This window comes from Bos indicus, chromosome 29 (genome assembly GCF_029378745.1).
Source record: "Bos indicus isolate NIAB-ARS_2022 breed Sahiwal x Tharparkar chromosome 29, NIAB-ARS_B.indTharparkar_mat_pri_1.0, whole genome shotgun sequence".
Classification (NCBI taxonomy): domain Eukaryota; kingdom Metazoa; phylum Chordata; class Mammalia; order Artiodactyla; family Bovidae; genus Bos; species Bos indicus.
In genome coordinates this window covers 669,065-957,422 of record NC_091788.1, presented here as the reverse complement: position 1 = coordinate 957,422, position 288,358 = coordinate 669,065, and the positions used below count along the sequence as shown (strand labels likewise).

General features: G+C 42.8%; 2 protein-coding genes and 1 pseudogene across 6 annotated transcripts; 2 read left to right on the top strand and 1 right to left on the bottom strand.

Annotated features, from left to right (window-relative positions):
• Window positions 1-70,620: 70,620 nt before the first annotated feature.
• On the bottom strand, window positions 70,621-111,642 carry LOC139180560 (cardiolipin synthase (CMP-forming) pseudogene; annotated as a pseudogene).
• Window positions 111,643-111,729: 87 nt separating this feature from the next.
• On the top strand, window positions 111,730-202,767 carry HEPHL1 (hephaestin like 1). The gene is made up of 20 exons (XM_019955391.2): window positions 111,730-111,899; window positions 137,147-137,391; window positions 144,704-144,916; window positions 145,520-145,699; window positions 152,668-152,922; window positions 155,697-155,865; window positions 158,761-158,900; window positions 159,044-159,175; window positions 160,957-161,168; window positions 164,811-164,961; window positions 173,140-173,352; window positions 176,236-176,449; window positions 182,613-182,752; window positions 185,278-185,418; window positions 193,818-193,924; window positions 197,109-197,331; window positions 198,622-198,761; window positions 201,813-201,975; window positions 202,413-202,478; window positions 202,568-202,767. The coding sequence occupies exons 1-20, from the start codon at window positions 111,730-111,732 to the stop codon at window positions 202,765-202,767; spliced, it is 3,474 nt and encodes a 1,157-aa protein (XP_019810950.2).
• An 8,689-nt stretch (window positions 202,768-211,456) lies between these two features.
• On the top strand, window positions 211,457-269,549 carry PANX1 (pannexin 1). Of its 5 annotated transcripts, none has more exons than XR_011564933.1 (6): window positions 211,464-211,946; window positions 248,686-248,825; window positions 262,211-262,434; window positions 263,786-264,435; window positions 264,950-265,287; window positions 267,188-269,549. XR_011564933.1 is itself a non-coding variant. In XM_070782833.1 (5 exons), the coding sequence occupies exons 1-5, from the start codon at window positions 211,766-211,768 to the stop codon at window positions 265,059-265,061; spliced, it is 1,203 nt and encodes a 400-aa protein (XP_070638934.1). In that variant the 5' UTR covers window positions 211,457-211,765; the 3' UTR covers window positions 265,062-269,549. The 5 variants fall into 5 exon arrangements, 2 of the variants coding, with proteins under 2 accessions (XP_070638934.1, XP_019810512.1); XR_011564932.1 differs by having other exon boundaries at window positions 264,950-265,653; XR_011564931.1 differs by having other exon boundaries at window positions 264,950-265,699.
• Window positions 269,550-288,358: the final 18,809 nt, after the last annotated feature.

Genomic DNA, 288,358 nt, shown 5'->3' with positions numbered 1-288,358 from the left:
GAATTATACCCATTACCTTGTGAGAACCTGTAATGGACTATTATGTGCAAAAATACTGAATCACTATGTTCTACACCTGAAACCAACGCAATATTGTAAATCAGCTGCACTTTAATAAAAATACATGAATGAAAGGAGGATATTAGGAGTACCAAACTATAGTCATAGGGCTAACAGTCTGGCCTTCAGAAGAGACAAAGCTCCTGCCTAGAATGTGAGCCCCTTAGGGGATGTGGGCGGGAGGTTAGCATTCTGCAGACCCCACCGTGCTCCCGCCCTCCCCCCGACCCCCCCCACCCGCCCCGTCTGGGAGCACAGCGGGCCTCCTCACACCCTCTCCATTGCTGGACCATAGCCTGCAGCAAGGGAGATGCTCTCGTAAAGAGGGCAATGTTACCTTTTAGGAACAAACGTCCAGAACTGGAACTATTGAAACTGTCTAATGATTCTTCACTACCTATATGTAGCAACAGCTCGGACACTGCATGAGCACTTCATGTCCTACTCCTGACCAGCCACCAGAGCCTCAGGCTCCTCCGTTGAGACCCCATAACACACCAGCCTCTGGGCTCCCAGGAGGACTTGGGACTCTCCTGTCTCCACATCTCTGAATGTGCCCCTAATCCTTTGCTGTTTGGTACATTCCTCTTCACCTTCAAAGGGCCAGCTGCAATGCTATCTTCTGTGGTAGGCTGCACAAAGCCCCCTCTCCTCCCATCCCCAAGATACATTCACTTCCTAATCCCAGAGCCTGTGATGTTACCTAATATGACAGAAGATATGACTGAGTTGGGATCTTAATAGGAAGAGTTTATCCTGGATTATCTGGGTGGGCCCTAAATACAATCATATGTGTCCTTATAAGAGAAGCAGAAGGGGATTTGAGAGACACAGAGGACAAGGCGATGTGGATCTGGAGACAGAGATTACAGTGATATCTTTATAAACCAAAGAATGCCAACAGCTGCCAGGAGGTGGAAGAGGCGAGGAATGATTTTCATCCACGGCCCAGATCACGGGGCCCTGTCAGTTCATTTATTGAGAGCTTCTGACCTTCAGAGCTGTGAGACAATCAACTTCTGATGTTTCAAATTATCGCCTATGATAATTTGTTATAGCAGCTACAAGAAGCCAGTATATCTTCTCTTGTTCGGTGAACACGCCAGTCCGTCCTGCTGCACTGAACAAGCTCCTTCTCCTACCACTGCATTCCGAGTGCTGGATCAGCAGCTCTTACCGTGGCGCCCGATGTGGAATCAAGACCCAGTGGTGTGGCGGTCAAATCTACGATGACATGTCCCCACGTTTCTTCTGGCACTGTGGGCTGGGAGGAAGAAAGGGGCATGATAGGGGAAAGGGTCAGGAGCAAGTAATAAATACGAAAGGATGAAGTTCAGTTCAGTTCAGTTCAGTTGTTCAGTCGTGTCCAACTCTTTGTGACCCCGTGAATCACAGCACGCCAGGCCTCCCTGTCCATCACCAACTCCCGGAGTTCACTCAGACTCACATCCATCGAGTCAGTGATGCCATTCAGCCATCTCATCCTCTGTCCTCCCCTTCTCCTCCTGCCCTCAATCCCTCCCAGCATTAGAGTCTTTTCCAATGAGTCAACTCTTCACATGAGGTGGCCAAAGTACTGGAATTTCAGCTTTAGCATCATTCCCTCCAAAGAAATCCCAGGGCTGATCTCCTTCAGAATGGACTGGTTGGATCTCCTTGCAGTCCAAGGGACTCTCAAGCGTCTTCTCCAACACCATAGTTCAAAATCATCAATTCTTCGGCGCTCAGCCTTCTTCACAGTCCAACTCTCACATCCATACATGACCACGGGAGAAACCATAGCCTTGACTAGACAAACCTTTGTTGGCAAAGTAATGTCTCTGCTTTTGAATATGCTATCTAGGTTGGTCATAGCTTTCCTTCCAAGGAGTAAGCATCTTTTAATTTCATGGCTGCAGTCACCATCTGCAGTGATTTTGGAGCCCCCCAAAATAAAGTCAGCCACTGTTTCCACTGTTTCCCCATCTATTTGCCATGAAGTGATGGGACTGGATGCCATGATCTTCGTTTTCTGAATGTTGAGCTTTAAGCCAACTTTTTCACTCTCCACTTTCACTTTCATCAAGAGGCTTTTTAGTTCCTCTTCATTTTCTGCCATAAGGATGGTGTCATCTGCATATCTGAGGTTATTGATATTTCTCCCGGCAATCTTGATTCCAGCTTGTGTGAAGTTAACTTTATGAAAATAAATCACCTCAGTCTGACAGATGGTTGGTAAATGTGTCCGCTGATGCAGACATCTGGGAAATCCCAACTTCTCACCAAGGTTACCAAGATGTACCCTGGGGAATATGATTGATGCTAAAGATGATCGGTGCCTACATGGATGTATTCTTTCAGCTGATAGTCTGAGTGGGAGGGTAGTGTTGCAAAGTCAAGCAGGTAATTTTTTTTTTTTTTGGCTTTGCCTCTTGGCTTGTGGGATCTTAGTTCCCTGACTAGTGATCAAACCTGTGTCTCCTGAAGTGGAAGCTTGGAGTCCTAAAAAGTGAATCACCAGGGAAGTCTCAAGCAGCCAGTTTTCAGTAAGGAAATGCGTCCTGGTATGACACAATAGGGAGTGATGGGGACCTTGGAGAGAACGACGTAGAATACCCCTCCTAGAGGTATCTAGTTCTGTAAAGCAAAACAGATAGACACTGCCCCAAACAGACTTCAGCTAACTCCTGGGTAGTTTGCAGACTTTGAGAAGCCCTGATAGAGGCTGGAGTAGCAACCTGGAATCTACTAAGAGGAAAACCACAGTTTCAGCGTTTGGAGGCAGGTGTCCTCTGTGCTGAGGCTGCCTTCTCAGCTCTTTCCCTGTAGTGGGAATGGGGCATCTCCACAACCCTGGGTACGGTGACAGTCAGGTACCCCTCACTCCAGCTGTCTTTCAGCGGCCATTGTATGAGCACAGCCACTAGCCAGGTTTGGAACCGGGCACTCTCTGTTTGATCACCTACAAGCCTCATCGTCAGCATACGTGGTAGCTTGACTGATGTCAGTCCCATGCCACCAAGAGGGAACTGGGGCATGGAGAGACGAGTGCCTTGCCCAGACTCTCCCCGCCCAGCTGCTGGAGAGCATGGTTTCAAACCCAGCTCCATTTGGCTCTGGGAAGAGAAGACCCTGCATATCCCCAACCTGCTTTTCCTGGCAGGAGTGATTCTCCTTGGGATAAATACACCAATGTTTTGATGTATCAGTTGAACTTTGGTGAGTTTGGCCAGTATTGTTCAAAGTCCCTGAGAAGTTTCATCAGTACTTTGTGCACAGAAGAAATGGAGTACCTGATCTGCAGTGCTGCCCCTCAGACCTTGGCCAGAGCAGAGCTGATCGCACTGAGCACTGCTCCTCTGAGCTGCCTCTGTCCTCTGCTTTGGGCACAGGCCCTAGGGTGAGTGGGCTGATGTAGTTGTGGCTCGTGGGCTCAGTAGTTGAGATTCCTGGCTTCTAGAGCATAGATTCAAAAGTTGTGGCACACCAGCTTAGTTGATCGTCCTGGACCAGGGATTGAACTCGCATCTCCTGCATAGGCAGGCAGATTTTTTCTTTCTTTCTTTCTTTTTTTTTTTTTTTACCACTGAGCCACCAGGGAAGCCCTGTTTGGACATCTTTTAATCATTAACAGATGAGAGCCCTGAGACCTGCATTCTACACCTGGCTATGCCATATATTAGCTCTATGACCGACATCTAGCCTAACTGCTCTTGGGCCTCTATTTTAACTCTATAAAAACAACAAGGCCCTACCGTATGGCACAGGGACCTCTAGTCAAAATCCTGCAATAAAGCAAAATGGAAAAGAACATGAAAAAGAATATATATAGGTATAACTGAATCACTGCTCTACAGCAGAAATTAACACCTTGTAAATCAACTGTACGTAAATGAAAAAGTTTTAAAATTTTTTTAAAAGGAAAAAAAAAAAAAAACCAAAAAACCCAGGGGCTTTCCTGGCAGTCCAGAGGTTAAGACTGTGCTTTCACTCTTGGGACCAAGGTCAGTCTTGGCTGGGGAGCCAAGATCCCAGAAGCTGTGCAGTCTGGCCAAAACAAAACAACAACAGCAAAAGCCAGAGTTGAAGATGAGATGGAATAAATGACGGCTAGATGCAGAACGAAGGGCTGGTAACTTTCATTTGTGGGAAATGGACAGTGTTAGTCTGCAGTGGCTGCCGTGACAAGTACCACGCTCTGGGTGACTTGTGTGCGTGCGTGCTCAGTCACTTCAGTCGTAAGAGCAGTTGCAGTATTGACGTCTGATATGTTTTCCAGTTCAAATATTCAGTTCTAAGATGCCTTAAACAGAGTATGATTTTTGGAGATGAGAAAGGAGAGAAAGCATTATTAAGGGCCTACCAGCCCTCTTTCCTTCCCTTCCAGGTCTTAGGCCTTATTTTCTTTTTTCCCTACGCTGGCATAAATCAGGTCACATACCTGAATTCTTAGCCTCAGAGGAGGAGACAAAGATCAGAACTGCTGATGTTTTCTGTGGACCTCATGCAAATTATTGAATGACTGTATGCCCTGGGCTGTTTTATTGCATGAAGTAAAACATATTAAAATTTTCTAGAAAAACCTGACTGGTGTAATGGGGATGTGTATTTCCCATTTTTTCAGTGAAACATATTTCTTTAAGTGAAGTATTTTCACTAAAATCTCAGATTCTCCAAGTCATCTCTTGATAGCTCAGTGTTGGGATGTAAAAACTATGAGGACTTCCCAAAGAGGAAGAGATGAGCCAGGACCCTGGCATGCTGAGATGGTTTGTGTGAGCAGCTTCAAGCCTCAGGTCCCTGTGTGCTCACACCCTGGAGGATGATGTAATGTGCTCCCTTCCTTGAGTTTCTTTTCCTAGTTCTGATGACTCTCTGGCAGCAGGAATGACTGATTCTTGCCTTATCCTGGGCCTTTGGGAGACCCAAAGCTTGAATCAAGTGGGAGGGTCCACTGCAGATTGTATGACAAGGGCACAAGTCTGGGGCTGACAAATGAGAGTTATGGGAACCGCCCTGGAGGAGGTCTTCTCAAGCATCTTCTGGGGAGCGTAGCTTGGCACTTAGAACAAGTCAGGCTCCTACGTGGTGGTCAGGATGCAGTGATGGCTTCAGATCAGGATTGTCATAGCTTGATATGAATACTAATAGCGTGAACAATGTGCTTCTCTCCTGCTTCAAAGTTATAGTGGATTCTCCTTTCTCATTCTGACCTCATTCCCTCCTCTCTCTCCCAAACCTTCCTTTACACTGTTCCGGCTACATAGCGGCTCCTCATGTCCTCAGTCTTTCCCAGCATCAGGGTCTTTTCCTGTGGATCAAGACACTGTGCATTCCCAGCTCAGGCCTCTAGAGTGTGTCAGTCCTTCTGTTGGGAAATGCTCCTCCCTCAAGTGCCAGCATGGCTTTCTGCAGCTCATTCGAATGGCTCTAAAATGCCACCTCCTCAGCCAGTATGCTGCTGTCTGTCCATTCCTTTACTCTACTTTCTTTCTAGTGCACATCATCTGATGCATCATATCATACTGTTGATTATTTATGATCTTTATCTTCCTCTAGAATATAAGCCTTGGGAGAGTAGGAATTTTGCCTTTTCCCCCCTCTATTGTGTCTCTAATGCCCAGAACAGTGCTAGCCCATAGGTGATGCTCAATATTTGAGGGCCACTACTCAAGGAAACAGTGACAGACTTTATTTCTTGGGCTCGAAAATCACTGTGGATGATGACTGCAGCCATGAAATTAAAAGACACTTGCTCCTTGGAAGAAAAGTTATGACCAACCTAGACAGCATATTAGAAAGCAGAGACACCACTTTGTTGACCATCTCACCAAAGCTATGGTTTTTCCAGTAGTCATGTATGGATGTGAGAGTTGGACCATAAAGAAGGCTGAGTACCAAAGAACTGATGCTTTCATATTGTGGTGTTGGAGAAGACTCTTGAGAGTCTCTTGGACTGCAAGGAGATCAAACCAGTCAATCCTAAAGGAAATCAATCCTGAATATTAATTGAAAGGACTGATGCTGAAGCTGAAGCTCCAATACTTTGGCCACCTGATGCTGAGTCAACTCATTGGAAAGACCCTGATGCTGGGAAACAATGAAAGCAGGAGGAAAAGTGAGCAACAGAGGATGAGATGGTTGGATGGCATCACTGACTCAATGGATATGAGTTTGGGCAAGCTCAAGGAGATGGTGAAGGACAGGAAAGCCTGATGTGCTATATAGTCCATGGTGTCACAAACGGTTGGACACAACTTAGCAACTGAACAACAACTCAAGGGTCAGGAGTTGGCTCGTTAGCATGGCACACGAGGTCATATGGAACATTGCCCCAGGCTGCCTGTCAGCACCGGTTCCTGTCCCTTCTTCACTTCAGCGGCCTGTGCTCCAGTCACACTAGACTGTGCATCTCTATGAATGCACTGTCCTCTGTGATGCTCCTCTACCTTTATACAAACATCTCCTTTTTCGTCTCCATCAGTTCACAAGCCCCGGGCAAACTTACTGCTCTACGTCATCTGCCTGTGGTGGTTCTTACAGTCACCTCTCTTCCGGCTTCTGGTCTCAGCCCAATCGCCCTCTGCTCTCTCAGGGGGATCGTGGGACGGAGCTCAGCCTCTGTCCTCCTCCTGAGGCCCCTGCTGCAGGGAACGCCACCACTGCCTCCCAGCACCAGAATGCCTGAACCACTCTGGTTGCTCCTTGTTTGCCCCTTACTCCCAACATTTTTCAGATCCTGCCAACTCCATCTTTTTATGTGGAATGCCTTTTTAAAGTCTTTCCTGAATTTGTTACAACATTTTCTCTGTTGTTTATGTTCCGGTTCTTTGGCCACAAGGCATGTAGGATCTTAGCTCCCAGACCAGGTATCGAACCCATAACTCCTGCTCTGGAAGGTGAAGACTTAACCACTGGGGAAATCGCCCAACTCTACCTTTTAGTATGTGTCAAATGCACGCCCATCTCTCCAACTTCGTGGTTACTGCCCTAGTTTGCCTTAGAGCCAGGTATGAGTGAAGGCACAGAGTAGACACTAAAGTGGACTGAATGGAAAGAAGGAAAGGAAAAAAAGAAAAGGAAAGAAAAAAAGGGGATGGCGCATTCATTTTTACTTTATTCAGCTTCACAGACTGGTTAGGTCCTGTTTATTTTATTCCTATTTCACTGTGAATAGGCAAGTATAACTATCTTTCTAGGCGATACTGGGAGGTTGTGTTGGAAAACTGGAGTGAGGTTTGAACTAGTGGCTGGTATTAAGAGGGGATGCTAAGCACACAGGGTGTCTGGTCCCTGACTGAGCCAGGCCCCACTCTGCTTGCCCCAGGACTAGGGAAAGTCTTCTCTCTCATCACTTTCTTTCAGTGAATGTTCTAAGATTCTGCAAGTAGGAAGCCTACATTTCCTCAAGCTGCTTGACACCTTCCAATAGTCACTGTATTTGCTCATCTATCTCTTGAGAGAAGTTGGGTGCAGATGTTCCTACACAGTCTACAGAAAAGGAGAGTGAGGCAAGGGTTGTGAACGATTTGCCTGGTGGTGGAGCTGAGAGATGCAAACCTGTCCTACAGAAATCAGCAAGGGAGGTAAGAGGCAGGACACGGACACTTGACTGGGTCCAGGGAAGAGGTTGGGGAGTGGTTATCTGGGCCAGAAAGGAGGACAGGTTGCATTGTACTGGCTGCAGGTATGTGCAGGGTGCTGTCTATATATTATCTCATTTAATGCTCCCCACCTCTTGGTGAGATGGTGTGAGTCTCCTTTTACTAAAGCTCAGGGAGGATACATAGCCAGTCGGGACAGTCTTATGATTTGAGCAGCGTCTGTTAGACAACTAGATCTATAGCGCCACTTAGGTAGGATTCTGGTGAGGCATTGCTGATTTAGACGTTCTCCTGTGGAGGAAGAGAAGGCTCAGCTCTGCCAGGACGGGGAGCGGGGCAGGCAGTTATCAGATGCAACCTGAGACATCACTGCCTCTACTACTGTGTGTGGAGGAGAAACAGGAAGGGAGGTGGTCACCTTTTTCTGAGGGTTCTTTCTCCTTCATACATTCATCCTTCCATTTGCTGAGCTCACTGCCCAACACTGGTTTGGCATTTTTTTGGGGGTAGGGGGTCACACCACACAGCATGTGGCATCTTAGTTCCACAACCAGGGATTGAACCTGTGATCCTTGCATTGGAAGTGCAGAGTCTTAACCACTGGACCACCAGGGAAGTTCCAGTGCCTGGCACTGGGATCTCACATCAACACATAATCTTTTCCTAAGGGACCCTGGATGCCTGGGAGAGGAGCCAGATGAAAATACAGGTGGAGAGGAAGGAAAAACACTCAGTATTTACCTCAGGGGGCAGCTAATTACTTGTAGGCTAAATCCAGCAGGTTGCTTGTTTTTATAAATAAAGTTTTACTGGAACTCAGCTCCACCCATTTGTTTACATATTATCAATAGATGCTTTTTGCCCTATGGTGGCAGAGTTGAATAGTTGAAACAAGAGACCATGTGGCCTGCAAAACTGGAAATATAATCACTGTCTGGCCTTCCTGAGAGGAAGTTTGCCAATCCCATAATCTAGCCTAGGGAAGCTTTGATGGGAGCTACACAGTTTATTTTTTGAGATGACTCTCTTGAAATCTGATGAACCTGCTTTGTGCTTTTTGTGAAATATCTTTTATAATGATCACATAATAAGCTCCAGTCTAAGCCAGCACTTTGCTAGGTACATACATTACAGCAGGGGTCCCCAGCCTCTGGGATCTAATGCCTGGTGAGCTGAAGTGGAGCTGATGTAATAACAATAGGAATAAAGTGCACAACAAAAGTAAAGCTCTTGAACCATCCCCGAACCATCCCCTTGCTTGTCCCCAGCCTGTGGAAAAACTGTCTTCTACAAAACCAGCCCTTGATCCCCAAAAGGGGGACCGCTGCTTTAGAGGCAAAGGTGAAGGAGACTTGGGCTGTGTTCTTAAGGAGCTCACAGCGAATGTGGGAGGCAGGCGCATACAGAGACATTTGCAGTAGGATGAGCCAGTGACAAGGGCGTTTATGTCTCCGATGTTGTGGGCACAGAGGCGGGCAGTCGGCCATGCCAGGGGCCCAGGGCGGGGGCCCCAAGAGGAGATGAACTGCTCTGTGATTTGAAGGTTGTTCAGGAACATCTTTCTTCTGGAGGAGGTAAGGTAGGTAAACCTCATTCTTACCAAGAGTCCAGCTCCAAGAAAGCCATGGAGAAACCAGACCAAGTCTGTGATTTTGGCGGGCCAGCACCCGCCCGTTGGGAAAGTACCACAGGCGGGTGGCGATGGCTGCGGTAGCCCAGGCCAAGAGCAGCAGGCCTGTGCACCTGAGCCCGTCTCCGAGCACACGGTGAAGCCTCCCTGGAAGGAACAGAGAAACAACCCACTCCAGGACGATGCCTGCCCCAGCCGCTGGGGAGTCAGGAGAGGGGGCCTCATCCTCGAGCCAGAAGCCACACCCGGCTCTGCCCCCAGTGGGTGGGGCAACTGGGGAGCCTTCTTCCGTAAAACAGAGAAAACATTGATCTTACAGGTGGTGGTGCATGGACTAAAGTAAAATCAGTGTGAAAGCACCTGGCTCTAGGAGATGTTCAATAGGCTTTCTTTAAAGGATTGGAGTAGTTAACGTAATGTTTGCATGCATGAGTGCTCGGTCGATTGATCGTGTCTGACTCTTTGTGGCTCCCTGGACTGCAGCCCGCCAGGCTCCTCTGTCCATGGGGTTTTCCCGGGAAGAATACTGGGGTGGGCTGCTATGCCCTTCTTCAGGGGATCTTCCTGACCTAGGGATGGAACCTGCAGATTCTTCACCACTGAGCTACCTGGGAAGCCTACGTAATGTTTAGGAACTTGTTATTACCCTGTTCAGTTCCTTTCATTCACCCTCAGAGGAATTCCCCATGTGATTATGAACTACATCCTGATCCAAACCCTGGCTTCGTCACTTGGCGGCTCTGTGACCCTGGGTAAGTTGTCTTACATCTCTTGCCTCAATTTCTTTGCCTGTAAAATGGGACTGACAATAGCACTCACCTTATGAGATTGTAGAGGGTATGAAAATAATATTTTCAAAGTGTTCCCACACAAGGCTGTCCCTGTGTGGGAGCTGGAAAAGAAGAACTAAGGGAGCTCAGGATCATCTTGGCCTCTCATTTTATTTATGTAGAGATTTCCACTCTGACTGTCGCTGTCAACTGAGGTTACTGGGCCTGGTGATTTCTGAGAGGCCAAGATGGAGGCACAAGGAAAGAGGAAAGGTTTTGCATCTTGTTTTTTCCTCTGCATAATGATGCTTTTTTTTTTTCTTTTTCCTGCTGAGCAGAAATGGGACTGGAGGAAGTTCAGGCTCTCCTTTGCTGAGTGAAGACTGCTGAGAAGCTGCCCAGGATGTTCCTCTGTGACTCAGGAAGGGCTTCCTGTTTTGCTAAGATGGCACTTTCCCTTTGTGTCCGTTCTCCACTCAGATTCACCCTGAGATTGTTAACTGACTCCTGAATAGCACCTCAGTCACTACCTGGCTGCCAGACATGAGACCTCGTGCTGTGAATGACGCTTTCCCCAGGAGGGAGGGGAGGGAGAGGAGGAAAGGTGGGAAGGGGGAAGCGGGGAGGAGGGGGGAGGAGAGGGGGAGGGCAGTTGAGGGACCTGGAGCAATCAGCAAAGCCAGGTCTTTTTTGGGCACAAAACTGAGAGATATCCAATCTGAGCTTCCTATTCCCCCTGAAGAGTTAAAGTTATTCATGCACAATGGTTTAGGCCAGGATAATGACGCGTGGGTTCTCATTTCTGTTTGATATCCAATTTCGAGGCTGCAGAAGGTTGATGCCTGAATGTGCGGAACTGCCTCTGGCTCCTCTGTTTGGATGAAGGAGACTGAAACTGCTAACCTCACTCCCATTATGATCACTAAGAGAGGTGATAATAAAATTTTTTTTAACACTTACAGGAAAACTATGCTGTATCTTGGGCAACAATAACACACACGCGACTGCTGCCACTTGTTCAGACACATCATAGATGTCATTTCAAACATCCTCATGATGTAACAACTCCATGACTCTGAGAGGAAACAGGCGTATAGAAGTTAAACAGTATTGCAGGCTCTCCCAGCCTGTAAACGGCAGTGCTGATCCTCAAATGTAAGTCTGCTCTTGTCCACTTCTAGCTATTCCCAGCTAGGGCAGGTGATTAGGAACTGGGAATTCAAGGCTGGTGAGCCTTCCTACAGCCTGTAAAAGGAGGCAAAGCCAACAGTCCCCATTGCTCCTGGACACCTGGTTGTCCCAGCTCTTACAGTAATGAATATAGTTATGCTCACTCTCCAGGGGTGACTGCAGGGAAACTGCAGATCTTCTTAGGAAGAGGAGAAGGGGTTGAGACTGGCCACTTTTGGCCAGGGGGACCATGCAGCACCCAAGGTTGGCATGACTGCAAAAGCCATATCAGTAAACAAAGGAAGCCTCAGCCATCAAGCCATCATGTTACAGCCGCCCTGACAACGAGCCCTCAGGGAACTCAGGATGGAGGCAGGGTGTGCTCCCCATCCGACAGTCAGCCACTGCAGCCACTGTACATCCTGACGATGTACTCTGAGGACACTCAGAAGAAGCAGCGCAGGATACTGACCCCAGATAGCTGAGGTGCCTATCAAAGGAATGACTCCAGTGAGCCCAGACTTTGCTTCTTCCCATGCATAGAAAAAGCTAGATCCCTTAACTTAAGATGCCTACTTTTCTTTCATTAACAGTGATCTTTTGATGTTCTGATTTCCCAATCAGAACAGTGGTAAAGGCTCAGTGGTAAAGAAGCCACCTGCCAATGCAGGAGACATGGATTCAATCTCTGGGTCAGGAAGATCCCCTGGAGGAGGGCATGGCAACCACTCCAGTAGTCTTGCCTGGAGAACCCCATGGACAGAGGAGCCTGGCGGGCTACAGTCCATGCGAGTTGCAAAGAGTCAGACACAACTGAAGCAACTTGGCACCTGGTCTACGTTGCAAAAACTGCTATACATCCTGGATTGTTTCCTTGCCTCGTTGGTACAGTCTGTCTGAGCTATCTGAGAAGCTTAAGTCCTCAGTTTTGTCCACCAAATAAAACATGACTCTCAAATTTTAAGCTGTACATTTTTTCAGTCGACAGCACTTAATTAAAACTGCAAGAAGTCAATCATTCCCTTGGGCTGAGAGTGTTAGAACTGCTAAGAACTACTGGAAATTTAGTCCCTTCCTTTTCTAGGCAGCAGAGCCCTCGGGAGTTGAATTTACATGTTCAAAGTTTTACTGCTAGGTAGTTGGAAATCACAACAAAATCACTGCAGTCCTGTTCATAGGCATTGCCTCACTTGATCTTTCAATAGCCTAGTGACAGAAACATCATGATCATACCTATGTATTTGTTATTCATTTGCTGCTGGACATTCTGGGGCTCAGAGAAACCCAAGAGCTGGTAGCGGGGGAGCTCGTCTTCCGAGTCTGTTGGTCTCCATAGCTTGTGGCCTCAGCAGGTGGGACAGTCACAAGCCCTTGAGTTCTTTGACCACAGACTTCACATCAGATAATCTGCTTCGTGCTCCCCAGAGCATCATATTCGTACATGCCAGACAATGACACGCTAAGTCTGGGTTTGGACAGCATGGTTGTCACACTGAGTTTTTACACCAGCTGTGCAGCTCCAAGGGCTCCCCAGGTGGCACTAGTGGTGAAGACCCGCCTGTCCATACAGGAGACATAAGAGATGTGGATTCCATCCCTGGGCTGGGAAGATCCCCTGTAGGAGGACATGGCAACCCACTGCACTATTTTTGCCTGGGAAATCCCATGGACAGAGGAGCCTGGTGGCCTACAGTCCATGGGGTCGCGAAGAGCCTGACATGATGGAAGTGACATACGTAGCATGTACGCATGCAGCTCCAGGCTATGGGCACTGGCTCTCAGCACCAATCCTGCAGATTGGAGATCCGCCGGTCTCCAGCAGAAACATACAACATAGCCATTCGCCCAGTACCTGTTCAGTGGAGTTTGGGGGCAGGCACCGTGGCTGCTCCCCCCGCACCCCCTCCGCTCCCCTGCGCCCCGCTAGGCACCCTGGCCTGGCCAGGCCTGCAGCAGCAGTGCTGGGGCTCCACAGAATCTTCCAGCTCAGCTGCTGGCAGTTTCTGGGTGAGATCTGGATCCTTCCTCCTTCCAGGAGGCACGACGTGAACACTTGGCAGATGCTGGACCACAGTAAGTCCCAGGCCCCCGAGTTGATGCATTTAATCCCAGCCCTCACTTCCTCTTCCCTGAAGGCCCTGTGAGGAAGCAGCTAGTCTCTTTAGAGCCCGAAGGCTTTTCCGGGCCCTTCTGCAGCCCCTCAGCACGGAGAGGCGGAGGGCTCCCCTCCTTCCGTCCGACCCCAGGTCTCTCTCCTCTCCCCTAGTCTGGGCAAAACGGCTCAGATCCCCCAGTAAAAGTCAGCCCTACCTCTGCTGCAGGGGCCCCAGGGGAAGGGCGCAGCCACCCGCCACGAAGGCGTTTGCACTTTCTGCGCGGGACTCCTCTCCCCGGGTCACCCCTGACAACTTCTGAAGGGCTTCCTGGCCCCTGTGTTTCCGCTGAGACGGAGGAGGGTGCGGGACATGGGCGGGCAGGGAGGCCGTCAGCCCCGCGTGGACTCATGGGAGAAGGCCGGGTGACTGAGCGGGCGCGGGGGGCGGGGGGCGGGCCTGGCCTCGCCAGCTCTTCGCCGTCCAGCTGCCCTACCGCAGACCCCAGCTGTCAGCTGACTGCGGCTCACACAGATGCGCATGGCGGGGAGAGGGCGGGGGGCGCTGGCTGTGCTTCGGTTTTCTAGCCATATTTGGTCCCCCAGCCCGCCAAGGAAACGAAATGGACAGTCAAGGGGGTCTTATCCCCGTTTCTCAACCATTTCTCCGGCCCCCAGAGCTGTGATATTGACACAGCACGATACGGAGGAAGTGTAGCCACGTGGGGCTCGGTGCTGGGAATCTGGTTACCCAGCTGCCCAGTAGGACGAGACCAAAACAGCTCTGCCCCCAGTCCATTCGCGCTTTCCCAGGCAGTGCGTGGCACGGCTGAGGGAGAAAGCCCTCTTGTCTCTGGCCTTGCTGCCAGCCCTCTCCGCCGTGAGAGCTCATTTCTCTCTGGTCATCAAGTTTAATGTTTTCTACACAGCGACCGCCAGGGTGCTGCCAAACCAAGTGATTCTATGCTCAGATACCTGGCTCCCAAGGCCTAGTTGGTAACTTACCTGGGCAGCCAAGTGCTTTGCTGTGTGGAGCCTACACTGGCTTTCTGGCAGTGCCAGGGGACTGTCAGGACGGTTTTATTTTTTCCTTATTATTCAGATGAGGAAACAGGATAAAAGAAGAACCAGCTTTCCAAAGAGCAGGGAACCGAGAGAGAGTTCACAGTTCTCCCTGTGTGCTCTTATGGTATCCAGATGACCTTCTGATCTTGGGCTGTTCCACCAGCATCGATGCTGGGCTCTCAGGCCTCCCTGCACTGCTTCTCCCTGTAGAGAGTGTCCAGACGTGCTGGCCTCCATGGGGAGGGTAGTCTTCAAAGTGTTAGTCGCTCAGTCATGTCCGATTCTTTGTGACCCCATGGGCTGTAGCCCGCCAGGCTCTTCTGTCTATGGGATTGTCCAGGCAGGAATACTGGAGTGGGCAGCCATGCCCTCCTCCAGGGGATCTTCCTGACCCAGGGATCAAACCCGGGTCTCCCGCATTACAGGCAGACTCTTTACCGTCTGAGCCACCAGGAAAGTTCAGGCCTCAAATCTGGAAGCCTGGCATGCTGCAGTTCATGGGCCACAGAGAGTTGGACACGACTTAGTGACCGAACAACAAATATATATATATTATATACGTATATATGCACTAACTTATATTCTTGAATTAAGCTTCTGATTTATAAATAAGTTTCATATACATTTAATATAATAACCCTGTGAGAGAAGCATTATTTTACCAAGGAGAAACCTGAGCTTCAGAGAGAATTAAAAAATTGCCTGAGGTCTTACAATTAACTAATAGATGGACATGTAGAACTCTAACTTGAGTGTGTGTAATTGTTTCATTTGCTGATGAGAATTTTCCACACACTCACATGCTCCCGTGTGGCATGTGGAACCCGAGGCATGCTCACAAACACTGGACGCATTAGTATGTCATGGAGCGATGTGCTCATTGCGTCTGCCTCTCTGGTCACCAGAACCCTGACTGCAGTGGCCCATTTCTCTCTGTCCAGATACTGGTCACAATGCCGAGAGGGACTTCACAGAGATAAAAGAAAGGCTTCACTCCTGTAATTCTTAGCACAAACACAGATGGACCCATAGCTCTGAGTTCTATACAGAGTTCTCCCATATGTCCAGTTCCATCCCTCTAAAGATACAGTCTAAATGTGCAGCCAAAGAAGTGGTTTTCCTGGGGTCCAGTCCAAGCTTCTTCTCCCCGCATGCCCTGTTGATTCTCTGCTACGTTTCTCATGATGTTCATGTCTGTTTTTTAAAAATAATATTTATTTTTGACTGTGCTGGGTCTTGTTGCTGCACGTGGGCTTTCTCCCGTTGTGGCGTGCAGGCTTCTCACTGCAGTGGCTTCTCTGGTCGGGGAGCACAGGCCTCAGGAGCATGGGCTTCAGGGGTTGCAGCAGGCGGGCTCAGTAGTGCGCCCGGCTCATTGGTTGCAGCTCATGGGCTCTAAAGCGCGGGCTCAGTGTTTGCTGCACAGGCCTCAGGAGCATGGGCTTCAGGGGTTGCAGCAGGCGGGCTCAGTAGTGCGCCCGGCTCATTGGTTGCAGCTTATGGGCGCTAAAGCGCGGGCTCAGTGTTTGCAGTACACAGGCTTAGTTGCTTTGTGCCTTGTGGAATCTTCGCAGACCAGTGGTTGAACTTGTGTCCCCTGCACTGGCAGGCAGATTCTTATCCACTGTGTGACCAGAGAAGTCCAGTGTTCATGTCTTACACTGTTGCATAGCACAAAGCCTTTGGGCACTAATAGCCTTGCTTCGTCATTTAATTAGCTGTATGCATTTGGATAAGTTACTTACCTTTTCCTGTGTTTCAGTTTCCTTATCTCCAAAATGGGGAGCATCATAATAACAGGACTATAACACTCATATCTCATAGGGTTGTGGTGAGAATGCAAGGTACCTGTTCATCAATATGCAAATCCCTGTTCATCAATAGAAAGGTACCAGTCACAAAACATCATGTGATGGTGCCTGATGCAGATTAAATGCTCAGTGAATGCTACCCACTCACATTACACCAGGGAACACTGACTAGTAAGTCCTTAATTGTCCTCTTTGAGGAGGTATTTCCACTTAAGAGCATAGACTCTGATCATAGAGTCTATAGATCTATAGAGCATAGAAATCATAGAGTCTATAGATCTATAGAGCATAGAGTCTATAGTCTATAGAGCATAGAAATCAGATCAGCTGATTTCTCATTTCAGCTCTGCCACTTGCTGAGTGATCAGGGCCAGTTACCTGATTGCCTCTCCAGGTCTCGGTTTTCTCCTCTGTAAAATGGGGATAATTACATCTATCTCACAATGTTGCTGTGAGGATTCAGTAATTTTATGTATATAAACATAAAATGGAAATAATGAGAGAACTCTGTACAGAACTCAGTTAGAGCTATGCTTATATTTGTGTTTGTGCTGATAACTACATCAGTGAAATCTTTCCCTTATCTCTATTATACACTTAAAACCATGCTTGGCACAGGGTAAACACTATACAACATTATTGTTAAACATACAGAGTCAATCTTGGGTGAGTTGTGGTTTATCCTTTTACCAAAGGATCTAGTGTTCAGAGAGCACCCATAATAGCACTGAGAAGGTATAACTGAAATGAAATTGGTAAAGTTCCTTGCTTGAACATTATACATTGCTCTATCAATTAGAAGAGTTTAGCCTGTGGCAGGAACTGCTATACGATCACCAAAACCTTTTCCTTCTTGACACAGAGCTAGCTTACATTTCCCAGCTTCGTTTTCGGGAAGGTGTGGCCATGTGCTTACTTTCTGGCCAGTGGAACACAGGCCGTCATGATGTGTGGTACTTCTGGACCTGGCCCAGTATAACTTCTCATGTGTGATTCTCCATCCTCTCTGTCTTTTTTTAAAATTGTCTTCTGGCTGGATGCAGAGATCCTAGATGGATGCTTGGACCACAAGATTTTTTCAGTTTATCCTCCACCCCTATCTTCCAAACCAGGTAAATCCTTTCTAGATTGTAGGGCTGGATTCCATGGGATTCATGCTGGTGTCCTCCTCTGCAGATATTTAGAATTCAGCTTTCTCCCTTCTGACAAAGTTAGGCACCACACTTGCCCTGCTTTTCATCTTCCCAAAATACATTGGCACTTCCTGCTCTGTGACCTTCCCACTCCAGTACTCTTGCCTGGAAAATCCCATGGATGGAGGAGCCTGGTGGGCTGCAGTCCATGGGGTTGCTAAGAGTCGGACACGACTGAGTGACTTCACTTTCACTCTTCACTTTCATGCATTGGAGAAGGAAATGGCAACCCACTCCAGTGTTCTTGCCTTGAGAATCCCAGGGACGGGGGAGCCTGATGGGCTGCCGTCTATGGGGTCGCACAGAGTCGGACACGACTGAAGCGACTTAGCAGCAGCAGCAGCAGCAGCTCTGTGACTTCATCTCCTATTCTGAGTTATTTTTCTGCATTTTTAGAAAGAGCTTCCAGGAGTGGGCAGAGACAAACAGGTACAGTCCTTCATGATTAAAAAGCAGTCCTGTCTGCTTGTCTTCAGAATTGACACTGGAGATGCAATATCAAAAACAACTTCAGAATTCGTGATGATTTTTCTTTTAGTAGTTATCATTCAGTATTTTAAAGCACAAACCGCACATATATGATTCATATGTCTTTAAACTAGATAATTATTAAACAGGAAATTAAGAGTATATATACAAGGCCTTTTCTTATTTATTCATTCATTTATTATTTAAAAGGACGATAGGAACTTCCTCTCCAGTTTACTCCACAAACAGCTGACTTGTCTACTTTGATCACCCACTTAGACTCACAGGCCTCAGTCAGGCTATGGGAGACTGGCATGGTCTCTTAATGGGAAGGAATGGAAAATCAAGTGGGCAATCCAATCAAAATTGGATTTTGATTTCTCTCGGAGCTCTGAGGTTCCATGACTTTGCCTAAAGTTTAATGTCCATTTGTAATTTCCTGCTCCTCTGATTCAAGCATGATAGTCTCATCACCTCAGCCTCTTTACTGAAGTTACTGAATAGCTTTCATGTGTATTTAAACATTTCATTTTAGATTCCACATGTAAGTGATATCATGATATTTGTCTTTCTCTGTCTGACTCACTCAGTGTGGCCATCTCTAGGTCTATCCATGTTGCTGCAAATGGCATTATTTCTTTCTTTTTTATGGCTGAGCAATATTCCATCACATATATGTATCATATCTTCTTTATCCATTCATCCATCAGTGGACATTCAGGTTTATTCTATCCTGGTCTTTGTAAATAGTGCTACAATCTAAAAAAAATTATACAAATGATCTTATTTATAAAACAGAAATAGAGTCACAGATGTAGAAAACAAATTTATGATTAAAAGTGGGGGGGATAAATTGGGAGACTAAGACTGACATATACACACTTGCCTATATAAGAAAACTAACAAGAATCTGCTGTATAACCACAGGTTATACTCTGTAATGACCTACATGGGAAAAGAATCTTAAAAAGAGTGGCTATATGTGTGTATATAGCTAATTCTCTTTGCTATATACTGAAACTAACACAACTTTTAAAATCAACTATACTCCAACAAAAATTAGTTAAGAAAACAAAAATTTATTTTAACTCCTTTTTCAAAGATCAAGTGAGAGAAATTTGGACTGAACTTCACCTTTTCTAGGGTTTTAGTGCTTGCAGAAGGCACCCAAGAGTCTAATAGCCTACTCATGGCTACTGTGTGTCCCTCCAAAGGACAGATCAGACCAGATTTCTTGGTGAATATGAACAACTCTTCTGTAACCAAATACGGGTTTCCAAGGTGGCTCAGTGGTAAAGAATCTGCTTGCCAATGCAGGAGATTTAGGAGACTCAGGTTTGATCCCTGGATCAGGAAGATCCTCTGGAGGAGGACATAACAACCCACTCTAGTCTTCTTGCCTGGATAACCCTATAGACAGAGGAGCCTGGTGGGCTACAGTCCAGGGGGCTGCAAAGAGTCAGACAAGACTGAGCCTGAAAGCATGACCTTTAGAGGCAGCTTAAGAGGAGCATAAGAGCTTATGAGCTTATGAGCATAAGAACTTATGATCTTATGCTCCTCATAAGAGCATAAAACACCAGGGAGGAAAGAACTGCAAGAACAGAACAGCAGAGCATAGATTCTCTTATTTAGCTTTTAATTTAACTAAAAAAAAATTATCCCTGGGACACTACATGCCTGTTTGCTAAGAAAGTGAAAGTTGCTCAGTCATATCTGACTCTTTCTGACCCCATGGACTGGACTATATAGTACATGGAATTCTCCAGGCCAGAATACTGAGGTTCATGGAATTTTCCAGGCCAGAATGCTGGAGTGGGAAGCCATTCCCTTCTCCAGGGGATCTTCCCAACCCAGGATTGAACCTGGGTCTCACACATTGCAGGCAGACTCTTTACCAGCTGAGCCAACAGGGAAGTCCAAGCTCATGGGAAAATCCAAGAACGCTTCAGGATTCTTATGAAACAATTAAATTTACAACTATTAGTAATGATTGTAGTGTAAGTATTTATGCTGATTTTGATAATGCTATAGTAATAAAATATTTATTAATAAAAACTTTATTATTAATAGTAATAATGTCAATCATCTTGCAAATAAATCCTTGATCTGACCTTGGTGTCCCTTGTCAGATTCAGGATGTTACTTTGTGGTGATGGAAATGATTATGGGCAATGAAGTGAGGTCACACAAGCAAGAACATATTCTTAATACCGAATTTTTAAAGAATACTTAAAAAAAACAAACCCATTCTCTTGATGCCATTGGTCAAGGTAGGCAAAAATAGAGAAAGATAGATTTGGAGATGGAGCAGGAATATTTTTTTAAAAACTTAATTAGGCAAAAGAGTATCAGTGAAGGGAAGAGTCCTGGCCTAAGAGGAGAAAGCTGGGTAACCTCAGGAAAGATTCTTAAATTCAAGCCCAAGCCCTTCTTTCTACCTGATGCTTTTCTTCCCTGTCCTTCCCTGCCAAGCATACCCTCCCCCGACCCAAAAGCTCTCTGCTCACTCCACAGACACCACATTCAATTTTTATTTAGGTCTCAGTTTATAGATACTACTTTCTGGGGGAGACTTTTCTGACCACCCCTTCCCACCACATGCTCCTGCCAATCATTGTGAACCCATGAAAGCAGGAACTAGATACCACATATTCAGCCTATATCACAGGGCCTGGTCTACAGTGGATGCTCAGTAAAGAAATTCAAGATGAAAAAATGACTGTTGAGCCCTGGCTCACCTTACCCTCCCCTGACAACTTATTTCACTTACTGTTCTGATTCTATCTTCCAGTGCAGGATTGTTTCCATCTTTTTCAATATGCATATTTCTTATGAATCCAAGCAGATTACAAACTATTGATCAATGAACACTAGTTCTAGACTTTGAATTCTCACTGGTATCAAGCATTGAGTTAAAAACCTACTGGGAGTGGGGGGAGCATAAATACTTTCTGATCTATTTAGTGAATGGTACGACTACCCACAATTAACTAGATCTTCCTTTCTCCTTCCTCATCCTCTCTTTCCTTCTTAATTTCTTGATTTAAGTCCCTTCTTGCCATGGGTCCACCCTTCATTGGCCCCAGATCACTCAGCCAAAAGAGGGAACAGATGAAGCCCATAATTAAGCCCGCTCACTAATGTCTACAGAAATAATCCTTTACAGGACTTAAAGAAAACAATACAAAACCAAAAACCAGGTTAAATCTCCCAGAGTCCCTTATAAGGATCCTGAGGCTCAGCAGGTACCCCCTTAATTCTGAATGACAGAACAAACCCAACAGGTTGGTTATGAGAGTACATTGCACCTCAGTTTTCCCATATATATATAATGGGGTTAATAGCAGCTGCCTGCTACCTGCTCCACGGGAACGTGGTGAGATAGTGTTGTAACATGCGCCACAGTCCTCAGATGAAAGGCAATATATAAACCCAAAATGCTATTAAAGGCCCTTGACCTATGGAAGATCACGGAAGCTAAATTACTTATGGTGTTCACAGCAAGGTGGATGAAAAGACAGGGAGTTGAGCCCAAGGACTTTTTGGCGCTAGGACCTCGCCACTGCCCATGAGAATTAGGATCTGTACATGAAGCAAGGGCCTAAAAGCAATTTGGCAGTGATCCCATGGGAAACTTTAAACATTTTCGAATAAGTTTATAAGATAACTGACCTTGGTTAATAAATGAAATGGTATAGCACTCTGGTGATAAAACCACAGTCTCTTGCCTCATCTCTTCTGAACTCCTGTCCTTTTCCCTAGGGCAGCCACTTGTAATCCTTTCGCTCTTTCTTTTGGAATCACTTTCCATTTCTCTAAATAAAGCATTTATAGTCTTGCTTTTTGATTCACCAATTTTAGAAAATAGTTATTGAATTTTTGCCATTGATCTATTAAGGATTTTATCATCCTCCATCTCTCTTCCCTCAACCTTTTAATTTAGCTATGTCACTATTCCAGTTCTTTTTTAAAAAAGTTTATTTATTTACTTTGGCTGTGCTGGGTCTTCATTGTGGCTCATGGGACGTTCGCTGAGGTGCAAGGGCGTTCTCTAGTTGTGGCTCATGGGCTTAGTTGCCCCACAGCATGTAGGATTTTAGTTCTTTGACCACGGATGGAACCTGCACTTCCTGCATGGGAAGGCAGATTCTTATCCACCAGGGAAGTTCACTATTCCAGTCCTTTTATAATTTCCTTTGAAATTTTGTCATAAACTTATCACTTTGTTTCTTATTCAGCTATAGACATTTTTTTTTTTTTTAACTCCTCTGCTTAGAAAATGAGACATTTTAGGGCATCTTGACCCTTCCTTTCAGTTCTCCTTCCTGTCTTCCCCTCTCAACTTCTGTCATTCGAACTTCCACATTGTCAAGATTGACATTTATATTCTGTATCAGAGCCATGACTGCACCTGCGCTTTGTATGTAGGTTAAGTTTAAGAACTGAAGATCATCTTAACTGCTTAGTGCAGAGCCTGATTCTGTACCATGATTATATTTTCTCTCTTATAGAATGTTTTAGGTTTTATGTAGAGTCCTTAATTCCTTTCTTTTTCTGGCATTGTTTGCTTTTATTATATCCTTAATTTATTCCCAAGTACTTAATCTGAGTAGGCATTCTATTAAATAGCCTCCCTCCTCTGCTCACTGCTCCCTAGATGCTGCACGGCTGTCACTCTGGGACTTCCTCACTGCTTTAGTTATTTGGAGCCTGCATCTTCTTTATTCTTGGTTTACTCTTGTTTTGCTGGAGCATATCTTCAACAGCTTTCCCAGAAAGGCATATTGAAAATAAATTTTGGGCTTTGAATGCTTAGAAATGTTTTTATTCTGCCCTCAATATAAGTGATAGTTTGTCTGGGTAGAGAATTCAGGATTGAAAATGTATTTTTCCCTAGAACTTTGAAGGCATTATTCCACGGTCTTTTTTTCCATTTTCAATTCTGTATGATGAAATTTTCTTTATATGTGTGTTTAGTGTGTGCTTTTTATAACAAAATTTATTTGCTTTTAATTGAAGGATAATTGCACTACAATATTGTGTTGCTTTCTGCCAAACATCAACATGAATCAGCCTTAGGTATAGCTATGTCCCTTCCCTCTCCACTGTCTTCTAATGCCCAGTATTAGAAGCCTGATGCCAGTTTTATTTTTGTTCCTTTGTGGGTGACCTATAATTTCACTCTAACATCTCACAGGGTCTTTTTCTTTACGATTTTGAAATTTCACAATGGAGGGTCTAGATGAGAATAGGTTTTCATTGTGCTGCAGAATTGGTGGACCCTTTTGGTTTAGAATGCTTATCTTTCATCTCTGGTAAATCCTTTCATATAGTTCCTTTGATAATTTTCTTGTTTGTTTTTCCAAACTCTTTTTTTTCTGAAGCATACTTGACTTACAATAATATATTATTTTCAGGTATACAGTAAACTGACTCATTGGAAGAAACCCTGATGCTGGGAAAGACTGAGGGCAGGAGGAGAAGAGGGTGACAGAGGATGAGATGGTTGGATGGCATCGCCGACTCACTGGACGTGAAGTTTGAGCAAGCTCTGGGAGATTGTGAGGGGCAGGGAAGCCTATCATGCTGCAGTGCCTGGGGTTGCAAAGACTCAGACATGATTCAGTGACTGAACAATAATACAATGTAGGGATTTGATATTTTTATCCATTACAGAATAATTGGCACTCTGAAGTCTCCTTTTCACTCTTCCTGGTGATTATAGGCAGAATTGTATCTGCTAAAATTCATAGGTTGAAGCCCAATCTCCAAGTACTTCAGAATGTGACTCTACTAGAAGAGAGGGCCTTTAAAGAGGTGATGAAACTTTCTTCCTGATCCGCTTCCATAATGGGACTGTCTGGATGAGCCAAAAGATGGGCCTGATAATCTATGTGCGCCTACTTCTGCTGACTCCAAAAATCCATTTGATCCTCAAGACAATGCCTTCCTGTCCTGGGCTCACTCCTACACTGCATTTCATAATCAGTCTAACTGCTGGGTCTGCGGAGCACTCCCCTCTTTAGTGGAAGGCTTCTTGTGGTGGACATTTCCACTTCAAGGAAAAGACTATCTCCAAGTCTGCAAATACCTTCGACAACAGTCATATGTGATGTCTCTTCTTAAACTGATGACATTTAACAACATTAAGATGGACTGATGTGACTATGGACATAATATGACTTTTAATCTTGATTTTAATTTGTTTTAATGACTATTTTGCCTTGCATCTGTAACTGTGTAATTGGATTTGTTTCTAGTCGCATGAAGGTTTTTACGTTACAAATGGTGTCCAAGCGCCTACGAGTGCCACAGCCTCCTCCAACTATTACTTGGGGCCGCTGGATCAGAGACCCTCAATATGAGGATTAGGAGAATATATTGCCTCAACAATTTAGGGACCATGCCCCTAAACAGCAGGAATTAGTTTTGGAATTAAAACGACTCCCCTTTCCCTAGCAACATAATTCTCCTAAAAGAAAAGAGGGGGAATGAGAGAGTCATTTCCTAGGCAGGTTGATAAGAAGTCTAGGGGTCCCCAAGGAGAGAGGGGTCTGGAATTCTCAAGGAGGAAGAAAGGACAAACTTTTTTTCCCCCTCTACATTCCTTAAGATTATATAGCAATAATGTATCCTGCCTGAGGACAGTCTCTGGATTAAACCTTCTGGCTAATTCTGTTATCTTAAAATTTAAATTATGGGAGTAGGTCTGGTGAGGTCTTTACAACCTCCAGACATTCTTTGGATTCATTGGAGAGTATATAACTCCATTGCCCATACTAGCAAGGAGGTACTTTTTCTACCCGCTTCTGATGCCTATGTCGGAAACTTTCTCTATCTCCTTTATGCTTTAATAAAACTTTATTACACACACACACACACACACACACACACACACACACACACACACACGAAAGAGGTGCTGCTGCTGCTGCTGCTGCTGCTAAGTCGCTTCAGTCATGTCTGACTCTCTGCAACCCCATAGACAGCAGCCCACCAGGCTCCCCCATCCCTGGGATTCTCCAGGCAAGAACACTGGAGTAGGTTGCCATTTCCTTCTCCAATGCATGAAAGTGAAAAGTGAAAGTGAAGTCGCTCGCTCAGTCGTGTCCGACATTAGCGACCCCATGGACTGCAGCCCACTAGGCTCCCCTGTCCCTGGGATTCTCCAGGCAAGAACACTGGAGTGGGGTGCCATTGATGAAGTTAAAAATGAGACCATGAGAGTTGGTCCTAATCCAGCAAAACTAGCGTCTTCATGAGAAGAGGAAATTTGGACATATAAAGAGAGACAGCAAGCATGAATACACTGAGGAAAGACTGTGTGAGGATATGGAGATATGGTGGCCATTTGCCAGCTAAGTGGCATCAGAAGAAACCAAACCTGCCAGCACCTTGCTCTTGGACTTCTAGCCTCCAGCACTATAAGAAAATAAAATCTGTTGTTTAAAGCACCTGGTATGTGATACTTTTTTAAGCAGCTTGAGAAGACTAATACACTAAGTTTAAGTGATAAATGTAGAAATAAACAAACTTGAATCAGTTCAGTTCAGTTGCTCAGTCGTGTCCGACTCTTTGCGACCCCATGAATTGCAGCACGTCAGGCCTCCCTGTCCATCACCCACTCCCGGAGTTCACTCAAACTCACGTCCATTGAGTCGATGATGCCATCCAGCCATCTCATCCTCTGTCGTCCCCTTCTCCTCCTGCCCCCAATCCCTCCCAGCATCAGAGTTTTTCCCAATGAGTCAACTTTTCACAAACTTGAATAGGCTTCATTTAATAAGGAGAATTTATTGGTCCACATAACTAAATATCCGAGGGTGATAGGCTGACTTTGACCACTACTGAATTCAGGGGGCCAAGCAACATCATTGGGATGTGGCTTGTTTCGTCTTTCTGCTCTGTGTTCTACTTTCTGCCTTTATGCTCAGACCCTGGGTGGGGTTGGGTTGCATGCTCCCAGGTTTAAGTCCAGTGGAAGAGAATCTCGACCTCTTCATCTGCAGCTTCACGAAGAAGTCTCTTTGTTTTTATTGGCTCCTTTGTGTCACATGTTCTGAGCCGATTATTAAGCCCAGAACAACATGATGCTCTAATTATCTAGTCCTGTGTCGCCTACTCCCCCCATTTAAAAGTTGTTTGTGTATTTATTTGACTGTGCAGGGTCTTTGTTGCTGCAGGTGGGCTTTCTCTGTTTGGTGAATGGGGGCTTCTCTTCGTTGTGGTGCACAAGCTTCTCTTTGGGCGGGTTCTCCTGTTGGGGAGCACAGGCTCTAGGGCACATGGCTTGGGAGTTGTGACATGCAGGTTCAATGGTCGTGGCACACTGGCTTAGTTACCCCATGGCATGTGGGATCTTCCTGGGCCAGGGATCGAATCCATGTTCCCTGCATTGGTCCCACTGGACCACCAGGGAAGTCCACATTCTCCCCTTGAGCTAAGGGTGTCACATCATTCTCATCCAAACTGCCTGACTGAGAAGGGTGATTGTCTTACTAGAGGGAATTAATATGGGGAGTAAATGACAGAAGAGATTTAGATGTACCAGGTTACATTTTAATTGCAATTTTAAATGTGTCTGGTAGCAGGAACATAGCTGCATTCAATTATCTAGATCTAGAAATTTGAAGAAAGAAATGGCAACCCACTCCAGTGTTCTTGCCTGGAGAATCCCAAGGATGGGGGAGCCTGGTGGGCTGCCATCTATGGGGTCGCACAGAGTCGGACACGACTGAAGCAACTTAGCAGCAGCAGCAGCAGAGATTTAAAGATGGCATAACAATGAGAGGCGGTATGGGTTTGATCTAGCTGGTATTTTTTGAAGAAAGCTGTTTGTGTATTTGTTTGGCTGTGTTGGGTCTTAGTTGCAGCACACAGAATCTTTTAGTTGTGGTACGAGGGCTATTTTGGTTCCTAGTTCCCTGACCAGGAATCAAACCCAGGCCCTCTGTATTGGGAGCACAAAGTCTTAGCCACTGGACCATCAGGGAAGTTCCTGATCTAATCATTACGTAGTGGACATTTACTGTGTGTCTTGAAGGTAAATGAAGATGAGGGCAAAGCACTTCAAGAAAAAAATCTCCAGTGAGTGTGTGCGTGATCAGTGATTGGTGCAGTGTTTCTGTTTGTATCCAAGTAGGTCATTCTATAGCACTTTTCTGCTGGGGTCCAGCCCCGGTGGATCCAGGGAATTCGAAGGGGAGACGGCATCGGCGATCAGGAAACAATTGCTTAATTAAACGTTAATTAAGGATATAAAGAGTGGTTAAATAAGGATAGCTCAGTGAGGAAATTCAGTGGAGAAAAGAGGCTGAAATAAGGATAACTCAGTGAGGAAATTCAGTGGAGAAAAGAGGCTGAATAATTCAGCCAGAAGGTGAGAGAAAGAACGACATGGGGAGACCAAGTTTCGGTGAACAAGGCCCGCACTTTATTTTTCAAAGTAGTTTTTATACCTTAAGTTATGCATAGAGGATAATGGGGGAAGGTGTAGAGTCATGCAGTAAGCCAGGCTTTCTTCCTGCAAACTTATCATATGCAAAAATTTAGGTGATTTGCATCATCTTCTGGCCTGGAGGCCTGTTAACATTTTAAGACCCTTTCTTCAGAAAACTTATTTTTCTCTGAAGGTGATTAGTCAGGCACCACCCTCCAAAAGCATTAAAATTGCATTCCTATAGGGCAAAGGTGTGGTGGGCTTTAACAAGAAAAAGAATTAACTCAAGGGTCCAAGGTTACAAACATTAAAACTGCTACTTAAATTTCTATACACCCATTATATCAATCAATACACTGCCAGGGACACAGTAGGTAAGGGATATGGAGACTTAGCAGCATACATTGGCCCAACAAGTGAAAAACCCTTCACCAGTACAATTTCTAATCAGTCTTTTAACTGCTCAAAGGAATCTGTGTTTAGACAGTTTAGAACGTCCCCTCCCTGTCACAGTTGGGAGGCTCTGAACAATCACATGTGGCCGGAAAAACCTATTCAGGCAGGCTAGAGGACTTCCAAAGGAGTTTGTAGGTTGAAACACTGTCACACCCAGGAATTATTAACTGGAGCTGTAAGTTAACTCTTTTTTCAGAGAGAGGTAGTGGGGGAGAGCCCCCCATAAAGTCAGAGGTGTAGGTGAGAGCACAAAGCAGAAAGTAGGCAGACTCTGGTTTTGGGGGCAGATGCTCGAGAATTTCCAGGGGGACTCCTGAGGCTCGATCCCGCCTTTGGGTATGCCGAGCCTCCTTCCTCATGACCTTTGCCACGGGCGGAGCTCCTGCTCCCGGCACTTTTCCATGACCTCTATCTTTGTAGTGGGATGAATAGTTATGGCTCATCTTATTTATCAACATTCTGAAGCCCCATGAGAGCTCTAAGAAGAGCAGTTTATTTCAGAGTTTATCATCCTTTGTCTTCATAGTTTTAAAATTTGCTTTATTCCTGTACCTTCTGTCATCAATGCATGTGTCCATGTGACTTTCGCTGCTTGATGGCCTTCAAGCTGATGCTAAGGTAGAGAAAGTGGGACACCCTTCTGTTAGGAAATCTCACTAAATGAGACTTGAACACCTTTTATAATTATCCTCAGGAAACCCATTTCTGGGCTGGGTGCCAGGTTCCGTTACTGACTCACTGGATAGCCTTGATCTGCAATTCCATAGCTCATTGCCTCAGTTTCTATATTAAAGAATAAGCCCCAACAAGACCTGTTTTCTGCTCTAAGATGTTTTGATATGTAAATAGAGTTTTACTTTTTCTTCCTCTCCTAAGTTTATTTCTTCCTACAAGCTGTTCTCACTGCCAACTAAACTCAGAAAAGAAGTGGTGGTAGTAATAATAATAATAATAAATACTAACGACAACTACAGTAACAATGACTTACATCTGTTAGTGATTTCTACGCATCGTGAACTCTGCTGAGTAATCATTTGCCTCACAACGCTACTTTGTGTACTGTGTGGTAAGTGGTCTCCTTACACTGTTGCCATTTAACATATGAGAAAACCAAGATGTAGAGGGGCTCATCTGGGTTTCCCTCACCCTGAGCCTTGTTCTTTACTGTTGGTCATAGCTACCTCCCTAAACAGTATGATGTTGTAGGACCTATGGACAAGGACTAGACAACTTCTGGAAAACTAGTACTAGTTGGTGGGTTTAGGAAAAAAAAAAAACTTTTGTAGTCAAACCTAATTCTCAGTCTACAGGTGAGGAAATTGAGGTAAAGAGATTGAGGGATTTGCTCAAGTTCATACCTAACAAGACCTCTTTGTCAACAATGATTTCAAAATACTGTTTGATGGGTGGAAGATCTAGATGTTTCTCCAAAGAAGACTTACAGGTGGCCAAGAGACACGTGAGAAGATGTTCAATATCTCTAACTATTAGAGAAACACAAATCAAAAACTACAATGTTGCCTCACCTCGCACTGGTTACAATGGACATCATCAAAAAAATCGACAAACAATAAATGCTGGAGAGGGTGTGGAAAAAAGGGAACCCTCCTACACTGTTGGTGGGAATGTAAATTGGTACAGCCGCTATGGAGAACAGTATGGAGGCTTCTTAAAAACTAAAAATTGAATTATCATATGATCCAGCAATCCCACTCCTAGGCATATACCCAGAGAAAACCATAGTTTGAAAAGCTACATGCACCCCAATGTTCATTGCAGCACTGTTTACAATAGCCAAGAAACGGAAGCGATCTAAATGTCCATCCCCAGATGAGTGGATAAAGAAGATGTGGCGCATCTACACCATGAAATATTACCCAGCCATAAGGAATGAAGTAATGCCATTGGCAGCAGCATGGATGGGCCTAGAGGTTGTCATACTGTGTGCAGTATGTCAGACAGAGGATGACAAATATCACATGATATGGCTTAAATGTGGAATCTAAAAAAAATGTACAAATGAACCTGTTTACAAAACAGAAATTGAATCACAGACCTAGGAAACAAACTTATGATTATCAAAGGGGAAAGGGTGGGGAAGGGATAAATTGGGAGACTGGAATTAACATATATATGCTACTATATATAAAATAAATAAGAACCTACTGTATAGCACAGGGAACTCTATTTGGTACTCTGTAATGACCTATGGGAATGGAGTCTAGAAGAGATTAGATATGTGTATATGTATACAGCAGAAACTAGCACAACATTGTGAATCAATTATCTTCAATAAAAAAAGTAATAATGAAAAAAACTGAAAAATAAAACATCAGTTGGGTGACTATCAGAGTTCACACATTAATTGTTTTTTAATTGTTTAACTTAATTAAAAAATTTTAAATCAATGTAAGAGGTTATTTTTCCTCCTTCCAGTATGGCTTTGAGAGAGGGTGTAGCATAGACATGAAGCATCCACTCACCCAAACCTGCTGAACTGACACACGTGGGGTGGGGTGGAGTGGCCCCGTGGTCTGCAGTCCTGTGGAGCTCCACTCCACTCCGTGGCACCTGTGATATCCAAGGTGGAGGGGCAGTGCATTTGGAGTCTGTGGACATCTTGCATCTGATCAAGGTGCTCCAAGAGTGGATTCAAGAATATGAGCATAACGAGAAATTTCTGATCAAGACGCACCACGTGCTGGTGGAGGGCACCCCACAATGCCCTGAGTCTGGACATCTATTTCTCATCGTCCATGGAATCTCCAACATGCTGCTGAATGATGAGGAAGCTGAGACTTAAAACCATGCCTGGCATGCTTTCCATTCAGTGGCCATGTGTACCTTTGTTTACACATACCCTGTTCACTAGTTCTATCCTGTGTATCCACAATCCTTCACCAAGTGACACATCAAACATACAATGCTTTTGAGCTCAATATTATATATATTTCCTCATTAAATATTCAAAAAAATTAAAGGTTGCCTTCCATTTATAGTTATTACAAAATATTGGCTAAATTCCCCATGTCGTACAATACATCCTCGAGCCTGTCTTACATCCAATAGTTTATACCTCCCTCTCTGTCACCCCTGGACTGTCTCTTCCCATCCTCCCCACTAGTAACCACTAGTTTGTGCTTTGTATCTGTGAGTCTACTTCTTTTTTTAATATTCACTAGTTCATTGCCTTTTTACGTATGTTACAAATGTAACACATATGTTACATCATACAATATTTGTCTCTGTCTGACTAATGTCACTTAATGTAATACTCTCCAAGCCTATCCATACTGCTGTAAATGCCAAGATTTCTGTTTTTTTTATGGCTGAGTGGCATTGCATTGTATATATGTACCACATCTTCTTGATGGACACTTAGGTTACTTCCATATCTGGGCTATTGTAAATAGTGCTGCTATTTTAATTTTTAATTAACAAAATATTTGGCTCCTATAACATTGACTTTCAATGATAAAATAGAAAAGTTCCAACGACATCTTTCTGGGTACTTTCCATTGAAATAACTGAATCATGCTGTTCACATCAGTGTATTTCATCTAACTCATAGGCAAAACTTCTGCTAGAACACCACATGGGCTTGGCTTTGCTCTTCCGCAGTGTGTGCTACAGATGAGATCTGATGCCAGCAGCATCTTCTGATTCAGGGACTCTCTCATTAGCTCTTCTGTTTCTCCTTCAACAGAGGAAATAGTATTGTTTTTCTGAAATTTGGGGCTGGTTTTAGAAGCTTTTTAAAATATCTGACTTATTTACATTTTTGTCATGAGGATCACGTTTTAGCCATGCTTCTGTAGGTTTTTTTCCTCTTCTGTAATGACTAAATTAATCAATTTCTTTAAAAACAAGGTCACTGGGCTTTGTTTGAACACAAAACAAGAGCATCAAGTGGTTTTGTATTTGAGAAGTTCCTTAAGAGACAGAGCACTGGGCACCAGAGATAAGGGTATTACCCCATCATTAAATCAACTTTCTGGATAGCAATGGTGATATTTCACAGAGGTAACTCTCTTTATCAGCTGCTGTGGAAAATCATCACGTTCAGAGATTCACTTATTCTAGTACAGAGCTGGTGCAGTCTACATTTATACTGGAATCCTTTCTATTCTTTACATTTATAAATTTTGAATTGTAGTATTGCTGTTACTATTTTATCATGGCTTTTTAAAAAATACTAAAAATAAAACAACAACAGCAATACTACATTTCAAAATTTATGAAGTAAGCCAGAAAGAAAAACACCAATACAGTATACTAACACATATATAAGGAATTTAGAAGGATGATAATGATAACCCTGTATGCGAGACAGCAAAAGAGACACAGATGTATAGAACAGTCTTTTGGACTCTGTGGGAGAGGGATAGGGTGGGATGATTTGGGAGAATGTCATTGAAACATGTGTAATATCATATAAGAAATGAATCGCCAGTCCAGGTTTGATGCAGGATACAGGATGCTTGGGGCTGGTGCACTGGGATGACCCAGAGGGATGGTACCGGGAGAGAGGTGGGAGGGGGGTTTCAGGATGGGGAACACATGTACACCCGTGGCGGATTCATGTTGATGTATAGCAAAACCAATACAATATTGTAAAGTAATTTGCCTCCAGTTAAAATGAATAAATTTAAATAAAATAAAATGAAATCATGGCTTTTGTACTTCAATAAATCACATTTGAGGGCTTCACCCCATTTTCAAATTGGTAGCATAATATAATACCATAGTTAAAGTAAAAATGCTAATTTAATGAACATGAACAATAACTTGCAAATTATGTAAAATATTTTAGCTAGCACAAAGTATTTCTATTTTTTTTAAATTGAAGTGCAGTTGATGTATGATATTATATTAGATACAGGTGTACAACATGGTAATTCACAATTTTTAGAGGTTATACTCCACTTATAGTTATTATAAAATATTGGCTATATTCACTATGGCAATATTGTACTGTACAATATCTCTTAGAGCTTATTATATACATAATAATTTGTATCTCTGACTACCTTCCCCATCTTGCCATGTTTCTTTTTTGTTATAGTCATTAGCTTGTTTTATTTTTTAGATTTCACATTTAAGTGCAATCATACAGTATTTGTCTTTCTCTGTGTGACTTATTTCACCTACCCTCCAAGTCCATCTCTGTTGTTACAAATGGCAAAATCTCATTCTTTTTTATGACTGAGTAGTATTCCATTATATACAATATGTGTGTATATATGTGTGTATATATGTGTGTATATATATATATATATGACATCTTCTTTATCCATTCATCTCAAGCCATGCTCTGTTAATTGAATGATGGTCAGAAGTCAATCCAGTCCTTGAAGAGCATGAACAGCTTTTAAAACAGATATGAGATTTCTGTGACAATAATAATCAATCCTGTATTTCCAAATCTGCAAAATAACATAAACATGTACACCCGTGGCGGATTCATGTTGATGTATGGCAAAACCAATACAATATTGCAAAGTAATTAGCCTCCAATTAAAATAAATAAATTTATATTAAAAAATTCTACTGCAATTTTCCACCTGAAATCACCAAGGTGTTGGTAGCCAACTTGATAGACTGATGGCCAGCTTCTGTGTCCAGTGAAATCTATTGGAGAAACGATGCTCTAAGTGTTTATTTGGGGAGGATCTGCTGGTCTTCTAGGAATTCAACCATTAAAGTTAGGTTCACACACCCCAAACATCCTTGTCTTTGGGTCTTTCACAAAGCCAGTTGAATTTGTCTCAGAAAGGTCAAACTTAAATATGTCTAATATAGAGATGCAGGTGGGAGGTTTAAGTGAAAACTGAAATAGCTCCCTTCTCAGCATCCTGCCTTTGGTACCCACATGGACATGTGAAGGAGGATCCCATGGGCTATAGATCAGCTTTGCCCTTTATTATGGGCTGAATCGTGTCACTTCAAAATTCATACACTGAAGTCTTAACCTATAGGATCTCAATATGAAAGAAGGAGCATTAAAGCGGACTTAAGTTGAGGTCATTAGGGTGGGTCCTAATCCATTATGACTGGTATCCTTATAAAGAGAGGAGATAAGGACACAGACACATGTGAGGAGTATGTGAAGAAGCATCAGCAAGAAGACAGTCATCTACAAGCAAAGGAGAGAAGTCTCAGAAGAAATCAACCCTACCGAAACCTTAAATTAAAACTTGTAGGCTTCAGAATTATGAAAGAATACATTTCTATTATTTAAACCACTGAGTTTGTGGTTCTTTGTTATGACATCTCTAGCAAACTAATATACACTGCTGCTGCTGCTGCTAAGTCGCTTCAGTCGTGTCCGACTCTGTGCGACCCCATAGACAGCAGCCCACCAGGCTCCCGCGTCCCTGGGATTCTCCAGGCAAGAACACTGGAGTGGGTTGCCATTTCCTTCTCCAATGCATGGAAGTGAAAAGTGAAAGTGAAGTCGCTCAGTCGTGTCCGACTCTTAGCTAATATACACTAATATATACAAGCACTTCAATTTGTCTGTGGCCCTGATACCTAGACACAGAAGGCAGTGTCCAGGTGAGGGTCTCATTGGTGAACCCTGAGGCAGTGGTGTAGTGATGAGGTGCCTTAACACAGCTTCTAAAATACCAGGGCCTTGAAAGTTACACCATGGAGCAGAAGATGCTTACAATTGAGAATTTACGTAATAGCTGGATAGAGTTTGCTCATGAGTATGAAGGAGACACCACCTGAAGATCCCAGATGCTGGGTGAGGGCTTTGTGGGAGACTGGGACCCAGTATTAGCACATGAGAATAGGATCCTATAAAACTCATTATAAAATCATGACTAAAATATTAAGAAAGGTAGAATATCATATTTGTTAAAAAAAAATAAAATTTGCACTTATTTGATTATTGGACCTGAAGCTTTTTTTCTTTCCAGATTCAGGTCTGTTCAGTTCAGTCACTCAGTCATGTCCAACTCTTTGCAACCCCGTGGATTGTAGCATGCCAGGCTTCCCTGTCCTTCACCAACTCCTGGAGCTTGATCAAACTCATGTCCATCCAGCTGGTGATGCCATCCAACCATCTCATCCTCTGTCTTCCCCTTCTCCTCCTACCTCCAATCTTTCCCAGCATTAGGGTCTTTTCCAAGGAGTCTGTTCTCCACATCAGGTGGCCAAAGTACTGGAGCTTCAGCTTCAGCATCAGTCCTTCCAGTGAATATTCAGGACTGATTTTCTTTAGGGTTGACTGATTGGATCTCCTTGCAGTCCAAGGGACTCTCAAGAGTCTTCTCCAACACCACAAGTTAAAAGCATAAATTATTTGTTGCTCATGTTTCTTTATAGTCCATCTCTCACATCCATACATGACTACTGGAAAAACCATAGCTTTGACCAGACAGATTTTTGTTCGCAAAGTAATGCCTCTGCTTTTTAATATGCTATCTAGGTTGGCCATAGTTTTTCTTCCAAGGAGCAGGTGTCTTTTGATTTCATGGCTGCAGTCACCATCTGCAGTGATTTTGGAGCCTAAGAAAATAAAGTCTGTCACTGTTTCCATTATTTCCCCATCTATTTGCCATGAAGTGATGGGGCTGGATGCCATGATCTTAGTTTTCTGAATGTTGAGTTTTAAGCCAGATTTTTCACTCTCTTCTTTCACTTTCATCAAGAGGCTCTTTAGTTCTTCTTTGCTTTCTGCCCTAAGGGTGGTATCATCTGCATATCTGAGGTTATCTCCCAGCAACCTTGATTTCAGCTTGTGCTTCATCCAGCCCAGCATTTCGCATGATGTACTCTGCATGTAAGTTAAATAAGCAGGATGACAGTATACAGCCTTGACATACTCCTTTCCCAATTTGGAACCAGTCTGTTGTTCCATGTCCAGTTCTATTCTTGACCTGCATACAGATTTCTCAGGAGGCAGGAAAGGTTGTCTGGTATTATGGCTTGCATTTTAGGTGGCTTTTTCAGCAAAGTTGTATATATTAAAAAAAATCTGGTTATATCACTTTTTGCCTTTGTGTTTCCTGCATTCTTTTCTTTAAAACCTGTGTGCATGTATGTATGTGTGTGTGCACATGCTCACACACACATGGACACTGAAATATAATGCAAACTTACAAAGTTTTCAGCAACGTCTTAGAGACTGGTATGCACTCTTCACACCTCCCAGGTGGTGCTAATGGAAAAGAGCCTACCTGCCAATGCAGGAGACACAAGAGATTCAGGTTTGATCGCTAGGTCCGGAAGATCCCTTGGAAGAGGAAATGGCAACTCATTCCAGTAGTCTTGCCTGGAGAATCCCATGAACAGAGGAGCCTGGTGGGCTACAGTCCATAAGGTCACAAAGAGTTGCACACAACTGAAGCGACTTAGCTCACAGACAGCATAGGGACTGGTATGCTCTCCTCACACCTCTCCATAAAGTCAAAGTGTATATTTTCTTCAAGATGCATCTCATGATCTCACTTCCTCTATCATGTGTTAGTGATAATAGCTATTTTTTGAGCACTTACTGTGCTAAGTGCTTTATATTTTCTAATATGCACTTTCCACCTCCCTACCTTTAACAGATGAGGTAATGTATACAGATAGTTTTAAATTGTTTAGGGTTGTCCTGAAGTAGCCAACTGTCTATTGTATTTTTAGATACTTAAAAAAATGTCCAAGTTGGTAAATGAAGGAATTAAAATTTTCAAAAATAGCTAACGTTTATTGAACACTTACTATGTGCCAGGGACTGTGCTAAACACTTTACACGGTTTACTTCATGTAGTTTCACAACCCAATGAGGTATTATCTCTTTTACAGGTGAGGAGACCAAGGTTCAGAAACCTTAAATCTCCTAAGATGACACCAGTGATTGATAAAGCTGGAATTCAAATTCAGGTCTCTCTGACACAAAAGCTCAAGTTCCTTAACCGTTATTTGAAATGATATTTTCTTTGTTCTGAATTCCTGCATCATTTGCATCTGTTTTTGCCCTGTGTGTATTTTTTTTTTCCATTTTCTCATCTAAATTTTAAACTCTTTAAAGCTAAAGTGTGCAACCATTTTGTTCTGTCCCCTGCAGACTGCCTAATCAAGTACTGGATCCACACCTGTCTCTTGATATGTGTATGTTGGATGGATGAGTTGTGTTGGAGCCCTTTTTTCCCAATAGACTTGGCAATGGTTAGCAGACATTAGTGAAAGCCCTCAGATGCTGATGTCTGCTGCAGGAAGTTGTGTTCATTTTCACTAGACAAAGAGTCTAAGAGATCTGAGGAATATTTAGGCCCAGAATGTCTGTCTTGGTGAATGTTCTATGTACCCTTGAGAAGAATATACACTCTACAGTTGTTAGGTATGGAGTTTGGCAACTACCAGCTGATTCTTAGTGCATTTGAGGGTAGCTGAGGTTCTATGTATTCTTACTGGTTCTTGTCTCTTTGTCCTATAGTTACTGGGAAGAGGATGCTAAAACTTCCAACTATGATGATAGATATGTCTATTTCCCCCTTTAGTTTTATCATTTTTACTTTCTGTATTTTGAAGCTCTTTTATTACAAGCAGATACATTTATGCAACTTTTGATTGATATGTCTTCATGAGGAATTGGCCATTATATTATCATGAAACATCCCTCTTCATTTCTTGTGTTACTTTTTGCCTTGTAGTCTACTTTGTCTGATAGTAACACAACCACAATGGCTTCCTTATGTTTATTGATTGCATGTCATATTTTTTCCATTCTTTTATTTCCAAACTACTTATGCCTTAAAAGTTTAAGTGAATTGCTTATAGACTTCTTACAGTTCAGTTGGGTTGTATGTTTTTTTTTTTGGGGGGGGGGGGGGTGTTTTTTTTTAATCTTGTCTGACAATCTTTTTAAATTGGAATACTTATTTCATTTACATTTAATGTAATTATTGATATTTTCTGGTCTCCAAAATTGCTACTTGTCTTCAATTTGCCTTTTCTATTTTTTATTCTTCTATTGATCATTTTCCTTCTTCTTTTGGGGAAATTTTCTTAGTATGAACATACCTTGGAGATACTGCAGGTTTGGTTCTAGACCATTTCAATAAAGTGAATATCACCATATTTCCCAGTACATATAAAAGCTTGTTTGCACTTTACTATAGTCTATTAAGTGTGCAATATAGGTATGTCTATGACAATCAATATTACACACCTGAATTAAAAATTGTGAATCATTATTTGACAATACAGCATTGACATAAATCTTCAGTTTGTTAAAAAAGCACAGTATCTGTGAAGTACCATAAAGCAAAGCACAATAAAGTGAAGTATGCTTCTATTCCATTTAACTTCTTCTGTTGGCTTCTTAGGCATGCTTAATTTATTTCATTTTTTTTGTGTGTGTGTCTGCTCTAGTCATAGCAATATGTATCCTTAACTTGTCAAAGGCTGTTTAAGTCAGTATTGTAACCCTTCACATTTTCTTTATACCTTACCCTTCACTTTCCAACTTTCTACTTTATACCTGACACTTTCTACTCTTCAAGTATAATAAATTTTACAAATGTATTATTCCATTTACCTACTCTCCTATCCTTTGTTTTATTGTTGTCATAACATTTAGTTGTATATATATAATACTACAAACCATTCTTTATAATGTTATTATTTTCACCTTAAATAGTCAGCTGGCTTTTAAGTAAATTATAAGAAGACAAAAATGTAATATTTTACACTTACCCACAATTTCTGGTGTTTTTTCTTTCTGAAGAATCAAGTTTCCATCCAGCAGTATTTCCTTCAATCTGAGATGCATCCTTTACCATTCATGGTAGTGTGGGTATACTGGTGACAGATTCTCTCAGCTAAAATTTTTTTAAATTTAAATTTATTTATTTTAATTGGAGGCTAATTACTTTACAATATTATAAATATCTTTATCCCATCCTAATTTTTGAAGACCTATTTTTCCCATGTATGCATTAGAAGTAGAAGTTGGAAGAATGTTTCTGGACTGAATTTTATAGGGAACTTTTCTTCTAAGATGCATTAGCTCAATACTTACATCAAAAAGCAAATCTTGAGAAGTCCCAATGATTGTGAGAGCACTAAGGCTACTAAGCCTATCTGGAAAGGGTTGCTTTTGATGTGAAGAAACAGCAAGTAACCTTTCAGACAGAATGGTAACCACTCTGTTGGTACAAACATCTGCTTTAAAACTAAGGGTCCTTGGTTGTAAAATGCCTTGGGCAAAGTCTTTGATGAAGGCGTGTCCCTTTCTCAGATGGCATGAAAGGTGATATACCAGATGTGGTCTCACACCACAAGAAACACATCTGTAGGCAGCAATATCAACACATGAAAGCCCTGTTCTCTGCTAGACACATCTTTCATTAGGGTTTATTGTAGTATCGACTGTTCATTCACAAACATCTATTAAGTACTGCATAAGGTGGTGATGGGGGATATAAAACCGAGCAGGCACGGTACGTTCTGTGGGAACCTGTTGGCCACCTGAGACACCATAATGGGCACAGAGCAGCTTGCACAAGAGCTGTGGGCCATCAATCAGAGACACCGACACTGTGCTGCAGCCAGTTGGTGATGGACAAAGGAAGCCTGGTGTGCTGCAGTCCATGGGGTTTCAAAGAGTTGGACATGACTGAGTGACTGAACTGAACTGAACTGAAAGGGGGCAGGGCTCATGTTATTACCGGAATGATTTCTGGAAGACCTGGCTTTTGATACATACCTTGAAGGAGGTGGAAGCTGTGGATTAGAGAGGAGAACTGATGGAATTTAAGGAAAGGAAAGTTTGGGGAAGGGATAAACATATGAAGACACTAATATTTGGCAGAGCATTTGTTTAGCTGAAACCAAGGCAACATCCTTCCTTGTGTGTGTGTGTGTGCACATGCATACTCAGTTGTGTCCAATTCTTTGTGACCCCATAGACTATAGCCCACCAGGCCCCTCCGTCCATGGGGTTTTCCAGGCAAGAATATTGGAGTGGGTTGCCAATTTCTTCTCCAGGGGATCTTCCCAACCCAGGGATTGAACCTGCGTCTCTTGCATTGGTGGGTAGGTTCTCTACCAATAGCACCACCTGGGAAGCCCCAAAGGCAACATGGTAGGAAGTAAATACGAGATTGCAGAGGCACAGTCCATGGGAAGGTGTGGGCTCTGTGGAGCTGAGACACTGTTGGGAGTCCTGACTACAATCTTAGAGATGATAATTTGTCGTGACAGGTAACTGTAAGGGAGGCACTAAATGGAAAAAGACAATGTGAAAAAGAGAACTTGAATAGGAACTTTCTAGTAAAGAGAGATGAAGGAGCAAACTTCATCAGATGAAGGAGTCACTGGAGGTTGAAGATCAGCTAGGAAACTGTAGTAATTCTAGAGCAGTGCTGTACGCTAGAAACATAATGCAAGCTAACGTGAAATTAATTTAAGTAATCTACTTTATTTATTCTAATATATCAAAACAATGACATCAACATGTAATCAATGACAAATTAATAACAGTTTTTTTCATACTGAGTCTGAATTCCAGTGTGCATTTTTACTTATGGCACATTTTGATTTGAATGTTAAATCTTCATGGGAAACCTTTGACCTGTATTTTGTTGTTGTTCAGTCACTAAGTCATGTCCGACTCTTTGAAACCCCATGGACTGCAGCACACCAGGCTTCCTTTGTCCATCACCAACTTCCAGAGTTTACTCAAACTCATGTCCACTGAGTCAGTGATGCCATCCAACCATCTCATCCTCTCTCGCCCCCTTCTTCTCCTGCCCTCAATCTTTCTTAGCACTGGTCTCTTTCAATGAGTCAGCTGTTTGCATCAGGTGGCCAAAGCCTTGGAGCTTCAACTTCAGCATCAATCCTTTCAATGAATATTCAGTGTTGCTTTCCTTTAGGACTGACTGGTTTGATCTCCTTGTATTTAGATTTTATAAAATTTATGGTTAAAAAAGTCAATTCATGAAAGAAACATGTGTACCCCAATGTTCATCACAGCACTGTTTATAATAGCCAGGACATGGAAGCAACCTAGATGTCCATCAGCAGATGAATGGGTAAGAAAGCTATGGTACATATACACAATGGAGTATTACTCAGCCATTAAAAAGAATACATTTGAATCAGTTCTAATGACGTGGATGAAACTGGAGCCTATTATACAGAGTGAAGTAAGCCAGAAGGAAAAACATAAATACAGTATACTAACGCATATATATGGAATTTAGAAAGATGGTAACAATAACCCGGTGTACGAGACAGCAAAAGAGACACTGATGTATAGAACAGTCTTATGGACTCTGTGGGAGAGGGAGAGGGTGGGAAGATTTGGGAGAATGACATTGAAACATGTAAAATATCATGTAAGAAATGAGTTGCCAGTCCAGGTTTGATGCACGATACTGGATGCTTGGGGCTAGTGCACAGGGATGACCCAGAGGGATGGTATGGGGAGGGAGGAGGGAGGAGGGTTCAGGATGGGGAACACATGTATACCTGTGGCGGATTCATTTTGATATTTGGCAAAACTAATACAACTATGTAAAGTTTAAAAATAAAATAAAATTAAAAAAAAAATCAAAAAAGAAAGCTGTGGTACATACACACAATGGAGTATTACCCAGCCATTAAAAAGAATACATTTGAATCAGTTCTAATGAGGTGAATGAAACTGGAGTCTATTATACAGAGTGAAGTAAGCCAGAAAGAAAAACACCAATACAGTATACTAATGCATATATATGGAATTTAGAAAGATGGTAACGATAACCTTGTATGAGAGACAGCAAAAGAGACACAGATGTATAGAACAACCTTATGGACTCGGTGGGAGAGGGAGAGGGTGGGAGGATTTGGGAGAATGGTATTGAAACATGTATAATATCATATGTGAAACAAATTGCCAGTCCAGGTTCAATGCATGATACAGGATGCTTGGGGCTGGTGCACTGGGATGACCCAGAGGGATGGTCTGGGGAGGCAGGTGGGAGGGAGGTTCAGGATGGGGAACATGTGTGCACCCGTGGTGGATTCATGTTGATGTATGGCAAAACCAATACAATATTGTAAAGTAATTAGTCTCCAATTAAAATAAATAAATTTATATTAAAAAAAAGTCAGTTCACATACTCAAAGACACCTAAATGTTTCCCAATAACTGGATCGAGTGTGTGGTGTTTAGTTGCTAAGTCGTGTCTGACTCTTTGTGACCCCCTGTACTGTCACATGGACCAGGCTCCTCTGTCCATGGGATTCTCCAGGCAAGAATACTGGAGTGGATTGCCATTTCCTCCTTCAGGGGATCTTCCTGACCCAGGGATCAAACCCGCATCTCCTGCATTGGCAGGCAGATTCTGTACTGCTAAGTCACCAGGGCCTGGATTGAGTATCAGCTATTAAATGAGAATTAAAGTAAAAAAATTCAGTTTCTCCAATATCCAAGGCATATTTTGAATGCTCAGTGGCCTTGTATGCCTAGTTGCTACCATATGGACAGCTCAGGAGCAGAGGCTGGTCCTGGGGTGATAGCTTGGAGTAGGAATTTGAGGGAGTTTCCATCAAAATTGTGCTTACCTTAATAAACTGTGGGAAATTCTGAAAGAGACGGGAATACCAGACCACCTGACTTGCCTCTTGAGAAATTTGTATGCAGGTCAGGAAGCAACAGTTAGAACAGAACATGGAACAACAGACTGGTTCCAAATAGGAAAAGGAGTATGTCAAGGCTGTATATTGTCACCCTGCTTATTTAACTTATATGCAGAGTACATCATGAGAAATGCTGGGCGGAAAGAAGCACAAGCTGGAATCAAGATTGCCGGGAGAAATATCAATAACCTCAGATATGCAGATGATACCACCCTTATGGCAGAAAGTGAAGAGGAACTAAAAAGCCTCTTAATGAAAGTGAAAGAGGACAGTGAAAAAGTTGGCTTAAAGCTAACATTCAGAAAACAAAGATCATGGCATCTGGTCCCATCACTTCATGAGAAATACATGGGGAAACAGTGGAAACAGTGTCAGACTTCATTTTTCTGGGCTCCAAAATTACTGCAGATGGTGACTGCAGCCATGAAATTAAAAGATGCTTACTCCTTGGAAGGAAAGTTATGTCCAACCTAGATAACATATTCAAGAGCAGAGACATTACTTTGCCAACAAAGGTTTGTCTAGTCAAGGCTATGGTTTTTCCTGTGGTCATGTATGGATGTGAGAGTTGGACTGTGAAGAAGGCTGAAAGCCAAAGAATTGATGCTTTTGAACTGTGGTGTTGGAGAAGACTCTTGAGAGTCCCTTGGACTGCAAGGAGATCCAACCAGTTCATTCTGAAGGAGATCAGCCCTGGGATTTCTTTGGAGGGAATGATGCTAAAGCTGAAACTCCAGTACTTTGGCCACCTCATGCGAAGAGTTGACTCATTGGAAAGACTCTGATGCTGGGAGGGATTGGGGGCAGGAGGAGAAGGGGACGACAGAGGATGAGATGGCTGGATGGCATCACTGACTCGATGGACATGAGTCTGAGTGAACTCCGGGAGTTGGTGATGAACAGGGAGGCCTGGTGTGCTGCGATTCATGGGGTCGCAGAGAGTTGGACACGACTGAGTGACTCAACTGAATTGAACTGATACACTAAAGCACGGTGGCAGCAAATTGATTTATCCCAAGAGGGAATAAAGATAGTTTCCTAGGGTCTAAATATGTTACTTCATAAGTTCCCTGATGACAGGGACACACAATTCTGCTTGCTTTTCTCAGCTTCGCCCAGCACAGGGCCTGAAAGGTGGTAAGCTCTTGTTAAATCCGCACCGATCTAAGGAAGGAAACCATTTCAACGGAAGTCTTGAGTTCCTTTCTGTCTTCTGAGAGCACAATGGCCTGTGTATTTGTCTGAACTTCACCTTCAAGTCATACTCAGTCTCTGATGGCAGAGAAGGGACAAAGAAGTGTGTTTCTGCTGCTTCTCAGAGGCCCCAATTTAGAAAATGTGGAGTGAGAGCTGGAAAAGCAGGTGAACAGAGCTCGATCTGGGTGTTTGCTCCTTTTTCCTTCTTTAATAGCCCTACTTCCCTTCTTACCCTTGCTTCTCTTCCCTTGTATTAGGATCAGTCTCTGGAGTAAACATAAAGTTATTCCACGGCATTTAAAAAATCTGGAGACTTCTGATCCTATCTGCTGATTTCTGCAGAAAACCTTGATTAATGCTCTGTGAGAAGACAATGGGCAGGTCAGGACCCCAACTCATCTCCGTGAAGACCAGAGCGAGTGGTGTCCCTGACTACCTGCCAGACTACTCCCATTACTGCTGGGCCCAAATAAATCACCATGCTACCTGCTGCTGCTGCTAAGTCGCTTCAGTCATGTCCAACTCTGTGTGACCCCCTAGAAGGCATGCTACCTGGGGCCTCACAAAACAGCCTTCACATGATACACACACACACACACACACACACACACACACACATATATATATATTTAGTGTAGTTTTGGATTTACAGAAAGATGGAATGAATAGTACATAGAGTTCCATGTACCTACCTCCCCCAGCTTGTGACCTCTGGCACACAATTTCCCCTATTCATATCTTGCCTTAGTGGTTTATTTGTTAAAATTAATAAGCCAATATTAACACTTCATTATTCACTAAAGCTCACAGTTTACATTCTTTGTGTTGTATGTTCTAAGAGTTTGACAAAGGTACCATTACAGTGTTTTACAGAATAGCTTCACCTCCCTAAAAGTCCCCTGTGCCTCACTTATTTAAGAAACAAAAAGGGCAATAATATTTCATGACATGTGAAACCTATGTGATATTCAAGTACCAATGTCCATAAACAATTTTATTGGAATGCAGTTACACCCATTTGCTTACATATCATCTATGGGTACTTTTGCTCTATAACAGAGTTGAGTGGTTGCAATGGGGATAGATGGCCTGCAAAGCTGAGAATATTTACTCTCTGGCCCTATGCAGAAAAAGTCTGCTGGACTCCAGCCTTGATCATGAATTCTGGAAAATTTGAATTGTTGCCTCTCAGCACTCAATGAGGGGTTGTGAACATAGTAGGTTTTTGCTCTAACTTGACCATTACAAAATATCTTGTCTGGAATATTAGCAATTATTTCCATTGTCAACTTTCTCCCAGGACCCCAGAATCCCTTCTGCCATTTTGCTAATAGGTCTTTATCACTAATGTCTTCATTTTTTAAAAAATGAATCTCTAACAAGAGATATGTAGTTGATATGTTTATTAATTACAAAAATTTGGATCAAAAATTTCATTCATTTGCTCATATATTGTCCTTGCCTCCCTCCAACAAACATTCACTTAGTATAACTGGCCCTTGAACAACACAGGTTTGAACTGCACTGGTCCCCTTATGTGCAGATTTTTTTCAATAGTAAATACTGCATAATCCAAGGTTGGTTGAATCCCTGGATTCAACTGGGATTGAGAGGTTGAATATAGACAGGGCTGCCTATAAATTATACATGAATTTTTGACTGTGTGGATGGTTGGCATCCCAACACCTGTGTTTTTTTTTTTTTTTTAAATTAATTTGTTAATTTAATTGGAGGCTAATTACTTTACAATATTGTAGTGGTTTTTGCCATACATTGACATGAATCAGCCATGGGTGTACCTGTGTCCCCCATCCTGAACCCCCCCTCCCACCTCTCTCCCCATCCCATCCCTCAGCATTGTCCCAGTACATCAGCTTTGAATGTCCTATTTAATGCATCAAACTTGGACTGTTGATCTGTTTTATGTATGGTAATATACATGATTCAATGTTATTCTCTCAAATCATTCCACCCTTGCCTTCTCCCACAGAGTCCAAAAGTCTTCTTTATATTTGTGTTTCTTTTGCTGTCTCACATATAGGGTCATTGTTACCATCTTTCTAAATTCCATATATATGTGCTAATACACTGCATTGGTGTTTTACTTTCTGACTTACTTCACTCTGTATAATAGGCTCCAGTTTCATCCACCTCTTTAGAATGAATTCAAATGCATTCTTTTTAATGGCTGAGTAATATTCTATTGTGTATATGCACCATGGCTTTCTTATCCATTCATCTGCCAATGGACATCTAGGTTGCTTCCATGTCCTGGCTATTATAAACAGTGCTGAGATGAACATTGGGGTACACATGTCTCTTTTAATTCTGGTTTCCTCAGTGTGATGCCCAGCAGTGGGATTGCTGGGTCATATGGTAGTTCTATTTCAAGTTTTTTAAGGAATCTCCACACTGTTCTCCATAGTTGCTATACTAGTTGCATTCCCACCAATAGTGTAAGAGGGTTCCCTTTTCTCTGTATCTTCTCCAGCATTTATTGTTTGTAGACTTGGCTTTAGATGGCTCAGACAGTAAAGTGTCTGTCTACAATGTGGGAGACCCAGGTTCGATCCCTGGGTCATAGAGATCCCCTGGAGAAGGAAATGGCAATCCATTCCAGTACTATTGCCTGGAAAATCCCATGGACAGAGGAGCCTGGTAGACTACAGTACATGGGGTTGGAAAGAGTCAGACACGACTGAGCAGCTTCACTTCACTATGACCAACCTAGATAGCATATTAAAAAGCAGAGACATTACGTTGCCAACAAAGGTCCATCTGGTCAAGTCTATGGTTTTTCCAGTGGTCATGTATGGATATGAGATTTGAACCGTGAAGAAAGCTGAGCACCGAAGAATTGGTGCTTTTGAACTGTGGTGTTGGAGAAGACTCTTGAGAGTCCCTTGGACTGCAAGGAGATCCAACCAGTCTATTCTAAAGGAGATCAGTCCTGGGATTTCTTAGGAAGGACTGATGCTGAAGCTGAAACTCAAGTACTTTGGTCACCTCATGCGAAGAGTTGACTCACTGGAAAAGACTCTGATGCTGGGAGGGATTGGGGCAGGAGGAAAAGGGGATGACAAAGGATGACTTGGCTGGATGGCATCCCCGACTCAATGGACGTGAGTCTGAGTGAACTCCGGGAGTTGGTGATGGACAGGGAGGCCTGGCGTGCTGCGATTCATGGGGTCGCAAAGAGTTGGACATGATTGAGCAACTGAACTGAACTGAGACTTTTTGAGAGCAGCCATTCTGACTGGCCTGAGATGATACCTCATTGTGGTTTTGATTTTCATTTCTCTGATGAGAGACATTGAGCATCTTTTCATGTGTTTGTTAGCCATCTGTATGTCTTCTTTGGAGAAATGTCTGTTTAGTTCCTTGGCCCACTTTTTGATTGGGTCATTTATTTTTCTGGTATTGAGCTGCATGAGCTGCTTGTATATTTTTGAGATTAATCCTTTGTCAGTTGCTTCATTTGCTATTATTTTCTCCCATTAAGTTTCCTTTGTTGTGCAAAAGCTTTTAAGCCTAATTAGGTCCTATTTGTGTATTTTTGCTTTTATTTCCATTACTCTGGGAGGTGGGTCATAGAGTATACTGCTGTGATTTATGTCAGAGAGTGTTTTGCCTATGTTTTACTCTAGAAGTTTTATAGTTTCTGGTCTTACATTTAGATCTTTAATCCATTTTGAGTTTATTTTTATGTATGGTGTTAGAAAGTGTTCTAGTTTCATTCTTTTGCAGGTGGTTGACTGGTTTTCCCAGCAACACTTGCTGAAGAGATTGTCTTTTCTCCATTGTATATTCTTGCCTCCTGTGTCAAAGATAAGGTGGCCATAGGTGCATGGGTTTATCTATGGGCTTTTTAAAAAATTTATTTTATTTTTAACTTTACAATATTGTATTGGCTTTGCCATATATCAACATGAATCCGCCACAGGTATACATGTGTTCCCAATCCTGAACCCTCCTCCCTCCTCCCTCCCCGTACCATCCCTCTGGGTAGTCCCAGTGCACCAGCCCCAAGCATCTAGTATTGTGCATCAAATCTGGACTGGCGACTCGTTTCATATATGATATTATACATGTTTCAATGCCATTTTCCCAAATCATCCCACCCTCTCCCTCTCCCACAGAGTCCATAAGACTGTTCTATACATCAGTGTCTCTTTTGCTGTCTCGTATACAGGGTTATTGTTACCATCTTTCTAAATTCCATATATATGCATTAGTATACTGTATTGGTGTTTTTCTTTCTGGCTTACTTCACTCTGTATAATAGGCTCCAGTTTCATCCACCTCATTAGAACTGATTCAAATGTGTTCTTTTTAATGGCTGAGTAATACTCCATTGTGTATATGTACCACAGCTTTCTTATCCATTCATCTGCTGATGGACATCTAGGTTGCTTACATGTCCTGGCTATTATAAACAGTGCTGCGATGAACATTGGGGTACACGTGTCTCTTTCAATTCTGGTTTCCTCAGTGTGTATGCCCAGCAGTGGGATTGCTGGATCATAAGGCAGGTGTATTTCCAGTGTTTTAAGGAATCTCCACACTGTTCTCCATAGTGGCTGTACTAGTTTGCATTCCCACCAACAGTGTAAGAGGGTTCCCTTTTCTCCACACCCTCTCCAGCATTTATTGCTTGTAGACTTTTGGATCGCAGCCATTCTGACTGGCATGAAATGGTACCTCATAGTGGTTTTGATTTGCATTTCTCTGATAATGAGTGATGTTGAGCATCTTTTCATGTGTTTGTTAGCCATCTGTATGTCTTCTTTGGAGAAATGTCTATTTAGTTCTTTGGCCCATTTTTTGATTGGGTCATTTATTTTTCTGGAGTTGAGCTGTAGGAGTTGCTTGTATATTTTTGAGATAGTTGTTTGTCGGTTGCTTCATTTGCTATTATTTTCTCCCATTCTGAAGGCTGCCTTTTCACCTTGCTAATAGTTTCCTTTGATGTGCAGAAACTTTCAAGTTTAATTAGGTCCCATTTGTTTATTTTTGCTTTTATTTCCAATATTCTGGGAGGTGGGTCATAGAGGATCCTGCTGTGATGTATGTCGGAGAGTGTTTTGCCCTTGTTCTCCTCTAGGAGTTTTATAGTTTCTGGTCTTACGTTTATATCTTTAATCCATTTTGAGTTTATTTTTGTGTATGGTGTTAGAAAGTGTTCTAGTTTCATTCTTTTACAAGTGGTTGGCCAGTTTTCCCAGCACCACTTGTTAAAGAGATTGTCTTTTCTCCATTGTATATTCTTGCCTCCTTTGTCAAAGATAAGGTGTCCATATGTGCATGGATTTATCTCTGGGCTTTCTATTTTGTTCCATTGATCTATATTTCTGTCTTTGTGCCAGTACCATACTGTCTTGATGACTGTGGCTTTGTAGTAGAGCCTGAAGTCAGGCAGGTTGATTCCTCCAGTTCCATTTTTCTTTCTCAAGATTACTTTGGCTATTCGAGGTTTTTTGTATTTCCATACAAATTGTGAAATTATTTGTTCTAGCTCTGTGAAGAATACCGTTGGTAGCTTGATAGGGATTGCATTGAATATATAAATTGCTTTGGGTAGTATACTCACTTTCACTATATTGATTCTTCCAATCCATGAACATGGTATATTTCTCCATCTATTAGTGTCCTCTTTGATTTCTTTCACCAGTGTTTTATAGTTTTCTATATATAGGTCTTTAGTTTCTTTAGGTAGATATATTCCTAAGTATTTTATTCTTTTGGTTGCAATGGTGAATGGAATTGTTTCCTTAATTTATCTTTCTGTTTTCTCATTATTAGTGTATAGGAATGCAAGAGATTTCTCTGTGTTAATTTTATATCCTACAACTTCACTATATTCATTGATTAATTCTAGTAATTTTCTGGTGGAGTCTTTAGGGTTTTCTATGTAGAGGACCATGTCATCTGCAAATAGTGAGAGTTTTACTTCTTCTTTTCCAATTTGGATTCCTTTTATTTCTTTTTCTGCTTTGATTGCTATGGCTAAAACTTCCAGAACTATATTGAATAGTAATGGTGAAAGTGGGCACCCTTGTCTTGTTCCTGACTTTAGAGGAAATGCTTTCAATTTTTCACCATTGAAGATAATGTTTGCTGTGGGTTTGTCATATATAGCTTTTATTATGTTGAGGTATGTTCCTTCTATTCCTGCTTTCTGGAGGAAATTTATCATAAATGGATGTTGAATTTTGTCAAAGGCTTTCTCTGCATCTATTGAGATAATCATATGGTTTTTATTTTTCAATTTTTTAATGTGATGTATTACATTGATTTGTGGATATTGAAGAATCCTTGCATCCCTGGGATAAAGCCCACTTGGTCATGGTGTATGATCTTTTTAATGTGTTGTTGGATACTGATTGCTAAAATTTTGTTAAGGATTTTTGCATCTATGTTCATCAGTGATATTGGCCTCTAGTTTGTGTGTGTGTGTGTGTGTGTGTGTGGCATCTTTGTCAAGTTTTCATATTAGGGTGATGGTGGCCTTATAGAATGAGTTTGGAAGTTTACTTTCCTCTGCAATTTTCTGGAAGGGTTTGAGTAGGATAGGTGTTAGCTCTTCTCTAAATTTTTGGTAGAATTCAGCTGTGAAGCCATCTGGACCTGGGCTTTTGTTTGCTGGAAGATTTCTGATTACAGTTTCAATTTCCGTGCTTGTGATGGGTCTGTTAAGATTTTCTATTTCTTCCTGGTCCAGTTTTGGAAAGTTGTACTTTTCTAAGAATTTGTCCATTTCTTCCACGTTGACCGTTTTATTGGCATATAATTGCTGATAGTCTCTTGTGATCCTTTGTATTTCTGTGTTGTCTGTTGTGATCTCTCCATTTTCATTTCTAATTTTATTGATTTGATTTTTCTCCCTTTGTTTCTTGATGAATCTGGCTAATGGTTTGTCAATTTTATTTATCCTTTCAAAGAATCACCTTTTGGCTTTGTTGATTTTTGTTATGGTCTCTTTTGTTTCTTTTGCATTTATTTCTGCCCTATTTTTTAAGATTTCTTTCCTTCTACTAACCCTGGAGTTCTTCATTTTTTCCTTTTCTAGTTGCTTTAGGTGTAGATTTAGGTTATTTATTTGACATTTTTCTTCTTTCTTGAGGTATGCCTGTATTGCTATGCACTTTCCCCTTAGGACTGCTTTTACAGTGTCCCACAGGTTTTGGGTTGTTGTGTTTTCATTTTCATTCGTTTCTATGCAAATTTTGATTTCTTTTTTGATTTCTTCTGTGATTTGTTGGTTATTTAGCAGCGTGTTGTTCAGCCTCCATATGTTGGAATTTTTAATAGTTTTTCTCCTGTAATTGAGATCTAATCTTACTGCATTGTGGTCAGAAAAGATGCTTGGAATGATTTCAATTTTTAAAAAATTTACCAAGGCTAGATTTATGGCCCAGGATGTGATCTATCCTGGAGAAAGTTCTGTGTGCGCTTGAGAAAAAGGTGAAATTCATTGTTTTGGGATGAAATGTTCTATAGATATCAATTAGGTCTAACTGGTCTATTGTATTATTTAAAGTTTGTGTTTCTTTTTAATTTTCTGTTTAGTTGATCTATCCATAGGTGTGAGTGGGGTATTAAAGTCTCCCACTATTATTGTGTTATTGTTAATTTCTCCTTTCATACTTGTTAGCATTTGTCTTACATATTGCGGTGCTCCTATGTTGGGTACATATGTATTTATAATTGTTATATCTTCTTCTTGGATTGATCCTTTGATCATTATGTAGTGACCTTCTTTGTCTCTTTTCACAGCCTTTGTTTTAAAGTCTATTTTATCTGATATGAGTATTGCTACTCCTGCTTTCTTTTGGTCTCTATTTGCATGGAAAATCTTTTTCCAGCCCTTCACTTTCAGTCTGTATGTGTCCCCTGTTTTGAGGTGGGTCTCTTGTAGACAACATATGTAGGGGTCTTGTTTTTGTATCCATTCAGCCAGTCTTTGTCTTTTGGTTGGGGCATTCAACCCATTTACGTTTAAGGTGATTATTGATAAGTATGATCCCGTTGCCATTTATTTTATTATTTTGAGTTTGAGTTTATACACCCTTTTTGTGTTTCCTGTCTAGAAAATATCCTTTAGCATTTGTTGGAGAGCTGGTTTGGTGGTGTTGAATTCTCTCAGTTTTTGCTTGTCTGTAAAGCTTTTGATTTCTCCTTCATATTTGAATGAGATCCTTGCTGGGTACAATAATCTGGGCTGTAGGTCATTTTCTTTCATCACTTTAAGTATGTCTTGCCATTCCCTCCTGGCTTGAAAAATTTCTATTGAAAGATCAGCTGTTATCCTTATGGGAATTCCCTTGTGTGATATTTGTTGTTTTTCCCTTGCTGCTTTTAATATTTGTTCTTTGTGTTTGATCTTTGTTAATTTGATTAATATGTGTCTTGGGGTGTTTCTCCTTGGGTTTATCCTGTTTGGGACTCTCTGGGTTTCTTGGACTTGGGTGATTATTTCCTTCCCCATTTTAGGGAAGTTTTCAACTATTATCTCCTCAAGTATTTTCTCATGGTCTTTCTTTTTGTCTTCTTCCTCTGGGACGCCTATGATTCGAATGTTGTAGTATTTAATATTGTCCTGCAGGTCTCTGAGATTGTCCTAATTTAATTCATTTTTCTTTTTTCCTCTCTGACTCATTTATTTCTACCATTCTATCTTCTAATTCACTAATCCTATCTTCTGCCTCTGTTATTCTACTATTTGTTGCCTCCAGAGTGTTTTTGATCTCATTTATTGCATTATTCATTATATATTGACTCTTTTTTATTTCTTCTAGGTCCTTCTTAAACCTTTCTTGCATCTCCTCAATCCTTGTCTCCAGGCTATTTATCTGTGATTCCATTTTGATTTCAAGATTTTGGATCAATTTCACTATCATTATTCGAAATTCTTTATCAGGTAGATTCCCTATCTCTTCCTCTTTTGTTGGTTTGGTGGGCATTTATCCTGTTCCTTTATCTGCTGGGTATTCCTCTGTCTCTTCATCTTGTTTAAATTGCTGAGTTTGGGGTGTCCTTTCTGTATTCTTGCAGTTTGTGGAGTTCTCTTTATTGTGGCATTTCCTCGCTGTGTGTGGGTTTGTACAGGTGGCTTGTCAAGGTTTCTTGGTTAGGGAAGCTTGTGTCAGTGTTCTGGTGGGTGGAGCTGTATTTCTTCTCTCTGGAGTGCAATGAAGTGTCCAGTAATGAGTTATGAGATGTCTATGGTTTTGGGGTGACTTTGGGCAGCCTGTATATTGGAGCTCAGGGCTGTGTTCCTGTGTTGCTGGAGAATTTGCTTGGTATGTCTTGCCCTGGAACTTGTTGGCCCTTGTGTGGTGCTTGGTTTCAGTGTAGGTATTTTGGCGTTTGATGAGCTCCTGTCAATTAATGTTCCCTGGAGTCAGGAGTTCCCTGGAGTCAGGATTTGGACTTAAGCCTCCTACTTCCAGTTTTCAGTCTTATTTTTACCATAGTCTCAAAACTTCTCCTTCTATACAGCACCATTGATAAAACATCTAGGTTAAAGATGAAAAGTTTCTCCAGTGTGTGGGACACCCAGAAAGGTTCACAGAGTTACATGGAGAAGAGAAGAGGGAGGAGGGAGTTAGAGATGACCCGAATGAGATGAGGTGGAATCAATAGAGGAGAGAGCGGGCTAACCAGTAATCACTTCCTTATGTGCACTCCACAGCTGGACTGCTCAGAGATGTTCACGGAGTTATACAGAGAAGAGAAGAAGGAGGAAGGAGACAAAGGTGGCCAGGAGGATAAAAGGGGGGAATGAAAAGGAGAGAGACAGATCCAGCCAGTAATCAGTTTCCTAAGTGTTCTGCACCATCTGGAACACACAGAAATTCATAGAGTTGGGTAGAGTAGAGAGGGGTTAGGGAGGATACACAGGCGACTTGGTGGAGAAAAAGGAGGAGAGAGCAGTCAAGCCAGTAATCTCGCTCCCAAGTAAAAAAAAATGTGTACTGAAGATTGGGTTCTTAAAGGTACAAAACTGATAACAAATACCAAAAAGCAAAAATTAAAAATCTAGAGTAAAGTTTGGAATTTCAAAAATACAATGTTAAAGAAAAGAAGAAGAAAAAGAAAAAGAAAAAAAAAAAACCAAACAAAGCCACAAAAATTATAAAGAAAACATAAGTACAAAATTGATAACAAATACTGAAAAGCATAAATTAAAAATCTAGAGTAGAGTTTGGAATTTCAGAAATACAATGTTAAAGAACAGAAGAAGAGAAAGAAAGAGAAAAAAAAGTCACGAAAATTATAAAAATATATATATATGAAGTTTGTTTTTAAAAAATAGGGTTTTTTTTTTTTTTTGCAAAGTAATAGTAGGTTATAAAAGTGAAAATTAAAGAAGTAATAGAGGGCTTAAAATTTTAAAGAAATTTAAAAAAAAAGAAAGAAAGAATTATCATAAAAATACTAAAAATATATCTAAGATTTACTCTGGTGTTGTTGTGGGTATTGTGGGGTCAGTTCATTTTCGGCTAGTTCCTTGGTCTGGCTTATATTTCTCAACATCTATAGGCCCCTTCCTATGTAGTGGTACTAACGACAGGGTTTTAATCTATTGCCTGTCACTTCCAAGGCGGTTCCCTCTGTTATAGCTTCTTCTGTTTGCTGGTCTCTTCAGTGTCTGATTTCTGCCCTGACACAAAGTGGGTGGTGGTGGACACTTTTTTTTTTTTTTTTAGGCTCACTTTTTCAGCCGCGCTGTGGGGAGGGAGGGACGCTGCAAACAAATAACACTGGTGTGTGCTCGCAGTGCCTCAACCACACTGGGCCTGCCCCCCACTCATGGCGCGTGTACCCTCCCTGCCCACACTGCTCAGGCTCTAGGTTGCTCTGCCGGGAACCATCTGAGGCTGGCCCTGGGCTGTATGCACCTCCCAGGTCTAAGCCTCTCAGGTTCAGGCACTTGGGTAGTCCTCAGAGGCGCAGACTCGGTTGGGCCTGCATTTTGTGCCCTTCCCAGGTCCGAGCAGCTCAGGTGATGAGGTGTTTGGCGAGCGCGGTTGTTGTGACTTATCGCCTCCCTGCCGCTTGGTTTTCTGGGTGTACAACCGGCACACCTTCTCAGGAGGATGTTGACCGTCCAGAACCCCAAGAAGTCTTAGTTAGCAAGGAAGCCTGCTTATGGTTTTGGAGATAATGTCTCTCTGGGGCTGAGATTTCCCCCTTCTGGCTCTGGCTGTGTGTCACTGGAGGGGAATGGTCTGCAGCCTGCTATCTCTGTTCAGTCCTTTGTTCTGTGCGCGGGCCTGGCGGTGTCTTAGGTTAGGGCTGGCTTTTCGCGTGGTAGTTATCCCACAGTCTGATTTGCTAGCCCAAATTAGTTAGCTCAGATAGTGCTCGGGGCATTCAGGCCAGATCCTTACTCTAAGCAATGCAGTCCACGCCTCCCTGCCCAGCCCCCGGTTGCTAGTGGCAGGTGCAGGCGTCTGTGCTGCTTCTCCGCTGGGGGAGTTACCGTTGGGCTTGTACTCTGTGGGTTTTAATTGTTTATTTACTTTTCCTCCCTGTTATGTTGCCCTCTGTATTTCCAAGGCTCGGCACAGACTCGGCAGTGAGAGTGTTTTGTGGTGTTTGGAAACTTCTCTCTTTTTGAGACTCCCTTCCTGGGACAGAGTTCTGTCCCTCCCTCTTTTGTCTCTTTGTCTTTTATATTTTTTCTTACCTCCTTTCGAAGACAATGGGCTGCTTTTCTGGGTGCCTGATGTCCTCTGCCAGCATTAAGAAGTTGTTTTGTGGAATTTACTTGGCGTTTAAATGTTCTTTTGATGAATTTGTCAGGGGGAAAGTGGTCTCCCCATCCTATTCCTCCACCATCTTGGCTCCTCCTCCTCTATGGGCTTTCTATTTTATTCCACTGATCTATATTTCTGTCTTTGTGCCAGTACCATACTGTCTTGATGACTGTAGCTTTGTAGTATAGTCTGAAGTCAGGCAAGCTGACTCCTCCAGTTCCATTCTTCTTTCTCAAGATTGCTTTGGCTATTTGAGGTTTTTTGTATTTCCATACAAATTGTAAAATTATTTGTTCTAGTTCTGTGAAAAATAATGTTGGTAGCTTGTTAGGGATTGCATTGAATCTATAGATTGCTTTGGGTAGTATACTCATTTTCACTATATTGATCCATGGACATGGTATATTTCTGTTACCATGGTCTGATCCATGGACATGGTATATTTCTCCATCTATTTGTGTCATCTTTGATTTCTTTCATGAGTGTTTTATAGTTTTCTATATATAGGTCTTTTGTTTCTTTAGGTAGATTTATTCCTAAGTATTTTATTACTTCCATTGCAATGGTGAATGGAATTGTTTCCTTAATTTCTCTTTCTGTTTTCTCATTGGTAGTGTATAGGAATGCAAGGGATTTCTGCGTATTAATGCTATATCCTGAAGCTTTACTATATTCATTGATTAGCTCTAGTAATTTTCTGGTGGTACCTTGAGGGTTTTCTATGTAGAGGATCATGTCACCTGCAAACAGTGAGAATTTACTTCTTTTTTTCCAATCTGGATTACTTTTATTTATTTTTCTTCTCTGATTACTGTGGCTAAAGCTTCCAAAACTATGTTGAATAGTAGTGGTGAGAGTGGGCACCCTTGTCTTGCTCCTGACTTTAGCAGAAATGCTTTCAATTTTTCACTATTGAGGATAATGTTTGCTGTGGGTTTATCATATATGGCTTTTATTATGTTGAGGTATGTTCCTTCTATACTTGCTTTCTGTTTTTTTTTTAAAATCATAAATGAATGTTGAATTTTGTCAAAGGCTTTTCCTGCACATATTGAGATAATCATATAGTTTTTATCTTTCAATTTGTTGGTGTGGTGTATCACATTGATTAATTTGTGAATATTAAAGAATCCTTGTGTCACTGAGATAAAGCCCACTTGGTCATAATGTGTGATCTTTTTAATATGTTGTTGGATTCTGTTTGCTAGAATTTTGTTGATTTTTGCATCTATGTTCATCAGTGATATTGGCCTGTAGTTTTCTTTTTTTGTGTCATCTTTGTCTGGTTTTGAACACCTGTGTTTTTGAAAGGTCAACTATATTTGGTTTTTGTTGAGTGCAGTCTTGGTTAGCAGAGATTAAGAAAACAGCCCCCATCTTTAGGGAGATCAGAAATGAGTATGGACGACAGACAGATAAAATAGTGACAACAACACAAGGTGGTAAATGCTCTAATAAACCCCGGCCAACAATAATAGAAGCGTAAGTCCAAGAATTAAAGAGCCACCAATCATTTATTTAACAAATATCTACTAGGTACCTGTTAAGTACCAGGTACTGTGCTAGGTGTTGGAAATATTATGGTGGGCAAGACAGATCTTAAACAGCTTTAAGTACAGGTTGCACTTATAAACATAGAAGGGATTTTTGAGGCCATGTGATATTACCCAATTATCCGATGAAAAATCCTCACCACAGCTTCTTGGCAAGTGCCAGTTACATTAATGTGGCCTATCTCCAGTAATAGGAAACATACGTTAATTTATGTCTAAAGTTGAATGATTATAAGTGTTGACTAAGCTTTATTTGAATGAAACTGTGACTCTGAGTAAAATTATATATTTCAGAGCTGAAAAGAACCTGTTAGTAAATGTAAATTCTTTCTCCTTTCCATGTGATGAAAAAGGCATTAACCTTCACTAAAGTATTAGCTCAAGGAAGATAGGGATTTTGTCTTTTGTCATAGCCTTTTGTTTATTCATAGACTTTACCATAGAACAGACTTTGGTATGTGATAGGCCCTAAGACAGGGAAGTCTGGTGTGCTGCAGTCCACGGGGTCACAAAGAGTCAGACATGACTTAGCTATTGAACAGCAACAACAAAGGCCCTAAGTATGTATGTGAATGAGTGAATAATAGTGGTCATCGTATACCAAGCATAACTCTATCAAGCAGTGTAACTCTATATAACTCTATCATAACTGTATCAAGCTCTTTACATAAATTATCTCATTTCTTTCTCACAATAAGATCGGAGTATTGACTAGTTCCCATCCTGCTGGTGGTCAACTGATAATAACTTGCTGAGGCTAACAGACTTAAGTGGTAAAGCTTAGGCTAAAGTTTTCTTTGTACCTTCTTTTGGCCAGATGTCAGGCTTCCCCAGTGGCTCAGATGGTAAAGAATCTGCCTGCAATGCAGGAGACCCAAGTTTGATCCCTGGGTTGGGAAGATACCCTGGAGAAGGGAATGGCTACCCACTCCAATATTCTTGTGGGGAGAATTCCATGGGCAGGGGAGCCTGGTGGGCTACAGTCCATGGGTTCACAAAGCGTTAGACACAACTGAACAACTAACACACACACACATGGCCAGTTGTCATTCTTGCTTGTACTCTGGAGACTTAGGATGTGAGAGCATTCCACAAACTTGTCTTTCTTTGCAAAGTAGGATAACTGGGCAAAGGCAGACAAAGGTATATTGAGGAAATAGTCAAGCAAAGGTTGAGCAATCTTTGTGGTACCACTGAGCCCAAGGAAACTCCATGGGGACCACGGCAAATATATTAAGGATGGTAATACAGCTGGCCAATTTCCTATTTTCTCTCAGATCCATATTCTGCCTTTCCTCATCCTTTTACATATCATAGATAATAATATATTACAAACTTTCTTATTGACTGGTTCCCATGTTGTGAGATGAATGGGATGTTTTGACAGAGGAAAGCAGAAGCCAAGATAATTTTGACTTTCTTAATCTTCTGGCAGTGGCTGTCTCCTTTGAGCCCTAGATCCTGCAAGATTACCTCTAACTTTGTGGTCCCACCTCTGACTGGCAGCTCCAACAGGGATTCCAGCTTCAGCCAGGCAGTTCCAGTAATGAGTTCTGACAAAGCTGCCTCTTTCTGTCATCCAGCTGAGACTAAGAATGAACTATCACCCAGTTGTTGCTAAAAAAGGGTTGCTTCCTCATCTCACGTTTGGGTTCTAAGCTCTTTCATCTTTCCTGTGACCAATTCCTTATATTAAATTCCCTCTGTTGAAAGACTTAAGGTTGTTTCTGTTTCCTCACTAGGTGGACTTGACTGATACACAGTTAAGTCCTCAAATTTCAAGGTCTTAGACAATATTGATTCATTTTTTGGTGTGTGGTTAAAACTCAATCAGTGTTCACTGGTTAGGCTGCCACATGATTCAGGACCCATGGACTCTTGTGACACTGCCTTTCTCTAAGGGCCTTGGAGCCCTTTCTTGGATGCTCCCATGGCAGAGGGGACTCCGAGTCAAGAATCACACAAAAGAGGACTTTATAGGCCAGTCTTGGAAGAATCATATAACACTAATCTTCCGCAATCCTTTGGGCAGAATGTTTAGAGACACTGATAAGTGTATTTTTTCTGTGGGTCCATGAGCAGGAGATAGGTTATATCACCATCTAGTCAATCTCCACTGCACTGGGATGCTGAGACTTTGGCTGAGCTGGGTCTGTGAGTGCACACACTTCTCTCTTCTCATCTCTTCCATTTGCTCTTCTCATCCTGCCTTATTCATACATAATTCAGTTGAAAGACCCTTAAGGAAACTCAATATGGTGTGATGCTTATGCTCTGGGGGTCAGGATGAAGTGTATATGAATATATTATTCACCAACCAGTCAGACCACAACATGCCCTTTCAAATCCTAGAACTTGGTACCTGGAAGCAGCCATGGGCAGACTGGTGATAGGTGAACATTCTCTCATACACTCCACTGAAGAAGGTAAGAATTTGCTTCCCTATGCTTTGACGGTGGTGTATCCTTTGCTATTCAAAGAGTGGATCCTGTCAGTCAGCAGAACCAACAACATCTGGGAGTTTATTTGAAATGTAGCATTTCAGGCTCCAGCCCAGCTTGACGGAATCAGGAACCCATAATTTAATAAGATCCCTGGGGATTTGTCCATGTCCGAGGTAAGAGAAACCCAAGTAAGACTGTAAGTGTTGCAAGAGGGCATCAGAGGGGCAGACACACTGAAACCATACTCACAGAAAACTAGTCAGTCTAATCACACTAGGACCACAGCCTTGTCTAACTCAATGAAACTAAGCCATGCCTGTGGGGCCACCCAAGATGGACGGGTCATGGTGGAGAGGTCTGACAGAATGTGGTCCACTGGAGAAGGGAATGGCAAACCACTTTAGTATTTGTGCCTTGAGAACTCTATAAACAGTATGAAAAGGCAAAATGATAGGATACTGAAAGAGGAACTCCCCAGGTCAGTAGGTGCCCAATATGCTACTGGAGATCAGTGGAGAAATAACTCCAGAAAGAATGAAGGGATGGAGCCAAAGCAAAAACAATACCCAGTTGTGGATGTGACTGGTTATAGAAGCAAGGTCTGATGCTGCAAAGAGCAATATTTCATAGGAACCTGGAATGTTAGGTCCACGAATCAAGACAAATTGAAAGTGGTCAAACAGGAGATGGCAAGAGTGAATGTCAGCATTCTAGGAATCAGCAAACTAAAATGGACTGGAATGGGTGAATTTAACTCAGATGACCATTATATCTACTACTATGGGCAGGAATCCCTTAGAAGAAATGGAGTAGCCATCATGGTCAACAAAAGAGTCCAAAATGCAGCACTTGGATGCAATCTCAAAAACCACAGAATGATCTCTGTGCGTTTCCAAGGCAAACCATTCAATATCACAGTAATCCAAGTCTATGCCCCAACCAGTAATGCCGAAGAAGCTGAAGTTGAACGGTTCTATGAAGACCTACAAGACCTTTTAGAACTAACACCCCCAAAAGATGTCCTTTTCATTATAGGGGACTGAAATGCAAAAGTAGGAAGTCAAAAAACACCTGGAGTAACAGGCAAATTTGGCCTTGGAGAATGGAATGAAGCAGGGCAAAGACTAATAGAGTTTTGCCAAGAAAACACACTGGTCTTAGCAAACACCCTCTTCCAACAACACAAGAGAAGACTCTATACATGGACATCACCAGATGGTCAACACCAAAATCAGATTTATTATATTCTTTGCAGCCAAAGATGGAGAAGCTGTATACAGTCAGCAAAAACAAGACCGGGAGCTGACTGTGGCTCAGATCATGAGCTCCTTATTGCCAAATTCAGACTGAAATTGAAGGAAGTAGGGAAAACCACTAGACCATTCAGGTATGACCTAAATCAAATCCCTTATGATTATACAGTGGAAGTGAGAAATAGATTTAAGGGCCTAGATCTGATAGATAGAGTGCCTGATGAACTATGGACTGAGGTTCATGACATTGTACAGGAGATAGGGTTCAAGACCATACCCATGGAAAAGAAATGCAAAAAAGAAAAATGGCTGTCTGGGGAGGCCTTACAAATAGCTGTGAAAAGAAGAGAAGCGAAAAGCAAAGGAGAAAAGGAAAGATATAAGCATCTGAATGCAGAGTTCCAAAGAATGGCAAGGAGAGACAAGAGCCTTCCTCAGCGATCAATGCAAAGAACAGAGGAAAACAACAGAATGGGAAAGACTAGAGATCTCTTCAAGAAATTAGAGATACCAAGGGAACATTTCTTGCAAAGATAGACTAGATAAAGGACAGAAATGGTATGGACCTAACAGAAGCAGAAGAGATTAAGAAGAGGTGGCAAGAATACACAGAAGAACTGTACAAAAAAGATCTTCATTACCCAGATAATCACGATGGTGTGATCACTGACCTAGAGCCAGACATCCTGGAACGTGAAGTCAAGTGGGCCTTAGAAAGCATCACTATGAACAAAGCTAGTGGAGGTGATGGAATTCCAGTTGAGCTATTTCAAATCCTGAAAGATGATGCTGTGAAAGTGCTGCACTCAATATGCCAGCAAATTTGGAAAACTCAGCAGTGGCCACAGGACTGGAAAAGGTCAGTTTTCATTCCAATCCCAAAGAAAGGCAATGCCAAATAATGCTCAAACTGCTGCACAATTGCACCCATCTCACACACTAGTAAAGTAATGCTCAAAATTCTCCAAGCCAGGCTTCAGCAATATGTGAACTGTGAACTTCCAGATGTTCAAGCTGGTTTTAGAAAAGGCAGAGGAACCAGAGATCAAATTGCCAACATCCTCTGGATCATGGAAAAAGCAAAAGGGTTCCATAAAAACATCTATTTCTGCTTTATTGACTATGCCAAAGCCTTTGACTGTGTGGATCACAATAAACTGGAAAATTCTGAAAGAGATGGGAATACCAGACCACCTGACCTGCCTCTTGAGAAACCTGTATGCAGGTCAGGAAGCAACAGTTAGAACTGGACATGGAACAACAGACTGGTTCCAGATAGGAAAAGTATATGTCAAGGCTGTATATTGTCACCCTGCTTATTTAACTTGTATGCAGAGTACATCATGAGAAATGCTGGGCTGGAAGTAGCACAAGCTGGATTCAAGATTGCCGGGAGAAATATCAATAACCTCAGATATGCAGATGACACCATGCTTATGGCAGAAAGTGAAGAGGAACTAAAAAGCCTCTTGATGAAATTGAAAGAGGAGAGTGAAAAAGTTGGCTTAAAGCTCAACATTCAGAAAACGAAGATCATGGCATCTGGTCCCATCACTTCATGGGAAATAGACGGGGAAACAGTGGAAACAGTGTCAGAGTTTATTTTTTTGAGCTCCAAAATAACTGCAGATGGTGACTGCAGCCATGAAATTAAAAAAATGCTATTCCTTTGAAGGAAAGTTATGACCAACCTAGATAGCATATTGAAAAGCAGAGACATTACTTTGCCAACAAAGGTCCATCTAGTCAAGGCTATGGTTTTTCCAGTGGTCATGTATGGATGTTAGAGTTTGACTGTGAAGAAAGCTGAGTGCTGAAGAATTGATGCTTTTGAACTGTGGTGTTGGAGAAGACTCTTGGGAGTCCCTTGGACTGCAAGGAGATCCAACCAGTCCATTCTGAAGGAGATCAGCCCTGGGTGTTCTTTGGAAGGGATGATGCTAAAGCTGAAACTCTAGTACTTTGGCCACCTCATGCGAAGAGTTGACTCACTGGAAAAGACTCTGATGCTGAGAGGGACTGGGGGCAGGAGGAAAAGGGGACGCCAGAGTATGAGATGGCTGGATGGCATCACTGACTCGATGGACGTGAGTTTGAGTGAACTCTGGGAGTTTGTGATGGACAGGGAGGCCTGGCGTGCTGCAATTCATGGGGTCGCAAAGAGTCGGACATGACTGAGCGACTGAACTGAATTGGGGATTTGTACGCATTAAAGTTTGGGAAGCATTAGTGTAATTTATAAAGTTAATACTTTGCTCAGCTGGTGTCACAGGCGTCTATGCGGGACATACTGTGCTGTTTTATGGTTTCAGGAACTCCTGTCTGAACTCCCACAGAATAAACTCATCCTGCCTTGCCTCTTAGACAAACTAAAAATTGGACAGCAGGAGCATGCTGATGTTCTAACACCAACATGAAGAAGAAAGAAAGAAAAGAAGAAGGAAGGAAGGAAGACAGGGAGGGACGGAGGAAGGGAAGGAGGGAAGGGAAGAAAGAAAGGTCAAGTTTATAGAGTAGAGTGGTCTTGGGGCCAGAAATGCCCAGATTGCCCAGGAGTGGACATGCCTCAGTGAATATGCATGAGCATGAGTAAGAAACTTAAAACTGTCTCCTTTTTTTTTTTTAGAATTTACTCTCTAACTCTATTTTACTTCATATTGAGTTACCCTTCTCTGGTTACTTTTTTTTTTTATTGAAGTATAATTGATTTACAATGTTGCATTATTTCAGGTATATAGCAAAGTGATTCAGTCATACACAGTAATACATATATATATATATATATATATATATATATATATACACATACATACATATACATATATTCTTATTCAGATTCTTTTCCATTATAGGTTGTTACAAGATACTGAATATAGTTCCTTGTGCTATATGCTAGATCCTCGTTGCTTATCTATTTTATATACAATAGTTTGCCTCTGTTCATGCCAAACTCCTAATTTATCCCTGCCCCGACCCTTCGATAATCCATGTTTGTTTGCCATGTCTGTCAGTCTGCTCTGTAAACAAGTTCATTTTTCTCGACTCCACATAGTCGATATCATGTGATATTTGTCTTCCTCTGTGTGACTCACTTTACTTAGTATGATAACCCATATGTGTGCACTTAGTCACTCAGTCGTTTCTGACTCTTTGTGACCCCATGGAATGTAGCTCGCCAGGCTCCTCTGTCCATGGGGATTCTCCAGGCAAGAATACTGGAGAGGGTTGCCATGCCCTCCTCCAGGGGATCTTCCCGACCCAGGGATAGAACCCAGGTCTCCCGCATTGTGGGCAGATTCTTTACCATCTGAGCCACCAGGAAGCCCAAGAATACTGGAGTGGGTAGCCTATCCCTTTTCCAGGAGCTCTTCCCAACTCAAGAAGCAAACCAAGGTCTCTTGCATTGTAGGTGGATTCTTTACCAGCTGAGCTACCAAGGAAGCCAGATAATCAATATAAAATCCCCTATCTCCTGTTAACAGATTTGGGCCATAGGCAATGGGTCAACTCTTAGGAATCTCTGAAACAAACTGATTTTAATTTCTTCTTGCCTTCTCTGCCAGCATGACAATTGAAAATTCCTACTTATTCTTAAAACTGAGGTTAAATGCCAAATCTCCTATGATTCTCTGAATCCAAAGCTTACCCCAGGCCCTTGGTACCCTTCTAGACTGACCTTCCAGGGCATGAAGCTAGGGGTTGCCTTCCACTACTAGGCCCCCCATACCTCTGATAATCAATCCAGGCTGGCCTCTGACACTCTCCCGTTTTCCTGAGGGGAAAGCTACCAACTAAATCTTCAGGTAAATACATCATCACACTTTGGTGCTATAGGGAGAGCTTAAGGATGGTTCATGTGTTTTAACAGAGGCCTTCTGCAGTCTTAAATGAAGTCCTGTAAGCACCTGAGGGAAGGCTTCTGCCCAGGTAGAGAGAAGCAGTGAGAAAGAGGCAGGGAATGAAAGGCTTTGCACACAGCCCTGCACACAGGGCTTTGTCCCAGACAAAGTGAACTTGGCAAAGACAAGTTCTCTCTTAGCCTGGGTCTTCCTCAGGCAACACAGGGCAATAGTGCATTTATCCTATGGCTACATGTATCAGAGGGCAGAGAGATGCCTAAACACGGCAGCTCTTAACCCAGGGACAGGTGGAGGTGGGAGGGAGGCAGCTGTGTGTGTGCTATGAGGGCATTGGTGCTGTATACTCACAGTGGTATTGAGTACTGGTATATTCACAGTTGGTTTATTCTAACCTTTATGGGCTGAGCAGGACTAATGGGCTTGTGTATTTTGGGAAACATTCCTTGGTGTTTCTAATTCATTTACCTGTGGATAACTGCCTTAAACGAATTGGTCACTCTCATTTATTGATTCATTCATTTATATTGCAAACATGATGGACTGCACACACACAGGTTACTAAAACAGTCCCTACCCTCTAAATGCTTACAGTCCTGTTTGCTTGGACCTTGCCCATTTATGAATTAGTCTAATACTTGCCTGTCTTACCTCCACTTTACTCCGACCCTGGGAAGACTCTGCATCCCCTCCCCACTCTTGGGAGGGGGTGGTTGACTTATGATCCTTTAATAGACTTGAAGAAAGTAGGGAAAACCACTTGGAGAAGGAAATGGCAACCCACTCCAGTATTCTTGCCTAGAGAATCCTGTGGACAGAGGAGCCTGGTGGGCTGCCATCTATGGGATCACACAGAGTTGGACAAGACTAAAGCGACTTAGCATGCGTACATGCATTGGAGAAGGAAATGGCAACCCACTCCAGTATTCTTGCCTGGAGAATCCCAGGGACAGAGGAGCCTGGTGGGCTGCTGTCTATGGGGTCACACAGAGTCGAACATGACTGAAGTGACTTAGCAGCAGCAACAGCAGCAGCAAGGAAAACCACTAGACCATTCAGGTATGACCTAAATCAAATGTCTTACGATTATACAGTGGAAGTGACAAATAGATTCAAGGGATTAGATTTGATAGACAGAGTACCTGAAGAACTATGGATGGAGGTTTGTGACATTGTACAGGAGGCAGGCATCAAGACCACCCCCAAGGAAAAGAAATGCAAAAAGGCAAAATGGTTGTCTGAGGAGGCCTTACAAATAGCTGAAAAAAGAAGAGAAGCTAAAGGAATAGGAGAAAAGGAAAGATATATCCATTTGGATGCAGAGTTCCAAAAACTAGCATGGAGAGATAAGAAAGCCTTCCTCAGCAATTAGTGCAAAGAAATAGAGGAAAACAATAGAATGGGAAAGACTAGAGATCTCTTCAAGAAAATTAGAGATACCAAGGGAACTTTCCATGCAAAGTTCCCTTGCACAATAAAGAAATGGTATGGACCTAACATAAGCAGAAGATATTAAAAAGAGGTGGCAAGAATACACAGAAGAACCGTACAAAAAAGATCTTCATGACCCTGATAACCATGATGGTGTGACCCAGAGCCAGACATCCTGGAATGCGAAGTCAAGTGGGCCTTAGGAAGCATCACTATGAATGAAGCTAGTGGAGGTGATAGAATTCCAGTGGAGCTATTTCAAATCCTAAAAGATGATGCTGTGAAAGTGCTGCAGTCATTATGCCAGCAAATATGGAAAACTCAGCAGTGACCACAGGACTGGAAAAGGTCAGTTTTCATTCCAATCCCAAAGGAAGGCAATGCCAAAGAATGTTCAAACTACCGCACAATTCATCTCACACGCTAGTAAAGTAATGCTAAAAATTCTCCAAGCCAGGCTTCAACAGTATGTGAACTTCCAGATGTTCAAGTTGAATTTAGAAAAGGCAGAGGAACCAGAGATCAAATTGCCAACATCCACTGGATCATGGAAAAAGCAAGAGAGTTCCAGAAAAACATCTACTTCTGCTTTATTGACTATGCCAAAGCCTTTGACTGTGTGGATCACAATAAACTGTGGAAAATTCTGAAAGAGATGGGAATACCAGACCATCTGACCTGCCTCTTGAGAAATCTGTATGCAGATCAGGAAGCAACAGTTAGAACTGGACATGGAACAAATGACTGGTTGCAAATTCGGAAAGGGGTATATCAAGGCTGTATATTGTCACCCTGCTTATTTAACTTGTATGCAGAGTACATCATGAGAAAAGCTGGGTTGGATGAAGCACAAGCTGGAATCAAGATTACTGGGAGAAATATCAATAACCTCAGATATGCAGATAACACCACCCTTATGGCAGAAAGCGAAGAAGAACTAAAGAGCCTCTTGATCAAAGTGAAAGAGGACAGTTAAAAAGTTGACTTAAAACTCAACATTCAGAAAACTAAGATCATGGCATCTGGCCCCATCACTTCATGGGAGATAAATGGGGAAACAGTGGAAACAGTGACAGACTTTATTTTGGGGGGCTCCAAAATCACTGCAGATGGATTGCAGCCATGAAAATAAAAGATGCTTGCTCCTTGGAAGAAAAGCTATGACCAACCTAGATAGCATATTAAAAAGCTGACATTAAAAAGAAACATATTAACAAGAGACGTTATTTTTCCAACAAAGGTCCGTCTAGTCAAGGCTATGGTTTTTCCAGTAGTCATGTACGGATGTGAGAGTTGGACTATAAAGAAAGCTGAGCACTGAAGAACTGATGCTTTTGAACTGCAGTGTTGGAGAAGACTCTTGAGAGTCCCTTGAACTATAAGGAGATCCAACCAGTCCATCCTAAAGGAAACAGTCCTGAATATTCATTGGAAGGACTGATGCTGAAGTTGAAGCTCCAATACTTTGGCCACCTTATGCAAAGAACTGACTCACAAAAGCCCCTGATTCTGGGAAAGATTGAAGGCAGGAGGAGAAGGGGACGACAGAGGATGAGATGTTTGGATGGCATCACTGACTCAATGGATATGAGTTTGAGTAAACTCTGGGAGTTGGTGATGGACAGGGAAGCCTGGCACGCTGCCATCCATGGGGTTACAAAGAGTAGGACATGACCGAGGACTGAACTGAACTGAATAGAATTGGGAAATTTGATATTATAACTAAAAGGAGTTTTGTTTCATCTGTTCTGGTTCCTCCCATTCTGTCAAAACACATTTGATAAGGAAACTGAGCCCTTTCTCCCCTTTTTAAATTAAAAGACTTTTTTTTTTTTTTGAGCAGTTTTAGGTTTACAGAAAAAGTGAGCAGAAAATATAGAGAGTTCCTGTATACCTCCTCACTCTCCACCCAGTTTCTCCTATTATTACATATTGTATTAGTGTGGTGCATTTGTTACAAATGATGAACCAATATGGATACATAATATTTTTGACTATAAGAGTTCATTCCTGGTATACAACCTACAGGTTAGGACAAATGTATAATTACATATACCCATAATTGCAGTGTCATACTGTATGGTTGCTGCTGCTGCTGCTAAGTCGCTTCAGTCGTGTCCAACTCTGTGTGACCCCATAGACAGCAGCCCACCAGGCTCCACCTTTCCTGGGATTCTCCAGGCAAGAACACTGGAGTGGGTTGCCATTTCCTTCTCCAATGCATGGAAGTGAAAAGTGAAAGTGAAGTCGCTCAGTCATGTCTGACTCTTAGCGACCCCATGGACTGCAGCCTACCAGGCTCCTCCGTCCACACAATTTTCCAGGCAAGAGTACTGGAGTGGGGTGCCATTGCCTTCTCCGATACTGTATGGTTACACTGTCCTAAATAGTTACACTGTCCTAAAATCCCATCTGTAGCCCCCTTTGCTCATTTATCTTGATGTTCTCAGGGTCTGCCTCCCTGCCTCCCTACCTCTCCTGCCCATGCCACAAGGTAAGATTGCACTCCCCTGGATGCAGATCAAGGTGCAGCTTATATTCAGGTCACCTTGCCCCACCCCAGTATCTTGGCTATCTCACTACCCAGTCATCTCTAAATTTCCGCTGAACTTGACAAAAAAATTCACCCTGCCTGCTCAGTGGAAAGACCCACAAGGAGATGAGTAAGATTGGATCTCTAGGCTCTGAAAGTTGCAAAAAATCCAGCTAGCTAGCAGGGCGATTAAATTTTCTGCTGAACAGCCTCAGGGAATTTCTCAAGAAATGCCAAGATTGTGGAATGGCTTTTCTTTAATCTTTATGACTCATTCCTCCTAAGCCAGCCCTAGTCCTTTAATGAAGCTTTTTTTTTTTTGCAGATGTAATTTTAGTGGTGCTACAATGTGTCTAATGAAGTAATAATTTGTGGGTGTGCAGGGTGTTATGAGGCAGCAGGAGGCCAGTTTAGGCAGTTCCTGCAGGAAGCAAAGCCAAGGTACCCACCCCATTTAGAAGATGCGCATTTCCCAGGCCCCACTGGCTGTTGCATGTTTGGCATTTGGAAACCCATGGTTGGCAAGGATCCGAACAACATATTCTATATTTCATCTTTCAAATCATTGTTCCAGGAAGGCAGCAGGGCAGACAGTAATCATTCCAGTTTGAACGATATTATCTGAACCTGCTGACAACAGGTTCTACTGGGCTTGGGACCTGCTAGGTTTCTCCTTAGAAGGACACTGATCTTTGGAAGGCAAGAAAGAAGTAAGATTCTTCATGGTCTGCAAGGCCACTCCACGTGACAGTTCAGGAGGCCAGGACCGTTCTCAGGTCTCGTCCAGGCCCTCCTGCTGCTGTTCCCCCATTCCAGATTCCATGACCTCTGCTACAGACGCCCCCTTCTCCCCCACTTCCCCTATCACAGAATGCTTCATAACCAATTGTCACTTGCTCCTTACTTGTCCACAGGCCCCTTTGGGCTGTTTCCTCACTGAGATCTGGACAGCTCTCTCTACAATAATGTTGGCAAAGTATACAGATTAGTTGAACAAATGAATGAACTGAATGGCTGTAATGGTTCTTTACCTCCATGAATGGCCCTTCTGTGTTGTAAAACAGAAGCCTCAATGCAATTCATACTTTCTCTCTTTTGAGCACAGCTCATTCCATTTGGTCACCAAGTCCATCAGTTTAAATCCTAAAATATCTCCCAAACCCTCTTCATTACTTTGTCCCTACCTGAGTTTAGATTCTGAGCATCTCTTGTGAGGGTTGCCACATAAAATACAGGATGCCCCATTACATTTGAATGTTAGGAAAACAACACATTAATTTTTTTTAGTATAAGTTTATCCCCAATATTGCAAGGGACTTAATGCTAAAAATTTTTCGTAGCTTATGTGAATTTCAAATGTAATTTGGTGGTCCTGTATTTAAATTTTCTTGTTATAAAATAATACATTTTATTGTTATAAAATACATAAAATTTTACTCATTTAGCCATTTTCACGTGTACAATTCAGTGGTGTTAAGTACATTCACAATATGCCACCACCACCACTATCCATTTCCAGAACTCTTCCATCATCCCAAATAGAAATTGTACCTCTTATAAAACAAATCCTCACTCCCCACTCCCTATATTCTCTAGTAACATTTACTAGATGTTACTACAGTACATCTACAGCACTATTACTTCCTGTCTATATGAGTTTGCCTATTCTAGGTACTTTATGTAAGATGAGTCATACAATATTTGTTTTTATGTATGTGGTCTGTTTCACTTAGTGTAATATCTTTCAGGTTCACCCATGTTGTAGCATATACAAGGTTTTCATTCCTTTTTAAATTTAAATAATATTCCATTGCATGTGAATACCATGTTTTGTTTATCCATTCATCTGTTGTTCCATCTTTTGGCTATTGCAAATAATTCTGCTATAAACACTGGTATGTAAGTATTTGAGTCCCCACTTTTCCTGGTGGCTCAGAGGGTAAAACATCTGCCTACAATGTGGAAGACCAGGGTTTGATCCCTGGGTCAGAAAGATTCCCCTAGAGAAGGAAATGGCAACCCACTCCAGTATACTTGCCTGAAAAATCCCATGGACAGAGGAGCCTGGTAGGCTACAGTCCATGGGGACACGACTGAGCGACTTCACTTTCTTTCACTTTTTAAATTCTTTTGGGTATATACCTAGATATGGAATTGCCAGATCATAGGGTAGTTCTATGCTTAACTTTTTGAGGAACTGTCAGTCTGTTAGCACATCATCAGCAGCGCTCATTTCCACGATTCTCATGCCCATATGTTAAAGGATCAACTATAACTGAAAACTCAGCTGCCAAAGAAGCTGCCACCAAGGTGAGGTGGGCTTCTGTGTCTACCTTGCTGATGAGAACTGGTTTTAATTTAGTAGTGGCACAGCAAGGATTGGAATAGCTAGCAAGCATTCTCAATGTTGGAAGAGTTCAATATTTGACATCAAAATCATAGCAATCAACATTACATCTTTAAAATTATCATGTAAATAAGTAAGACCAGAATAATATCTGCATAGGTCAAACTAATATAGAAGGTACTGATAGGTATTGTATCAGCAGGTTAACCAAGAACACATCCAAGAGTTGATTTCTGATTGTCCAAATTTTGAACAAAAAATTCATTCAACAAATCGAGTAGACCAGCTAAAGCAAAAACTCGTAATGCAATATGAAAATCTTCTCTGGTAATCAAATAGCCCCAAACTGGAGGCAAGCCAATTCTCATTCACAAAACATCTGGAATTGTCCATGGATTTTCACATAGGCCTGGTTGTGCTTTCCTAGCCCTGTCATTGCCTGGACCCTTGGCAGTGAAGACCACCTTTTTCCCCCCAAGAAGGCCCTCCAGTTAATTTTTAAAAGTTTGTCATTTGGGTGCTTTATTGTCTCTTCATGTATCTAATAACTTATTTTACTCATTTGTTACTTGTAATTATGAGAGCTATAGTTTTATTTCTAGAAATTCTATTTTTAACTACTCATTATTTTCATTTTTTCATTAAAATTATTAATTTATTTATTTGGTTGCACTGGGTCTTAGCTATGGCACATGGGGTCTCTAACTGCAGCAAACTCTTAACTGTGGCACGTGGTATCTAACTCCCTAGCTAGGGATCGAACCTGGGCTCCCTGCATTGGGATCTGGGAGCTTTAGCCACTGGTCCACCAGGGAAGTCCCTCATTGTTTTTCATAGTGACACTCTTTTCTTAGAGTTTATTCCTTCACTGATTAATTTAAATATGCGTATGCCATAACTTTTAGAGTTACGTTATACTATCTCAAGTCTTTAGGGTTCTAATCCTGGTATTCACTGTGTCTGTTAATTCATGCATAGTTTTTCCTTATGTGTTTTTTAAAAATTTTGATTGTGAGGTCATCATTTGATTGATGAGACTAGCTTATGGCCTGGATTGTGAAAGTCTGCTCCTAGAGAGATGTTCCATTTAATTCTGGGGTATCACTGGCTTGGTGAAAATTGTATCACTGGTTGCATAAACTGTTATAAGAATTTCTTGGTCTAGACGTTCTGGGACCGTGAGAATAACTAAAAATGAAATAGCCAAGAGAAAAGCAAAACCAAAGCCCCATGAAATAAATCTCCAGGTTTTCCATCTCAACTGAAAGTATTTTATTTTAATATTTTTCCTCATTTAGAGTCTAGGGAAAAAGTAGTGATGTTCCTTGTTATTCAGTACTGGTGGATGGATTTTTCTTTTCTAGGTCACCATTTTTACTGAACATCCTGCTTATAGATGATCCTGGCTGTGTGTTTGGGTCTTAGGTCCAATTTCCTAGTCTTTGCAAAACTAAAAACTTATCTCCAGATCTTACAAGGTGGCAAAACCTAAGCCCTTAAGTTACTGAGTTCTATCATCTTCCTTGGTAGCTCCAGAGTCTCAGTATTCTAACTACTCTGAGCCTTTCTCTTGCCTCTATGTATCTTTCTTCTTGTGTGTTCATCTATGTGTGTGTGTATTGCTTTATTCAGTTGGTTCTATTCCATTTTGTCAATGGTTTCCTTTGCTGTACAAAAATTTTTCAGTTTAATTATGTCCCATTTATTTTTGCTTTCATTTCTTTTTCCTTAGGATACAGAGTTAAAAAAAGATCCCCTATGATTTATGTCAAAGAATCTTTAGCCTATGTTCTCTTCTAGGAATTTATGGTTTCAGGTCTTACATTTAGGTCTTTAATCCATTTTGAGTTTATTTTTGTGTGTGCTATTAGAGAGTGTTCTGATCTCATTCTTTTACATGGAGCTACCTAGTTTTTCCAGAACCACTTATTGAAGAGATTTTCTTTTCTCCATTGTATATTCCTGCCTCCTAAGAAGAAGGAAAGAAAGAAAGAAAGAAAGAAAGAAAGAAAGAAAGAAAGAAAGAAAGAAAGAAAGAAAGAAAGAAAGAAAGTGAAGTCACTCAGTCCTGTCCGACTCTTGGCGACCCCATGGACTGTAGTCCACCAGTCTCCTCCGTCCATGGGATTCTCCAGGCAAGAATACTGGAATGGGTTGCCATTTCCTTCTCCAGGGGATCTTCCCGACCCAGGGATCGAACCCAGGTCTCCTTCATTGCAGGCAGTCTTTAACCTCTGAGCCACCAGGGAAGCCCAAGCTTGCCTCCTAAGCTGGAGATTAATTAACCATCAATGTGTGGGTTTATTTCTGGGCTCTCTAATCTGATCTATTGATCTATGTGTCTGTTTTTGTACCAGTACCATGCTGTTTTGATTACTGTTACTATGTGGTATAGTCTGAATTCAAGGAGGATAATATCTCCAGCTTTACTTTGCCTATTTTGGGTCTTTTGTGGTTGCATATAAATTTAAGGATTAATTTTTCCAGTTCTGTGAAAATATCATGAGCATTTTGATAGCAGTTACATTAAATCTGTAGATTTTTCTGGGTAATATGGCCATTTTAACAATATTTATTATTCCAATCCAAGAATATAGTATATCTTCTCAGTTTTCTGCATCATTTTCAAATTTCTTCATCAAAGTTTTTATAGTTTTCAGAGTATAGGTTTTCACCTTCACCATAAGTGTACAGAAAAGGCAACAAATATTAATCTTGTTTGCAGAATTCATCTATTAGTTTTAATGGCTTTTGAGTGGAGATATTTTGTTTTTGTTCAGTCACTAAGTTGTGCCTGACTCTTTGTGCCCCATGGACTGCAGCACACCAGGCTTCTCTGTCCTTCACTATCTCCCAGAGTTTGCTCAAATTCGTGTCCATTAGTCAGTGATGCTATCTAACCATCTCATCCTCTGCTGCTCCCTTCTCCTTTTGCCTTCAATCTTTCCCAGCATCAAGGTCTTTTTCAATGAGTCAGTTCTTCACATCAGGTAGCCAAAGTAATGAAGCTTCAGCTTCAGCATCACTACTTCCAATGAATATTCAGGGTTGATTTCTTTTAGGATTGACGGGTTTTGATCTCCTTGCAGTCCAAGGGACTCTCAAAAGTTTTTTCCAGCTCCACGGTTTGAAAGCATCAATTCTTTGGTGCTCAGTCTTCTTTATGGTCCAACTCACATCCGTATATGACTACTGAAAAAACTATAGCTTTGACTCTATGGAAATTTGTCATCAAGCAATGTCTCTGCTTTTTAATATGCTGCCTATATGTCATAGCTTTCCTTCTAAGGGGCAAGCATCTTTTAATTTCATGGCTGTAGTCACCATCTGCAGTGATTCTGGAGCCCAGGAAAATAAAATCTGTCACTGCTTCCACTTATTCCCCTTCTATATGTGATGAACCTGAATGAAGTGATGAGCCTGAATGCCATGATCATAGTTTTTTGAATGTTGAATTTTAAGCCAGCTTTTTCACTCTCCTCTTTGACCCTCATCAAAAGGCTCTTTAGTTCCTCTTCACTTTCTGCCATTAGAGTGGTATCATCTGCATATCTGAGGTTGCTGATATGGATTTATATGTATAGAATCATGTCATCTCCAAATAATTACAATTTTAGTGTTTTCCCTTCCAATTTGGATGTCTTTTATTTCTCTTTCTTGTCTGATTGCTGTGGCTAGGATATCCAATACTATGTTAAATAGAAATGGTGAGCGTGGGCATCCTTTCTTCCTCCTGATTTGAGTAAAGGATTTCAAGTTTTCACTATAGAATAAAAAATTGTTAGTTGTGAGTTTGTCATAAATGGTTGCTATTGTGTTGAGATATATTTCCTCTGTACCCACTTTTTTCTTTCTTTCTTTTTTAAATTGAAGTGTAATTGATTTAATATTTTGTCATAGCTTCTGGTGTACAGCAAAGTGATTGCTCTGTTCAGAATGTCTATTTCTTCCTGATTCAGTCTGATTGCTTGTTTCCAGAAATTTGTCCATTTCTCCTAAGCTGTCCAATTCTTGGTAAATAATTGTAGTATTATTTTATTATTCTTTATATCTTAAACTTAATTTGATGAGCCACATTCATCATTTGCTTTAGAAAGTAATTATTTCATTCATAGGTTACACTTTTTATTTCTTATCTAATTTATTGATCATTTTATAAATACTTCATTAAATAATACTGGTAATAGTGGTCTAATTCAATTTACTATATTATAATCAGCTCAATTCCAGAAAAATAAATGACCCAATCAAAAAATGGGCCAAAGAACTAAATAGACATTTCTCCAAAGAAGACATACAGATGGCTAACAAACACATGAAAAGATGCTCAACATCACTCATTATCAGAGAAATGCAAATCAAAACCACTATGAGGTACCATTTCACGCCAGTCAGAGTGACTGCGATCCAAAAGTCTACAAGCAATAAATGCTGGAGAGGGTGTGGAGAAAAGGGAACCCTCTAACACTGTTGGTGGGAATGCAATCTAGTACAGCCACTATGGAGAACAGTGTGGAGATTCCTTAAAAAACTGGAAATAGAACTGCCTTATGACCCAGCAATCCCACTACTGGGCATACACACTGAGGAAACTAGAATTGAAAGAGACACGTGTACCCCATTGTTCATTGCAGCACTGTTTATAATAGCCAGGACATGTAAGCAACCTAGATGTCCATCAGCAGATGAATGGATAAGAAAGCTATGGTACCTATACACAATGGAGTATTACTCAGTCATTAAAAATAACACATTTGAATCAGTTCTAATGAGGTGGATGAAACTGGAGCCTATTATACAGAGTGAAGTAAGCCAGAAAGAAAAACACCAATACAGTATACTAACGCATATATATGGAATTTAGAAAGATGGTTAACAATAACCCTGTATACGAGACAGCAAAAGAGACACTATGTATAGAACAGTTTTTTGGACTCTGTGGGAGAGGGAGAGGGTGGGATGATTTTGGAGAATGGCATTGAAACATGTATAATATCATATATGAAACAAGTCGCCAGTCCAGGTTTGATGCATGATACAGGATACTTGGGGCTGGTGCACTGGGACGACCCAGAGGGATGGCACGGGGAGGGAGGAGGGAGGAGAGTTCAGGATGGGGAACACTTGTATACCTGTGGTGGATTCATGTTGATATATGGCAAAACCAATACAATATTGTAAAGTTAAAAAATAAAATTAAAAAAAATATAAATCTTAAAAGTTCTTTCTCCATTAAGTAAAATGCAGACTGCTCTGAATAAGTATTATTTAATTGACCTGAAACATTTTAGAAGCATACTCACAGGTTATGAGGTAAAATCTTGGGATCATTTAACATGAATATAGATGGATAGAGCTTAATAACCCTATGTAATTCCAGTAATTTGGTTTTGCCTATGATTTTTACAGATAAGATCATCATCTAACAATGAGGTCTCCTGTCTATCTGAATAAGAGAAGTGGCCACTGGAGGCCATGAGTACTAAATACTAGTGAATATAGGCCAAGTAGCCACTATATAGTGTCTTAATTAAGGCCAAGTCAAAACTGAAACTAACTTAGCATGGACATGGGGATGGTTAGCAATTCAACAGACCCTGCAACTAAGAGACCAATAATAAAGGACTCGTTATGGGAATGCAGACAGGTGTTTGAAGAATGGCAAGCTGGGATGTGCATCCTTTTTAAAATGTGCTTTAGGGTTTTATATCTACACCATAGCTCCTGGGCACTTGAAATATGTATATTCATATTCAGTAGATTTCAGCCAATATTTAGTGAATCCTTGATGTGTACTAGGGCACTGTGCAGTGGGGTAGGGATACACAGATCATCAAGATCCCTGACACCTCCCCTGGTCCCAGAGAACCACAGGATTACTGCAGGTGGGCAGAACCCACCCCCCCTCTCCACCAAAAAAAAAAAAAACAAAAAACAACAACAACAACAAAAACAACACCAAAACAGTAAAGAACAATAGAAAAAGTTGCTAAAATAAAACACTTCTTCCCACAACTGTTTCATGTTTTCTCATGTAATCCTTTCAACAACCTGATGAGATACATTATTATTTCCATGTTAGAATTAAAAAATACTGAGATAGGGCTTCCCCAGCAGTCCAGAGGTTAAGACTTCAGACTTCCAAAGCAAGGGGTACAGGTTTGATCCCCAGTCAGGGAACTAAGATCCCACATGCTATGGGGGATGGCCCTCCAAAAAATACTCTTAAAAAAACCACTGGGATACACTTTATGCCTTGGTTTGTAATTTAGAATGTTTTTAGGTATCAGACAGAAGACAAAACTGAGATAACTAGACCAGGTGTCAGATGATAGGAATTGGCAGGGATTCTGAAGAACTGGGGCCAATGTGCTTTACTTGAGGATGTTCAAAGTCAAGACTAACCAAAATAAAAACAACCTTGTAGGCTGCCGGATCTCAAACAAAACAAAGCTGTAGGATAGGTGCAGCAGCCAGTTTCTGATGTCTGCTCTGTTCCATCACAGCCACCAAATTCTGCAGATGGGGAAGAAAGCTAAGGCTCCTTGATGACTCTAGCTTTCAGCCATCTTACCCCCCCCCCACCCCTGAGAAGTGGGAGCAAGAACATCAAAGGCGTCTAAGATAAGTAATAACACTCCTCCCACTCTAGTAGATTGTAAAGTGTGTTGCAAAGTACCAGTGATTAAAACCATATAGCTTTGGATTTAGAAAATTCATCATTGCAATAGAATAGGAATTTCAGAAATTCAAAATTGTACAAAGCTTTATAACATGTTAGAAACAGTATCACAATAGGGAACAGATTTACTATTCAATGTTTTGAAGAAATCGAATCTCAGTAGGGAAAAGAGTAAATTCAGAGCTAGACACTACAATAGATTCTCAGTAAGTCAAAGAATGAATGATTTAAAAACCACCTGTCAAAAAGAGCTTGAGGTAAACAAATTAGCTTGATTGAATGCTACTGAAGACTGTCATGGGACATCTTGAATATCAGTATTACCTGACTCCTGGGGCACATTCCATGTACAAAAATCTGTGGTAGCCAGAAATGCTGTAAAACACATATCAAAAAGAAAATAAATAGATTAGAGAAATTTATATCTGAAGAAGAATAAATATGATATAAATATATAACATTGTCATTTGATTCCACTTTGAGTGTAGTAAGAAAGGAACAGATGTTTTTGCTGATGGAAAAAAGTGCAGTATCTTATTACATTATAAAATGTCCATCCTCAGAGTAATTAACAGCATACAAATAAGAACAACTTGGAGGTACTATTATATCCCCATTAAAGTAATAAAGCCAGTGGTAAAATCCAGTGATGACAAGTCAGGAGGAGAAATAAGTTCCCAAGAAATTGTATACTTGTCTGGTCTCTTTCGAGAGCAATGTGGTTTTCTCTCTCAAGGACTATGAAAGTGCTAATATGTTTTGATCAAACAATTCCTTGCTCCCACAAATAAATATTTTTTAATGCCTAAAATGTTTATAACAAAATCAATTATAAAAATATAAAGGGAAATAAATAAATACATATATAGCTACTTAAATGGCAAAAGTGTGAATGATATAAAGTGAAAGATTAAAATATGGAACAATGTTCTGTGCTGACTTCATTGATAGATAATAGAATTTTGAGTCATTTGAGACATACCAAAGGCTATAATAAAGGTCATATATGACAAACCCACAACTAATATCATATTTAGTGGTGAAAAGCTGAAAGTATTTTCTCTAAGATCAGGAACAAGACAAGAAAGTCCTCTTTTGCCACTTTCATTCAACATAGTTTTGGAAGCCTTATCCACAGCAGTCAGGGAAGAAAAAAAAAGGAATATAAATTAGAAAAGAAGAAGTAAAACTGTCACTATTTGCAGATGACATGATGCTATACATAAAAAATCCTAAAGATACTTCTAGAAAACTACTGGAGCTCATCAATGAATTTGGTAATGTTGCAGGATACAGCATCAATGCACAGAAATCTGTTGCACTTCTGTACACTAACAACAATAGATAAGAAAAAAATTAAGGAAACAGTCTCATTTACCATTGCATCAAGAAGAATAAAATGTCTAGGCATAAAGCTACATAAGGAGGTAAAACAGCTGTACTCTGAAAACTGTAAGACACTGATGAAAGAAATGGAAGATGACACAAATAGATGAAAAGATATACCATGTTTTTGGATGGGAAGAATTAATATTGTCAAAATGACTATACTACTCAAAGCAATGTACAGATGCAGTGCAATTCCTGTCAAATTATCCCTATCAAGTTATCAGTGGCATTTTTCACAGAGCTAGAATAAAAAATATTAAAATTTGTATGAAAATACAAAATACATCAAGTAACCAAATAAATTGTAAGAAAGGAAAATGGAGCTTGAGGAACCAGGCTCCGTGACTTCAAACTATGCTATAAAGCTATAGTAATCAAAACAGTATGGTACAGGAACAAAAACAGACTCATAGAAAGTGAAAGTTAAGTTGCTCAGTCCTGTCAGACTCTTTGTGACCCTACGGACTGTAGCCTACCAGGTTCCTCCATCCATGGGATTTTCCAGGCAAGAGTACTGGAGTGGGGTGCCATTTCCTTCTCCAGGGGATCTTCCCAACCCCAGGTCTCCTGCATTGCAGGTAGATGCTTTACTGTATGAGCCACAAGGGAATTTATAGATCAATGGAACAAGAGAGAAAGCCCAGAAATAAATCAATACACCTATAGTCAATTAATCTACAACAAAGGAGGCAAGACTATACAACGGACAGCCTCTTCTATAAGTGGTACTGGGAAAACAGAGCAACCAATGTAAAAATAAGGATTTAGAATATTCTCTAACACCATACACAAAAACAATCTGAAAATGGATTAAAGAACTAAATGTTTAAGACTGGATACTCTAAAACTCTTAGAGGAAAACAGGCAGAACCATCTTTGACATAAATCACAAAAATATCTTTTTAAATCCACATCCTAGAGCAGTGGCAGATGCATGTTGATGTATGGCAAAACCAGTACAATATTGTAAAGCAAAAAAAAAAAAAAAAAAAAAAGGAAGAAAGAAAGAAAATAAAAACAAATATAGACAAATAAAGATAACATAATTAAGTTAAAGGCTTTTACACAGCAAAGAAAACTATAAACTAAAGAAAACAAACAAACAAACAAACAAAAAATCCCACAGAATGTGGAAAATATTTGCAAACAAAGCTACCAACAAGGGATTAACCTCCAAAATATACAATTTTTGCAGTTCTATTTAAAAATTCCAATCAAAAAATGGGCAGAAGATCTATATAGAAATGTCTCCAAAGAAGATGTACAGATGACAAAAAAAAAGCACATGAAAAGATGCTCAATTTCATTAATAATTGTAAAAGTGAAAGTCGCTCAGTTGATTCCAACTCTTTGCGACCGCATGGACTATACAGCCCATGGAATTCTCTAGGCCAGAATACTGGAGTGGGTAGCCTTTCCCTTCTGCAGGGGATCTTCCCAACCCAGGGATCAAACCCAGGTCTCCTGCATTACAGGCAGATTCTTTACCAGCTGAGCCACAAGGGAAGAAATAATTGGAGAAATGCAAATCAAACTACAATGAGGTATGACATAACACCAGTCAGAATGGCCATCATTAAAAAAATGTACAAACAATAAATGCTGGAGAGGTTATGATGAAAAGGGATCCCCCTACACTGCTGGTGAAAATGTAATTTTGGTGTAGCCACTATGGAGAACAGTATGGAGGTTCCTTAAACAACTAAAAATAGAACTTCCATATGATCCAGCAATCCCACCCTTGGGCATATACCTGGAGAAATCCACGATTCAAAAAGATATGTGCACCCTAAGGTTCCTTTTCTTTTTAGTGCGGGTGGCTGAGACCGGCACATTTAGCGCTGCTGAGAGGAGCTACCCCACGTCCGAGGTCAGGGGCAGAAGCCGGGAGGACCCTATGCCCGAAGAGAGGCGGCCAGGAGGACCTACCCCACGCCCGAGGCCAGGGGCCACAGCCAGGAGGAGAAACCCCATCTCCAAGGAGTGGTGGCTGCGTGGGCACAGGAGGGCCTAGAGGAGCTATTCTACATTCAAGGTCAGAAGGGGTGGCGGTGAGGAGAAATGGTATGGACCTCACAGAAATGGTATGGACCTCATCCAAGGTAAGGAGCACCGGCTGCGCTTTGCTGGAGCGGCTGTAAAGAGATACCCCACGTCAAAGGTAAGAGAAACCCAAGTAAGATGTTAGGTGTTGCAAGAGGGCATCAGAGGGTAGACACACTGAAACCATACTCACAGAAAACTAGTCAATCTAATCACACTAGGACCACAGCCTTGTCTAACTCAATGAAACTAAGCCATGCCTGTGGGGCCACCCAAGACGGGTGGGTCATGGTGGAGAGGTCTGACAGAATGTGGTCCACTGGAGAAGGGAATGGCAAACCACTTCAGTATTCTTGCCTTGAAAACCCCATGAACAGTATGAAAAGGCAAAATGATAGGATACTGAAAGAGGAACTCCCCAGGTCAGTAGGTGCCCAATATGCTACTGGAGATCAGTGGAGAAATAACTCCAGAAAGAATGAAGGGATGGAGCCAAAGCAAAAACAATACCCAGTTGTGGATGTGGCTGGTGATAGAAGCAAGGTCTGATGCTGTAAAGAGCAATATTGCATAGGAACCTGGAATGTCAGGTCCATGAATCAAGGCAAATTGGAAGTGGCCAAACAGGAGATGGCAAGAGTGAATGTCAGCATTCTAGGAATCAGCAAACTAAAATGGACTGGAATGGGTGAATTTAACTCAGATGACCATTATATCTACTACTGCGGGCAGGAATCCCTCAGAAGAAATGGAGTGGCCATCATGGTTAACAAAAGAGTCCAAAATGCAGTACTTGGATGCAATCTCAAAAATGACATAATGATCTCTGTTCGTTTCCAAGGCAAACCATTCAATATCACAGTAATCCAAGTCCATGCCCCAACCAGTAACACTGAAGAAGCTGAAGTATAACGGTTTTATGAAGACCTACAGGGCCTTTTAGAACTAGCACCCAAAAAAGATGTCCTTTTCATTATAGGGGACTGGAATGCAAAAGTAGGAAGTCAAAAAACACCTGGAGTAACAGGCAAATTTGGCCTTGGAATATGGAATGAAGCAGGGCAAAGACTAAGAGTTCTGTCAAGAAAATGCACTGGTCATAGAAAACACCCTTTTCCAACAACATAAAAAGAAGACTCTACACATGGACATCACCAGATGGTCAACACGGAAATCAGATTGATTATATTCTTTGCAGCCAAAGATGGAGAAGCTCTATACAGTGAACAAAAACAAGACCAGGAGCTGACTGTGGCTCAGATCATGAACTCCTTATTGCCAAATTCAGACTGAAATTGAAGAAAGTAGGGAAAACCACTAGACTATTCAGGTAAGACCTAAATCAAATCTCTTATGATTATACAGTGGAAGTGAGAAATGGATTTAAGGGCCTAGATCTGATAGATAGAGTGCCTGATGAACTATGGACTGAGGTTTGTGACATTGTACAGGAGATAGGGTACAAGACCATCCCCATGGAAAAGAAATGCAAAAAGGCAAAATGGCTGTCTGGGGAGGCCTTACAAATAGCTGTGAAAAGAAGAGAAGTGAAAAGCAAAGGAGAAAAGGAAAGATATAAGCATCTGAATGCAGAGTTCCAAAGAATAGCAAGAAGACATAAGAAAGCCTTCCTCAGCAATCAATGCAAAGAAATAGAGGAAAACAACAGAATGGGAAAGACTAGAGATCTCTTCAAGAAAATTAGAGATACCAAGGGAACATTTCATGCAAAGATGGGCTCAATAAAGGACAGAAATTGTATGGACCTAACAGAAGCAGAAGAGATTAAGAAGAGGTGGCAAGAATACACAGAAGAACTGTACAAAAAAGATCTTCATGACCCAGATAATCACGATGGTGTGATCACTCACCTAGAGCCAGATATCCTGGAATGTGAAGTCAAGTGGGCCTTAGAAAGCATCACTACAAACAAAGCTAGTGGAGGTGATGGAATTCCAGTTGAGCTCTTTCAAATCCTGAAAGATGATGCTGTGAAAGTGCTGCACTCAATATGCCAGCAAATTTGGAAAACTCAGCAGTGGCCACAGGACTGGAAAAGGTCAGTTTTCATTCCAATCCCAAAGAAAGGCAATGCCAAAGAATGCTCAAACTACCGCACAATTGCACTCATCTCACATGCTAATAAAGTAATGCTCAAAATTCTCCAAGCCAGGCTCCAGCAATACGTGAACCGTGAACTTCCAGATGTTCAAGCTGGTTTTAGTAAAGGCAGAGGAACCAGAGACCAAATTGCCAAGATCCGCTGGATCATAGAAAAAGCAAGAGTTCCAGAAAAACATCTATTTCTGCTTTATTGACTATGCCAAAGCCTTTGACTGTGTGGATCACAACAAACTCTGGGAAATTCTGAAAGAGATGGGAATACCAGACTACCTGACCTGACTCTTGAGAAACCTACATGCAGGTCAGGAAGCAACAGTTAGAACTGGACATGGAACAACAGACTGTTTCCAAGTAGGAAAAGGAGTACATCAAGGCTGTATATTGTCACCCTGCTTATTTAACTTATATGCGGAGTACATCATGAGAAATGCTGGGCTGGAAGAAGCACAAGCTGGATTCAAGATTGCCAGGAGAAATATCAATAATATCAGATATGCAGATGACATCACCCTTATGGCAGAAAGTGAAGAGGAACTAAAAAGCCTCTTGATGAAGGTAAAAGAGGAGAATGAAAAAGTTGGCTTAAAACTCAACATTCAGAAAACGAAGATCATAGCATCTGGTCCTATAACTTCATGGGAAATAGATGGGGAAACAGTGGAAACATTGTCAGGGTTTATTTTTTTGGGCTCCAAAATCATTGCAGATGGTGATTGCAGCCATGAAATTAAAAGATGCTTACTCCTTGGAAGAAAAGTTATGACTAACCTAGATAGCATATTAAAAAGCAGAGACCTTACTTTGCCAACAGAGATCCGTCTAGTCAAGGCTATGATTTTTCCAGTGGTCATGTATGGATGTGAGAGTTGGACTGTGAAGAAAGCTGAGCGCCGAAGAATTGATGCTTTTGAACTGTGGTGTTGGAGAAGACTCTTGAGAGTCCCTTGGACTGCAAGGAGATCCAACCAGTCCATCCTAAAGGAGGTCAGTCCTGTGTGTTGGAAGGACTGATGCTGAAGCTGAAACTCCAATACTTTGGTCACCTCATGCATAGAGTTGACTCATTGGAAAAGACTCTGATGCTGGGAGGGATTGAGGGCAGGAAGAGCAGGGGATGACAGAGGATGAGATGGCTGGATGGCATCACTGACTCGATGAGTTTGAGTTTGGGTGAACTCTGGGAGTTTGTGATGGACAGGGAGGCCTGGCATGCTGTGATTCATGGGGTTGTAAAGAGTCGAACACGACTGAGCAACTGAATTGAACTGAACTGAACTGAACTAACATATACAAAATAGATGATCAACAAAGACCTACTGCATAGCACAGGGAACTCTACTCAGTATAATAACTTATAATTGAAAGAATCTGAAAAAAATAGATATCTGTGCTCAGTCACTCAGTTGCGTCTGACTTTTTGTGGCCCCATGGACTGTAGCCCACTAGGCTCCTCTGTCCATGGAATTTTCCAGGCAAGACTACTACAATGGGATGCCATTTCCTCCTCCAGGGGATCTTCCAAACCCCAGGACTGAACTCATGTCCTTTGTGTCTCCTGCATTGGCAAGGGGATTCTTTACTACTAGTGCCATCTAATAGAAAGAATCTGAAAAATAGAACCTACTATTCTTAGTAGATAAGAATCTGCTTATCTGTATAAGTAGATATATTTATATGTATATACATCGATAGGCTCCCCTGGTGGCTCAGTGGTTGGCAACCCACTCTAGTTTTCTTGCCTGGGAAACCCCATGGACAGAGGAGCCTGGCAGGCTACAGTCTATAGGGCTGCCAAAGAGTCAGACACTTAGTGACTAAACAACATACACATAGACATGTATAACTTTGTATGATGTATACATAGATATGTGTATGTATAACTTTGCTGTACACCTGAAACTAACACAACATTGGAAACCAACTGTACTCCAATATGAAATAAAAATTTAGAAAAAGAGTTACTTCAGTTTATGCAACACTTGCTAGTGACCAGAAGGTCTGGCTAGGTTCTTGGAGACAATGGAAAAAAACAGAGTTGTAGAATTTGGAACAAGATGGTGGAGGAATAGGTGAACATGGATATATCTCTCTCCTTGGATACATCAGGAATACATCTTTAGACACAGAAGTGCATGCAGAATACCAGCTGAGAGTGGACAGGAGTACCTGACCACCAGAAAAGAATATGTAGAACCACGTAAAATTCGGTAGGATGAAGGAACTAGGGAGAAAAACAGGAGTGTTAGTAGGGCCCGACCTGCCCTCAGCAGGTGGGGGAACAGAAGCAGGGGTCCGATCCCCACAGCAGGGAAACTGTCTGAGTCAGAGGAAAAACCTTTAAGGCTGAGAGTGAAACAGCTGATCTATGGCAGCCTAAATGGAATGAGAATCAGACAGTCCTTGCTGCAGCCATGCATACCCTGAACAGGGATGCAGGTCCCCTGGAAGGCGCAGCGGCTGGGAGCTTGAGTTTAGGGATTGTGGCGCAATCCCAGGGCGAGGGCTGCTGTCGACTGCAGAGAGACGGATCCAGGGGATGTGAGGGCGGAGATTGTGGTGGGAAATGACTGTGGAAATGACCATGGAAGCAAGGTGATATGGCTGAGTCACGCATAGCGGGTGGAGCCATCACCATAGCCTCTCTCCCCCAACATGCCAGCATCAGCAGCTGAACAATAGAGAGGCTGGCCCATCAAACACCTGACACACTGAACTACAGAGCAAGACCCCACCCAGGGTGCTCCTTTAAGTGACTGATACACCGATCTACAGAGTAGGACCCCAGCCACAGGGCCCCTTGAAGTGACTGATGTGCCAAACAACAGAGAAGGACCGCAGGCAAAGGAGCCCTCTAAGTGCCTGAATGGGCAGAGCTACAGAGAAAGACTGGCCAAAGAGGCCTTCTGATCTCCAGCTACAAGAGGCTGGAAAAAACACTGATCCGGCCATAACTCCTGCAGTGGAAGCAGTCTATGTCCCTGCACACTTGGCACCACCAGGGTCCCCACAAGTCAAGCAGATGTACCACCTTCACACTCAACCCTCACTGGGGCAGAGCAGCCACAGGCAAAAAAGTCTTGTGTCTATGCACGCAGGGTCGCTTTGGTCATGTCAGACTCTTTGCAACTGTGTGGACTGTGGCTTGCCAGATTTCTTTGTCAGGGATGGGGGTTCTCCAGGCAAGAACACTGGAGTGTATTGGCCATTACTTGTTGCCATACCCTTTTAGAGCACTATACTTCCTGCTGCCCTAGCCGCCAACTCCCTTGAGGACCTGGTGCTGCCAGAACCCCTGAGACCCAAACAGCTGCACCACCTCCACACCTGGCCCTCACTGGAGCAAACCCAACTCCTCCAGGGCAGCCTCAGGAGCAAACTCCAGTGGATGACCCACATATAGAGATGGAAATAAAACCACAACTGAAATCCAGGGGCAGTGTGACTAAGGAAGAAGATCCAAAACTTTCCCACTAGCTGTACAAGCTGCAGATTAAATCTACAAGACCAACTAGGTAGACGCTGTGTCTATGGAATATATGAAAGGACATTGAGAGCTCCCACAGAAGAAAACTCACTAGCTCTGATAGCTGTGGACATTGGAGGCAAGAACACACAGGACTAGGACCAGATTAAAATCTGAGCTGCCCCCACAGCAGGTCCAGAGAGATCAGCACAGCGTTGGAGGGCATCCCAGGGAGGTGAGGTGGACTGTGACTCCCAGTGTAGGAAAGGACTCTGACAGCAGTGACTCAAGAAAAGCATTAATCTTATTTTTTGACTTGCTCTGTAGATTCTTTTGGATTTTTTTTTCTTTTTTTTCTTTGCCTCCCCACTCCCCTTTCTGTTGTAGTTGTCGATTTTATTGACAGTAAGAAATCCAGTTAAGCTTTTGAACTTATTTTTTCCCCCCACTCACATTTTTTATTGTTGTCATAAACATCTGCCTCTACAATGGGCTTTTGCATTTCTGTGGAGTTTTCCTCTTTTTTTCTTTTCCATTTTAAAAATTTTAATTAAAAAAAAAAACCTATTGTTATTTTTTCTACATTTACTCCTTTGTTTACTTTTCCTACTGTTCTTTTTCCCTTGCAGTTAATCTTTGATGTATATAAATCTTCTCCATCTACCTCTATTTAACTTTGCCTATCTATTCTTTATTTTCTTTCTTTCCTTTCCTCTCAACATATTTATTAGTTTTGTTTTCATTGATTTATTCCCCACTTTGTGCCTTGCTTTAGTTTTGTTTTCCAGTTAGTGCTAAGTTAGTTTTGTTCTTAACAGGTAAATACAATTTGTGATTTCCTTTGTGCTCCAGGTCAATCTACTGTACTTTATTTTTGTTGGACTGTTTTCACTGTGCTCATGGGTGTATATGTATATGTGCATATTCCATTATTTTAATTATTATTTGACTGATTTTGTAACTGCCATTTGTCTGAGGTTCATCTTTGATTTCTCAGTTTTGGATATTTGTTTTAATCTCACTTAATGCCATAACAAACCACCTGTGGAATCTTTGTTCCTGACCAGAGATCAAGCTGTGAGTTTTTGGAGTGGGAGCACTGACTCCAAGACCCTAGACTACCAGAGAACTAACTCTAGGAAGTATCAAATAGTGATAACTCACACGAAGGAAACCACTGGACTACAACACTCTGCATCACCCAACCACCAGTAGCACCCTGTGCAGGATGCCTCATCTAAACAACAAACAAACAAACAAAACTACAAACCCAGTCATCAGCAGACAGGATTACCACCTCACTCAGCCTTGCCAATCAGAGGAAAAATAAACAAACAAACAAACAAAAACTTCACACAAATCTCACCCTGTAGGAAGTTCACACACATACAAACTGCTGGACCAATCTTAGGAGGACAGAAACCAAAAGGAAGAAAGAATTCAACTTTCTTCAAGGAAAGAATTCAACTTTCCTGAAGCCTGGGAAAGAAGACCTCAAACACATTAACTTAAAAAAAAAAAAATGAAAAGGCAGAGGAATACTGCACAAATGAAGGAACAAACCAGAAACACAGAAGTCCAAATAAATGAAGAGGAAATAGGCAAACCACCTGAAAAAGAATTCAGAATAATGGTAGTAAAGATGATAAAAAACCTTGAAAATAACATGGAAAAAATGCAAGAATCAATTAACAAAGACCTAGAAGAATTAAAGAATAAACATACACGTGTTCCCCATCCTGAAACCCCCTCCCACCTCCCTCCCTATACCATCCCTCTGGGTTACCCCAGTGCACTAGCCCCAAGCATCCTGTATCATGCATCGAAGGCAAAACCAATACAATATTGTAAAGTAATTAGCCTTCAATTAAAATAAATAAATTTATATTTAAAAAATTAAAAAAGAATAAACATACAGAGAAAAACAACACAATTAATGAAATTAAAAATACTCTAGAAGGAATCAATAGCAGAATATCTAAAGCAGAAGAATGAATCAGTGAGCTGGAAGATAAAATCGTGGAAATAACTTCTGAAGAGCAGAATAAAGTAAAAAAAATGAAAAGAGCTGAGGACAGTCTCAGAGACCTCTGGGACCATATCAAACACATCAACATTCGAATCATAGGGGTCTCAAAAGAAGAAGAGAAAAAGAAATAGTATGAGAAAATTTTTGAAGTGATTATAGTTGAAAATTTCCCCAACATGGAAAAGGAAATAGTCAGTCAAGTACAAGAAGCACAAAGAGTCCCATACAGGATAAACCCAAAGAGAAACATGCCAAGACACATATTAATCAAATTAACAAAGACTATACATAAACAAAGAGTATTAAAAACAGCAAGGGAGAAGCAACAAGTAACATACAAGGGAAACCCCATACACTTAACAGCTGATCTTTCAGCAGAAATTTTACTGGCCAGAAGGGAATGGCAGGCTATATTTAAAGTACTGAAAGGGAAAACTCTACAACCAAGACTTCTGTACCTGGCAAGGATCTCATTCAAAATTGATGGAGAAATAAAAAGCTTTCAGACAAGCAAAAGTTAAGAGAATTCGGTACCACCAAACAAGGTTTACAACAAATGTTAAAGGGACTTATATAGTCAAGAAATACAAGAGAAGAAAAAAGATCTACAAAGTCAACCCCAAACAATCAAGAAAATGGCAATAGGAACATTGATATCAGTAATTACTTTAAAAGTAAATGGAGTAAATGCTCCAACCAAAAGACACAGACTGGCTGAGTGGATACAAAAACAAGACCCATATATATTCTGTCTACAAGAAACCCACTTCAGACCTTAAGACACATATAGACTGAAAGTGAGAGGATGGAAAAATATATTCCATGCAAATGGGAAGCAAAAGAAAGCTGGATTAGCAATATTCATATCAGACAAAATAGACCTTAAAATAAAGAAGATTACAAGAGATAAGGAAAGACAGTACATAATGATCAAGGGATCAATCCGAGAGAAAGACATAACAATTATAAATATCTATGCACCCAACATAGGAGCACCTCAGTACATAAGGCAAACACTAACAGACATAAAAGGAGAAATTGACAGTAACACAATAAGAGTAGGAGACTTTACCACCCCACTCACACCAATGGACAGATCATCGAAACAGAAAATTAATAAGGAAACACAAGTCTTAAATGATATGTTAGATGAGATGGATCTCATTGATATCTTCAGGACATTCCATCCAAATGCAGAAGAATACACCTTCTTCTCAAGTGCACATGGAACATTCTCCAGGATAGACCACATCTTGGGTCACAAATCAAACCTCAGTAAATTTAAGAAAATTGACATTGTATCAGGCATCTTCTCCGGCCACAATGCTATGAGACTAGATATCTATTACAAGAAAAAAAGTGTAAGAAACACACACACATGGAGATTAAATAACACATTTCTAAAGCACCAACAGATTACTGAAGAAATCAAAAGGGAAATTTAAAAATTTCTAGAAACAAATGACAATGAAAACACGACAACTCAAAACCTATGGGATGCAGCAAAAGCAGTTATAAGAGGGAAGTTTATAGCAATACACCCCTACCTCAAGAAACAAGAAAGACATGAAACAGACAACTTAACTTTACACCTAAAACAACTGGAAAAAGAAGGATAAAAAAAAAACAAAATTAATAGGAGGAAAGAAATTATAAAGATCTGAGCAGAAATAAATGAAAAAGAAATGAAAGAAACAATAGTAAAGATTAATAAAACTAAAAGCTTGTTCTTTGAGAAGATAAACAAAATTGACAAACCTTTAGCCAGATTCATCAAGAAAAAAATAGAGAAGAATCTAATCAACAAATTAGAAATGAAAAAGGAGAGGTTACAACAGACAATGCAGAAATACAAAGGATTATAAGAGACTATTATGAACTACTATATGGCAATAAAATAGATAGCCTGGAAGAAATGGACAGATTCTTAGAAACTTTCAATCTACCAAGATGGAAACAGGAAGAAATACAAATTATTAACAACCCGGTTACAAGCACTGAAATTGAAGCTGTGGTCAAAAACCTCCCAAAAAACAAAAGCCCAGGACCAGATGGCTTCACAGCTGAATTCTATCAAACATTTAGAGAAGAGCTAATGTCTATCCATCTAAAACTCTTTCAAAAAAATTGCAGAGGAGGGAACAGTTCCAAACTCATTCTACAAGGCCACCATAACCCTGATACCAAAACCAGACAAAGACAACACACGAAAAGAAAACTACAGGCCAATATCACTGATGAACATAGATGCAAAAATCCTCAGGAAAATTTTAGCAAACAGAATTCAGCAACACAACAGAAAGCTTATACACCATGATCAAGTTGGGTTTATTCAACTTGAAGGATGCTTCAGTATATGCAAATCAATCAAAGTGATACACCATATTAACAAATTGAAAGATACAAACCATATGATCATCTCAATAGATGAAGAAAAAGCCTTTGACAAAATTCAGCACCCATTTATGGTTAAAGCTCTTCAAAAAATGGCCATAGAAGGAACCTACCTCAACATAGTAAAGGCCATATATGATAAGTGTACAGCAAATATTATTCTCAATAGTGAAAAACTGAAAGCATTCCCCCTAAGATCAGGAACAAGACAAGGGTGTCCACTTTCACCACTAGTGTTCAACATAGTTCTGGAAGTCCTAGATAAAGCAATCAGAGAACAAAAAGAAATAAAAGGAATCCAGATCAGAAAAGAAGAAGAAAAACTCTCATTGTTTGCAGATGATATGATACTGTACATAGAAAACCCTAAAGATAGTATCAGAAAATTACTAGAGCTACTCAGTGATTTAGCAAAGTTGCAGGATACAAAATCAATACACAGAAATCACTTGCATTTCTACATACTAACAATGAAAAATCAGAAAGAGAAATTAAGGAATCAATCACATTCACCATTGCAACAAAAAGAATTAAATATCTAGGAATAAACCTACCTAAGGAGACAAAAGAAATGTACACAGAAAATTATAATATACCAATGAAAGAAATCTAAGATGACATAAATAGATGAAGGGATATTCCATGTTCCTGGGTGGAAAGAACCAATATTGTGAAAATGATTATATTACCAAACTCAATCTACAGATTCAATGTGATCCCTATCAAATTACCAATGGCATTTTTCACAGAACTAGAACAAAAATTTCACAATTCATATAGAAACACAAAAGACTGTGAATAGCCAAAGCAGTCTTGAGAAAGAAGAATGGAGCTGGAGGAACCAAGCTCCCTGACTTCAGATTATGCTACAAAGCTACAGTCATCAAGACAGTATGGTGCAGGCACAAAAACAGAAATATAGACCAATGGAACAAAATAGAAAGCCCAGACATAAACCCATGCACCTATGGGTAGCTTATTTTTGACAAAGGAAGTAAGAATATACAATGGGGCAAAGACAACCTCCTCAATAAATGGTGCTGGGAAAACTGGACAGCTACATGTGAAAGAATGAAATTAGAACACTTCCTAACACCATACAAAAAGATAAACTCAAAATGGATTAAAGATCTAAATGTAAGACCAGAAATTATAAAACTCTTAGAGGAAAACATAGGCAGAACACTCAGTGACATAAATCAAAGCAAGATCCTCTATGACCCACATCTTAGAGTAGCAGAAATAAAAACAAAAGTGAACAAGTGGGACCTGATTAAACTTAGAAGCTTTTGCACAGCAAAGGGAACTATAAGCAAGGTGGAAAGCAACCCTCAGAATGGGAGAAAATGATAGCAAATGAAACAACTGGCAAAGGATTAATTTCCAAAATATGCAAGCAGCTCATACAACTCCATACCAGAAAAACAAACAACCCAATAAAAAAAGTGGGAAAAAGACCTAAACAGACATTTCTCCAAAGAAAACATACAGATGGCTAACAAACACATGAAAAGATGCTCAACATCACTTATTGTTAGAGAAATGCAAATCAAAACTACAATGAGATATCACATTACACCAGTCAGAATGAACCTTATCAAAAAGTCTACAAACAATAAATGCTGGAGAGGGCGTGGAGAAAAGGGAACACTCTTGCACTGTTGGTGGGGATGTAAATTAATGCAGCCATGAGGGAAGATGGTATGGAGATTCCTTAAAAAACAAGGAATAAAACCACCATATGACCCAGCAATCCCGCTCCTCGACATATACCCTGAGGAAACCAAAACTGAAAGAGACCCATGTATCCCATTGTTCATTGCAGCACTATTTACAATAGCTAGAACATGGAAGCAACCTAGATGACCATCAACAGATGAATGGATAAAGAAGTTGTGGTACATATACACAATGGAATATTACTCAGCCACAAAAAGGAACACATTTGAATCAGTTTGAATGAGATGGATGAACCTTGAACCTATTTTTTTTAATACTTATGTTCAGTTCAGTTCAGTCACTCAGTCATGTCTGACTCTTTGCAACCCCATGGACTGCAGCACGCCAGGCCTCCCTGTCCATCGCTAACTTCCAGAGTTTACTCAAACTCATGTCCATTGATTCAGAGATGCCATCCAACCATCTTATCCTCTGTCGTCCCCTTCTCCTCCTGCCTTCAATCTTTCCCAGAATCAGGGTCTTTTCCAATGAGTTAGTTCTTCACATCGGGTGGCCAAAGTATTGTAGTTTTAGCTTCAGCATCAGTCCTTCCAATGAATATTCAGGACTGATTTCTTTTAGGATGGACTGGTTGGATATCCTTGCAGTCCAAGGGACTCACAAGACTGTATTCTCCAACACCACAGTTCAAAATTATAATAGCCAGGACATGGAAACAACCTAGATGTCCATCAGCAGATGAATGGATAAGAAAGCTTATTAAAAAGAATACATTTGAATCAGTTCTAATGAGGTGGATGAAACTGGAGCTGATTATACAGAGTGAAGTAAGCCAGAAAGAAAAACACCAATACAGTATACTAATGCATATATATGGAATTTAGAAAGATGGTAACAATAACCCTGTATACGAGACAGCAAAAGAGACACTGATGTATAGAACAGTCTATTGGACTCTGTGGGAGAGGGAGAGGGTGGGATGATTCTGGAGAATGGCATTGAAACATGTATAATATCATATATGAAATGAGTCACCAGTCCAGGTTCAATGCACGATACTGAATGCTTGGGGCTGGGGCACTGGGACGACCCAGAGGGATGGTATGGGGAGGGAGGAGGGAGGAGGGTTCAGGATGGGGAACACATGTATACCTGTGGTGGACTCATTTTGATATATGGCAAAACCAATACAATATTGTAAAGTTAAAAAATAAAATAAAATAAAATTAAAAAAAAAAAAGCATCAATTCTTCAGTGCTAAGCCTTCTTTATGGTCCAACTCTCACATCCATACACAATTACTGGAAAAACCATACCCTTGACTAGACGGATCTTTGTTGGCAAAGTAATGTCTTTGCTTTTTAACATGCTGTCTAGGTTGATCATAACTTTTACATTATCATATGTAAAATAGATAGCCAATGGTAATTTGCCATATGGATCAGGAACCTCAAATAGGGGCTCTGTATCAACCTAGAGGAGTGGGATGGGGAGGGAGACAGGAGGGAGTTTCAAAACAGAGGAGATATATGTATACCTATGGCCGATTCATGAAGTTTGACAGAAAACAGCAAGATTCTGTAAAGCAATTATCCTTCATAAAAAAATTAATTTAAAAAAGAGCTATATACCCAGATAAGTGCACAGATATTTTCAATGTGGTACGTTCAACCAAATTAAATATAATAGCTATTATGTAAATATTGACTAATATGTCCCAGGCACTATTCTAAGTGCTTTACATAAATCTCAAGTAATCATCTCAATAAACTTGTGGGGTTGAAACTATTATTATCCTATTTTACTGATTAAAAAACTGAGGTGAGAGAGGTCAGGTCCTGGCCCAAGGTCATGTGACTCTGATAGAGGTCAGCCCAAGACTCCATGAGAGATTCAAGATGGATCAGCTAACCCAAACTGGGGAGGACCAGAGGCATTTCCAGAGAAGGTGGTACCCGCTCTGAGTCTGGCAGGACAGGAAGGAGTTAGGTGAGGCAAAGGAGATGATTTAAGTGAGTGAAAGAAAAGATGACAGACATGATGTATTCAGGGACCATCAGCAGGGTATATTGCTGAAATACAGAATTTCATGGGGAGCCTAGCAGGTTTCTGATATAAGCATGGGTCAAATCAGTAGGGCTTTGCATGCCATGCTAAAAACTCTGCCCCCTCTTCTTTTTTTTGCTTCACCATGTGGCTTGCAGGATATTGGTTTCCTGACCAGGAATTGAACTGGTCCCATGGCAGTGATGCTGTACTTTGGACAGCACAAGGAAACTTCCTGACAATAAATTCAGATGAGCACACTATTGGGAGAGACAGTGGAATTTTCTGGGCACTCTTAAAATTTAGGTAATAATTCTTATGGCTCCATCTTTCCCATAATTTTTTTTTCTTTTTTTGATCAGACCATTTTTTTAGATCCCAATTGTGTTGAGAACTCAGATCTTCTTTTTACATGAGTTAAGTTCTTGGGTACATGTCATAGAGATTTAAAATTTTATGGGATTACTTAAAGATGCATGGATCTACCTCATTGAAATTTATAATTAGCAAATGGAAAATAGTATTAACCATAATGTATATAGCATCTGCTATACTTTAGGTGGCTCAGTGGTAAAGAACCCGCCTGCCAATGCAGATTGGGTTCAATCCTGTGGAACAAGTGTATGAAGCCCACTCCAGTATTCTTGCCTGGAGAATACCAGTGGACAGGGGAACCTGACAGGCTATGGTCCATAGGGTCACAAAGAGTCAGATAGGACTGAAGTGACTTGCCGGCATGCATACTTTGTACATACCTTACATACTACTGGACTTCCCTGGTGGCTCAGACGGTTAAGCGTCTGTCTACAACGTGGGAGACCTGGGTTCAATCCCTGGGTCGGGAAGTTCCCTGGAGAAGGAAATGGCAATCCACTCCAGTACTATTGCCTGGAAAATCCCATGGACAGAGGAGCCTGGTAGGCTACAGTCCATGGGGTTGCAAAGAGTTGGACACGACTGAGCGATCTTCTTCTTCGTGGCAGTGAAGGCACCAAGTCTTAATGACCAGACCACCAGGGGATTCCCATGAAAACTCTGGACTTTGTTTGTTGAATTTTACGTTAATGGTAGAAGGGAGAAGAACTAGCATTTATTGTTCACTAGGAGTTGGTGATGGACGGGGAGGCCTGGGGTTGCAAAGAGTCGGACAAGACTGAGCGACTGAACTTAACTGAACCGTGTTACAAACCCCTCTCTTAGGTGCTTGATGCAAATTATTTCAATCTTTTTTTCTATAAAATTTCCTCTCTTAAGAAACCAATACAATATTGTAAAGTAATTAGCCTCCAATTAAAATAAATAAATTTATATTAAAAAAAGAAATAAGGATCACAAATTATTTTAACTAAACCGAAGGCTCTGTGGCAAACCATCCCATTTCTTCTTGACACTGTAAGAAAGATTAATTAATGTCACAAAGAAGAATTGTTTTTAATGAGAAAGTAATAAGAATAATAGTCATGCATTCTTTATACTAGATAACAGCTTTGTAAGTACCATATTATTAACCTTAAAGTGACAGAACCCACTAGCCAGAACCCAATTTATTGGAACCACAAATTATCTCCATCTTGTCCTGTGATTCCATTTTAAGGAGAGATAAACAGGAAACAAGAAAACAGTTGGTATGAAAGATATATGAAGAGAAAAACAACTTCTAGGTCAAGTCCTGAGGTCAATAAACTCTTGTTCCAGCTCACTGTCTCTACCTACAGAGTGTACAATGAGGTCTGGTGTCCAAAGCAAAGACCATTACCTCTGCAGGATGGCAATTATCAGTTCAGTTCATAATGCTACAATTAATAAAGCACAGAAATTTAACAGACAATATAGAATGGTGTTTTCCAAGATGCATTCGTTTTATCAAATGCTTATTGTCTGTTTAACTTTGTACTAGGCCTTTCCAGGTGGAGAAGGCAATGGCACCCCACTCCAGTACTCTTGCCTGGAAAATCCCATGGATGCAGGAGCCTGGTAGGCTGCAGTCCATGGGGTTGCGAAGAGTCGGACACGAATGAGCGACTTCACTTTCACTTTTCACTTTCATGCATTGGAGAAGACAATGGCAACCCACTCCAGTGTTCTTGCCTGGAGAATCCCAGGATGGCGGAGCCTGGTGGGCTGCCGTCTATGGGGTCGCACAGAGTCGGACACGACTGAAGTGACTTAGCAGTAGCAGCAGCAGGCCTTTCCAGGAGCTGGAATTTCCTCCGGAAGAAGGGAGTTCCAGAGCTAAGACCTGATGTATGGAGTTTGCCAGGTAGATAAGTAGGACGATGTGTGTTCCAGACTAAGTGAAAGTGAAAGTCACTCAGTTGTGTCTGACTCTTTGCGACCCCATGGATTATACAGTTCAGTCCACGGAATTCTCTAGGCCAGAATACTGGAGTGGGTAGCCTTTCCCTTCTCCAGGGGATCTTCCCAACCCAGGGATCCAACTCAGGTTCTTTACCAGCTGAGTCACAAGTGAAGCCCAAGAATACTGGAGTGGGTAGCCTATCCCTTCTCCAGCAGATCTTCCTGCCCCAGGAATTGAACCGGGGTCTCCTGCATTGCAGGTGGATTCTTTATCAGCTGAGCTATCAGGGAAACCCGTTCCAGACTAAGGGAAATCCAAACCCTAAGTGGAAAGTCCCTGAGCCCTTTTGTGGGTTGGAGATAGAAAAAGAACTCTGTGCTGTAGTTGCTCAGTCACAAAGTTGTGTCTGACCCTTTGTGACCCCGTGGACTGCAGCACACTAGGCTTCCCTGTCCTTCACCATCTCCCAGAGATGCTCTCCATGGTTGAAGACAGAGTCGTAAGACACAAGTGCAAGTGTTGAGGCCAGTTTGCGCTCAGGGGCCAGATTACAGGAGACCTTCAATATGACAAAGAAAGTTGAGCAGGATGGATGCTCATGATCAGATTCAGGCAATACAAAGGTTATTCTGGGGACATAGAGGAGCTGCCATGGATGGGGGGACTAGAGGAGACCTGCACCTAGGGAAGACACAAGGCCCAACTCCAAGCCCAAGATAAAGGCTGCCCCACCTATGGCTGCTGCAGTGAAGGAAAGGCAGTAGAGCTGCTGGGGAAGGTGGCAATGATGAGTGTGGCAGAAAGCAAGAGGAGAGACTGAAAAAGGAGCCTAGTCTCAGGCCTAGGCCCCTGGGATGGTGGCACTTGTCTCTAAGATGGAAACAAGAGGACCACATTTGGAGGCTGAGACATAAGTCCAAATTAGGTATGCCAGACCCAATTCCATCCTTTGATAACCACATGTCCAGCCTAACTCCTGGTCTTTGGTGGTGGAAGGGCTCAAGTCAGACTGAGCCTGGACATAAGTCTGTCTTTTGCAAGGCCCCATTTTTCAACTCAAAGAAGCCAAAACAGATCCCCATTCACTTTTTTCCTTGTTAAAAAATTAAGCAACTTATATATGAATATATGCTTAGTGGAAAAGTTCAAGTAATACAAATTTGCCTTTGCTAGATTTATCAGAATAGATTAACAGATATCAAACTTTTGAATTCAAGATCTATTTATACTCTTAAAAATTATTGAAGACCCCAGAAAGCTGTAGTTTATGATGGTTATATCTTTTGATATTTATTAATATTGATAATCAACTGAGCCACAAGAGAAGCTGATATTTATTTATAGCATATCAGAAACTGAGTGAGAAATTGAAAACTGTGTATTTTTAAAGGCTAAGGATAAATGTTAACAGAAGGCTTATTAAATATTAATATAAATAGCATGTTTTTAAATAAAAATATATTTTCTGAAAAATTTTAATGAGAACAGTAGCATAGTTTAGTAACATATACCTGGACAAACCTGTTTAATTATAGACTTAATATTCTCATATCTACTAATATTCTTAGTATCTATTTCTATCTTGAATCTGTTGCAATATCACACATCTTTTTTTTTTCTTTTCTGTTTTTATTGATGTATAGTTGATTTACAGTGTTGTGTTGGCAAATTTTCTTTTTTTAAACTTAATTTTTTTTAAAATTTTATTTTATTTTTAAATTTTACATAATTGTATTAGTTTTGCCAAATATCAAAATGAATCCACCACAGGTATACATGTGTTCCCCATCCTGAACCCTCCTCCCTCCTCCCTCCCCATAAACTTAATTAATTTTAATTGGAGGCTAATTACTTTACAATATTGTAGTGGTTTTTGCCATACATCGACATGAATCAGCTATGGGTGTACATGTGTCCCCCATCCTGAACCCCACTCCCACCACCCTCCCCATCCCATCACTCAGGGTCATCCCAGTGCACCAGCCCTGAGCACCCTGTCTCATGCATCGAACCTGGACTGGTGATCTATTTCACATATGATAATATACATGTTTCAATGCTATTCTCTCAAATCATCCCACCCTCACCTTCTCTCACAGAGTCCAAAAGTCTGTTCTTTACATCTGTGTCTCTTTTGCTGTCTCGCATATAGGGTCATCATTACCATCTTTCTAAATTCCACATTTATGTGTTAATATACTTATTGGTGTTTTTCTTTCTGACTTGCTTCACTCTGTATAATAGGTTCCAGTTTCATCCACCTCATTAGAACTGATTAAAATGCATTCTTTTTAATAGCTGAGTAATACTCCATTGTATACCACAGCTTTCTTATCCATTCATCTGCTGATGGACATCTAGGTTGCTTCCATGTTAGCTATTGGTACCTCTGGAAAAGTTCAACATACATTCATGAGTGGAGACAAGTTTGACCTCATAGCTGCCCTGAAAGGGTCACAGGGACCCCAGAGACCCTGGGCTTCACTTTGAGAATCACTGAGCTAGGCATTGGGGGGGGGGTGTGTGGTCATAGTGTAATTGGGTTTAGAGAGGTCCCTGCAGTCTCAAGAGAGACAGCCACAACTACAGAGCAGCTTGGTGGTATTACATGTCATGCAACTGCCTGCACCTCACTTATATTACCTGTGAAGTGGTGAGCGAGAGTATCTCCAAGGGCTCTTCCTGCTCCAAAATTCTATGTATTTATAAGCTAACCTATACTAGGTACTCAGTACATATTTTTTAAGGAATATATGAAAAATGAAAGAGCAAAGAATGTATGATGTTGTTGAAGGATTTTTGCATTGAGTAAAAAATTGGACTAGAATTCAAGGGTCAAAAACACACACAGCTTTAGGCCAGCTGTCTTGAATAGAAGTAGATGCAGGCTGGTGAGGGTGGTGGGCTCTGTGATGGACTGGGGAGCTCATATCCCACTCAAAAGACAGAAAGTTTGGATCTTGTATTAGACGTCACTCTAGACAAGCAACACAGTCTGAGTTTGCCCTGCGGACTGTGAATTGGGGCTTTTTTAAAATTGGAGTATAGTTGATTTACAAAGTTGTGTTAGTTTCAGATGTACGGCAAAGGGTATCAGTTATACGTATACATATATCCACTCTTTTTCTAAGGTTCTTTTCCCATGTAGGCTGTTACAGAGTACTGAGTAGAGCTCCTTATGCTATACAGCAGGATCTTGTTAATTATCTATTTTTTATATAGTAGTGTATATATATCTATATATATGTCAGTCCCAGTCTCCCAATTTTTCCCTCCCTTGTTATCCCTTGGTAACCACAATTTGTTTTCCATGTTTGTGACTCTGTTTTGTAAATAAGTTCATTTATACTGTATTTTTTTTGAATTCCACATATAAGTGATATCATATGATGTCTGTCTTTGTCTGACTATGTCTGACTCAGTATGACAATCTCTAGGTTCATACATGTTTCTGCAAATGACATGATTTCATTCTTTTCAATGACTGACTAATATTCCATTGTATATATGTACCACATATTCTTTATCCATTCCTCGATTGATGGACATTTAAGTTGCTTTCATGTCCTGGCTATTATAAATAGTGCTGCAATGAACATTGAGGTGTACGTATCTTTTTGAATTACATTTTTCTTTGGGTATATGCCTAGGAATGAGATTGCTGGATCATATGGTAGATTTTTTTTTTAGTGTTTTTTTTTTTTTTTTTTTTTTAAGGAACATCCATACTGTTCTCCACAGTGGCTGCACCGATTTACATTCCCACCGACAGTGTAACGGGATGCCCTTCTCTTCACACCCTCTCCAGCATTTATTATTTGTATATTCCTTGATGGTGACCCTTCTGACCAGTATGAGGTAGTTTTGATTGGCATTTCTCTGATAACTAGTGATGTTGAACATATCTTCATGTGATTTTTGGCCATCAGCATGTCTTCTTTGGAGAAATGCCTTGAATTGGGACTGCTGAGCCAGACAGTCACTTACATTCCTTTTGACTTGTAGCAGAGCCTTACTAAACTTCTTCTGGAAGACCAGGTACCTTGTGGTGCTTCTTCTCTTCCTCCTCCCAATCTAAACCTATTTATGGGAAAGGATGTAGTTATCTCATTCATTGAAGGAAACGTCAATCAGTGAGACTATTATCATGAGATATTTCCATTTTTACATGGTTTACCTCAAGTCAAAACCAGGACGCTCTGATTGTGGAATTTGGGCAATAGTCATCAGGCAAGAATGGGGAGCTTTGGCTGTGCTCCAGAATCTAACACATGTGCCTACGTGCCCAAACCTGGGAGTTGAAGCTCTGCCTATAAAGACCTTTTCTACAGATTCACTCTACAGGCTCTTTGATGGTCAGAAGCATTTTTCCTGGGAATCTATGTCTCAAGAAGGTCTCAGCTAAGGCAGGCCCCACCTGGAGCCAGTTCCTCCTTTCTAACAGGAATTTACTTCCTACAGCCACCCAAACTCAGAAATTTGCTATAGTTAACCAGCATCTTTGAGCCATATAACAGGGCTTCCTGAAGAGCTTCGCTCCTCGGGTAGCATTTTTAAGAAGTGTTGAAAAGAGTAGTTTGTTATTTTCCCAGAAAACAGGTTAGGAAGTTGGCAAACTCCTTCCTGAGTGTGTACCCTGCTCTTCTGTATTCCATAGGCCCAGATCGCTGGGGTTGAACTGAGGACAGTTTTCACTTAGCCACTACTGGAAGAAACAGAAGAGTGGGAGAAGGGAGCGGAGCCTTCCATCTCCTGAGAAGTGGGGGATCTAGAGTCTGGACTGGCCTTCCAGCCAAACCTATATGGTACCCTGATTTGCCAAATACTTTCACATAGACATCACTCTAAAACCTGGGGACCTCAGACAGCAGAACTCTCTCTGCCTCTATGACTTCTTCCCTGGCCACTAATGATGAAGGGAAATGAAACTTTCTTCACAAGCTCAACCAATGCAAGATCATTATAAATCAAGCTGCAAGACTCAGGAAGACCCACCTATTTTGAGAGTAAATTCAAGGGTCGTAACAGAATCCTGAAAGTTCTATCGCAATGGAATCAACCCAGATTGTTAGACTCTTGCCTTCTTTGTTTCTAAGCTGCAAGCACATGGAGAGTCTCAGGAGCATTTAGTGACTGGGTTTAGGAGAAGTTTTGACTACCCATCACATATAAGTGACACCACAGCTGACTGTGAGGTTTGAGCATGGAGAATGGCAGGACATAGTTAGGCTATGACAATGGTTGTGAAGGGTGATCCCTGTCCTATGGAGGAGTAAATGAATGTCTGACCCTTTAGTCATGGAAAGGGGCAGTGGATGGGTCTCTGGGGGCTTTCCAGCTCTTTGCTTTCGTTTTTCTCTTTTAATGAGAAAGAGAGTATTACCCTAAAGGGTGTAGAAGAGTCACCAAAGAGATGGTATGGGAAAATGCTTTGTTGAGCCCACAGAGGCCAGATTGTTCCCCTCCCTCCACACACACACACACACACACACACACACACAGTGGAGCTGGAAGAAGAGCTAAACCCAGTACTGTCCTTAGACTTGAGCAGTGGGACCCTCCTCTGAGCCCTGGTCCTGAGGAGGTCCCTCATTCTGGAGTGCATTTCTTAAAGAAGATTCCCTTCTGGTGTCCAGGAATATCTGGATGGGCAGTGCCATAGGGACAGGGTGCCTTGGGCCCAGACAGAAACATACATGGGCCTTGGTCTCTGGTCCTGTTTCTCCTCTTCACGGCACTCTCCAATCCTTCAGTGTGTGCAGGGGTTGACCAGTTGCCTCTAGGGGCTCTAGCCCTTGTGTTCATGTGGTTGTCCCAGGGACCTGTAGTCAGTTCAATTCTAGGAGGGTGGCCTGGTGGGCAAATTGCTGCTGTTGGCAGGCATGCTTGTTTTGTGGGATTGTGTAAGGCTGGCCATCATAAAGGGGCTAACACTACTATTATATTTAGATTGCCCTCCTCCTGATCCTGCCACACACCCCAAGGTGGCAGACCTGCTTGAACCCCTCAAAATCCATACCTCAAAGAGGCATTAGGGATTCGAATCACACCCTTAGCTGTGTTGGCTTGTGTGTAAGGAGGGAAAAACAAAGGACTTTGAGGAGAGAGTGTTTGCTCTTCTTTTTACTACATCTGTGATTGAAGGCCGACTTGCTGGAGTGTCTGGCACCAAGGTTTGCCTCAGGCATGTGGGCTCTGAGGCATCATCAGGCACTTCCCAGCAGAGGGACAAACAGATGCCTGAAAGCGGAAGCTCCCACTGGGTTGGGATGTGGCTCATCATTAACTTTCCTTCCAGAACTCAACCAACATGCCTCTTAGGTTGGACCTTGTACTTTTCCCTCCTCTCTCCCTCCCTCCCTTCCTTTTTTCTTTCCTTCCTACATTTCTTCCTTCCCTCCTCTTTTCCTCCCTCTCTTTTTCTTTCTCTTCCATGGCAGTGTGTGTGTGGGGGGCGGTTTATGGATGGGATTTCCACATGTTTTATTCCACTCTATAAAGTCAACATGCTTCAGAGCGCACTGCCAGGCCATCTCCCCGAACACCTCAAACACCTGGTGCAGCCCTAACGTTCTCCCCACGCCATTCACGTAGGGTTTAACTTGAACCTCACTGAACTCACCATGATATTTAGTTATACTTTAAAACTTGTTTCGTATTGACAGTCTGTTTCCCTCACTAGAGCATAAACTTCTTGAGGGCAAGAACCATGCATGTCTCATTCTCAGTTAACAAAACAGGTGTTCAGCAAATACTTTCAAATAGTGGCTTGAATGATTTAATCACTGGACTTGCATTTGGTGGAGTGATTGTCCATGTGCATTCTACATTCTGTTTCTTTAAAACCCTTAGGTCATGTTCATGTTTGGAGAAATTTCTTGTATATTGGTAGTGTTTTCTTCCTTGGAATGGTCTCCTGAACTGACTTCCAGTTCCTCTAATATGGATCAAGTGTGCTGGTCTAGAGTATAGGCTTCTGTATCAGATAGACATGGATTTGAATCCTGGATCTGGACTATTTTCTAGCTGTGTCACCATGGGCAAGCTATTAATCTTTCTAACCTTTAGTTTTCCCACCTGCAATACAAGGACAAAAATTTATACCTCAAAGAGTATTATGGTGGCAAGGAGTATGAGATGATGTATGCAAAGCAGTTTGTACCTTGGCTGACATATTATAAACACTATAGTCATTAATCTTGGTTTTTCTTCAGTGCTGTGTGCTTGCTGTTCATAGTCGCTCAGTTGTGTCTGACTCTGTGACCCCCATGGACTGTAGCCCATCAAGTTCTTTTTTCCATGGTATTCTTCAGGCAAGAATACTGGAGTGGGTTGCCATGACCTCTTCCAGGGGATCTTCCCAACCCAAGGATCAAACCTAGGTCTCCCACACTTCAGGAGGATTCTTTGCCATCTGAGCCACCAGGGAAACCCAAGAATACTGGATTGGGTAGCCTGGCTAAGAATTTAACTGGGGTCGCAGGAATTGAACTGGGGTTTCCTGCATTGCATGGGGATTCTTTACCAGGTGAGCTAACTGGGAAGCCCTTTTCTTCAGTGTCTACTGCTAACCACTGGTTCTGTGCTTACCCTGAGGATACAGAGATGAACAGGATGCCTTTCAAATCTCCCAGTCCACATATGAAGGGACCTGAGCACAGACCTGGACATGGGGATGAGGCAGGACTGGCTCTCAGACCTCAGAGATTGGGCCAGAAGCCTGAGTGGAAGATAGGGGGTGGGAAGAAGGAAGGGAGGGGAGGAAAGAGAAAGTGAAAGTGCTAGTCACTCAGTCATGTTCAACACTTTGCAACCCCATGGACTATAGACTTCCAAGCCCCTTTGTTCATGGAATTCTCCAGGCTAAAACACTGGAGGGGCAGCCATTCCCTTCTGCAGGGGATCTTCCCAAACCAGGGATCAAACCTGGGTCTTTTGCATTGCAGGCAGATTCTTTACCATATGAACTACCAGGGAAGCCCAGGGAGGGGAGAGGGGAGGACAAAATCCCATCCCAGGTGAGTGCATGGTCCAAAAACTGATGGACAGAAGAGAGACTTAGGAGAGTAAGAGTGAGGGATGGGGGCCACACAGGTGTCAAGTGGAGGTTGAAGCTGGCCCTGTGTGGTGGATTCTTTTACTGCTGCTTCAGTTATGTCTGACTCTGTGCGACCCCATAGATGGCAGCCCATCAGGCTCCCCCATCCCTGGGATTCTCCAGGCAAGAACACTGGAGTGGGTTGCTATTTCCTTCTCCAATGCATGAAAGTGAAAAGTGAAAGTGAAGGTGCTCGGTCGTGTCCAACTCTTTGCAACCCCATGCACTGCAGCCTACCAGGCTCCTCTGTTCTTGGGATTTTCCAGGCAAGAGTACTGGAATGGGTTGACATTGCCTTCTCCGATTCTTTTTCTAAGCCTTAGTAAAACTTCAGGCAGAGTGTGAAGGAGGTGTTGAAGGCTGGTGAGACATTGTTCTCAAGGAGTTTAGAGCCTAGCAAGGAAGGTTGACACATAAGCAAATAATAATATAAATAAGGATAAGCATGTGTGCAAAGTCCAGAGGAAGCACAAAGAAAGGACAAACGGGAGGGAAGTTGCGTGGTGGGTGTGATGGGAGGAACCAAGGCAGGCTTCCCAGAGAAAGGGCCTAGGAGGGTTTAGGGGGATGGGAGGGAATTTACTGAGAAGCAGAATGGGTGGAGGGTCAGAGCATTAAAAGGAGGAATGAAGTAGAATGGCATGGTTGGGTGTTCCATAATAATTAGGGCTTTCTCTAACTGTCAGAAAAAGAAACACAAAAAAGGTAAAATGGTTGTCTGAGGAGGCCTTAAAAATAGCTGAGAAAAGAAGAGAAGCTAAAGGCAAAGGAGAAAAGGAAAGATACCCATTTGAATGCAGAGCTTCAAAGAATATCAAGGAGAGATAAGAAAGCCTTTATCAGTGGTCAATGCAAAGAAATAGAGGAAAACAATAGAATGGGAAACTATTCTATTCAGTGGAAAACAATAGAATGGGAAACTAGAGATCTCTTCAAGAAAATTAGTGATGCCAAGGGAACATTTCATGCAAAGACAGGCACAATAAAGGACAGAAACAGTATAGACCTAACAGAAGCAGAAGATATTAAGAAGAGGTGGCAAGAATACACAGAAGAACTATATTGAAAAGATCTTCATGACCCAGATAACCATGATAGTGTGATCACTCACCAGACATCCTGAATGAGAAGTCAAGTGGGCCTTAGGAAGCATCACTATGAACAAAACTAGTGGAGATGATGGAATTCCAGTTGAGCTCTTTCAAATCCTAAAAGATGATACTGTGAAAGTGTTGCACTCAACATAACAGCAAATTTGGAAAACTCAGCACTAGCCATAGGACTGGAAAAATGTCAGTTTTCATTCCAGTCCCAAAGAAAGGCAATGCCAAAGAATGCTCAAACTACCACACAATTGCACTTATCTCACACGCTAGTAAAGTCATACTCAAAATTCTCCAAGCCAGGCTTCAACAGTGTGTGAATCATGAACTTCCAGATGTTCAACCTGGTTTTAGAAAAGGCAGAGGAACCACAGATCAAATTGCCAACATTCACTGGATCATCAAAAAAGCAAGAGTTCCAGAAAAACATCTACTTCTGCTTTATTGACTATGCCAAAGCCTTTGACTATGTGGATCACAACAAACTGAAAAATTATTAAAGAGATGGGAATACTAGACCACCTTACCTGTCTCCTGATAAATCTGTATGCAGGTCAAGAAGCAACAGTTAGAATTGAACATGGAACAACAGACTGGTTGCAAATTGGAAAAGGAGTACATCAAGGCTGTATATTGTCACCCTGATTATTTAACATATGCAGAGTACATCATGAGAAATGCTGGGCTGGATGAAGCACAAGCTGGAATTAAGATTGCCAGGAGAAATATAAATAACCTCAGATATGCAGATGACACCACCCTTATGGCAGAAAGCGAAGAAGAACTAAAGAGCCTTGTGATGAAAGTGAAAGAGGAGAGTGAAAAAGTTGGCTTAAAACTCAACATTCAAAAATCTAAGATCATGATCCCATCACTTCATGGCAAATAGATGGAGAAACAATGGAAATAGTGACAGACTATTTTTTTGGGCTCCAAAATCATTGCAGATGGTGATTGCAGCCATGAAATCAAAAGACACTTGCTCCTGGAAGAAAAGCTATAACCAACCTAGACAGCATATTAAAAAACAGAGTCCAAAAGACTGTTCTATACATCAGTGGTACACTGGGAGGACCCAGAGGGATGGTACGGGGAGGGAGGAGGGAGGAGGGTTCAGGATTGGGAACATGTGTATACCTGTGGTGGATTCATGTTGATATATGGCAAAATCAATACAATATTGTAAAGTTAAAAATAAAATAAAATAATAAAAAAAAATAAAAAGCAGAGACATTACTTTGCCAACAAAGGTCCTTCTAGTCAAAGCTATGATTTTTCCAGTAGTCATGTATGAATGTGAGAGATAGACTATAAAGAGATCTGAGCAACAAAGAATTGATGCTTTTGAATTGTGGTGTTGGAGAAGACTCTTGAGAGTCCCTTGGACTGCAAGGAGATCCAACCAGTCCATCCTAAAGGAAATCAGTCCTGAATATTCACTGGAAGGACTGCTGCTGAAGCTGACACTCCAATACTTTGGCCACCTGATGTGAAGAACAGACTCATTTGGAAAGCCCCTGATGCTTGGAAAGATTGAAGATGGGAGGAGAAGGGGACGACAGAGGATAAGATGGTTGGATGGCATCACCGACTCAATGGACATGAGTTTGAGTAAGCTCTGGGAGTTGGTGATGGACAGGGAAGCCTGGCGTGCTACAGTCCACGGGGTTGCAAAGAGTTGGACATGACTAACCGACTGAACACCCACTCCAGTGTTCTTTCTTGCCTGGAGAATCCCAGGGACGGGGGAGCCTCGTGGGCTGCCATCTATGGGGTCGCACAGAGTCGAACACGACTGAAGTGACTTAGCAGCAGCAGCAGTAGCAGCAGAGCAACTGAACTGAATTTAACTGGCTGTCAGGGGTGCATGGATTGGGCTGGGAGAAGGCATTTGGTGAACCTTCTTCAATGGACACGTCCTTGAACAGTCCTGACATATTTCTTTAAAGTGAGCAAGTCCTCCTATAGAATGAAGCAGGAAACCGTAATGTCTGGTGCTCCCCTTTCTCCTTGGTCTAAGTGGACCAGGTAGAAATCTGACACTGGAGTCTCACAGAACTCTTTTGCTTACCACTGTGGGAATTGAGCAAGTTCCAGAACCCCTCTAAACTCTGGTTTCCTCATCTGTAAAGCAGATAAAATGGTGCACACCTGATAAGGATGTTGTTATAATTAAATGAGATAATGCATGTAAAGAGTTTTGCATAGAAACCAATATATAACATGCTCTTGGTACATATTGGTAGCATCTAACATATTTATTTATCCATTCATTCATTTATGCATGTGTTGGTTCACCATTTAATATCAGACATTGGGAACACAGGGATTAATAAAGTTTAGTCCCTGCCCATAAGAAGTCTCTGATGGGTATTTGTGTGGGAGGGCAGACAAACAGATGATGACTGTGCTGTGTGAGTGTGACAAGTGCTATGGCAAAGGCATCTACAAAGTGATGACGGCAGCACAATGAAGGGCGCACTGCTGGCCATGGTGGCGATGATGATCAGAGCCTGGGCCAAATGTTGAGGAGAGGGCTCTAGTCCCTAGGAGCCAGATTAGGGCCAGGCTTGAAAATCAAGTCAAGGCCATCAGCCCTTATCCTGAAGGCCATAGGAACCTGCCAAAAAGTCTCAAGTTGTGGAGAGACCTGATCCCATCTGTGTACAGGAAGGTCACCCTGGCCCCTGTGAGAGCAGCCAGGAAGCCCTAAGGCTCTGAGTAAGAAATATCAATAAAGAGGTCCCATCAAGAAACTGGGGGTCCCAAGGAGGTTGAAGAGCCAAGATCTACTGTGGCAGGGCAGTTAGAGGCCTGGAGTGGTGAGAGTTTTTGGTCAGAGTTTGGGATATTGAAAATCTCTTAAGGAGTATTTAATATTTCTCTTAAAAAATGCAAAAAGGCTAAAGAACAAGACAGTCAATTTGGTCATTCACAGTTTATTTTTTATTTAAAATGACACCTCAGCTAAGGCTAGCAGGAATACTATTTATCTGAATTGGCTTCTCACACTAAAAGTTTTATTGTCTAAATAGCCCATACTATGTTTCAGAGAAATATGATTTGATCCAAAAATATGTTTCTCTTCTACTATGCCTGACATCAAGATTTACCATATCTTAAACCTGGTGAGCATATTGAAGAAATCATGGAGTGAATATCTGGACTGTCCATCTCACATAGTGGGTGCTTTACAAATCTTGCATTTCTCTGCTTTATGTATGTCTGAATAGTGTCCAATGGAATTGAAAGTATTTGTTCATGTGGTTACTTACAGAATTCCTAATCAAATTCTTGACATTGTCCATGACATCTTGTATTTATTTATTTACTTGTTACTGGAAAACTTATTCATTTACTTGGCTGTGTCAGATCTTCCTTGTGGCACACAGGGTCTTTGCTGTGTCATCCAAGATCCTTGTTACCACTCGTGGACTCTCGCTGTGGCGCGTGGACTCCAGAGCACTTGGGCTCAGTAGTTGTGGCCCGTGGGCTTAGTTGCTCCATGGCATGTGGGATCTTGGTTCCCAGACCAGGATCGAATGGTATCCCCTGCACTGTACGGTGGATTCTTATTCACTGGACCATCAGGGAAGTTCCAACACCTTGTATTTAGCAATGGGTTTTCAGAGATGAGTGTCATAGGAACACAGCATCCACTCACACACTTTTGTACTCCTGAGCTCTTATGTAATTCAGGTGCTTGTTGAGTAGCATCTTTATTGTCCTAGAGTAAGGAAGAATGTCAAACTTTTCAGAACTTTATTTCATTGCTTTTAGTAAACTCTTTCCTGGGCCCTTGTGCCCCTCAGTAACCATGTTCTCTGCTTCAAATAGCTTGAGTGCACTAATCTCATCAGCTCCAGCACCTCCCGTGCACTGGGTCCTCTCTGGGGGCTTTGTTTTGAATCAGAAGCTAGGTGGTACCTGCCTCAGGTGGTACCCTGGACAGAAAAGTTAACTTGTGCGTTTTTGATCAGTGTTATTTATGCCTCTGCTTCTCCTGTCTAAAAGAATTGTGTGGCATTTTTTCTAATGATGTTTTTGATAGCATACTAAGACTGTGTGCTTCTTTGTGGTATAAACAAAAGGCTATTTGGTTTGGGATATTTCCAAATGTCCAAGCATGCTCAGTCATGTCCTACTCTTCATGACCCCATGGACAGTAGCCTGCCAGACTTCTCTATTCATGGAATTCTCCAGGAAAGAATACTGGAGTGGGTTGCCATGCCTTCCTCCAGGGGATCTTCACGACTTAGCAAGTGACTTAGTAAGAGTTATTTGTATATTTTTGGATAACAGTTCTTTATCAGACATGTCTTTTGCAAGTATTTTCTCTAAGTCTGTGGCTTTTCTTCTCATTCTTTTGACAGTGTCTTTTACAGAGTAGACATTTATTTTTGAAGTTTAGCTTATCCATTATTTCTTTTATGGGTTGTGTCTTAGGTGTTGTATCTAGAAAGTTATCAATCCCAAGCTCATCTAGATTTGCTCCTAGGTCATCCTTTAAATTTTCTGAATAATCCCTCTGCCCCCATTTTACAAACTTAGAGAGATCGAGTTATTATCCAGAGCCACTCAATCAGTAAATGGTGGGACTGGATTCAAACACAGGTCTGTTTAACCTCAAAGCCCAGCCAGGAGGGCATCTCCTTCCTTCCAGGGCTGCTGTCTCAAAAGCAACTCTGCAGGGGAATCAGACTGGCTGTCTTCCAGGGTTGGATGAGGTCTCTTTCAATACGGAGATTCTAGGTCACAGATCCGAGTAAACAGGTGAATGGGCATTCTCCTTCTTCTCCCTTATGATTTTTCTTCATCCTGAGAAAGGCAGCTCCCTGCCCTTGGGGGTGATGGACTGTAAAATTTTGACTGAACTAGGGGGTTTGGGTGCCTCGTTTTTGTTGATGGGATTTGAGAGAATCCGAGGGAGATGGTGCATGAGCAAATGGAGAATTAGTGAGGTTTTACAATGTTGTTATAAACTTTATGATGTGAGTTGATTGTTTCATGTAGCCTCATAAAACAAGCTGGAGATGGCGGGGGGTGATTACATCACTCCCTTTGCCTGTGGGACAGAGATGAAGCTTTCCCTGGTGCATGGGATTGTTTCCTGGTGCTCCATGCAGACCAGCCTAGTTTTCCAATCTTAATATATTCCTTTAAGTAGGTGTAGAGGAAACAGAGGAAGCAGGAGGAAGGTATCAGCTTAACTTTTTGCACTGACATTCTTCCTGGAGAAGGAGATGGCAACCCACTTCAGTATTCTTGCCTAGAGAAACCCATGGACAGTGGAGCCTGACTGGCTACACACAGTCCTTGCAAATTCCTGGCAAAGATAAAAGACCAATGTCACAGCAGAGCACCGAGACTTACAGAACCAAACCTGTTTGGTTTGTACAGTAAGTAAATAAGCCAGTTATGCATTTCCTGGACAGCTGGCAAAAGTTTGGTCACCATAGCCACTACCTCATCGAGCTTACACAAGTTGTCAGCCTCTGTCCCAACCCCAAACTCCTTGAGGAGGAGGAGCTGGGCCTTGTCCATTCCTTATTTATAACTGGCTGGGAGTGAGGGGGAGGGACAGGCAGGGTTGGTCCCTGTGCAGGCTGCTGGCCCAAGTTACATCCACAAATGCCTTGGAAGTGGCAGGCTGACAGCATCCTTCTTCTCACACTCCTGGGTCTGTCTGGGCTGGTTGGCGCAGTCACCAGAACATACCACATTGGGATTGTGGAAGAATACTGGAACTATGTGCCCCAAGGGAAGAATGTCATTACTGGGAAAAGCTTCGCAGAAGACAAGTGAGTGAACTTGGGGTCCTCAGAGACTCCAGTTTGTATTCCTTGGGTTGCTACAATGGATGGTGGTGGTGGTGTTTACTTACTCAGTGGTGTCCAACTCTTTGGGACTCCATGGACTGTAGCCCACCAGGCTGCTCTGTCCATGGGATTTTCTTGGCAAGAATACTGGAGTGGGTTTCCATTTCCTTCTCCAGGGGATCTTCCTCATCCAGGAGTCAAACTCCTGTCTTCTGCACTGGCAGGCAGGTTCTTTATCAATGAGCCACCTGGGAAGCCCGTACAATGGGTATGAGTTGATCTAGATCAACAGGAAGGCTTTGTGTTTGCTTAGAGAGCGCTTGCATGGGCAAGTGTATAATTTGGGAGAGAGATTCTTAGTTCTATCTGTTCACTTTGTCTGTAGAGTCATATACACAACCAGGTGTTCTGAATAATGAACTATTTTTTTATATGGGCAATTTTCCCTAGATACCACTAAGAACTTCTAGGGACTCTGGACTCACTTTGCCCAAAAAAGTTAAACTTTGGGATAAAAATTTGAGAATTTTCAAGAATTCTTGACTGTTAAAATACACAGTGTTTTCTTAGTTTTAATTTTTGGAATGAAACATAATCATTAGAGATAAATATGCCATAGGTAGTTACACTTTGGTTTTGGTTTGCAATATTTATTTATTTATTTATTTATTTTTTTTCTCTTTTAGAGAATACATTTTTTTTCTCTAATTTTATTTTATTTTTAAACTTTACATAATTGTATTAGTTTTGCCAAATATCAAAATGAATCCGCCACAGGTATACATGTGTTCCCCATCCCGAACCCTCCTCCCTCCTCCCTCCCCATACCATCCCTCTGGGCCGTCCCAGTGCACCAGCCCCAAGCACCCAGCATCATGCATCGAACCTGGACTGGCAACTCGTTTCCTACATGATATTTTACATGTTTCATTGCCATTCTCCCAAATCTTCCCACCCTCTCCCTCTCCCACAGAGTCCATAAGACTGTTCTATACATCAGTGTCTCTTTTGCTGTCTCGTACACCGGGTTATTGTTACCATATTTCTAAGGTTTGCAATATTTAAAAGATGGGGGCAGTTGTAGTAGATTTGGCTGGTATTTTAAGGGTTTCCTTGAGCCCACTTAAAAATGGCTTTATTTTGCTGGTGAGAAATTTGTTCCAGCCCCAATCCAGTCAGTCTGAGGGCAGTATTTATCCTCAGAGCCCAGGGCATAGCTGGGTGAGATGGTGCTGCAACATTCTTTGTTCCTGACTTTTTAATTTTTGCACAAAGCAGCCCTTGCTCCCCTTCGTCCTCCCAGGGGGAGGAATAATCTTAATAATAATCTTAATTTATTAAGATCTTAATCTAAGATAGTAATCTTAACTTAATAATAATAATCTTAATTTGTTCCCTTGAGCTCCCTCTGAAATCAGCTTCTGATTTCAGAAGTCCCATCAGGCATATTTTCAACATTGTAGTTCTTAGAACATCTTTGAAGATATTTTGGAAATAGTTGTATATTCACATACTTGTTCCTTTCCTTTTTTTTAAAAAGACATTTATTTATTTAAATTGTGCTGGGTCTTCACTGAGGTGTTCAGGCTTCTCTATTTGTTGCACATGGGCTCCAGAGAGCAGAGGCTCAGTAGTTGCCACTCGAGTTCTCTGTTGCAGTGTGTGGGATCTTAGTTCCCCGAACAGGGTTCGAACCCTGGCCACCTGCCTTGGAAGCTGAGAGTCTTAACCACTGGACCACCAGGGAAGTTCTGATCTCTCTTTCCTGATAGGCAGTGCCCAGCGCATTCAACATCCAGGTTTCATCTTCTAGCTGCTAAGATTCATGGGGTCTGTCAAATCTGTAAGAGTCAGGTCCTCCTGCCCTGGGGGAAGACCAAAGATCCAGTTGGCTTGGACCCATGGCTTCCAGGCTTTCTAACAACACAAAAGGGGCATAGTCATGTTTTGCTTATTCAAAAAGGATGGTGCTTATGCCAGGCTACCGAGAAAGACTTTTTCTTAAGCTTTGTACCAGGAAATTTTGTCCAGGGGGCTATTTCCAGAAAAGACTCTTGACTTCTTTGTATTTCACATCTGCAGACTGTTGACTGTGGTAGTTTGTACTGTAACAAATGGAGCTGAGATTTTAAGGTTCCCCTAACTCCCAGCAGCCTTCCCTAAAAGTAGAGCTTGGTTATCCTCAAAAAGGGCTCAATAGAAAAACTGATCATTGTCAGTTGCTATTGGATGGGAAACTATTCAAGACGTATACTTTGAGGGCACTGAGCATAGGCTTTAAGCTCAATGGGATGTTGGACTGCCTTTCCATAGGCACAGAATTCTTTCTCCTAAAATGCTCATGTCATTAGCACTGTTCAGTAGCATTGATTCTGACCCAGGGATTCCACAAGCAATTTTCAATTCATTACTGCATACAGTTGTTATTATTCCCACTCTACAAACAAGGAACTGAGGCTCTGAGGTTAAGTATGTGCCAGAGTTTACGGTGTAAAACGCATCACCAAATTCACGTTCCTTTGGCTTCAGAGCTAATATTTTTTCACTGTGAAACTTTTTCTTGGCAAAGGTGATCCTTTCCCACTGAATTAAACTCAACTTTGAGGGAAGTAGGAATTGCAGTAAAAACAACTTTCTAGAGAGACCAAATTCTTTACCAAGGGCAGGTTTAGTCTCACTTGTCACTCTTTTCAGAAAAACGTTGAAAATGATCACTGGTGTCAGTGACCAAACCAGTCACCTGGGTTTATTCAAACACCCAAAGTACTTTATCTATTTTTACAATTTTATTTTATATGGGACTACTCGATGGACATGAGTCTGAGTGAACTCCGGGAGTTGGTGATGGACAGGGAAGCCTGGCGTGCTGAAATTCATGGGGTCGCAAAGAGTCAGACGCGACTGAGCAACTGAACTGAACTGACAGTTGATTTACAATGTTGTGTTATGTCAGTTTATGGCACTGATTCAGTTTTACATATATCTATTCTTTTTCAAATTCTTTTGTCATTTAGGTTATTATAGAATACTGGATTCCCTGTGTTACACAGTAAGACCTTGTTGGTTATCTATTTCGAATGTAGTACTGTGTATATGTCAATCCCAAGCTCCCAGTTTATCCCCCCACCCACTTCCCTTTTGGTAACCATAACTTTGTTTTCTATGTCTGTGAGTTTATTTAAAGACTCAAAGTACTTTAAATAATCAAATACTAAGATACCATTTTCACAAGGCTGGGTGCAAGAAGAAGTTAGGGGCTTTCTATTGATCATTTCAGCCAGCAGATGGGGCTTTGAAGAAATTACAATAAAATGTACAAAAATAGTTATGGTGAAAAAGAAAAAAAAAAAGCAGGCATGACTAAAACACAGTTTGGCATCAGATTAGAGTGAGGTTGTTTAACAAATGTTGTGGTTCCCTGGAGGAGGATTCCTGCCCTTTAGGAGCAGCTGGCATGCTAGATATCATACCTGGAAGGCCAAGGTTCCCACGTGTTTCCTTCTGGTGTGTCGAGGGGCAGTGTTTATGTAGGGCAGACTCCTGACTCGAAAGGGGGGCCTGGGTGAGGCTGTGACATGTGCTGGCTTTTAGTAGTAATCATGCCAGGAAGTAATCATGCCACGCATGTGGCTAGTGGTTCAGGGCAAGTTTCTAAGAAGGCACAGTTGTGGTTGGCTGCTGACTCTTGCTTGAAGACCACAGGACACATGTCTCAGGGGCTATGATTCACAAGTGTCATGGTGTCACAGGTGACACCTATGAAATTGTCACAAAATATGGAGTTCACTATGTGCACTCTGCGTTGCAACACCTTTCCCTGGAGCAAGGGGTCATCTTGGGTGATGTAACCATGCCTCTCACTCGGCTTCGGCAGGATGAGTAGACAGCATTTCTTAGGACACTCTGCTCCTTAGATATTCAGTTCAGTTCAGTTCAGTTCAGTCGCTCAGTCGTGTCTGACTCTTTGCGACCCCATGAATCACAGCACACCAGGCCTCCCTGTCTATCACCAACTCCCAGAGTTCACTCAGACTCACGTCCATTGAGTCAGTGATGCCATCCAGCCATCTCATCCTCTGTCGTCCCCTTCTCCTCCTGCCCCCAATCCCTCCCAGCATCAGAGTCTTTTCCAATGAGTCAACTCTTTGCATCAGGTGGCCAAAGTACTGGAGTTTCAGCTTTAGCATCATTTCTTCCAAAGAAATCCCAGGGCCGATCTCCTTTAGAATGGACTGGTTGGATCTCCTTGCAGTCCAAGGGACTCTCAAGAGTCTTCTCCAACACCACAGTTCAAAAGCATCAATTCTTCGGCCCTCAGCTTTCTTCACAGTCCAACTCTCACATCCATACATGACCACAGGAAAAACCATAGCCTTGACTAGACGGACCTTTGTTGGCAAAGTAATGTCTCTGCTCTTGAATATGCTATCTAGGTTGGCCATAACTTTCCTTTCAAGGAGTAAGCGTCTTTTAATTTCACAACTTAGATATTCACAACCAGAAAATGCCCAGTGTTTAGAAATCCATGACAGCCGAATTTCTGTCATTGCTCTTTCCACTGTCGTGGCTCTTTCTAGGAAAAGGCCTAGAACAGCAAACAAGAGGCCTGACTTCTAGTCCTTGCTTTGTCCCCAATTTGCTGTGTAACCTTGAACATGTCGCATAATCTCTGTGAACATCAGTTTCCTTACTTTGTATAATGTGCATGTGTGTGCTAAGTCACTTCAGTTGTGTCCAACTCTTTGTGACCCTACCAACTGTAACCCATCAGGCTCCTCTGTCCGTGGGGATTCTCCAGGCAAGAATACTGGGGTGGGTTACCATGCCCTCCTCTAGGGGATCTTTTAGATCTAGGGGTTGAACCTGCGTCTCTTACATCTCCTGCACTGGGAAGCGGGTTCTTTACCATAGCACCACCTGCGAGGTCCAGAAATATAATCCTTAAAGTCACCTGAGAAGTATAATTCCCAGGCATCAGAAATAATTTTCAAAATGGGAGAAGGGCATTGAAACATGTAAATCATCATATGTGAAATGAATCGCCAGTCCAGGTTCGATGCATGATACAGGGTCCTTGGGGTTGGTGCACTGGGTTGACCCAGAGGGATGGGATGGGGAGGGAGGTGGAAGGGGGGTTCAGGATGGGGAACACATGTACACCCATGGTGGATTCAAGTCTATGTATGGCAAAACCAATACAATATTGTAAAGTAAAATTAAGAAATAAATAAACAGGAAAAAAAAGATCATATCTGAACACACACACACACACACACAAAAGAAAGAAAATTAGAGATACCAAGGGAACATTTCATGCAAAGATGGGCTCAATAAAAGACAGAAATGGTATGGACCTAACAGAAGCAGAAGAGATTAAGAAGAGGTGGCAAGAATAGACAGAAGAACTATACAAAAAAGATCTTCATGACCCAGATAATCACGATGGTGTGATCACTCACCTAGAGCCAGACATCCTGGAATATGAAGTCAAGTGGGCCTTAGGAAGCATCACTACAAACAAAGCTAGTGGAGGTGATAGAATTCCAGTTAAACTATTTCAAATCCTAAAAGATGATGCTGTGAAAGTGCTGCACTCAATATGCCAGCCAATTTGGAAAACTCAGCAGTGGCCACAGGACTGGAAAAGGTCCATTTTCATTCCAATCCCAAAGAAAGGCAATGCTAAAGAATGCTCAAACTACTGCACAATTGCACTGATCTCACACGCTGGTGAAGTAATGCTCAAAATCCTTCAAGCCAGGCTTCAGCAATACATGAACCATGCCAGGTGTTCAAGCTGGTTTTAGAAAAGACAGGGGAACCAGAGATCAAATTGCCAACATCCGCTGGATCATCAAAAAAGCAAGAGAGTTCCAGAAAAAACATCTATTTCTGCTTTATTAACTATGCCAAAGCCTTTGACTGTGTGGATCACAAAATTCTGAAAGAGATGGGAATACCAGACCACCTGACCTGCCTCTTGAGAAACCTGTGTGCAGGTCAGGAAGCAACAGTTAGAACTGGCCATGGAACAACAGACTCCTTTTCCAAATAGGAAAAGGAGTAGGTCGAGGCTGTATATTGTCACCCTGCTTATTTAACTTATATGCAGAGTACATCATGAGAAACGCTGGGCTGGAAGAAGCACAAGGTGGAATCAAGATTGCCGGGAGAAATATCAATAACCTCAGATATGCAGATGACACCACCATTATGGCAGAAAGCGAAGAAGAACTAAAGAGCCTCTTGATGAAAGTGAAAGAGGAGAGTGAAAAAGTTGGCTTAAAGCTCAACATTCAGAAAACTAAGATCATGGCATCTGGTCCCATCACTTCATGGCAAGCAGATAGGGAAATAGTGTCAGACTTTATTTTTTTGGGCTCCAAAATCACGTCAGATGGTGACTGCAGCCATGAAATTAAAAGACGCTTGCTCCTTGGAAGGAAAGTTATGACCAACCTAGACAACATATTAAAAAGCAGAGACATTACTTTGCCAATAAAGATCCTTCTAGTCAAGGCTATGGTTTTTCCAGTAGTCATGTATGGATGTGAGAATTGGACTATAAAGAAAGCTGAGCGCCAAAGAATTGGTGCTTTGAACTGTGGTGTTGGAGAAGACTCTTGAGAGTCCCTTGGACTGCCAGGAGATCCAACCAGTCCATCCTAAAGGTGATCAGTCCTGGGTGTTCATTGGAAGGACTGATGTTGAAGGTGAAACTCCAGTATTTTGGCCACCTGATGCCAAGAGCTGACTCATTTGAAAAGATCTTGATGCTGGGAAAGATTGAAGGCAAGATAAAGGGACGAAAGAGGATGAGATGGTTAGGTGGCATCACTGACTCAATGGACATGAGTTTGGGTAAACTCTGGGAGAGGGTGAAGGACAGGGAGGCCTGGCTTGCTGCGGTTCATGGGATTGCAAAGAATTGGACACAACTAAGCAACTGAACTGAACTGACTGACTAACTGGTGGCTCAGTGCATAGAATCCTGCCAATGCAGGAGACATGGGTTTGATCCCTGGGTCAGGAAAATCTGCTTGAGAAGGGAATGGTTACCCACTCCAGTATTCTTGCCTGGAGAATTCCATGGTCAGAGAGATGGGGTGTAGTCTTTGGAGCCTCATAAGAGTCGCACATGACTTATCAACTAAACAACAACACCAAACATTAATTGAATGTATGATGATATTAAAGAACTATTTTTCATTTTTTTAGGTGTGATAATGATATACTAGTTATATTTTAAGAGCTTATATTTAGAGGTAGTTACTAGGGTATGTGGGCTTCCCAGGTGGCTCTAGTGGTAAAGAACCCACCTGCCAATGCAGGAGATATAAGAGATGTGGGTTTTATCCCTGAGTTCCATCTCTGGGTAAGGAAGATCCCTTGGAGGGGGCATGGCAACCCTCTCCAGTATTGTCTGGAGAATCCCATGGACAGAAGAACCTAGTGGGCTACAGTCCATAGAGTGGCAAGGAGTCAGACATGAATGAAGTGACTTAACACACATGCATGCATGTGCTAGGGTATTTATATAAAAGTGATATAATTTGTTTCAAAATAATCTCAAAGAAGGAATTAGGTAAGGATACAAAATGAGATAAGATGGGCTACACACTGAAACGTGTATATTACCATATGTAAAATAGATGACCAGTGCAAGTTTGATACATGAAACAGGACACTCAAAGACTGTGCTCTGGGACAACCCAGAGGGATGGGGTGGGGAGGGAGGGGGAGTGGGGTTTAGGATGGGAGCAGGGGACACAAATGCACCCGTGGCTGATTCATGTTGATGTATGGCAAAACCCACCACAATGCTGTAAAGTAATTAGCCTCCAATTAAATAAATAATTAAAAAAAACTAAATGAAAAATATGTTATCTGACTTTCTGGTTGGAGAAAACTTTTTGCAATGCAAGGAGAAAGATGCTTTACAAATGTTCACCCTAGAAATCAAGAATTGGAGAAGTTGAGGTTTGACAGAAAACTACAAAATTCTTAAAGCAATTATCCTTCAATTAAAAAATAAATAAATGGAAAAAAAAGAGTTGGAGAAGTCCTAAGAGTGGGGATAAGTGACAGTTTTTAAAGTATTCTATACTTTTATTTATCCATTCATTGTCCCCCGCCTTTTAAGAATGATCTCCAATTGTTCACCCACAAAATATTTTATTCCCCAGAGTCCTGGCTTATTCTCATAACATTCCTTCCTAACCCCTCATGCAGCCTGGTGACTTTATCTGGCCTTGAACACGGCATGTACCCCACCCTGCTTTGCTCTTTAGGGGTTTGGTGTACCCCAGTCGCCTCCTTACCTGGAGAAGGAGGATGGTGGAAAAGGTCCAGGGTATGTGTAATAAACTCCCCAACCCTACACAGAGCTCTGTCAGTGACAATGACCCATGGAGAACTAAGCCAGCTCACTCACTTGGGATCCTTACAGTAAGAACTAATCCCTGTCAGTTTAGTTGTTCTGGTTGCTTTGTGTTTAAATAAGGGGAATGGGCAAAAATTAAGGGGAAAGGAAGGTGAATGCCAAAGTTTCAGTGATATAAAAAAGCTCGGAAACCAAAATGAGGCAGGGCCAAGAGCCTAATAAATTCTGGTTCACAGGGATGAGATAGGAAATAAACTGAAATTCTTTCATGAAGATATGACAGCAGTCAGATGGTGCAATTTAACTTCCCAAGTTGGTACCTTTGCTTGATCATAGGGGTCAAAAATGTAATTAAGGCTATAAGAACTAATGTCTCCTAGAAGGTATAAGATTTAGGAGTCATAGTCTATTTAAAATTTGGGAGAATGGCTTTGAAACATGTATAATATCATGTATGAAACGAGTCACCAGTCCAGGTTCAATGCACGATACTGGATGCTTGGGGCTGGTGCACTGAGATGACCCAGAGGAATGGTATGGGGAGGGAAGAGAGAGGAGGGTTCAGGATGGGGAACACATGTATACCTGTGGCGGATTCATTTTGATATATGGCAAAACCAATACAATACTGTAAAGTTACAAAAGAAAATAAAATAAAATTTTCCTCCTGATGAATGTATTCCTCCTCTTCCCCACTGGGCGTAATGAGGACACAAGGCTCCTTTAATTGGCCTGGGGATGATGTCAGCATTTGATGCACTCCTGCCGGTGCTGCTCCTAAAATGCTTAATGAAGATGTGACTGTGCTTCCGTGGTGGAGCCTGGTCTTTAATGGAGCCAGAGAGGATCACCTTACTTAAGCTACAGTTCTCACCAAGCTCTCCTTAGGCCACCAACACTCAGGCAGGCTTTTTTTCTTCCCAGTGAAATATAGGGGTTTTCATGGGTGCTGACTCATAAGCAGAATCATTCTTGGACACAAGTGAAACTGATCACTGCTCAAACTCCACTTAGGGTCTGTGAAGGGAGTTTACCCACCTCCATCATCACCGTGGCAGCCCAGCCAATGGCAAAGGGTTTTGAGCATCACCTATGAGCAGGTCCTATGATGGGAGTGAGGACGTTCTTGTATGTTTATATGAAAGAAGAGCCAATGAAGGGAAGCAGGAGGGGGAAGAGAAAGGCTTTGGTAAATTTTGAAATAAAGAGAAGGATATCACCTCATTAGTACTTCGTTTTATTTTATTTTATTTTTTTGTACGTTTTTGCGCTACATTGGGTGTTAGTTGTGTCATGTGGGATCTTCCACTGTGATACTCAGGCTTCTTCTACTTGTGGTGTGTGGGCTCCAGAGCACATGGGCTCAGTAGTTGTGGTGTGCGGGCTTAGTTGCCCCAGGACATATGGGATCTTAGTTCCTTGACCAGGGATTGAACTGCCTTCACTGCACTGGAAGGCAGATTCCTAACAACTGGACCACCAGGGAAGTCCCCTGATATGTGGTCATTTGCAAGACAAACACAGTTGCTTTCAATTCCCTGAAGAACTGGGCTGCTACCTAAATGATATCAAAAGATTGATTTGACCAACTACCTTTTTTACAATTTTGTTTTTTTATATCAGTAGGAGAAGGCAATGGCACCCCACTCCAGTACTCTTGCCTGGAAAATCACATGGACAGAGGAGCCTGGTAGGCTGCAGTCCATGGGGCCGCTAAGAGTCAGACACAACTGAGTGACTTCACTTTCACTTTTCACTTTCATGCACTGGAAAAGGAAATGGCACCCCACTCCAGTGTTCTTGCCTGGAGAATCCCAGGGACGGGGGAGCCTGGTGGGCTGCCGTCTATGGGGTCATGCAGAGTTGGACACGACTGAGGTGACTTAGCAGCAGCACCAGCAGGAAAATTTCCAACTAAACTGGAAATCAAAAGATCTATTCTAGATCTATTCTAGAACTTTAGGGATCAGTCTATAGTGTCTTCAAATGTTTGCAGAAGGACCTCTTTCTGAGTGCACAAGTCAAACTCAGACCAGTTTACCCTTGGTCAAAAACGAAACCAACCAACAGATGCTCACTTTCAAATTTTGGCTTCTATCTTGTCAGCAGAAAATATTTATGTGTTCGGCCTGAGGCCTTGTGAATCTCTTGGAGTTGCTGTTATTTTCTATATCAGTTAGTGGTTGCTTTTGGCTGCCAGTAAAGATAAGAATGCTGCTGCTGCTAAGTCACTTCAGTCGTGTCTGACTCTGTGAGACCCCATAGATGGCAGCCCACCAGGCTCCCCCAGTCCCTGGGATTCTCCAGGCAAGAACACTGGAGCAGGTTGCCATTCGCTTATCTAGAGTGGCTTAAATAAATGAGGATTTGATACTCTTATGAAAGAAATTTTACAAGATGCCAGAGTAGCCTGGCCTGCTGGTGAGTGTGGGGCTCTGGCATTAACTGAGAGGCCTAGGATTCTTGCTCTGTTTACTCAGTAAGTAATTGAGTCTTTTTGAAAAAAGTAATTTTTTGTCACGTTGGGTCTTCATTGCTGTGCGAGCTTTCTCTACTTTCGTTGAGCAGGATCTACTCTTTGTTAAAGTGAGTGCATCTCATTGTGGTGACTTCTCTTGTTGTGGCTTGCGGGCCCTAGCCACTCAGGCTTAAGTAGTCATGACGCACTGGCTTAGCTACTCCACCACACATGGAATCTTCCAGAACCAGGAATCAAACCTGTGTCCCCTGCATTCGAGGTGGACTCTTATTCACTGTACCACCAGGGGAGTCCCAGTTGAGTCTTTTTTTCCCCCCTTAATTTTCTCATCAGTGATATGGGGATAATGACAGTACTTGCATGGGGAAGGGATATATTCATTTCCTGTAGCTATTGTGACAAATTACCACAAACAACAGAAGTCTGTTCTCACCCTGTCCTGGAGGCAGAATGTCTGAAATGAAGCTGTTGGCAGGACTTCCTCCGCAATTCCTCTGGAGGCGCTAAGGAGAATCCACCCATTGCCTCAGTTTCTGGGGGCTGCTAATAATTCTTGGCTTGTGGTTGCATCATTCCACCCTTTGCCTCCATCTTCATATCATCTCCCCTGTGTGTGTCTAATCCCCTTCCTATGAGAACATTTTTGGAGCAACCAAGACACTGGCTTCTTGGAAATAAAGCTATGACAAACCTAGACAGAACTAAAAAGCAGAGACATCACTTTACCAACAAAGGTCTACCTAGTCAAAGCTATGGTTTCCAGTAGTCATATACGGATGTGAGAGTTGGACCATAAAGAAAGCTGAGCACCAAAGAATTGATGTTTTTGAATTGTGGTGCTGGAGAAGACTCTTGAGAGTCCCTTGGACCACAAGGATTGGATTATCTCAGACCATCTTCTCATCTCATAATCCTTAACTTAATTAAACCTGCAAGGACTCTTTCTCCAAAGAAAGGGATTAGGATGTGGACTTATCTTTGAGAGTCATCATCAGCTATCACAGTGGGTATCAGGAGATTTGTCAGTGCTCAGGTGTGGTGCCGGCACTGGGTTAGCACTCAGGAAATGTTTGTCATCATATTGCTCACCTGTCTCGAGGGGCTCTCTGGAGAGCAAGATACCTGTGCCAGTGATACCTCAGATGGTCACATTTTCTTCTTTCCTTTTGAGGTAGACCATTTTTAAAGTCTCTACTGAATTTGTTACAATACTGCATCTGTTTTATGTTTTGGTTTTTTGGCCACAAGGCATGTGGGATCCTAGCTCCCCAACCAGGGATCAAACCCACACCCCCTGCTTTGGAAGGGGAAGTCTTAACCACTGGACTTTCAGGGAAGTCTCGCATTTTCCTCTTTTCTAATTAGAGCTTTGCCAGAAGCAATCAAAACTCCCCAGACTCCCCCTGATCTAGTGCTCACTCTCCCAGAGGGCATATGTGGGGCTCCACATCTCATTCACCCCTTGTGTTGGCTCTGCCATGCTCAGCGGTTTACAGCCAAGGAAACTGGGGTTCAGAGAAATCAAGTAACTTCCCCAAGATCTCACAGTTGTTAAGTGGGGCACTGGGACTCAGGCTCCTTCTCTTTTCCCTTTACTGTTTGGATTTGGTGCCTGGGGGGCTTCTGTGGAATAAGGTGGGAGAAGGGGGAACTCAAGACTTAGGTGATGTTGGAGGAACCAGGGTGAGTTCTCCCTGAATTAATACTTCAAAAACTATTCATCTAATTAGGAAGAGTGTGGCTGGCCCCCAAATGCAGCTTGAAACCACCATCTCCACCCTTCCTTTTGCCAAGTAGCACTCATCTCAGTCTAGTCTTGGTGAGCGCGTTTTCTCCTTGGTGAACTGCATCCCATCTCAAGCTCAGACAACACAACTTGTCCTTATTGTGACAAGTTGATCTTACATGTTTGTATCTCACGTGTATGATCTTACATGTTTGCCCTGACCACACCCTCTGCTGATGCCAGCTTTTTCACTCTCCTCTTTCACTTTCATCAAGAGGCTCCTTAGCTCCTCTTCACTTATCCTGTATCCCCCAACACTCACTCGGACATCTGGGCTCTATATGGTTGCATGCATGCTTAGCTGCTCAGTCATGTCCTACTGTCTGCAACCTTTGGACTGTAGCCTTGGACCAGGCTCCTCTGTCCATGCGATTTTTCAGGTAAGAATACTGGCGTGGGTTGCCATTTCCTCCTCCAGGGAATCTTCTCAACCCAGGGATTGAATCTGTGTCTCCTGCATTGCATATGAATTCTTTACCCACTGAGTCATTGGGGAAGCCCACTATATGATTGCTGCTGCTGCTGCTAAGTCGCTTCAGTCATGTCCGACTCTATGCCACCCCATAGATGGCAGCCCACCAGGCTCCCCCGTCCCTAGGATTCTCCAGGCATTCAGATCAGATCAGTCGCTCAGTCGTGTCCGACTCTTTTCGACCCCATGAATCGCAGCACGCCAGGCCTCCCTGTCCATCACCAGCTCCCAGAGTTCACTCAGACTCACGTCCACCGAGTCAGTGATGCCATCCAGCCATCTCATCCTCTGTCATCCCCTTCTCTTGCCCCCAATCCCTCCCAGCATCAGAGTCTTTTCCAATGAGTCAACTCTTCGCATGAGGTGGCCAAAGTACTGGAGTTTCAGCTTTAGCATCATTCCTGCCAAAGAAATCCCAGGGCTGATCTCCTTCAGAATGGACTGGTTGGATCTCCTTGCAGTCCAAGGGACTCTCAAGAGTCTTCTCCAACACTACAGTTCAAAAGCATCAATTCTTCGGCCCTCAGCCTTCTTCACAGTCCAACTCTCACATCCATGAAACACAAGCTGGAATCAAGATTGCCGGGAGAAATATCAATAACCTCAGATATGCAGATCACACCACCCTTATGGCAGAAAATGAAGAGGAACTAAAAAGCCTCTTGATGAAAGTGAAAGTGGAGAGTGAAAAAGTTGGCTTAAAGCTCAACACTCAGAAAACGAAGATCATGGCATCCAGCCCCATCACTTTATGGGAAATAGATGGGGAAACAGTGGAAACAGTGTCAGACTTTATTTTTCTGGGCTCCAAAATCACTGAAGATGGTGACTGCAGCCATGAAATTAAAAGACGCTTACTCCTTGGAAGGAAAGTTATGACCAACCTAGATAGCATATTCAAAAGCAGAGACATTACTTTGCCAACAAAGGTTCGTCTCCAGGCATTAGTTGTCCCTTAATATAGAAAACTTTTTGTTGCTATATATTTACCAAAGCATCTGTTTTGTCTTCATAGCCAGGTGGGACATATCTTGAATACAGGGACTGATAATTATACATCTTGGCTCCAGTTTTTAATTTAAAGTCTCATATACAGTACAGGTTCAACAATTGCTCGATGGTTGAATGGATAAGGAAAAATTTTCACTAAAAGATCCAGGTTATGGGGCAATGGTGATGCTGGTGAGCTGCACAGCTCCTGTGAGCTACAGAGCCCTTGGAATTTAACCTCGCAGCCCATCTCTGCACTGGCTAGATGTTCCCACAGACAGGTTCATTCTGACAGTGGTTGATCTGGCCTGCCTTTGGAAGGTGTCTCCCTTCATGGTATTGTCCTTGGCCTTGGCAATGTGAGCATCTTGTCTTTAAAGCAGTAGAAAGTCTGAAACTTCCCACCCCACTGGATTCCTTCACAGCAGGAGATAAGACACCTCCCCAGCTTGAGTCACAATGTTAGAATGTAGATTGGGGATGAATTTCAAGGTTGGTGATTACTCACTTGCTCACAGTGGGATTATCCTGTGACTGCACTGTAAATATAATATACAACCCTTCCACATGGGCATTCTAACGAGTGTACTCAAGCTAAACTGGAGGCTGCTTCCTATGGATGGCTCTTTGAAGTCGCCCACTTGCTTTGTTACTTGGGCCAGATTTGCATTTTCTAGAGCTCATGGGAGCTGGAGCTTCTGTCACAAATGCAAGATGTATTGTTAGGGGTGGTTTGCTGAATAGACATTGAAAAGACTTTCTCTTATTTCCACCCCTCCTTTACTTTTTCCACTGTAGATAGATCCTATGGATTTAAGTAGCTCCTATGGTTTCAAATAGCTACTGTGATTTTTATGCCAAGCACTATTGTTGTTGTTGTTCAGTTGCTCGGTTGTATCAGACTCTTTGTGACGCCATGGACTAGCACACCAGGCTTCCTTGTCCTTCACTGTCTCCTGGAATTTGCTCAAACTCATGTCCATTGAGTTGATGATGCCATCCAATCATCCCATCCTCTGTCATCCCCTTCTTTTTCTGCCCTCAGTCTTTCCCAGCATCAGGGTCTTTTCCATTGAGTTGGCCCTTTGCATCAGTTGGCCAAAATATTGGAGCTTCAGCTTCAGCATCAGTCCTTCCAATGAATATTCAGGGTTGATTTCCTTTAGAATCAACTGGTTCAATCTCCTTGCAGTCCAAGGGACTCTCAAGAGTCTTCTCAAGCACCACAGTTCAAAAGCATCAAATGTTTAACACTTAGCCTTCTTTATGGTCCAGCTCTCACATCCATACATGACTACTGGAACAGACCATGGCTTTGATTATATGGACCTTGGAGTGACCACTGGCTGCTTAGGTTGTCAACTGAAAAAATACAATCTAAAAAAATGCAATCTAAAAGTTAAGAATTATGTTTATTCAGTGGGAATTGTTAGGACTTTAAACCCAAGATATAGCATCTCAAGTGACCCTGAGAGAACTGTTTCCAAGAAGGTGGGTGGATGAGGAGTCAGACTACATAGAAGTTTGCAGCAAGGGTCAGGTAATTTGAATATCAAAAGATTATTGTTAATTAAGGAAAACCAGATATCTCAAATTATGGAATTTAGCACTCTTCTATGTATCAGAAGATGTATAAGTGTCTGGGCTCACTGAAATCATTCCTTTCATTTGCGTCTCAGCTGTCTGGGACCAGCAACCTGCTCTGTATCCTTGACTCGCTGCTCACTGCAGGGAGGGGCGGACATGGCCAGGCTGCCACTTTCTCACGTGCCCCACCCACCCCCCACCAGCTGCTCAGCACTTATGGGGGTGGGGGGCGGGATGGCTAATGGCTGCGGACAGATGACACTGTTCTTCCAGGTCTCAGAAATTTACATTTGAAAGGCTGAAATCACTGATGGTTGTGACATCCTTGTTTATTGATATGGCAGGAAATACTCCATTTCACAAGGTGATAAGACTGATACCCATCCAGGAATGTGCAACACAAGTCAATATATAACTCACTGCTGAAATACGCAGTGTATGCACTTCCCATCCCTCTGATATCCTCACCTTCTGTCTGGGTGGCTCTGCAGACAACTCAGAGTGAGGAACTCTTGCTCAGCAGACATTTGCACATGGGTATATACCCCACTCCAGTACTCTTGCCTGGAAAATCCCATGGACTGAGGAGCCTGGTAGGCTGCAGTCCACGGGGTCGCTACAGTCGGACACGACTGAGCGACTTCACTTTCACTTTTCACTTTCATGCATTGGAGAAGGAAATGGCAACCCACTCTAGTGTTCTTGCCTGGAGAATCCCAGGGATGGGAAGTTTGGTGGGCTGCCGTCTACGGGGTCGCACAGAGTTGGACACGACTGAAGCAACGCAGCAGCAGCATATGTACGTGTGCATGTATGCCCACACTACGAACCCAGAGCAGAGAAGTGAGGAGGGGCAGAGGTGCGTCTTTCCCTGCAAAGCCTGCAAGCTCCTACGAATAACTCATTATAACTTTTTACCCATCAAGCTGAGCTTAGAGCGGACACCAGAAATTCTGAATCTAACCCTTGCTCAGATGTTGGCTTACTTGGTGACCAGTATAAAGCCAGGCAACTCCGCCTGCTCCAGGACCAGTTAGTGAGGATGACTCAGTTCTCCTCTACCCTTCCTCCTCCTTCTCCTTCTGAGCAGCCTCCCCAGTTAGGATTTATGCTCAGTTTCTAGTTAACAGAAGCCCCCGAAACACTGGCTTAAGTGTATTTACTGACTTACACAAAAGAGATCCAGAGGTTGGCAATCGTTAGGGTCCCAGGTTCTTTTGGCTTTCCACTTGACTTACCCTCTTCTTCAGTCTCTCAGGAAGGCTGCCAAAGATCCATTGTTCATGTCTTCATTTTAGGCATGGATAATGGGAAATCAAAGGACAGAAAGCGTCTCTACCAGCTGAGTTCAGAGATGCACCAAGGAATGATATGTGTTCACATCTTTTTGGCTAGAACTGTGTCACATGACCATCCAAGTTGCAAGTGAAGCTGAGAAACACAAGAGCCTCTATAATAGAGCCCCACTATCAGGCATCCAGACTTTTGATCCCATTCCCTTGCACAGGGAAATGTAGGCTTTGGCCCTACGGACCAGCAGAGGTGAACGCTTGCAGCTGGGCAGGCACATGTAGGCTCAGTGGAGGAGGAAGACCAAGTGTGCACAGATCAAAGTGTTCCCAAGACCTGAGTCCTGAGGCTGAGAGAGTGGACTTAGACTTGTCAGTCCAGAGGCTGAGCAGGTGTTGTGCTCCCGGATCAGGATGCTAAGTCTTCCCTGCAGGGAAGGAGAGCTCATCCTCACAGCACACTTCATGGTGCCAGCTGGGTTTTCAGAGGTAGAAGTCACATAGGAGGAAAGTTTGACCCCTCAGTAGCCAAACAGGCTGTACTCTCTTGTCTAAATAAAATGTAGGCTTGTTTTTATTATGAAAGTAAGTACACTGGTACAAAGTAAAACATTCCCACAGTAGGGAAGAGGGTGAGTAAAAGTAAACGCTTTAAAATTTTTTGTTGGAGTATAGTAGCTTTACAATGCTGTGTTAATTTCTGCTGTACAGCAAAGTAAATCAGCTATATGTATACATATGTCCCCCCCTTTTAGATTTTCTTCCCTTTAGGTCACCATAGAGTATTGAGTAGAGTTCCCTGTTCTATAGAGTAAGTCCTCATTAGTTACCATCCTTATGGCAGAAAGTGAAGAGGAACTAAAAAGCCTCTTGATGAAAGTGAAAGTGGAGAGTGGAAAAGTTGGCTTAAGCTCAACATTCAGAAAACAAAGATCATGGCATCCGGTCCCATCATTTCATGGGAAATAGATGGGGAAACAGTGGAAACAGTGTCAGACTTTATTTTTTGGGCTCCAAAATCACTGCAGATGGTGACTGCAGCCATGAAATTAAAAGACACTTACTCCTTGGGAGGAAAGTTATGACCAACCTAGATAGCATATTCAAAAGCAGAGACATTACTTTGCCAACAAAGGTCCATCTAGTCAAGGCTATGGTTTTTCCTGTGGTCATGTATGGATGTGAGAGTTGGACTGTGAAAAAGGCTGAGGGCCGAAGAATTGATGCTTTTGAACTGTCGTGTTGGAGAAGACTCTTGAGAGTCCCTTGGACTGCAAGGAGATCCAACCAGTCCATTCTAAAGGAGATCAACCCTGGGATTTCTTTGGAGGGAACGATATTGAAGGTGAAACTCCAGTACTTTGGCCACCTCATGCGAAGAGTCAACTCATTGGAAAAGACTCTGATGCTGGGGGTATTGGGGGCAGGAGGAGAAGGGGATGACAGAGGATGAGATGGCTGGATGGCATCACTGACTCGATGGACGTGAGTCTGAGTGAACTCCGGGAGTTGGTGATGAACAGGGAGGCCTGGCGTGCTGCGATTCATGGGGTCACGAAGAGTCAGACACGACTGAGAGACTGAACTGAACTGAACTGAACTGAAGTTAACTATTTAATACATAATAATGTAAATATGTCAATCCCAATTTCCCAATTCATCCCACCATCCCTTTCCCTCCTTGATGTGCATATGTTTGCTCTCTACTTCTGCGTCTGTATTTCTGCTTTGCAAATAGGTTCATCTGTACAATTTTTTTAGATTCCACATATGTGTGGTAATATAAAATATTTGTTTTTCTCTTTCTGATTTGCTTCACTCTGTATGACAGTCTCTAGGTCCATCCACATCTCTGCAAATGGCTCGATTTCATTCATTTTCATAGTTTAGTAATATTCCATTGTATGTATGAGTTACATCTTAATTTTAAAAAGTAGCATGGAGAAATAAATGGAAATACATAGAATTAAATGTAAAAAAGTAAAGTTCTCTTCCCTTCTTGCTCCTGTCTGTGGCCTCAGTCCCAAGTCCCAGAAGCTACACTTTATGGTTTCCCTGGCCACTTTTCAAATGTTTTCTTTGCATATGTGTGTATATACACTGTTTTAAAAATACACAAACAGCATACTTTACACACTTTACATGCTGAAATTTGCTTTTACCATTTAGTATTTGATAATCACACCATCCTTCTACCTGTTAAAACATCTAATTCTTATGTATGGCTAAGTGGTATGTGGGTGTGTATGCTGCTGCTAAGTCGCTTCAGTCGTGTCTGACTCTGTGCGACCCCATAGATGGCAGCCCACCAGGCTCCGCCGTCCTGGGATTCTCCAGGCAAGAACACTGGAGTGGGTTGCCATTTCCTTCTCCAGTGCATGAAAGTGAAAAGTGAAAGGGAAGTAGCTCAGTCATGTTCGACTCTTAGCGACCCCATGGACTGCAGCCCACCAGGCTCCTCCGTCCATGGGATTTTCCAGGCAAGAGTACTGGAGTGGGGTGCCATTGCAGTTGCTAAATCATATCCAACTCTTTACGACCCCTTGGACTGCAGCCTGCTAGGCTTCTCTGTCCATGGGATTTCCCAGGCAAGAATACTGGAGTGGGTTGCAGTTTCTTCCTCCAGGGAATCTTCCCAGCTCAGGGATTGAACCTGTGTCTCCTGCATTGCAGGCTGATTCTTTACCACTGAGCCACCTGGGAAACCAAGTGGTATGCTGCTGCTGCTGCTAAGTCGCTTCAGTCGTGTCTGACTCTGTGCGACCCCACAGATGGCAGCCCACCAGGCTCTGCCATCCCTGGGATTCTCCAGGCAAGAACACTGGAGTGGGTTGCCATTTCCTTCTCCAATGCGTGAAAGTGAAGTCGTTCAGTCATGTTGGACGCAGCAACCCCATGGACTGCAGCCTACCAGGCTTCTCCATCCATGGGATTTTCAGGCAAGAGTACTGGAGTGGGTTGCCATTGCCTTCTCTGAAGTGGTATGACTGTGCCATAATTTATTTACCCAGTTATTATTATATTTACCCAGTTATTATTATTATTTATTCAGTCAGCAGCTGAAGAAATGTTGATATGTCAAGGCTTTTGATATGAAAATCATTGTTATAATTCTCCAGTCCTTTTGTCAGGATTCCTGTCTCATTGGCTCCATTATCTGGATTGGAAGTTGAAGCTGGCATCTGGGTGAGAGAGAGCTTTGCTTCCTCTGGCAGGACTGGCCCTATGATTTCTGGAGTGCTGGCCTTTCTCAGGTCAGGCTCACCTCCGGCTTTTCTTTGGGGGGCCTGAACCCTTGGCTTTCTCCTTTGTCATAGGAACCTCCCCCCATACTGACTCTACAACAAGGGCAGGGAAGGTTGGCACATGTGGGTGCCTGGGAAGGCTAGTAATCTGGTCCTCTGGGCAGATAAACAATATTAGGCTCTTTCAACTGATACTTGCTAAAACATTTATTCAACTCGAATTTGAAGGAAAGGCTGAGTACTGAAGTGTGTACATAGAGTACATAGATCTCTGCTTGCATCATCCTGAAAAGTCTACGGGATGGGCTAAACTACTATTCACACTAGAGACTGCTGGGATCTTTGCCAAAGGGACTGCTTGGGAGCTTGGATTTGAGCCACTTGTATCTGATCATTTGTTGATCTCTTCAAGAAAATGAACATGAAGCCTTGAAAATACCTGTTATTTAACCTTTTGGCCTATAGTTTTTCAGTTCAGTTCAGTGCAATTGCTCAGTCATGTCTGACTCTTTGCAATTCCATGGACTGCAGCACGCCAGGCCTCCCTGTCCATCACCAACTCCTGGGGTTTACTCAAACTCATGTCCATTGAGTTGGTGATGCCACCCAACCATCTCATCCTCTGTCATCCCCTTCTCCTCCTGCCTTCAGTCTGTCCCAGTATCAGGGTCTTTTCAAATGAGTCAGCTCTTCAAATCAGGTGGCCGAAGTATTGGAGTTTCAGCTTCAGTATCAGTCCTTCCAATGAATATTCAGGACTGATTTCCTTTAGGATGGACCGATTGGATCTCCTTGCAGTCCAAGGGACTCTCAAGAGTCTTCTCCAACACCACAGTTCAAAAGCATCAATTCTTCAGAGCTCAGCTTTCTTTATAGTCCAACTCTCACATCCATACATGACTACTGGAAAAGTAGTGTTTAATTAAGTGCTAATCTTAATGAGGTTAACAGAAATCCATTAGCTAATACAGAGACTATCAGACCTGCTATGGATCCATCTACCAAGAAATTCTAGGGAGATTCCTGATAGTTCAGTATTTAGGACTTGGCCCTTTTACTGTTTTGGCCTGGGCTCAATCCCTGTTTGGAGAACTAAGATCCTGAAAGTCTCACAGTGTGCAGCCAAAAAAAAAAAAAAAAAAAAAAGAGAGAGAGAGAGAGAGAGAGAGTTATCTACTTGAATAGGACCCAGAAAGAGGGAAGAAGAGAGGAGAAGAATTGGGGAAAGATGATGTAGAAGTAAAGAGAGACAGTGAATCTTCTCCAGTTGGCTAAAGAAAGAACCAGATCCGACAAGGCAAGCAGAAGCCATATTCAGGCCACTGGGAGAGGGTGTTTCAGCCAAGCTGTGGTCAGATACCAAGGAATAAAATCCTGCAAATCAAGCATGAAGGTAAATAGTCTCTGTCAGCCAGGCAGGCCTGGTATTCAGAGGTGCAAGCTCAGAAAATTTGCTCAAGTGAGCAGAAGCAGGTGGGTGAAATCAGATGAAGAGAAGTTAGATATGGGAAAATTGTCTTCCTGAAACAAAGATATATGGTCAGATTTCCCTGCTCAAGAATCTTCAATGACTGTTAATTATAGATATAATTATATCCTGGGCTTCCCAGGTGGTGCTAGTGGTAAAGAACCCGCCTTCCGATGTAGGAGACTCAGGTTTGATCCCTGGGTTGGGAAGATCCCCTGGAGGAGGAAATGGCTACCCACTCCAGTGTTCTAGCCTGGAAAATCCTGTGGACAAAGGAGCATGGTGGGGTACAGTCCATGGGGCCATGACGAGTTGGACATGAATAAAAGAGAATGGAAGATACAGTAAATGAGAAAGAGAAAAGTGAAAAGTTATATCATGATGAAAGCAAGTTGGAGTTGATTAGAGAGAAGAAGCAAATAGCAAAATTTAAGAGATGAGAGGAACGTACAAGTCCCCAGCAGATTCTCTCCTTGGGCTGGCCATATGGTTGCCAAAAGCTCTAGACTCACGTTCCCAGTTCTGAGTACACAAAATGCTATCCTTCACAAGTTCCTAGATTTCCTTGGATTTAACCAACCAGCCATGCTATGGCTGTCCCTGAACCAATCACTGTGGTCCAGGGTGGCTTGGTTGGTTGGAATTGTCCAAGTGTGGACCATGAGCCATCCCTCCACCAGTGACAGAGTGCTCCACCAATGATGTGGTTGGTGTGCTGATCGGTTAGGTTGAGTCACTTTTTCCATTGCGGGAGGTGGATGCAGAGTCCCACCCATGCACATAGAATGAGAATGTGGAAGGCTTGCCCTTAGACCAAAGAATGTGGTGTGGGTGCTAAGTTGGCAAAGTGTCTGCCATATCAGCTCTTTCCATCTTCTTTGCTTGCATAACTTGTCTCTGCTCTTTGAGACCATATTTAGGCCCAACTTCATCTAGGAAACCTCACCTGATACATTTTATGCCCCAGATTAGATGCCTGTGTTCTCATAATGTTACTGAATCAAACATGGATCCACTTACCCAGTGCGTAGCAAAGCATGTTTACCGATACCAGGCTGTGGTGAAGGAGAGTACAGCATTTGTTGCAAGGCACTCAACGTGGGGCCAAGCAAAGATAACAGGCAGCTCGTGCTCAAAAGACCCAAATGCCCCAGTGGTTTTCAGGGAGGGTTTTTTAAAGTGAGATCGAGGGTATGTGATCAGTTCATGTGATCCTTCTGACTGACTGGTGGTGAGGTGATGGTGGTGTTTGGGAGTCAACACCATCAACCTGTTTCCTACTCATCTGGGGTTGACATGCTGGTGGTCAGCACGTAGTTAACTTTTTCCTCTTGGTGCAGGATTTAGTATCTGCAAAACAACTCAAGGTTATGATGCAGAATATTGTCTGTAGCTCTTGAGGAGGAACTAAAGGCCTTTGACTTTGTTTTTCAGCTAAACTATTATTTTGTCTTGTCTTTGTTTCTGCATTTTCTCACTTCTCTGGTTAAACTTGCTCTTTGGATCTTGGGGAATACCTAGGAGACTAAAACTTTTCTACAAACAAGAGGCAGGGGACACCAGGGATCTGTCACTGGGAAGGCCCCACAAGGTCCTGCTTGCTTTCAATAACTCTTCCTTCTAGAATGAGAGCTCCTTCAAGTCTTTGCCCTTTTTCTCGAGTACAGGGCTTGAGATACTCACAGTCTGTTGAGTGACTGAGAGGGAATGCATGCACACAGGCAGGAGTGTGTGTGACAGTGGGACTTGCCTCTCATCACCTGATTAGACACAGCTACACTGGGATGGCTGTACCCAGGAGTTTTGTTCAAGCAGAAGCTAGTACTTCTGGGATTGGAGTCCCACACTAAGCACATAGATTGAGAGTGAGGAAGGGGGTTCCACCCCCAGGAGAAGATGGTATGGCCACCTCCAAAGTAGTGTCATTAGCACTGCTATTGTCTCAGGCTCTCAGACTCTGGGACTGAGTCTCCCTTTTACTCTGGGGTTCCAGGAGGGTATCTGGACACTTCACGTCCTAGAATCTTATTTTTTTCACATCCATCTCTTTTCTGTTGCACCACACCCTCCTGGTCTCCAAACAGCCTCCCTGCCCCCCATCTTTGGTATTCTCTTTGCCTGACTCCTTTAAAACTTACACACCACTGCAATAATACTTATTGCACCATCCTTAAATACTGATTATCATGTCACCCATTTTATGAGAAACCTCAGTGAGTCTTCAGAGCTTCCAGGATAAATTCTAAATTCTTCAACCTATGATAACCATATGATAAAGTTCATTACCAGTCTTTCCCCAGATTTTTCATGCAGCCATACTGCTCACTCCTCACCATCCACCCCTACTGCTGCTGCTGCTAAGTTGCTTCAGTCGTGTCCGAGTCTGTGCGACCCCATAGACGGCAGCCCACCAGGCTCCCCCATCCCTGGGATTCTCCAGGCAAGAACACTGGAGTGGGTTGTCATTTCCTTCTCCAATGCATGAAAGTGAAAAGTGAAAGTGAAGTCTCTCAGTCATGTCCGACTCTTCTCGACCCCATGGACTACAGCCTGCCAGGCTCCTCTGTCCATGGGATTTTCCAGGCAAGAGTGCTGGAGTGGGGTGCCATCGCCTTCTCCGATTCACCCCTGAGCCCCAGCTTATAAACCACTCTCCCCCAGATCACCCATACTTCTTCCTCCTTGTTGCTCAAGCTCCACCCCTGCTTAGTATCTTCAAGTTTTCCATTTTTTTACCCAATCTTACTTCTCCTTAATCTCTGCATTTTTCATGAGGTGTTTCTGACCTCTTTGATCCACAGCAATCTTTTCCTTCTGTGAATAAATATATCCCTAGAAAAATGGAGCCTATATCCATTGCATCAACCAGTCAGTTGGCACTTAATCATAAATTTCTCTGTGCAGTTACTTAATTTTTTCAATATTGGATCATAAACTCTTACTTAGAATGCAGTAAGTGCATCAGATCAGATCAGATCAGTCGCTCAGTTGTGTCCGACTCTTTGAGATCCCATGAATCGCAGCACGCCAGGCCTCCCTGTCCAACACCAACTCCCGGAGTTCACTCAGACTCACGTCCATCGAGTCAGTGATGCCATCCAGCCATCTCATCCTCTGTCGTCCCCTTCTCCTCTTGTCCCCAATCCCTCCCAGCATCAGTCTTTTCCAATGAGTCAACTCTTCGCATGAGGTGGCCAAAGTACTGGAGTTTCAGCTTTAGCATAGTGTTAAATGAAAAAGTGAATGGGATTGTATTGAATGAAAAGGGGCAAATGGACAGCAAATATCTTGGTTCTGTTTTAGTTTGGTTGTGAATACTATTTGTGCCTTTCAGCTTGTCACTTAACTCTTGGCCTCCATTTCCTCTCTAATAAATTGAGGATAATCTTACCAACTCTACAGAGGCTGAAGTGCTATGGTGAACACCAAATGAGAAATCATACTTGTAAGCACTTGATGAACTATTAAGGTAAGCTATTAGGATTTCTCTTTTAGCTTTAATTGTAAAATATTTTCCTTCTTACTTTCAGGCTTGCAACCTTATATCTGGAAAGAGGGCCCAACAGAATAGGAAGTCTTTACAAAAAGGCTGTTTACAGACACTACACAGATGAGACCTATTCCAAGGAGATCCCCAAGCCTCCCTGGCTTGGATTCTTGGGTCCCATCTTGAAGGCTGAAGTGGGTGATGTGATTGTCATCCATTTAAAGAACTTTGCGTCCCGCCCTTACTCCTTGCATCCACATGGCGTTTTCTACAACAAGGACTCAGAAGGTAAATATCAATCATATTATAGGTGTCTTGTCTCTCCTTCCTAAGTAAGGCAATTGTCAGCTATGGTGAGCAGGATTCTAAAAGCACAGTGGTAACATGTGTTCTTTTAACTTCTCCCTGCCTCCTCCTCACCCCACCTGCCTCTGTCCCTACCTTTTTCCTCTTCTTCCTTTTTCTTTCCCTTATTTCCTCCCTCCCTCCTTTCTTCCTCTATGTTGCTACAGGGGTAGGTGCTGAGGTCCCTTGGCACGTGCTCCAGCACAGCTCCGAGGCACACTAACCTTCCTTGTCAATCAGTCATGACTGGGTCTCACACTGGATAAAGACCAGCATGCGTGATGGGTTCCCATGTCCTGTCCAGTAACAGCCTCGGCTGTGGAGAGAGTGTCACAGTGCTCGTGGGCCTCAACTTCCCTGCTTAAAGCTACTGTCTGTGGTGCTTCCTTTCTGAAGCTGACCTGTCTTCTTGTTTGCACTTCAAGAGTTTCAATAGTGCAATTCCCTGAGTTCTCCCTAAGGTTAAAAAAAAGTATAAGGGCACTCTTTGACTTTTGAAATGGGAACCATTTCTCAATCTTCAGAAGTATTTTTCTCATCCCTCACTGCATTCTTGCTCGTGATCAGATGGAACGGGTTAAATGGTACTAAACGTGCTACACCCTGACTCTGAGGAATATGCCGGGAACAGTAACCTTACCTTGGATGCAGTTCACTTTATCATAAAGGGAAGCTTCTGGATTGTGGTGAATGTCCTAAGGCAGCCAGACTGGCTTGGCAGTTGCCACGACCAGGTCTGTCTAAGTAGCCAGAGCAGGCACCACTGATGAAGGACACGAGATGCGGAGCCCCCTTTGTTCTTGGCCATTTTCCTCCGCCTGAAGTGCAGCAAAGCTCCTGGTCACTGATCTGGTTAGTTCTGAATAGTTGAAAGTGAGCACAAAAAATTCTTTACCTTCATGGACCTTCCACTGGGTGCCCACCAGATATCAGAGACTGACTCTAGGTATTGGGAAAAAGATAAATGAATCATAGGCTATAGTAGAAAATCAATGACTATAACTATAAAGGTTTATTTCAAGGTTCTCAATACCATTCTACTGATTCTATCTGCTTATCCTTTCACCAATGCTGTGTTATTTTGCTTACTATAAATTTATAGTAAGTTTTGAAATTGGTAAGTATAAGATCTCCAACCTTGCTTTTTAAAAAAAGACTTTTAAGCTTTTCTAGGTTCTTTGCATTTTCATATCAATAAATATCAGATCAGCTTGTTAATTTTTACCAAAAAAGTTAATTGATTTTGATGAGGGTTGCATTGAGTCTATTGATCAGTTGGGGAAAAACTGTTGTCTGCATTGAAAGATGAATTACCATCTGGGAAATATTGACTCTTCCAATCTGAGCATAAAATTTAGATCATAAATGTCTCTAAACAATGTCTTAGATTTTAGCGCACAAGATTTGCATTCTTTTGCTCAATTTATTCAGAATTAGTATTTTATTCTTTCTGATACTATTATATATGGAATAGTATTCTTAATTTCATTTTTGGTTGTTGCTAGTGTAAATAAATACACTTGGTTTTTATATGTTTATCTTGAATCCTATTATCTCGTTAAACTTGTTTTTTAATAGATGCTTAAAGGGTTCCTTGGAATTTTCTAAATACTGAATCATGCCACTATGAATAAACAGAGTTTTATTTCTTCCTTACCAATTGGTAAACCTTTAATTTTTTCTTTTGCCTTATTGCACTGGCTAGAACCTTCAGGACAATATTTAATAATAGTGGTGAGAGCAGACATTCTTGCCTTGTTCTCATTAGGAAGAAAGCATGTTGTCTCCCTCCCGTTAAGCAAGAGGCTAGCCATGGATTTTTCTTAGATATACTTTATCAGGTTAAGGAAATTCCCATCTACTCCTAGACTGTTAAAAGTTTTTAACTTGATAAGCACTAGATTTTGTTTGTTTTCTGCCTCTTTTGAGACGAGGGTGTAGTTTTTGTCCTTTATTTTATTAACATATTTTATTACCTTAGTTTATTTTTGAATGTTAAACCAACTTTGCAGTCATAGGATAAATTCCATTTGGACATGGTATGTAATTCTTTTTCTATGTTGCTGGGGTTTGCTAATATTTTGTTAGACTTTTTTGGTGTACACTTATGAGGAATACTGGTCTATAGTTTTCCTTTCTTATGGTATTTTTAATCTGGTTTTGGTGTCAAGGTACTGTTTGCTTCACAGGGTGAATTTGGAACTATTCCTTTCTCTGTTCCCTGAAAGATTCTGTAATGGACTGGTATCATTTCTTCTCAGTATTTCATAGAATTTATAAGTGAAACCATCTGAGCCTGGGTTTTGTTTGAGGGGAGAATCTTAATTGTGAAACAGTTTCTTTGTGTATTAGGTCTATTCCAATTCTTTATTTATTCTTAAGTCAGTTTTAGTAATTTGTTTCTCTCCAGAAATTTTTCAGTTTTATCTAAGTTGTCTAATATTTTGGCATAAAATTATTTGTAATAGTCCCTTTATAGTCTTTTTAATTTCTGTAAGTCTCTAAAATGACACCCCATTTTTCATTCCTGGTTTTGGCAACTGGGGCCCTCTCTCTTTCTTGGCAGTCTATATAAAGTTTTCTCAATTTTGTTGATCTTTTTCAAGGAACTAACTAACTTCTGGATTCATCTATTTTACAGTTTTCTATTTCCTCCTTCACTGATTTCTGCTCCAAAATTTATGTGTGTGTGTTAGTTGCTCAGACATGTCCGACCCTTTGGTTGTAGCCTACCAAGCTCCTCTGTCCATGGAATTCTCCAGGGAAGAAATGGAGTGGATAGTCATTCCCATCTGTAGACCACTTTCGATGCTGTGTGATTTTCATCTTGTGCTTCCCACGTGGCGCTAGTGGTAAAGAACTTGCCTGCCAGTGCAGGAGACATTAGAGACTCGGGTTCAATCCCTTGGTTGGGAAGATCCAGGGAGGAGGGCATGGCAACGCACTCCAGTATTCTTGCCTGGAGAATTTCATGGACACGAGAGCCTGGTGGGCTACAGTCCATAGGGTCTCAAAGAGTCGAACTGAAGTGATTTAGAATGCACGCCCACAGTTTTCCTCTACATCAGGGATTGGCAACCTATGGTCCACGGGACATGTTTTTATATAGCCCATGAGTTAAGAATGCTTTATATATATATGAAGTTGGGGGAAAAACTAAGATTTTGAGACAGAAATCTGCAAAGCCTAAAGTATTTATACTCAGACTCTTCACAGGAAATGTTTTCTGAACCCAGCTGTATATGAATATACTATCGTTTACTTTTCTATTACATTCTTGATAGAATGTAAAACAGCTCTGCTGTTTTTTGACTCCTGAGAAATACTGCTGTGAACATTCTTACATGCTTTCTGCTCCAGTTGCATATGCTTCTCTAAGAAACATATCTAAGAGTGAAAATATACATACCTATGTTCAAATTTAGTAGATAACTCTGGTTTTCCAAAGTGGTTGTACCAATTATATTCTTAACAGCAGTGTATGAAAATTCCAGTTGCTGTACATTCCCAACAACACTGAATACTACCAACTTTAGAAATTTTTGCCTATTTGTTAGGTCCGTAGTGCTATATCATTGTCATTGTAATCTAGGGTTTCCCTGTAATGAAATTTATTAAATTAAGTATTTTTTTTTTTTTCTAAATACTGATCCCATACCAATACCTTTACTATTTTCCTATGGGATTTTCTGGTTTTTTTGTCACTTAGTTGATGGAGTACTTTATTTTGAATATGAATCCTTTCATCAGTTATGTATGTCGTGAATATGTGACTTGCTTTTTCATTCTTTTAAGGTATCTTTTAATGAACAGAACTTCTTAACTTTCTTTTTTGTTTGTTTTCTTTTTAAAATTAATTTATTTATTATAATTGGAGGCTAATTACTTTACAATATTGTAGTGGTTTTTGCCATGGCTGATACATGAATCAGCCATGGGTGTACATGTGTCTCCCATCCTGAACCCCCCTCCCTCTTCCCTCCCCATCCCATCCCTCAGGGTTGTCCCAGTGCACTGGCTTTGAGTGCCCTGCTTTCATGCATCAAACTTGGACTGGTGATCTATTTCACATATGATAATTGAAATCATATTTCAATTGAAATAATTGAATACATGTTTCAATGCTATTCTCTCAAATCATTCCACCCTCACCTTCTCCCACAGAGTCCAAAAGTCTGTTCTTTATATCTGTGTCTCTTTTGCTGTCTCAAATATAGGGTCATCATTACCATCTTTCTAAATTCCATATATACGCGTTAATATACTGTATTGGTGTTTTTCTTTCTGACTTACTTCACTTTGTATAATAAGCTTCAGTTTCATCCACCTCATTAGAACTGACTTAAATGCATTCTTTTTAATAGCTGAGTAATATTCCACTGGGTATATATACCACAGCTTTCTTATCCATTCGTCTGCTGATGGACATCTAGGTTGTGTCCATGTCCTGGCTATTGTAAACAGTGCTGTGATGAATGTTGGGGTACACGTGTCTCTTTCAATTCTGGTTTCTTTGGTGTGTATGCCCAGCAGTGGGATTGCTAGGTCATACAGCAGTTCTATTTCCAGTGTTTTTTTTTTTTTTTTTTTAATTTAAATTTATTTATTTTAATTGGAGGCTAATTACTTTACAATATTGTATTGGTTCTGCCACACATCAACATGAATCTGCCATGGGCATACACGTGTTCCCCATCCTTAACCTCCCTCCCCATACCATCTTTCCAGGTCATCCCAGTGCACCAGCCCCAAGCAATTTCCAGTTTTTGAAGGAATCTCCACACTGTTCTCCATAGTGGCTGTACTAGTTTGCATTCCCACCAACAGTGTAAGAGGATTCCCTTTTCTCCACTCCCTTTCCAGCATTTATTGCTTATAGATTTTTGGATAGCAGCCATTCTGATCGGCATGAGATGGTACCTCATTGTGGTTTTGATTTGCATTTCTCTGATAATGAGTGATGTTGAGCATCTTTTCATGTGTTTGTTAGCCATCTGTATGTCTTCTTTGGAGAAATGTCTGTTTAGTTCTTTGGCCCATTTTTTTGATTGGGTCATTTATTTTTCTGGAATTGAGCTGCAGGTGTTGCTTGTATATTTTTGAGATTAATTCTTTGTCCGTTGCTTCATTTGCTATTATTTTCTCCCATTCTGAAGGCTGTCTTTTCACCTTGCTTAAGTTTCCTTCATTGTGCAAAAGCTCATAAGTGTAATTGTGGTTAAAATTTATCAGTGCTTTCTTTAACAATCAGTACATTTTATAATTATTTTAAAAAGCTTCCTACTCTAAAACCATGAAGATATTCTCCCATTTTACCTTCTTAAAGCTTTACAGTTTTGCCTTTTACCTTAAGGACTTGAATACGCCTGGAATTGGCTTCTATTTAACCTGTTGTTGTTGCTGTTGTTCAGTCACTAAGTAGTGTCTGACTCTCGTGACCCCATGAACTGCAGCATGCCAGTATTCCCTGTTCTTCACTATCTCCCGGATCTTGCTCAGACTCATGTCCATTGAGTCGGTCATGCCATCCACCATCTCATTCTCCATCATCCCCTTCTCCTCTTGCCTTCAGTCTTTCCCAGCATCAGGATCTTTTCCAATGAGTCAGCTCTTCACATCAGGTGGACAAAGTATTGGAGCTTCAGCTTTAGCATCAGTCCTTCCAGTGAATATTCAGGGTTGATTTCCATTAGAATGGACTGGTTTGATCTCTTTGCCGTCCAAGGGACTCTCAAGAATCTTCTCCAGCACCACAGTTTGAAAGCATCAGTTCCTCAATGCTCAGCCTTCTTTATCGTCCAACTCTCACTTGTGTACATAATGACTGAAAAAAAACATTGCTTTGACTAGATGGACCTTTGTGGGAAAAATGATGACTCTGCTTTTTAATACGCTGTCCAGGTTTGTCATAGCTTTCCTTCCAAGGAGCTGATGTCTTTTAATTTCATGGCTACAGTCACTGTCTACAGTGATTTTGGAGCCCAAGAAAAGAAAATCTGCCACTATTTCCATTTTTTCCCCATCTGTTTGCCGTAAAGTGATGAGCACAAATGCCATGACGTTAGTTTTTTGAAAATTGAGTTTTAAGCCAAGTGTTTTACTTTTGTCTTTCACTTTCATTAGAGGTTCTTTAGTTCCTCTTTGCTTTCTGCCATTAGGGTGGTGTCATCTGCATATCTGAGGCTGTTGATATTTCTCCTGGCAATCTTGATTCCAGCTTGTGCTTCATCCAGCCCAGCCTTTGACTTGATATTCTCTGCACAAATACACAAGGTGACAATATACAGCCTTGATGTACTCCTTTCCCCATTTTGAATCAGTCCATTGATCAGTGTAATGTTCTAACTGTTGCTTCTTGGCCCACACACAGGTTTCTCAGGAGACAGGTAAATTTGATATTCGCATCTCTTTAAGAATTTTCTTCAGTTTGTTGTGATCCCCACAGTCAAGTCAAAGGCTTTCATGTAGTCAATGAAGCAGAAGTAGATGTTTTTCTGGAATTCCCTTGCTTTCTCTATGATTTAATTTATGTTGGCAATTTGATCTCTGGTTCTTCTGCCTTTTCTAAGCCCAGCTTGTACATCTAGAAGCTCTCAGTTCACATACTGCTTAAGCCTAGCTTGAAGAATTTTGAGCACAATCTTACTAACATGTGAAATGAGCACAATTGTCTGTTACTGTGAATATTCTTTGGTATTGCTCTTCTTCGGGATTAGAATGAAAACCAGTCTTTTCCAGACTTGTAGCCATTGCTGAGTTTTCAAATTTGCTGGTGTATTGAGTGCAGCACTTTAATTAACAGCATCATCTTTTAGGATTTTAAATAGCTCAGTTAGAATTCTATAACCTCCACTAGCTTCGTTTGCAGTAATGTTTCCTGAGGCCCACTTGACTTCATAGACCAAGATGTCTGGCTCTAGGTGACCACACCATTGTGGTTATCTAAGTCATTAAGATCTTTTTGGTATAATTCTTCTGTGTATTCTTGCATACCTTTTCTTAATCTTCACTTAAAAATTTACTAAGTATCTGACTCTGCAGGACACAATATACAGTGCCTCATATAGTTCTTACATCTCTGTGGGGTGGATTCCAGATTTATTGGTAGAAAAACAAGGCAGTGAGAATTTAAGTAACAAGTCTTAAATCCCGTAGCAAATAAATTTTAGCTGATACATGTTTGATTTCAAAGCTCTAGCTCTTTCCACTATAATGTGCGATCTCTGTGTTTTAACTGTTTCATTTTTCTTGAAAGGAGCCCTGTATCCAGATGGAACATCTGGAAGGAACAAGGATGATGACATGGTTCCTCCTGGCAAAAACTATACCTACGTCTGGCCAGTGAGAGAAGAATATGCTCCTGCCCCAGCAGATGCAAACTGCCTGACTTGGGTGTACCATTCACATATTGATGCCCCTAAGGACATCTGTTCTGGGCTAATTGGCCCACTGCTGGTATGCAAAGAAGGTAAGATGCCTAGAAACCTCTTCCCAAGTGTGCTGAAAAGTGAATATAGTCTTCAGGTCTTGTCTTGCCCACCCGCCTTGCATCACACAAAGTGTGTCTCTTCTTCCTAACTTTCTGTAAGAGTAAAGAAATTCTCCTAACATAGAAGATCCATAGCAGGGACAATAACTCAGACTTCTGCCTAAAACCATCATCGCATTCTGAAACCTATATGCAAAAACTACACACGGACACCACACACAGGAAAGTGTAAAATGTACTCAAATAACCAGGGATGCTTTGCTTTATTATTTCACCCACATAATCACCTTGCTACTTTGTACTCTATTAACTGATTTAATATATCTATTTTTATCAATAAAGTATATCTTTTAAGGATAGCCAGGTTTCCAAGTCTGTGGTTGTGAGAATTTCTGTTTCATGACTTTTACATGGTTCTGTCATTTCCATCAAAGCCCTTCACTGCTTTTATGTTGTGGGTTACTCTTGTAGACATAGGTCTTTAAAAATCTTCACATTTATCCGATACTATTGACAGAAAGAAAAGCTCATCTTGGTTTAGTTCATTTTGAACTTTTCCTACTCCTTTAATGTTCCTGATAGGTATCCTGCACAGCTATTCAGGAACAAGGACTGATGTAGACCGGGAGTTTGTTATAATGTTTACTCTTGTGGATGAGAATCAAAGCTGGTACCTCGATGAAAATATCAGACAATTCTGCACTGATCCTGATTCAGTTGACAAAAAAGATGCTGTTTTCCAGAGAAGTAATAAAATGCATGGTGAGTGTCTCCCATGTTATCAAGTACATACCAACTGTCTTTTGTGTATCTGGCACTACAAGGGATACAAAACACACAGAAATAGCAAACCGAGCTTTCCAAGATTTATAACTTAGTGATGAGAATAATAAGAAAGTGATGAAACATAATACCAGTCAGAATCTAAAGCAAAGAAAGAGAGCAAAGAAGAAGAAAGGAACAGAGAGGAGACGAAAGAACGGAGAGCAATGAACAAAATGGTAATAAGCCCACACTTATCAGCAATTAAATGTAAATAGACTACATTCTCAAATCAAAAGACACAGAGGGACTAAATAGATTAAACAGCAACAACAACCAAGCCAAGACCTATCTATTACATTACCTACAGGAGACACACTTTAATTTTAAGGACACATATAGATGGACACTGAATGGATAGAAAAAACTATCCCATGCAAATAGAAACCAAAATAAAGGTGGAGTAGCTACACTTATATCAGACTTTCAATTGACTTTAAAACAAAGGCTATAATAGGATACCAAGAATGGTGTACATAATTATAAAGTGGTAAATTCAACAAGAATAGATAACATTTAAAATATTCATGCACCCAATATAGGAGAACTTATATATATATATAAAGCAAATATTAACAGGCATAAAGGGCAAAACAGACAGCAATACATAATGGCAAAGTACTTTCATACCCTACTTATATCAATGTAGGTGTCCAGAAAGAAAATCAATTAAGAAATACTGGTGTTAAACAACATGTTAGATCAGATGGACTTAACAGATATTTATAGAACATTCCATCCAAAACCAATAGGATACTCATCGTTCTCAAGAGCACATGGAACATTTTTTAAGACAGATCATATGTTAGGCCACTGCTACTGCTAAGTCACTTCAGTCGTGTCTGACTCTGTGTGACACCATAGATGGCAGCCCACCAGGCTCCCCCGTCCCTGGGATTTTCCAGGCAAGAGTACTGGAGTGGGGTGCCATTGCCTTATCCGTGTTAGGCCACAGATAAGTCTTAATACACTTAAGAGAACTGAAATCACATCAAGCATCTTTTCTGACCACAATGGGCTAGAAATTAATTATATGAATAAAACTAGAAAATTTACAAACATGTGGAATTAAACAGCATGTTACTGAACAGTCAATAGGTTGAATAAGAACTCTAAAAAGAAATTTTTAAAAAGCTTGAAACAAATGAAAATGGAAATGTAATATATAAAATTTTATGGGATACAGCAAAAAGAATTCTAAGGGGGAAGTTCATATTAATAAATGCCTATCTCAGAAAACAAGAAAAGTTTCAAGTAAGCAAGCTAACTTTACACCTAAAAAACTAGAAAAAGAACAAATTGGGCCAAAAATTACTAGAAGAAAGGAAATAAAGAAAATTAGAGCAGAAAGCAATGGCACTCCACTCCAGTACTCTTGCCTGGAAAATCCCATGGATGGAGGAGCCTGGTAGGCTGCAGTCCATGGGGTCGCTAAGAGTCGGGCACGACTGAGTGACTTCACTTTCACTTTTCACTTTCATGCATTGGAGAAGGAAATGGCAACCCACTCCAGTATTCTTGCCTGGAGAATCCCAGGGACAGAAGAGCCTAGTGGGCTGCCGTCTATGGGGTCGCACAGAGTCGGACACGACTGAAGTGACTTAGCAGCAGCAGCAGAGCAGAAAGGGCAAAACAAAAATGAAATAGACACGAAAATATTTAATTAGACTCACTAAGAAAAAAGAGAAAGAACTCAAATAAACAAAATCAGAAATGAAAGATGAGAAACACAAAGGATCATAAGAAATTACCATGAACAAATATATGCCAACATGTTGGATAACCTATAAGAAATGCATAAGTTCCTAGAAACATACAGCCCACCAAGACTGAATCATGATGGAATAGACTCTTAACAGACTGATTAATAGAAAGTAGTAATCAGTAATCAAAAACCTTCCAAGTAACAAAAGTCCAGGAACAGATGGCTTCTTTAGTTAATTCCATCAAGCATTCAAAGAAGAATTAATACCAATTCTTCTCAGAATCTTCCAAAAAACAGAAGAGGGAGAAACTCTTCCAAACATGTTTTATGAAACCAGCATTGTGTTGATACCGAAACCAAACAAGGATGCCACACAAAAATAGAAAAAATACAGGCTAATATTCCTGATGAACATAGATGTAAAAATTCTCGACAAAATATCAGCAAGCCAGATTCAGCGATACATTAAAAGTTTCATAACCATGATTAAGTGAGATTTATTCCAAGTATGAAAGGATAATTCAGCTTCCACAAATCCATTAAAGTTGTATGCCACAATAATAAAATTAAGCATATAAATATATGATTATCACAATAGACATAGAAAAAGTATCTGACAAAATTCAACACCTATTTAGGATAAAAACCCTTAACAGAGTATAAATGGAACACACCTTAACATAATAAAGACCATATATGACAAGCACACAGCTAAGGTTATACTCAATGGCAAAAGCTGAAAGCTAATCCTCTAAGGTCAGGAACAAGGGAAGGATGCACACTCTTGCCACTTTGATTCAACATGGTGTTGGAAGTCCTAGCCAGAGCAGTTAGGCAAGGAAAAGAAATAAAAATCATCCAAATCTGAAACAAAGAAGTAACTGTTTCTATTTGCAGATGACACATTACATATAGAAAAGCTAAAGACTCCAGTAAATTAGAGGGATATAAAATCAATACACAAAAATCTGTTGCATTTCTTTACATTAATAATGAATTATCTGAAAGAGAAGTTAAGAAAGCAGTCTCATTTACAATTTCATCAAAAGGAATAAAATATCTAGGAATAAATTTAACCAAAGAGGTGAAAACCCCATATATTGAAAACTATGATATTAATAAAAAAATTTAAGAAGACACAAATAAATGGAAAGATATTTTGTGTCCATGGGTTAGATGAATTAATATTGTTAAAATACTCATTGTTAAAATATTCAAGGCAGTCTACAGACACAGTGAAATCCCTATTTCAATCTCAATGGTATATCATTTTTACAAAAATAGAAAAAACAATCTAAAATTTGTATGGAACCACTAAAGACCCTGAATAGCCAAAACAATCTTGAAAAAGAACAAAGCTAGAGGCATCATGCTCCTTGATTTTATTACGAAACTATACTAATTCAAACATCTATTTCTGCTCTATTGACTATGCCAAAGCCTTTGACTATGTGGATCACAATAAATTGTGGAAAATTCTTAAAGAGATGGGAATACCAGACCACCTGACCTGCCTCTTGAGAAATCTGTGTGCAGGTCAGGAAGTAACATTTAGAACTGGACATGGAACAACAGACTGGTTCCAAATAGGAAAAGTAGTACGTCAAGGCTGTATATTGTCACCCTGCTTATTTAACTTATATGCAGAGTACATCATGAGAAACGATGGGCTGGAGGAAGCACAAGCTGGAATCAAGAGTACTGGGAGAAATATCAATAACCTCAGATATGCAGATGACACCACCCTTATGGCAGAAAGTGAAGAGGAACTAAAGAGCCTCTTGATGAAAGTGAAAGAGGAGAGTGAAAAAGTTGGCTTAAAACTTAACATTTGGAAAACAAAGATCATGGCATCTGGTCCCATCACTTCATGGGAAATAGATGGGGAAACACTGGAAACAGTGGTTGACTTTATTTTTCTAGGCTCCCAAATCACTGCAGATGGTGATTGCAGCCATGAAATTAAAAGACACTTACTCCTTGGAAGGAAAGTTATGACCAACCGACACAGCATATTAAAAACAGAGACATTACTTTGTCAAAAAAGGTCCATCTAGTCAAGGCTATCGGAGAAGGCAATGGCACCCCACTCCAGTACTCTTGCCTGGAAAATCCCATGGACGGAGGAGCCTGGTAGGCTGCAGTTCATGGGGTCTTGAAGAGTCGGACACGACTGAGAGACTTCACTTTCACTTTTCACTTTCATGCATTGGAGAAGGAAATGGCAACCCACTCCAGTGTTCTTGCCTGGAGAATCCCAGGGACGGGGGAGCCTGGTGGGCTGCCGTCCACTGGGTCGCATAGACTCGGACATGACTGAAGCGACTTAGCAGCAGCAGCAGCAGCAGCAGTCAAGGCTATGGTTTTTCCAGTGGTCATGTATGGATGTGAGATTTGGACTATAAAGAAAGCTGAGGGCTGAAGAATTGATGCTTTTGAACTGTGGTGTTGGAGAAGACTCTTGAGAGTCCCTTAGACTGCAAGGAGATCCAACCAGTCCATCCTAAAGGAAATCAGTCCTGAATATTCATTGGAAGGACTGATGCTGAAGCTGAATGCGAAGGGCTGATGGAAAGAGCTGATGCGAAGAGCTGACTCATTTGAAAAGACCCTGATGTTGGGAAAGATTGAGGGCAGGAGGAGAAGGGGATGACAGAGGATGAGATGGTTGGATGGCATCACCGACTCGATGGACATGGGTTTGGGTGGACTCTGGGAGTTAGTGATGGACAGGGAGGCCTGGCATGCTGCGGTTCATGGGGTTGCAAAGAGTCGAATGTGACTGAGCGACTGAACCGAACTAAACTGATACTAATTCGATATTGGCATAAAAACAGACACAGAGATCAACGGAACAGAATAGAGAGCCATGAAATAAGCCTGTGCAAGTATATATAGGAGGAAAAGGACAGTCTCTTCAATAAATGGTGTTGGGAAAATTGAACAGCCACAGGCAAAAGAGTGAAACTGGACCACTATCTTACATATATGCAAAAATTAACTCAAGTTGGATTAAAGACTTGAAAGTAAGATCTGAAAGTATAGAACTCCTATAAGAAAACATAGGTGGTAAGCTGCTTGACATAGGTCTTGGTAGTGATTTTTTTGAATCTGACACCAAAGCAAAAGCAATAAAACCAAAAATAAACAAGTAGAACTATTTCAAACTAAAAACTTCTACACAGCAAAGGAAACCATCACTGAGGAAAAGCAACCAACTGAATGGGAGAAAATATTTGCAAATCATATATCTGATAAGGAAATAATATCCAAAATATATAAAGAACTCATACAATTCAGTAGCAAAAAGCCATACAACCCTATTTAAAAAATGAACAGAATATCTGAATAGATATTTTTCTAAATAAGAAATACAGATGGCCAATAGGTACGTGAAAAGATGCTCAACATCATTACTCATCAGGGAAATGCAAATCAAAACCACAATGAAATATCATCTCATACCTGTTAGAATGGCGATTATCAAGAAATAACTAATGTAAATTGGTGTAACCACTATGAAAATCAGTATAGAGTTGCCTGATAAGACTAAAAATAAAAACCTAACATATGATCCAGCAGTTCTACTCATGGGTATTTATCTGAAGAAAATGAAAACACTGATTCAAAAGGACATACACTCCCCTCCATGTTCACTGCAGCATTTTTTTTTTTTTTTTACAATGGCCAATATACGGAAACAGCCTGTGTCCACTCATGGATGAATGGATAAAGAAATTGTGGCCTATAATAAAGGAATATTAAGTGGAATATTCAGCCATAAAAAAAGAATGATCTCTCCATTCGCAACAGCATGATGGACTTTTAGGGCATTATGCTAAGTGAAATAAGTCAGACACAGAAGGCAAATGCTGTATTATCTTTTTTATATGTGCAATCTAACAAACAAGCAAACTCCTCAAAACCAAGCTCATAGATTCAGAGATCAAACTGGTGGTTACAACAGGCAGGGGATGGGGATGGGAGAAATGGCAAAAAAAAAGTAACGTGCGTCATTCCTTTAACCTGGCTTAAAATTCAACATTCAGAAAACTAAGATCAAGGCATCTGGTCCCATCACTTCAGGGCAAATAGATGGGGAAACAGTGGAAACAATGTCAGACTTTATTTTTTCGGGCTCCAAAATCACTGCAGATGGTGACTGTAGCCATGAAATTAAAAGACGCTTGCTCCTTGGAAGAAAAGTTTTGACCAACATAGACAGCGTATTAAAAAGAAGAGACATTACTTTGCCAACAAAGGTCCATCTAGTCAAAGCTATGGTTTTTCCAGTAGTCATGTATGAATGTGAGAGTTAGACCATAAAGAAAGCTGACCACTGAAGAATTGATGCTTTTGAACTGTGGTGTTGGAGAAGACTCTTGAGAGTCCCTGGACTGCAAGGAGATCCAGTCCATCCTAAAGGAGACCAGTCCTGAATATATTCGTTGGAAGGACTGATGCTGAAGCTGAAACTCCAATACTCTGGCCACCTAATGTGAAGAGCTGATTCATTTGAAAAGACCCTGATGCTGGGAAAGATTGAGGGAAGGAGGAGAAGGGGATGACAGAGGATGAGATGGTTGATGGCATCACCTACTGGATGGACATGAGTTTGAGCAAGCTCCAGTAGTTGGTGATGGACAGGGAAGCCTGGCGTGGTGCAGTCCATGGGTTCGCAAAGAATTGGGCACAACTGAGTGACTGAACTGAACTGAACTGCCTCATTCCTCCCTTCTAATCATTTCTTTTTCTTCTTGCTGAATGCTTTTGTCACTTAAATAGCTACTATATGTCAGCTTTCCCAACGTGAGGTAAGACAGGGTTTCTAGTTACACAGAACAGATCCAGTGGGGATGGTAAATATGCAAATAGAGGTGGAAGTAGGAGGTGGCCAAGCTGTCCTGAATTATAAACAGCACTTTGGTTTACTCCTGATCTCATTGTGTTCACAGAGCAGCTCAGGCTGTGTTCCTATTGCTGATCACTTTTATTGAGTGCTTTTCTCTTAAAAAGACTAATGCTTTTCATTCCTTTGGGGACTGCATTTTATCAAAGAAGCCATGTTTTTTTCTGCACAAAAATATTACAACCCAGTGATCTGTGCTAGTTGTTCAGCTGTGCTAGAGTATGTATTACCATTGTTTCTGGTTCTGCTGGGCTCTGCAGGCGAGTGTCTTTCACCGGTGTTTCTGTTTTTCAGCGCTCAATGGATACCTCTTTGGAAACTTCCCTGAACCTGATATGTGCGTTGGTGAATCAGTGTCCTGGCACCTATTTGGGATGGGGAATGAGATAGACATCCATTCCATCTATTTTTATGGTAACACCTTCATCAGCAGAGGGCATCGGACTGATGTCGTCAACCTGTTCCCAGCCACCTTCCTGACAATAGAAATGATAGTTGAGAATCCTGGAAAGTGGATGATAACCTGCCAAGTCAGTGATCACCTCCAAGGTAAAAAGGATGAGGCCAGTGTGGAAATGGTTACAATGGCACAATTAAACCACACAGTCAACGGTGTTCATTCAGTGCATGCTATTGGATGGATTTTTGTCTGTGTTATATTTATTACAATTAATATTAAACATAGGAAAATGTATAATGCCTATTTGGCATCTTATTGACAGATATTTATTAATTAATTACCTACTTATGAACCAGGTAAGAGGTGATTGAAAAAATTGATAAGACCTTCCTGGAACCTGGAATCTAGTAGTTAAACATAGTTATACATTTACAAAATGAATAAAATTTGAGGCAGAATGATAAATGTTCTTGAGCTTTGTCACTTTACTGGAACAGTCAGAAAGGCTACCTAATGAGGGGGTCCCTAATCTGAGCCTAGAAATATGGGTAAGAATTTGATAGATGAGGAAGAAGAAAAAGGCTTTCCAAGTAGGGGAAGCAACAAAAACTGGGAAAAACACATGGGCAATTATAAATAGAATAAAATTTACAATCAGAAATTAGAATTTACAGATAATCTGGTCCAACCAGAAAGGGATTTCTAGATAATCTGGGCCACCTCCCTATCCAATTCTTGAATTCCCTTTTGGACATCTCTTTAAAATTTTTTAAAAAATTTTATATTGGAGTATAATTGATTTATGTATGATGTGTTAGTTTCAGGTGTACAGAAAAATGAGTTATACGTATTCAAATATCCATTCTTTTTCAGATTCTTTTCCCATGTAAGTTTCCCATATTACAGAGTACTGAGTATAGTTACCTGTGCTGTACAGTAGGCCTTGTTGATGATCTATTTTATATAGAGTGGTGTGTATAACCCCAGCCTAGTAATTGTAGCAGCCTGTTTCATCTCTGGGCTGCTCCATGAGAGTTCTTTATATTGAGACAGAATCCAGTGACAGGTGCAGAATCCTTTGAAAGGTGAAAGATAAGCATTTGTTGACTTAAATACCTGTTGAATGATTCGGTCCAGGTTCCTTGGGACCACATGGAATAAGTCTACTTAGCTGGCCTCAGGTTCAAGTCAGAGGAGTGATGAAGCAGAAGTTTTAGAGAGGCAGTTTGGGCCTCAGGGGAGCAGTTTTGAATGGCAAGGCTAAGGAACATCTGGAAGGTGATGCGTGCGTACATGCTGAGTCCCTTCAGTTGTGTCGACTCTTGGCGACGCTATGGACTACAGTCCATCACGTTCCTCTGTCTGTGGGATTCTCCAGGCAAGAATACTGGACTGGGTTGCCATGCCCTCCTCCAGGGGGATCTTCCCAACCCAGGGACTGAACTCACTATATTACTTCTCCTGCATTGGCAGGCAGGTTCTTGACCATTAACACTACCTGGGAAGCCCCTGGAAGGTAATAGTGAGCCCTTTTAGATCATTAGACACAAGTGATTTAGGAAGATTTAGGGAGCTAAATATGTCTTTATGCAGAGAAGACTCAATGGAGAGATTCTGGCTACTGGATGCCAGTTAAGAAACATTGGCAACATTAAAGTTATGATATATTAAAGGTTTGGCCTAAGAAGAGAAAAAGAAAATGTTATCAGTTGGATAAACATGGAGTAAATAATGTATGATTCAGTTTGGATCCTAACTACACACAGTCACCACAAGGACAGCTGTGCAGCACTTCAGGGCTGCTTTCATAACACATTTTTTATTCCCCTCAACCTTAAAGCAAACCTCACATTTGTCCACTGGGTTATTCCAGGTAAATTCAATTCAGCAAATATTGAGTTGCTCAGTTAATATGTATCAGACACTCTCCTGAAAAGACAAAGATGAACATGACAGTTACTATTCTCCACCCCCACTCCAGACTTCATTGAGGTATAATTGACAAATAGGAATTGTATATAAATTTCTTGATGTTTTGATATAAGGTATAAACTTTTTAAACTACACACAAGCTAATTAATATATCAATTACCTCACATAGGTAAACTTTGTGAAGCTGGTGATGTTGAGAACACTTGAGATCTCAAAGAATACAAAGTTTCAGTTATGCAAGACAAATGGTCCTCGAGATCTAATGGTGACTACTATCAAAAATACTGTGTTGTATACTTGAAATTCCCTAAAAGGGTAGATTGTAAGTGTTCTCCACAGAAGATCCTTAAATTTGAGAAGAAATTAGTTTTAAAATCAAGGCATTAGCAGCCATTTGAAATTAGATTCTTAAATTTGGCCAGTAGTTGTAGACATAAGTTGGAATACATTACCGAAATACATTTACTGAATTGTCCATAGTCTTGGAAAAAATGTTTAAAATTGGAAGATATGTATAATTCAATTTTAAAATTAGCAATCACCTCTAGAGATAATGGTGTCACATTTTAATGAATATCTTCCCTATTTTCTAGACCTTCATATACAAATGTATATTCTTTCCAAACTTTACCATTTGATAACTGACAACAGTATCACTTGATTACTATTAGGTTTAACTTTTTTTTTGTTTGTTCTTGGGCCAATAGTATTTCTTTTGTGAATAACCTATAAATGTTTTGCTCATTTTCTATTGAAATATTTACTTTTTTCTTTCTTATTTATCAAAGATAGTTACATATTAATCTTTTGTCATATATGTTAAAACACTCCTCTTCCCACTGTTTATTTTTACTTTTAATTTTGTTTACGGTCCTACTTTCTGTACAAAAGTTTTAAATGTTCATGAATTCAAATAAATCAGTCTATTCTTCCTCTCTGATTGCTTTTGGAGTATTTATACATTGGCTCTTGGTTTTCCTCTGTTTTATAGCTGGCATGCTGGGGCAATACAATGTTGGTAACTGCAAAAGTGGTATTTCTCACCCCAAGATGAAGGGTCAACAGAGGCGCTACTTCATAGCAGCTGAAAAAATTCTTTGGGATTATGGTCCTCAAGGTTATGACAAATTCAGTGGTCTTCCCCTAAATGCCTCTGGCAGGTAAGCTCTCTTTGCTGATGTTTCTAAGCCTCTGATAAGAGAGACATCTGTTAGACTTTTTGCTGCGATCTCATTTGTGTTCCAGGCACTGTTCTTATGAGTACATACTGCATAGATGGCATAATGGCATCATTTAAGAAGCTCTGAGTCCCATAATGTACATCCTGCTTAGAATTGTATATACAACTGTATATACTGCAGATAAATGCAGAGTATCTCAGAGCTATGGTTTTTCCAGTAGTCATGTATGGATGTGAGAGTTGGACTATAAAGAAAGCTGAGCTCTGAAGAATTGATGCTTTTGAACTGTGGTGTTGGAGAAGACTCTTGAGAGTCCCTTGGACTGCAAGGAGTTCTAAACAGTCAATCCTAGAAGAAATCAGTCCTGAATATTCATTGGAAGGACTGATGCTGAAGCTGAAACTCCAATACTTTGGCCACCTGATATGAAGAGCTGACTCGTTTGAAAAGACCCTGATGTTGGGAAAGGTTGAGGGCAGGAGGAGAAGGAGACAACAGAGGATGAGATGGTTGGATGGCATCACCGACTCAATGGACTTGAGTTTGGGTAAACTCCGGGAGTTGGTGATGGACAGGGAGGCCTGGCGTGTTGCCGTCCATGGGGTCACAAAGAGTTGGATACGACTGAGTGACTGAACTGAACTGAACTATTTATTGCTTTATGATTTGCTGGCCAAATCAAAGCACTAGATTCATCTATTCATCCATCAAACACTTCAGGAGCATCTACTATGTGCAAGCTGCAGCATTAAGTGCCGTGAGAAGTACTAAGCTGACAGAGAACAGACTAAGGTCTTACACATATTAAGCAGACGACTTTGAAAAGGGAATAAGTCAGGACTCTCAGTGGAGATGAAATAGCCAAGGAAGGTTACCCTTTTTGGTTCAAGGACAGCCTGATATAAGTGAAGCCCCTTCTGCTCAGACTTCATATTCTTCCCTGTCCAGTACAATGCCACTTTCCCCCTTCAAAATCTAACTCTGCTGTAACTTCTTAAGTAAAGTCTCCCTGACATCTGAGTAATTTTCTCTGGGCTTCCATAGCATGTAATATTTTTCAAATCGAATCTAACAATTTATTAAGTGGATGAAGACCCCTGTAGCTTTAATTGTAGGATCATATACAAATATGTCTAGGGAAGCATTACAAAATATACAGTATGATATCAACAAGTATTGCTCTTACCCTGTAATCCTTTTCATGTTTGAGGGAATGTTTAAAAAATTGTCTTTGTGATGAATAAGATTCCTTTTGTTTCTTTCATTATAAATTTCATTCATTCTTCCACCAAAGTGACAACCTTTAACCTTGCCTGAAGAATTTGTGTGGACCACCTGTGAAAAACTCTTTGATATCAACATTCCCTATTGACTAGTATTTTCCCATAAACAGAATAGTGAAAATTAACATTGAGAATTATGTCTTAGAAGCCTTCCAAAATTAGAAAGCACCGTATAAAATATGAAATATTAAGTTATATTCAATGGATATTTAATGTAATATGTGAAAACACAATGTACTAAGTGACATGAGAGATGCAGGAAGGTCTAAGATAATGTTCCCGATCTCAGGTACAGAAAGAAGCTGAATATACAGCAGAAGAGAAGTGACTTTGCAAGTTACAGATAAGATTAAGATAAGCTGTCCAGACAGTAAGTTGTCTGGGCATTTAGAGAGAGCTAAGATAGCCAGAAATACGTCACAAAGGAAGTGAAACTTAAGTAGGTCTTTTGAATGATAGAATTTATGTAAGTGAATTGCAAAGACAGGGAAATTTTAGATGCAGGGGTTAATGCAAAGCATCTGCCATAAGTAAAGCAGAGTGATTAGATCAGAGTGAATGACATGTGAGGGATTTGCATGGGGCATGAGCACTTACACAGAGCAGTGGAGAGAGGCCTGGAGCAAACCAGATATCCTTTGCAGAGGTCCTCCAGTCTGTTTGAACTTTATTTGATTGGCAACTGGAAGCAACTGAAGATTTTGGAGCAGAAAAAATGACAATGAAAATGACTATTTTAAAGGTTTTGGAATATCAGTGCGTATGCTTAGAAAAAAACTCAAGGGAGCCAATGTAAGATAGAGGATGCTGCATGGATAGATAGGAGGTTCATACTATGGTCTAAACACAAGGCGAGGAGCACACACATGTAGAGTGGGTTGTGGGAAGAAAGGAAAGGAAAAGACGAAATAAAGGTGAAGAAAAGGAAGGGTGCAAAATAAAAGGTTACAAAGTCAGAATGAACAAGAAAAGAGGAAGAGGCAGAAAAAGAAGACACAGCTGGCATGTCTGCAAGAGTGGTGGTACCACTGACAGAAGCAGAGGAGGGATAGTACTAGTTGGAAGTTACATTATTGTATTTCACAAGTTTGAAATTTGGTATTTTGTATATATAGTTTATATGGTAACTCCACTGATTAAACTACTTGATTAACTAGATACTCCATTCCTTAATCATGCCAGATATCAGAGCTTACTATTTGCAGAGACTATTCATATTGACATCAGCAAGAGATAGAGGGATGCTCATTCTGCAAAGAAAACAGTTAGCTCTTTGTTACTTTGTAGGACACCATCTGGGACTCCAGTATTGGTAAGTAAGGAGTTTACCTATGCCTCCTTCGGTTGCTGGACCTCTGGGGAAGAAAGTACAATGGCTAAGAGAGAAATGAGCTTGAGCACCAAACAGCTTCTGAAGAATTTTAAGGCTGGTCGACTATTTCTGGGAACTTGGCTGAAGACTGTGCTATCTTTTCTGGGGAGATGGGTGGATGAATGGCCTAGAGACAATACAATAAAGCTTCATAATTAAGGCACTTAATTATGGATGTGCAGAGGTATATTCCTAGTCAACTCCCTTCTTTTCCCACAGTGACTCTGAGCTCTACTTCACACAAGGCAACAACAGAATAGGAGGGAAATACTGGAAGGCTCGGTACACAGAGTATGTTGATGCAACTTTTACTCGAAGAAAGCGATTCTCTGAGGCAGAAGCCCACCTTGGAATTCTGGGTACAGTGAAATCATCTGTCACGTTTGGAACGAGGGAGATGTTTCAGTGGGGCATGTAATCTAACAGGGAATGACTCTTCTGCTCCCATTCACTTCTCTGTCTCTTTTCATCTCTTCTCCCTTCTTCTCTCAACATTTCTCAGGTCCTGTCATCAAGGCAGAGGTAGGTGACACTTTATTAGTGACATTTGCCAACAAAGCTGACAAGGTCTACAGTATTTTGCCCCATGGTGTGATCTATGACAAAGCTTCTGATGCAGCCCCAAACGTAGATGGTAAGTCCTAGTCTGTGACTGGGGAGGATACTGGGCCCTTTACTTGCCAGTCCTGTGAGCTTGAGCAGCTATTTCAACTTTCTGAACCTTACACTTCTCCTCTATCAAGTGCAGGGAATTATGCTCACCTCACAGGGCTTTGGGAAGGGATACATGGGCTTCCTTGGTGGCTCAGACAGTAAAGAATCTGCCTGCAATGCAGGAGACCTGGGTTCAATCCCTGGGTCAGGAAGATCCCCTGGGGAAGAGAATGGCTATCCACTCCAGTATTCTTTTGTGGAGAATTCCATAGATAGAGGAGCCTGGGGGCTACATACAGTCAATGGGGTCACAAAGAGTCGGACACAACTGAGAGACTATCACTTCACTTCAGACAGAATTCAGGACAGGATCTGGCGCACAGTAGATATTTAGGAAACGTTAATGCCATTCCTTTACTCTCAGTAACATAATAAATCTCAAAGTGGGCTACTTTCACAGCCTCACCCACTTCTCTAAGATGGAGAGTTTTCTGCTGTAGTTGCATGGGATTCTCTGGGTAAGGCTAAGGGGAAAATCTGATTTCCAACGTTTTATTGAAATGAAACTCTTACACATGGGCTTTGCTTTGTCTCTATGGGCAAATATTTATTTAAAACTTTTGTGGGCTTACCATCATATATGTATCCCCCAATCACAGAGTATGTAACACAGGCTGTCTACATGTAAGAAAAGCAGCTTCTACCCATTGGCTACAGGAACTATCCTTCCATTCATGATACTGTTCTTGGGAAATCCTGGCTGTGTGGGAAGCCTTTCTCATCGCTATAGCAGATACCATGACTCCTGAGATACTTCTTTATTCCCATGTATGAGGCTGGTCCCAGTCCAGAGCAGGCTTTGTGGTGCTGGGGAGGGAACAGAGAAGGAAAGGGTGGAGGCAGTATTCCCCATTCCCTAGTCTCCCCCACCTCGCACCCCCTGCCCACTGCAGCAATGTCTCCTGTGCCCACATTCTCTTCCTTGGTCAAAATGCTCACGATGACTTTTGCAGAAAGAACCCTAAAGACAGCTGAAATGTCTACATTTCTATTGTTTATCTCAGAAAACTTTCTGTGTACCTGTTTGCAAGCCCTGGACAAACAAAATGCAGGAAGTCTCTGGCCTCAGTCTAGTTGAAGAGATGCAATGTGTTCGTTTGACAATACAATGTGAGGGTCAAGTAAAAAGTCTTTGGAATCAGCCCTAGGTTTAATCCCAGATCTGCCTTTTACCAGCTTTGTTACCTTGTGCCTTTGCTTACCTCCTCTAACTTGTAGTTATTTGGGTTATTTCCTAGTTTAACCTTCTAGATTTAAAACTCTTTAAATGTAGGTCTCTTGTTTAACTTCTTGGGGTATCCTCTAAAGGCCCAAATATAATAAATTCCACATCATAGAAGGTATTAGATGATATTTTATGGATTTACATTTATATATAAATGGGCAATTATCAGTCTTAAAGATAATTTAAAGACAATTATCATTCTTTTAATATTTGCTAAACTTGAGATTTGAGTAAGAAGTAGAATCTATGAAGATATTAAGTATAAACTGTGAAGAAGATAGTCCTTTGATATAAGCATCTATCTCATAAAACAGCAGATGGTGGCACTGACCTCTCTGATAGGATACAGTGGAAACACCTGTCCTTCCACAAAGCACATCATCAGACAGAGACGCACCCTGAGCTGGAAGACCCAGTCTGACAAGTTTCTCATTCCTGGCTGTTGCTTTGAGTAGCTGTTTTATTTGTCTCCACAGGATTTCTGAAGCCAGGGGCACATGTTAAGCCAGGTGAGATCTTCACATACAGATGGACGGTGCCTGAAAGTGTCAGCCCAACAGCTGATGACCCACCCTGTCTGACTTATCTTTACTTCTCAGCCGTTGAACCAATCAAGGACACGAGCTCTGGCCTTGTAGGGCCTTTGCTAGTCTGTAAAACGGGCGTTCTCAATGCTGATGCGACACAGGTAGGCCTCAGAAGTCACCGGGCTCACAGGGTTGTATGTGAGAGAGATCAGGAATGTGGGTAGAGAGTAAATAGTAATTCTCCATTACAAAAAGGTGAATTTTTTCCTCAGTGCTCTCGAAATCGAGTTCTACATGAGGATTTTATTTTATTTTTCATAAATTTAAGATGCAAATTTTAATTTAAGGTAATTTTAGTGTAAATTTAAGATCTGAAATGTACTGATGCCTATGCAGAAAGCCAGGAACTCTGCTTGTTTGGCTGGAATTTGGTGACTCTCTTTCCCTGGGCATTGCTTTGATTCTAGAATCTCCAGAGACCTATATAGAATATAAATTGGGATATTTTGGGGGGCAGGGGGAAAATTTTCTCAAGGGCTTCCCAGGTGGTGCTAGTGGTAAAGAATCTGCCTGCTAATGCAGGTAGACTATAAGAGTTGCAGGTTAGATCCCTGAGTCAGGAAGATCCCCCGGAGGAGGGCATGGTAACCCACTCCACTATTCTTGCCTGCAAAATCCCATAGACAGAGAAGCCTGGCAGGCTGCAGTCCATATGGCTGCACAGAGTTGGACAAGACTGATGCAACTTAGTGTGCATGCAATTTTCTCAAATTTGTCTACACATTAGACTTACCTGCCCACCCCCTACCTTCAAAAAAAAAAAAAAAAAAAACTTGGGGCCCTTTTAAACATCCTTTATTCAGGTGTTTCAGACCAATTACGTCAGAATCTCTGCTGCTGCTGCTAAGTTGCGTCAGTCGCGTCTGACTCTGTGCGACCCCATAGACAGCAGCCCACCAGGCTTCCCCATCCCTGGGATTCTCCAGGCAAGAACACTAGAGTGGGTTGCCATTTCCTTCACTGATGCATGAAAGTGAAAAGTGAAAGTGAAGTCTCTCAGTTGTGTCCGACTCTTAGCGACCCCATGGACTGCAGCCCACCAGGCCCCTCCGTCCATGGGATTTTCCAGGCAAGAGTACTGGAGTGGGGTGCCATTGCCTTCTCCGGTCAGAATCTCTAGGTGATTCCAATGTGCAACCAAGTTTGAGAATCACTGTAGCTCATCACTATAATCCAGGAGTTAATCACTATGACCAAAGAAACAAGAAAACAAGTAGATATTTTCTTGCAAGTCCCAACTTAGAGGCTTTTATTAAGCAACACTGATTAGTGTGGCAAAGCATAGCATTTCAAGCTATATCTACATAATATTAAACACATTTATGGAAAGAGGGAAAGTCAGCAACTTAATCATTTTGAATTACTTTACTAATCAGAAATAGCAGGCTATTTGTTTAAATGGTATATTTTATATTCGGCATTAATCCTAGTTCTGTAGAAGAGAAGAACCATTAGGATGTATATATAGATAGAAAATTATGATAAGGAGTAGGCTCACATGACTATGGAGGATGACAAGTTTCAAGATATGCAGGGTACGTCACAGAAAGAGACTCAGGAGACCCGAAAGTCCAACAGTCTTGAAAGGAAGAGCCTGTGTTTGAGTTTGAGTTCAAAGGCAAGCAAAAGCTGATGTTCCAGTTCAAAGGCAAGAAGAATCCCCTTTTACTTGTGAGAGGGTCAGATTTTTTGTTGTTCTATTAAGGCCTTCAAATGATTGGATGAGGCTCACCCACATTAGGGAGGGTGATCTTCTTCACTTAGTCGCTGAATCAAATCCAAGCACACCCTCATGGAAATAGCTAGAAAAAAGTTTGACCAAATATCTGGGCACCCAAACAAGTTGACTCAAAATTAATTACAACACAGGGTCCTATACCTACCTTCTAACCTCCTCCTGGGCTAATTTTCCCTTTCATAGACCCAGTTACCTTACAAATGACTCTCAGATGATGAGGCTCTCCAACCGAATTCCTCTCAGTGGTTCCTTCTCATCCTGTGTACAAACACAACCACAGTTAATAACAGTTAACACAAGGTACTTAGTATTTGCTAGAGGGTGCACCAAGTGCTTTGCCTATAGTATCAAATTTAACCCTCCAAAAATATGAAGTAGGGACAACTCATATCCTCATTTTGCAAATGAGGGAATTAGGACTTAGAGAAGACAAGTCATTTGTCTCAGTTGTCATAACATGTAAGCAGAATGGCACTAGAACCTGATATCTTTCCAAATATATTTGATCCCTTATTCCCCCTCCAGTTTTAATATTTTATTTTCAAAAATCTTAAGCCTACATTGTTTCTTTCCATAGCCCATGATCTAAAACACCATGTGATAAAAGCAGTAAGTTATATAAGGTATAGTAAGAACGTAAAGCAAAGAATAACCTTACCTTCAATGAGAAGTTAAGAAAGCATCACAGAGCTGGGACAGCTAAGGTCCCCTTAAAGTTGGATTAGGGTGGCAGACCATCAAAGTTGAGGAAGAATGCGTATAAAGGACAGAGGCCTGCTGAACACAGCAAGTTCAGATTGCTACAAGGATCTTGGGCTTGCTTTGGTTCAGGTGTCAGGAGGGAAGAGCCAAGAGATGAGGCTGAAAAGGTAGGCAGGGACCTATCACTGTGAATTACATTGTATTATCCAGATTGAGAAGGAGAGAGATGTGATCAGATGGCACTGGTGAGGGTCCCTCTGGAGTAGAGGACAGGATGAAGGGTAGATTGGGAGGGAGTCCGTTAGAGGTGGGAAGATGGTTGAGAGACAGAAAACACAGTTACCTCTCTGGTTCAGCTTTAAAGAAAAGCAGATTTTGACAATTCAGTATGCTGTGTGGTCAGTAATATTCAAATAGGTGGTTTAGGAATATCCACATGGGAATTATTCCATTATCAACTCAAATTAATATAATTTAGCAAAGCCATGAATTACATGTATTCATTATCTCACTCAAAAACATGTATTAAGTGTCTAGTTTTCCAGGCATTTTTGTTGGAGCTGGGAATACAGAGAGACACCCAAAACTTTCCTACTGTATCAAAGCCTACATTACAGTGGGACAACAGTCAAAATTTTAAGTGCATACAGGAAATATTTTAGGTGGAGATAAGCGCTATGAAGAAGAGTAGAGTGCGGAAAAGTGAGTGAGTTTGCAGGCAGGAAGGAAGATGAGGGACTTTGAGCTAGGGTGGGGCGAGGATACTCCGGGGAGGTGATATTGGTGCAGGGAATGGAACAGAATAAGGGAGGGAGCCAGGCAAGACCTAGGAGAACCTTCTAGACAATGGGAACAGCATGTGAAAAGGTCTTGAGGCAGGAATGAATTAGGTGTGTTCAAAAAAGAACAAAAGACCAGGGTGGCTGGAGTGAGCTAGGGGGTGAATACAAGGAGATGAGGTCAGAGAGGCCGAGGCCAGGACATGGAGTATAGAGTGACAAAAATAACATGGTGATGCCCAGCCTGAGAACAGGAGTACTGCAGATTAGGAAAGCTTCTGAACAGGGACTTACTTCCTCTGAGGAGGTCACATGGGGAAGGAAAGGATGTAATGAGGAAGATGAATATATAGGGTGTAGAATGAATTTATCAGAATCTTGATTTACAAAATGATCCAGTAAATCTATGGCTGATGTTGATCCTAATTTACTTTCTGTTACTTTGTGTTAACTTTCAAAGTGAAGTAGAGCTAAGAAGTCTCCCAAGCTATACTTTAATACATTCATTTCTTTCTTCTCTGTAGAAAGGAATAGACAAGGAATTTTACCTACTAGTTACAGTCTTTGATGAGAATCTGAGCAGGTATCTTGATGAAAATATTCAGAAGTTTACCTGGCATCCCTTCAGCGTTGACAAGGAGGACAAAGAGTTTGTGAAGTCCAACCGAATGCATGGTATGAAAAATCTTTTCCTCTTGTAAAGTCAAGTCATAATCACATTTGAAGTGAAAATATTTGGAATGCTGTAGTTATCTTAAGCTTGGTTTCTTGGGTATTATCCTTGGTCATGACTAAAATATTTTGTGGCTTCAGCCTCACAAGGTATTGTGAAACTTCTCCATCTCAAGAGATATGAAGCTTAATACTTCTAAAGCACTTCATCAGCTGTAGATAAAATAATACAGAATTTGAACTAGCAAAGGTCACAGTACATAATAAATGTAGAAAATTACTGTTTCATATCTATATATCTATATATCTATATATCTGTGTGTGTATATACAGACATATATATATATATTTTTTTTTTTTTCATCCAAGAGCAACAGAATACACATTCTTTTCAAGTGCAAACAGAACATTCTCCAGGATAGATTATATGCTAAGCCACTAAACAAGCCTCTGTAAATTTAAGAAAATTGAAAACACATCAAGCACCTTTTTTGAAAACAATACTATATAAGACTGGAAATTAACTTTGAGGAAAAAAACTACAAAAAAACACAACAGGTGAAGGCTGAACAATATACTACTACACAACCAATACATCACTGAAGAAATCAAAGAGGAACAAAAAAATACCTAGAGATAAATGAAAATGAAAACATGACAATCCAAAACTTATGAGATAGCAAAAACAGTTCTACAACAGAATTTAAAAGCTTACTTCAGGAAAAAAGAAAAATTTCAAATAAAAACCTAACTTTACACCTAAAAGAGCTAGAGAAAAAGCAAATAAAACCTAATGTTAGTGAAAGATAAGAAGTCATAAGGATAAGAGCAGAAATAAGTGAATAGAGACAAAAATAGAAAGGATCAATGAAATTAAAAGCTGGTTCTTTGAAAAGTTAAATAAAACTGATAAACCAGACTCATCAAGAAAAAAATGGAAGGACCCAGATCAATAAAATCAGAAATGAAAAAGGAGAGGTTACAACGGACACCACAGAAATATAAAGGATCATAAAAGACTAGTAAAAGCATCTATTTGCCAATAAAATGGACAACTTGGAAGAAATGGACAAATCTTTAGAAATGTACAATCTACTAAGACTGAATCAGGAAGAAATAGAAAATACAAATAGACCACTTATCAGTAAAGAAATTGAGTCAGTAATTTAAAAACTCCAAGCAAACAAAAATCCAGTCTTCACCATATGGTAGAATTGGAATTCTACCAAATATTTAGAGAAGAGTTAACACCTACATTTTAAAACTATTCCAAATAATTGCAGAGGAAAGAATGCTTCCAAACTCATTCTATGAGTCCACCATCACCCTGATACCAAAACCAGACAAAAGTATCACACAAAAAAAGGAAAATTATAGGCCAATATCACCAGTGATCATAGATTCAAAAATCCTCAACAAAATATTAGCCAACTGAATCTAATAACACGTTTAAAGGATAATGCACTATGATCAAGTAGAATTCATCTCAGGGATGCAAGGACTTTTTAATACCCACAAAACAATCAATGTGATATACACATTAACAAACTGAAGAGTAAAAACAGTATGGTCCTTTCAATAGATGCAGAAAAAGCTTTTGACAAAATTCACCACCCATTTTTGATAAAAAATTCTCCAGAAAGTGGGCATAGAGGGAACATACCTTAATATAATAAAAGTCATGTGACAAATCCACAGCTAACATTATACTCAATGGTGAAAAGCTGAAAGCATGTCCTCTAAGATTAGGAACAAGACAAGGATACCCACTCTTGCCAATTTTATTCAACATAATAATAGAAGTCTAAGTCACAGTAATCCAAAGAAAAGGAAATAAGTCATCCAAATTGGAAAGAAGAAGTAAAGCTATTACTGTTTTCAGGTGGCATGCAATACATAGAAAATCCTAACGAAGTTACCAGAAAACTACTAGGGCTCATCAATGAATTTAGTAAGGTTGCCGAATACAAAATTAATATACAGAAATCTGTTGCATTTATTCACACTAACAATGCATTATAAGAAAAAGAAATTAAGAAAAAATCTCACTTACCATCTCATCAAAAAGAATAAAATACCTAGGAATAAATTTATCTTGAGAGGCAAAGGACTTGTACTCAGAAAACTATATGACATTGATGAAAGAAACTGAAGATGGAAAAGACAAAAACAGATGGCAAAGATATACTGTGATCTTGGATAGTAAGAATCAATATTTTTTGCTTGTTTGTTTTTAAGTTTTATTTATTTATCTTTTTACTTTACAATATTGTATTGGTTTTGCCATACATTGACTTGAGTCCACCACGGGTGTACATGTGTTTCCCATCCTCCCACCTCCCTCCCCATCCCATCCCTCTGGGTCATCCCAGTGCACCAGTCCTGAGCACCCTGTATCATGCATCGAACCTGGACTGGCGATTCATTTCACATGTGATAATTTACATGTTTCAATGCCATTCTCCCATATCATCCTGCCCTCGCCCTCTCCCACAGAGTCCAAAAGACTGTTCTTTACATCTGTGTCTCTTTTGCTGTCTCACATACAGGTTTATTGTTACCATCTTTCTAAATTCCATATATATGCGTTAGTATACTGTATTGGTGTTTTTCTTTCTGGCTTACTTCACTCTGTATAACAGGCTCCAGTTTCATCTACCTCATTAGAACTGATTCAAATGTATTCTTTTTAATGGCTGAGTAATACTCCATTGTGTATATGTACCACAGCTTTCTTATCCATTTGTCTGCTGAGGTTGCTTCCATGTCCTGGCTATTATAAACAGTGCTGTGATGAACATTGGGGTACACGTGTCTCTTTCAATTCTGGTTTCCTTGGTGTGTATGCTGAGCAGTGGGATTGCTGGGTCATATGGCAGTTCTATGTCCAGTTTTTAAGGAATCTCCACACTGTTCTCCATAGTGGCTGTACTAGTTTGCATTCCCACCAACAGTGTAAGAGAGTTCCCTTTTCTCCACACCCTCTCCAGCATTTATTGCTTGTAGACTTCTGGATAGCAGCCATTCTGACTGGCGTGAAATGGTACCTCATTGTGGTTTTGATTTGCATTTCTCGATAATGAGTGATGTTGAGCATCTTTTCATGTGTTTGTTAGCCATCTGTATGTCTTCTTTGGAGAAATGTCTATTTAGTTCTTTGGCCCACTTTTTGATTGAGTCGTTTATTTTTCTGGAATTGAGCTGTAGGAGTTGCTTGTATATTTTTGAGATTAATTCTTTGTCAGTTGCTTCATTTGCTATTATTTTCTCCCATTCTGAAGGCTGTCTTTTCACCTTGCTTATAGTTTCCTTTGTTGTGCAGAAGCTTTTAATTTTAATTAGGTCCCATTTGTTTATTTTTGCTTTTATTTCCAATATTCGTGGGAAGTGGGTCATAGAGGATCCTGCTGTGGTTTATGTCAGAGAGTGTTTCGCCTATGTTTTCCTCTAAGAGTTTTATAGTTTCTGGTCTTACATTTAGATCTTTAATCCATTTTGAGTTTATTTTTGTGTATGGTGTTAGAAAGTGTTCTAGTTTCATTCTTTTACAAGTGGTTGACCAGTTTTCTCAGCATCACCTGTTAAAGAGATTGTCTTTTCTCCATTGTATATTCTTGCCTCCTTTGTCAAAGATAAGGTGTCTATAGGTGCATGGATTTATCTCTGGGCTTTCTGTTTTGTTCCATTGATCTATATTTCTGTCTTTGTGCCAGTATCATACTGTCTTGATGACTGTGGCTTTGTAGTAGAGCCTGAAGTCAGGCAGGTTGATTCCTCCAGTTCCATTCTTCTTTCTCAAGATTGCTTTGGCTATTTGAGGTTTTTTGTACTTCCATACAAATTGTGAAATTATTTGTTCTAGTTCTCTGAAAAATACTATTGGTGGCTTGATAGGGATTGCATTGAAGCTATAGATTGCTTTGGGTAGTATACTCATTTTCACTATATTGAAGGAATCAATATTTTTAAATGACCATTCTGCTCAAGGCAACCTATGGATTCAGTGCAATCTCTATCAAAATATCAAGGGCATTTTTCACAGAACTAAAACAAATAATTTTAAAATTTGTGTAGAAACACAAAAGACCCCAAAAAGCCAAATGAATCTTGAGAAAGAACAGAGCTGAAGGACTCAATGCTGCCTGACTTCAGACAATCAAGGGGCTTCCTGGGTGGTGCTAGTGGTAAAGAATCTGCCTGCCAATACAGCAGACATAAGGGACACAGCATTTGATCCCTGGGTTGGGAAGATCACTAGAGGAGGGTAAAGCAAACTCACTCCAGTATTCTTGCCTGGAGAATCCCATGGATAGAGGAGCCTGGAGGGCTACAGTTCATAGGGTTGCAAAGAGTTGGACACGACTGAAGTGGCTTAGCATAGTAATCAAAATAGTTTGGCACAAGCACAAAACCAGACACAGATCAATGGAATAGAATAGAGAGGCTAAAAATAAACCCATGTGCTTCTGTCAATCACTCTATGACAAAGGAGGCAAGAATATAGAATGGAGAAGACAGTCTCTACAATAAGTGTTTCAGGGAAAACTGGACAACTATAGAATGAAATTAGAAGATTCTCTAACACTAATATACAAAAATAAAATGAATTAAAGATCTAAATGTAAGACTGGATACTATGAAACTCCCAGAGAAAAACAGAGGCAGAACACTCTTTGACATAAATCCTAGCAATAGTTTTTTGGATCTGTCTCCTAAAGTAAAGAAAAAAAAAGTAAAAATAAGCAAATGAGATCTAATTAAATTGAAAAGCTTGTGTACAGCAAAGGAAACCATCAACAAAATGAAAAGACAACCTACTGAATGGGAGAAAATGTTTGCAAATGATATGCCTGACAAGAGATTAATAGTCAACAAATAGAAACAACTTGTACAACCCAAAATCAAAGAAACAAACAATATGATTAAAAATGGGGCAGAAGAATTGAATAGACATTTTTCCAAAGAGGAAATGCAGATGGCCAACCAACAGACACCTGAAAAGATGCTCAACAGCATTGCTACATCAGAGAAATGCAAATCGAAACCACAATGAGGTATCAGCTCACGTCAGAATAGCTATCATCAAAAAGAACACAAACAGCAAATGTTAGACAGGATGTGGAGAAAAGGGAACCATTATACACAATTGATGGAAATGTAAATTGGTGCAGCCATTGTGGAAAACAGTATGGAAGTGTCTCAAAAAAATAAAAATAGAACTACCATATGACCCAACAATTTCAGTTCTGGAAACAAAAAACCCCAAAACCACTAATTCAAAATGATGCATGCAGCCCAATGTTCATGTGTATACACACACACACATATATAAGGAATAAAGCTAAGACATAAAAAAGGAATGAAATTCTGCCATTTGCAACAACATGGATGGATCTAGAGAATATTATGCTTAGTGAAATAAGTCAGACGGAGAAAGACAAATATTGTATGCTTTCACTTATATGTGGAATCTAAAAAATAGAACAAAGGAATATATACAACAACAATGAAAAAACAGATTCATAGATATAGAGAACAAACTAATGGTTATCGGTGGGGAGAGGGAAGGGTGAAGGGGTAAGATAGGGCTATGGGATTAAGAAAAAAATACTACTATGAATAAAATAAATAAGCTACAAGGGTATATTATACAACATATGGAAATATTGCCATTATTTTATATTAACTTTAAATGGAGTATAATCTATAAACATATTGAATCACCATGTTGTATACTTAAAACTAATATAATATTATAAATCAAATATGTTTCAATAAAAATTTCTTTCAATACCTAAAGCAAACATGGCAAGATAACAGACCTTGTTTTAGGACCAAGCATAGCATCTATTTATTGCCTTTAAAACATTATGAGAAAATAGTGAAATAGCCTTCCCCTTCTCTCCCAAAGAAGTGCAAAAAAGTCTCTCTTTCTCCCATGGAAGTCCAAAAATGTTCAAGGCTCCAAGTGACCCACAGCACTGGCTCATACTTTTGTGGTCTCAGATGCTCTGTTCCAACTGAACCCCTTCTTGGACCAATGGAAAACAAGGAATAATGCACTTTCAACATCATCTTATAAAAAAAAATTTGTTATAACTGAAGACAAAATTTGTCCCCAACCTTTATAATAGCCAATAAAAAGGTAAACTAAGCTATAAATTAGGAAACATAGCAATCGCTTAATGGAAAAGCTAGGCTGCAAAAGGGATCTATATACAGAGAAGCCTGTATATAGAAAACAGAAAACAACCTAATGGATCATGTCAAATCCAGTCCCTTCCTGCTTTGGCAATTTGATATATTTGTATATTTTAAACCTGCAGAATATGTAATGTTTAAGGCAAAATTCAAGGAAATTATGTATTTAGTTTAAGCTTCACATTAATTATAAATTAAATTTTGTCTCCAGTCTTGCTTGCATGAGTAGGAGAAAGTTGGCTACAATACCAAAGAGAAAATGCCTTACATGGCATACAATGTTTGCATTGCTCGTGTTATACAGTCTATGTTCCAATCTGCTTGTTGAATATATAAATGAATGAATGAATGTTCCAGAAAAAGAGGTTCCGGAGTGGGTGAGGGCATGCCACACAGCTTTGTGGTATCTTAATTCCCTGACCTGGGCCTCCAGCAGTGAGAATGTGGAATCCTAACTACTGGATCATCAGGGAATTCCTAGGAAAGAGAAGTGTTAAACTGGAGTTCCTAGGCAACAGAGAATTCTCTACCAGCTCTACCAAGGACTAAACTGTTAGCACTACAATTTACAATGGGATGGGGAGGGAGGTGGGAGGGGGATTTGGGATGGGGAACACATGTACACCCATGGCTGATTCATGTCAATGTATGGCAAAACCCACTACAATACTGTAAAGTAATTAGCCTCCAATTAAAATAAATAAAATGAAAAAAATTTAAAATGATATCTCTTTAACATTCAATGGACAAGACAGTTTATTTGCAACATCATGATCAAAGATTTTCTTCAGAAAGTGTGATATTCTTCTTAGCAGCTCCAGGGCTTCTTGGAATTTCTGCTAATAATTCCAGATATTTGAGTAAAATTACCAAACACCACTCATTCACAGATAAAGAAACAAAAGGTAATTTTATTTGACAATGAGATTCTAACAGGAGACCATTTACGTGTGTGGTGGACAGGCTGTAGAAGGAGTGGAGTGGGGGGTGTCTCTCTCCAGGACATCAAGCCTGAGACGCAGTTAGGCACAGTCACGCCTCAGTGTACTCAGTCATAGTGGTCATCCCCCAGAGGGGGCGCGTGTAGCTGCTGTCAGTGGATTGAGGTTGATGTCAAAGAGAAAAGCAATTTGCATTTCTGGAGGTACAAAGACTTTTCATATCTAAGTGATCATTATTCAAAGTCTTGTCAGTTATTTTACTGAAGTTGGAAAATCAAAATTATCATAAGGCAAAACTATTTATTCAAGGGCTAACCTCTTAAAACTTAGTGTCCCTTCCCTACTTCTCAAATCCCTCTTCACTGACCAGACATGCAAATATAATGTCAATCAACTGCAAATCTTTCAAGTGATGCAAGATCCATAAAATCAGTGAAGGGATGTCTGATAACTTCTAGAATGAAATGCAAAGCCATTGGCAAATGAGGATCTGACAGAATTAAATGAATAACTGAGGAAAAGACACTTAACAAGGGAGATGACAGGATAAGAACCTTAAAAGAAAATGACTTCCATATAAAGAGTTTTAAAAAAAAGACTTTGGGGAAATTCATGAAATCTGTAAATATTTTTTCAAGGATGATGCTTTTTATAATCTGCAAAACTAAAATGTGAAATGAAAGATATTATATAATGCTATCAAATAATTTTGTCAGAAAAAAATTGCTTAAGAAAACAACCTGTTTATTTTTTATTACTTCTTAGAATTCATGTCCTGTGTATACATTGTTAAATAGAACAGTTTCACTGTTTTAGTGTATTTTCATTATTCGTTATTAAGTTCAGTCTCCATTTAAATTTGATACAACACCTGACTTTTTCCCAGTACTCTTTATTCTCTGATAATAGGATCTTCTGTAAATTTTGAACTTGAATACCACTGCCTCCATATGCACTGATAATCTTTCACTAAGGTGATGTGTTTTCAGCACATCTACAAAATAATAGTGCACTCTGCTCTCCTTTTCCTTCCATTTAGCTATTAATGGCTACATGTATGGCAACCAGCCAGGCCTAACCATGTGCAAAAAGGATAGAGTCTCCTGGCATCTGATTGGCATGGGCACTGACACGGACATGCATGGAGTTTATTTTCAAGGGAACACCATCCACCTACGAGGGACTCACCGGGACTCCCTGGCGCTGTTTCCCCACGTCTCCACAACGGCATTCATGCAGCCAGACCGTGCAGGTAAACTTGGCAGGGCCAGCTCAGGTGACCAGATTCCTATCTTCAGGCAAGTACTCTTAGGGTCTTTCCCCAGAAGAAATTGGTTGAATTTGGGCACTTCTGCGTGTGCAGAAGGAAATATAGCCTTGAGTAGAATCAGAGAGTCCTGACTATTGTATTTCAAACACATAATGTGAAGAACAGAGGAAAAGCATCTAATAACATCCATAAAGCAAAAGTAGGAGTCCTCTAAGTGACCTGGCCTCACAAATCCTAGGAGAATGCTCTTTATTTATATCCATGAACAATTCAGCCCAAGAAAGAGTATTTTTGTTTGCTTGTTTATTCTCTTTAAACACAGACTTCATTTTAGTTGCTGCTTGGAAGCATCAACCAGACATGAGCAGACTGGTGGTTGCTTCCAGGTTGTAGATGTGAACTTATCTCCCTTCTCTAGAGATTGATAGTGGTCTCTTGATGAGTCCAAACAGGGACTTGCCTATTGTCATTCTCTCGGGTACCCAGAAAGCAAGCTGTGTTGGATCCGGAGTCCATGGAGAGCCCGTTGAAGTGCCAGTACCCATCCCTTCTCTTAGAGATTAATAAGTTAATTAGGTCACTGGGGCATTTTAATAAAAGATAAAGGGTAATATTTGGCAACATATACTCTCATGAAAAATAAGAATAGTAAATGCTGTGGATATTCAACATGTTTCTCCAAACCAACTTTTTCATTGGTCTAAAAATGAAACCAATATGCTACTCAAGATAAGTACTTGCCTGCTCTGTTTCCTTTATAAATAGGTATTTACTTCTTTCCTTCACACTGGAACTGCATTTTAGATGCTACTCTCTGTCACTGGTTAAGAATTTGAGATTTGAGGGAAAAAAAAATTCAAAGAGAAAAGAAGATAGAGCTCTTCAAAGCTACTCTTTTCTATTAACAAGTAGTAAATATGACTTACGTCACCTCTTTACACGTTAAACATTTCTACCTGAGACAAATCTAAAATTTTAAGTCATCAGAGAAATATATAGAAAACATATGGACCCTGGGAGCCACCTAACCCTGCCTCAACATTCACTTCTGGCTGCTGTGAGTTCCCGCCTCAACGTTCACTTCTGGCTGCTGTGAGTGTAAATGCATATTTTCTCCATGATTTTACATTCAGTTATCTGGTTGAGAGAGGAAAAGTCGCCATGACTTACCTACCAAATAAAATACATGGATTTTTATAGAAAAAAAAAAAAGAAAAAGAGCCTTGAGCTTCAAAACTTTTGCCAAAGTACTGCCTCAGACTAGGGGCTCCATTAATCCTTGCCTTGTAAGCTTCTAGTATTCAACCTTTCTATATTAATTGATTGATCAATTATGAATCACCCCAAGGGATGCCTTTGGAACAATTACTTTTTTAAAATTCACTCTTCAAGACCAAAGAGGGGACAAGAGGGAAACAGCCAAATAGTTTTACTTCATAGAAACAGCATTCAAAGCTAGAGATGGCTGGAATAATTTTAGGGACATGGTTACTTACTCACAGGCCCTCCAGGCTTCTAAAGAGCTACATGACAGTGCTTTCCAGCTTATGTTTGGCGGTGAGTATAAATCAGTGACTGCTGAAAAGCTGAGTCATTTCACCTGTTGCCGCCCCATCTTCTAAGCTAAAAGGAGTACCCAAACATGGGTAGAGTAGCCTGTCAGCTGAAAGTCAAACATTTCCTCTTTGATCTTTTTTTTTTTTAAACCACTTTATTGATGTATGACTGAAACACAAAAAGCTGTATATTTTATACATGTAAATTGATGAGTGTGGAAATAGTATGCATCTGTGAAAATATCACCATAATCAAGACTTTAAGCTCCTCTTTGTTCTTAGAAAAGAAAATTCCTCCTCTGTTGAAGGGATGATTAGCATACAAATAGTGGGCTGCCTGGAGACCAGCACAGGCAGAAGAAGCTCTGGCCACCTCTGTTGTCAGAAGGGTCTTCTCTTTGTTTTTACAGAGGGTCACCATTTGTGCCTGGGTGTGCTAGGGTACCCTATGAACCAATGGTTTTGGCTCATCCTGAAGGGATAATTTGGCAATATTTAGACATGATAGATGCTATCTCTGTGCATTGTAGATAGTTAATGAGACCCACACTCTCATTCACCTCTGAGAACAGAGATTTGTTGATCCAATAATTTCCCTGAGTTAACATCTTCCAATAATTTGATTTTGTATGATTTTATTGTGAATTTAATTAAAATATGTATATTGATGCCAAGGCATCTAGAAAATTCAGCTTAAAAAATCATATAGTTCTCAGTCAGATAGGATGGTTGCTATTTCTTTTTCCTTTTCATCTGGCTTAATGTAGACCTACCACTGGAAATGAGACCCTCCTCTGCTCAAGGGCTTAATGAAAAAATACATTTATCTTTAAGAGTAATAGCTTATTTGTATATTGCACCTTATAGCTTATAAAACCTTTTAGGGCAAAAGCCATGACTTCAGAAGCCTGACCTAATTTGAACTTTGTCTAGACAGGTAATTAGTTCCTTTTAAACTGGGCTGGGAGAAGATACCTATCAATGATTTTTTTCCAGGAGTGACTATCCTCTAATAGGTGTGTACAATAGGGGAGACCCAGAGAAATAATTTCTTGGCAGCAACTTTACAGGTTTTTTCTTTATTTGTTTTTGGACATGACAGATGAATTTCAGATGGTATTTCCCCCCATACGTAAATATATTTACAAGTAATTTATTCCTCTTAGGGTCTGATTTTTAAATGCTATAGAAAGTTGATATCTTAAAAACCCACCCGACGGGTTATTTTTTAATAATTACGGAGGTTTGCTAGCAAATCAAAAGCAAGCGCTCGAGCATCGCTCTGAACGCCAAGCCATGTCTCTTCCAGGAATCTTCAGGGTCTTTTGCTCCACCCTGCACCACTTGGCAAGAGGCATGCATCAGATATATGAGGTCAGCAGCTGCGGCAACAAGGACCCTCCTGAGCAGCCCTATGGGATGATAAGAACCTTTTACATCGCCGCTGAAGAGGTAGAATGGGATTATGCCCCTAACAAAAACTGGGAGTTCGAAAAGCAGCACTTGGACGCAAGAGGGGAAAGGTACCACAGGCCGAGCCGCCGCCGTGTCTGGGGTGGGTTCGCACAAGTGCGTGGACGTTCGGCAAACGCGGAACCTAAAAGGGCCCCGGGTGCTGTCTGCCCAGTCCTGGCACACAGACATGTCACTCAGAAACACGAAAGCCTAGGGAAGTCGCCGTCCCCCTCCGAGGGAGTGGTCTGAAGCCAGTCTGGTCCTCGGGAGGCTGGCGGGCCACGCACGTGGGTCTGAGCGAGCGCGGGGCAGGTCAGCGCAGGGGCTCGCCTCCCGGGGACTCAGGGGATGCGGTGCAGAGAGAGGCAGGCCCGCTGCGCAGAGGTGGGGGAGGCCTGTAGATGGGCTGGGGGAAGGGGTCAGTACAGGGGCTCGCCTCCCGGGAACCCCGAGGGACGTGGTGCGGAGACGCAGGGCCTCTGCGCAGAGCTGGGGTGGGTGTGGCGCTGTAGATGGGCGGGGTGGGGGCCGCCGGCAGTCACTGGCCGCGGGGACACCCGAGGGGCGGGGGAGGTGGAGATTACCGGGCTGGGGCAGGAAGGGCAGGTCCCCTCGTTGGCCGGGTCCCCAGAGCTTCCATGAGGCTTGCCCTCCTGTGGAGGCGCTGCCCTTGCAGAGCACAGAGGAATCCGCGGGCTCGAGGACCTTGCGCACTGCTGAGCACGGGTGCCCTCCGGCCCGGCCTTCAGGGCTGAACTGTCTGGGGGGCAGGCCTGCAGGCCTCCTCCCCGGGGTTAGCGCCTTCTGCCTGGGTGGCACCGCCCCATGGTTCACTCAGTCACTGGCAGAAGTGGAGTTGAACACTGACCTTTTTGAAGGACAAATCCGTGTTCTCATCACCATGCCATGCTGACGTTCATGCCCTGTTCCTCTTTGATATTTATTATCACACTTCCCTTGCCCTCTCTTGCCCAGCCTTCATGCACCTTCTGTGGTTATGATCCCCACCAACTCCTCTACATCAGCTTTTAGGAATCATAGCCTGTTCTGTTTTTCTTACTCTGCCTGTTTTGAGGGTTCAGGCTCATGGAAAGAATATAATGGTGCCACCTTGTGGATAAATGAAGAAACAAAATCACTCAGTTGTAAAAGATTTGCCTCAAGGGTAGGATGCTTTAAAATTCATTCCAAGATTCACCAGGTTTCCCTGGTAGCTCAGCTGGTAAAGAACCCACCTGCAATGCAGGACACTCTGGTTCAATCCCTGGATTGGGAAGATCCGCTGGAGAAGGGGTAGGCTACCCACTCCAGTATTCTTGGGCTTCCCTGGTGGCTCAGACAGTAAAGAATACGCCTGCAATGTGAGACCTGGGTTTGATCCCTTGGTTGCGAACATCCCTTGGAAAGTGCTGCTGCTGCTAAGTCGCTTCAGTCGTGTCCAGCTCTGTGTGACCCCATAGACGGCAGCCCACCAGGCTCCTCTGTCCCTGGGATTCTCCAGGCAAGAACACTAGAGTGGGTTGCCATTTCCTTCTCCAGTGCACGCATGCATGCATGCTAAGTCGCTTCAGTCATGTCCGACTCTGTGCGACCCCATGGACAGCAGCCCTCCAGGCTCCTCTGTCCACAGGATTCTCCAGGCAAGAATACTGGAGTGGGTTGCCTGGATGGGTAGCCCTTCCCAGGGAGAAGGAAATGTCAACCCACTCCAGTATTTTTGCCTGGAGAATCCTGTGGACAGAGGAGCCTGGCAGGCTACGGTCTATGGGGTCACAAAGAGTTGGACATGACTGAGTGACTTTCACTTCACTTCACTTCAATTATTCACCAACACATTTTGTTAAACCAGACACGCCCCCTGCCAAAGTAGTGCTGCTTATACAAGTTAAAAATGGATAATTCAGTATAAAGTGAAATGAATACTAATTTGGTCTTTTCTAAAATAATTATTTCATTAACAGGCTGCTATCTCTGAAGACATTATTGTATAATAATTGTCATATGTACAGTCCTAGCCCATGAGTATGTAAGAAATATATCCTTCATTATTTTCTTGAAACTCAGTGTAATTTCTGTTTTCAGCCCCATCCATCCAGGCTGGCAGAAAGAGCTAGCTTTAATCTTCTGGGATTGTCTTTCAAGCTTCTTAGAGAGATAGAGGGCGGTGGGTGTGTCTGCACCCTGTCCCTGCCATTCTGGTCTTGCCCATAAATAAATGACAACAAAGTGAAATGAGAGCATTTTCACCTATTAAAAATATAACAGAAGAGCCACAACCGCAGTCTTCTAGATCAGCACTAATATAGTAGAGTGTATCCATACTTGGCTATAGAACACTTGAAATGTGGTAGTCCAAATTGAGATGAACCGTAAGTATAAAACATACATTGAATTTCATAGAATCGGTATGAACAAAAACATAAACTATATAACTAACAAATATCTTACAATTATCACATGATGAAATGATAAAATTTTGGTTGTGTTGGGTTAACTGAAATTGTTAAAATTGATTTCGCCTGTTTAAAAAGCAACAGCTCTTTATGCAGGACAGAGTTGCAGTGACAGGTTGTCCCAGTGGCAGTCTGTGGCACCCCCATAGATCAGAGCCCAGGAGCAAATGCCCTCCTACCCCAGTTACTATGCATCTGCCATCTGACCCGAGGCCATATCTTAGGACATCTCCAGGTTTCAAACCACCCCTCAGTATGGGTTTTCCCTGAAACATTTATTGTCCTGGTCAGCACAGACCCTCTGCCTCACCTTGGAACCTGGAAGTCTTTCCCTGTGGCTTCCTAAGAACATAGTGGGGAGAACTCAGGATCCCAGAAAGGCAACAAATGGGACTGTCAGCACAATGCCAGCATCTATGCAGTGGGAGGGAATTTGAAAACAAAGAGTAGGTTGCTACAGAGAATTCCCTCATAGCTCATCTGGTAAATAATCTGCCTGCAATGCAAGAGACCCCAGTTTGATCTCTGGGTGGGGAAGATCCCCTGGGGAAGGGAAAGGCTACCCACTCCAGTATTCTGGCCTGGAGAATTCCATGGACTGTATAGTCCATGGGGCCGCAAAGAGTTGGACCTGACTGAGCGACTTTCACTTCACTTCCTAGCACTCTTGAACTTGTAGACTGATGCACATGTAATTTAACTAACCTGGAATTTGAGGTAAGACTCAGCATCTATTGAGCACCACCTCTCGTAAGCCAGGCCTTTTGCTGAGCATTTCCCACTCCATCAGCTCTGGCCCAGCACTGTTACATGACCTCCCAGTGAGATGACGATAGAGTAAGCGCTCAGGTGGTTCTTAACAGGTGTCTGATGCTGACATAGCTTTATATGTCCCAACTCCTATGATCCTCACATCACTCCTGAGAGTTGGGTGAATTATTATCACCTCATTTTGCAGAGAAGGGAAGCTAGAAAACAGCACAGGTAGCTCAAGAGTCTGGGCTTGTCACCACCACACATGCTTCTAGGACTCCTGGAAAATAAAAGTAGAAGAAAATTTTCTTCCTTGGAAAGCACACAGTGCAGGGTAGAAGGTATATACATGCATTTGTAAAATACCTACTGTGTGCTTGGGACTGTGCAAAGTGCTGAGAAGGGCACACAAGGTCCTTTCCACACAGATTTCATGTTCCGGTGGGGGAAGACATTAGAGCAAACACGCTGAGTCGTACAGGCACTGTGGGAGAGGGAGAGGGTGGGTGGTCAGGGAAGGCTTCTGGGAGGAGGTGGTCTTTGAAGGGAGGGCCTGTTGAAGAGGTGAACAGCACAGGAAGGCAGCATGGGAAAGCCCTGCAGGTGTGGAGGGCCTGCAGGGTTCACGAGAGGGAGTGTGTAGAACTGCGTGAGCATAGAGCGTTTGGGTGGCGGTGATGGGAAACCAGGTTTGGGAGCTTGGCAGAGACAAATGGGGAAGTTTTGTTGTTGTTCAGCCACTAGGTCATGTCCGATTCATTTCGACCCCATGGACTGCAGCCCTCCAGGCTCCTCTGTCCTCCACTGTCTCCCAAAGTTTGCTCAAATTCTTGTCCATTGAGTCGGTGATGCTACCTAACCATCTCATCCTCTGCCGCCTCCTTCCTCTTTTGCTTTGTCTTTCCCAGCATCAGGGTCTTTTCCAATATGTCGGCTCTTCGCATCAGGGAAAGGGGTATGAAAGCTAAATCAAGGAGTCTGCCAGTGGGAAGCCATAAAAATCTTTTCGACAAGGACTGACGTATTCAAATGTGTAGTTTAGGATCTCTCTGCCTGTAGTGTAGAGAGGAGAGGGAAGGGAGGAGAATCGGGAGCAGAGAACATGGTTAGGAACAGTTTCAGTTAATACGGGTGAGTCAACAGATGAAGTCGGTGACTTAGGTTATAGTGTGGGGAGTTTGACCATGGGAAATGGAAGGATGTGAGACACAATATATTTTGGAGATGAAGTTGATAGATTTGTTTCTGTCTCTTGTAGTGATCTATGTTGTTACTAGATAAAATATAGAGTTGATCCTCATTATTTGCAGATTTCATATTTGCAAAATTGCCCACTTGCTGAAATTTATCTGTAACCCTCAAATCAATTCTTGTGGTGCTTTCATGGTCACTTGCAGATACGAATAGAACAGTGAAAAATTTGTGTCACCTGATGTTCACATTCCCAGCAGAGGTCAAACCAACAAGGCATCTCTCTGTTTCCTTGTTTTAGCTCTTCCAACTGTCCTTTTAGTCATCTATTTAGTGTCACTTTTTTCTTCTTTGTGCTTTTTGTTGGTGACTTAGCTGTTTAAAATGTCCCTCCCCACCCAGAGTAAGGCTGAAATGCTGTCTAGGATTCCCAAGCACGGAAGGTAGTGCTGTAATATACCTAACAGAGGAAAAACAGGTTTTAGATAAGCTTCATTCAGGCATGAGTCAGTGTATTATCGGTCATGAGTTCAGTGATTATGGATCAGTAATATATATCACATGATATGTCTTTAAACAGAAACACACATCTATCGAATTTATATATTGATCTGTTGATAAATATATTGTAACCAGAGATTCGAAGGAACTTAACCCTGTATTTCCCTTAGGAACAATGGTTCAGTATTTGGAGTGACTCTCCAAATACTGAATAGAGCACACTATTGTGAATAACAAGAATCAACTGTATTTATATTTGTATATAAGTATATGCAGAATATGGGGCTTCCCTGGTGGCCCAGTGGTAAAGAATCCGCCTGCAATTCAGGAGCCACAGGAAGCATGGGTTCGATCCCTGGGTTGGAAGATCCTCTGGAGGAGGGCATGGCAACCCACTCCAGTGTTCTTGCCTGGAGAATCCCATGGACAGAGGAGCCTGGTGAGTTACAGTCCATAGGGTCAAAAAGAGTCAGACCTAACTGAAGAGACTTTGCACACATGCATATGCGCAATACACAACCCACAGACTTTCTTGAGATCTTTACAGTGGAAAAACATAGCAGGGTACAGAACAACATATGAAATCTGAAGGAATGCAGGGTGGTGGGGTGTGCGCATGTGCATGGATGAACATTTGCGTGAGGCTGGTTGGTCCCAGGAAGCTAATGTAATCTCAAAGTGCCTTTGGGAGTCTCTGACTAAGTCTGGCACTATGCAGCACCCAGCAGGGTTTATTTGTTTTTTTTGTTTTAATTGAGACTAATTGCTTTACAATGTTGTGTTGGTTTCTGCCGCACAACATGAATCAGCTGTAAGTGTGCATATATCGCCTCCCTCTCAAGTCTCCCTCCCCACTCACCACTCTTTCCTCATCATTGGTCCCTCCAGGCTATCACAGAACATCAAATTGAACCCCCTGTGTTATAGAGCAGCCAGCTGGCTATCTATGCAGCAGCAGCTCTCTATTTGACACATGGTGGTGTGCATGTGTGTCAGTGACACTCTCTCAATTCGTCCTGCCCTCTCCTTCCCCCACTGCATCCACGAGTCTGTTCTCTGTGTCCCAGCAGGGCTCTAGAGCAGTGGTTCCCAAGAGTGGAAGGTAGGCTGATGCTGGACTGCCACATGTAAAGCCCCAGAGATGCTTTCAAATGCAGATTCCTGGCCCCACTTCCATAAAGTCTGATGTAAAGGGCCAGCTCCCCAGGGAGATCCTGATCATAGCCCGGTTTTGGAAGCACTGCTCCAGTGCCCGCACCTCCAAATCATGCAGAAGCACTCAAGGTTTTTCTACCCTCTAACGACTTTAATTCCTGTTGCTTCTGATTTGCAGACACGGAGATATATTCATGAACCACACTGAAAACTGGATCGGCTCTCAGTACAAGAAAGTGGTTTACAGGGAATACACCAATGGAGAATTTGTAGAGATCAAAGCTCGACCGCCACGAGAGGAGCATTTGGCACTCCTGGGTATGGCACAGATCACAGCTGTGCACTGCCAGCACACACACACACACACACACACACACACCCAGTTAGACATCTGCCCAAGAAGGAGTAGAAGCAACAGAGTAGCCTGACTGCATTCATCCAAGGGAGACAGCTTTCTGCTCTCTCATCATCAGGGAGCATGCTGCGTGCTCAGCTCGCACAAACAGTAGCATAAGAAGACCGGCAGATGACACACAAACAGGAATCCCTGTCATCCAGGCAGTCTAACCAGCACCTGCTGCCATGAAGGTCCTTGGCCACCCCTCTGCTGAGCCAGGAAACTTTCATATGAAACACCGATGCCTCAGAACAGCAGGCATAGTATTCACATAGCTTCTCCAAGGTCATCCATGGCCAGTGCCTTCACAACATACCATGAAAATCATTCTGACAAAAGAGAAATCTTTTACTCAAGAAGCAGTGCTTGGGTGAACAGCATGGATTCAGTTCCGGGGGCCCTGACTTCCTGGCCTTCTCAGAACTGACTCCATCTGTCTGACGCCCTGGGCTGCCCAAGAGATAGGATAAGCTCTTCTTGCTAACCTTCCCTACTTGTCGTCACCTGAGTGTCACCCCATCGTGAAGAAGAGATCTTAAAGCAGAGGGCTAATCTAGATGACTTTTCCGTTTTTAAATGTACAAGGCAACTTATATAAATACTAAGGCTTTAATATGTTTCTTATTATCAAAATAATGCACCACACGATTATTAGATTCATAAATTATTAACTGGCCCATCCATCTTCACCATCTGCTAATATCAGCTCCCAAGCTTGTTTTTCATACCAATGAGTCATCTCCCATGGGAACATTCCTTCTTTTGAGTCTCTAAGTCAGAGAACAGATCTCTGAAGAATGGGTGCTGATTCTGCAGAGGGGGCTGGGCTCAATTTGGTCTGCTCAGGAAAAGGAAAAAGACCAGTGACTACATCAGAGGCAAGCTCTGCACCACTTTAGTCAGGGGAGCAGAAGGCCCATCTGTTCGTTTGCTGCAGATCAGGGAGAGGCCTTAACCCCAGAAACTGCCAAGACCCCAGGATAGCACACTGGTCATCAATGCTTCACCCCTTCTCACCAAAACAGTAAAGCATGTGCAACTTAAGTGGTAATGAAAATATGTTGATTTTATTACATGTATGCACATGGCCCATCTGTAACTCTACCCCAAAACTACTTTTAAAAACATGCCTAAATTTTTCTTTTCTAGCTTTATCATTTAAAAAATACAGTGTGCTTTACAGACACTGTCTGATTCATACTAAATATTTGTTTTAAAGATAATAATAGTCCAACAAATTTCAGATTTATTTAGGCCTTTATCAGTACAGTCCAAGACTGGTTCCAGGAGATTGGTTCCGGGAACTTCACGGGCACCAAAATGCTCAAGTCTCTTGCAGTAAATGGCTTAATACTGTTGTCCCTCTATGTCTGCATCCATGAATACCGACAGCCAACTGCATTTCTCAGGAAAGCATTAAAACCACGGTTGAACCAGTGAACAGTGGATGTGCGTGGTCAGACTCAACTGTGAGTGTATTTCCCTGTGAACATAGTGTGCAGATACATTCCAAGAACCTCAGGGATCAGATCTGAGGTGCTTCCACTGGAAGTCTGTTTCCACCTCTCTCAAGTGATCCCTGTGTGAGTGATGCTCTGTCAGTGTGGCTGAGCAAACTGCATTTGTGCCTTGTTTTGGGGACCAACGGGCACCTGTGCTGGATGAGGGCATCCCACGGCAATGAGGGTAGACCTCTCCAGGGATGTGTGTGCCGATTTCCATTGGCACTCATGCTGGTTGCTTCTAACAGAAATGTGTACACACCACTTTCTGAAGAGTGCACGTCTCATGCAGGTATCCAAATACCGAGAAATAGCATTGGATATTTGGACATACATTAGTGAAATCACCATATTGATCATAAATCAATATGTTTATGTTTTAATTTTGTTGTCTTAGAAATTCCTTTTATACTCATTATTTCATTGCATCCTCACTATTATTTTATCTATTTACCAGATAATGAGCAATTTTAAGCTAACCAAAGGTTACACACAGGGGGATTACAATGGAAAGTCACCATGTGTTGTGGATATAGTTTTTCCTGAAGAGTACGTCTTAGCAGTAGTAAAAATTTAAGCATTTATTGAGTACTATGTCTCAATTTACTGAAATTAGCACTTTACATATGTTACTTTATCTAATCCTTACTGTAACCCTTTGAGAAAGGTAAGACCATGTTACAGATGAGGAATTTGACTCAGGTAGGTTACTTGACTTACTCAAAGCCTCTCTAATAAGTAAGAGAAGGAGGCAGGATTTGAAACCTGATTGATCCAACTGCAAAACATGACATGATATTTAATGCTAACCAATGTCACCTGCTAGAGGAAATACACTAATAACAAGGTAACCTTTGTTTATTTTGTCAAATACTACCCACATGTGAATTACACCAATGTTGAAAAGAGCAACGATAATGCACACAGACCTGTTTTGCCTTTAGGCCCGATGATTCACGCCGAGGTTGGGGACTCCATCCTGATCATATTTATGAACAAGGCCAGTCGGCCCTACTCCATCTCAGCCCAGGGTGTGGAGGACGTGGATAGTGGGAAGCGGCTCCAAGTGCCTGTCACAAAGCCAGGTAACTTACCCCAGAGGTCTGCTCCATGCTGATGAGTACTCCAGGCTCAACTTCTTTCTTGTCTGATCTCTGACAGGTCTTGGAAAGCTCATTGTAACATTATTACTCCATTACGTTCCATCCATTACCCTGATACGAAATTACTATTCAGCCAATGACTGTTTATGGAGTTTCTAGGGCTCAATTAGAGTCCTTAAAGGGTATTAAGACATAATAACAGCTAGTACATATTGAATGTTAACCTTGTGCCAGCTTTTAAATTTAGAAAAAAATTTAAAAACTTACTTATAATAACTCAGGGAGGTAGACACTAACATATTTCATTGAGCCTGATACCACTGATTATAATGGCCATCATTACTTTGTTATTAAAGAAAAAAAAAGTGCTGTCAGGACCTCCCTGGTGGTTGAGTGGTTAAGAATCTGCCTCCCAATGTGGGGGACCCGGTTCAATCCCTGACCACGGAGCTAAGACCCCACGTGTAACTAAGCCTGCAACTGCCACTACTGAGCCCTTGAGCTCTGGAGCCCACACACTGCAAGATCCTGTGTGTTGCAACTAAGACCCAAAGTGGCCAAATAAATAAATATATTTTTTAAATGCTGCCAATTAAACTTTAACATGCCACTGATGGAAAGATACATCTTGGCATCAGATATGCTAAATTGTGAAAATGCACATCCTGTTATTGATGAAATCTGGTGGTGTTACGTTCATTTAACAGGTGACTGAGGCAAAGAGGAGTAAAGAGGTCAACCAGGACAGACATTAGTAATGGTGGAGCCTGTTTGACCTCAGGACCTGAGCTCTTAACCATGCATTTCTCTCAAGATGCTTAAAATGAGTTTGGAAGAAAAAAAAAGACAAGATGAATCATTTCAGCAATAATACAGATTATACATGTTGAAATTCTAAGTGGTGAAGATTTTCAAGAATATATCTGAGAAGGTTGATAAAATTTCAGAGAAAGAAAATCCATGAAGACTCATTTAATTAGGAACAGTTAAGAAAAGCTTTATAAAAGAGATAGAACTCTAATCGTTTTTTTAATTGAAGTATATAGTTGATTTACAATGTTGTGCCAAACTCCAAAGTATAACATACTGACTCAGTTATACACATGATATCACTTACATGTGGAATCCAAAATATTGCACAAGGGAATCTATCTACAAAACAGAAACAGACTCATAGCATAGAGAACAGACTTGTGGTTGCCAAGGCACAGGGCGGGAGAGGGATGGACTGGGAGTCTGGGGTTAGTTCAGTTCAGCTGCTCAGTCATGTCTGACTCTTTGCGACCCCATGAACCATAGCACGCCAGGCCTCCCTGTCCATCACCAATTCCCGGAGTTTACCCAAACTCATGTCCATTGAGTCAGTGATGCCATCTAACCATCTCATCCTCTGTCGTCCCCTTCTCCTCCTGCCCTCAATCTTTCCCAACATCAGGGTCTTTTCAAATGAGTCAGCTCTTCGCATCAAGTGGCCAAAGTATTGGAGTTTCAGCTTCAGCATCAGTCCTTCCAATGAATATTCAGGACTGATTTCCTCTAGGATTGACTAGTTAGAACTCCTTGCAGTCCAAGGGACTCTCAAGAGTCTTCTCCAACACCACAGTTCAAAAGCGTCAATTCTCCAGTGTGCAGCTTTCTTTATGGTCTAACTCTCACATCCATATATGACTACTGGAAAAATCAGAGCTTTGACTAGATGGACCTTTGTAGGCAAAGTAATGTCAGCTTTTTAATATGGTGTCTAGGTTTCTCATGGCTTTTCTTACAAGGAGCAAGTGTCTTTTAATTTCATGGCTGAAATCACCTTCTGCAGTGATTTTGGAGGCCAAAAAAATAAAATCAGCCACTGTTTCCACTGTTTCTCCATCTATTTTCCATGAAGTGATGGGACCAGATGCCATGATCTTAGTTTTTTGAATGTTGAGCTTTAAGCCAACTTTTTCACTCTCCTCTTTCACTTTCATCAAGAGGCTCTTTCGTTCTTCTTCGCTTTCTGCCATAAGGGTGGTGTCTTCTGCATATCTGAGGTTATTGATATTTCTCCTGGCAATCTTGATTCCAGCTGTGCTTCATCCAGCCCAGTGTTTCTCATGATGTACTCTGCATAGAAGTTAAATAAGCAGAGTGATTATATACAGCTTTGATGTGTTTAAAAGATGCATTGAAAGGTGAGAAGATTTCATAATATAATGAGCTTCCATAAATTTTACACAGTTGAAATGTGGTTGTAATAAGTGTTAAGAGCCCCTGTTACAAAACTGATAGCAACCCCATAGGTATAATTATGGGGGAGTTATATTCCCTTGTACCTCTTATGACTACATAATAACACTATAATAATACTATCAGTTCAGTTGCTCAGTCACGTCCGATTCTTTGCGACCCCCTGGACTGCAGCATGCCAGGCTTCCCTGTCCATCACCAACTCCCGGAGCTTGCTCAAACTCATGTCCATCGAGTTGGTGATGCCATCTAACCATCTCATCCTCTGTCGTCCCCTTCTCCTCTTGCCCTCAATCTTTCCCTGCATCAAGGTCTTTTCCAATAAGTCAGTTCTTTGCATCAGGTGGCCAAAGTGTTGGAATTTCAGCTTCAGCATCAGTCCTTCCAATGAATATTCAGGACTGATTTCCTTTAGGATGGACTAGTTGGATCTCCTTGCAGTCCAGGGACTCTCAAGAGTCTTCTCCAACACCACAGTTCAAAAGCATCAGTTCTTCAGTGCTAAGCTTTCTTTATAGTCCAACTCTGACATCCATACATGACTACTGGAAAAACCATAGCTTTGGCTAGATGGACCTTTGTCGGCATAGTAATGTCACTGCTTTTTAAACGCTATCTAGTTTGGTCACTTTTTCTTCCAAGGAGCAAGTGTCTTTTAATTTCATGGCTGCATTCACCATCTGCAGTGATTTTGGAGCCCAAACAAATAAAGTCTTTAACTATTTCCATTGTTCCCCATCTATTTGCCATGAAGTGATGGGACCAGATGCCATGATCTTTGTTTTCTGAATGTTGAGTTTTAAGCCAACTTTTTCACTCTGCTCTTTCACTTTCATTAAGAGGCTCTTTAGTCCCTCTTCACTTTCTGTCATAGGGTGGTGTCATCTGCATATCTGAGGTTACTGATATTTCTCCTGGCAATCTTGATTCTAGCTTGTGCTTCACCCAGCCTGGAATTTTGCATGATATACTCTGCATATAAGTTAAATAAGCAGGGTGACAGTACACAGCCTTGATGTACTCCTTTCCTGATTTGGAACCAGTCTTGTTTCATGTCCTGTTCCAACTGTTGCTTCCTGACCTGCATACAGATTTCTCAGGAGGCAGGTAAGGTGGTCTGGTATTCCCATCTCTTTAAGAATTTCCCACAGTTTGGTGTGATCCACACAGTCAAAGGCTTTGGCAGAGTCAATAAAGCAGAAGTAGATGTTTTTCTGGAACTCTCTTGCTTTTTTGATGATCCAACGGATGTTGGCAATTTGATCTCTGGTTCCTCTGCCTTTTCTAAATCCAGCTTGAACTTCTGGAAGTTCTCAGTTCATGTACTGTTGAAGCCTGGCTTAGAGAATTTTGAGCATTACTTTGCTAGTGTGTGAGATGAGTACAATTGTGTTGTAGTTTGAGCATTCTTTGGCATTGCCTTTCCTTGGGATTGGAATGAAAACTGATCTTTTCCAGAAATGGTGTGGACCTAAGAGAAGCAGAAGATATTAAGAAGAGGTGGCAAGAATACACAGAAGAACAGAACAACTATAACAATGCTATAGCAATTTCAATAAAGATCATTAAATCAAAAATTTAAAGATGTAAAAAATAAGAAAAGAAAACAATATAATGAATCAAAAAGTTAGCAAGGTACCTGTTCAAGGATGGGGTTGTGGGAAGGAAAATCTTTACTGGTTACTATTCCAATTTCTGCCACTTCCTATTCCCAGTATCAAAAGCTGCTTCAACCTGCTTCAAGAAACTTTTCATGCACATCTGAATGTCTGTATACAGAGAAACAAGTAAATTTGGAATCTTTTTATAGTGGACCATTGTGTAGCCATAAAATGACATTTAAGAAAGATTTAACGAACAAGTTTTAATGAAAAAAAAGTTTTAAATTACATGGTAAAGACTTGTTAAGCAACATACAAGTATATAAGACAGACTAGAAGGGAAATAAGCCAAAATGTTAATAATGGTTTTATCTTCATGGTGGTATTTTAAACAGCAACGTGATCATCTTTTCTACTTCACATGTTTTGTACTTTCTTCTTCCCTTCTTGCTTCGATGAAGAGGGAAATGGTTTAAAATGGATAAAAAAAAACTATTAAATATATTTATTTTTGATGGTTGAAGCAGCTTCAGAGGGAGGAAGAAAGATGCCTATCAGGCCTGAGGGTTGAGGGGGCTCTGGTAGGGCTTTGGGAAAGCTGGCGTGACCCCTCCTGGTGGATGTACCCTCTTGGTGAAGACTGACAAGGGACACAGCTCCACTTCTCTAGGCTGACTGGACTCCTAAGAGTCCTAGGTAGGAAGGCTGTCAGAGTAGGAAGAAAAATTATTATAGATTGTGGCAATGGAGCATTTTTTCTTTTTTAAATTAGAGCCAGAGGTATTCAGTCCCCACAGGAGTCTCAAATAAGTCTGAAAGTTTTGGGAGAACCCAAAGATTGGGGGTAGGAGCAAGAGACTAACTTAGTTCAGGCAAGTTGGATAAGAAAGTTTAATCAGGGCATGCATGTGATGAAGAGTGCAAGTTAGCATTTTAAGAAAAGTAAGCTCCCTCAGGACTCTGTCATCTTGGATTGGATTGCCCTTATCTCCTGCAAGAACTCCAAAATTGCAACTCACTTCTGAATAACCATTGACAGGAGAATGTTGGATCCAACCAAAAAAGGATACCCATTTTTTTTAGGTATCCTTTTTTAAAGGATACCTTTTTTTAAAGGTATCCAATAAAAGACAGAAATGGTATGGACCTAACAGAAGCAGAAGATATTAACAAGAGGTGGCAAGAATACACAAAAGAACTATACAAAAAAGATCTTTATGACCCAGATGACCATGATGGTGTGATCACTCACCTAGAGCCCGACATCATGGAATGCAAAGTCAAGTGGGCCTTAGGAAGCGTCACTACAAACAAAGCTAGCGGAGGTGATGGAATTCAAGTGCTGCACTCAGTATGCCAGCAAATTTGGAAAACTCAGCAGTGGCCACAAGACTGGAAAAGGTCAGTTTTCATTCCAATCCCAAAGAATGTTCAAACTGCCACGCAATTGCACTCATCTCACACACTAGGAAAGTAATGCTCAAAATTCTCCAAGCCAGGCTTCAGCAATATGTGAACCATGAACTTCCAGATGTTCAAGCTGGATTTAGAAAAGGCAGAGGAACTGGAGATCAAATTGCCAACATCTGTTGGGTTATAGAAGAAGCAAGAGAATTCAAAAAACCATCTGCTTCTGTTCTATTGACTATGCTAAAGCCTTTGACTGTGCGGCTCACACCAAACTATGGAAAATTCTTAAAGAGATGGGAATACCAGACCACCTTACCTGCCTCCTGAGAAATCTATATTCAGGTTAAGAAACAACAGTTAGAACTGAACATGGAACACCTGACTGGCTCCAAATTGATAAAGGTATATGCCAAGGCTGTGTATTGTCGCCCTGACTATTTAACTTATATGCAGAGTGTATCATGCAAAATGCTGGGCTGGATGAAGCACAAGCTGGAATCAAGATTGCCAGGAGAAATATCAACAACTTCAGATATGCAGATGACACCACCCTTATGGCAGAAAGTGAAGAGGAACTAAAGAGCCTCTGGATGAAAGTGAAAGAAGAGAGTGAAAAAGTTGGCTTAAAACTCAACATTCAGAAAATGAAGATCATGGCATCTGGTCCCATCATTTCATGGTAAATAGATGGGGAACAATGGAAATAGTGAAAAACTTTATTTGTTTGTGCTCTAGAATCACTGTAGATGGTGACTGCAGCCATGAAATTAAAAGATACTTGCTCTTTGGAAGAAAAACCATGACCAAATTAGACAGCACATTAAAAAGCAGAGACATTACTCTGCCGACAAAGGTCCATCTAGTCAAAGCTATGGTTTTTCCAGTAGTCATGTATGGATGTGAGCATTGGATCATTAAGAAACCTGAGTGCTGAACAATTGATGCTTTTGAACTGTGGTGTCGGAGAAGACTCTTGAGAGTCCCCTGGACTGCAAGGAGATCCAACCAGTCCATCCTAAAGGAAATCAGTCCTGAATATTCATTGGAAGGACTGATGCTGAAGCTGAAACTCCAATACTTTGGCCACTTGATGCGAAGAGCTGACTCATTTGAAAAGACCCTGATGCTGGGAAAGATTGAAGGCGGGAGGAGAAGGAGATGACGGAGGATGAGATGGTTGGATGGCATCACCGACTAGATGGACATGAGTTTGAGTAAACTCATGGAGTTGGTGATAGACAGGGAGGCCTGGCTTGCTGCAGTCCATGGTTCACAAAGAGTTGGACACAATTGAACTGAAGCGCCCTCAGATTTCCCCTCTCCTTCTTCTCCCCTTCCTCCATTTTCTTCATCTTCTTTTCATTATATCACTCAACAAACATTTACTGAGCATCCTCTTTTTGTTGAGAACTTGGCTTCCAGGTGGGTGGACAATGGATTGTTTCAACTTTAATAACCCCGCACCAATAGTCACTTGCATTTAGCTGTTTATCTTGTGATTACCAAGGCATGGGGTAAATCATGGAAACTAGACCTAAGATGATATTGCTAAACCAACTGCTTCATGAACAAATACAGACCAAAGTTTCATGCAAGTCTTTTGTTTTGCTTTGTGACTCAGATTCAGCTGTAAATTGTTTGTCCTTATAGGGTGAGGATGGGACTCAGATAGTTCAAAAGGAGATAATTTAAATGAGCCTTTTACAGTGTGATTATCTTGATAACTCATGAGTAATATATGGTTCCTCTGCAAGGCTCTGGGCCAGTCGCAGGGGATTCACAGATATGGGGCCTGACCAGAGGGAGTGCACGCATTTGTTGCTAGTATACATACAAACTAACTCTTGCACGGTGGCTCAGATGGTAAAGAATCTGCCTGAAACATGGGAGACTTAGGTTCAATCCCTGGGTTGGAAAGATCCCCTGGAGAAGGGCATGACAATCTACTTTGGTGTTTTTGCCTGGAGAATTCCATGGACAAAGGAGCCTGGTGGACTACAGTCCATGGGTTGCAAAGAGTCAGACATGACTGAGCAACTAACATTTAGGGCTTTCCCAGGTGGCACTAGCAGTAAAGAACCTGCCTGCCAATGTGGGAGACATAAGAGACATGGATTTGATCCCAGGGTCAGGAAGATCCCTTGGAGGAGGGCATGGCAACCCACTCCAGTATTCTTGCCTGGAGAATTCCCATGGACAGAGAAACCTAGTGGGCTATAGTCCATTGGGTTGCACAGAGTTGGACACAACTGAAGCGACTTAGCATGCGCACATATATACAAATTAACAATTATTGACTGACCTCAATGTGAGGCACTTTCCTAGATATTTTATTTCATTTAATCCTCACAACAGTTTGAAAACTGGGTTGACTAATCCACTTTACAAATAAGGAAACTAAAGTTCTGTGAAGGTTAAGTAGCTTGTCAAAAGCTAAGTGAAATCCAGGCATTGGTCTGGAGTGGGTAGCCATTCCTTTTTCCAGGGCATCTTTCCTATCCAGGGACCAAACCCAGGTCTCCTGATTTGCAGGCAGATTCATTACCATCTGAGCTACCAGGGAAGCTGTCACTTTTCAAAGGTCAGTCAGGTAAGGTAGCTTATCAAAGGTTGAGTGGAAACAAGTCATTAGGGTTGAGATTTGAAACTAGGCCTCTCTGAGTCTCTCTGGTTCCAGCTAGATCTCACTTGCCTGCAGATTAGAATTGCCTGAGAAGCTTAAGGAATATATTTGTACACCAATAATATATTGCAGATATTCTAATTTCATTGGTTTGGGATGAGGTCTGAGCAGTGAGGGTTTACAAAGCTCCCTGGTGGCTCCACAGGAAGCCAAGGCTGAGGCCCACGGCAACTCTAGTGTGCTCAAGCATAACTCTTGGGAAGGAGATACAAAATTTGAGGAGAAAAACCATCAAACTAGGATGGAAGGCTGTAATATAGGCTGAAATGAAAATCTGTCATGGTGAACCTGCAAAAAGTCAAGGTATGAGTTTAACAGGAATATTTCTATTGAATGGGTAATTCTCCCCAGCAGTAACTTTAATCAAAATATACAAAGAATCTGTTTGTATTTCTTCAGGTAAATTGTCTGGAACAGAGATCACATAATTAATTTTTTTTTCTATTTCTTCTTATTTGTTTCAGGAGAAATAAAAACCTACAGATGGAATGTCCCTAAAAGGTCCGGTCCAGGGCCATCTGACCCAAATTGTATTCCATGGCTTTACTATTCAACAGTAAACTTTGTGAAGGTAAGGTGGAAAGAGCCGCCAAAATGCTCAAAGTGATATGGTTTTCAGTTGACTGTTCAAGTTATCACAATTACAGTGGGTATATATGAAGAGGTATATTGGTTTTAAGCAGGGGTCTCAAACTATGGCCATGCCCATTTGTTTGCATTATTGATAATGAAGTTGAGTATCTGTGATGGAAATGGTATGATTCACAAAGTAAAAAATTCTTGCTTTGTGAAGTGAAGTGAAGTGAAAGTTGCTCAGTCGTGTCTGACTCTTTGCGACCCCATGGACTATGCAGTCTATGGAATTCTCCAGGCCAGAAACTGGAGTGGTTAGCCTTTCCCTTCTCCAGGGGATCGTCTCAACCCAGATCTCCCTCATTGCAGGTGATTTCTTTACCATCTGAGTCACAAAGGGAGCCACTTGCTATATGGCACTTTACAAAAACAAAGTTTGCTGCCCCTTGATCTAAAGTGTAGGGGAAAAAAATGAGATCTCAAATTACTAAATTTAGAACTTATAAGGAAGTTTGAAGCAAGAGAAGATATGTAAATTAGATAAACAAAAAATAAATATATATTTTAATTTTTAACATGGTTTATGATGTTACCCAGTTTTAAAATCCTTACCAGTACCATCAGGGCTCAGGAAAGAAAACACACTCCATAAAAACTTAGTAACTGAAATCACAAACTATTTGAATGATAAATAGGCTAACTTTACTTAGAAATTAAAGGCAAGGATTCAATATTGAACTTGAGTCAGATATGTATGTATAAAACATCTAGTCTTGAATTATGCATCATAATTGAAGTCCAAACTAAGGTCATATCTGATATAATTAGTGTCTTTGTACTGGAAAGCACAAGAGTTCAGGGGAAACATACCAGACACTTGAAAAAAACAACAAAAACCAAAGTAGAATCATGGGAAGTCCACTTTTTTTGCTGATTGCTTTGTTCATCCCAACAAATATTTATTGAGTCGTTGTGATGTGCAAATGACCTCACCAAGTACTATGAGGGTTGAAAATATTCTTGTCTTGAAGGAATTTATCATCTTTGGGGGAAATAATACATGTGTACATCCATAATTATATCACAATTCTGAATCTGGTGACTTTTATAGGACATGTTCGATCCCTGGTCTGAGAGATAATATCCCACAGGCTGCAGGGTGGGGCCAAAAAACAAAACGATCTTACACTAGAAGGATGGTGGATAGAATGAAGAGAAAGTCACAGAACAGACTCTGTGAAGGGGAAAAAAATGTAAGATTTGATAGCAAATGAGATGGGATGACCCCTGGCAGAGGAAATGGCGAGCCACTCCAGCATTCTTGCCTGGAAAATTCCATGGACAGAGGAGCCTGGTGGCTACAGTCCATAGGGCTGCAAAGAGTCCAGCATCATTTAGCAACTGAGTACACACACACGCACAACGTGGGACAAAGTGAGGAAAATGAGGAATTAAACACTGATAATCAAGTTTTCTGACTTAAGTGACAGGGAATATCATAGTGCTACTAACAGAAATAGAGAATTCAGGAGAAGGAAATGGTTTGAGGGAAATACTAAAATTCACCTTAGAAAGGCTTATGAGCAGATTGAATTATTGCAGGAGGCATCCAGCTGGAATATTTAAATAGGCAGATGGAAATGTGGGAGTTCAAAAGAAAGCTCAGGGCTGAATAACTCAATATGAAAATCATTCATGGGCTCATATCAATTTTTTGCTGATTGCTTTGTGCATCCCAACAAATATTTATTGAGCCATTGTGATGTGCAAATGACCTCACCAAGTACTATGAGGGCTGAAAATATTCTTGTCTTGAAGGAATTTATCATCTTTGGGGGATAGAAAATGGAATATAAGCATTTGTATATAGTTATAAATACAATCCCACTTGAGTATCACCTCACACTGGACAGAATGGCCATCATTAAAAAGTCTACAAATAATAAATGCTGGAGAGGGTGTGGAGAAAAGGAAACCCTCCTACATTGTTGGTGGGAATGTGAATTGGTACAGCCACTTTGGAGAATAGGATGGAGGTTTCTTAGAAAACTAAAAACAGAGTTAGCATATGATCCAGCAATCTTATTTCTGGGCATATAACCCAGAGAAAACCATAATTCAAAAAGATATGTGCAATGTTCATAGCAGCACTATTTACAATAAACAAAACAGGGAAGCAACCTAAACGTCCAGTGACAGATGATGGGTAAAGAACATGTTGTGTGTATATATATACACACACATACACACTCAATGTCTGAATATTACTCAGCCATTAAAAAATGAAATAAAACCATTTGGAGCAAAATAGATGGAACTAGAGATGATTACACTAAGTCAGTCAGACAAAGACAAATATTGTATGAAATCACTTATGTGTGGAATCTAAAAAAATGATACAAATGAACTTACTTACCAAACAGAAATATGCTTACAGACATAGAAAAAAATTTATGGTTACCAAAGAAGAAAACAAGGGGTGGGGGATAAATTAGGAGTTTGGGATTAATAGATACACACAGCATACAAAATTGGAGAAGGAATTGGCAACCCACTCCAGTATTCTTGTCTGGAAAATCCCATGGATACAGGAGGCTGGTGGACTACAGTCCGTGGGGTCACAGAGTCAGACACGACTGAGCACACACCACCACCACATACAAAATAGATAAACAACAAGGACTTACTGTATACAGGGAACTATATTCAATATCTTGTAGTAACTGATAATGGGAAAGAATCTGTAAAGTAATACATATACATATATATATACGCATAACTGAATCACTTTGTTGTACATCTGAAACTAATACAACATTGTAAATCCACTATACTTCAATAAAAAAATATAGTCTCACTTGAAAAACACACAGGAAAATAGAAATAAGCATTCATTTATTCAACAAATATTTATTGCACACCTTCTATGTAGTAGACAGCCCAGCTCTGGAGACTCAACAGTGAGTAAAGAACGCAGCCTCAGCCCTCATAAAGCTCACTCTCAGCAAATTTTTAGAAATAATCTTAAATTTTAGCGAAGATCGCCCTGATTCTTCAGGGTTTCTTAGTACTTATTTCATGGTCAATTGTCTTTTAGTCTTTTTGCGATGACTCTTACAAGCAACTAATCTGTGTTATTAAATTATTTAAAGCTTTTCTAATTCAGTTTATTTTTCTTTCAGGATACATACAGTGGTTTGGTGGGTCCTCTGATTACATGCAGAGAAGGAGTGTTGAATGAAAAGGGAAGAAGAAGCGACGTTGATTATGAATTTGCTCTCTTGTTTTTGGTATTTAATGAGAATGAATCCTGGTATCTGGATGACAATATTAAGAAGTATCTTAATAAAGATCCACGAGATTTTAAGCCCTCTGATGATTTTGAGGAGAGCAACAAAATGCATGGTATATCAGAGGTTTAAAAAGGAGACCCTTGTTGAGATAAGTCCATAGAAATCTGTGGAAGGTCCCAGCCTCCTTCTCTGAGCCCTTCTCCATTCCCATGGGCACCTTGACAGAACAAAGTCCTCCAAAGCTTTCCTTCAGAGGGAACCAGCCAAACCACTGACTGGCTGCCAGCAAGGTCCAGTGAGGTTCCGGACCATCTGTTTAGGCAGCTGTGTCTCTGAATGCTGGGATCCCTAAACTATAAGACTGTAAAGTAATTCCTAGGAAATGAATGATCACTTATTGGTATATTTGTATAAGAATACAGGATAACCTGTACTTGATCAAATTTAAGGGCCTGGTTTAACTGTCTCTGGAACATGAAACACTATCACCAAATTTCTGTTTTAATGTGTCTGTTATGTAATTCTTTGAAATTTAAGGTACTTCTTGTTTTTTAAGTGGAAGTAATGTGTTTTAATTGACATATCTACACTCTATCACCAAGATCTACTTTTGACCAACAGTGTGCAAAAAGATAGGTCCTACCCAAGATAAGAAAGCTAGTTAATTGCTAACATTGATTAGAATATAGCAACCTGATTTCTGATTCAGCTACTCTCTCCCCTACAATTTTGCCTCCCTCTATGCAAAGTTTCTTAGGCTCTCTCCTTTTAGTGAATGTAACTCATTTGGTTGTGTCATGACACACAGAATAAAAAGTTTGTAGAAAACAGAGGAATGAAATCCCTATCTACCATGTCAGCCTAGCTTGAGCTTGCTTTAGTCATTGTTAGGTCATGGGCTCAGGCCTGTGGGAACCTTTCCTTCTCTTGGAGATTGAGCCAAGTTTAGCAACTTGCCCCAAGCTAGTTCTCAGAAAATGAAATATTAATTGAACCTTTTAATTGGTTCAATTTTGATTTATATAAACTTGATTCTCCATGCTTGTGTTCACTCAGCTGTAGAATGGTGTAAATCTGGTGACCCCACACATGAGTCTGTAATCCACTCTATAAAAAGAATATTTCAAATAAACAACCAACCAACCAACATGTACTGCTACCCAAGAGAGAGCTTTTAAAAACAAACCTCTATTTCTCTTTTCTGGCTCTCTTTTATAAAGATTTCTTACTACTCTGAATTTTGGGTCTAAAATGGTGGGGACATTGGTAAGTGTGAGTGGGATGGTTACATGTTTATCAGGCAAATGAAAATGTTGGTGACATAAAGATCTTCTTGAATTGTTTCTAAAACCAGATTAAGTAATCATCACTAACAAGAGGCTGTTTTCTTTTACCTTCTTAGCTATTAATGGGAAGATTTATGGGAACCTTCATGGACTCGTCATGAATGAAGACACAATGACCAACTGGTACCTGTTAGGAGTAGGAGATGAAGTGGACATACACACCATTCATTATCATGCTGAGAGCTTTCTTTTCAAGGTTCGTGTAAGAGAAATGCTTTGGGGAAGACATTGAATTAACAGATTCAATATATTTCCATCGTGAAATTAGAGTTATTTGACAATAAGGCCTTCACAAGCCACAAGGGGTGGTAGTGAATGCTAGAGAATGGAACAGAGAAATATGATTATGTCCTTCCCCTGACAAATATTTCTTAATATGTATTTTTTTGTGCTTTAAAAAGAAAAAAAACTCTCTGAGCTTCAAATGAGAGTTTTGTTATCAGTTGCTGCTGCTGCTGCTGCTGCTGCTAAGTCGCTTCATTCGTGTCTGACTCTGTGCGACCCCATAGATGGCAGCCCACATTGGGATAATTCCAACCACTCTGGAGTATGCTATTAATATCGCAAATGAAGGCATCCATAGTATTTTGTCCCTTTTCCTTTTTTTCTTTTCTTTTTCCTCTCCTGTTTCTTCTCTATGTGCTTCACCAACAGAATAGCTCTCTCTAGTAAATGAGATATTTCAAGCTTTGTCTTGGGTCCGAAATGTTACCTTGACTTTTGCCCTAGTGGACTGGGCTCTACCACGTATGGCTTCCTGCCTTTCAAGCATCAAGCTGTGCTATCTGACTGGTGAATCACCTGTGGAGCAGTTTAAGAAACAGATTGCCAGGCTCCACTCCAGACCTGATGAATCAGAATCCCTGGGATAAGGTCCAAATGTCTGTCATCTCAAGTGCTGTGCAGTCTACAAGGAAGTAGATAGAAATGAATAATCATGTCTAATCTGCAAGGAAAACTTGCACTGCTCCTTTTCCAGTCACACAGAAATAAATAGTAACTAATGAAACATTTAATATCCTCTCCCCTCAGTATATTTATTCAACACAGTTTAAGATAGAAAGTACTAACCTAACAGTGATTATATTAAGTTTCATATATTAAATGTCTATGATGCTTTTCAGAATTTGGCTGTTTTAATCCACATTTAAAAATTATATTAAAATATATAAAATTTATAAAAACAAAATTATTTTATATACATATAAAATTATTATATACCTAAATATTTCCAACTAAGGTATAATTTACACTGAGTATAATGCACCCTGGGGCTTCCCTGGTGCCTCAGCAGTAAAGAACCCAGCTGCCAACGCAGGAGACATGGGTTTGACCCCTGGGTGGGGAAGATACCCTGGAGAAAGAAATGGTAACCCTCAACAATATTCTTGCCTGGGAAATCCCATGGACAGAGGAGCCTAGCTGGCTACAGTCAATGGCGTTGCAAAGAGCTGAACATAACTTAGTGACTAAATGACAACAACAAAATTCACTCTGTTTAGCATACACTTCTGTTGTGATAAGCACATACAGTGGTGTAACTAACCCTAATCAAAATATAGAACACCTCCATCAACCCCTAAAATGTCCCCTTTGCACCTTCTAGAGTCAGCTCCTTTCCCATGTTTAACCCCTGGCAACCACTGATTTGTTTTTGTCTCTATAATTTTGCCTTTTCTGAAGTGTCTTATAAATTAAATCATACAGCCTATAGCATTATTAATCTGGCTTGTTTAATTTTGTATTGGCATTTAAAGTGCATCCACCACATTGTATAAGCAGTGTGTTCCATCCCATTGTTGAACAGTATTCCATTGTATGAATGTATTGCAGTTTGTTTATTTGTTCCCCTATTGAGGGACATTTGGGTTGTTTCCAGTTTGGGGTTATTAAAAATAAAGTCATTATAAACATTTGTGAACGTGGTTTCATGTGAACATAAGTTTTTCCTTTCCCTTGAGAAAATACCTAGGGGGTAGATTGCTAGTTGTTATTGTTAAGTTGCTAAGTTGTATTTCAGTCTTTGCAACCCTGTGGACTGTATCCTGCAAGACTCCTCTGTCCATGGAATTCTCCAGGCAAGAATACTTGAGTGGGTTGCCATTTCTTTCTCCAGGGGATCTTCCTGACCCAGGGATCGAACTCACATCTCCTGGGTTGGCCGGTGGATTCTTTACCACTGAGCCACCAGGCCAGGTGGTACATATATGATTAACTTCAATAAAACTTCCAAACTATGTTCCAGAGAGACAGTACACTTTTCTCTCCTATCAGACATGTATGAGGGTACCACTTTTCCACATCCACATGAACACTGGCTATCTTTCATTCTTATTGTTTCTTAGCCAGCCATTTAAGCATTGGGTTGACCACAAAGTTCGTTCACATTTTTCAATACGATCTTATGAAACCTGAATGAACTTTTTGGCTAACCCAATATATATATTGGTATCTCATTGTTTTTCATTTGCATTTTCCTAATGGCTAATGATATTGAGTATCTTTTCATATGCTTTTCTATCATCTGCCATCTGTAAATCTCCAAAGTTGTAGAATTCATGGATAGTTGTTCATAACATTCCTTTACTATCCTTTTTAATGTCTATAAAGTCTTAGTGATAGACCTCCTTTCATTTCTGATATTTGTAATCTGTGGGTTTTTTTTTTTCCTCTGTCAGTTTGTCTAGAGTTTTGCTGCATAACAAATTCACCCTAAGATGTAGTGCCCTAAAGCAACACACTCTTATTATCTCACAATCTCTCTGGGTTAGGCTGGAAAGAGTTTAGCTCATTGATTCTGATTCAGCATCTCTTGTGAGGGTGCAATCAAGATGACAACTGGAGTTACAGTCATTAGGTTTGACAGCAGCTGGAGGATCCATTTCCAAGCTCACTCACAGGACTATGGGCCAGAGGCTTCAGTTCTTTACCATGACATGGGAGCTGGCTTCCCTAGAGTGAGCGATCCAGTGGGAGAGAAAGGGAAGCAGAATGCCATTTGCTTCTGCCATATGCTGGTGGCTTCAAGGACCAACCGTCAGATAGTAGTGTGAGAGGGGACTACCAAGGTACTGAGTACCAGGAGACAGGGATCACTGGGGACCAGCACAGGTTGGTTTCCATACAGTTCATCAATGTTACTGATTTGTTCAAAGAACCAGCTTTTGGTTTCTTTATCTTTATTATGTTTCTATTCTTCATTTAATTGATTTCTGCTCTTATCTTTATTATTTCCTTCTACCTGCAGATAGGTAAATCTTACCGAGAAGATGTACATGACCTCTTTCCCGGGACATTCCAAACCATTGAACTGTTTGCAGATCACCCAGGGACGTGGTTGTTACATTGTCATGTGTCTGACCATATTCATGCTGGCATGGAGACAACCTACACAGTCCTTCGAAACATAGGTACTGTTTTCTGTCTGTAATGCCAGCTGATAGTACCAGGCTTCCTGCAGACTTTGAAAATAGGAAGCATGAGGGCCTCCAAGGAGCTCAGAGTCAAGTAAGAGAGACAGACCTGTAACTGTAGTAGACTATGGTATATGCCAAGATAAAGTGCAGGGTACAGGGTTCAGTGACAGCAGCAGGGGGCAATGATTAACAGGCTGGGGAACATGAACCCAGGTTCCACGGGTGGATATCTTAATAGGTGAGCAGAAGTTTGCAGGGTGGATGGGGTATGCTGGCACGAAATAGGCACAGTGACTATCCAATAAAGGCTTACAGATACTGATAGGATCAAGTCTTTGTTGGTGAAATGACTTAACTCTGGAAACAACTCAGGTAGTGAAAAGAATCTGCTTCTATTGTTTATAAACCATCACATTGTCTTCTTTGTCCAGACAACAGGATTCCATACTCCACCAAGTCTCCTTCTGGAGGTGCATCCGGATCCGCGCCCTCTAACGGTAACGATGCCCGCCCCGACCCTGTAGTCAATGGTCGGGATTCACTCCGCAGGGAAAGTGCCCTGACAGCTCGCGTTTCTTTTGCACAGAACCCGGCGAGGAGCAGCTCTACTTCTTTGGCCAGAGTCTGGATCCCAGAGGAGCACGAGCAGCCTTGGTCATTCTCTTCGTCCTCGGCCTCCTCCTTCTGGTCCTCTCGGTGGTCCTCTCGCTCAAGCTGTGCTCCGCGAGGCCGCGGGCGGCGTACCAGGAGGTCCAGTCCTGCGCGCTCCCCACCGACGCCCTGTGACCCCCGCGTCCTCGGCAGGGAGACGGAACAGGGCACCGCTCCCCGAGGACCCTGCCGCCACTTACCGGGTCAGGCTCCGATCCTCTGGAACACAGTCAAAGCAATGTGCTTTTCTTTCTTTATTTTTAAAGGGGCTGTGAATAATCCTCAGGTATAAAATAGAAATAGAAGAGTGGGCGTGACTGAGAAAGCAGACCCAGTCTGTTCTCTGAATGAGCTCGTCGAAGTGTGAAGACCCTCTGAAAGATACCTTTGTTTTCCATCTTTCATAATTCTTAAACAGTGCTTCCTTACCATCAAAGTCTCTATATATGGACAGTTTCGGGAAAGAGTTACACTGCCTCAGACATCTAACTGGAATGGCACTGATTTTTCATCTCTGTTATGCAAGATGCTTCCTTTAGAGGTTCCAGGAAAAATAACTTTCTGGGGTGTCCCTGAAAATGTCTAAATCAGTATCTGCTGATAAAATTTGATCAAATGACTTTTTTGGAGGCTTTAGCCAGCTCCCCTGGCCTTTTCCCTTTTAATATAAATAGCCTGTGCACTGTTTGCTACAAGAAGCAAAGTTATACGCATTTTTAAAAAATACTGTTTTTATACAAACCTGTAGAGATATTTGAATGTTTACATTGAGTTGAATGTTTACAACTCACTTCATTTATACATTTTTTACAATATGTTTCTGTGGCAATGTTTGTATTTTCAAAGATCAATCAAAGAATTTGTATTTCAGAATGTGGAGGGCTGGAATCTGAAATAGCAGGCTAGATTCTCCCACTGTGAGTCAAGACACTCCCTGCGAGTTTAGTGGAAGCTTCCAAGGGGAGGGAAACTTGGCGGGAGGGAAACTTTGCAGGAAGCAAGCCTGGCCTTGATTCTTGAGTCTGATTTTTCACTGTTAGGAGGATCTTTCCCAGGCTCCATCTTTTATGAAATAAAGACAGTGTCATCATGTGAAAAACACCAGAAGGAATTCATCAATGCAGCTGACTGGCTGGGAGGAGAAAGACATAGTCTTTGATGGGAAGAGGAAAGAAAAGGCTAATAAAAGAGAGTCCCGGTAGCAAATTTTTAAACCAATAAATCAACTTTGAGATATATTTTTATAATTTTCAAGTCTCAAATGCCAAATAAAATATTGAACAACTAAGCTCAACCCATTAAGAGGCAATCCATACTCTGTATATATATGCCTCAGCTCTAGGTGTAAGATTGATAAAAGTAACATTGTTTATTACTAGACTGAGAAATTGCCCTTAGCCCATGCTGCTGTGAGATGGAGGCTGTTAGTACATCTGCCTTAGCAGTGGGTTACAGGGCTGTCCAAGTGAACAAGTAGGACCTAATAAATATTGGTGGAGGGACCTTTCATACTGTCTTATCTTCATCTTGGTGAAGGGAAATGAGTAATTTGATAGAAGCTATAGTCTTACATAAACAGGATGCAAATGCTAATAGTTCTGTTCATAGTTTGCTTGAATGTCATATCAAACATGATACCCAAGGATCTGGATTCCAGACTGCTAACCACTGATAATGTGATTTTTAGTATGTGCTTACAGTTTTCAGACATGTGTAGGCTATATAATTTCATAATATTAATCATGATAAATGCCTTATTTATAACTGACCTAGAAAACAAATTATTTAGTTGTAAGTCTTTTCCTTTTCTCTTAGCTTATTTTTTTTAATGAAAATGAAACCAAAAAGTAGTTTGATTATACCATTTCTCTTTTTAATAAAGTTTCATGTATCATAAAGATAGCTATTTACAGTTTTTTTTTTCAACGCCCTACCTGAGGTCTGCTGCTACTGCTAAGTCGCTTCAGTTGTGTCCGACTCTGTGCGACCCCACAGATGGCAGCCCACCAGGCTCCGCCGTCCCTGGGATTCTCCAGGCAAGGACACTGGAGTGGGTTGCCATTTCCTTCTCCAATGCATGAAAGTGAAAAGTGAAAGTAAAGTCGCTCAGTCGTGTCTGACTTTTCTCGACGCCAAGGACTGCAGCCTACCAGGCTCCTCCGTCCATGGGATTTTCCAGGCAAGAGTACTGGAGTGGGTTGCCATTGCCTATCAAATATTTGCTGCTGCTATTGCTAAGTCGCTTCAGTCGTGTCTGACTCTGTGCGACCCCATAGATGGCAGCCCACCAGGCTTCCCTGTCCCCAGGATTCTCCAGGCAAGAACACTGGAGTGGGTTGCCATTTCCTTCTCCAATGCATGAAAGTGGAAAGTGAAAGTGAAGTCGCTCAGTCGTGTCCAACTCCTAGCGACCCCATGGACTGCAGCCTACCAGGCTCCTTGGTCCATAGGATTTTCCAGGCAAGAGTACTGGAGTGGGGTGCCATTGCCTTCTCCAACCTGAGGTCTAGTAATAGGTAAATTTTTTACCTGGAGCAGGCGATTAGTTAAAAGAGAATTATTTTTTAGATATTTAGGAACTATCCTAGTTATACTCATTAGAGGAAATGAAAAGTGACAATATATATATACAGATAATGTTGTTGTTGTTTAGTTGTTAGGTTGTGTCTGACTCTTTTACAACCGCATGGAATGTAGCCCGCCAGCCTCCTCTGTCCATGGAATTTCAAGCAAAAATACTGGAGTGGGTTGCCATTTCCTACTGCAAGGGATCTTCCCAACCCAGGGATTAAACCCATTTCTCCTGCATTGACAGGCAGAATCTGTACCATTGAGCCACCTGGGAAGCCCACAGATAACACGACTCTCACCAAGTATTGTTTTCTCAGAGGTACCACACTTCTTCATGCTCAGCCTCACTCTGCTGAGAAAATGAATCACATTTATACATGTCTTTTCCTCTTGTTACAACAGAAGATGTGTGCCTGCTCCTGGCAGGGCCAGTCTCTCTGGACTCTGGAGATTGCATCCCTTCTTGCTTTCTCAAGAACTTAATTCCTTTAGTCATCTGTTTTCCCTCCTGCACGAAGTTATCAGCAATACCTTCCATTAAAAACAGACAGCAAACAAACAATCACTGTCTTTAACTCCATAACCTGCTCCAACACAGGTCCTCTGTTCCCTTGATAGCAGAACTGAAAGTGCTGTCCACACTTGTCTCTGTCTCCTCACCAGATGCATGCCTTCACCTGTTCCAAAGGTTTCCCTTCCAGAGGGCCCTGCCCAACTCTGCACCCCAGTCTGCTGTTATCAAAACCATCACGACTATAATGATAATGGAAATGATTCCACGTTCTGTGGCCTCTTCCCAGTCTTTATCTTACTTAACCTCTCAGTAACACTTGGCAGCTCCTTCCTTCTGGATACCCTCTAGTTCCCTGGCTCCATAACATGACCTGCCAACCTTCCTTCTTCCGCAGCAGCTATTTCCTTTCAGTCTCTTGCGAGTTCCTTCTCCTCCCTCTGACTTACATCTTAGCATGCCTCCCAACTTGAACTGGGCCCTTTTCTTCGTTCGGCCCTCCGGGGCGGGCTGAATAGTATAGCCAAAGATTCCAGGTCCCACTCCCTGAACCTGTGAATGTTATCGTGTACAGCAAAAAGACTGCAGCTATGATTGTTACAAATCTTGAGATAGGAAGTTTATATCGGATTACCCAGATTGGCCCTAAATGTAACCACAGTGTTCTTATGGGGCTTCCCAGGTGGCACAGTGGTAAATAATCTGCCTGCTGATGCAAGAGACATGGGTTTGATCCTTGGGATCAGGAAGATCCCCTGAAAGAGAAAATGTGGCAACTCACTCCAGTATTCTTGGCTGGGAAATTCCATGGACAGAGGAGCCTGATGGGCTACAGTCCATGGTGGGAAGAGTTGGACACAAAAGAGTGACTGAGTATGCATGCAAGCACGGTGTTTGTATAAAAAAAGATGAGGGAGCTATGGGACACATGAAGGAAGGTGCTATGCTGCTGGCTTTGGAGATGCAGGAATGCTTTCTCAAGTTTGGAAAAGGCAAAGGACCGGATTCTCCCCTCGAGCCTCTGGAGGCCTGCTGGCACCTTGACTTTATTGCAGTGAAACTGAGTTTGAACTTCAGATTTCCAGAACTGTTGAAAAATAAATGTGGGACTGTTGAAAAATAAATAACCCTGGTGGTCCGGTGGTTAAGAATCTGCCTTCCAATGCAGGGGACTCAGGTTTGATCCCTGACTGGGGAACTACGATCCTACATGCTGAGGGGTAACTAAGCCTGAAACATGCAACTAGAGAAGCCTGCTGCGCTGCTGTGAGGACCCAGAGCAGACAAAGAGATGAAAGATAAACGTGTGCCACCAAGTCAGCGGTAGTGTGTTATACCCCCTCCATAGGTTATTTCACTCATCTTCCCGGATCTGAAAATCATCTTTATGCTAATAAATTCAAAATGTATTTCTTCCTAGGCTGCAGACTCCAAACCCTGCTTGAGCAGATCATGGAGGCAGTCCCTGTCGCTTCTGTCCCTCTAAGCACAGTCCACACAGCTGCAACAGTGCTCCTCCAAATCCGATCAGATCACTTAACCTGGTAAATTTCCTTTACTGTCTTTTGGTTTCACTTTTAACAATATCCAAACTCCTTACCTTCATCTATAAAACTCAGACTGATTTGGCTGCCCCTGATGGCCACATCCCCAGCTTTACCTCTGACTCCTCTCTGTTTCAGCTTTCCTGTGCCCTGCTAGTTCCTTCTTGCCTCAGGACCTTTGCACACACTGCTTTCTGTGCCTGGAGTGCTCTTTCTTTCCAGCACCCTCATCCTCTTTCCTAGTTCAGATGTAAGCTTCCCAGACTGCCCTCTCTAAAGTGGACCTCTCCCAAGTTATTTCTAATTTCCATTATTTTCTTTAGTTGCCCTAATCCTGGGACATATCCATCTTACCTGTTAGTTTGACTTTTGTCTGTCTCCTTGAAATCTAGGCTCCATGGAAACAAGGACCTCAGACCTTTTTGCTCACTGCTGCACCCCAGCACGGACCACAGTGCAGATACACAATAGTTGCTCAGCAAATATTACTTACAGAAATAAATGAATATATAAACAGAACAGACCATGTAGTGGGCTTAACTCTCTTGACTTTGACTATTTTGGTCACAGAAGATTTCATATCCAAATGTCAAGGGTCTCTAACAAACAAAACAATGGTTTTGGGACCATAGCTATGAGGCCCACAGCTGCTTTGGCTTCCTTCTAACAAATGACACTGGAGTAAGGAGAGGGGGAAGGGAGGCTTTAGAGGAGGTGAAGTCGCTCAGTCATGTCTGACTCTTTGCAACCCCAAGGACTATAGTCTACCAGGCTCTTCCATCCATGGGATTTTCCAGGTAAGAGTACTGGAGTAGGTTGCCATTTCCTTCTCCAGAGGAGGATGTGTTATTTAATCCCTAAATGCACCTTATAGCAATAAAGGGGGAGACAAACACTAAATCAATGGACAGTTAAACACATACTTGTTGAACTGTAAATGAAACAGAAGATATTAAGAAGAGGTAGCAAGAATACACAGAAGAGCTGTACAAAAAAGATCTTCACGACCCAGATAATCACGATGGTGTGATCATTCACCTAGAGCCAGACATCCTGGAATGTGAAGTTAAGTGGGCCTTAGAAAGCATCACTACGAACAAAGCTAGTGGAGGTGATGGAATTCCAGTTGAGCTATTTCAAATCCTGAAAGATGATGCTGTGAAAGTGTTGCACTCAATATGCCAGCGAATTTGGAAAACTCAGCAGTGACCACAGGACTGGAAAAGGTCAGTTTTCATTCCAATCCTAAAGAAAGGCAATGCCAAAGAATGCTCAAACTACTGCACAACTGCACTCATCTCACATGCTAGTAAAGTAATGCTCAAAATTCTCCAAGCCAGGCTTCAGCAAAACGTGAACCGTGAACTTCCAGATGTTCAAGCTGGTTTTAGAAAAGGCAGAGGAACCAGAGATCAAATTGCCAACATCCACTGGATCATCGAAAAAGCAAGAGAGTTCCAGAAAAACATCTATTTCTGCTTTATTGACTATGCCAAAGCCTTTGACTGTGTGGATCACAATAAACTGTGGAAAATTCTGAAAGAGATGGGAATACAAGACCACCTGACCTGCCTCTTGAGAAACCTCTATGCAGGTCAGGAAGCAACAGTTAGAACTGGACATGGAACAACAGACTGGTTCCAAATAGGAAAAGGAGTACATCAAGGCTGTATATTGTCACCCTGTTTATTTAACTTATACGCAGAGTACATCATGAGAAACATTGGCCTGGATGAAGCACAAGCTGGAATCAAGATTGCCGGGAAAAATATCAATAACCTCAGATATGCAGATGACACCACCCTTATGGCAGAAAGTGAAAAGGAACTGAAAAGCCTGATGAAAGTGAAAGAGGAGAGTGAAAAAGTTGGCTGAAAGCTCAGAATTCAGAAAACTAAGATCATGGCATTTGGTCCCATCACTTCATGGGAAATAGAAGGGGAAACAGTGGAAACAGTGTCAGACTTTATTTTTTGGGCTCCAAAATCACTGCAGATGGTGATTGCAGCCATGAAATTAAAAGACACTTACTCCTTGGAAGGAAAGTTATGACCAACCTAGATAGTATATTGAAAAGCAGAGACATTACTTTCCCAACAAGAGTCCGTCTAGTTCCAGTGGTCATGTATGGATGTGAGAGTTGGACTGTGAAGAAAACTGAGCACCAAAGAATTGATGGTTTTGAACTGTGGTGTTGGAGAAGACTCTTGAGAGTCCCTTGGACTGCAAGGAGATCCAACCAGTCCATCCTAAAGGAGATCAGTCCTGGGTGTTCATTGGAAGGACTGATGCTGAAGCTCCAATACTTTGGCCACCTCATGCGAAGAGATGATTCATTGGAAAAGACTCTGATGCTGGGAGGGATTGGGGGCAGGAGGAGAAGGGGACGATAGAGGATGAGATGGCCGGATGGCATCACCGACTTGATGGACATGAGTCTGAGTAAACTCCGGGAGTTGGTGATGGACAGGGAGGCCTGGCGTGCTGCAATTCACGGGGTCGCAAAGAGTCAGACATGACTGAGCGACTGAACTGAACTGAACTGAATTGTGATTTTCATAAAGAAGGAAAAATTGAGGGGAACAGTAATAGATAGCATGTACACAGCACTCGTCAGTCGCCAGGCAATGTCCTAGGCACCTTATGTATATTAACTCTTTCGATGTTTACCTCAATCCTAAGCAGTATAATCACCTTACAGATGAAAACACTGAGGTACAGAGGAGGCATGTAACTTTGCCAAGGCCTGCAGCTGGTATCACAAGAATATTTAACAAAAGTTAACAAAAATTAATCCTGTTTAGTGTTCGCAAGGAAGACTCTCCAGGGTAAGTGACATCCAGCAGAACAGTCCAGGCAAAGAGGCTACTGTGGATGTGTTTTGGGGCAGGTGAAGGTCTGGAGGAGGCTAAGTTGAAGAACTGAAGGGAAAGTAGTGAAACCGGTAAGGCAGGCAGTGGCCATACTAAACAATTTGAATTTTATCCTAAAAACAAGGTACACTTTAAGAAGGGTAGTGATAGGATAAGACTGGAGCTTTTACAAGCTCCCTTTGGCAGCTGCTTGGGAGAAGGGCTTGGGGGCCTGCAGGGCCTACCTGTACGTGGTTAGGAGAGAGGATGGCAGCACAGGTGGAGGAAAATGATTAGATGTTCAATGTTCAGGAGCGAGAAGCCAGAGAATCTGGAAATTGCCTAAGGGATCTGGGAGAGACGGCACTGTTACACAGGGCAGTCCAGGTGTCTGGTTTGGGCGCATGGTCGGATGGCACTGCTTTGAGAAAGATGGGGAAGACTGGAGTTCAGGCCAAGAGGAGATGCGGGTTGTGTTCCTGGCCATTGTGTGGTCCTGGTCCCATGAGTCCCCTAAGCGGAGGGTCGTACAGGCCATGGGACGAGGACTCCGAGGGCAGGGCGGGGTGGAGATGTACACAGGGCAGGTGAGCGCACACAGAAGAGGCTTGCCTGCACGGACCTGCCCGTGTACAAAGAGCAGAGACGGCAGCCCCGGCCCAAGGAGCCCTCCTCTTCAAAGGTCCTGCCAGCTCCAAGTGTTGCTGATCACAGCATCTTTTGACTGTCTCTCAGCATCCCAGACCGAGGCTCTCGCGGGCAAAGCGAGAGACGAAGCACAGACCCCTGAGACCGAGTCAGGCGCAGGCTCACCCCTCCGAGCCCGCACATCCCTGGCCCACAGTGTACCTGCAAGAGTTAAGCGCCCCCTCTCCCACGTTTGCTCGGTCTAACCCGCTCGATCGCCTTTTATGGCGCCCGTTGCTCTCTGAGGCCTTTGCACCACCTTCTGACCCGATCCCGCCATGTAGAAATGCTGGGGGTGAGGCGTAAGGGTCCGTCCGGTCTGCAGGGTGGCAGGTCACTTTCGGAAGGGACTTCAAACTTCCCGGCGCCCGGAAGAGGAGGGGATGAGGGTGGGAGGGGCGCGAGGACTAGCCGAGGTGCCTCTCGCCCGGACGCCCCCTTCAGGGGTGGATCCCAGGGTTGCGGGCGCTGCGGCGCTCACCTCGCCCTCCGGCTCCCGGAAACGCCGCGCTCCTTCGGCGCTCGCGCTCCTCCGAGGTTCCGGGAGAGCGCGCGGGGCGGGCGAGAGCGCGCGGGGCGGCGGCAGCCGCAGCCGGGGCCTCGCGGCGGGGCTCGTGCTTTGTTTGGCCGCGGACTCGCCCTCGGGCGCGCGGCGGCGGCGCGGAGCCCGGGGACCTGCCGGGGTGGCTGCGCCCGGGCCTGCGGTGGAGGAGCGGGCGCAACCCGGGCTCCCGTGCCCGCGGAGCAGCCCAGGGACACGCCAGGCCAGGCGCCGGGAGAAAATGGCTGCGGCGCATCACGGTACAAAGACCGGCGGAATGTGGGAGCCACCGGGGACCCAGCAAAGGGAAAGCGAAACCCGCGGGCTGGGCTGGTGACGGTCGAAGGCGCCGCACCGCCCTCCCGACGCCGGCAGTCCGCAGGCCTGCCTCGCAAACCGGCCCGGCCCAGCCCGGCGCGCCGCAGCTATGGCCATTGCGCACCTTGCCACCGAGTATGTCTTCTCGGACTTCCTGCTGAAGGAGCCCTCGGAGGCCAAGTTTAAGGGGCTGCGGCTGGAGCTGGCCGTGGACAAGATGGTCACGTGCATCGCTGTGGGGCTGCCTCTCCTGCTCGTCTCGCTGGCTTTCGCGCAAGAAATCTCCATTGGTGAGGTCCGGGGCTGGCGGGATCGGGGCGGGCTGGGCCGGCGTCATCAGAGGTGCCCTAGTCTCTGGCTGGAAGTGATTTACCGCGCGCCCCGGGCGGTGCTCGGCCGTTGTCATGGGCATATGCACGTTGGGAAGGAAGGTAGCCAGATTTGATGGTCTGAAGCAGTCTTTGTCCACGTGCTTCCCGCCCCCACCCCCAAACGTGGACTCTGCTCGTATCCCACTCCCCAGTTCGCCAGTTGCCTGCTGCCCACTGATGGCTTACTGGCAATGTGCCCAGTCAGTGCCTACTGCTGACTGTGGCTTAGTGTTCAAGCCTCACTCCTAAGACCGGCGCCGTTGTCACTAGATTTGCCTGGAACAACTGTCTCCTCTCCCCTCCACCCCCACATTCCTGCAGTCACCTAGAATTTGTATCAGAGAAGCTCCTTAGTGTCTAAATGGAGCATATGAGGAAAAGTACCCCAATCAAAGTGCTTTCTCCCTTGTCTTACATTAAATTAACGTGTACTGAGACTTAGCAGCTGCAGGGTTGTGAATGATGGGAAATAACTGCTCTTGGCCAGTATTAGAAGGATATCCAGATCCTCTACCTGGATGGTCTTTTTTTGAATGTGAGATAAATGAATCGCCTCCGTGTAAATTCTCATGTGTTATAGCAACAGTTGTGTGAGATTCTGAAAGTCTGGTGGCCTGGGTAGGATCACGTGGCCACGAAGCGGCTGGTCTTCCTTACCAGCTGTTCTGATTTTGGCGGGGGCGGGGTGGGGGGGTTGGGTTGCCAGGGGAGAGTGTTTGAGTTAACAGGAAGGCAGTGTGTGAGGCTATACACAGCTCTGTGGAGCGGAGGTGGCCAGTGGGCTGAAGGATGGGGAAAGCTTGTGTGAGAAGCTGGGCTGGCCTGGGTGAGAAGCCCCTGCCCGTGGGTGGGATGTGGATAAGCAGAATTGACACTTATGCCAAGATTTTGAGATGGTGGAGAAGGCCCACTTCCTGGAAGGACAGACACTGCGAGCGAGTATCCTCACTGAGGCAGAAGGATTGGTCAGGGTTTCTGGCATATGAAAGTGAATATGGGCCTGAGTCAGTGAGAACAGAACAGAAGACTTGGTTTAAAAAGTGAAAAGTTATGATTTGAGTAGAGGCTGGACTAGCTGAAAACAGCACTTAATAAGTAATAGGCTGAGGGTACTGTGTAAGGTGTGGAGAAGGCAATGGCACCCCATTCCAGTACTCTTGCCTGGAAAATCCCAAGGACAGAGGAGCCTGGTGGGCTGCTGTCCATGGGGTCGCTAAGAGTCAGACACGACTGAACAACTTCACTTTCACTTTTCACTTTCATGCATTGGAGAAGGAAATGGCAACCCACTCCAGTGTTCTTGCCTGGAGAATCCCAAGGATGGAGGAGCCTGGTGGGCTGCTGTCTATGGGGTTTCACAGAATCGGACACGACTGAAGCGACTTAGCAGCAGCAGCAGCAGCAGCAGCAGCAGCAGCAGCAGTGTGTAAGGTCTGTGAAGGGGAGGAGGTTAGAGTTAGGAAGGATGCCATAAAGATTCAGAATCAGTTGAGGTCTTGTGTGAGTGTGGGCCCCACGACTCGAAGGGAAAGGATGGGAGGTTTCCAGGAGCAGGGAGACACGCTTTTGGGCATATAGCTTTGCAGAGGCCCCTAAGGGCTGAACTGATCAGATACCGGAAAGGCTGCAGGCCTAGTGATTGGGGAGTGATATTGACGAAAGTAGTGAAGTTGAGGGAATAGTTGGTTAGAAAAAGGTTACAGTGAGCTTGATTTTGTGATCTGCACCACAGAATTGTTCAACTTGGCAGGAAGTCATCAAATTCATTTTGAAAAGTAGTCTTCAGTTTTCCTTGTCATTGGACAGGTATTGGTAGTCAAAGCTTTCCCTCTGCCTTCCTGTGAGTTGAGGCTTCCAGGAGAAAGGAAAACCACAAAGTAGCATGGATCCTGGAGATGATCTGCCCCTTCATTGAATGTTTCCTGAGGACCCAGTGCTGGGCGCTGAGGACCCAGGAGTTGGGGAGACATGGGCTCTGCCATGGGGGAGCAGCCATCTAGTGCCAGGAGCTGGATACCCTCTGTGATCAAACCTTACCTCTAGCCCACGTATTCCAGGGACTCTTAAGAGTGCTGTCAGCCCTTTCTAACTGATGGGCTGTCTGAAAGGCATTTACTTTGGGTAGGTTTACCCAGTGGGAGGCTGAGCTTTTGCTGGTTTTTTGTTGGAGGGTGTTGAAGGAGTTTGAGGTGTGGTCCTCTCCCTGCCCTGTAGGAGTTTACCATCCAGCTGGGCACAGGAACAGACTTGCTGGAGGTAACGTGGTTCAGCAGTGTGTGATTCAATGACAAGGCAGTGTTAAGCTCTGAGCACCAGGTGGCAGGAGCTTGGGTGAAGCTGTCAGCAGACTCCTGTATACTGAGAGCTTCAGGACATTTGACAGGAGGAAGGCAGGACCAGGGATGATGTTAGACAAAGCCAGAAGACAGACTTCAGAGGGGAGAGAAGAGGTACAGGAAAGAGTGCGTGGAACTGATCTGGTGGGGTCCTGCATGCTCTGGGAGGTGGGAGCAGAAGGGGCTCTGCCTAGCCGTCCGTCCAGCCTTTGTGGGTCATCACAGAGGTGATGTGGTGTGGAAGGGCAGAGCAGGGCGGTGCCCATGGGCACGGTGGAGGGCACATTGGCGGCCTTGGCAGCAACCTGGAGCTGTCGCTGCTTATTGGTCCTGACTGCCCTGTGACGGCCGGAATTACAAGCACAGCCATTCTGGAGGGAGTTGCTAGGAGAATCATTTAATTTCTGAGTTGTGGCTGGAGAGTTTTAAAGACTTCTGCAAAGTGAGCTGCTGATGTTGGATTGATGTAAGAATTAAAATAGGCCCCTGGTCTGGTTAAGCCTGATACTTTGCTCAGCTCTTCTAAAGCATTGCATGCCTGGCTTCCCAAGAGGGTAAGCTGGGTAGGGGGACAAAAAAACCCCAATTCCACACTGTCTGATGCACAGCAGAGGACAGTTTAAATTTGACTGTGACTCTTGGCTGGTAAGACTGTGCAATGGGAGCCAGAGAAGAGGCACTCAGCACTGACCACGTTTTTTCAGCTCTCACTTTTTCTCTCTGCTTGCCTTGCATCATGTCTTGTATACAACAAGTGCTCAATTAAGATGCGGTGAAAGAAATGCAGGAGCATGTGAGAGAGCTCTCCTGGGTCTGCCCTTGGAGAATGGCTGGGCTGAGGCGGGGAGGGGCATCCAGGGAGGGAGGCCAGGCCTCCGTGTCCAGGTCAGAAGCCCATGTCAGGATTGAGGTTGCAGCAGCCAGGTCCCAACCTGGAATTCACCAGCTCGAGGTGAGGGGTCCCTGGTACGGGGAGACTTGCTTGTTGCTGGGTCCCCGTGTCATTTAATAACACAAGGGCTGCTCTGGTGAGGTCAGTCCTGGTTCCCTCCCTGAGGTCCCGCTCTGATGACAGTACTGCAGGATATGGTCAGAGTGGAGGCACCAGTTGCCCCACCTGATTTACAAGCATAGGGTGTGTTGCAAACGCCTCAAATTCCCTTTTACAGCACTTTTGGGGCAAGGGAGAATCTGTTTGAAATGTCGAAGGCTCTGTGGAAGGCGGTTGAGTGTTGTTCTGTATGGCTCAGGCTGTTGAGTGTCATTCTGTGTGGCTTGGAGAACACACGACTGTCACCATATGGCAGGTGCAGGGGGTCAGAGTTCTGTGCCACAAAAGGACCTTCATTTCTAACACACCTTTGCAGATGCCTCTAGAGGTACAGCATCTGTCACCCTGATTATCTCCCTATCTCTATATATTTCTGTATCTAGAGAGAGTTTAGGAAATAGCAGAGTGACAGCTCTGTGTAGAATACAAGCATAATTGGGCCACATGGCCTTCACGCTCTGAAATTCTAGTATTTATCTCAAGCATTGAAGAAACTGATTCCCTAAGCATGTTATTTTTCAACAGACCAAACCCTGAATGAGATTTGTGGTCTTGGGGTCTTTTTCTGGATCTGCAGTGCCATTGGCCTAGGGCTGTACGTGACCCGAGGCCGAGGTATCCTCCCTTGGGATCTGCTTTGACTCTGGAGCCCCCGTCTGGCGCCTTGGGAGATGCTGGGAGGGTGGAGTCCCTGTGTCCCTCCAGTATGCTGGCTGCCTGGTCCCAGTCTGGCCGGACCAGATGAGCAGCAGGGCAACCGCTAGACCCCAGGGAAGGGCATCTGGTCCGCCCAGGGAGCCTGCTCCTCCGCTGCCCTACCGGTGGGCTGCTGTGGTTCTGGATGGAGGGACGTGGTCTCTCAGGGTTAGCCTTCTCTGCTGCTGTCATTCCCGGGCCGGTGCTGGGCCGGCCCCAGGGGGCCGGGGGACAGGGAGCTGCAGCCTCTTGCAGAGCTGTTAGTGCCCTGCTCCCCTCGTGTTTCCTCCAGCTGAGTCCGCAGCTCTGTCATCTGCTCTTCTGTGGCTGTGCGTAGGCACACCTTTGGGAATGTGTTCAGGCTGCCTTCAGCGTACAGTGGGTGGCACAGCTGATTGTTCTTTTCAGGCGTGTCTCTAAGAATGGGCTAATATAGGGTCTCAGGGCAAAGGTCCCAAAACAGCACATCCTCAACTCACAGTTTAAGCCAAAACACCAGGGGTGCATCCTGGTCCCCTTCCAGAAGGATGCCTGCTGTCCAGAGAGGGTACATACATACTGATACATGTTTTTCTTTGTTAAATTTTTTTTTTTTTTGGTATTTTTATTGTTCAGATAGTACCTACATACCTTCTCAGGGTGAAGGATTTATAAGCCTTCCTCGTGTGTTAGGATTTATAAGCCTTCCACTGTGTGTGTCCACAGTGACCACCGTGGACACTGTACAGCTGAAAAGTCCCCTTTCTTTGCATTAATACAAAGTTTAGACACTTTTTTAAACCAAACTGAGTCACGTCATGGTGGTTTGCACTTTCCCACTGAGTATGATATGGAGAGCCTTCTGTGTTAGTACTGAAGTGTCACCTCACTGTTTTTTAACAGACAGGCAGACAGAGATGGGAGAAGGCAATGGCACCCCATTCCAGTACTTTTGCCTGGAAAATCCCATGGAAGGAGGAGCCTGGTGGGCTGGAGTCCATGGGGTCTCGAAGAGTCAGACACGACTGAACAACTTCACTTTCACTTTTCACTTTCATGCATTAGAGAAGGAAATGGCAGCCCACTCCAGTGTTCTTGCCTGGAGAATCCCAGGGATGGTGGAGCCTGGTGGGCTGCTGTCTATGCGGTTGCACAGAGTCGGACACGACTGAAGCGACTTAGCAGACAGAGATACTCCATAGGGTGAAGTGTTCTTGCCATAGTTTACCCAGTCATTTTCCTAGGGATGTGCGTGTAGGTTCTTCCTAATTTTCCATGATTACACACCAGGCTTATTGGTACATAATCTCTGTAACAGCTGCCCTCCTCCCATCATTGAAAGAAAAACAAAAGTTCCCAGAAAGATGGAGCCATTCTCTAGGATAGTTCTGCATTCCTGAGTTACTGTTTCAAGTAAAAGTCAATGCGCCTGTGTACCCTCTGGCTCCAGCTCCCTCTAAATGTGACTCAGAAGAGGGGAAGAGGAATTTTGATGTGTTCCTTGTTTTAAGAAAGAAATTGCCTCTTTCAGGAGTAAGGTTGCAAGTTTCCATGGACTTTTCTGATGTGTTCTCAAAGCACAGTGTTTCCTTCTAAGCACTTACCCCAAGTTCCAATTTGTTAATTATTTCCATAATTTGTGTTTAATGCTGTCTCCCCAGCAGACTATAAGTTTACTGGGGTCAGGGACCATTTATCCTCTGTGGGGTTGACTGCTCTATCCCTAGCGTCCAGCACAAAACTTGATACGTAGTAGGCATTCAGTGGAGCTTGTAAAGGAATGGAATCATTAAAGATGTCAGTAGGATTTTAGCATTTTGGGATCCTGAGTGTTATTCTATTGTCTGTAAGACAGGATTTTATGTATCTTGAAAGAGTTTGTCTTAAAAAAAAAATCACCATCAAAAATATTTGAAAACTCTGTATAATGTCATTGGAGAGAACTGGAGTAACAGTAATAGACCAAAGAATGTGAACTGATGGATAATAAGCAAACATTTAGTCATGATGAGATTGATTTTAAAAATTAACAGAATTTACCCCAATAGCATTTGTTCTGTTTCAATGCCCATTGTTCCCTGACTTTAAAGAACTCAATGACTTAGATCTATATTTAATTATTTTCAAATCCCTTTCTCTTTTCCAAAGAGAAATGAAAATTCGAAAAGAAGATGAAGTTGTGTGTGTGGGGGAAACTCTATTATTTCGAAACAGATGAAAGTCCTGTCCTTAGCAAAAGCTGAACATATGTCTTGAAATCTTTGCAGAGTCTAGACTTAGATTAGCAACATCCTTTTAGAAACCATTCGAACACCCACCCTTCCTCTGCAGGTTGCTTCCTTGGAGTGCTTTCTTCTCAAACCCCTACCTGGGGCAGTGAGTTTGGTCCAGAGCGGGGGTGCAGTTTGGGAGCACCATGCCCCAGCTGAGTGAGCTGAATGCAGCCGTGTCCCTTGGGGCTGCTGGGGGCAGCTGGGACATTGGTTTCCAGGAGAGAAAGCACTGAGGTGAGCCTGGCTCCATGTGGGGCACAGGGTATGTGTTAGCACAGGGGGGGATTCTTCCCACTTATTCATCCTCTCTAAAGCTTGCACTCCTTTTTCTCAAAGGCTGTTTACATATGTGTATATTTATCTGATTATAAAGATATAACTTCCTGTAGAAAACATGGGCAATGTAGAACAGAGCAGTAATTCCAGCACTGTTACAACACTGAGGTAACCACTGTCAAATCTTTGTGTGTTTCCCCGAACTCTTTATTGTATATACATAGCTGACAACTTGTATTCTGCTTTTGAAAAACCAAACTTCATTTCGGGTGATTTTACCTCATTCTTAAATCTGACAAACTTGCCTTTTGTTGGCTACCAAAGGAAACATCGAAAAGGTGTATGGAAATTGAACCCTGTTGCAATTTTTTGCTAATACAAATAGCAATGTGAGGAACACTCCTGAACATAAACCTCTAAACTAAAGGTCTCAGTATTTCAACAAATTGTGTATAAATCTAATTACAAAGTGTGGGAACATTTTCAGGATTCTAGACTTAAATGGCTGGTTGCTCTCTGGAAAGATCATTTGTTGTTGAATCTTCCAGCAGTTTAGGAGGGTCCCCTTGCTCTTGGTTTCCAGAGTGTATGATTTTATGTATCTCATTTACCCAGGTATCTTCTTACATCTAGAAATAAACCGGGAAGTTGACAAGCAACAGACAAAGTGACTGACTTGCCTGCACAGCTTGTTACATCTTTAGTAGATAAATTCCTCAAAATATACTGCTACAGAATTATAGGAAGGGGATCATTACTGGGAATTTGTCAAGTTATCTGACAAACTTCTACATTTCGGGGCTCATTAAATTTACTTTCACTTCATTGTTTTTTGCCTTTTGACTAATTTATTTATTTGGCTGCATCAAATCTTAGTTGCAGCATATCTTGCAGTGGGGGACTTAGTTGCCCCGTGGCATGCGGGATCTTAGTTTCCCAAACAGGGATTGAACCTGGGTCCCTTGCATTGCAAGGCTGATTCTTAACCACTGGACCACCAGGGAAGTCCCTCATTTCATATTTTGATGATTGCTATTACTACTATCTTTGTGATTGAGAGAAGCTGGGCGGTTAAGGATGGGATAAACAAAGTGGAAATGCTTTGAGAAAATTACAGCTTCCAAATAGGCTCAGAACATGGTGAATATTCAGTATGAAGGATGAAGAGGTTCTCCATGGACTCATGCTGATGAGATAGACTGGGAGCAGTGCGTCTGCCCTGAGATGCTCTTGAGTAGATACCCCACCATTCTGCTGCTGTGCTGGTGGAGGGGACTTTCCAGATAGTTTTAATTTGCTATGTGTCTGTATGTTTGTGTTAAAGTTCAGAGCAAGAGGAAATTAATACCCTGCCCCCCCCTTTTTTTTAAAAAAAAAAAAAGCATACCCCAATCTTGGTCTCTTTACTAGAGGTAACTACTATTACTGTTTAACGTGTATCCTTTTACACTGCTCAATGTTCCTATGGAAAAATCTGATATTATTTAGCATTTTATCAGAGTTAAATTTGTAACAAAATATTATGTCATGTATTAACATTTGCTCGTTTGTCTATAATGTGTCCCAGAGATATTTTGGTGTCTATGTGTAGGTCTGCCTCATTCTTTTTAGTTGCCTATAATTTTCCATTGTATGACTATACCTTAGTTCACTTAACCTTTCTGTTAAGGGACTTATAGGTTCATTCCACTTTTTTCTACTGCAAATAGTGGTTCAATGAGCATCCTTGGATGTGCTTCCTCATGCAAAATGTGTTTCTCTAGGGCAGTGGTTCTCAAACTTTTTGGTCTCAGGACAGTTTTATACTCTTACTAAATTTTATTGAGGATTTCCAAAGAGCTTTTGTTTGTAGGTTATATCCATCAGTATCACATTAGCAATTAAAACTGAGAGATTTTTAAAATATTCGTTAATTTAAAATACAAGCCCATTACATGTTAACATGTATTTTGCAAAAAAATAAGTTTAAAAACAAAAGCTTAGCAAGAAGAGTGGCATTGGTTCCAAGTTTTGCAAGTCTCCTTAATGTCTGGCTCATTTGAAGACCACAGACCACTGCCTGCTCCTCATTCATTGCACAGTGATACACCAAGTCAGTAGCTTCTGGAAGCTCTATCGAACATACGAGAGAATGAGATTAAGAAGGTAGGTAACAACTTAGTTATATTATGAGAAGAGGGTTCACATCACGAACTGGCTTCAAGAGTCTGAGGTTCTGGACCCCACTTTGAGAAACATTCTCTGGGGTCAAAGAGTTGTGTTTGCGGCTAGCTCCACATGAGGTGTGCACGTTACGTGTTCACAAGGCACTTCCAGTTGCCCTTCAGGGCTCGGTCTACACCCGTCAGGATGTAGGGAGCAGCCCCTTCTCCACTTCCTTCCTGCTAAGCTTTCAGTTTCTCATTCTCTTGATGGAAATCGCATCTCACACATCAACTCTGCTGCTGCTGCTGTCACTTCAGTTGTGTCTGACTCTGTGTGACCCCATAGATGGCAGCCCACCAGGCTCCGCCATCCCTGGGATTCTCCAGGCAAGAACACTGGAGTGGGTTGCCACTTCCTTCTCCAATGCATGAAAGTGAAAAATGAAAGTGAAGTTGCTCAGTCGTGTCTGACTCTGTGCAACCCCATGGACTGCAGCCCACCAGGCTTCTCCGTCCAAGGAATTTTCCAGGCAAGAGTACTGGAGTGGGTTGCCATTGCCTTCTCCGACACATCAACTCTACTTCAATTAAAAAAAAAACAACACGGGATTTTCCTGGTGATCCAGTGGTTGGGAATCCTCCTGCCAGTGCAGGGGGATGCCAGCTCCATTCCTGGTTCAGTCAGAGCTCACACCCTGCGGGGCAGCCCGAGCGCTTCAGCTGAGAGTCTGGGGCTGAGAGCCTGGGCACCGCAGCAGGAGGGGCCGCGGCGACCGCGGGAGAAGCAGCCTGGCCACTGATGTAGAAAAAGCCCACACAAAGCAAGACCCAGGTCAGCCAAGAATAAATAAGTTTTTTAAAATTAAAAAAAAAATTGCTAAAAAAGTACACACAAAGTCTGCTTTGTTAGAATTAAAAATAAAAAGAAACAAAAACAGACAAAACGGCACCTCACTGTTCCAGTCTCTGGTTCCCGGCGTGTCCTGGGATTTCATAACGCGCAGCTCGGGGCTGTCCTCTGACTCTTGGCAGTGTCCAGAGGCTGCTCTGTCTCCAGGCGATTCTCCATTGCCCTCTGGTCTGGAGTGCTTGGTCCTAGAGACTATCAGGTCTCAGTTTGTTATTATTAGCTTATGAAATATTTCCTTCTACAGTCTCTTTTTATCTTTTTTTTTTTCCAAAGCTAAAAAGTTAAAAAATAAGCTGTTTCCCTTCTGAGCCCTGTTTCCTGCTTAACTAAGTAGCAAAATGAGCAAGTGTAATTTTTTAGGAAATATAAAGATGTCTTTAAGAAATCTTCTTTTAATTTTGAATTAGAGGATAATTTCTTTACAATATTGTGGTGGTTTCTGCCATACATCAGCATGAATCAGCCATAGGCATATATAGATGCCCTCCCTCCCTCTTCCCTCCCCATCCCACTTCTCTGGGTTGTCACAAAGCAGGAGCTTTGGGTTCCCAGCGTCATACAGCAAATTCCCACTGGCTATCTCTTTTACATATGGTAATTATATGTTTCAATGCTGCTCTCTCAAATCATCCCACCCCCTCCTTTGTGTCCAAAAGTCTGTTATGTCTACTGCCCTGCAAGTGGGATCATCAGTACTTTACATATGCCTTAATATACGATATTTGTCTTTCTCTTTCTGACTTACTTCACTGTGTATAATAGGCTCTAGGTTCATCCACCCCCAATCAGTTAAGTTCAGTTCAGTCGCTCAGTCATGTCTAACTCTTTGCGACCCCATGGACTGTAGCACACCAGCCCTCCCTGTCTGTTAGAACTGACTCAAATGCATTCCTTTTTACAGATGAGTAATATTCCATTATGTATACATACCATAACTTGTTTGTCCTTTCATCTATCAGTGGGCATCTAGGTTGCTTCCATTTCCTAGCTATTGTACATAGTGCTGCAATGAACATTGGGGTACGTGTGTATGGTTTCCCCAGGCTGTTGCCCAGTAGTGGGATTGCTGGGTTATATGGTAGTTTTAATGGGCTTCCCAGGTGGCTCATTGTAAAGAATCTGCCTGCAATACAGGAGACCTGGATTTGATCCCTAGATTGGGAAGATCCCTTGGAGGAGGTCATGGCAACCCACTCCAGTATTCTTGCCTGCAGAATTCCATGGACAGAAGAGCCTGACGGGCTGCAGTCCATAGGGTCTCAAAGAGTCAGACACGACTGAAGCAACTGAGCAGCAGCAGCAGCAGCAGCAGCATGGTAGTTTTATTCCTAGTTTTTTTAAAGGAATCTCCACACTGTTTTCCATAGGGGCTGTATCAGTTTTCGTTCCCACTAGCAGTGTAAGAGTGTTCCCTTTTCTTCACGCCCACTCCAGCATTTATTGTTTGTAGACTTTTTGATGATGGCCATTCTGACGGGTATGAGATGTTACCTCATCATAGTTTTGATTTTCATTTCTCTGTTAATGAGCAGTGTTGAGAATCTTCTCATGTGTTTATTAGCCATCTGTGTGTCCTCTTTGGAGAAATGTCTGATTAGGTCTTCTGCCCACTTTTTAATTGGGATGTTTGATTTTTGGTATTGAGTTGCATGAGCTGCTTGTATATTTTGAAAATTAATCCTTTGTCGGTTGTTTCATTTGCTGTTTTCTCCCATTCTGAGGGTTGTCTTTGCACCTTGCTTATAGTTCCCTGTAAGTAGATGGCGACTGTAGCTGTGAAATTAGAAGATACTTGCTTCTTGGAAGGAAAGCTGTGACAAACCTAAACAGTGTATTAAAAAGCAAAGACATCACTTTGTCAACAAAGGTCCATATAGTCAAAGCTATGGTTTTTCCTGTTGTCATATACACATGTGAGAGTTGGACCGTAAAAAAAGGCTGAGCACCTAAGAATTGATGCTTTTGAATTGTGGTGCTTTAGAACACTCTTGAGAGTCCCTTTGACTGCAAGGAGATCAAACCAGTCAATTCTAAAGGAAATCAACCCTGAATATTCATTGAAAGGACTGATGCTAAAGCTGAAATTCCAGTACTTTGGCCACCTGATGTGAAGAGCTGACTCATTGGAAAAGATCCTGATGCTGGGAAAGACTGAAGGCAAAAGGAGAAGAGGGTGGCAGAGGATGAGATGGTGAGATAGCATCACTGACTCAGTGGTGAACTTGAGTAAACTCAGGGTGATAGTGAAGGACAGGGAAGCCTGGCGTGCTGCAGTCCACGAAGTCACGAAGAGTTGGACGTGACTTAGCAGCTGAACAACAACATGGTTTCCTTCACTGTGCAAAGATTTTTAAGTTTAATTAGGTCCCATTTGTTTATTTTTGTTTTTATTTCCATTACTCTAGGAGGTGGGTCATAGAGGATCTTGCTGTGATTTATGTCAAAGAGTGTTCTGCCTATATTCTCTAAGAGTTTTATAGTTTCTGGTCTTAAATTTAGGTCTGTAATATATTTTGAGTTTATTTTTGTGTATGGTATTAGGAAGTGTCCTAATTTCATTCTTTTACGTGTTTTCCTAACACTATTTACTGAAGAGACTGTCTTTTCTCTATTGTATATTTTTGCCTCCTTTGTCAAAAATAAAGTGCCCATAGGTGCATGGATTTATCTCTAGGCTTTCTTTCTTGCTCTATTGGTCTGTATTTCTGTTTTTGTGCCAGTACCATACTGTTCTGATGACTGTAGCTTTGTAGTATAGTCTGAAGTTAGGAAGGTTGCTTCCTCCAGCTTCATTCTTCTTTCTCAAGACTGCTTTGGCTATTCAGGGTCTTTTTTTGTCTACATACAAAAATCTTTTTTTATTGTTTAACATCTACTCCATCATTGATGATCAAATATGGATGCTCAAAGTTTTTATAACTGCAGTATGGAAGGGTAACTTTTCAGAGCAGGGTATGCTTATTTGCTGTACCCTTTCTTGGCAAGTTTCACCTGTCTTCTCTGACCAGGTTTATTTTGCAAAACAGATAGCCAGGCTATCAAATGAGGTAATTTATGGAAAGAGCCTGGCACATACACCTGTATTGGTTTGTATTCAGTACATGTTGGTTGACTCTAAAACTAGTGACATAAGCTTCTACAATCTGAAGGTACTTTCCAGTGCTGTGAACAGCCAGCAAGGCAGAGACAGAGGCTTCATGCTTCTCTTCAGCAATCACACAGATTTGGGCGCTATTCAGACAGGTGCTGGAGGCTCAGCTCACATGAGTTTGGGTGATGGTACCTGTGACTTTCCTGCCTTCCGTTCCCGAGTTCCTTGGTGAGAGGAGAATCCAGGAGCTGATGGTCTTGATATTCTTCTTAATAAGGCTTTGTTCCTTTTGAGTGTCTGTAAACACTAAGCCTTTATGTTCTCCTTTTTTTTTTTTTTTTTTTTGCACATATTGAAGTGAATTCACTGCAGATGGTGACTGCAGCCATGAAATTAAAAGATGCTTACTCCTTGGAAGGAAAGTTATGACCAACCTAGACAGCATATTAAAAAGCAGAGACATTACTTTGTCAACAAAGGTCCATCTAGTCAAGGCTATGGTTTTTCCTGTAGTCATGTATGGATGTGAGAGTTGGACTATAAAGAAAGCTGAGTGCCAAAGAATTGATGGTTTTGAACTGTGGTGTTGGAGAAGATTCTTGAGAGTCCCTTGGACTGCAAGGAGGTCCAACCAGTCCATCCTAAAGGAAATCAGTCCTGGGTGTTCATTGGAAGGACTGATGTTGAAGCTGAAACTCCAATACTTTGGCCACCTGATGTGAAGAGCTGACTCATTTGAAAAGACCTGGATGCTGGGAAAGATTGAGGGCAGGAGGAGAAGGAGACGACAGAGGATGAGATGGTTGGATGGCATCACCAACTCAGTGGACATGGGTTTAGGTAGACTCCGGCAGTTGGTGATGGACAAGGAGGCCTGGTGTGCTGTGGTTCACGGGGTCGCAAAGAGTCCGACACGGCTGACCAACTGAACTGAACTGAAGTGAGTTCCAGAATAGAAAAATGATACGCTTTGAACAGCTGAGGGGCTTCCCAGTTGGCACTGCTACTGCTAAGTCGCTTCAGTCGTGTCCGACTCTGTGCGACCCCATAGACGGCAGCCTGTTAGGCTCCCCTGTCCCTGGGATTCTCCAGGCAAGAACACTGGAGTGGGTTGCCATTTCCTTCTCCAATGCATGAAAGTGAAAAGTGAAAGAAGTCACTCAGTCGTGTCCGACCCTTTGCGACCCCATGGACTGCAGCCTACCAGGCTCCTCTGTCCGTGGGATTTTCCAGGCAAGAATACTGGAGTGGGTGGCCACTGCACTAGTGGTAAAGAATTGAGACACAAGAGACATGGGTTCGATCCTAGGTTTGGAAGATCCCCTGGAGTAGGAAGTGGCATCTCACTCCAGGATTCTTGTCTGGAAAATTCCATGGACAGAGGAGCCTGGGCTACAGTCCAGGGGGCTGCAAAGAGTGGAGCACGACTGAGCACAGAAGAACTGAGGGAACCCCCTTCCAGCCCTTCTTGCTTACCAGAAAGAAGCAGCTGTTGATGTGTAAGTGACCAGAAGCCCTGCCGCCTTGACTCAGTTTCACCCCTTGTGACGTGAAGACGCTGGACTAAAATTAGCTGTTACACGCCCTCCAGTTCCCTTCTGGTTCTGGCACTAGAGTTCACGCCTCGTCTTACCATCTTACTCTTTCTCACCTTCTCACCTTGGTGTCCGTTCACTCACATCCTCCTTCACATGCCTCACTTACTCGCTGAGTGCTGCTCTGCATTTGGGACCTGTCAGTGAAGGAGGCAGACGTGTCCCGGCGCTTGCAGCTTGGCAGAGAAGATGCTTTCCTAATAATTGCAGGCTTCTGGCTGTGATATGTGCTTTGGAACAAGTGCTGTTGGAGATGCGTCGCCCACCCACGGACATTGGAGAGGGCCTTCTAAGGAAGTGACACGTGGCCGAGACACGTGGCCGAGTTGTCGGTGAGTGCACGTGTGAAGCTTTGAGGGGAGAAAGGACATGGTTTCTTGGAGAATGGGAGAGGCTCAGTGTCCCTGGGGCCTGCTGAGTGGGAGGAAAGGGCGAGTGGTTGGTTAGAGAGGCAAGCAGGGCTCCTCGAGGACGGCCTCTTGGGATTTGGATTTTGGAGTTTATCCAGAGTGATTGGAGGGCTTTTTGTTATAAATGACATAGTCAGATATGCATTTGAAAATCTCACCCCAGATACTTTGTGGAGACTGGAATGGAGACATGGAGAGACTGGTCAGGGGCTGTAACGGTTAAGTTCAGGATCACTGACTGTGCCCTTGAAGGACGGGGATTGTCACATGTGTCTTGGACTCACTGTGAGGCTTCATGTAGGGGCACATGGGTCACCAACGTTTCTCAGGAGCCGTTGCTGGGAGCTCTGTGGGCACGCTGGACGCCTCTGGTTGTGCTGGGATGCTGAAGCTAGTTGGGGAAGGCCCCGAGTTGGCCACATTCAGAGGCTCTGCTCTGGGCTCCATGGTGTCTTTGAAGCCTGGCCCCAGGTGGGCCCCAGGAGCCTCTCCGACAGGAAGCTCTGTCTGCCGGGGCCTGGGAGATGCTGCAGCTCTGGGAGGCTCTGGCCTAGGTCCTGCAGGCGAACCGCCAGCAGGGCTGGGGTGCGGAGGGAAATGCTGCTTCTCGGCTCTGCACCAAGGCAGCTGCTCCCAATCTCTTCCCTCCCCTGCTGTCCTGAAGACCGGTATTAATAGCTGCTGTGCGTATACACACACACACACATATTAGTATTTTTATTTTTAATTTAGTTTTTAAATTTGGCTATGCCACCCGGCATGTGAGATCTTACTTCCCCAACCCAGGATTGAACTTGTGGCCCCTGCGTTGAAAGCGTGGAGTCTTTACTGGACCATGGGAAGTCTTAAGTGAAAGTGAAGTCGCTTAGTCATCTCCGACTCTTTGCAACCCCTTGGACTGTAGCCACCAGGCTCCTCTGTCCATGGAATTTTCCAGGCAAGAGTACTGCAATGGGTTGCCATTTCCTTCTCCAGGGGATCTTCCCAACCCAGGAATTGAACCCTGGTCTCCCGCATTGCTGGCAGATGCCTTACCACCATTTGAGACACCAGGGAAGCTTTAAGACTTTACTTTTTCAGAACAGTGTTAGTTTTGCAGCGAAACTGAGGGGAATGTACAAAGATTTTGCCATATACTCTCTGCCCCTACACATGCACAACCTTCTCTGCTACCAACATTTCCCTTATAACACATTCTGTGGATTTGGAAAAATGTATAATATTGTATATCCATCATTATGGTATTACACGGAGTATTTTTTCACTGCCCTCAAATTCCTCTGTACTCTGCCTATTCAGCCTCTACCATATAACCCTTGGCAACTACTGACGTTTTTTTTTAGAGTCCATAGTCTGGTCTTTTCCTCAGTGTCATAGACTTGGAATCACACAGTCTATGTAGCATGTTCAGACTGGCTTCTCTCACTCAGTGATATGCAGTCAGGGTTTCTCCATGTCTTCTCATGGCTTGATAACCATTTCTTTTTAACACTGAATAATATTCCATCATTTGGACATAGCACTGTTGATGCCATTACCTGCTGAAGGACATCTTAGTAGATTCTGAGTCTTGGCAGTTACGAACAAAGCTATAATGAACATCCACATGTGAATTTTTGTGTGGACATGAGTTTTCAGGTCCTTTGGGTAAATACCAAGGACCATGATTGCTATACAGTATGTTCAGCTTTGTGCAAAGCGGCCAAACTGCTTTCCAGAGTGATTGTCCTCTTCTGCATTCTGACCGGCACCGAACGAGAGTCCCTGTGGCGCCAGCCCTCACCAGTGTTCGGTGCTGTCTGTGCTCCAGACTGTGGCCATTCTAATGGTGTGCACTGGCACCTTGTCGTTTTAGTGTTTATTTCTCTGATGACATATGATACGGAACATCGTATCATATGCTTATTTTCTATCTGCATATCTTCTTGGGGGAGGTGTCTGTTTAGGTCTTTAGCCCATTTTTTGAGTTGTTTCTTATTGTTGAGTTTTAAGAATTCTTTGTGTGTATATAAATATTTTAACTGAAGTACTATTTGGTTTATAGTGTGGTGTTTCTGGTATACGGTAAAGTGATTCAGCCATATGTATATACATTTTTCAAATTCTTTTCCATTTTAGGTTATTATAAGATCTTGAATATACAGGAGGACCTTGTTGTTTACCTATTTTATATATAGTAGTTTATATGTAAAAGTGAAAGTCGCTCAGTTGTGTCCGACTCTTTGTAACCCCATGGACTATATAGTCCATGGAATTCTCCAGGCCAGGATACTGGAGTGGGTAGCCATTCCCTTCTTCCCTCATAGCTCAGTTGGTAAAGACTCCACCTGCAAGGGAGGAGACCCCGGTTAGATTCTGGGTTGGGAAGATCCGCTGGAGAAGGGATAGGCTACCCACTCCAGTATTCTTGGGCTTCCCTTGTGGCTCAGCTGGTAAAGAATCCGCCTGCAATGTGGGAGACCTGGGTTCGATCCCTGGGTTGGGAAGATGCCCTGGAGAAGGGAATGGCTACCCATTATAGTCTTCTGGCCTGGAGAATTCCATGGACTGTATAGTGCATAGTATTGTGAAGAGTCAGACATGACTGAGCAACTTTCACTGTCTCTCCAGGGGATCTTCCCAACCCTAATCTGCTCATCCCAAACTTCTAAATTTATCCTCCTCACCCCATCTTGACTTTTTCTTTGGTAACCATTAATTTGTTTTCTACATCTGTGAGTCTGTTTTTGTTTTGTAATTAAGTCACTTGTATCACTTTTTTATATTTCACACGGAAGTGTTATTATATGATATTTGTCTTTGTCTGACTGACTTCATTTTGTATGATAATCTCTAGGTCCATCCATGTTGCTGCAAATGACATTGTTTCATTCTTTTTTATGGCTGAGCAGTGGTTCATTGCATGTATATACACCACATCTTCCACATCTAAGGAATTCTTTGCGTATGTTCAGTAGCAGTCCTTTATTACATGAAGCCATTGGGTATTGGCACCACCTGTGTGCTAGGTCCATAAAGCATGATATTTTTCTCAGCAGAAATTCTTCCAAAAAGTTCTGTATTTTCATTTTGGGGAGACTTTGGAATATTGGTTAAGTTATGAGTTTGGAGATAGACTTCGTTGGTACCAGTCCTGGCACATCACAGACACATTCACTGTGAGATGTTGGGCAAGTTACGTGATTTCTCTGTGTCCTGGTTTCCTCCTCAATAAATGGGGTAATACTAGCGAACCTGTCTCACAGGATGGTGAGAATTAAATGTTCACACCATGGGCCCTAGAACCATGTCTGGGACATAATAACCATTCAGTTGCGGTTGGCTGCCCAGCGCCCTCCAGCACTGTATGACTGACAGATGAGGGCCTGCCGTCAGTAGGGGCCAGATTAACACACTCAGGGGTGCGCAGGGCAGGGCTGTAGCACAGCTTTGATTCTGCAGCCTGAGTTTTCGGACATTGCTGTGTACTTTGCCGGAGCAGCACACTGAAAGCAGAGCGAGCTTGTACCCAGCACAGACGCTGCTAGTTTGTTCTGGATCTCGACCCTGTTCCCCACTCTTGGGACCATCTTCCCACTCCCGAGACCATCTTCCTCACCTCTTGCTGGGGAGGGTGCCTGTTCTGTTGAGTCACAACCAGCCCCATCCTCAATTTAGCCCTGCAGCTTCAGTGGGGCATCAAGACCATGGGTGTGTGAATGACAGCCCCAAGGATCTTATTAATAAAACACAGCACACCTCCCACCACCCATCCTGCCAGACCTCCTGGTGATTATCATAGCATCAAGTCTAGACTTCCCAGCATGTCACCCCATGGTGTCTTTTATCTGATCCCCACCTGAACTCTGTTCCAGGCACAGTGGTCTGCTTCCCTTTGTAACATGTGCTGAACTTCAGAGACCAAGCCTGGGACTTCCCTGGTGGTCCGGTAGCTAAGACTTGGCTCCCAGCTTGGGGAGCCCGGGTTTGATCCCTGATCGGGGAGCTACATCCCACATGCTGCAGCTGAGTTTGCATGCCACAACTGAAGATCCCGCGTGATGCAGCTAAGACCCCGTGCTGCCAAGTAAATAGATAAATAGATACTTTAAAATAAATAATCAAAGACTCTGATCCTTTCTCATGCTTTTTCGCAGCCTGGGTTTTCTCCTTTCCTCCCTTTGAGTATGATTATCTGCCATGGCTCAGCCTTCATGCAGTCTTTTTGTCTGTTAATCATTAGTGGTTCATATTCTTGGCCTCCTCCGCTGGACTATAGTCTCTTCAAGGACAGGGTCCATGCTTTCTTTGTCTCTGACTCCTCTGTGGTCCCATGCCCGATAAATGCTTTTGGGGTTGAGCTCAATACCATCGAGGTCTGAGTACCTTATGGAGCGCAGCTGTGCTCTGTTGTGCCAAAGAGAAACAGAAAGAACTGCCCTTGGGGAGAACAGGGTCCTTGGCACAAGGCTGCTGGCACGAAGACTCTGTGGCCTTAAATACCCAGCTCAGAGAAACTAAGATGTCTCTCTTCTTTTCGTTTTTTGGCTGCACCATGAGGCATGTGGGATCTCAGTTCCCCGACTAGGGATGGAGTCCGTGCCCCTGATTGGCAGCGTGGTTTCTTAACCATGGTACTGCCAGGGAAGTCCCTGTCTTTTCTGAGGTTCCTTGAGAAGAACATTTGCTGCTTCAGCATCTGCATCTGTCCATGAAATCCTCCATGGTCTGTTCAGAATGTCCTTGTGTCTGCAAAGAACTGGCCACCTCTTGACCCATTGTCTAAATTATGGTAGTAGTCTCTGTTCTTCTCATTTTCCTGGAGTCACTAATCGTTGATTTGTACCAAATTTAGACACTCAAGGCCTTCTCTGATACAGTAGGCTTGCTTTGTTGCAGAAACTATAAAATCTCGCTTTTAAAAGGCGTCTTTGAGGGAGGGCAGATACAAAAGGACTTAACAGAGTTGAGTCTAGTTTCAAGCCATGACCCCATTAGATCTCAGATCCCAGCTGTCCAAGGCATGCTTTCACAATGCATGTGCTCTAAGATTTATAGAAGATAAGCAAGTATACCAGTAAGGGCCGTGAAATTCAAATAATTATAAAGGTACTGAAGAAAAGAATAAAGGATATGACATATAAATGACCCATACATCTTTGTATTTCCAGTGCTTACCGTGGTGCCTAGTACATAGAGATAAAAACAGCTACCATTTATTGAGTTCTTACTGTCTGCTTGCACTGTGGCATACATTTCATTTAATCCTTATAGGAATTCTGTGAGGTTTTGCAGATGAGAAAAATTAGGTTCAGAGAGGTTAAGTAATTTGTTAGCAAGTAAAGGAGAAAACCTAATGACTATTGGCTATAATGGGACCTTAAAGCCATATTCAGGAAATACTTTGGAACCTAATTTTTTCCCTTTAGACTAAAACCCCTTCTCCACACCTAAGTGGATTTCCGTGTTCACACAGTTTTGGCCTCTGTGTCAGTGAGGACCGGTTGTACAATTATTTTCTTCTAACCCTTTTTATACTTAAAAGGGTCTATTAACTTGCCCCCTGGCCTTAAATGAGCTGTTCCTTAATTGTGTTTTCTTAAGGCCCCTTCCCCTGCTTTGGGGGCAGTATCCATTTATCCGGTTCATTTTGGCATGGTGTCTGGTATCCCCACTGCCCTCTTACAAGGCAAAAACCGAGCCCACGTTTCCTGTGGAGGAGGTGGGACCCAGCTGGGGCTGATGCAGCGATCCATGCCTGGCTCTTACATGTCCTTCCTGCTGTGATGTTCCTGGTGATGCAGTTTGTCTGATCTGGCCCTTCCCTCCCGCCGTGGGCCCAGCCTCCATCGCTAGCAGGGAACATCCTTTTCAGTTGGTCCCCTTCACCCTGCCAACAATCTTTCTGCCACAAATCGGACTCCACATGAAGTAGCATTAGGTACTTTGTGTTAGGTTTTCACACACCAGCCATTACTGTTCTTCGCCCTGTGGCTTTTTAAAAAAAATACTTATTTTTGGTCGCACTGACTGGGTCTTTGTTGCTGCCTGTGGGCTTTCTAGGTGCAGCAAGTGGGGCAACTCTTCGCTGCAGTGTGGGCTTCTCATTGTCGTGTCCCTTCTTGTTGCAGAACACGGGCTCAGTAGTTGCGGCACACAGCCTTAGTTGCTCCGCAGCTTGTGGAGTCTTCCCAGACCTTGGATCAAACCCGTGTCCCCTGCATTGCAGGCGGATTCCTGTCTACTGTGCCACCAGGAAGTCCGGTGCTGAACTTTTTGACACTTCCCTTTGTGAATGTGGGCCTGGAGCTCAGGACCAGGCTGATGGGGAGACTGAGGTGGGCCCTTTTTCTGCTCTTCCTGTGTTATTGGCTGGCCTTGCATCCCACAGCACCACTCCTTCTTCATTCCACCCGCATCTGCTGTCTCTTCCATGATCACTGCTTCTCAGGGTGTCATCTCGTTGGGGAAAGAGGAGGGCCGTTCCCTGGAACCGACACAAGTGTTCTCTCTCTACGTCTGGAAGTTGTCTGACCTCTCTGAACTTTTTCCTCATCTGACAAATGAAACTAAATGATAACCAGATTCTTTTTTTCAGTTGAGTGAGAGCGTCTAATTCCTATCTAATCATCCTATTTAGTAAATGACATTTGTTCCTCTCAGTGATTCTGTGATGGGAAGTAGCTTATATGGGATCAGACATAGGGAATACCAGCAAAGAATGTGAGTCGCATTGGTTCATATGCCATTTCTCCAGCACATGAATGATTTGTGCCACCAAGGAAGAAGACCGGGATGCAGTAAGCTTCAGAGGAGTATGGCACACACGATGGCTGTTCACCCCTCACTCCCCTTGGCTCCATTTGGTCACATGTCCTGTTTTAGAAGTGTTCTCTGGTGGTTCTCTCTGGTCTTTTGATTTTGTACTTGGGTGCATAACTCAGCAGCCTTCCTTACACACCCCTTTATCACACTAGTGAATGTGTTTTTATCAGGATTGTTGCTGTTTGGTTACTGCTCTAGGTACAAAATCTGCGAAGAATTTGAGTGATGTGCCTCAATCCTGTATGTTTTATAATCTCTGTTATTTCAGTGATTTTGCAGAACACATTTTTTTAAAATATACAAGTTGTTTTATGTTTGCATTGATTTCCCTTTTTACCTTCATCTACATTTTGTATTGATCATTTCATGGAAGCAAAACCTTTGGCCTGGACCAAGCTAGGACCTAGAGGTGATGGGAGGGACTTCAGGCAGGTGTCTGTTCACACTCTCTCACCTGGACTATTGCATTAGATCCCTGTCTGGTCTCTACTTCAGTTCTTGACCCCAAACGGCCAATTTTGACATATAATCCAAAGTGAAAATCAGATGTTGTTGCTTTAAAAATTCTTAAGTTATTTTCTGTGAATTATCAGTATGTTGATGTATTGGGGGGTAAGGGTCTAAATGAAAGAAAGCAGATACAAACATGGAATAGAGGAAAGCAAGGAAGGGCCTAGTGATGTTGGATCAGAATTAAAAATCTCAGCATAAACTCTTTCTCTCTCTTACACACATACTCACAAATCAGATTCTTAGCTAGGTCTCTTGTAAGGGCTTGGAAGCTATGATGTCCCAGGAGCAATGAGCATAGCAAGCGTCCAAATCTTGGTTTAAAATTTTATCACCTACTGAAAGGAATGGAGGGCTCCTTGGAGAAATGGCCAATTGCAGGGCTGGGGCAGGCAAAGCACAAGGTAAGCCCAGAACAGCTTGTGCCAGGGAGTACAGAAGTGCTCAAAACCCCAGGGAGCATGTTAGGTACAGGATCTAGTTTGCAACAATTTAAGCCTCAAAAGAAATAAAAGGGTTTTTTGGACTCTATGGGAGAGGGTGAGGGTGGGATGATTTGGGAGAATGGCATTGAAACATGTTTAATATCATATGTGAAACGAATCACCAGTCCAGGTTCGATGCATGATACAGGATGCTCGGGGCTAGTGCATTGGGATGACCCAGAGGGATGGTATGGGGAGGGAGGTGGGAGGATCATTCAGGATGGGGAACACGTGTACACCCGTGGTGGATTCATGTTGACGTATGGCAAAACCAATACAATAATGTAAAGTAAGCCTCCAATTAAAATAAATAAATTTATATTAAAAAAGAAATAAAAGTAATGGATTATAAAATATTGAAAAACAAGACTACATGAGTCTATGTTGATTATGTTGGTGCTTAAAAAATGAGGGAGGGGGAAAGGGGAAGCTCCTTTTTATAGTAAAATGCCACTAATAAATTAGAAGGAAGGATCAAGTTGGAAAACCTTCATGTTGCAGCCACAGTGGAAGTATTGGGTTCACCACTGAGTAGAAGTTAGTTGGGGAATAGAATACTTACACAGTCTAGGAGCGTCCCCCATAGATCACTTATTTCTCAGGGAAAAAGGCACTTTTACAGCAGAGCCCTGGAGGATGGCACCTTGACCAAGTGATTATCATAGGTGACATCACCTGTCATGGGGAAGCTGTCACAGGTATCTCCAGGAGTGTCCTGTGGAGGGCCCACAACCCTTTCATGGGATCCCTGCCAACAAACACAGATGAAGGCGTGTCGCACAGAACAGGGGGCCTGAGCTCTTGACACATGTTAGGGTCTTCATCGACAGAGGAGGGCTGTGGAACCAGGATAAAGTGGCTAGGGAGATGTGACATCTAAATGCACAGTGTATGGTGCAGGGTTGGACCCTGAGTGGAGGGAAAATTGCCATAAAGGATAGTTGTATTTGGCTTTTCTGCTGTTGTGTTTTCATTTAGTGATCGCACTGGGTAATGTTCCAGGTGGCGCTAGTGGTAGAGAACCTGCCTGCAAGTGCAGGAGATGTAAGAGACGCTGGTTCCATCCCTGGGTTGGGAAGATCCCCTGGAGAAGGGCATGGCAGCCCACTCCAGTATTCTTTTCCTAGAGAAGCTCATGGACAGAGGAGCCTCGTTGGCTACACAGTCCATAGGGATGTAAAGAGTCAAACCTGACTGAAGCACCTTAGCACACACGGATGCACACAATGTAAGAGAATATCTTGTCTTTGAAGATATGCACTCTTCAGAGGAAAGGGTCATAATCTCAGCAACTTACTCTCAAGAGGTTCAGGGAAGAAAATGTACGTATTATACATATAAAGGGAGGGTGTGGCAGAATGTTGACAGTGTGATATATCAGTAATATTTTTTATGGTGATACTGTATTTTATAGGACTTCCCTGGTGGCTCAGACAGTAAAGTGTCTGCCTACAATGTGAGAGACCTGGGTTTGATGCCTGGGTTGTACGCTGCTAAGTCGCTTCAGTTGTGTCCGACTCTTTGTGAGCCTTGAGACGGCAGCCACCAGGCTCCCCCGTCCCTGGGATTCTCCAGGCAAGAACACTGGAGTGGGTCGCCATTTCCTTCTCCTGGGTTGTATATGTGTTTGCAAATTTTACTTTTTCCCCCCAGTTTTATTGAGAGGGAGAGGGTGGGATGATTTGGGAGAATGGCATTGAAACATGTATAATATCATATATGAAACGAGTTTTGCTCTTTTGCTGTCTCGTACACAGGGTTATTGTTACCATCTTTCTAAATTCCATGTATATGCGTTAGTATACTGTATTGGTGTTTTTCTTTCTGGCTTACTTCACTCTGTATAATAGGTTCCAGTTTCATCCACTTCATTAGAATTGATTCAAATGTATTCTTTTTAATGGCTGAGTAATACTCCATTGTGTATATGTACCACAGCTTTCTCATCCATTCATCTGCTGATGGACATCTAGGTTGCTTCCATGTCCTGGCTGTTATAAACAGTGCTGCGATGAACATTGGGGTACACGTGTCTCTTTCCCTTCTGGTTTCCTCGGTGTGTATGCCCAGCAGTGGGATTGCTGGATCATAAGGCAGTTCTATTTCCAGTTTTTTAAGGAATCTCCACACTGTTCTCCATAGTGGCTGTACTAGTTTGCGTTCCCACCAACAGTGTAAGAGGGTTCCCTTTTCTCCACACCCTCTCCAGCATTTATTGCTTGTAGACTTTTGGATCGCAGCCATTCTGACTGGCGTGAAATAGTACCTCATAGTGGTTTTGATTTGCATTTCTCTGATAATGAGTGATGTTGAGCATCTTTTCATGTGTTTGTTAGCCATCTGTATGTCTTCTTTGGAGAAATGTCTATTTAGTTCTTTGGCCCATTTTTTGGTTGGGTCATTTATTTTTCTGGAATTGAGCTGTAGGAGTTGCTTGTATATTTTTGGGATTAGTTGTTTGTCAGTTACTTCATTTGCTTTTGTTTTCTCCCGTTCTGAAGGCTGTCTTTTCACCTTGCTTATAGTTTCCTTTGTTGTGCAGAAGCTTTTAATTTTAATTAGGTCCCATTTGTTTATTTTTGCTTTTATTTCCAATATTCTGGGAGGTGGGTCATAGAGGATCCTGCTGTGATATATGTCGGAAAGTGTTTTGCCTATGTTCTCCTCTAAGAGTTTTATAGTTTCTGGTCTTAGGTTTAGATCTTTAATCCATTTTGAGTTTATTTTTGTGTATGGCACAACACAAAGAATCTTAAAAAAAAAAAAAAAGAAATGAGGTAAACGAAGCGAAATATCAGTATTGCTTTAAACCTCTAGGTATCTCTTATATTATTTTTTGTATATTTGAGCTAGTTAATCTGTATGATAAAAATTAAAAAAATAATATTTAAATACATTAAGTACTTTTTTTTCATCTTTACTAGAACATTTACTTGTCTACTCAAGGCTGTGGTTTTTCCAGTAGTCATGGATGGATGTGAGAGTTGGACTATAAAAAATGCTGAGTGCCAAAGAATTGATGCTTTTGAACTGTGGTGTTGGAGAAGACTCTTGAGAGTCCCTTGGACTGCAAAGAGATCCAACCAGTCCATCTTAAAGATCAATCCTGGTGTTCATTGGAAGGATTGATGTTGAAGCTGAAACTCCAATACTTTGGCCACCTGATGTGAAGAGCTGACTCATTGGAAAAGACCCTGATGTTGGGAAAGATTGAGGGCAGGAGGAGAAGGGGACAGTAGAGGATGAGATGGTTGGATGGCATCACCGACTCAGTGGACATGGGTTTGGGTAAACTCCGAGGGTTGGTGATGGACAGGGAGGTCTGGCGTGCTGTGGTTCATGGGGTCGCAAAGAGTTGGAAATGACTGAGCGACTGAGCTGAACTAGAACATTAGTTCTTGTATTTTTTTTTCACTGGTGCACACGTCATTGAAATTGTATTCACTGGACAGTCGTCAGGTTTTACATTGGATTGATGCAAGTTCTTCTGTGTGGTCTAGACGTTCTGGGTGTGCTCAGGGACTTGGTTCTCCACCACAGGAAAGCAGCCCCTCAAACCACTGCTTATTTGTCTAGTCTGTTCTTGCTGGTATAATGCTGGCCTCATGGGTCCTTCAAGTTTCAGTCTTTGTCTGACTTCGGTCTCGCTTCTGCTCCTGCACTTAGCAGACTGTATAATATTATATTGTTCACAACATTATTCTTGATTGGGTTAAAGGAGCCCTGCCGTTTTCACTGGAGGCTGGCCAACTTAATTGTATGGTTCCTTGGCTGTCTACTCTATAGTCACAAATCCTGGACCATGTGGTCTGGGCTGTTATTCCCCTCTGTTAGGAGAGCATTGTACACTGATGGGCCTTTATCTAATTTGGTAGACCCAGAAGCAGAAAACTATCAATGCAGAAATGCCATGCAGTTTATTCCTTGGATGGGTAGTGAAATATCTAGACTCATTTAGAAAATAACATTTGATTATGTTAAGGGGCTTCCCAGGTGGCTCAGTGGAAAAGAATCCACCTTCAATGCAGGAGATGTAGGTTCAAACCCTGGGTTGGGAAGATTCCTTGGAGAAGGGAATGGCTACCCACACCAGTAGTCTTGCCTGGAGAATTCTATGGACAGAGGAGCCTGGTACGCTACAGTCCATGGGGTCATGAAAGAGTCAGACATATCTTAGTGATAAACAACAACAGCAACAGTCTTATCAAGGAGCAGATGTTAGCCCTGGTTGGGTTCTCTGTAAAAGCCAGGCTTAGTTGTAGTTGTGGAAAGAAAAGAGAACTGGTGAATCAGTTTGGTTTAAAGGAAAATGAAACTGTCATTCCAATTCAGTATTTCTTTTCTTCCAGTTTGGATTACAAGAGAGTACTTACATTTTCACACTATTTTAAAATTCCTGTGCCAGTGTCAGTTCCTGCAAAGCAAAAGGCAGAAATGAATCACGTGGGACTTGTAGAATTCATTTATTTGCTTGTGTTTGAGGCTAGAGGTGGGTTTGGGGTGAAGTTGGCTGGAGAGGTTAAAGGGGAGGCTGCTGCTGCTGCTAAGTCGCTTCAGTTGTGTCCGACTCTGTGCAACCCCATAGACGGAAGCCCACCAGGCTCCCCTGTCCCTGGGATTCTCCAGGCAAGAACACTGGAGTGGGCTGCCATTTCCTTCTCCAGTGCATGGAAGTGAAAAGTGAAAGTGACGTTGCTCAGTCATGTCCGACTCTTCGCGACCCCATGGACTGCAGCCTACCAGGCTCCTCCGCCCATGGGATTTTCCAGGCAAGAGTACTGGAGTGGGTTACCATTGCCTTCTCCGTAAAGGGGAGGAATTTGGTTCTTTTTTAGAGAGACGAATAATCCTGAGATTCTTGGAATTTTACTTTCTTTTATCATGGTTGGATCTCTTAGTTTTTGGCAAGAAAGGATCCTTTGGGGCAGACTTCCTTTGGTTTTATGTTGGTGTCAAGGGTACTGAAACCAATTTAGACCTGTTTCATTCTTAGGAGTGCTTGTTACTATTTCCTGTTTATTTTTCAGTGCTGACCACTGCCCATCTCTTTCTCTACCACACAACCAGGGTCCATTTCTACATGGTTATTCTCATTGAACCTGAGAGTTTATAATAGAATTGTTTCCTTTTTTTGGCAACCTTAAAATATAGCAAGAACTTTCAAGTCCAGTCAGTGCCTCACAGGTTGTATTATGACGTACCTGGACTCCGTGTGTGTGTGTGTGTGTGTGTGTGTGTGTGTGTGTGTGTGTGTATGAGAGAGAGAGATTGATGTGTGTATGTATGTAATTTACATTAAAGTCAGTTAGAACTGGTTTTTTTTTGTTTTGCAAAATTAAAACACTTTGCAAACTTTTAAAGAACTATATCAAAGTAATGTGTGTAGTTGATATCATTAAAGTCTGTTTTCCTTTTCTGCTTCCCAGGACAGCAAACCCAGCACTTACTCTTTTCTTCAAAGAAAGTCTCCTGTCTCCCTGCCTCTGTTTTGACCTTCTCTGACTCATTTTTCTTCAATAACCTGTGCATTTTGCCTTTTCTTTTTCATGTTTGGAAGATAAAGATGGAAACCCCGTTGATATGCGAGCTCTACAGCCCACTAGTTGTGAGATCTCAGGGCTCAGTTTTCCTGATCCTTAAAATAGGGTCAAAGTCCTCAGCACGGGAAGCGTTCCCTTCCTTGCTTTTTGCTGCCCTTGAGTCTCCTCACTGTGCTGGTGACCAGCTTAGAGTCTCTTCTGTTTGCAAGTTCCTCTAAAGTCCTCCCAGGCAGTTAGCTAGCTCTTTCCCTTGGTGCTTTGTTAACCTGTGGTTTTGGTGAGTTTCATCGACTTTTCAGGAAGCTCAGTTCTTGTGTCACTGTCAGTTGCATGTAGCCTTTAAATGGGGAAGCAACGTAGAAGAATTCCCACACAGCACCTGGGGAGGGAGGGTGGATGTGTCTTTGTCAGAAGATGCTGAGGGCTTTCCCAGGACTCCCAGCCCTTCAGATGCTAGCAATGAGAAGAATGGAAACAAAGCTTATCAAGAAAAAGAGGGACAGTGAAGTCCCACCTCTGAGGGGGGTGGACCTGTTACAGAGCGAGCTTCACTGGCCTGGTGCTCGCTGGCGATGGTCCTACAGAGAAGCTGTGCGGGCTGGCCCGCCTCCCTGCTCCCGTCCTGGCTCCCCTCGGGCTGGGAAGCCCTCTGGTTGTGCAGCGGCTGAGTCTGCAGCTCAGAAACAAACCTTGGCTGGGCTGCCTCAGGGAGAAGGCATGAGCTGCGCCTTGGGCTCCAGTCAGGGGTCTGGGATGTGGGCCGGGGATGGCGTGATGTGGGTCTCTTGTTAGCAGATGCTGAACCTGCCGCCACGGGGCCCGGGAGGGAATATTTCCTGCCTGTGACCTTTCATCCTCTCTGGCCAGACTCAGATGGAAAGCCCACAGCTGTGTGCACTCTCAGCCGGATGGACATGGTGGTGTTGTTCCTGGTGTAAACTGGACACGCATTTCTTGGTTTCCGTACAGTTGTGAAAGACAGTGCAGATCTCACGAAGCTACCCCCTAGAATCAGAGTGTCTTCATTCAGCCAGTGTGTGGCAAAGTGAGGCAGGCAGAGCACAGGACCCAGGCTGGAGGGCCACTGCCGGTCAGGGACTCTGTTTCCTCAGCTGTGAGAGTTTCTTACCATTAATTGAGATACTATTTATCATAGTACTTGGGAACATCTTGGGCCTTCCCAGGAGGCTCAGTGGTAAAGTCTCCACCTGCCAGTGCAGGAGATGTGGGTTCAATTCCTGGGCCAGGGAGATCCCCTGGATAAGGAAATGGCACCCCACTCTGGTATTCTTGCCTGGGAAACCCCATGGACAGAGGAGCCTGGCGTGCTGCGAGTTCATGGGGTAGCAAAAGAGTCAGACATGATTTAGCGACTAAACAACAATGACAGAAGCACCCAGATAGGTGTTGTTTATTCCTACGGGGTGCTGTATGAAGCTGAGAGAGAGAGAGAGAGAGAGAGGAAAGAGAGAGTGTGTGTCTGTGTGGGTGTTCTGTGTGTGTGACTGTGTTCACCCTGCCAGCCAAGAGCTGAGATATTACTAGAGGGGATAATGCATGAGTATTTATACAGCCTGGTTGAAGGTGATTATCTGCATATTTCTGATGGCTCCAGGAGCTCAGTGGGTCAAAGCTTTATGGAGAGGGTGAGCTGGTCTTTAAAAGATGGACGTGGAGGGGCACTGACTTTAACAAGAACTAGAGAGAGGGCCCCTGGGTGGAGGGAATGGTGTGATGAAAGGCAAAGATTTAGGAGCAAATGGGGCCTGTACATGCCATGGCAGCAATGGGTTGGGTTGAAGCATCAGTTTGGATTTGTCCTCTGGGTGGTTGGGAACCAGTGAAAAACACTGAGCTGAAGGAGTGTCAAGATGACAACTGAGCTCGAGGGCAAATGATCTGGCAGCAGTTTGCAAAGGTGGGGTAGAGAGAGACCAGAAGCTGTCTTAACTAGAAGACTGCTAGGAAAATACATAAAAGACTTGTTCACCTCCCAACAGTATTATTTTTTCCAGTTTTATTGAGTTATAATTGACTGTATAAGTTAAAGGTGTACGGTGTAATAATTTGACTTACATACATCATGAAATGATTATCACAGTAAGTTTAATGATCATCTATGGTCTCATAAAGATGCAAAATAAAATAAAATTTTCCTTGTGATAAGAACTCTCGAGATTTGCTCTCTCAACTGCTTTCATGTATGACATGCAGCAGTGTTAAGTGTGTGTGTAGTTATGGTTATGGCCTTAACCCTCATAGTTGGAAGTTTGTGCATTTGACTGCCTCCATTCAATCCCCTGTCCCCCACCCCTGACTCCTGGAACTGCACATCTGACCCCTTTTTCTATATGAGTTTGTTGCTTTGTGTGTTTGTTTTTGAAGTATAATTGATATGCAACACTGTTAGTTCCTGTTGCACAACATAGTGATTTGATATTTCTTCCCTTACAAAATGATCATCCCCCAATATTAGTTTGAAGAGTAAATAAGACAGAAGACGTGGAGTTCCATTTGAAAATGAATCAGGATGGGCCAGGACCAAGCATCCTAGCCCCATGGCAACAGTTGAGCATCCCAACACGGTGATTTAGGCCAGGCGGACGGCCCTGGGTGAAGGTGTAGGACTGCACAGCCCTGCTTGGATAGGATCCCGCACCCTCTGGCTTTGCCCCTCTCTTTCTCCTGCCTTTCACCCCCAGTTTGGCTCTTTTCCTTGTCTGGCTCTTGATTTCCTTTGTTTCCTGTTTCTGACTTGGGAATATCCAGTACCTGGGGCTCGATTTGTTCCTTTCCCTGGGTTTGACCCTGACCATTCCTAGGAAAAAGCTCTGCCCTCTCTGGTCAGTTGGAGTGTCCGCGTGTTCAAACCTGCCCCCTCCCTGTTTCCCCTGCTTTGCCAGAGGCCTGGCTCCCAGGACTGCCTCTAGCTTGGCCTCCTTGGAGGGACTGGTCTCCGCCCTGCCCCATCACTCAGTCATGTCTGACTCTTTGTGACTCTATGGACCATAGCCTGCCAGGCTCCTCTATCCATGGGAATTCTCCAGGCAAGAATACTGGAGTGGTTTGCCATGCCCTCTTCCAGGGGATCTTCCCAGCCCAGGGATTGAACCAGGGTCTCCCGCATTGCAGGTGGATTCTTTACCAGCTGAGCTACCAGGGAAGTCCAAGGAATGGTCTAGATAGGAGCATTTTAAGAGCCTAAGAGTTGAGTACAGATTCAAGTTCTGGCACCCCCATTGACTTCACAGATTTCATTGGGTGGGGGATTGCTGAACTACTTTGAGCTTCAGTTTATTCCAGAGTAAAATGAAGATAAGGTCTCTCTATCCCTTTTCCACATTTCGTTGTGAGGTTTATATGAGGTGATGATTTAAAGATGGCATGGTGTCCTGTGAGTATCAGTAGTCTTTTTCTTCTGATCTTCCATTTCAGGGGAAGAACATTTGAACATACTTGTACTTATGAGCGGGAAGGATTGAAGGCAAAAAGAGAAAGGGGCAGCAGAGGATAAAATGGTTAGATGGCTTCACTGACTCAATGGACATGAATTTGAGCAAACTCTGGGAGATAGTGGAGGACAGAGGATCCTGGCGTGCTATAGTCCATGGGGTCACAAAGAGTCGGACAGGAGTTAGAGACTGAACAACAATACTTATGAGGCTTCCTTGGTGGCTCAGTGGTAAAGAATCCACCTGTCAATACAGGAGACATGGGTTTAATCCTTGGGTTGGGAAGATCTGCTGGAGAAGGAAATGGCGACCCACTCTAGTATTCTTGCCTTGTAAATCCCATTGTTGACTGAAAAATATTAGTCACAGTCTGTAAATAGAGAGTTATTTTATTCCAGGAGGCAGCATCTCAGTAGCTCTGAGAAAATTGCTCTGAGGAGGCAGGAGAGGAGGTCAGGCTATATATAGGTTTGCAACTAGGGGAGCAGGCAATCTATACATCAAAGATTCTTGTTAAGTGGAGAGGAAAACAAGATATTAAGGGATTTAGCGTTCTTCTGTGTCTGAGAAGATGCAAGCTTCTGGGCTCGCTGAATTCATTCCTTTTATATGCCCCTTAGCTATCTGGGGCCAATCCTATTCTTTTTTTAATTTTTATTTTCTTATTTTTTTTATGTTTTTATGTTTTTATTTTTTAACTTTACAATATTGTATTGGTTTTGCCATATATCAAAATGAATCCACCACAGGTATACATGTGTTCCCCATCCTGAACCCTCCTCCCTCCTCCCTCCCCATACCATCCCTCTTGGTCGTCCCAGTGCACCAGCCCCAAGCATCCAGTATCGTGCATCGAACCTGGACTGGCGACTCGTTTCATATATGATATTATACATGTTTCAATGCCATTCTCCCAAATCATCCCACCCTCTCCCTCTCCCACAGAGTCCATAAGACTGATCTATACATCAGTGTCTCTTTTGCTGTCTCATATACAGGGTTATTATTCCCATCTTTCTAAATTCCATGTATATGCGTTAGTATACTGTATTGGTGTTTTTCTTTCTGGCTTACTTCACTCTGTATAATAGGCTCCAGTTTCATCCATCTCATTAGAACTGATTCAAATGTATTCTTTTTAATGGCTGATTAATACTCCATTGTGTATATGTACCACAGCTTTCTTATCCATTCATCTGCTGATGGACATCTAGGTTGCTTCCATGTCCTGGCTATTATAAACAGTGTTGCGATGAACATTGGGGTACACGTGTCTCTTTTCCTTCTGGTTTCCTCAGTCTGTATGCCCAGCAGTGGGATTGCTGGATCATAAGGCAGGTGTATTTCCAGTTTTTTAAGGAATCTCCACACTGTTCTCCATAGTGGCTGTACTAGTTTGCATTCCCAGCAACAGTGTAAGAGGGTTCCCTTTTCTCCACACCCTCTCCAGCATTTATTGCTTGTAGACTTTTGGATCGCAGCCATTCTGACTGGTGTGAAATGGTACCTCATAGTGGTTTTGATTTGCATTTCTCTGATAATGAGTGATGTTGAGCATCTTTTCATGTGTTTGTTAGCCATCTGTATGTCTTCTTTGGAGAAATGTCTATTTAGTTCTTTGGCCCATTTTTTGATTGGGTCATTTATTTTTCTGGAGTTGAGCTGTAGGAGTTGCTTGTATATTTTTGAGATTAGTTGTTTGTCAGTTGCTTCATTTGCTATTATTTTCTCCCAATCTGAAGGCTGTCTTTTCACCTTGCTTACAGTTTCTTTTGTTGTGCAGATCCTATTCTTTTTTTTAAATTTCTCATCCCTTTCCCCTTGCGCTCCTCCCCCCCAGCTCTAGTGGGTGGCAGCGTCTGCTGGAGCACAGGCATTGTGTTACCTTTTGGGAGCCCTGGTTCACGTTTGGAGGCTTGAAGTCACTGATGGCTGTCACGTCCTTGTTTGGCCGGAGACACTCCATTTCCCACCGTGGAGTGGGGAGCCCGGTGGGCTACAGTCCTTGGGGTCGCAGAAGAGGCAGACATGACTGAGCAACTAAACAACAGCAGCAACATGCTTACGACTGTAAGAACATAACTGTGAGCTCAGCACGTCCCCAGCTCCATCTGTAGACTCGGTTTCCTTTCTTCCTCTTTTCTGCCAAAGCTTGCAAAAGGTTTGGTGTGAAAAGTTTAGTTATTTATGCTCCAGTGCTTTCCACCACTGCCCTGGGGGAGGCCCCTGAGGTCCCAGGACAACCCACAGCATTTTCCTTTGGAAAGATTACTACATGTTGGCTCCATGCACCATGAGGACTGGTATCTACAGGAACTTCTGGGCCAGACAGGTTTCCATGAAATCCTAGCAGCATGGTCCATTTTCACGAGAACGTGTTTGAACAGATTCTGCCAAGCAGGCAAAGTGCCCGAAACCATTTATAACCCAGGGCCTGTCTGTCTCATTGTAGTCTCATTGTATCTGCAGATTTATGTAAGCCTTGGTGTCTGGGATCTCGTTGGAAGCATTTGACAAAGGAATACTGATGCAGGAGCAAAGCGAGGTTAGCCTGGGGGCCTGTTCTGTTCTGAGCCCTCTCTTGTTGATAGAATGTAAGAACTCAGGTTTAACGGGGTCAGAGTTGGAAGGGACCTTGACATGTCTTTCCCACCCCCAGCTTATGTGTAAGCCATTCCTGGTTGGCAAGAACTTATGCTATTAGAGGACATTTTCAGATGGTGTGTGACTTTTCACAGTGATCTCCAAGGGCTCTTGCTGAGAAGTCCTTCTTTGACCTCTTTGAGCAAATGAAGAAGGGGGTTGCAGCCCCTTTGCCCCAGGAATCTGCTCTGCAGCCAGCATGGCCACCCTCACTGCCTTCTCCTGCCACGTGTGTGAAGGCCAGCTCCTCCCCAGAGGCTTCCCTGCTGGCTCCTGCAATGCGGGAGACCCAGGTTCAGTCCCTGCGTCGGGAAGATCCCCTGGATGAGGGCCTCCCCGTGGGTCGGGCATGCAACCCATTCCCAGTATCCCGGGACATCCCCTGGACAGAGGAGCCTTGCGGGCTGCACTCCGTGGGGTCACAGAGTCAGACACAACAGCGAGTAACTCTTTACTCCCGAGGACGGTGACCGTTTGTGGGTGTTTGTGTCCCTCATAAAGGGACCGGGGATGTCCAGCCTGTGTCTTCCTGTGGTCCTGTGCTCTCTGCAAGGTGGGGAGGGAGAAGATGGGCACCCCTCTCCCGTCTTTAAAGCTGTAATGCAACCTGCTGGCCACTTTGTACAGGAAGAGGTAGCGCACAGTGTTCGACTATCGGGGACCAGGTCCTCTTCTCAGAATGCAGACTCTAATGTCGGTCTCATTCGGACGTCCCAGGAGTTGTAAGTCAGTGGCGAGGTCCCTGGCTGTGTGACGGCAGGTTTACCTGCAGCGTTGTCAGAGCCGTGTGGCGGGGAGGGGGAGCCTCTGCCCCCAGGGCTGGTGCCCGTGGCGCTGCTGGGCGCGCCGCGGAGCCTCAGCGCCAGCCCTCTGCCTGCTGCCGAGGAGGGGAGAGCGGTGTCAGCCCTGCACCCAAAGCTTCATTGGCCTGTTTTCCACGGTGGCCCCTGTGAGTCAGGAGGAGTCTGCTGCTGCTCCTGCTGATGCTGCTAAATTGCTTCAGTCGTGTTCGACTCTGTTTGACCCCATAGATGGCAACCCACCAGTCTCCCCTGTCCCTGGGATTCTCCAGGCAAGAACATTGGAGTGGGTTACCATTTCCTTCTCCAGTGCATGAAAGTGAAAAGTGAAAGTGAAGTTGCTCAGTCGTGTCCAACTCTTAGCGACCCCATGGACTGCAGCCCACCAGGCTTCTCTGTCCATGGGATTTTCCAGGCAAGAGTGGGGTGGAGTGGGGTGCCATTGCCTTCCCCGAGGAGGACTCTACCAGGCAGTAAGTGACGACAGCATTTATGTGGAGACGCGGGCCTCTGCTTGCAGAGGAGAGAACGAGGTCCGGAGCCCCTCACAGAAGAGCAGCAAGTTATGAGAGTCCGCACTCTGAGCCCCACTCCCTGCCTGCGGGTTGGCACTTGAGAGCATCTGCCTTCTGAACATACACCACTTGGGCTGTAATTCTGGCCTCAACCTTCTTTTTGCTTAGAGGAGATGGAAAACTCGATTTTCCGTCCAGGGATGTATTACCAAATGTTGCACCAACTTTCTCTTCCTCAGGCTGAACGTTCACTGTTTCTTTGTTGTAAAAAGGACTCCTTTTCCTGTTCAATTTTCTGTACTGAGTTCTCCTCCTTCCCCATTCCCCACCCTTCACGGACTAAGTTGCTTCAGTCGTGTCCGACTCTGCAACCCCATGGACTGTAGCCCGCCAGGCTCCTCTGTCCATGGGGTGCTCCAGGCAGGAATACTGGAGTGGGTTTCGTGCCCTTCTCTAGGGGATCTTTCCACCCCAGGGACTGAATCCCCGTCTCTACATCTCCTGCATTCGGCAGGCGGGTTCTTCACCACTAGTACCACCTGGGACCGTCCCCACCCCCACCAGTCCTTACCCGAAACTAAACCAACTCTGCCTGTGTCCTTAATGCATGTTTGGCTCTGCTTCCTTTCCTGCTCACTTTTCCTTCTTGAAAAATTCTCTCTGATGGCCGGGTGGGCTCTCTAGTTGCAGTGTGTGGGCCTCCCACTGTGGTGGCTCCACTTCTGTGGAGCACAGGCTCTAGGCTCCATGCGCTTCAGTAGTGGCAGCGCCTGGGCTTCGCTGCTCCATGGCCTGTGCAGCAGGGATCGAACCTGTGTCTCCTTCATTGGCAGGAGGCTTCTCAGCCACTGGACCACCAGGGAAGTCCTCACTTTTCCTTTTTATGATGGTGTCTTTTCTTTCAAGAGTTCTTCCTCAACTGAGCCCAAGCTGCTGTCATGTCCAGCCCTGGCCAGAAAGCTCACAAAAGTCAGCTTTACCACGGACTCGGGTGTTTGGTTTCGGTGCTGGCCTCGCTCCTATCGCGGTGTTTGGTGACTTAGTAAACACTTGCAACCCTGAGGCTGGTGGGGAGGGGGTGGTGCGGCAGGAAGGGTCCACACACCTGCACTCACACTGACTTGAAACACTCTGTTCTTGCTTCTTAGGTACCCAGATAAGCTGCTTCTCCCCCAGTTCTTTCTCGTGGCGTCAGGCTTCCTTTGTGGACTCTTATTGCTGGGCGGCCGTCCAGCAGAAGGACTCCTTGCAGGGCGATTCTGGAAACCTTCCATTGTGTCTGCATAAGGTAATGGGGGATATTGCAGATCTCACGTCTTTGCTTTGCCTGCATGGGAACTGAGGTCCGGAGTGGCAGCACCAGTCCACAGCTGCCTGTGGCCAACCAGGGCTGTAACTCAGATCTTGAAGCCATAGCATGTTCAAATCGGAAGGAACCTCTAAGATGACTGGATCCAGCGCCTTCCTTTAGCAGATGGGAAACTGAGGCCCTCTGATTTTAGCTCTTTAGTGGTTGGCACCTCATGTGTCTCAGTCACCTTTCTATCCTTGATGCCCAGGGATTTCTGAACCATAGGAGGCTCTCAGGCCATTTTTCATGCCTCAAGGAGCTTTGTTAAGAGAACAGCAGAGCTGGGACTCAGAGCTTCCACCAGCTCCTATCCCACCACATGCAGGACCTCTTGGAAAAAGTAAGGACAAGCCTAGAGGTCAGTGGCTTCCAGTTTGTGTGTTACTCCACCATCAAGAAGCCCAGGAATGAATTCATTTGGGGGTGTTGGTTGCAGCACAGCTTTTGGCATACACGCCTTTGCTTTCTGATGGGTCCACGTGCTGCAGGGAAGGGGAGATTGCTGCCTGGGAGATAGCAGTGTCCTGTAGAGAAGAGGAGCAGGCCAGGAGCCTGCCGGGGGAGCGCAGGGGCAGGGCACACAGTGGCTTTGCAGTGTGGGGCTTGGGCCAGAGCCCCCAGGTTTGTGCAGGAGAATGTTCTCTGCATAATGAAATGGCTCCACTGGGTCTTCTCTGTGCTTGTGAAAGTGGGACTTTGTTTCAACTTGTCATTATTTCAACCACTGGTCTTTTTGTCCATCATGAAAATAAGTAGAATGGGTATCTTGGGACTTCTCATCCACCAAGGAAATCATGGTATGTTAGCTGCTAAAAAGCCAGAGGCCAACATTTGAGGCTCTCCTGCCTTGAGCACATAGCATCCTTCTTTTTTAAAAAAGAACAATGTAAATCATTTGCTGTGACTCAGACTTGTCCCCTTATGTCTGTGTATCACGTGCCATTTGGCACAATGATGCTCTCCACTGACTCCCTTCTTCTTTGGGGTTGGGCTTTCTCTTTGACTTTCTGCCTTGGCGTTGATTGGGTCCTCATCAACTTTGCATGCCTTAGTAGCCAGGACAGCAGATAATAAGGATCTTCTGCATGGATGGGCACAGTTCTAGAAACTGAATGTCTTTGTTTGCACATCTAAATGCATGCTCTTGTAGTTTGGTGGTGGTTTAGTTGCCATGTCGTGTCTGACTCTCATGACCCCGTGAACTCTAGCCCACCAGCCTTTTCTATCCATGGGATTTCCCAGGCAAGAATACTAGAGTGGTTGCCATTTCTTTCTCCAGGATTATCTTCCTGACCCAGGGATCGAACCCACATTTCCTGCATTGGCAGACAGATTCTTTAACATTGAGCCATCAGGGAAGCTCTCCTGTGGTAGTTTAAGTCCATTTATTTTAATGGTCTTCTGAGAATGGGAAGTTGTGATCAGTGGCTGGGCTGGGCGCTGATAGATCCACAGAAGAAGAATGTATATTCTAGGATTGTCCAGTGTAGGAGGTGGCAGGGATATTAGAGACTGTGAAGCTTCTAGAGCAGGAAGACGTTCAAAGATTCTGATCCAGATGCATTTTACATGTGAGGCTAAGGGCATCTTGGGAGGTCACGCCCAGGAGTCACAGAACTAGTTGCTGGCTGTAAGGTGAAAATCAGGTCTCTAGGCTCCTTTTGCCTCTGCAGGGTTGGGGAAGTCTTTTGGAATGGTGTGGGTAGCCAAGCTGTAAGTTTTTGATGTTAGTGAAAGATGGAGCTCTTTTTCTGGTGATGGTAGTCTGGCTTGTTTTGGTAGAAGTTTGGCTGAAACTCTGAGCAGAGGTCTTTCCAGATTCACAGGACTGGAGACAAAAAATTGAACAGGCCAAGTTGGAAGGACCCTGGTCAACGCCCTAGGCTTGAAAGGCCATTGCTGAGGAGTGAGGGGTAATGCAGAGTTCATCAAGCCCTCATAGGGTCTGGAACCTTGGTTCGAAGCATTTTAGCACCAATTAAATGAAGGGAATTTGGGATTGTCAGTGTTGCTAGTCTACTGCCAGTTAGAAGCAAAATTAAGGCAGTCCTCACTGGAGGAAGTCGCTTCATCCAGAACCTCAGACCCTTGCTCTGGTTTTTGCATGTGGTGTTCAGCACTCAATCAGAAATAACCAGAGTACAGGAGAAATCCCAGAACTAGAGAGAGACCCTCAGACCATGAGAGCGCCCTCAGCCCCTTGCTGTTGTACCTGCCCAGCGTCCCCCTGCAGCACCAACCCCCTCCTTTTGGTGAATGGAGGAGCCCCTTCTCCTGACCAAAGCCAGACCCGCATGTGACCCACCTGTGTTCTGGATCCCCCTCCCAGGTTATATGGACACTTCTCCCCATCTTTCTTGTCTACATCCTCAGCCCTTCCCTTCCTAAGGGCTCTCTTCCCAGTGATGTTTTAGTGAGTCCACCTCTGTAATGCGTGGTCTTGTCGAGGTCCCCTCTGCCCTCGTTGCTGAGTTACTTCTCTCGGGGGCACGTGCTGCTTGGCTTCTCTGGCATCCAGCCCTGTGGGCCACACCCTCCTGTGGGTGCTGTCTTGTCTCTTGGGGCAGTGTCGCCCTTTGCCCGTCCCTGAGAAGCTGGGGTTCTCTCCCAGGGCACCCCCTCGGCACCCCTCCTGGAACCATCCCAGGCCCCGGTTCCTCTTACCTCCCGTGGGTCGTTGACTCTCACATCTATACCCCAGCCTGGCCTTCTCTCCTGAGCTCCAGATCCGCACGACCTGCTGAACCCTGAGCTTGGACCTTTGAAGGTCTGGCTCGTGCCTCCAGCACAGCTTCAGAGCTGACCTTCCGTCCCCTGCCTGTCCGCACTGTGACCTCTAGCTTGGTTCATGACACCAGCCACCCTGTTAGATCAGCCACAGATCTGAGGGCCACTGTGACTCTGTCTCTCTCCCCACATCCTGTCTGTCATTGAGCCCTATCAGGTCTGTTTCCTTAAGTAGCTCTGAGCCCTTCGCCCCTCGGTCTGGCCCCTGGGACTGCCTGTCATGTTGGTCGCGTTCCACATGATCACAGGGGCTCTTTTCAGCCTGACTGTTATTTTCCTGGCTTCCCTGATAGCTCAGTTGGTAACGAATCCGATGCAGGAGACCCCAGTTCAATTTCTAGGTTGGGAAGATCTGCTGGAGAAGGGATAAGCTACTCACTTTAGTATTCTTGGGCTTCCCATGTGGCTCAGCTGGTGAAGAATCCGCCTGCAACATGGGAGACCTGGGTTGGGAAGATGCCCTGGAGAAGGGAAAGGCTACCCACTCATTTCCCTAAACAAACACCTCCAGTGTCCTTATGAAATGTCTCTATTTCTTTTTTTTTTTTTTCGTTTCTTACATGATATTTTATGTGTTTCAATGTCATTCTCCCAAATCTCCCCACCCTCTCCCTCTCCCACAGAGTCCATAAGACTGTTCTATGCATCAGTGTCTCTTTTGCTGTCTCGTACACTGGGTTATTGTTACCATCTTTCTAAATTCCATATATATGCGTTAGTATACTGTATTGATGTTTTTCCTTCTGGCTTACTTTACTCTGTATAATAGGCTCCAGTTTCATCCACCTCATTGGAACTGATTCAAATGTATTCTTTTTAATGGCTGAGTAATACTCCATTGTGTATATGTACCACAGCTTTCTTATCCATTCATCTGCTGATGGACATCTAGGTTGCTTCCATGTCCTGGCTATTATAAACAGTGCTGCGATGAACATTGGGGTACACGTGTCTCTTTCCCTTCTGGTTTCCTCGGTGTGTATGCCCAGCAGTGGGATTGCTGGATCATAAGGCAGTTCTATTTCCAGTTTTTTAAGGAATCTCCACACTGTTCTCCATAGTGGTTGTACTAGTTTGCATTCCCACCAACAGTGTAAGAGGGTTCCCTTTTCTCCACACCCTCTCCAGCATTTATTATTTGTAGACTTTTGGATCGCAGCCATTCTGACTGGCGTGAAATGGTACCTCATAGTGGTTTTGATTTGCATTTCTCTGATAATGAGTGATGTTGAGCATCTTTTCATGTGTTTGTTAGCCATCTGTGTGTCTTCTTTGGAGAAATGTCTATTTAGTTCTTTGGCCCATTTTTTGATTGGGTCATTTATTTTTCTGGAATTGAGCTGTAGGAGTTGCTTGTATATTTTTGAGATTAGTTGTTTGTCAGTTGCTTCATTTGCTATTATTTTCTCCCAATCTGAAGGCTGTCTTTTCACCTTGCTAATAGTTTCCTTTGATGTGCAGAAGCTTTTAAGGTTAATTAGGTCCCATTTGTTTATTTTTGCTTTTATTTCCAATATTCTGGGAGGTGGGTCATAGAGGATCCTGCTGTGATGTATGTCAGAGAGTGTTTTGCCTATGTTCTCCTCTAGGAGTTTTATAGTTTCTGGTCTTAGGTTTAGATCTTTAATCCATTTTGAGTTTATTTTTGTGTATGGTGTTAGAAAGTGTTCTAGTGTCATTCTTTTACAAGTGGTTGACCAGATTTCCCAGCACCACTTGTTAAAGAGATTGTCTTTAATCCATTGTATATTCTTGCCTCCTTTGTCAAAGATAAGGTGTCCATATGTGTGTGGATTTATCTCTGGGCTTTCCATTTTGTTCCATTGATCTATATTTCTGTCTTTGTGCCAGTACCATCTGTTTCTTAAAAAAAAAAAATATATATATATATATATATATATATATATATATATATATATATATTTTGGCTAACAAGTTCACTCTCCTTTCTGGCCCTGTGATCCCAGCCTTGCCTCCACATGCAGCCTCACCCCCGCTGCACCCAGGGGGCCCTGACTTCCTGCAGGTCTCCTGTTCTTGGTTGTTTCGTTCACATTCTACTTTGAAGTGCCTTCCCAGCCCCGAATCCAGGGAACTCCTAATTTGGTTTTCTAGTCTCAGCTTAAATGTTATTTCCACTTACAAGCTTCCCCTGAACCCTAGACTGAGGGTTGTTGCCAGTTAAAACTGCTTCAAGGGCCAGGTGGGTGAATGTGAAGCAGGAATAAGACTGTGGGCTGCCTGAGTAGACAGTAGACCACACGCCCTGCCTCAGACATTCAGATGCTAGAAATGGGGCAGCAGCCGAGCAGACTATCATCTGTACCCCACCCTGGTCTGCATTGCTTGGTTGTGTATTCCCAGAGCAGCCTGCCCTTTCCATACGGTCACTACTTGCCTTGTGTGCTAAGTTGCTTTAGTCATATCCAACTCTTTGTGACCCCATGGACTGTATCCCACCAGGCTCCTCTGTCCATGGGATTCTCCAGGCAAGAATACTGGAGTGAGTTGTCATGCCCTTCTCCAGGGGATCTTCCTGACCCAGGGAATGAACCCATATGTCTCCTGCATGGGCAGGTGGGTTCTTTACTACTAGCGCCACCTGGCGCTTGCCTTAATTCTTCTCAATTAATTCTTTATTTCCAAGACTCTTAAGTTTCATGAAGGCAGACCTGACGTGTCTTGTTCGTCCCCGTGCCCGGACTCTGCACCGTCCATAGTGGGTACTCGGAACACACGTGTGGATGGGAGGTGAGGAACGAGGTGGCTGCAAGTCCTGATCAGAACCAGACTTGGTTCTCCAGGAACCTTCTGACTTGTGCTCACAATGAGAGGGTTAGAGGCACGGGGTTTATGTGAACACTTCTCAACTCAGTTCTGATGTCAGAGCTACAGTGAGAAGACCCAGGGACTTCCTGGTGGCCCAGTGTTTGAGAATCTGCCTTGGAGTGCAGAGGACGCAGGTTTAATCTCTGGATAGGGAACTAAAATTCTACATGCCATGGGGCAACTAAGCCCATGCACCACTGTAAAAGATCCCACACGATGCAACTAAGACCTGCCTCAGCCAAAAAAAAAAAAAAAAAAAGACCCAGAATCCCCCTGAAGAAGTGGAACACTGACATGTGCGTGGGCGTGACTTGGCAGTGCTGTGACTCATGCTGGCACTCCGCACCTGCTTTTTTCATGTCTCCGGTCCTTTTCCTCCTCGCTTTCTCTCCCACCCCTTACTTCTGGTGACTCTAGAGCCTGAGTTGCCTCTGGTGGGAATGTGGGTGCACTCACAGGACCAGCAGCTGGCACCCCAGGACTGTTTGATAACTGGTCTTTTTGGAATGTTCTGTTCTCTCTGTTCAAGTTCATAAAGTAGGCAACTGTTAGGCACGATTTCTTTCGGAAACAGAAAAGCCAGTTTTTGACTGAAAAACAAACAGACAAAAACAAGAAGAAACTTAAAAATAACAGAGTTGTCAGATCTTGCAGTGTTTCCTTTAAGTGGATTCAAAGAAGCTTAGTTGGAGGGATTCTCTGAGGCTACCAGACCAGAGGTTTTCAAACCTTAGCATTATCCGTGTGAAAATACAGGACCCAGGGCCCCAGCCAGACTGCTGAGTTGACACCTGTGGGCTTGAAACCTGTGGGATTAAGGCCCAGAATATCATTTTTATCCACTTTTCAGGAGTCTGCTTTTGCTAGGCCAGATTAGGTTCCATTGTAGACACCGGTCATCTAAACCAGTGTTTCCCAGACTCTATGTGCACGCAGATTACCTGGAGATCTTGTTGAAATTTAGATTCAGATTTTTGTATTTCTTTGCATGTCTCATTTTGTAGTGGTGGTTGTTTTTCTTGTTGAAAACTGGACATTATTGAGAATATATTGTAGCCCAGCCAGATAGGTTACTAAACAAAAAAGCAAATAACAAAGCAATCTTGGATGAGGGAGGAATCAGAATCTATAATCCAGAGTTGCTGCACTATAGACTCAGATTCAGTAGGCCTGATGGGGGCTGCATTCTGCATTTCTAACAAGCTCCCAGGTGATACTGAGGGTGCTTGTCTGTGGATCACTTGTTGCAAAGCAAAGATCCTGGGCAGGGGCTGGCAGACTGACGTACGTACCCCAGCCAGATCCAGCCCATCACCCATTTCTGCAGATAGTTTCATTGGAACACAGCCATGCCCTTTCCTATACACTTTACCTGTGTCTGCTTTTATGCTATGACAGAATCACCTAGTTGTGACAGAGGCCATATGGCTCACAAACATTTCCTGTCTGGCCTTTTGCAGGAAAAAGTTTCCCACCCCGGATCCAGAGCTCCTAAGCCCTCCCAGATGATCCAGTGAAACAGAACTCACCACCTCACAGAACACTCTGTGCTGTGTTCATGCTGATCTTTGGGAAAGTTTTTCCTTGCTTCCTTGTGACTTGGTTCTAATTCTATTAACAGGAGTCTTGTCTTCTTTCACACACAAATGCTGTGTTTGCCATCTTCTCTTTTCCAAGTCTCTCTTCCTGTTAGGTCCTTCCCAGGATGTCACTCAGCACGAAGCCTGCTGCCTTGGGTGTCTTCCTTTGAGTGCAGAATAGGATGACATACCACCTTTCTCCTCTCTCCTCTGTAAAGCGCTGATGTAATGCATTAGTCTTTCTGGGGAGCCCTTTACTCATTGGGCTTTGTGTAATTGAAGTTATCTTTAAGTATGTTACTGTCCAAGCAACAGGCATCCAGGGACAAACATAATTTGTGAATCTTATTTGTCTCCTCCCCTATAGAATTTGTTCTTGATTAACGTGACTCCTGCTGACTGATCCTGAAGTGTTAGGGTGTCACATCCTCTGTGCTTCGCGTATCTTTTCCTGCAGGTTCTGCTTGGATCCTAACCATGGCTTCTTTGACCATCTCTATGCTGCAGAATCTGAAATTGGAAAGAAATGGTCAGATTTCCTTTTATTTTTGGTTATCTGCTACACGTCTCCACCAGGCTACTCTTGACTGTAGTGTCTCGTGTTCAGACTTTCTCATCTCAGCTCTGTCTCCCACGTCACTCCTCTCTGCTCTGAGTCTGTTCCTCCTTGTTTCTTTATTTCAACTGCTGGCGCTACCATTCATGCCCTCACCTAAACTGGAAACCCGGGATTATTAGCCCTAGTTCCTCCCCTTTTCCATCCATCGCTTACAGTTGGGCACCAGAAGATGTTTTTCCCTCTGTGTATTGAGTTGGCCAAAAACTTCATTCAGATTTTGCCCTAAGATGTTACTGGAAAAACCCGAACTAACTTCCTGGCTGACCCAGTAGCTCTCCAATCCGTTTCCTCCGCTGCTGCTGCCTTGCTAGTGCTAATCGCCGCCCCTCTCTGCAGCAGTAACCTCCTGCCTGCTGTCTCCTCGTCTTTTCTTCACAGCTGTAATAATCTTTCTAAAATAAATTCTCATCATGCCCTCCACTAGTGGCTTCCCCATACTGTGGGAACTTCATAATTCAGTTCATGCTTCCCCTTGGTGTGGATTTCCTGGGGCTGCTCTGACAAGTGACCACACACACAGTAACTTGAAACAACCAATATTTCCTCTCTCCTATATTTGGAAATCAGGGTGTCAGCAGAGTCGATTCCTGCTTTGGGGCTCAGAGGGTCTGTTGGTGTCTCGCTGCTGGTTTCTGGTCATGGCTGGCGGTCTTGGTGGTCCTTGTCTTATAGGTGCATCACTCTAGTTTCTGTCTCCGTCTTCACATAGCTTCTCCCCTGTGTGTCTCTGTGTCTTCTTGTGGCCTGTTTAGAGGAATACCAGTCGCTGGATTAGAGCCCACCTTAAGTTAGTTAGCTTGGTCCTTGGAAGAAAAGCTATGACAAACCTAGACAACATATTAAAAAGCAGAGACATTACTTTGCTTTCAAAGGTCCATCTAGTTAAAGCCACGGTTTTTCCAGTAGTCGTGTGTGGATTTGAGAGTTGGACCATGAAAAAGGCTGGGCACCAAAAAATTGATGCTTTAGAACACTGGCATTAGAGAAGACTCTTGAGAGTCCCTTGGACTGCAAGATCAAACCAGTCAATCCTAAGGAAATCAGCCCTGAATATTCATTGGAAGGACTCATGCTGAAGCTGAAGCTCCAATACTTTGGCCACCTGATCTGAAGAGTCATCATTGGAAAAGACCCTGATGCTGGGAAAGATTGAAGGCAGGAGGAAAAGGGGACAAGAGGATGAGATGGTTGGATGGCATTGCAGACTCAATGGACATGAGTTTGAGCAAGCTCTGGGAGATGGTGAAGGACAGGGAAGCCTGGCATAATGCAGCCCATAGGGTCACAAAGAGTCAGGCATGACTGAGCGACAGAACAACAGCAACAACAACTTAAGTTAGTATGACAGGCTTTCCAGGTGGCTCAGTGGTAAAGAATCCACTTGTCAATGTGAGAAATGCAGGGGATGTGGTTTTGATTCCTGGGTTGGAAAGATCTCATGAAGGAGGAAATGTCAACCCACTCCAGTATTCTTGCCTGGTAAATTCCATGGACAGAGGAGCCTGGTGGGCTGCAGTCCATTTGGTCACAAAGAGTCAGACACAACTGAACATGCAATGCTAAGTTAGTATGACCTCATCTTCGCTAGTTACATCTGCAAAAATTCTGAATCATGCAATCATGACTTTGAAAGATTCTGAGACCTCAGAACTAACTGGGAGTAGGTAGAGCTTAGGAACAAAGCCGTTCCCCTCCAGTAGATGCACTTGAAAGCCTGGTAGTTTTTCTATTCTCCTTATTTGGACAAAAGGATTTTAAAGAACATAATTTCATGGCCCTTTTTTAAAGTTCCTATTTCAGTGGAATTAATTGCAGTTTCATTGAAAATCACTTTTTTTCATTCTGATGGAAAAGAAAAAGAAAGGTTTAACTATGAAGAAAAACTAAGAAATGGGACATTTCTCTACATTCAAAGTACAAGAATCAAAGTACAAGGATATTTAGAAGAAAACAAACATTCGATATGTAATACCTTTAAATATTCATTTTTCTAATTGCAGTGAGTGGTGTTGAACTATTCATTGGTGCTAATTATTACATGGTTTTGGCATGTTAGAAAAATTGTCACAGGCTGTAAATAGTTCGGCTTCCCTGGTGGCTCAGAGGTTAAAGCGTCTGCCTGCAATGAGGGAGACCTGGGTTCGATCCCTGGGTCGGGAAGATCCCCTGGAGAAGGAAATGGCAACCCACTCCAGTGTTCTTGCCTGGAGAATCCCATGGACAGAGGAGCAGAGAAGGCAATGGCACCCCACTCCAGTACTCGTGCCTGGAAAATCCCACGGGCGGAGGAGCCTGGTAGGCTGCAGTCCATGGGGTTGGACATGACTGAGCGACTTCACTTTCACTTTTCACTTTGACGCATCAAGGAAATGGCAACTCACTCCAGTGTTCTTGCCTGGAGAATCCCAGGGATGGGGGAGCCTGGTGGGCTGCTGTCTATGGGATCACACAGAGTTGGACAGGACTGAAGTGACTTAGCAGCAGTAGCAGTAAATAGTTACTTTTCAATTGAAAAGAATACTTGGAGGTAAAATGCTATTATTCAACTATCTTTGAAACAAAAGTGACTTTAACACATATTCCATAGCCCCAAGTTAAAAACAGTGTTCCCTCCATGGTTCTCAAAGGAAATCCCTGTTTCTTCTGGTTATGGAAGGAACACAAACTCATTTTTATACTAATGGGCAAACTTCAGGGCGACTAGGATTAAAGGAACACTATATCTCACTGTAGCCAACAATAAATCATGTGGCCAAAATACAGCTAATCACAACCTCTTGTGTGTATCATTATGTAGCAGCTCTTTGTAAATTGGGTTAGTAATTTTGAGGAGGCCATCCCATGCCAGAACCCCTGAGGGAAGCAGCTGCTTTGGTGGGACTTTGTGGAGTTTCTGAGCCATTTCTGCTATTTGTCTTGCCCCTTGGGCAGGGCTTCCTAATGTGGGCTCCATGATAGCGTCAGGAAGATAATGAACTGGGATAAGAAAACATAGGGCAGCTTTATTTTCTGTCTACTTCCAACTAAAACTTTATAAACCACGTCTGTAAGTGGTCAAGAATCTATAGTGGTGTTGGTACCACCCGTCACTGTCACCCATAGAAATCTCAGCTGCCTTGAAGTACTTTTTACTCTTCATCACTTCCAGGTCACTGTATTGCTGGGCCATCTGTTATATCCCATCAAATGTGCTGCTGCTGCTGCTAAGTCGCTTCAGTCGTGTCTGACTCTGTGCGACCCCATAGACGGCAGCCCATCAGGCTCCACCGTCCCTGGGATTCTCCAGGCAAGAACACTGGAGTGGGTTGCCATTTCCTTCTCCAATGCATGAAAGTGGAAAGTGAAAGTGAAGTCGCTCAGTCGTGTCCGACTCTTAGCGACCCCATGGACTGCAGCCTACCAGGCTCCTCTGTCCATGGGATTTTCCAGGCAAGAGTACTGGAGTGGGGTGCCATTGCCTTCTCCATCAAATGTGCTAATAAGAACCATATACAAATCTGTCTTTTAATGTTGTGATAGCTGTATATCAGTGTCATCCATTTGCTTTGTGAATTTGTGTTACTTTAAGCATTTAAAAATGCTATTCTTCATGAAAAACAAGGCAAACTAAGGAACTGTCACAGAACCAAGGTTTCTAGGGAGACATGACAGCAAAATGCAATGGATACCCTAAATCTTGAAACAAAAAGAAGGCAATAATAGGAACACTGGAGAAATCCAAATCAAAGCCTGAAATGTAATTAATGGTACTATATCAACAACGGTTTCTTCCTCTTAACAAGGGTACCATGGAGATGTCCAGTGTCAGCAGTGGGGCATACTGAATGAGGGTCATTTGAGAATACTCTGGACCATCTTTGCAACTTTTCTATTAATAATCTATAGTGGCTTCCCAGGCTTCCCCAGTGGTGCTAGTGGTAAAAAACCCACCTGCTGAGGTAGGAGACGTAAGAGATGCATGTTCGATCCCTGGGTGGGGAAGATCCCCTGGAGGAGGGCATGCCAACCCACTCCAGTATTCTTGCCTAGAAAATTCCATGGATAGAGGTGCCTGGCAGGCTGCAGTTCATAGGACCAGAAAGAGCTGCATGCAACTGAGCGACTGAGCACACACACACAGTCTGTAGTGAGTCACACTCTCACTTGGTCTGCTGCCGGCTTCCAGAGATGTTGGGGTGGGGCTTTTGTGTCAACTCAAGGCCTTCGTAGCCTCTTTCTGTTACAACTCTGAGGAGCTATGTAGAGAGACCAGTCCAAAGGGAGGGAGAAGTTTTCCAAGAAGTAAAATGATTTGCAGTGTATTATGGTGGAAGAGGTATAGTTCTGGGATCAGAAAGGTCCAGCTTTGTATTCTGTCTCTGTCACCAGTTTTGTGCTTCATGGCCAGAAATTGCTCTGGGCATCCTCTTCCTCTTTGCAAAATGAGGCCATCAGTAATGGCTTTGCCAAGGTCATTGTGAGGGTTGACATTAACGTGGCCACTCAGTAGCCCTTCCGTTGGTTTTGATTGGTATGTTTTAGTGCCTGTGACAGGCCAGGCACCATGCAAAGGATTTTTCATAAGGTATCTAATTTAATCTTTATAACACATGTACTGTATGACCATTTCATAGATAGGGAAACTGAGGTCAGAGGCTCAGCAACCTTGCTGTTAAGGCCACTACCTGAACTTGACTTCACATCTGTGCTGGCTGGCAGCTTCCTCTGTCTTTGAGGCTAAGCCTTTACTCCCTTCCCCAGGGGTCTTGGTTATAGGATGCTCTTTGCTATCTCTGACTGCTGAATCCTCTCTCGTTGGTTTTGCATACCATCCAGATTGGGATGCTCCCCCATGACTCCCCCATAATTGTTCATTATGGTTGGCTTCTCCAGACTTGAGATTACCTGGCTATAAAATAAGAATGTTGTGTGGTCCTCATGGTCTGTCCCTCTACAGAAGATCCGTTCTGCACTTTGTGGATTTTACCTGCTTATTTCTGCTGTTTCACGGGGTGTTTACTGGGTCACTGAAACCAACATTTTCTAATTTGTTTTGAGCAAAGTTGTGCATTTCTGTGTCATTCTCCTAGATTCCAGAGAGGGAGAAAAACAGAGTTCCAAAAGTCTTAGTGACCTCCTAAAACCATAGCGATTAAAAAAAGAAAAAAAGAACCTGGAGGCCACTGTGACATTAACATCTTCCTTAATTGTGATTTTGCTGAGGGGTTATTTTAAAGGACCAGGGAATAATTTTATTTTTTGTTTCTTCTCTTTGATTAGAGTGGAGACATCATGTGTCATGACGTACTTGCCAATTATTTCAAATTGAGTCTAGCAAAGTTGGGGAGTTACTAGTGTCAAGTATTACCTGGACAGGTGAATTTAGCCATAAGATGTAGCTACTGGGTAAGGAGCCTGATTTTCACAAGTGATGTGAAAATGAGAAAAGCACTAACAGTGCTTGGCACGGTTGCTTCAGTGGGGGCTGGGGTAGTCTGCTGATTGCGTGATCTGCTCCCGTTTTCCAGTTTTTCCCCTACATCCTGCTGCTGGTGGCCATCCTGCTGTACCTGCCCTCCCTGTTCTGGCGTTTCGCAGCTGCTCCTCACGTGTGCTCGGATTTGAAGTTTATCATGGAAGAACTCGACAAAGTTTACAACCGCGCAATTAAAGCCGCAAAGAGCATGCATGACCTTGACTTGAGAGACGGTGCCTGCCCAGCGCCAGAAGTTAATGAGAACATGAGGCAAAGGTAACTCAGCCCCCAGCCCATCGGGATTTGGGAGTACGAGTTTGCTGCCCTTCTCCTATCCATCTGGGCTTCGGGTTCTCACTACCAGTACATGGGGGACTGCCATCCGCCTTGTGACACCCGGGGGAGCCAGGAAGGCCCGCCCTCCCCAGATCTCATCCTGGTTGTCTGCCCCAGCAGCAGTCCTCACCTCAAGTCCTTCCCTTGTGGAGTGAAGCGTCACTCTCATGTTCTCAAGTGCGGGGCGAATTGCTTTGACCTTCCCCTTCATGGAGAAACACAGGATTATGAGGCTCCTGGGCACCGAGAATGGACATGCGGGAACTAGGGAACAAGTAGACAGCACCTTGCTTTCTGGACATTCTTCTTTGGGTTTTTGTTATTGACACTAGCAATAACAGCATTAGTAGGTCTCATTTGGGGCTTCCCAGGTGGCACTAGTTAGTGATAAAAAATCTGCCTGTCAATACAGGAGATCCAAGAGGCATAGGTTCAATCCCTGGGTTGGAAAGATCCCCTGGAGTAGGAAATGGCACTCTACATCAGTATTCTAGCCTGGAGAATTCCATGGGCAGAGGAGTCTGGCAGATCATGGTCCATGGGACTACAAAGAGTTGAACACAACTGAGCACACAGCTCTCATTTTTAAAAGTTCTTAATATAACTCAGACACTGTTGAGTTTTCCAAAGTGCTTCATCTCATTTAATATTCAAAACATCATTACAGATAACTACATTTATCTATCCCCCTCACTGCCGTTGTCCACCACTCCCTGCCCCGCGTGCCCCCCCCCACCACCACAGTTGAAAACTCTGTCCTGTAGCTTTAAGTGGGAGACCTGGAACCAGGACCAGGTTTAGTTCACAGGCTAAACCCACACCCTCTCAGCTGTCTGCCTCCCACTGCTGGCCTATAGGAGGCAGATGTGTTCTAGTTAGGCTGGAAAAACTGTCTTTATTCTACACACTTGAATGGAAAATTATAGTTTACAAAAACAGCAGTAGACTAAGAACAATCAAGTTCATGTAACAAACATTTACCTTTCAATAGGATGACTGAAGCGATTTAGCAGCAGCAACCAGGAGTTGTTCTAACAATTTACAAGTAGCACATTTAACGAATTAGACCTTCCTTAAAATATCAAGTTGGGGGAGAAGGGTTTTATTGTTACTTTTCCTTCTTTTTAAAAAAAAAACAAAAAAACTAATTTAATTCCCTGGGTACTCCAGTGAAGTTACAGGTAGAGAAGTATGGAAGGGAAGGTGATGGAAATTTTCCACGTGGTACCATTGAGTGTGTTTCTATTTGATGGTCTTGGTGAGGGTTTAAATTATTTTTGTTTCTTTTTAGTTCACAGGAAAGCCACTTCAGGTACCCAATTGTGGAACAGTACTTAAGGACAAAGAAAGCCTCCAGACATTTAATCGTCAAGTACATGAGCTGCCGGGTGTTGTCACTCAGCACGATACTGTTAGCCAGCCTCTACCTGGGCTATTACCTGAGCCTTTCCTCCCTCTCGGATGAGTTCGTCTGCAGCATCAAATCTGGCATCCTGAAAAATGACAGCACCGTCCCTGATAAGTTCCAGTGCAAGCTCATTGCTGTTGGTATCTTCCGGCTGCTCAGTTTCATCAACCTCGTGGTGTATGTTATGCTGGTTCCGGTGGTGGTCTACTCCCTGTTTGTTCCCTTCCAGCAGAAGATGGATGTTCTCAAAGTGTATGAAATCCTGCCCACGTTCGACATTCTGCATTTGAAGTTGGAAGGGTACAATGACTTGAGCCTCTACGTTCTTTTCTTGGAGGAGAATATCAGTGAACTCAAGTCATACAAATGCCTTAAGGTCCTGGAGAATATTAAAAGCAGTTGTCAGGACGTTGACCCCATGCTGCTCCTGACCAACTTCGGCATGATCAAGATGGACATGGTTGACGGCAAAAATCCCGAGCCTGTGGAAATGATGGTGGAGGAGCTGGGAGACCAGACGACAGAGCTGCAAGGTAGGCCTGGCTCTCGGGGAGCTGGGGAGCCCATGGAACCCTCTGTGCGCCTCCGATGACTGACTGGCAGTGTCTGCCCCGCCCACTGGTGTTAGCCCATTTCTCTGGTGTGATTAGCAGAAACCCCACAGTGCTGGGAGAGAGGGGGGCATCGGTGCTGCCTGAGGTTTCCAGGGGACACACCTGTTGCTCTTCCTTCTCATTCTCTTCTGTCTCATACTCCGCTTCTTGCTTGAGCATTCTTCTCTGACGTCACTCTTGCTCATTTTTGTTTTGTTTTACTGGCTTATCTCCCTGTCCCTCTGATCGTCTTGTTGGTTGTTCTCTGTCTCTTACAGAAGGAACTGGGAGTTTATTGAGTTACTTGTCACCCTGACCCACCTTCAGCCATTCTGCAGCGAAGCTAAGATTAAGTGGATAAGGCAGAAACCAACAGCTAGATTGATTGTTAGTTAGTGCCAATGGAACCTGCTGTGGGATTTCCATCATAAATGCTTGTTTTCTGTTCTGACAGATTTGAATGTACACAGTGAAACAAAAATAAGTAATAGAGAAAAGAATGCCCGACAGAGACTTCTGGACACTTCTTGCTGATGATTTTTGTCCTGTGAACTTCAGATCGGTGACTTCAACCTGGGATTCGTTTTGGCTGCAGCACCTCTAGCAGGCACCCAGCTGACTGGCAGTAAATGGTTCTCAGCAGAGGTACTGAGCATGTCTTACTGAGGCTCTGGTGGAAACGATGGTCAACAAACATTGTGGAGGGTGGTTCATGAACTTCCTACGAGACAACGCGGAAACAAGTAAGCCTCTGCAAATGTCGATGCGAGCATCCTCATCAGATGGAAAGTGGTAAGGCTAATCTCAGGAAGAGGAGTAGCGCTTTAGCGCCACAAACAAAACGCCTTTCTGTGCGGATGGTGCAAAGAGCCTCTGAACTACAGAGAACAAGGACTGGGGGAGCTTTTTGTTTTGTTTTATGGGGTGATAATATCAGGGTATAATTAAATATGAATCTTGTCTATGTCCCAATGACTGTTGGAGGAGAAAACATTCACTGGCTGACTCTGGACCCATGGGGGCCTCTTCCTGGCGGTGCCCCAGGCTGGGAGAACCGCTGGCGCTTCTGTCCTAATAACCAGGCTCTGGGCCCTGCCACCTGTCACCCTTGGTCAGCCTAGACCCTCTAAGCACCATGTGATGCTCTGCGCTGCAAAGGTCAGTGGACCCAAGTGCTGCTCTGGCTGAGAACTTTGTTAATAAGGTAGAGTTGAAAGGATGTTTAACTGTTGACTTCATACAGGAAGGAATGCTTCTAAATGAACCCAGTGGGGGAAAACGAACATACAAAACAAGTTAAAGTGACTACTTCAGAAGAGGTTGTCTGCAGGGCGTTCCTCTGTTATCAAAAGCATTTGAGACAGGATGCTACTGAGGCAAATTCACAGAACACAGAAGGCTTAAAGTGAGGGACATTTCTTGCCTATTAGGATCAGAATGTGTAAATGACGTTTGTCATGTGCACACTGACATATGCTCAGACCCAGAACAATTTCGCAGTGTATTTATATTTAAAACCATCTTTGAAAATTTTCTTTAATTTTAGAATTGTATGATATCAGAATTGAGGCCATTTGGGAAGAACATTCTAGCATTAATGCAGAATTATAGAATAAATGTTACAAATTGTATATTGTGTATCAACCAAGCATTATTTCGTAAACATTCAAGGCTGACTGGGAATATCAAAAACCTTTTCCCAATTCCAGTCATGTAAATAGATCCCAACTATGTTTACATTTTATACAAAATTCTTAAAAAGGACATCTGTGGACATTGCTGTTTTTATTCTTGGAAGTTAAAATTAGTACATTGCTACTGAATAATCCTCAGGAGCCTCCAAGTTTATGTGTGGCTCTTAGGGACAGTTGTTTATCTGATCTAATTACATAAGCTGCTCTCTGCCTTTCAGAATATTCGCAGAAGTGGATTTTATTTGTGTTTCTGCGATGGTTTCTGAGATGGAAAGCTAATAATAAATATCCAGGATGCAATCAGTGTTTTAAATTATTCTTACTGCATAATATTTATTACCCTTGAATAATAGTGTGGCTTAGAAATGTCAGTAATCTAACTCATCAGTTTTGCTACTTTTTATATCACTGTATCAGGTGTTTTATTGTAGTTCTCTCCACCTGTTTCTTTGTGTAATTTGAAAATTTTCTGAAATATAGTTTTCTATGACTTGATTTTTTCCCCCAAAGCCTCAGATTCTTTATAGACTGCCCCTAACTTATAGTTTGAAGTGGATACGTTATTATAGGAGATCAGGAACTCTCTCGGCCCCTTATCCCCCCATCCCTACTCTCTGAGTTCCAATAGCATCTGTGATGTCCCAGAGGTCAGCTAGTGACTGGCTGCGTGGATGTGAATAAGGCTGGTGCCCACCTTTGAGGAATTCAGAGACTAGTAAAAGGCAGTGAGGACAGAGGCAGGTACCAAGAGGAAGAGTAATAACCACAATGAAGGTCCTTCCAGAGAACTGCCAGCAAATGCTGTGTTCTTGGGGAACACAATACTATTTTTCTCTTTCCCATCATTTCTAGCTGATAGTTTTGAGAGTATAGTTATTGCTTTTCCCGGAAGTTCTTTAGCCATGTATCCCCCAAGCTGAAGCTTGAACAAAACAGTAACATAGACAGTGATTTTGAACAGAAAGAACTCCAATCACACTTTGTATCTTACCTTGCAGGACATGGGGAACACAAACCTGGAGGTACGTGATGCTGTCCGTGAACAAGCATGGTGATAAGAGGCTAATGGGCACATCTGGCCATACATTTTGACTTGAGGAAAAGCGTTACTAGGAAAGTTAACTTCTCCATCTACTGCTGGCTTAGGTGAGGACCACCTTTGAGCAGATTCCCAAGAATGAGGAATCGATCATTGCTTTACAAAAGGGGGCAAACAGATCCTAAATGACCACTGCCAGTGGCAGCTAACTTTGTTCCGGCTGGTGTCTTCCTAATAAACCACCACACGTCCTCTAACCCAGGCTTGTAGCGCCAGTGTTGTGTCTGTGGTCTGACCGACGGTTCTCACAGCAGTGTCTGGCTCCTCCTTTAATTTCACCAAATGACAGGCAGACACATTCTTAAGACAGAGGCTCTTAAACTTTTAGGAAATTACAAACCCTCTTGTAAGTATATTTTCTAAAGCTAGGGACCCTCTCCTCAGACACACACACAACACTAAATACCCGTCAGGGGTCTTCGTGGTCCATACACCCCAGGTTAAGAAGCTGGGCTCTAATGGTTGGGGACCAAGCCACGTGGCAGGGAGATTCCCGTAGCCCTTGTGGAAAGTTGCCGCTCCCAACAGTAAGTCTCAGCTGCTGTTTACTGATTAGAGTTTACACACTTAGAATGAGCTGTCCCCTTGAGTAACTGACATCGTTTCCTCAAGTCAGACTGAAAGAGTCCGTTAAGGGAGCAGGGGGTGGGCAGTGGCACAGCCTGATCAGGGGTCCGCGCGGACTGCGTCCTCTCAGCCTCCAGATCGCGGCATTGTCCCCTGGGGCCAGCCTTGCTGGGCTGGGGGAGGGTGGGCACACCTCTGACCCGCACGATGCTTTGTCCTACTTCGTAAGTGTCCTGGGAGAAATGGAGAAATGTGCCACATTGTGTGGCAGGTCCTGTTTGGTGTGTGTGTTTCTTTTGTGGAAGCTTGCTGTTCTGAGCACCCTCTCCTTTGCAAGGATGAGCTAAGCTGGGACAGTGGCAGGGTACTGCAGGCACTGACCCTGTGAGAACTGTTCAACTCTTAGAGCTGGATTGTTGCACAGCTTTTAAAATGCACGCATGTTGGTTTCTTTTGCTTCTTTCATTTTAAACCCATTGCCGTATCACAAATTCCAGGAGAACAGTGACTGGCTTGGACTAGGCATTCTGTAAATACTTGAACAGAAGAACACACCGTTATAATAAATCCTAGTTTGTGGACAACTGTAATTTGATTTTCAAAGGCAAATGGTCCTCTGCAGGTCAGGGGAGGGGAGGCTTATTTAGCCTCTTGCTGGAGAAAGGACCTGTTCTGCAAATGGATAGATTTCTGCATGTAAGTAGTGCCAGTTCTTAGCTTTTTATTTTGGAGTGAATTGCGATCCTTTCCATGTTCAATACAAGTTTTCAGTGTTGCCTCCCAGAGATCAGGGCGATTTTAGTTATAAAGGTCTCTGTAATTTCCCAGAATAATTTGAAAAGGGATGTTGACTGAAATGTGCAATTCTGAGTAATTTCATCTGAGGGTACTAGGATGAAATGGCTCCTCCTGGGCAGTCATTGGCATTTTTGTCCTGTTTTTCACAAGTAAAGTAAAACCTTTGAAAAAGTTTGGCAAAGATGACATTGTGTTGTTTATGGAATATAATACACGCTCATCCGTGATTGGTTTGTCCTGCCTGCTTTAGATGAAATGTATTGTCTTTGGGGGTTCTCTTTTTTGCTGTAATAATACTTGTCTCTTAAAGCACGTCATTGTTCCTGAAAGTTGTAAAAATTTCTCATGCCTTGAATACTTTCTCTGTGCCTCATCAGAAGAGGAAAAAAGAATTCTGCAGTGTGCCAAGGGTTTTCTACAAAAACTGAAGCCATCAGCTCCTCTTTAACAAGTTGACTTTTTTAAAAGCACAGTAATGACAGTTTAATGGTATTCCATAAAGTGGTGCTCTAGGCAAAAATTACATTCTTTTTAATGACTACATTTCTTCAAACCTTTTAAAGAAAAATAGTATTTGTTTTTTTTCTTTCTGTGTCATTTGGTAAGAATGATTTGGTTTCTATTCCACAGAGATTGAAGGATGGGAACAAATTAGTCTTAGAAAATGTTAAAAACCAAGAGCCTCAAAATTTCTGTATTTGGGTGATTATCACCATTCTATTTCATATTTCTACATAAGTCACCTGTCCACGCCCTGCTTTCTGACCATGCTGATATTTAAGGAGAGTTGAAAGGCTGAACACCAAGGCTGCTGTGTCTGTATGTAAAAGTGAAATGGTGTTTCTGTTCTGCACTGTTGTGTCTACCTTAAATAAAACTTTGTTTCTAATGAAAAATGTGCCTTAATGTTTCTTGTCTTCTCTTCAGGGAAGATGTGGCAGAAGATGAGTCCCCAAGTGTCTTGAAGCCTGTTCCTTTGCTGAATACCTGAGATTCAGTAGGCTTCATGGCACACATGAAAATCCAGCTAGCTGGCAGTAGCTAAAGGACAAAAAGTCCTTGACTAAGAAATTCCCACAGAATCTGGAATTTCTGAAGCAGAGATCATATGCTGTCTGATTGGGAGCTGCGTGCCCGCCCGGGCGTGGAGAGGGAGGGACCGGGGCTTCGTGCTGCTAAACACGGGTCTGCCTGCCTCCCTCTCCCAAGAAGGGGACTCTCTTGTACAATGGTCAGTTAGCACCATTGACTGTTGTGGGTAATAAATCAGCTGCCTGAAATCTTAATACAGTGCCTGGCCCGTGGTGAGGTCTGTAAGGCCTGTAAGTCCTAGCTGTAACTGTCATCAGCTCCTCCCGCAGCCCCACTGTTCCCTAGGCGGGCACCCCCAGGGAGCTTGGAGGTTGTGTTAGTCTGTTGTTGCATAACATTTTACTACAACCATTGCAGCTTAAAGCAACACATATTATTATCTGGCTATTATAATAATAATGTATTATTATTATATTATTAAACCCAGTTTTCTGGGTTAGGCGTCTGAACATGGTTGAGCTGAGTCCCCTGCCCAGGGTCTGACAAAGCTGCAATCAAGGTGTGGATTGCACCTGGGCTGTAATCCAGAGGCTGTACTGCGGAAGGGACCGCTTCCAAGCCCCCCTGCCTCGAGTTGTTGACAGATTTCATTTTCTTGGGATTGTACGACTGCCTTTTCATTGGCTGGAGGCTGCTCACAGGTCCTGGCATGTGGGTTTCTCTAGCATGACTGCTTACATCGTCAAGCCCATAGTGTTAGCAGCCCACGCTCGCTCTGCTCGCCACAGGATAGGTCAGTGAATCTGAGAGATGAGGGGTTGAGGCAAGGAATATGACTTTATTTGGACAACCAGCTGACCGAGAAGATGGCAGACTAGCATCTCAAAATAATCATCTAGTCGGGGTCTGGATGCCAGTTTCTTTTATGGGTCAGAGATGAGGGGGAGGTGAGGAAACAAAGGAAACAAGGCCATTAATCTTGCAAACATCTCCTAGAATGGCAAGCGTCAGGCACGGGGATATTGTTAGTTTCCTGCCATCTGCAGGTGGGCAGGGTTCTGAACAAAGGCAGTTTAACAGTCAGGCAGAGGGGCAGGGTCCTCTGAAGCAGGCCATTATGTATGATTATAATAACGAAAGCAATGGGAAGCAAGTCAAGAAACAGTTTCAACATGGAGTCAGAATCAGCTTCTCCCTGCACCAATAGGACTCTCTCAACTGGAAAGGGCCCGGTTCCTCTTTTAAGGGTTTTGAAATCAGGCCACTCAGGATACTCTCCCTCTTGATGGACTCAAAATGAACTGCTTTTATCTGCAAAATCTCTTTGCTTTTGCTTTTTTTAGAAGTGAAGCACAGCACTGCCTCACTCGGGGAGATTACACAGGGCATGAACATCCAGGGACTCATGGGGCTGCCTTAGGGTCTGCCCATGGGCAGTTATCCTGAATTGTCTCTGCCTCTGACTCTGTGGTGCAGCCTCCTCCAGGGGAAGTTATCCTGAATTGCAGCCTCTCTGACTCCGACCCTGTGGTGTTGCCTCCTCCATACCCAAGTGCCCCCTCCAGCTTGAGTGCTGTTCTTCAGGCTCTTGTCTGCTTTCCAGAAGTGTTCTCATGGACTTGCCATGTTTAACGTGCCTTCCACATTCCTGTCAGTGGATTTCTTGGAAGGCAGACCTCTTATGCCAACCCTCCCCACACACCCCCATCACCACTTTTAAATCCCTCCGTCCCTCCTTGGATTTCAGTGTAAGGAGCAAACTTCTGCCCACTGCCTCAGGCTCATCCCGCCATCCCTCCTCTTTTTGATGTGGCCACATGTATCGTTCCTTCAAGGCCTCTCTGCTTTCTCAGGTGCTCCTCTGTCTCCATTCCCTCTTAACGCTTATTCAAAGTCAGCTCCAGGTTGGTGGGAATGCAGAATGGTACAGCCACTAAGGAAAACAGTATGGCAGGTCTAAAAATATATATATATATTAAGCATATCATTCCCATATGATCCAGCAATTCTACTTCTGGATATGTAATATTCCATGCTGCCATAACAACCCAGAAACTAGCCCCATTACCACAAAACTTGAGACTGCCAGCCCCGTGGCAGAGCAGTCCTCCTGGGCCCCCTCACCCTGCTGCCCTCCGCCCCCACGCCCCTTCCCAGTAAAATCTCTTGACTGTGTCAGCATGTGTGTCTTTCAGACAATTCATTTCTGCGTGTTGGACAAGAGCCCACTCTCGGGCCCTGGAAGGGGGCCACCTTCCTGCAACAGGGAGAGCTTACATGTCTGAAGCAGGGCCCTGGAATGACACCCAACCTTGTGTGCCAGGTGACCAGCAGGACATGGCAGCAGGCTTTGCTACTGAGGGAAGAGGGAAGTTACCAGTTACAGAGGGAACTGATGTCAGGTTACCTGAGAAACACTCCTAACTGCCCCTTTGATCAAATTATAGTAGAGATAATCCTGCTCTGAAGATTAGAACAAGCACTGGTTAAGCTCTCTGATTAAGAGCAAAGGTCAGTCAGGTAAGTAGGCTGTGGGTGAGGCAGAGACTGGTCAAGTTGGGTATATTCAGACAACAAGAGAACAGCCATCTTGAGTGGCCTGACCATACATAGAGGTCTAACCTACATCATTTAAACACTGTTATTAGATGCTGTTAGAGTAAGACTGTAACACCTTCTATTTATGAGTAGTTCCCAGCCAGGAAAGAGGCTGTCTATGCTTCTTCCGTACACCACCACCGCTGCTCCCTGCCCCCCACCCCCGCCCCAGGTGAGAGCGGGGCATGAGGGAATCCCTGCCCCCACCCCCGCCCCAGGTGAGAGCGGGGCATGAGGGAAGAGGCCGGATGCAGCTGACTTGGGCTTTTTTTGTTCTGTGTTTCACCTGATAAAACCAAATTGCACTAACTAATCTTACTTCTTTCCCTTTCAAATAACATCAGTGTTCTGGTTCCCTTCTTGAAAGTGAGATGAGGGACTTCCCTGTTGGTCCAGTGCTTACGAATCCACTTTGCAATGCAGGGGACTAAGGTTTGATCCCTGGTTGGAGTAGGGCAACTTCTGAATCCCAGGGGCTCTGGAGCCTGTGGTACTGAAGGAGGAAACAGAGAACAGGCTCCATCTTGAAAGCTGAACTCCATCTTGGGCCAGATTGTGGACTTTGAGCTATGTGCCCAGTGTCTATGGAAACGACATACCAACTGGATAATCAGACCTCCGGATGGAAGAGCCCTAGGGCTCATACCTATATGCTCCTTTGCCTAAAAGAATACCCTAATTATCTGTGTAACCGAATAGAATAATACATTCCATTATGCTTATTGGGATATGACCACAGGTCTATTGATAATTGTCCACTGTTAACTACCTAGGCTTAAGGCATATGAATCATGGGTTAACTTTGACTGTATCTTTCTTTTCCTTTGTTCAGACTAGTTTCAGGAAATTTGGGGAGGTGGGTTTGGGCACATACACTTAGGGGATATAAAGTTTTCAAAAAAACTGGTTAGGGTCCTTGGCTAAGAGGAGACTCTGCCTTGAGCCTGCCAGTGTAATAAACTGCACTCCACTATCTACATTGTCCTGAGTGAGTGTGTTTCCCGCAATGCATGACTACAACAGAACCACAGTTGGAGAGTCCATGTGCTGCAACAAAAAATCCTGAGTGCTGCGACTAAGACCCAATGGAGCCAAACAAATAAGTATGTTTTTTAAATGAGATAAGAAAAGAAAACGAGCAAATAAGTGCTCCTTTGTGGTTCTCTAGAGACTGTAGACTCCTCAGGGAAAGCAGAAACAACTCAAATCCTGTAAACAAAGGAAAATTAAGGTCCATTTCCCAAGAGGCCTGTTCCAATGCTTCAGTGTGTCTTTTCTCAGACAGGAGGAAAAGAAAAACCAGAGAAACCACAATGCTAACAAAAATCACTTCCAAATCCCCAGAAACAAAATTCACACTACCTCAGGCAGTGAAGAGTCAAATAGAGCCTAAGCCTCTATGGAAAATTCAGAGCCAGGAAAGGAAATGTTCTGATGGTGATTTCAGAGGTAAAGAGACTCAAGAGATTTTAACATTCATGCATTGGTTCATTTTGAATATCAAAACTGTTGCAAAGGAAGTATTGTTAAGCACAAAGGCCTTGAGGCTCTTTCCTATCTTTCAAAGTACTCAATGAATTATCACCCCTTGTGATAAGGGATGGTACATTTTTTAAGGAAAGAGAAAAGAAATTACCCCAAACTATGGCTACTGCAAATGGGAACCGAAAAAAGAGTAAGCATTAGACAGAACAAAGGTGTTCTAGAGGGCTGCCCAACAGAATATGATGAGAGCCACATAAACTGACAACTTTCTAGTAGCTGCATAAAAATAGTAAAATGAAACAGGAGAAATCAATGTTAAAAATTACTTTAGCTAACCCAATGTATTCAAATTCTCATTATTTATGTAATCAATAGGAGAAATTCTGAGATATTGCATATTTTTTTGACTAAGTCTTTGAAATCCAGCCCATTTCATTTCAGACTGGCATCATTCAAGGTACTCAGAAATCACATCAGTGATTACCACATTGGTCAGAGCAGGTCAAAACAACATGTCTCCCCCATATCTGTTGCAGGAGGGGGGACCATTTCCAGGGCCTGAGAGTGGGCTCTTGTCTAAAATTCAGAAATGAATTGTCCAAGAAGACACACATGGTGACAAAGTAGGAGACTTTCTTGGAAAGGGGCACCTGGGGAACCAGGAGGACTGCTCTGCCATGTGGCTCACAGTCTCTGGTTTTATGGTGACGGGATTAGTTTCAGGGTTGTCTTTGGCCAACCATTCTGATTCAGGGTCCTTCCTGGTGGTGCAGGCTTTGCTAAGCTAAGATGGATGCCAGCGAGAAGGATACTAGGAGGGGGCGTCTCCTTTTGACCTTCCCTGAACTCTTATGGTTAGTGGAGGCTTATTAGTTCCAATTCTTTACCAGGACCTCCTGCCATAAAATAACTCACACAAATGGTTACTATGGTACCTGGCCAGGGGAGGTGGCTTCAGTCAGTTTCCCCTAACATGTCCACTCCCACTTTATGACATGAACCTTAATATCTTGTGTCATTGCCAATGTCTCCCTTTTGGCATCAGGAATTAAAGTCCAGCTCTTTTCTGAAATACTGTCTGTCCCTTTCATCAGAAAGAACTGGGTGTACATTTTCTGTTCTCTGAAACACAACAGGTCTATGAGTACATATCACTTGCTCACCAGGAGATGTACATTAAATACCTTCTACTTTTGCAGTAGCTTTTTTTTTTTTTTTAATGTTATACTGCTTTTTATTTTATCTTTTTATTCAGTTAATTTTTATTCGGGTGTAGTTCATGTACAATGTTCTATGAGTTTCTACTATACAGCAAAGTGAATCAGTTATACATATACATATATACTCTATGGAAATAGAATCTTAAAAAAGTGGATATATAGAGCTTTAATCTGGAGTAAGAGTGGCCCACTGGTTAAGAATTTTCCCCTTCCAATGCAGGAGGTGAGGGTTCGATCTCTGGTCGGGGAACCAAAATCCCACATGCCCCATGGGCAAAAAACACAAAAGCAGTATTGTAAGTTCAATGAAGACTTAAAAATGGCCCATAACAAAAAGAATCTTAAAAAAAAAATGAGGTAAACAAAGCAAAATGTCAGTATTGCTTTAAACCTCTAGGTATCTCTTATGTTATTGTCTGTCATTTTCTGTATATTTGAGCTAGTTAATCTCAGATGATAAAATTAAAAAATATTTAAATACATTAAGTACTTTTTTTGCATCTTTACTAAAACATTAGTTCTTGTATCTTTTTTTACCTGTGCACACGTCATTGAAATTTTATTCGCTGGATAGTCGTCAGGTTTTACATTGGATTGATACAAGTTCTTCTGTGTGGTCTAGATGTTCTGGGTGTGCTCAGGGACTTGAGGGACTTGGTTCTGCACCACAGGAAAGCAGTCCCTCAAACCACTGCTTATTTGTCTAGTCTGTTCTTGCAGGTATAATGCTGGCCTCATGGGTCCTTCAGGTTGCAGTCTCTGTCTGACTTCGGTCTCGCTTCTGCTCCTGCACTTAGCAGACTGTATAATATTATATTGTTCACAACATTATTCTTGACTGAGTTAAAGGAGCCCTGCCGTTTTCACTGGAGGCTCGCCAACTTAATTGTATGGTTCCTTGGCTGTCCACTCTGTAGTCACAAATCCTGGACCATGTGGTCCGGGCTGTTATTCCCCTCTGTTAGGAGAGCATTGTACACTGATGGGCCTTTGTCTAATTTGGTAGACCCAGAAGCAGAAAACTATCAATGCAGAAATGCCATGCAGTTTATTCCTTGGATGGGTAGTGAAATATCTAAACTCATTTAGAAAATAACATTTGATTATGTTAAGGGGCTTCCCAGGTGGCTCAGTGGTAAAGTAGGAGATGTGGGTTCGATCCCTGGGTTGGGAAGATTCCCTGGAGAAGGGAATGGCTACCCACACCAATAGTCTTGCCCGGAGAATTCCATGGACAGAGGAGCCTGGCACGCTACAGTGCACGGGGTCATGAAAGAGGTAGACACATCTCAGTGATAAACAGCAACAGCAACAGTCTTATCGAGGAGCAGGTGTTAGCCCTGGTTGGGTTCTTTGTAAAAGCCAGGCTTAGTTGTAGTTGTGGAAAGAAAAGAGAACTGGTGAATCAGTTTGGTTTAAAGGAAAATGAAACTGTCATTCCAATTCAGTATTGCTTTCTTCCAGTTTGGATTATGAGAGTGTACTTACATTTTCACACTATTGTAGAATTCATGTGCTGTAGGGTCAGTTTCTGCAAAGCAAAGTGAAGGCAGAAATGGACCATGTGGGACTTACAGAATTCATTTATTTGCTTGTGTTTGAAGCTAGAGGTGAGTTTGGGGTGAAGTCGGCTGGAGAGGTTAAAGGGGGAGAATTTGGTTCTTTTTTAGAGAGAGGAATAATCCTGAGATTCTTGGAATTTTACTTTCTTTTATCATGGTTGGATCTCTGAGTATTTGGCAAGAAAGGATCCTTTGGGGCAGACTTCCTTTGGTCTTATGTTTGTGTCAAATGTACTGAAACAGATTCAGACCTGTTTCATTCTTAGGAGTGCTTGTTACTATTTCATGTTTATTTTTCAGTGCTGACCACTGCCCATCTCTTTCTCTACCACACAACCTGGGCCCCTTTCTACATGGTTATTCTCAGTGAACCTGAGAATTTATAATATAATTGTTTCCTTTTTTTGGCAACCTTAAAATATATCAAGAACTTCCGAGTCCAGTCAGTGCTTCATAGTGAGAGAGTCAATTCCTATGCAGGTTGATAAGAAGTCTGGGGGGTCCGCAAGGAGAGAGGAGTCTGGAATTCTCAAGGAGGAAGAAAGGACAAACTTTTTTTCCCTCTACAGTCCTTAGTCTTAGTCACATTCGCGTTTTTATCTTTAAGCCTTGAACTGATGATTACATAACAAACAACTCGTTTAAACTCTGTACTAAGGATATATGGAGAAGGAAATGGCAACCCACTCCAGTATTCTTGCTTGGAAAATCCCATGAACAGAGGAGCCTGGTAGGCTACAGTCCATGGGGTCGCAAAGAGTCAGACAGGATTGAGCAACTTCATCATCAAGGATTATATAGCAACAATGTATCCTGCTTGAGGACAGTTTCTCCTTCCTGAAAACCTCTGGCTAATCTTGTTATCTTAAAATGTAAGTTATGGGAGTGGGCCTAGTAAGATCTTTACAACCTCCAGACATTCTTTTGATTCACTGTAATAAGTAATTAAAAAGTATATAACTCCCTTGCTAACACTAGTGAGGGGGCAGTCTTTCTGCCCCCCTTTTGATGTCTGTGTCAGAAGCTTTCTCTATCTATTTTATACTTTAATAAAACTATTACACAAAAGCTCTGAGCAATCACGCCTCCTCTCTGGCCCCGGATTGAATTCTTCTCCTCTGGAGGCCACGAATCCTGGCGTCTTTCATGGTTCAACAACAACCTTTCAATAGGTTGTATTATGACCTATCTGGACCCCGTGTATGTGTGTGATTGATGTTTATATATATATAATTTACATTAAATTCAATTAGAACTGGTTTGTCTGTTTTGAAAAGTTAAAACCCTTTGCAAACTTTTAAAGCACTATATTAATAGTAACGAGTGTAACTGATATCATTAGAGTCGGTTTTCCTTTTCTGCTTCCCAGAACAGCAAACCCAGAACTTTACTGTTTTCATCAAAGAAAGTCTCCTGTCTCCCTCCCTCTCTTTTGACTTTCTCTGACTCAAGTTTCTTCAGTAACCTGTGCTTTTTGCCTCTTCTATCTTGTGCTTGGAGGGTAAAAATGGAAACCCCGTTGATATGCCAGCTCTATAACCCACTAGTCATGAGATCTCAGGGCCTCACTTTCCTCATCTTTAAAATAGGGTTAAAGTCCTCAGCATGGGAAAGGTTCCCTTCCTTGCTTTTTGCTGCCCCTCAGTCTCTTCATTGTGCTAGTGACCTGCTTAGACTCTCTTCCATTTGCAAGCTCCTCTAAAGTCCTCCCAGGCAGTTAGCTAGCTCTTTCCCTTGGTGCTTTGTTAACCCTGTGGTTTTGGTAAGTTTCATCAACTTTTCCAGTACTCTTGCCTGGAAAATCCCATGGATGGAGGGGCCTGGTGGGCTGCAGTCCATGGGGTCGCTAGGAGTCGGACACAACTGAGTGACTTCCCTTTCATTTTTCACTTTCCTGCATTGGAGAAGGAAATGGCAACCCACTCCAGTGTTCTTGCCTGGAGAATCCCAGGGACGGGGAAGCCTGGTGGGCTGCCGTCTATGGGATCGCACAGAGTCGGACATGACTGAAGCGACTTAGCAGCAGCAGCAGTTCTTGTGTCACCCTCATAGTTGTGTCGACTAAAAAAAGATGTACAACTTGAGAGTTGTGAGTTAAGTTTTATTTGGGGCAAAATGAGGACTGCAGCCCGGGAGGCGGCAACTCAGATAGCTCTGAGAGACTGCTCCAAAGCGGCAGTGGGGAAAAGTCAGTGTATAAGGTTTTGGTGAAGGGGGAGTTCAATACCATGAAGCACTCAATTTGCAAAAGGTTTTTTGTTAGTCATGAAAATCTAATGCCACCATGAAGGGATTTAGTGCTTCTCTAGATATGAGGAGATGCAAGGATTGAGATCATAAAATCTGTTCCTGAAAACATCCAACTATCTAAAGACCTGTCCCACCAGATTCCCTGGAGCACAGAGTGCTTCACTTCACCCTGAACTCCCTCCGGGTGTGCTGAAGGTCAATAGCTACGGCAGCATGGGGTTCAGTCTCTGTAGAGGCAGATGGCAAATGCGTTTGTTGTTCCGTCGTTAGCAATGTTCTTGGTAAGTGCCAATTTGTAGTTGACAGTTGCATGTAGCATTTAAATGGGGAAGCAATGCAGAAGAATTCCCAGGTAGGATGGATATGTCTTTGTCAGAAGATGCTGACGGCTTGCCCAGGACTCCCAGCCCTTCAGATGCTAGCAAAGAGAAGAATGAAAAGAATATCAAGAAAAAGAGGGACAGTGAAGTCCCACCTCTGAGGGGGTGGACCAGGCACAGAGCGAGCTTCACTGGCCTGGTGCTCGCTGGCGATGGTCCTACAGAGAAGCTGTGCGGGCTGGCCCACCTCCCTGCTCCTGTCCTGGCTCCCGTTGGGCTGGGAAGCCCTCTGGTTGTGCAGCGGCTGGGTCTGCAGCTCAAAAACAGACCTTGGCTGGGCTGCCTCAGGGAGAAGGTATGAGCTGCGCCCTGGGCTCCAGTCAGGGGTCTGGGACATGGGCCAGTGATGGCGTGATGCGGGTCTCTTGTTAGCAGATGCTGAACCTGCCACCACGGGGCCCGGGAGGGAATATTTCCTGTCTGTGACCTTTCATCCTCTCTGGCCAGACTCAGATGGAAAGCCCACGGCTGTGTGCACTCTCAGCCGAATGGACATGGTGGTGTTGTTCCTGGTGTAAACTGGACACGCATTTCTTGATTTCCGTACAGTTGTGAAAGACAGTGCAGATCTCACGAAGCTACCCCCTAGAATCAGAGTGTCTTCATTCAGCCAGTGAGTGGCAAAGAGAGGCAGGCAGAGCACAGGACCCAGGCTGGAGGGTCACTGCCGGTCAGGGACTCTGTTTCCTCAGCTGTGAGAGTTTCTTACCATTAATTGAGATACTATTTATCATAGTACTTGGGAACATCTTGGGCCTTCCCAGGAGGCTCAGTGGTAAAGTCTCCACCTGCCAGTGCAGGAGATGTGAGTTCAATCCCTGGGCCAGGGAGATCCCCTGGATAAGGAAATGGCACCCCACTCTGGTATTCTTGCCTGGGAAATCCCATGGACAGAGGAGCCTGGCGTGCTGCAAGTTCATGGGGTAGCAAAAGAGTCAGACATGATTTAGCGACTAAACAACAATGACAGAAGCACCCAGATAGGTGTTGTTTATTCCTACGGGGTGCTGTATGAAGCTGAGAGAGAGGAAGAGAGGAAAGAGAGAGTGTGTGTCTGTGTGGGTGTTCTGTGTGTGTGACTGTGTTCACCCTGCCAGCCAAGAGCTGAGATATTACTAGAGGGGATAATGCATGAGTATTTATACAGCCTGGTTGAAGGTGATTATCTGCATATTTCTGATGGCTTTAAAGGGCTCCAGGAGCTCAGTGGGGACAAAGCTTTATGGAGAGGATGAGCTGGTCTTTAAAAGATGGACGTGGGGGGGCACTGACTTTAACAAGAACTAGAGAGAGGGCCCCTGGGTGGAGGGAATGGTGTGATGAAAGGCAAAGATTTAGGAGCAAATGGGGCCTGTACATGCCATGGCAGCAGTGGGTTGGGTTGAAGCATCAGTTTGGATTTGTCTTCTGGGTGGTTGGGAACCAGTGAAAAACACTGAGCTGAAGGAGTGTCAAGATGACAACTGAGCTCGAGGGCAAATGATCTGGCAGCAGTTTGCAAAGGTCGGGTAGAGAGAGACCAGAAGCTGTCTTAACTGGAAGACTGCTAGGAAAATACATAAAAGACTTGTTCACCTCCCAACAGTATTATTTTTTCCAGTTTTATTGAGTTATAATTGACTGTATAAGTTAAAGGTGTACGGTGTAATAATTTGACTTACATACATCATGAAGTGATTATCACAGTAAGTTTAATGATCATCTATGGTCTCATAAAGATGCAAAATAAAATAAAATTTTCCTTGTGATAAGAACTCTCGAGATTTGCTCTCTCAACTGCTTTCATGTATGACATGCAGCAGTGTTAAGTGTGTGTGTAGTTATGGTTATGGCCCTAACCCTCATAGTCGGAAGTTTGTGCATTCGACTGCCTCCATCCAATCCCCTGTCCCCTACACCCGACTCCTGAAACCACATATCTGACCCCTTTTTCTATATGAGTTTGTTGCTTTGTGTGTTTGTTTTTGAAGTATAATTGATCTGCAACACTGTTAGTTCCTGGTGTACAACATAGTGATTTGATATTTCTTCCCTTACAAAATGATCATCCCCCAATGTTAATTTGAAGAGTAAATAAGACAGAAGACATGGAGTTCCATTTGAAGATGAATAAGATGGTCCCCGTCTGAGCATCCTAGCCCCATGGCAACAGTTGAGCACCCTGACGGAGGAGCCTGGTTGGCTACACTCAAAGGGATCACAAAGAGTCATATATGATCGAGCAAATTCACTTCTCCTGAATCAGGCTGCTTGATACCTCCCTCTGCTAGGTCATCTGACAGTATGTTTCACCTAATCAGAGTGAAAACAGGCTTGGCTATCCACAATCACAGAGCACTCTCCCATGATGTCTTGGCTTCTCAAACGGGACAGTGTCTGTGAACTATGAGTTCACAGTTCTTTATGCAACTCTAAATGTGTAAGGAAACATGTTACCTTGAAGTGGAATTCCAGGCAATATGGCAAAATCAGTATATTCTTCCTGTGAAAGCAGACTTGCAGCCTCAAACCAGCCAGGAAAACACACTGGGTCATTTTTCTGTGTATTATGACAACAGCTTTGGTGCATTTTTTGTTTTCTAAAAGGAACATGCTGCTGGCCACTTCTCACTGGGAAGGCAACACCCAGTCCAGCTTCACAGAATTAAGCTAATAATAGGTATGGCAGCCAAACTCAGAGAACACTCCCCACTGGAACCTCAGAGCACTCCCCCTTAACTCTTTACTCATGGAATGGTGCTATCTGTCCTTGGGCTCTCTCAGACAGCTTTCTGACTACACGGACATTTGTTTTTGTTAGCATGGGATTTGGAACCTAAAGGCAGAAGCGGCATTTCTTCACGTGACTGCTGGGTGGTTGCAGTCTGATGCCTGGAAGAAACACACATGGGTTCATTTCTGTCTTCCTTACACCCGCAGCTTTGCTTAAGTATCTATGTTTTCTGAAAGCACGTGCCCTTGCTTATTAATGCTACAAAGTCATCTGATAGTGTAATTTTGCCCACTCAGGGTAGCAACAGGTAGAGCAGAAGCCCTCATGGAACTTTTTTTTTTTTCTATCTCCTTTTGCTTGATTTTTCTTTAGAACAGGTATCATTTTTCATTTCCATCACTAGAATGTAAGCTTCAAGCAAGAATGAACTTCATAAGTTTTTGTCCTTTTTAAAAAAATTTTTTAATTTAATTTAATTTTTTAATTTTTATTTTATTTTTTAACTTTACAATATTGTATTAGTTTTGCCATATATCAAAATGAATCCACCACAGGTATACATGTGTTCCCCATCCTGAACCCCCCTCCCACCTCCCTCCCCGTACCATCCCTCTGGGTGGTCCCAGTGCACCAGCCCCAAGCATCCAGTATTGTGCATCGAACCTGGACTGGCGACTCGTTTCATATATGATATTATACATGTTTCTATGCCATTCACCCAAATCATCCCACCCTCTCCCTCTCCCACAGAGTCCAAAAGACTGTTCTATACATCAGTGTCTCTTTTGCTGTCTCATATACAGGGTTATTGTTACCATCTCTTTAAATTCCATATATATGTGTTAGTATACTGTATTGGTGTTTTTCTTTCTGGCTTACTTCACTCTGTATAATAGGCTCCAGTTTCATCCACCTCATTAGAACTGATTCAAATGTATTCTTTTTAATGGCTGAGTAATACTCCATTGTGTATATGTACCACAGCTTTCTTATCCATTCATCTGCTGATGGACATCTAGGTTGCTTCCACTTCCTGGCTATTATAAACAGTGCTGCGATGAACATTAGGGTACACGTGTCTCTTTCCCTTCTGGTTTCCTCAGTGTGTATGCCCAGCAGTGGGATTGCTGGATCATAAGGCAGTTCTATTTCCAGTTTTTTAAGGAATCTCCACACTGTTCTCCATAGTGGCTGTACTAGTTTGCATTCCCACCAACAGTGTAAGAGGGTTCCCTTTTCTCCACGCCCTCTCCAGCATTTATTGCTTGTAGACTTTTGGATCGCAGCCATTCTGACTGGCGTGAAATGGTACCTCATAGTGGTTTTGATTTGCATTTCTCTGATAATGAGTGATGTTGAGATCTTTTCATGTGTTTGTTAGCCATCTGTATGTCTTCTTTGGGGAACTGAACATTCTTCCCTGAATCCTTTTCGAAGGGAATACTGCAGTGTGATCTAGGTGTGCCTTGCATAGCTCCGAACCCGTGGGGCAATGTTTTTCTGCACCTAGAACTCAGTGCCTGAAGAGAAAGCAGCATTTTTGCCTAACAAATCCAGAATACTTGCAGTCTCTGACCTGATGGGAAAACACACTGGTGCATTTTCCCCTTCTTTATGACAGCAAGTTTCATCAAATATTTGTGTTTTCTGAGAGAAACATGCTGCTTACCTTTTCTAGCTGGAAGTCCTCTGACAGTACAGTTTTAGCTGATCACTGGAAGCCCAGATATGGAAGTCAATATACACAGATCATATCTTGAGTCCTAGGAGTAAATTTACACAGCTTTGAAACTGCAGGGAGACGTGTTTTTGTGAGCTTGGAATTGGGGTATGATGTTCAAAAGCAGTCATTTGCCTGTGAAACCTGTATAGTTGCAGCATGTAACCTGCCAGAAACACACACAGGCTCATTCTACTCTTCAACCCTAGAACCGCTTCTTTAAGTAGTTGACTTCAAAATATTAGGTGGGCATCCCTGGTGGCTCAGAGGGGAAAGCATCTGCCTGCCACGTGGGAGACCTGGGTAAGATATCCAGGTCAGGAAGTTCCCCTGGAGAAGGAAAGGGCAGCCCACTCCACTACTCTTGCTTGCAAAATGCCATGGACAAAGGAGCCTGGTTGGCTACAGTCAAAGGAATCACAATGAGTTGTACACGACTGAGCAACTTCACTTCTCCTGAATCAGGCTGCTTGGCACTTCTCTGGGAGGTTATCTGATGTTGAGAAACATCAAAATGTCTGTTCCATCAAGTTTTCTCTGTAAGAAGGATCCAGTGATCCTAGGTCAGATCCTAGGGATTCCAGAATCCCTGGAAAATTCTTGGGGACACATACTGAGTGTGAACCTGGATATTGGACCTTGTTGGCAAAATTAGCATTTTCTCTCTGTTGGCCCTAAAAGGGTGCATGCTAGCAGCTGCCTGATAATCCATCCAATTAATGTTTTGCTACTGATGACATCAATAGGTTTGGTCAAACCTTTCCGATTTCTGACAAGCAGGTGGCTTGCAACCCCTTGTGGCAGGATCATTTCCATTAAAATGTCAACTAATCTAGGCAACAACAGTATGGCACTCAGCACTCTTAGACAATCTCCTGAAGCCTGTTTCCTCGTGGGCAGACCCAATATGACCTAGGAATGTGTTCACAAGGCTTGGAAAGTACAGGGAAACACACTGGCTATGAGTATGGAAATTAGGGCCTCTGTGCAAACCTGGAGTTCTTACATCTTAGAATCTAGACAGTTCCTGATAGATAGAAGCCCGAAAAACACTCTCTTTTTATGACTTTCATTCATCAAAGAAATATATGTTTTCCAGCATTCTTGGTGCTGAGAGTAACCCACTACTTGAAAATCCTTGCTTGGACTTCATTTTTAAGTAACAATTTCCCCTCACAGGTGTCGTAGTAGGGAACGATTGCATAATTACAGGGAAAAACAAATAAAAAACCCCAAGTTTATTCAGTTTTTCTCTGTAGGAAGGATCCAGTGAGCCTAGGTCTGTCTGGAAAATTCTTGGATGGTGCTTGGACACATTCTGAGCATGAAGCTGGATACTGGATCTTGTTGGCAATATTATCATTTTCTCTCTGTTGGCCATAGTAGGCTGTGGCTTAGCAGCTGCTTGAAAATCAGTCCAATTGCTGTTTTCCTGCTTATGACAGCAATAGCTTTGGTCAAAACACTGGGATTTCTGAAGCAAGCAGGCAGCTTTCAACTCCTTGTGGCAAGATCATTTCCACTGGAGTGCCAACTAAACTAGGTAAAAACAGTATGGCACTCAGCTCTGTCAGACGTACTCCTGCAGCCTGTTTCCTCATGGGTATGATGTAGGATGTATGTAGTAATGTACATTATGATGTAGTAATATGTTCACAAGGCTCAGAAAGTGCAGGGAAACATACTGCTGTGACTCTGGAAACGAGGGCCTCTGTCAAACGTGGTGTTCTCGCATCTTGGAATCTCGCATCTTGCTGAAAGATAGATGCCTGAAAAACACTCTATTGATTGCCATTCATTCAGCGAAGGAATATAGGTTTCTCAGCATTCTGTTTGCTGAGAGTAACCTGCTACTTGGAAATTTTCATCCAAAGTGAGAATGAGAGTCAGGCACTAGTGAGGATGAGAGTCAGGCCAAAGTGAGGACAAGAGTCAAGCCCTAGTGAGGATCTCAGTCAACATGTAGTGAGGACCAGAATCAGGGCCCAGTGAGGATGAGACTCAGGGCACACTGAAGTCCAGAGCCAGCCTGTAGTGAGGACGAGTGTCAGGATGCAGAGTGCTTTGCCTCACTGTGTAGGACTCTGCTCCTCACAGGGCCCTGTGCTGGTTCCTCAATGGGACCTGCCACACTCTGACCCTCAGTACGGCCTGAATCTGGTCCTCACTGCATTTTGACACTGTTCATTACTGGGCCCTGATATGGTCTTAACTATGATCTGACTCTGGTCCACACTATGGATGCTTCTCTTCCTCAATAGGGCCTGACCTTTGTGCTCACTTAGGCCCTAGTGAGGATGCGACTGAGATCCTAGTGAGGACCAGAATCAGGATGTAGTGAGGACCATATTTAGGCTAGGTGATGTCCAGCGTCAGGTCCCAGTGAAGCAGAGTCAGGCTGTAGTGAGCCAAAGAGTCAGGGCACAGGGAAGATCAGAGTCAAGCCCAGTGAAATGAAACGTCAGGTGGAGGTGAGGCAAAGTGTCAGGCCACAGAGAGGACCAGAGTCAAGGCCTACAGAGGACCAGGTTCAGGATGTAGAAAGGACCAGAGTCAAGCCGTAGAGCGACCAGGAGCAGAGCCCAATGAGAAGAGAATCAGTGCCTAGTGAGAACCAGACTCACGGCCTAGTGAGGTGAGACTCATGTCCTAGTGAGCACGAGAGTCAGGCCCTACGGAGAACAAGATTCATGCCATAGTGAGGACAGGAGTCAGACTGTAATGAGGACCAAAATCAGAGCCCAGTGAGGAGCAGCGTCAGTCTCCAGGGAGGACTAGATTCATGACCCAGTGAGGCAAAGAGTCAGGAGGTAGTGACGCAAAGTGACAGGCCATAGAGTACAGATTCAGGCCTTGGTGAGGATGAGTCAGGTGAAAGTGAGGATGAGAGTCTAGCGCTACTGAAGACGAGAGTCAGGTCAATGTGAGGACGAGAGTCAGGCCCTTTTAGACATGAGGTTCAAGCCCTAGTGATGATGAGGGTCATGCTGTAGTGAGGGCAGAATTAGTCAGTGTGAGGACCAGAATCAGGTCCTAATGAGAAGCAGAGTCAAAGTGAGGCAATGTGCCAGGCCCTAGAGATGACCAAGTCAGGTCATAGAGAAGACCACAGTAAGGGGCCACTTAGGGCCAGGGTCAGTGAGGATCAGAGTCAAGATGTAGCAAGGATCAGAATCAGGGCACAGTGAGGATGAGACTGAGGGCACATTGAGGTCCAGGGTCAGATATAGTTAGGACGAGTGGCAGGACGTAGGCAAGACAACAGTCAGGCCCTAGTACAATGAGACTCAGACTGTAATGAGGACCTCAATCAGGACATAGTGAGAGCCATATTAAGGCTGCAGTGATGTCCAGCGTCAGGGCCCACTGAGGACCAGTGTCAATTCCCAGTGAGGCAGAGTCAGGGTGGTGTGAAGACCAAAGTCAGACCGAGTGAAACAAAATGCCAGGCAATGGTGAGGCAAAGAGTTGGGCTGTCAGAAGACCAGAGTCAGACTGTATAGAGGACCAGATTCAGGATGTAGAAAGGAGCAGATTCAAGCCACAGAGTGGACCAGGATCAGATCCAGTGAGGAAGAGAATCAGAGCCTAGAGAGGAAGAGAGTTAGGGTGTAGAGGACGAGAATCAGGTCCTTGTGAGCATGACAATCAGGCCCTATTGAAACAAGAGTCTTGACGTGGTCAGGACCAGAGTTAGGCTATAGTGAGGACCAAAATCAGAGCCCAGTGAGGAACAGTGTCAGTCTCCAGGGAGGATGAATTTCATAGCCCAGTGAAGCAATGAGTCAGGAAGTAGTGATACAAAGTATCAGGCTATAGAGGACAGTCAGGCCCTGTTAAGAATGAGAGTCAGGACAAAGTGAGGAAGAGTGTCAGGCCCTAGTGAGGACCATAACCAGGGCTCAGTTAGGACCAGACTCAGGGCACAGTGAAAACCTGAGTCAGTGACTAATGAGGACAAGATTCAGGAGGTGGAGAGGACAAGAGTCAGAAAAAAATGAAGATGAGAGTCAGGCCCTAGTGAGGACTAATGTCAGGCAATAGTGAGGGCCAAAGCCAGGCTGTAGTGAAGACTAGCATCAGAGGCCAGTGAGGACCAGAACCAGGGCCCAGTGAGGACAAGCATCAGGGCCCAGCGAGGCAAACTGTCAGGCTATCGACGGGACTAGATTGAGACTGTAATGAGGATGAGAATCAGGCCACAGTGAGGACCAAAGTCAGATAGTAGTGAAGAACAGAGTGAGGCCAGAGTGAGGACTAGCGTGAGGCCATAGTGAGGACATGTGTGAGGCCAGAGTGAGGAGAAAATCAGTCCCTTGTGAGGAAATCAGTCCCTAGTCAGGCCCTAGTAGACACAACCTTTGGCCCTAGTGATGATGAGAATGGTGCTGTATATGAGGCAGGGTCAGTCTGTAGTGAGGACCAGAATCAGGGCCTTACTGAGGACCAGAGTGAGGCCCAGTGAGGCAATGGGTCAGGTCACAGACAGGTACAGGTTCAGGCCATAGACAGCACGAGTCAGGGCCCAGTGAGGACCAGAGTCAGGGCCCAGGGAAGAACTGTGTCAATCTCCAGTGACAACAAGATTCATGAACCAGTGAGTCAGAGTCAGGTTATAATGATGCAAAGGGTCAGGCCATAAGGACAGAGTCAGGCCATGGTGAGGACAAGAGTTGGCCCTACTGAAGATGAGAGTCAGGCCCAAGTGAGGATGAGAGTCAGGCCCTAGTGATCAGGCCCTAGTG

Bases quoted from the DNA above. Each gene is read 5' to 3' on its own strand.
- HEPHL1 (XM_019955391.2), top strand. From the start codon at position 111,730: ATGCCTTGGAAGTGGCAGGCTGACAGCATCCTTCTTCTCACACTCCTG. The intron at 155,866-158,760 runs GTAAGCTCTCTT...CTTTTCCCACAG, and splicing joins CCCCTAAATGCCTCTGGCAG to TGACTCTGAGCTCTACTTCA. The intron at 159,176-160,956 runs GTAAGTCCTAGT...TTGTCTCCACAG, and splicing joins TGCAGCCCCAAACGTAGATG to GATTTCTGAAGCCAGGGGCA.
- PANX1 (XM_019954953.2), top strand. From the start codon at position 211,766: ATGGCCATTGCGCACCTTGCCACCGAGTATGTCTTCTCGGACTTCCTG. The intron at 262,435-263,785 runs GTAACTCAGCCC...GTTTCTTTTTAG, and splicing joins AATGAGAACATGAGGCAAAG to TTCACAGGAAAGCCACTTCA. The intron at 264,436-264,949 runs GTAGGCCTGGCT...CTGTTCTGACAG, and splicing joins CCAGACGACAGAGCTGCAAG to ATTTGAATGTACACAGTGAA.